Genomic DNA, 245,442 nt, shown 5'->3' on the forward strand with positions numbered 1-245,442 from the left:
GAAACTGAAATCTAAATTGCAGTGTAAAAATAATGCAGCAGGTATTTACCCTGCACAGAAACAAAATAACTCAACACAAATCTAAAGGTGGCCATACATCTACAGATCGATTGTCAGATCTGGCTGGTTGGAACAAATACCTGGTAATATCTGAATGACAGTTTTTGGCAGTTTTCCAGCATTTCAAAGCAAAGTGCTCTCATCCATTACCAGTATTTTGTTCCAAACAGACAGATCGGACAATAAATCTGTAGATGTATGGCCACATTAACTCCCTCTGCACATGTTACATCTGCCCCACCTGCAGCTGCATTACAGCATATAATTATGCCAAAGATAAGCCAATATATTAACAGTTAAATACATTAAAGTGCATTATGCTGTAATAAGTATTGCTGATCAATCCTGCCTAGCAGGGCCGTCTTTCTGTATGGGCTTAATGGGCACTTGCCCAGGGGCCCCAGGCGTATAAGGGCTCTATGTTAATAGCTGAGGATCCCCTTTTTCCAGGGATACCAGAATTTTGAAAATCGGCCCTAGGGAACTGCAGATATCCAACTTCAAAACAGCAGTCCACATCCGACCTGTTAATTACAATTTCCAGTCATATTTCTCAGGTTCTCTCTGACACTAGCGGCTTGTCTCTATCATGCCCAGAACCAGAGATATCAGCCTTCAAGCAGCCGGTCCCTGCTCCAGCTCCAAACGTCTGGTGTAGTTTTATATTTTTGTCAATGGATTGCTCTGGCTCCTGATCTCTGATACCCAAGTTCCCAGCACCTCCTGAAAGTTGGGACTCTAGGTTTTTATACTAGGCTAAGAAATCTATTTCCAGATAATGGCGATATCTGCAGTCAAACAAGCTGCCCTTCCACCGGAAAATGACGAATATTAAGCCCACTCCATTATCCAACCGTCCCCTGTGTATAAAACACCCCCTACCTCCCTGGAAACATTTACAAGGGACCCTTCATACAGCTCAGTGCCCCCTTCCACACGTTAGCGTTCACCCTCCCACCACCTGTGCAGTAAAGGAGTAATTAGCAGAAGTTACTGCTCCAGGTCCTACATGTTGAATGGAAGATAGAGCACCCCTGCCAGCCGTGGGACATCAAAGCTGCTGCTGATACCACCCCCCACCCCTAGGAGGGGAGAATGGGTTAGGGCCCCAGTGCATTGCTTTGCCCAGGTGCCCACACTGCTGTTAAGACGGCCCTGCTGACTAGAAATGAACACAGTGATTGGCATATATGTACTGCTGGACACCACTCATAGAATGATTAACCTGTTATTTTTTGAATCAATGTTCTTGTTTTTTTTCCCCTAAACATTAGATGTATTTGTTTATTTATTTATTTACAGTTTCTTATATAGCTCAGCAGATTCTGTTGCGCTTTACAATAGTAGACAGTGATAAAACAAACTGGGTAATGACAGACAGACTTGGGGGTTAGAGGGCCCTGCTGCAAGCTTACAATTTATTACATCATAATACACTTCAACGTATTTAACAGTTAATATATTGGCTTATCTTTGGCATAATTATATGCTGTAATGCAGCCCAATCATGTTCCCAGTATAGGGGATGCAACACTGTTTTTCTGTCAATAAACAGAAGTGATATGTAAAATGATACATTAGACAGTTCACACTGTTACTTGTAATACTTATTGTAACAGTTACTGTTTTTCAATAACAGACTGCAACAGTTATTTCTTATTTATATACACAGGATTGTCTATCTTTGTATATGCACTGTAAAGAGTGCAGCATAAATCCAATTTCATGTATTTCAGTGACACTGTAAAATATAACACTGCATAGTGGCCCTTAATCAGACCTGATCGCCGTACAAATTTGTTCTCAAAATGGGCAAAAAAATGCTGGACTGCAGGTGGGGCAGATGTAACATGTGCAGAGAGATTTAAGGTGGCCATACATCTACAGATTTATTGTCCGATCTGTCTGGTTGGAACAAAATCCTGGTAAAAGATGAGAGCAAATGACAGTTGACCATTTGCTTTGAAATGCTGAAACAACTGTCATTCAGATATTACCACCTGTTTGTTCCAACCGGCCCAATCTGACAATCGATCTGTAGATGTATGGCCACCTTTAGATTTGTGTGAGTTATTTTGTTTCTGTGCAAGGTAAATACCTGCTGCATTATTTTTACACTGTAATTTAGATTTCAGTTTCAACACACCCCACCCAAATTTAACTCTCTCAGCACGTTACATCTGCCCCACCTGCAATGCAGCATTTGTTTTGCCCATTTTGAGAACAAATTTGTACTGCGATCAGGTCTGATTAAGGGCTATTATGCAGTGTTATATTTTACACAGTGTCACCGAAATTCCATTTAGAGTATTTGTGCTTCTTCTATTATAAACACGTTCAGGAGAAAACACACAATATTCACAATTGTGACCATGAAAATGGGTCAATTATTAGGGATTTTTTCACCCACCAAAGTCATTCACTTTGCACTAGGACAATCTCATACTCTCTTTTACTATGCTAAAGTATATTAATGAACCACTCTAAGACATCCGGACATAATTTTAACTAGATCGGAGCATCTTCATAGTTTTCGTCATTTTCACCAAAAAAGTGAAACTTCAGGCCTCTTGCCAGAACAGAAGATGTTGACTCAGATCAAAATGCTTTTGCACGTTTCTTATTCAGGTCAAGTCACAACTTTTCCACACTAGCCGATTTTGAATTTCTCAATTTCAGTTTTTTCACTCCGCCCTAATGTGCACCCACTGCAAATAGTCGGATCGCTGAGTGCACGCACCCAGGGCCGCCACTAGTAATGTTGGGGCCCGGGACACCCCCACGCGCCAGCACCCCACCTCCCCCTACGCCCCCCAATTAGTATTACTTACCAACATCTCCCTCCAGCAGCGGCGTCGCAGCATCTTCGCCATCCTCCAACAGTCTGTATCCTCGGCTCGGCGCTCTGCAGGCTGCACTGTGTATTGTGAGTGCCTGGCCGGGGGCCACGAGATGCATTGTTCGGGTGCAGGGGGGTGGTGCCGTGCCACTATGGGCAGCTGCCTGGGCCCCTCCAGAGGCCGGGGCCCGGGACACTTGTACCCACGGCACCCCCCTGTCGGCGGTCCTGCACGCACCCAGGACAGTGTGTGGAGCGGCCGGCGGCCCCATTAGCATATGTGAATGTGCCCATAAGAACGCTGGGTGTTCTCATGGTAATCACCGGATATCAGCTGCCCACCCACTTCCTTCTGAATGTGCCCGCATATGTGCGGGTGCCTCAGAGCAACCTTACATATGCGGGCACGTTCCACGTCATTCAATGGTCGCCGACCATCCAACGATGTGGGTGTTCCCCTGCAGGCTGCGAATGGAGGTTTATGTAAAACATCCATTCGTAGCCAGTGCGAAGGAACGCGCCTTGCGTATGGTGGCCGGCGTACCACCATTTGCAAGGAGGGGTTAGGTTGACTCACAAGGATGCGAGTTCACATCTGAGCAAATCAACCGGAATACCCCCCTTGGGGTGTGTGTGTGTGTAGGGGGGGGGGGGTAGTGAGAACAGTAAGCTGAAGTTTTGCCTAGGGGGCCAATAAACCTTGCAATGGCCCTGTTGGTGCTATGTAACATGGGAACCTCAGGTCACGTCAATGAGGATTCTTATTAATAACTTTCACAGTTATCGTTCAAATATACCCTTATGGAATTATTGATAAAACTCATTTCTAATCCCAAAACAGTGATTCCAGAGCTCCTAAGACTATATCATTTATGTCATGTGATCACTGTAAAGGGCATCAAAGACGCACCAGGTCCTAGTTGTCAAAAAGGTTTTATAGCACACAGTGGGACATCAGCATTGGCGGATACACCGTGCACTGGTTGAGACGCTGTTGCTGGAAGTACCGCAATACCGCCAGCGGCCAATGACGCTGTACTGCCCTTTAAGCCTCCGAGAGGGAGATCGAAAACACAGGCCCTTCATATCTGCCCCTACAAGCAGAAGATACATACCATCGTCATCAACGTCACCTTTGTCCTTCATGAATAATAAATCCTGATCAGCAGCCATTGGGCCTGACTCATCAAGCAACCCATGCTGCACTGCAGGTGGGGCGGATGTAACACGCACAGAGAGAGTGTCCAAACTGAAATCTTAATTGCATGCAAAAATAAAGCAACCAGTATTTACCCTGCACAGAAAAATATAACTTACCCAAATCTAAATCTCTCTGCACCTGTTACATTAGCCCCACCTGCAGCGCAGCATGGTTTTGCACAGTTGTGTGCTTTTTTGCTCAAGGGCCATTAGGCAAATATGTGCAAACATAAAAAATGTGTGCAAATCGTACCATTGTGCCTAGAACATCGACTGGCTTTGCCTGAAACAGACATTCCAAGCCGATATGCAAATATGACCATCAGAAATACAGTACATGCATTTGTTATGTAGTGTTATAATATAATCAGTGGTGTATATATAATCTGCGGTGCACACAAGGGGGTCCACACCGCACACACTGCACCCATTGTTAATACTTACCTGTACGGAGGCCCACCATGAAGGCAGCACTGCTGGAAACGGCGTAACAATGGCCGCAGTAGAGTCTGAGTGCTCCAGTGCTACTGCAATGCGCGACGGGACAATGCGGCCGGAAGAATATAATAGTATGCATTGGCGTGGGTTTCCTCCGGGTACTCCGGTTTCCTCCCACATTCCAAAACTAGGATAATTGGCTCCAAACAAAATTAACCCTAGAATATCTGTGTGTGCGTGTACATGTGGTAGGGAATATAGATTGTAAGCTCCACTGGGGCAGGGACTGATGTGAGTGTTCAACTATACTCTGTACAGTGCTGCGGAATATGTGTGCACTATATAAATAACTGGTAACACATAAATAATGTAGCAACTGCAATACTCGCAACATTATTACAATTGGGCCATTTATATATTTTTTAAAATAGATGTTAGACAGACTCTGATTGGTTTAGGGCCCATTTAAATCCCTGATTGTTCATTATACCCAGCTTCAAATCTGATCGCAGTACAAATTTGTTCTCAAAATGATTGATACTTTTTATAATTAAAAGTATTTTCCCTGCACAGAAACAAAATAAGTCACACAAATCTAGCTCTCTCTATACATGTTACACGGGGGCGGATCTGTGGGGGCCCTGGATTAAGGTCTGTGGGGGCCCTGGACAACAAACTTGTGGGAGCCCCCACAGACACCCCCCCCCAGACAGCCACTGCCCCCCCCCCCCTCCCTGGGGAGGCTGCTTCCTGGGCAGCGCCGAAGTCCCTGCAGTGGTCTCGGTGGTCAGCGCCGGGTTCCCTGCAGTGTATGAGAAGTGAGCAGCAGATGGGTACCAGCAGTGGTATTGGCTACTAGTTCCCATACGCCGCAGGGACCCCGCCGCTGACTTCCCATCCGCGGCAGGGACCCCGGCGCTGACTGCCCAGCCCGCTGCAGGGACACACTGCCCGCCCACCCGCCTGCGCTGCGCCACCCGACCACGCTGCCCGAGCATGGGGCGGCAGGAGTGGTGCAGCAGTGCCGGTGTGGGAACCCCCTTTGTGTGAGGGCCCCAGGCCGACCGCCCCTGCTTAATCCGCCTCTGATGTTACATCTGCCCCACCTGCAGCACAGCATTGTTTTGGCAATTTTGAGAACAGATCTGAATAAGGGCCATTGTTCTGTTCCATCCTGATTGTTTTATAGTATATTGATTGGTTGATGTATACTCACTCATATACAGAGCTGTTGGGACTGTTTTTTTTATGCAGGCTTTCCTGTATTTTAAATGATCCATCTGCCTGTCCCCCAGTATTCGATTACTACTGTTTACATACATTGGTGACTGTCTCATTCTGTGTCCATATGCTTATAATTACTTAGAACCTGTCACATGTCCGGCAGCCGCTCTATATTAGTTTATGTCTGATGAAGAAAAGTCGTTTTGGTTTATATAAAATTAACAATGTTACAAGATGCTATAGAAAGGTCCACGGATTGCAGGGAAGACATCTGGACTTCCCGTAATCGGATTCACAAAGGGATGATTTTATTTCAGGAAAACTTTGCTGTTTTGTTCCTGCAATCACATCAGTGTCACACTGATAGGAATGCTACAGTAAAGTACAAAATATGAGACAATACTGGGGAGTTATACCCAATTGTTTGTATATATATATATATATATATATATATATATATATATATATAGATAGATATATATATACTGTAGTTTTTGTGTGTGTGTCTGTGTTAGTGTATGTACAGTATATATGTGTGTGTGTGTGTGTGTTGGTGTAGGTACAGTATATGTGTGTGTGCAGTGGCAAACGCAGGATTTTCAGAAGGGGGTTTCCAGAGGGGCGGAGCAAAGCACGGAGATGGACACTTAGGTGACCCAGTATATGCCGGGTCAGTTAAAGTATTATAGATAGAATGTATAGAAATAATAAAATATATATATATAATACACACACACATATATATATAACTATATATATATACATACATATATATATATACATACAGGGGAGTCAACAGCAGTGTAGACCCCTGGGCATAGCAATGTATTAGGGCCCCTACCGATCCTCCAGTGGTAGGGGTGGGGAAAGCTTTGATGTCCCCCGGGTGGTAGTGGGTATTATATCAACTGCTCAGCATGTAGGGCCTGGATCAGTAATTTCCACTAATTACCCCTTTACTGCACAGATGGTGGGAGATGGGGTGGGAGAAGGGGGCATTGGGCTGAATGAAGGGGCCCTCATACATAACTTCCAGGGTGGTAGAGGATGTTTAATATGCAGAGGAGGGGTGTATAGTGGAGTGGGCTTATTATTCATAATTTTCTGGTGGGAGGACAGCTTGCTTGACTGCAGATATCTCCAGTTCCCAAAAATAGATTTATTAGATTTTAATGGAATTTAAAACGAGAGAATCCCACCTACCAAATGGTATTGGGCACTAGGGGATCAGAGTTCAGGAGGCAGAGCAATCTGCCAACGAGTATATAAAACTACATACCAGGTGTGTGGAGCTGGAGCAGTAACCAGCTGCTGGAAGGCTGATATCTCTGTTTGTAGGAACAGTAGAGACAAGCTTCTAATGTCCATCAAAGGGGGAGAGTCCCAGCTTTTGGAATATACCCTCAGAAAAACTCTAAGTCAGACAGCACCTGAAATATCTGACTGGGAAGAGCAATTAACAGGCTTGGATGGGGACCACTGCTTTGAAGTCAGATATCTCTGGTTCCCAAGGACTGATTTTTAAAATTCTTATACCCATGGAAAGAGGGGACCCTCAGCTTTCAGCCTAGGGTCCTTAGACTCCTGGGGGGGGTTTCTGGGTACTCAGAACCCCCTCTGCGTGCGCTACTGGTGTGTGTGTGTTGGTGTATGTACAGTATATATGTGTGTGTGTGTTGGTGTATGTGTGTGTGTTGGTGTATGTACAGTATATATGTGTGCGTGTTGGTGTGTGTGTGTTGGTGTGTGTGTGTGTTGGTGTATGTACAGTATATATGTGTGTATGTTGGTGTGTGTGTGTGTGTCTGCACATTATTCTGTACTGCAGAGCTGCATTGCTGCACATTATGCTGTACTGCATTGCTGCATTGCTGCACATAATGCAGAGCTGCATTGCTACACGTTATGCTGTAATGCAGAGCTGCATTGCTGCACATTATTCTGTACTGCTGCTCATTATGCTGTACTGCAGATCTGCATTACTGCACATTATGCTGTACGGCAGAGCTGCATTTTCTGCACATTAATATGTACTGCAGCGCTGCATTGCTGCACATTATTCTGTACGGCAGAGCTGCATTGCTGCACATTATTCTGTACTGCAGAGCTGCACATTATTCTGTACTGCAGAGCTGCATTACAGCACATTATGCTGTACTGCATAGCTGCATTTGCGTCACATTATTCTGTACTGCAGCACTGCATTGCTGCACATTATTCTGTACTGCAGCGCTGCATTGCTGCACATTATTCTGTACTGCAGAGCTGCATTGCTGCACATTATTCTGTACTGCAGAGCTGCATTGCTGCACATTATTCTGTACTGCAGAGCTGCATTGCTGCACATTATTCTGTACTGCAGAGCTGCATTGTTGCACATTATTCTGTACTGCTGCACATTATGCTGTACTGCAGTTCTGCATTGTTGCCCATTATTCTGTACTGCAGAGCTGCATTGCTGCACGTTATGCTGTAATGCAGAGCTGCATTGCTGCACATTATTCTGTACTGCTGCTTATCATGCTGTACTGCAGATCTGCATTACTGCACATTATGCTGTACGGCAGAGCTGCATTTTCTGCACATTAATATGTACTGCAGCGCTGCATTGCTGCACAGTATTCTGTACTGCAGAGCTGCATTGCTGCACATTATTCTGTATGGCAGAGCTGCATTGCTGCACATTATTCTGTACTGCAGAGCTGCACATTATGCTGTACTGCAGAGCTGCATTACAGCACATTATGCTGTACTGCATGGCTGCATTTGCGTCACAGTATTCTGTACTGCAGCGCTGCATTGCTGCACATTATTCTGAAATGCAGAGCTGCATTGCTGCACATTATTCTGTACTGCAGAGCTGCTTTGCTGCACATTATTCTGTACTGCTGCACATTATGCTGTACTGCAGTTCTGCATTGTTGCACATTATTCTGAAATGCAGAGCTGCATTGCTGCACATTATTCTGTACTGCAGAGCTGCATTGATGCACATTATTCTGTACTGCTGCACATTATGCTGTACTGCAGTTCTGCATTGTTGCACATTATTCTGTACTGCATAGATGCATTGCTGCACATTATTCCGTACTGCAGAGATGCATTAATGCACATTATGCTGTACTGCAGAGCTGCATTGCGTCACATTATGCTGTACTGCAGAGCTGCATTTGCTGCACATTATTCCATACTGCAGAACTGCATTGTGGCACATTATGCTGTACTGCAGAGCTGCATTGCGTCACATTATTCTGTACTGCAGAGCTGCACTGCTGCACATTATTCTGTACTGCATAGCTGCATTGCTGCACATTATTCTGTACTGCAGAGCTGCATTGCTGCACATTATTCTGTACTGCAGAGCTGCATTGCTGCACATTATTCTGTACTGCAGAGCTGCATTGCTGCACATTATTCTGTACTGCTGCACATTATGCTGTACTGCAGTTCTGCATTGTTGCCCATTATTCTGTACTGCAGAGCTGCATTGCTGCACGTTATGCTGTAATGCAGAGCTGCATTGCTGCACATTATTCTGTACTGCTGCTTATCATGCTGTACTGCAGATCTGCATTACTGCACATTATGCTGTACGGCAGAGCTGCATTTTCTGCACATTAATATGTACTGCAGCGCTGCATTGCTGCATAGTATTCTGTACTGCAGAGCTGCATTGCTGCACATTATTCTGTACGGCAGAGCTGCATTGCTGCACATTATTCTGTACTGCAGAGCTGCACATTATGCTGTACTGCAGAGCTGCATTACAGCACATTATGCTGTACTGCATGGCTGCATTTGCGTCACAGTATTCTGTACTGCAGCGCTGCATTGCTGCACATTATTCTGAAATGCAGAGCTGCATTGCTGCACATTATTCTGTACTGCAGAGCTGCTTTGCTGCACATTATTCTGTACTGCTGCACATTATGCTGTACTGCAGTTCTGCATTGTTGCACATTATTCTGAAATGCAGAGCTGCATTGCTGCACATTATTCTGTACTGCAGAGCTGCATTGATGCACATTATTCTGTACTGCTGCACATTATGCTGTACTGCAGTTCTGCATTGTTGCACATTATTCTGTACTGCATAGATGCATTGCTGCACATTATTCCGTACTGCAGAGATGCATTAATGCACATTATGCTGTACTGCAGAGCTGCATTGCGTCACATTATGCTGTACTGCAGAGCTGCATTTGCTGCACATTATTCCATACTGCAGAACTGCATTGTGGCACATTATGCTGTACTGCAGAGCTGCATTGCGTCACATTATTCTGTACTGCAGAGCTGCACTGCTGCACATTATTCTGTACTGCATAGCTGCATTGCTGCACATTATTCTGTACTGCAGAGCTGCATTGCTGCACATTATTCTGTACTGCAGAGCTGCATTGCTGCACATTATTCTGTACTGCAGAGCTGCACTGCTGCACATTATTCTGTACGGCAGAGCTTCTTTACTGCCCGTTATTCTGTGGTCTATGCAGAACTTCTCTTATTAGGTATTTTGGTACAATTTATTGGTAACCAGGAATATGTCCACTGCTGATGAATTAGGTAATACGTATCTGGCTATCTAATAAGCCCTCTGTGCGGTTCTCTTGTGTACAGAACATTTGTATAATAACATTTTTGTACTTTGTTCATAACATGTAAAGCTAATAGGATTACAGGAAGCCCATGTCTAGGCTCTGACAGGCTCTGACTGAAATAAGAGCGTTGTCTTTTCATATAGAACCAATACGACAATCTAATCTTCCTTCTCCAGGCTCAATACAGTATTATCGTGCATGGTAGACGGGTCACATATATATATATCCCACAGGATTCATCTCTTCCACACTGCACATATTCCTGCTGAGAGCCTGTATAGGCACCCTCTGCACACGGAACTGTAACCACTGTCCTGTGAGGTGTGTAGTCCCACGCCTGGTGGAACTCAGCTAGAGATTCACACTTAGGGGTCCTCACCTGGAGGATCACACATGGGGGTCCTCACCTGGAGGATCACACATGGGGGTCCTCACCTGGAGGATCACACATGGGGGTCCTCACCTGGAGATTCACACTTAGGGGTCCTCACCTGGAGGATCACACATGGGGTCCTCACATGGAGGATCACACATGGGAGTCCTCACCTGGTGGATCACACATGGGGGTCCTCACCTGGAGAATCACAAATGGAGATCTTTACCTGGAGGATCACACATGGGGGTCCTCACCTGGAGGATTTAGAGGTTCTCTCTTGGATCTCACCTGGAGGATCACACCCGGGTGTCCTCACTAAAAGGATCACACCTGGCGGTACTCGTCTGGAGAATCACACCTGGGGGGTCCTCACCTGGAGGATCACACCTGGGGAACCTCACGCGGAGGACCAAACCTGGGGGCCCTCATCTGGAGGATCACACATGAGTTCCTCACCTAGAGGATCACACCTGGGGTCCTCACCTGGAGGTCCTCACCTGGAGGTCCTCACCTGGAGGATCACAACTGAGGATCCTCACATGTAGGATCACACATGCAGTCCTCACCTGAATGATCACACCTGGGGATCCTCATCTGGAGGATCACACCGTGGGGTCCTAAACTGGCGGATGACACCTGAGGGTCCTCACCTGAAGGATCACACCTAGTGGACCTGAGCTAGAGATTAACACCTGGGGGTCCTCACCTGTAGGCTCACAACTTGGAGTCCTCACATGGAGGATCACACATGCGGGTCCTCATCTGGAGGATCACACCTGGGGGCCCTCATCTGGAGGATCACATCTGGGGATCCTCACCTGGGGGATTACATATGAGGTCCTCATCTGGAGGATCACACCTGGGTGTCCTTAACCTAGAGAATAACACCTGAAGGTTGACACCTGCAGGTAATCATTCACAGATTCACACCCTGAGATGCACACTTTCAGGATCACTTTAAATGCTGAAGGATTCCAAACGACTCTCATATTTATCAAGGGACCCAGCCCAGGAACACTCTAATAGTTATTCAAGCCTCTGGATATAACTCAAAAGCTCGGTACAGGTTAGAAAATATTGTCCATGAACAATAGTATAACGATATAGTGCATACATACCGAATTATATCGTTAACGATATCGTTCAGTGGCCACATCCAGGAGCGTGCTGTCATTGATGAGACAGTTGGGATGTGACTGCATGTACAAATGATAGAGTTGGCCGATAATGAGCATGCATCGTTAATCTGGGTGGGTCTAATTGGCTTCACAACTCAACTGCGCAGCCAGGGCACTACGCATAACATGCGAGTGTTTCGCTGTATAGAGAAGCGCTCACACAGTAGTGATTCCGATTACTCACAAAACTACAAGTCATTTATAAAAATCGACTAATGTGTACCCAGCTTAAGAGGCTCTTATCCCCTTTCAGGTAAGTCCCCAATTAGTAATGGTACTTGTGTAGTTTTACGGCGGCAGTTACGTAGTCAGCGTAGCGTCCCTGTCAGAATGAGCGTAGCGCTCCTGTGGCCAGTGTAGTTAATAGCAGCGCACTTGCGTCCGCACCCCCTTTTTGTGCTACCGAACCTCTAACCCTGTCGTCAGGGTTGCTGTATCCTGCCGCAATAGTTCCTCAGACGCAGAAGCGTATCAGACGCTCCTGTGTCTCAGACAGATGGAGCGCCTCTCCGTCAGTGAGCGGATCATGCGGGCGCCGGCGCTGTGTAAGAGACGCTCACTAGGCTTGCCAGGGACGCTGGGAACAGAGATGCAGTTCCCAGCAACAGTACGGTGAGTAGCTGCCTCACGGTGACACTACGCTGACTACGCTAGGCAACCGTTGGGCTACGCTGATAACGTAGCGTAAGCTGCCGCCGTGAAACTACACAAGTACCTTAATAATTACTTCCAATTAAAGGTGTGTCTACTCTAAAAGATGGACTGCATCCTTAATTAATTACAACTATTCTCCTACAATTAGTTAAAGCATGGTGTTTGGTAATTGGCTGCCAATGCACTAAAGCCGGTGCGTGATGTCCGCAAATGACCTTCGCCGTGTCTGTAACAGTATTATGATGGCTCACCTATAAACAGCTGGAAATAATAGCGCTGTAATCAGATAATCACTCATTCACTCATCAGTTACTACACAAAGCCTGGACAATTAATTAAGTGACTGAACTACTCTAATGGCAGAAAATAACCGGCACTAATGAGGACATGGGCTGATCGCTTCCTAGCTCTCGTCTGGTCTGTGGACATTCTACAAAGAGGCCATGTCACCTACCTCTAAGGTGCTCTATGTAGAGATGCCCAAATACTCAGAGCTGTTCCTCACTGCACTAAATTACCCCCAGGGGAAGACACATTAATGGGCAGAGTCATTATAGTTGTATTGGTCGTTGGTACAGTGGAGATCGGCGGAGGTAAATGAACCCGGGGGCAGGAGCACATAATCACCATGATCCTCCCCTTTTAAAACCTTGAAGCCACTTTGAAGGCAGGATGTGGGACTTTTTTATGTATTTTACACACCCCAGAACTTCTATAAAACCGTAACTTTACCTGCATGTTGTGTAAAATCTCTGCAGAGCTGCAAATCCCTCCATATATCTTATATTGATAGGACAAACCGTATTACAATGATGACTTTGCCCTGCCTTATGCACCTCATTACAGTTTCACGTGTCACCATAACCACCAAAGATTTATAAAATACCCATTTTGTACTCAGGCGGAGAATGGGCGCATATTGGCCTAATAATGTTACAGCTACAGGGAGAGTGAGGGGACACCGGGACTGTCTGTATTACATGTGTCCTGAGAGTGAGGGGACACCGGGACTGTCTGTATTACATGTGTCCTGAGAGTGAGGGGACACCGGGACTGTCTGTATTACACATGTCCTGAGAGTGAGGGGACACCGGGACTGTCTGTATTACACGTGTCCTGACAGTGAGGGGACACCGGGACTGTCTGTATTACACGTGTCCGGAGAGTGAGGGGACACCGGGACTGTCTGTATTACATGTGTCCTGAGAGTGAGGGGACACCGGGACTGTCTGTATTACATGTGTCCTGAGAGTGAGGGGACACCGGGACTGTCTGTATTACGTGTCCTGAGAGTGAGGGGACACCGGGACTGTCTGTATTACACATGTCCTGAGAGTGAGGGGACACCGGGACTGTCTGTATTACACGTGTCCTGACAGTGAGGGGACACCGGGACTGTCTGTATTACACGTGTCCGGAGAGTGAGGGGACACCGGGACTGTCTGTATTACATGTGTCCTGAGAGTGAGGGGACACCGGGACTGTCTGTATTACACGTGTCCTGAGAGTGAGGGGACACCGGGACTGTCTGTATTACATGTGTCCTGAGAGTGAGGGGACACCGGGACTGTCTGTATTACATGTGTCCTGAGAGTGAGGGGACACCGGGACTGTCTGTATTACCTGTGTCCTGAGAGTGAGGGGACGCCGGGACTGTCTGTATTACATGTGTCCTGAGAGTGAGGGGACACCGGGACTGTCTGTATTACACATGTCCTGAGAGTGAGGGGACACCGGGACTGTCTGTATTACACGTGTCCTGAGAGTGAGGGGACGCCAGGACTGTCTGTATTACACGTGTCCTGACAGTGAGGGGACACCAGGACGGTCTGTATTACATGTGTCCTGAGAGTGAGGGGACACCGGGACTGTCTGTATTACAAGTGTCCTGAGAGTGAGGGGACGCCGGGACTGTCTGTATTACATGTGTCCTGAGAGTGAGGGGACACCGGGACTGTCTGTATTACACGTGTCCTGAGAGTGAGGGGACGCCGGGACTGTCTGTATTACACGTGTCCTGACAGTGAGGGGACACCAGGACGGTCTGTATTACATGTGTCCTGAGAGTGAGGGGACACCGGGACTGTCTGTATTACAAGTGTCCTGAGAGTGAGGGGACGCCGGGACTGTCTGTATTACATGTGTCCTGAGAGTGAGGGGACACCAGGGGTGAGATTTAATAGGATGAGAGATTCAGAAAGTGAGAGATTTGGGAAGAAATCTCCAGTTTTTTTAAAGCGGCAATCATTTACACTGCAAAACCAGTTTGATTTTGCAGTGTAAATGATTGCCGCTTTAAAAAAACTGGAGATTTCTCACCAAATCTCTCACTTTCTGAATCTCTCATCCTATTAAATCTCAGCCCAGGACTGTCTGTATTACACGTGTCCTGAGAGTGAGGGGACGCCGGGACTGTCTGTATTACACGTGTCCTGAGAGTGAGGGGACACCGGGACTGTCTGTATTACACGTGACCTGAGAGTGAGGGGACACCGGGACTGTCTGTATTACACGTGTCCTGAGAGTGAGGGGACACCGGGACTGTCTGTATTGCACGTGTCCTGAGAGTGAGAGGACGCCAGGACTGTCTGTATTACACGTGTCCTGAGAGTGAGGGGACACCGGGACTGTCTGTATTGCACGTGTCCTGAGAGTGAGAGGACGCCAGGACTGTCTGTATTACACGTGTCCTGAGAGTGAGGAGACACCGGGACTGTCTGTATTACATGTGGCCTGAGAGTGAGGGGACACCGGGACTGTCTGTATTACATGTGTCCTGAGAGTGAGGGGACGCCGGGACTGTCTGCATTACATGTGTCCTGAGAGTGAGGGGACACCGGGACTGTCTGTATTACACGTGTCCTGAGAGTGAGGGGACGCCGGGACTGTCTGTATTACATGTGTCCTGAAAGTTAGGGGACACCGGGACTGTCTGTATTACACGTGTCCTGAGAGTGAGGAGACACCAGGACTGTCTGTATTACATGTGTCCTGAGAGTGAGGGGACACCGGGACTGTCTGTATTACACGTGTCCTGAGAGTGAGGAGACACCGGGACTGTCTGTATTACATGTGTCCTGAGAGTGAGGGGACACCGGGACTGTCTGTATTACACGTTTCCTGAGAGTGAGGGGACACCGGGACTGTCTGTATTACACGTGTCCTGAGAGTGAGGGGACGCCGGGACTGTCAGTATTACACATGTCCTGCTAGTGAGGGGACACCGGGACTGTCTGTATTACACGTGTCCTGAGAGTGAGGGGACACCGGGACTGTCTGTATTACACGTGTGCTGAGAGTGAGGGGACACCGGGACTGTCTGTATTACACGTGTCCTGAGAGTGAGGGGACGCCGGGACTGTCAGTATTACACATGTCCTGCTAGTGAGGGGACACCGGGACTGTCTGTATTACATGTGTCCTGAGAGTTAGGGGACACCAGGACTGTCTGTATTACACGTGTCCTGAGAGTGAGGGGACGCCGGGACTGTCTGTATTACACGTGTCCTGAGAGTGAGGGGACACCGGGACTGTCTGTATTACATGTGTCCTGAGAGTGAGGGGACACCGGGACTGTCTGTATTACACGTGTCCTGAGAGTGAGGAGACACCGGGACTGTCTGTATTACATGTGTCCTGAGAGTGAGGGGACACCGGGACTGTCTGTATTACACGTTTCCTGAGAGTGAGGGGACACCGGGACTGTCTGTATTACACGTGTCCTGAGAGTGAGGGGACGCCGGGACTGTCAGTATTACACATGTCCTGCTAGTGAGGGGACACCGGGACTGTCTGTATTACATGTGTCCTGAGAGTTAGGGGACACCAGGACTGTCTGTATTACACGTGTCCTGAGAGTGAGGGGACACCGGGACTGTCTGTATTACATGTGTCCTGAGAGTGAGGGGACACCGGGACTGTCTGTATTACCTGTGTCCTGAGAGTGAGGGGACGCCGGGACTGTCTGTATTACATGTGTCCTGAGAGTGAGGGGACACCGGGACTGTCTGTATTACACATGTCCTGAGAGTGAGGGGACACCAGGACTGTCTGTATTACACGTGTCCTGAGAGTGAGGGGACGCCAGGACTGTCTGTATTACACGTGTCCTGACAGTGAGGGGACACCAGGACGGTCTGTATTACACGTGTCCGGAGAGTGAGGGGACACCGGGACTGTCTGTATTACATGTGTGCTGAGAGTGAGGGGACACCGGGACTGTCTGTATTACACGTGTCCTGAGAGTGAGGGGACGCCGGGACTGTCTGTATTACACGTGTCCCGAGAGTGAGAGGACGCCGGAACTGTCTGTATTACACGTGTCCTGAGAGTGAGGGGACACCAGGACTGTCTGTATTACACGTTTCCTGAAAGTGAGGGGACGCCGGGACTGTCTGTATTACATGTGTGCTGAGAGTGAGGGGAAGCCGGGACTGTCTGTATTACACGTGTCCTGAGAGTGAGGGGACACCAGGACTGTCTGTATTACATGTGTCCTGAGAGTGAGGGGACGCCGGGACTGTCTGTATTACACGTGTCCGGAGAGTGAGGGGACACCGGGACTGTCTGTATTACACGTGTCCTGAGAGTGAGGGGACACCAGGACTGTCTGTATTACACGTGTCCTGAAAGTGAGGGGACGCCGGGACTGTCTGTATTACACGTGTCCTGAAAGTGAGGGGACACCGGGACTGTCTGTATTACACGTGTCCTGAGAGTGAGGAGACACCGGGACTGTCTGTATTACACGTGTCCTGCGAGTGAGGGGACACCGGGACTGTCTGTATTACACGTTTCCTGAGAGTGAGGGGACGCCAGGACTGTCAGTATTACACATGTCCTGCTAGTGAGGGGACACCGGGACTGTCTGTATTACACGTGTCCTGAGAGTGAGTGGACACCGGGACTGTCTGTATTACACGTGTCCTGAGAGTGAGGGGACGCCGGGACTGTCTGTATTACACGTGTCCTGAGAGTGAGGGGACACCGGGACTGTCTGTATTACATGTGTGCTGAGAGTGAGGGGACACCGGGACTGTCTGTATTACATGTGTCCTGAAAGTGAGGGGACACCGGGACTGTCTGTATTACACGTGTCCTGAGAGTGAGGAGACACCGGGACTGTCTGTATTACATGTGTCCTGAGAGTGAGGGGACACCGGGACTGTCTGTATTACACGTGTCCTGAAAGTGAGGGGACGCCGGGACTGTCTGTATTACACGTGTCCTGAGAGTGAGGGGACACCAGGACTGTCTGTATTACATGTGTCCTGAAAGTGAGGGGACGCCGGGACTGTCTGTATTACACGTGTCCTGAGAGTGAGGGGACACCAGAACTGTCTGTATTACATGTGTCCTGAAAGTGAGGGGACGCCGGGACTGTCTGTATTACACGTGTCCTGAAAGTGAGGGGACACCGGGACTGTCTGTATTACACATGTCCTGAGAGTGAGGGGATGCCGGGACTGTCTGTATTACATGTGTCCTGAAAGTGAGGGGACGCCGGGACTGTCTGTATTACATGTGTCCTGACAGTGAGGGGACATCAGGACTGTCTGTATTACAGGTGTCCTGACGGTGAGGGGACACTGGGACTGTCTGTATTACATGTGTCCTGACAGTGAGGGGACATCGGGACTGTCTGTATTACATGTGTCCTGAGAGTGAGGGGACGCAGAGACTGTCTGTATTATACGTGTCCTGAGAGTAAGGGGACACCGGGACTGTCTGTATTACACGTGTCCTGACAGTGAGGGGACGCCGGGACTGTCTGTATTACACGTGTCCTGAGAGTGAGGGGACACCGGGACTGTCTGTATAACATGTGTCCTGAGAGTGAGGGGACGCCGGGACTGTCTGTATTACATGTGTCCTGAGAGTGAGGGGACACCGGGACGGTCTGTATTACACGTGTCCTGACAGTGAGGGGACACCGGGACGGTCTGTATTACATGTGTCCTGAGAGTGAGGGGACATCGGGACGGTCTGTATTACACGTGTCCTGACAGTGAGGGGACACCGGGACTGTCTGTATTACATGTGTCCTGACAGTGAGGGGACATCAGGGCTGTCTGTATTATACGTGTCCTGAGAGTGAGGGGACACCGGGACGGTCTGTATTACATGTGTCCTGACAGTGAGGGGACACCGGGACTGTCTGTATTACATGTGTCCTGACAGTGAGGGGACATCAGGGCTGTCTGTATTATACGTGTCCTGAGAGTGAGGGGACACCGGGACTGTCTGTATTACACGTGTCCTGAGAGTGAGGGGACTCCGGGACTGTCTGTATCACACGTGTGCTGAGAGTGAGGGGATGCCGGGACTGTCTGTATTACACGTGTCCTGAGAGTGAGGGGACGCCGGGACTGTCTGTATTACACGTGTCCCGAGAGTGAGGGGACGCCGGAACTGTCTGTATTACACGTTTCCTGAGAGTGAGGGGACACCAGGACTGTCTGTATTACATGTGTCCTGAAAGTGAGGGGACGCCGGGACTGTCTGTATTACACGTGTCCTGAGAGTGAGGGGACGCCGGGACTGTCTGTATTACATGTGTGCTGAGAGTGAGGGGAGGCCGGGACTGTCTGTATTACACGTGTCCTGAGAGTGAGGGGACACCAGGACTGTCTGTATTACATGTGTCCTGAGAGTGAGGGGACGCCAGGACTGTCTGTATTACATGTGTCCTGAGAGTGGACTGCGGAGACACCGGGACTGTCTGTATTACATGTGTCCTGAGAGTGAGGGGACACGGGGACTGTCTGTATTACACGTGTCCTGAGAGTGAGGGGACGCCGGGACTGTCTGTCTTACACGTGTCCTGAGAGTGAGGGGACACCGGGACTGTCTGTATTGCACGTGTCCTGAGAGTGAGAGGACGCCAGGACTGTCTGTATTACACATGTCCTGAGAGTGAGGGGACACCGGGACTGTCTATATTACCTGTGTCCTAAGAGTGAGGGGACACCAGGACTGTCTGTATTACACGTGTCCTGACAGTTAGGGGACACCAGGACGGTCTGTATTACATGTGTCCTGAGGGTGAGGGGACACCGGGACTGTCTGTATTACAAGTGTCCTGAGAGTGAGGGGACGCCGGGACTGTCTGTATTACATGTGTCCTGAGAGTGAGGGGACATCGGGACTGTCTGTATTACACGTGTCCTGAGAGTGAGGGGACGCCGGGACTGTCTGTATTACACGTGTCCTGAGAGTGAGGGGACACCGGGACTGTCTGTATTACACGTGTCCTGAGAGTGAGGGGACACCGTGACTGTCTGTATTACACGTGTCCTGAGAGTGAGGGGACACCGGGACTGTCTGTATTACACGTGTCCTGAGAGTGAGGGGACACCGGGACTGTCTGTATTGCACGTGTCCTGAGAGTGAGAGGACGCCAGGACTGTCTGTATTACACGTGTCCTGAGAGTGAGGAGACACCGGGACTGTCTGTATTACACGTGTCCTTAGAGTGAGGGAACACTGGGACTGTCTGTATTACATGTGTCCTGAGAGTGAGGGGACACCGGGACTGTCTGTATTACATGTGGCCTGAGAGTGAGGGGACACCGGGACTGTCTGTATTACATGTGTCCTGAGAGTGAGGGGACGCCGGGACTGTCTGCATTACATGTGTCCTGAGAGTGAGGGGACACAGGGACTGTCTGTATTACACGTGTCCTGAGAGTGAGGGGACGCCGGGACTGTCTGTATTACATGTGTCCTGAAAGTGAGGGGACACCGGGACTGTCTGTATTACACGTGTCCTGAGAGTGAGGAGACACCGGGACTGTCTGTATTACATGTGTCCTGAGAGTGAGGGGACACCGGGACTGTCTGTATTACACGTGTCCTGAGAGTGAGGAGACACCGGGACTGTCTGTATTACATGTGTCCTGAGAGTGAGGGGACACCGGGACTGTCTGTATTACACGTTTCCTGAGAGTGAGGGGACACCGGGACTGTCTGTATTACACGTGTCCTGAGAGTGAGGGGACGCCGGGACTGTCAGTATTACACATGTCCTGCTAGTGAGGGGACACCGGGACTGTCTGTATTACATGTGTCCTGAGAGTGAGGGGACACCGGGACTGTCTGTATTACACGTGTCCTGAGAGTGAGGGGACGCCGGGACTGTCTGTATTACACATGTCCTGAGAGTGAGGGGACACCGGGGCTGTCTGTATTACATGTGTGCTGAGAGTGAGGGGACACCGGGACTGTCTGTATTACACGTGTCCCGAGAGTGAGGGGACGCCGGGACTGTCTGTATTACACGTGTCCCGAGAGTGAGGGGACGCCGGAACTGTCTGTATTACACGTGTCCTGAGAGTGAGGGGACACCAGGACTGTCTGTATTACACGTGTCCTGAAAGTGAGGGGACGCCGGGACTGTCTGTATTACACGTGTCCTGAGAGTGAGGGGACGTCGGGACTGTCTGTATTACATGTGTGCTGAGAGTGAGGGGAGGCCGGGACTGTCTGTATTACACGTGTCCTGAGAGTGAGGGGACACCAGGACTGTCTGTTTTACATGTGTCCTGAGAGTGAGGGGACGCCGGGACTGTCTGTATTACACGTGTCCGGAGAGTGAGGGGACACCGGGACTGTCTGTATTACACGTGTCCTGAGAGGGAGGGGACACCAGGACTGTCTGTATTACACGTGTCCTGAAAGTGAGGGGACGCCGGGACTGTCTGTATTACACGTGTCCTGAAAGTGAGGGGACACCGGGACTGTCTGTATTACACGTGTCCTGAGAGTGAGGAGACACCGGGACTGTCTGTATTACACGTGTCCTGAGAGTGAGGGGACACCGGGACTGTCTGTATTACACGTTTCCTGAGAGTGAGGGGACGCCAGGACTGTCAGTATTACACATGTCCTGCTAGTGAGGGGACACCGGGACTGTCTGTATTACACGTGTCCTGAGAGTGAGTGGACACCGGGACTGTCTGTATTACACGTGTCCTGAGAGTGAGGGGACGCCGGGACTGTCTGTATTACACGTGTCCTGAGAGTGAGGGGACACCGGGACTGTCTGTATTACATGTGTGCTGAGAGTGAGGGGAAACCGGGACTGTCTGTATTACACGTGTCCTGAAAGTGAGGGGACACCGGGACTGTCTGTATTACACGTGTCCTGAGAGTGAGGAGACACCGGGACTGTCTGTATTACATGTGTCCTGAAAGTGAGGGGACGCCGGGACTGTCTGTATTACACGTGTCCTGAGAGTGAGGGGACACCAGGACTGTCTGTATTACATGTGTCCTGAAAGTGAGGGGACGCCGGGACTGTCTGTATTACACGTGTCCTGAGAGTGAGGGGACACCAGAACTGTCTGTATTACATGTGTCCTGAAAGTGAGGGGACGCCGGGACTGTCTGTATTACACGTGTCCTGAAAGTGAGGGGACACCGGGACTGTCTGTATTACACATGTCCTGAGAGTGAGGGGATGCCGGGACTGTCTGTATTACATGTGTCCTGAGAGTGAGGGGACGCCGGGACTGTCTGTATTACATGTGTCCTGACAGTGAGGGGACGCCGGGACTGTCTGTATTACACGTGTCCTGAGAGTGAGGGGACACCAGGACTGTCTGTATTACATGTGTCCTGAGAGTGAGGGGACGCCAGGACTGTCTGTATTACATGTGTCCTGAGAGTGGACTGCGGAGACACCGGGACTGTCTGTATTACACGTGTCCTGAGAGTGAGGGGACACCGGGACTGTCTGTATTACATGTGTCCTGAGAGTGAGGGGACACGGGGACTGTCTGTATTACACGTGTCCTGAGAGTGAGGGGACGCCGGGACTGTCTGTATTACACGTGTCCTGAGAGTGAGGGGACACCAGGACTGTCTGTATTGCATGTGTCCTGAGAGTGAGAGGACGCCAGGACTGTCTGTATTACACGTGTCCTGAGAGTGAGGGGACACCGGGACTGTCTGTATTACACGTGTCCTGAGAGTGAGGGGACGCCGGGACTGTCTGTATTACATGTGTCCTGAGAGTGAGGGGAAACCGGGACTGTCTGTATTACACGTGTCCTGAGAGTGAGGGGATGCCGGGACTGTCTGTATTACACGTGTCCTGAGAGTTAGGGGACACCGGGACTGTCTGTATTACACGTGTCCTGAGAGTGAGGGGACACCGGGACTGTCTGTATTACATGTGTCCTTACAGTGAGGGGACACCGGGACTGTCTATATTACATGTGTCCTGAGAGTGAGGTGACACTGGGGGAAGTTAGCATGCGAGGCAGGGTACATATGCAGGAGGGGTCAATTACCCAAACCCCCCCCCATCCCGTTCCCCAACCCTAACCTAACCTCACTGATTTGTATACCTCCCAACTGGCAGTGTCCTGCAGTGGGGGGGGGTGCAGTTTAGAGTCCTCCTGTCACCCGCTGCCAGATGTGCATAGACATCTTTTCCCCCAGGGGCTGAGGCAGAGCCGGCCCTAGCCTAAATTATGCCCTAGGCAAGATTTTGACTGTTGCCCCCTAGCACCGCCACTAGTTCCGCCTCTGACCCTGCTCCCCTTTCCCAGCATCATCAACCCTCATCATTGCAGTCATCATTTTGGCGCTCCTACCCACAATATTTTAAATAAAAACAGCGCACCCATTCGGTGCGGAGCCCATACAGGGGTGTGTTCTTGTTGGGAAGGGGCATGGCCACACAATAGTACCCCCAATTCAAATTATGCCACACAGTAGTGCAACTTTATCACATTATATCATGCGATGGTGTCCCTCATTCATGTTACATCACACAGTAGTACCACTTTACCTTATGTACATTACTCCTCATATTATTCACATTATACCCTTCAAAAAAATCCTGAGAAAATATTGTATTTTAAGCACCTCCATGGCCACACTGAAACCCAGCACAAAGCAGTGTGTGCTGGATAGAGGAGAAGAGCTGCAGCTGCTTCTGTCACTTAAGGGGACGGGGCCCGGGGCCCCCACTGGGCCCTTTCATCAGACTTTGGCCTGGGTAATTTGTACCCCCTACCCCATTCTCTAGGCACCCCTGATAATACCACACAGAAATGCCCCTTACACATGACACACATTATTAATGTCCTTATAACCATAATGCCCCTTACACATTATGCCAACCTTTATTAATGCCCTTCATACACATAATGACACAAATAATGGCCCTTACACATATGTCACACATTATTAATGCATTTATACATGACACACATAATGCCCATTACACATATGCTGAACACTATTGCACAACCCACCCACCTGCAGACAGGACTCGCACAGCCGCTAACAGCCTCACACACACAAAATAGGCATGCTGCATATCATTTTAATCAGCAGAAGCTGCTGATGCCCCTAGGCATTCCAAATGCCCTAGGCAATTGCCTAGTTGGCCTATGCCTAAGGCCGGCTCTGGGCTGAGGGCATTGCCATCAGCTCACAGAGGCTCTGGTCGTGCCCCCACAGTGATAAAATGGGGTGTGACCTTGTGGGGGTGATGCAATATGTAGACCATGCCCTTTGCCACCAGGTTTCAGTGAAGTATCCCTCCTAGCATTACTGGATCGGTTGGAGGTAGGTATATGGATACTGGCTGTCGGTATTCTGGTTAGTGATCCTCTCAAGGTTCCGGCACCGGTCTCCTGGCAGAATTCGGCATGCCGACCTTGGTATATTGAACGCCTGACCGCCAGGATGATGACTGCATCCCTGTGAAATTGCTGGTAAAAAGTGCAAGAACGGCTGCATATTGCTTATATAGGGAATATCCTGTAATGCTGAGCGGTGAGTGATGCAGGAACATCACTTACTGGAGGTTAATACTAGTAAATGCCAATATTCATATTGATACAATTCTGACCAGAGACAGACTAAAAATGACACAGAAGATTGTAGTGAATGGTAGGAAGATAAATCAATCGTACATTACATCATGCAATAAAACCACAGGAATCATCAAATGGCGTTTTAATCAATATTGACTTTTGATCTCTAATGAAGATTTGGCTTCAGCAATCCTGAATGAATCACTGGATGGTCACAATAGAAGATAGCACAGAATCCCATTTGTATAAGGATGGATGAGATGATCCCACATAGCACCGGTGCACCAGACACTGGGAATGTTGTGTATCCTGGTGTCATATCGTTGTAGGTGAATGAATATCTCTCGGGATCTGTGTATTTATCTCTGCACTGGGTACTTGTTTCCTAGCACGGCCACACTGATTTCCATCGGGGTGGTCGTGTCGGAAAAATCGCGTTGGTCGCATCGCATGCGATGTGACCGACGCGACCGACCCGATTTTTTTATTGAATCAAATGTGAATAGGGTCCCTGGGACCCGATTTTACATTGGATTCAATGTAAAATATTCCCTAGACCCCCAATTTTACAGCGTAAACCCCACCCCACGATTGACGTGAACCCGAAGCGTGGCGAGCGCAGCGAGCCCGCGAGGGTCGGCGGTGCGCATCCTCCGACCTTTTCATTCCCCTACTATCCACGTCGGCGATGAGTTGAGAATATAAAGTGTGGCGAGCGCAGCGAGCCACCGAGCCCGAAGCATGGCGAGCGTACGCGTATAACTTCACAGGTATACGCGGGGCTCGCTGCGCTCGCCACGCTTCGGGCTCGGTGGCTCGCTGCGCTCGTCACACTTTATATTCTCAACTCCACACCGACGTGGATAGTAGGGGAATGAAAAGGTTGGAGGACGCCACGCTTCGGGTTCGCGTCAATCGTGGGGTGACGACAGGGCATATATAATGTCAAATGGGTCATATTGGCCCATTTCACATTTTTTCCTATGTGAGATGGACTTAATCAAGTCCATCTCATCTTGTGCCATTATAATGGCACAAGACCGACGCGATGCTCACGATTTCAATGTTAAAAAATATTTTAACATTGAAGCCTATGGCAAAATCCCGGGCATCGCGTCGGGGCCAATGTTAATGGTCGCGACCGAAGTGATGCCCGCGATTTTCCCTTTGCCGGCAAAATGGACCTTTTTTTAACTTAAAGGTACACGATGCCCGCGATTGTGGCCGTTCTAGGAAACAAGTACCCTGCACGGTTCATCGGAAAGACATTGATGGCAGAAAAATAAGATGGACAAGCTAATGCCGGCATCCAATAAGAATTCCTTATTTGCGCATTTCAATTATTATCTGCATAACCTATAACTGGATTAAGGGAGGGGCCACAGGCGCAGTCACCCAGGGGCCCCCATACTTTAGGGGCTGGCACACAGTGTGATTTGTACGGGAGAATGAGGTGTATGTGTCATTGGGTCGACACTATTAAGGTTGACACACTGGTTGACACACTGGTGGTCGACACTGGAAAGGTTGACATGCCTAAGGACGACGTAAGCATTAGGTCGGCATTGGGAGGTTGACTATGGAAAGGTTGACATGGGTTATCATGGGGTTTTTTTGTCTCGAATGTTGACACAGATGACATAATCACAGAAAAAGTGCACCGTTACGCTCGCCATGCTTTGGGCACAGTGTCTCGCTACACTATTTTATCCTCCCTCCACACCCTAGTGGATGGTAGGGCATGAAATACTGCCTGTCGGCACATGTCGGCTCAAAAAAAAAAGGTAAAAAGCCCATGTCAACCTCTTCACTGTCGACCTTCCCAATGTCGACCAAATCTTGTCGACCTATTGACCCTATCCAACTTAGTCATGTTGACCATTTTCAGGTGTCGAACTAATATGTATGTATGCCGACCTAAATAGTATCGACGGTATACCCTAATGAGAATCCAGGTAATGCAGAGAGAGTAAGTGTCTGTCAAATGTGATTGGGGGGGGGGGGGGGGAATTTGGCAGCTGTGACTGTAGTGTTGGCGTACACACCTTCGTCTACCGTCCAACCATAATATGGCCATGATTTAACCACCGTATTAGGGGGTTATTCAAAGTTGATCACTGATATGCAATGTGGTTATCGAATGACTGCACAGATTGTAATACACATGTGCAAGTCAAAATAGAGACAAAAAATATAATCGCAATCCCCTCGCAATTTGACTGACTGGAAGCCAGTGTTTGGGAGTGGACACCTACCGTTTTCTGCGAAAGTTCAAAAAACATGCAGGCGTGCCCAGGATTCTTCAGGGAGGGTCCGTGATGTCAATGCCGGCCTTTGCTCGGCCGGTCTCTGTCGCAAAGCTGTAGAAGGATCGGAATTACTCCCATTTGCACAAACTGAGAAAATCCTTGATGGTTTGGGAATTGTTTATGGATTTGAGAGGGGATAGCGATCTGTGATATTTTCCCAATTTATTTGAAGACTTCCGTGTTTACTTTCTGTCTACTTCCCTCAGATTTCCTTTTATGATTTCCCAAAATGTTGACCAAACTTTACAAAAAGTTTTGAGGACTGTTTACCGGTTCAACAATTTCACAGAAATGACATCATCAAAAAACACAATTAGACAACCGGTGGGAGAGACTACAGCTGACATCTCTATTTATAACTCAGAACGGCAAAACCGACAACCTGTTGTCTCCATCGGAGGAAGACGTACGTGTCAAGTGGAAATGCGATTTAATTGGAATTTCGGCAAATAAAAACTACATTTATTTCAAAACTTTACACTGATACTTCTGCTGTGTAACTCGGTCCCTGACAATGTGTCAGGGGGTACTTCTGTTAGGGTCATACAGCAGAGACATTGTATCACACTGGCTTCATATGATACCTTCCGTCATATTATAATATATCTGTCACCTCATTATCTGTACAGACACATCTGCGTTCTGTGCAAACAGAAATACTGCGACTAAAAATAAGCTGCGGTTTTAAAAAACATCTGTCAGAGTCTGCGGTTCTAATGTCAAAAGCAAAATATATTGTTAGAACAGACGATAAATAGGCTGGTCCGAGAGCCACACATCTAGGGGATTATACAAGTGTCTTCATCATTATTATTATTATATGGATACATTTCCAATAAAATATAGTGATCATCATCATTATTAGCATATGATGATGATGATGATTATTAATACTAACATTTATTATTATTATTATTATTATTAGATGCATATATTTCCAATATAATAATAGTGACCATCATCATCATTATCATCATTATCATCATCATCATCATTATTTGCATATGATGATGATAGCGATGATGATGATGATGATCATCATCATCATATTGATAAATTTCCAATAAAATAAAAGTGATCATCATCATCATCAGAATATAATGATGATGATGATTACTATGATGATGATGATGATGATGTTGGTTATTATTATTATTATTATTGTTATTATTATTATTATATGGATACTTTTACAATAAAATATAGTGATCATCATCATCATCATCATTATTTGCATATGATGATGATAATGATGATGATGATGATGATCATATTGATAAATTTCCAATAAAATAAAAGTGATCATCATCATCATCATCATTATTAGAATATGATGATGATGATGATGATGATGATGATGATGATGATTACTATGATGATGTTGATTATTATTACAATCACTATATTCCTCTGCTGGTACAAGTCCGAGCAATCGTTTCCTGATAACACTATAGACATTATGGCTGTAATATTTCCTGATGGCACGTAAGGCGGGAGATGTAACAAAGCATTGGGAGAGATAAAGTTACATTCTATCTATTGTCTTCTAGAAGGAGCTAAATAAATAAGAAGTAGAACCGGATTGGTTGCTATGGACAACCCCCATCTTAGTAAATGTATCACTTCTACATCTCCCTCTGGTTCTGATATCCATTAGCAATATGTAAACCGGGGGGGGGGGGGGGGGGAATCATCATGCGGCCCTCCATCTGCTGTGAAACTACACATCCCAGCATGCTCTGCCATAGTAGTAAGGCATGCTAAAATTGTGGCAGGGCATGCTGGGATGTGTAGTTCTACAGCAGATGAAGGGCCGCATGAATACCTTTCATATAAACCCCATCTAGGGGGATCCCAAGGGTGTGAAATACAAATCCCTCTTCAAGCCTCACCTGTTTTACGTAATGCCCAGAGGGTATTAAGTCCCGCCCCCATTTCCGTAAATGCTGTGATTTGTGGCTCTACGGGGAGGGGGTGGTACTAAATTTCACAATTTGCAACATTTTAGCCACGCCCCCTCCCCAAAGAGTCGCAAATGTATTTGACCGGCTGAGGGAGGGGGTGCGGGGGGTGTTATGCGGGGGCCACGCTAAATGCCGTCCCAGCCATTTCGGGAAGGTAGGTAAGTAGGAATATATGGCACCTCCTAAATGCTGTGTTACCTCCTTGGACATGTTATATATTTTATAGGGGCATCGTACCTCACATCTCTCTGCTGAACACACACTTTACCATAGAAAGAGACGGATTACGTATTCCCTGGATTCGGCCCTAGAGTAATGTTGTTATTTTGTGAATCCTTGTTAATAACGGTTGTTTGAGATGTAATAATTCTACTGGACCTGGTGGAATTATTAATGTAAGGAAGGGGTTGATGGCGACATTATACTGCATTCTCCGTCTCGGAACTTGGACGTGACCCATACTCCGTCCTGCAGAAATGTATATACATCACTCCGGACCTCGCTTTGTCATTTGCAATTTTAGGCTGCTTAAATGGTTTGATATAAATGCATCTCTTTAGTTAAAACAAATAGCTGAGACCTAAAATTGGCTGATGTAGCCCAACAAGGCCCTAAGTAGATAAGTACATTCTCAGACCCTTTTAAGATTATTAACTAAAAAATGTAGTCTGACCTCAGTGTTTATATGCTGTATGTTTATAAAGTCCATTATCTCTCTTTCTTGATAAACAATTCAAAGTACTATTCCAGTACGCGGCATCCAGCAGTATAAATCAGGCTGCCAACAGAACCTGCAATGTGTAACTTAATTCCAAGTATATATTAAATAATCTTAACACCCTGCACAGACGCAAACACTTCTCCTTATAAACCCAACTTTGGTTTCGTTCTGGCGCTAGTAAGGCGATCCCATGAAGAATAAAAGATGCGCATAAATCATAAATCGGTGTGACGTTTATCACTTTTCCTTTGTTTGTTTCTTCAGGCTGCTATATATGTGACTACCATGGCAACCAGCCACATTGCACATTATGGGATGGATTTTGAGAAACAGAAGCATTTTCAGTGTCTGAGCCATCTGTACATGCGCCTGACCCTGAAAACATCATTTGTGCGATGCAGTACAACAGAATATCGATTTCAACCGCTGCAGGTGTCACTACCCATTCTCCGCAGCTGGGACAGCACTATCCATTTATGGCCAATCTCGCAGATGCCCGGTAAAGTCGGCCGGGGGTAAGACAGCACTAGGGTATAATAAATATAGTATATACCCCTGATGCTTTTTTTGTGAAATAGTTGTTCCTCAAGGAGACATATTTACTTTAATAAGTAGAGGCCGGGGAGGATTGGCCATATGGCTCACAGAAAAAATATCCAGTGGGACAGCATATATCTGAGGCCTTGTGTGGTGACATATGGCCCCACCCCACACGACACATACTCATTACACCCTCAGGATCGGTAAACTTATCTTGTATCCCATTTGTTAGCACCTGAAAACAGGACAATTTTTGGTACTTATATGTTAGTTGGGCGCCCACTAAGCTATTTGCTTAGTTTTCTTCTCCAAACTAATTTTTTCAATAATGACCAAAAAATCTTCCCTTTATTTAGGGAGAAAAATTATCGAAGCTGATTGATGAAAGGGCAGCGGGCAAGCTATTTAAATCGCTGCGCGAAATGTATAACTCTTCTACACCAGACTCTTGCCCACATCGAATCAAAGGGTTCCTTTGCTCGAGTTTTATTGTAGATTATAGCTCGGCTTTTAACACGGTAGTTCACACACTGAGTGGCTTTCCCCCTGCCCGGCGCCGACGGAGGGGGGAGGATGGCGTTGCATAGCAGAGCGCTATGCAAAGCCGTCCTGACAGCCGCTCATCTGCTGGTATAACCAGCAGATGAATGGCTTTCCCGGCAATGTTGCGGGAGCGCGCAGCAGCGCTCACCGCTCATCGCCGGGCCATACACACTGGGCGGCTTTGAGCTGACTTTCAGCTCAAAGTCGCCCAGTGTGTATGGGCCTTTAGACTTTTTATCAAATAGGCCACAGATTGTCAGAATAAAAGACCAAGTATCTGGTGAACTGATAGCCAGCACAGAGGTCCCACAGGGGTGCAGTTTGAGCCCTCTGTTGCATTTTGAGCCCTCTGTTGTTTATTTATGACTGCTCCTCAAGCTCTGAATCTGTCCAAATCATCAAATTTGCAGATGATATCGCTATAGTGGGTCTTATTGTTAATGGTAATGAATGGAGTACAGGCTGGAAGTGTCCAGATTGGAGTTCTGGAGTAGAGATAACTGTTTGTCCTAAAGAAATTATTGTGGACTTTAGGAGGTTCCACCAAGATTCATACTGTCCACTAGTTTCGATTGGCCAACAAGTTTAGGCAGTTGAGTCTTTTAAATTTTTGGCATAAATATGTCAAAAGATCTTTTAGGGAGTACGCACATAAACATTGTCATAAAGAAGGCTCACCAGCGTGTTTTTCTTGAGGAAACTACATTCGGCTGGCATGTGCAAGAGATCTCTGGTGAAGTTCTACTCTAGTGTTATTGAAATGTTCTCACCTACGGTGTTCTAGTATTGGTTCGGCTCCTGCTTTGCCACTGACCGCAGATATCTTCAGAGAGTGGTATCACTGGCAAGCAAAATAATTGTGGTTGCCTTACCAAGTATCCAACATGTATATGGAAACCGGTTCCTTTTTAAGGCAAAGAGTATTTTTAGGGATCCTTTGCACCCTAGTGGAGAACTGTCCTCTTTATTACAATCGAACAAGAGATATCGTTCAATATTGTGCAGAACAAGACGGTTTAGAGAGAGTTTCTTATCGGTGGCATTTCCGTAATTAGTGGGAAATAGTTGGATTTAAGCATGATCTAGTATTCTGATGTCGCTTTATTTTATCTGTTCTTCTACGCTGTACTGTTCACATTTGAATTTCGTTAAGTGTTCATTGTATGTGGGCATTTAATGGGGATGCGGTCACTTGGTCTACAGCATGATGGTCAACAGTCATTAGGTTGACACCATTAAGTTGACATGCGAAAAGGTCGACATGGTTCTAGGTTAAAATGTCATTAGTTCGCCAGGTCATTAGTTCGCCAGGTCATTAGTTCGACATTGTTTAGGTCGACAGTCAAAAGTTCGACATGGGGTTTTTCACTGTTTTTTGACATGTGCCGACAGGCGGTATTTTATGTCCTACCATCCACTAGGGCGTGGTGGAAAAATAAAATAGTGTGCCCGACGCATAGCGATCGCATCGAGCGATGCGAGGGGATGCGGTGCACTTTAAACTGTGTCCATGTCGACTGTGTTGACATTCAGGTAAAAAAAACAGTGAAACCCCCATGTCGACCTTTTGACTGTCGACCTAAACTTTGTCGAACTAATGACCTGTCGAACTAACGACCTGACGAACAAATGACCTTTCGACCTAGAACCATGTCGACCTTTTACCATGTAGATCTAGACCCATGTCAACCTTTTCCAATGTCGACCTCATGGTGTCGACCTAATGACTATCGACCATCATGCTGTAGACCAAATGATCCCAACTCTATGTGATGATAATAAAGATATATTATTATAAGGAGCCTGATATTGAGTTGTACACAGACCTGATGGTTTGTGTACGTCTCCGATGGTAGGTGGACCGTGCATACGTAGAACGTGCCCTGTGAGATTGTTTGCAGTGCCGTAGCATTACTCAAATTCTGTGACCATGTGGGGCAGAAATGGAGTTTTACAAAATGGAGTTGTGATGCCCCCATTTTGAAAGCGTGTTGAGACATGGGGCCAGATTCTCTAAGCTTCAAAAGTGATAAAATGGAGAGTGATAAACAGCCAGCCAATCAGCTCCTGTCTGACATTTTTCAAACCCAGTCTGTGGCATGGCAGGTAGGAGCTGATTGGCTGGATGTTTATCACTCTACATTTTATCACTTTTGAAGCTTAGAGAATCTGGCCCATAGACTTCCTGACCCTGGCAGCAATGTTCCTCTGCCATTCCGCCATTAATCTTAGGCTTACTCAGATGGTCGCTCTGCCATAAAGGCGATCCGGGGCTGTGACTACTAACACTTGCTGCGGATCACAGAAGCCACAGGTGGTAGTGTTTTCACACAAGCCGCCTCCTGTGACTATCACATTTATGGCACAGCAGCTGTGGCGCAAAGAGAATTACCCCTGTAGACTGATAATGCTAGACCCCCATATATAATCTCTTTTAACTGGACCATCTCGGTTGCAGGCGCCTAATAACACCTGGGTCCCATTGTGTTTTATCATCCTCCATATTCCTTTGCAGTGTGGTCAAAGTTTTACCTGGAAATAGTGACATAAAGGGAACTCAGTCAGCTGCATGCTGGGTAACACGCAAGCCAGAACAAAAAATGTGATAACACATGAATAGACCTCACGGGGATCATACAGGGACAATTTTAGAAATTATCACCTTTTAAAAATCAATTTACATGTAGAGGTTTATTTTTGTGGTGTTACACGGTAATAAATGGAACCATAAGACGGGATTCTCCTCAGATTAGGCCCCATCAGACAAATCGCCTTTATTTATTCCTTACAGTCAGACAGAGAACTGTGCGGAACGCAGTTGAGGGGGAAATTTACTAAAGGAAATTTGTAAAAAATAGGTGTATTTGTATCCAGAAATACACTTATTTTTGACATTTACTATCCCAAAAATATGGCAATTTGTATTCGTATTGATAGCACATCAATACGAATACGAATTGCCGTATTTTCGGGATAGTAAATGTCAAAAATAAGTGTATTTCTGGATACAAATACACCTATTTTTTACAAATTTCCTTTAGTAAATTTCCCCCTTAATCTCTTTCGCCCACTCTAAATGTAAGAAAATAGAAATATAATTTACCGCTGATCTCAGGGACGGCATTTACTGAGTAGTTCAGGTAACGGGGAGGTGGATAAGTTATAAAGGTAAAACTTATACAACTAGAGAACGGAGGAAGCTGACTGTGTCGGCAATCAGAGATGACTAAAGGGTACTTTTGTTAAACACATAGGGGAAAATTTACTAAGCCAAATACGGCTAAAAAAATCTTTTTTTTTTTTTTTTTGGGGGGGGTTTATTCTTATTTTCAGGATTTACTATCCTGAAAATACATTAATTTGTATTCATGGCACATTCGTATTTGTATTTACAAATACAAATCCGTACGCCATCGGAAAATACGAATCAGTCAAATAGGACTGATTATTAAATTTTCATCTGGAATACGAATTCGTAAATGCCATACCTCGGCAATGCCAGTCACATGCATTCGTATTAAGAATACGAATTTTCGTGTTCGTATTCTTAGTAAATTTCCCCCAAAATCTATTTAAAAATCATCATTGCTGTTTATCTTGGCAATACAGATTTTCAGGTATGTCGATAAAATGTTAACTTTCAAAATTCTGATACCAGATTGTCGATATGGTCTGAATGTCAACATTCAGGATGTTGACTATGCCCAGCGTGTATGGACAGCGATGATGGCTGAGCGGCTTTCCCCCTGCCCGGTGCTGACGGAGGGGGGAGGACGGCGTTGCATAGCGTTGCGCTATACAAAGCCGTCCTGAAAGCCGCTAGATGAGCGGCTTTCCCGCGATGTTGCAGGAGCGCGCAGCAGCGCTCACCGCCGGGCCATACACACTGGGCAGCTTTGAGCTGAAAGACCTGCTTTTCTGAGCGACTTTCAGCTCAAAGTCACCCAGTGTGTATGGGCTTTTAGTGTTAGGCAACAGTTACAGTAGGTTTCTTCTAGGGTTAGGAGTTAAAATGGGCTGAAAAAATTATGTTCATGTGCCAACTGTCAAGATGTACAATGTTGACATTGTGGCAATGTTGATATTATGCCTTGGTCATTATATGCAAGTTGTTCTAATATATGGCCAGCGGGTGCTCCCTCGTGAGGGTCCATGGCCCCCATAGAGGGAGAATAAAATAGGTGGCGAGCTCAGCTCGCCACCGTGCCCGCAGCGAGGCGAGCGCAACGAAGCGAGCCCGCAAGGGGCTTCATTGCGCTCCCCACGCTGTGCAGTCGGGATTCCGACGTCGGAGAAATGACTGTCGGAATCCCGACTGTCAGGTAATTATACCACACCCATGGCCAGCTTTACATCCTGTGTCTAATGGCTTTTTGAAGACAGATTATTCCACTTTTACGCAGTGATATTTTGTAAACCTGGGCCAATCTGTACATCTTATTACATTACTACCGGTATTTTAATTGAAATGTTTAAGTTGAGCGCTTCTGTAATTATTTTAACGCTTTAACAAAGAGTAGTTACAAAGTTATCCTCTTAGAAACTACTGAACCATTGAACTTTTGAATCCAGCCCCAGAACTAGGAAATCATACTGCAAATGAAAGGAACGTGGGTTCTTCAAGGCCTTCTGTAACATATTTCATTTCATAAACTTGAAACGCGTTAGCCATGGGATTCTTCCCAGATGTTCTGCCTGTATCCAAAACACTGGAAGTAAATCTGTCCGTGGACAGATCAGAAGAACAGACCGAAGTCTGATCCAAGGATTGTATAATGAGGTTTGCATGTGTCTATCTCTGGAAAAAGAACTCGTGGATATGGCTGAATAGAGATTTTGTGAATTAGACCATGTCAATTCTGGTGAGACAAGCTGTACTCAATAACAAATATGGAATGTTTCGTGTCCAAATGACAATTCACTGGGATATTTTGTTGTGAGTGGATTTTGTGGTATTTGGGGAAAGTTGGGGTCTGACCAGCGGAATATTGGAGTACTACTTCCTGGAACTTTGCGGGCGGAGGGAGTTTTCACGAAACCCTTTCTTACCAATGGTCTTGCCATGTGAAAAATTGTACGTCATATCTGAGTTAAGAAATGTGGATCGCTGATCTGCGAAGTTGCAGATTACTGTAAGTTAATAGCCCCCCCCCCCCCCCCCACCAAAGAAAACCCGCCCGGTGTAAACTTGCGTGTGAATTGCGAATAGTTGGCTATTTGCTATCAACTCCCAAAATCACACATCATCGAATAGTTTTTAAAGCCTGTGAAAATGTAAGTCCGACCATTCCACAACTCCCTTAAAACGCTGGAACACGCCTGCATGTTTTCAGACACTCCCTGACAATGTCTGGTTACCCACTACAACCGCCGGCTTCTTTCGCTCAAGCTCCGCCTTCTTTGCGTTTATAATCCATGCGCATTTTCTGCTGCTATATACCCTTGCGTAACGCATACAGGAACACATGCGCACTCATCCATAATCCTAATTCTCTGATCACTGACCAGGCCCAAACTTCGCACGGAATGAGCGTGATATACTTAGCGACATAGCCAGTGGCGTAACTAAGTTTTGGGCACCCCCCCCCCCCGCCCCGCCAAGCACCCCCAATCCCCCGCCGCCCATGCAAACCCCCCCCAATCCCCCGCCGCCCCGCCGCCCATGCAAACCCCCCCCCCCCCCCAATCCCCTGCAGCCTTACCTATCGCGCTGGTCCCGGCGGCTACGTTCTTCTTCTGCTTAGGACCACCACAAAATGGCCGCCCCCATACAGCAGACAGTTTCAGAGAACTGTGTGCTATATGGGGGCGGCCATTTTGTGGTGGTCCTAAGCAGAAGAACGGAGCCGCCGGGACCAGCGAGATAGGTAAGTCTGCGGGGGATTGGGGGGGGGGGGTGTAACTATAGCACCGCAGCCCCCGGCACCCCCACATGCACAGCGCCCCCCCGCGGTGGCGGGGGCTGCGGTGCTATAGTTACGCCGCTGAACATAGCAACCAATAAGATTCGATCTATCCGTTTCTAGGATACAATAGAGAAATGATACACAAGTTTATTTACTAACATGGGAGTTCTATTGAAGATAGGATTTGCTATGGACAACCAATCAGATTACTACAATGTGCTAAATAAATAAAAAGTACATTCTGATTGGTTGCTATGGGCAACATCCCATCTTCAATAGAACTCCCATCTTAGTAAATTTACCCCACTGAGGGCCAGATGTACTAAGCTTCAAAAGTGATAAAATGGAGAGTGATAAACAGCCAGCCAATCAGCTCCTGCCTGACATTTTTCAAACACAGCCTGTGACATGGCAGGCAAGAGCTGATTGGCTGGCTGTTTATCACTCTCCACTTTATCACTTTTGAAGCTTGGTGCATCTGGCCCAGAGTCTGGTTGCCTGGTGAAGATACTGATTGACCAATGTCCCACCAGCGGGTCACAGTGTCCCGCGTGTGTGTAGGTGTGTGTATGTGTGTGTGTGTGTGTGGGGGGGGGAACAGATGGTGGTGCTCACTGCTAGACTAGCCGGTGATCGCTGGATTTCAGAGTATAAAGGAATGTACTGTACATGTAGATGTCTGACCCCGCTGTTAGATATTGCCCCTTATTCTGGTTCACTGGCAAAGGCAAATTCCTTCTCAAATGGACAAAACCATGTGCACTGCAGGTGGGGCAGATGTAACATGTGCTGAGAGAGTTAGATTTGGGTGGGGTTTTACTTCAAAGTGAGATCTATATTCCAGTGTAAAAATAAAGCAGTCAGTATTTTCCCTGCACAGAATTTGAACAGGAATTTGCCTTTGCGAGTGAACCAGAATAAGGACCAATGTGTAATTATTTATTACAGGGTTGCTGAGTTGAGTTAGGTTATTACCCGATTTATTAGTGCTCTGTGATCAGACAGCCGTCGCCCAGGCAGAATGAAATCCTGCCCCTTACACACCTGCGAAGGCTGCTGATCAGCTGCACTCAGCATCGAGTGATTGTCCCAGTGTGCGCAGTCTGTGCGTAACCCAGGACCTTCTCTGCCTGCGCTAGAAACAGGCGGACCGAGGCCTGAGCTGACGTCACACGCCCCTCCTGAAAACCACTGGGACCGCCTACATTTGTCCTGACAGGCTGACACTCTCACAATATGATCCCGTGATCTCCACAAATGCCGGCTTCCTGTCAATCAACTTGCGAGCGGCTTGCGATTAGAAAAAAACACTGGATTCTTTCACTAGATGGCCTCGCGAATGCGTGCTACGATCTGTATGCATGCACAGCCGTTCGATAAGCAATCAGGCCTGAATAACCCCCAGATCTTGGTGGGTGTAACTTCCATGGGGTGGGGGGAAGCAGTTAGGAAACATAGGGGGATTCATTAATATTCTGACGCCAGTAAGTATCAGTTACACACAGTACATGCGCTACTCTACATGAAAAGGTTTCAGCATTGCGGTTCTGTAACAAAACACGAAACCGCAACACAGTGTACCTTAACGTCAGCGCTGGAAGTAAAATAAATCCCAGCGAATGTATGGGAGGGTTCAGATACCACATGTGAAAACACTGCAATATGTCACACACACAGCTGGGAGGAACGTATACATTTACCGACTGGCCACCTGGAGAACGGTTAGAACAGTGATCACTCTGTGCGAAGACCACGTGTGTCTGCTCCGAATGAGCCCCACAACACATAGTTTAAAGGCCGCATGCTGAGTTCTCCGTATAAAGGCCAGGATCTAGCGCTCGCCACATATATTACTGCTGTATAGGATATATTATGTCCTCATTATTCTCTCCTAGGGTCCGTAGCAACTCTTTGTTTCCAAGGAAGTAATAGTCAGCGATGCATTAACAAGAGGGATTTTATATGCACAGCGCCAGGCCCCTATCACACAATAGGCCCGCCGCAATATGTTGTATTTTCTTGAAACGTTTGGAAAAACTTGAAGAATTTGCAGACGGTGGTCGGATTCTAAACAAGAAATACAGGATGTGGGGGGTTGTTATTTATTCCTGTGGAAGAAGGAACCATTTTGATTTCCTTTGTTAACATGCTAGGGGATGTGTAACGAGAACACAACCCCTCGCGTGCCTCCGCTGGCAGGTGGCCAACCATCGGATCATTTCTGCTGCCTTTGCAAATAGTAGTCAGTGAAAACTGAATGTTATTTGCGAGCGCTACGACAAAGACGGGCAGGCGGCTAACGTCCTGTGGTATCAGCTGCCCCCCCGGCAGGCAATGGTCCGCCCGTGTACCCATAAGCACGCCCATCGGTTTCATGGGGACTCCCATAAGACCATGGACGTTCCCATGGTCCACCGCCGTTACTGCCCCTGGCCCTTCCTTCCTGCAACGGACTAGGTATGGCCATTGACCATCGATGATTCAAAATCATCGATGGTTTATGGACAATGTTGAATACTTTTGCCATCGATGGGGAGAACCAGATGGTTTCAGACATCGATGGCACAGCAAATGCTAAGCTGTTTTTTTTTCTAAATGCCAGGACAAGGAGCATAGCTCCGCCCCCCGACACCCATGAAGCCCCGCCTCTGTGTTTTTATTGGCCCACCGGCCAATCAGTCAAACAAAATGGATGCCCATCAATAGGTAAAAATATCGCTCGTCATCCATTAGATAGTTTCTCACTATCGATGGCCAGTTGAACTATTGCCATCGATGGCAACCATATGTGTGTTTAACTCGCCGAAGCCGTATGTTGTCGGGTTTGCACCTGCGCAAATAAACGCTTGTGCATGCGAAGATCCCCAAACATCGTAACGGGTGAGTGAACAAGAATCAGGCCCTATATTCATGGGGAGATTTATTGAAGGCCGGATCTACCATTAGGAAGCTTTTGGTAGCTGCCTAGGGGCTCCAAAGTCTGGGGCGCGTTCCTGAGTCTGACGATCACAAAATGACGGATGACTTTATTATGTATAACATCAGACTGAGTTACATACGTTCTGCCGGTAGGTTTCCAGCTGTCACACAGGAATCATTATAGTCTGCAGATGAAATTAGCAGAATACATGAATATTACCCAGACACGTTATCGCGGGAAGCGGTCATGTATTAGAATGAACTTAGGTCTACAGTCATTAGGTCGACCCCACTAGGTCCACTGGCAGGAAGGTCGACCTGACTTAAGGTCGACCTGACTTAAGGTCGACATGGGCCAAGTTCGACATGACTTAAGGTCGAATTTGCATAAAGGTCGACATGAGGAAGGTCGACTGGTCATAAGGTCGACATGGGGTTTTTCACTGTTTTTTGAGCCGACATGTGCCGACAGGCGGTATTTCATGCCCTACCATCCACTAGGGCGTGGAGGAGGTTATTAAAGCTGTGGCGAGCGAAGCGAGCCACCGTGCCCGAAGAATTGCGAGCGAAGCGAGCGATGCGAGGGTCCGATTCTCATTGCCAACTGTGTCCATGTCGACTGTGTCGACATTCGGATAAAAAACACAGTGAAAAACCCATGTCGACCTTATGACCAGTCGACCTTCCTCATGTCGACCTTTATGCAAATTCGACCTTAAGTCATGTCGACCTTGGCCCATGTCGACCTTAAATCAGGTCGACCTTCCTGCCAGTCGACCTAGTGGGGTCGACCTAATGACTGTAGACCTAAGTTCATTCTGACAGATGAACCGATTCCGTTATCGCTCACTGAAAACGCAGCAGTCAAACCCTATTCGCACAGTGTATAGAATTCTAAATCATTTCCCCAGATGTTTCCTCCCTACTTTGTGGCCTGCAATGTCCCCAGAGGGGTGTGTTCCATTCTCCCCAATGCTTTCCATGTGCGCTATCTGGTATACAACTGTTTCTGATTCTGCGTTACATATACACAACAAACAGTTTCTTTCTCCTTTTTTAAACTACGACTAAAAATAGCTCAACTGACACGAGTCCTTCTACTTCCCCAGGGTCATTGTCCCCATATGGGCATCATAAAAGCAGTTTGTTTTGCCTTGCATTCTGGGATATCTAGTCTTATTAACCAGGCACCGCTCACATTTGTTATATAAATTCAAATAAATAATGTGAATAAAGAAATATTTTTCCTAAATAAGGTAACATTACCGGTCATTATGATGAATAAAAATGTGTGGCAATTTTCACACCTAGTTTGGCAAATTCACTTGACACTCCAAGGGTTAAAATTAGGTCAGTAACTCCTAAATAATATACCTGGCAATTAGGAAAGGTTTTTTGCCCCTTTTTTACAAACAATAGGCCTGATTCAGACCTGATGATTTGCAGCCGGAGCGAATATCGAACAACCGTGCATGCGCAAGGTCCACAGAGCGATTGCGAGAGCCATTCGTGCAGGGGCGCAGTGAGGGTGGAGCTGGCGGAGCAAACTCTGCCTCTGTCTCCTATGTCCTGCACCTTCCAGCCGAGGCTCACAATATCAGCCGTGTGAGCCACAGCCGGGCGGGGCAGGAGTCAGTACACAAAGCAGGTCTGTCCACCACTATTTTCACATCTCCCACTGGACCACGAGCCAATAGGCGCTTGCGGTCCAGCAGCCAATCAGGAGCGGCATTGGTTGCTGCTGGACTGCGAGCTACTATTGGCTCACGGTCCAGCGGGAGACTTGAAAATAGCAGCGGATAGACCTGCTTGACTATACAGTCAGGCAGCACACCGCCCTCTCTGCCCGGCTGTCAGTGCGGGCTGCAGCAGGATTTCACCCTCCCCTTGGCAACAAGCAATATCAGTCCCCCTTGACAATGAGCAATTTCAGTCCCCCTTGGCATTGAGCATGAAGCCCCTGGCATCGAGCATGAAGCCCCTGGCATCGAGCATGAAGCCCCTGGCATCAAGCATGAAGCGCCTAGTAATGAGCATTTAGCTAAGTGGCACTTATATGTCAAATATGTAATGGCCATTACATAGCATATAATGGGCATCATGATGTGTGGCACAATGTGTAATGGGCATTACGGTTTGTTATATTGTATGTAATGGGCATCATGATGTGTGGCACAATGTGTAATGGGCATTACGGTTTGTTATATAGTATGTAATGGGCATCATGATGTGTGGCACAGTGTGTAATGGGCATTACGGTTTGTTATATAGGAGGTTATTCTGATCGTAGCGGCCAAACGTGCGTACGTTCCCAATTAACGTACGCTATCCGTACGCGGCCGTTGGGGTTAAGTCCACCCACAAATCAGCCGCATACGTACGGCCAGAAACAACGTCGAAGGGGAGTGGCGTACAATTGAGCGTACACCACCGTTTACGGACGTCTCTCGTCCGTCTTCCCACCGACTTCTTGCGGCTATCTGAGCGTACGCCAGCTTGCACGGACGGGTCCCTATTGTTTTCAATAGAAAACTCAGCTTATGTCACCGCTCGTGAGAGTGAGCGTACGTCCGTGTACGCTGGCATACCCTTCACATATATGGACCTGCAAATCTTGCCTTTCAACTATAATTATGAAAATTAATTAAGTGATTGAATTAATTAATGTGCAAAATAGTGGGCATGGGCTTAAAACATTGCTGAAACATCCTTTGTAGGTGTTAGATGTGGTTTATGTTACTGTATCATAAATACAAAACCTATGTTTGTATTAGAGTGAACACGTTGACACATGTCGACTTGTGTAGATTGAGTGTGCTACTGTGTAAAGTCTATGAAAGCACGTAGTGAATGTGTCTAACTGTTTAACAAATACCTACCTTAGCATATATAAGCAGGTCTTACAAAGATTCTTACCTTAAATTAAATAAACCTTTAAATGTCGAGAAGTATAGAAAGATAAGCTTCCAATGTGTTTGAGTGCTGTGTGTGGCTTGCAGGTAGTGAAATCATGGTTTGGACTTAATAGACTGCAGCATTGCTTATTACATTCAGGTGTATGTGTTTGAGTAGTAATCAGCGTAAATTAGCAAACCCAGGCGCACGCTGGCATGCGGTATCTGTAGGGGTGGTTTGAGGTGGCGGTTGGCGGCCGCCTGTTTTGTGTCCGAAATGAACGGTGCTTTAGGCGATCGTGCGGTAGTAGCACCGCTCATTTTTGGTGCACACCCCCGTGTACACCCATATTTACGCCCATTTTCCCTCATTATTTCGGCCGCTCCCCTCATCACGCCCCTATGCCGCCCCCAATGCCCGTACACTCGCGTACAGGTTTTTTCGCACGTAGAGACCCGTCCGTAAGCGTTGTGGAGTGTTCGCGCCTGCGCATTAGCGAATGTACGCATGCGCAGATCATAAAAAACCCCGGAACGTACGCGTACGGCCCGGCCGCACCAACCAGAATAAGGCCCATAGTATGTAATGGGCATTATGGTGTGTGGCCTTTTGTGTAATTGGTATTACGGCGTGTGGCTTTATGTGTAATGGGTATTACGAAGTTCGCTAAAATGTGCAATGGGCATTACGATGTGTGGTATAATGTGTAATGCCACGCCCCCTTTTGTGATGCCATGCCTCCTTTCCATTAGGCCGTGCCCCCTTTTCGCCACACAAGAGCCCCAAGTACTACAAATCGTGGGAGTGGGGGGGGGGGCGCAAAACATACCCTTGCTCCAGTCACTGTGGCACCTAGCTCCACCACTGCATTTGTGTGATCCCACATCGTTACTCCCTACTGGAACACAGTATAATAAACACAATTTGTAATAACGGTGATCGAAGTGATCGAAAGGAAATTACACTATTGATTGAAAACTGATTGACGGGTGTGGAAGTAAATCCACAGCCGCAGGTATCACTAAAATCCCTGGTGGAAAACGTTTAAGTAACTCCGACAGACTCCCAGAATAGAGTGATACTTGGCGCACTACACAATTAGAGTAATGAAATCCTCTCTCATTTATCATTAATTACCATTTATTAATATGAAACATTACAAATCAATACGAGCTCTCCCAATTAATACAAAACAGTTACAATGAATGTCAGATCCACATTAATAATACAAATCTCCCTAATCTGATTTAAAATGAACATAAAAGCTTCCAAATTTACTATTGAGAGTAAATTCTACACGAAGGCATCAATCTGCGCTGTCCCCGATATCCTCTGTACTGACATTAATCGGCCTAGTTGGAAACATTCCATTTATTATGGCGATATGGGTTCCTTTATATTCATGCATTTATTAATATTTAATAGTAGCATTAGTAACACAGTGATCACCAACCAGAGCTATAGGGATCACTGGTAACACAAATAGGCAACAGTATGTCAATCAATGTAACAAATTCTATTTCGGTACCCAACCAAAACATCATCAAATCATCAACGCAGCGCGGATGGTGTAGTGGTTAGCATTACTGCCTCACAGCGCTGAGGTCATGGGTTTTATTCCCACCATGGCCCTAACTGTGTGGAGTTTGTATATTCTCCCCGTTCTTGCGTGGGTTTCCTCTGGATAATATATACTGGTAGGATAATAGGTCCCCAACAAAATTAACCCTAGAATGTCTGTGTGTGCAAAATATAGGCCCCTAGGCGTCACTTGGAGTAAGGTGCTCAGAGGCAGAGTGTAACCGGCTCCAGCTTTGTAGGTGTTTTAACACTTTACTCATGAGAATTTGACTGCGGTCCCTGGCAATGAGCATGTAACCCCTGACAACAAGCATGAAACTCTTGGCAATGAGCATGTAACTCCTGTCAATGAGCATGAAACTGCTGGCATTTGGGTAAAAAATGATAATAAATGTGGGCATAAAGGAAGGCTTTTGGCAGGGGGGTGCAACAGATCTAGTGACGCCCCTGGTCCCATGTTCTGAATCTTGCTCCTCCACCTGCCATTGTGGTCCATATGGTGCGTCCCATGGTTCATGGGATTTGAAGGGGCAATAGACACATTCATATACCATCATGTAGGGAAACCCTGTGACCTGAGGTACCTACAGATTGTCACATGCCTGCAGTGTCTCCATTACTGTTATTAACCTTGTGTTGCCTATAGTCGACATCAGGGGTAGGTGGGGGCACGACCCTGGGGTTAACCATGGGATGACATTACGGCGTGGTTGGTCTTACCAGCTGCACCTGCGTGGCTGCCAGTGACACGGACATCGATGGTTTATGGCCGACGTCGAATAGTTTTGCCATCTATGGGGTAAAACCAGATGGTTTCCCACCATCGAGGTCAAGCTTAGATGAACAGTTTAATTTTGCTATTTTTCCCAAGGGGCCAGGACACATAGCTCCGCCCGACACCAAAGATAATGGATGACCATCAATATTTAAAAACATTGATGGTCATCCATTGCATAGTAATATACTATTGATGTCCAATTGCACTTTTGCCATCGATGACAACCATCGATGGCACAGACAATGATGGCCATCCCTAACACGGACCCAGCCTGCCCCAATCCCATAAAGCTACGCAGCAAGCGTCAAAGCACTGATAGGAGGAGCCCATCACATGCTCATCAATACCCTGGTGCTCAGCTGAATCATGGTTGCTGGTCAGTCACCTCCTGCTCTCTGGCCAACTCCTTTGTGCCCAGCAGCAGCTTGTCCTGCTCCCACACTGCCCCAGCAGTGACCCCTGAGTCACCCCTTCCCCAGTACTACACATGAAGCGCACTTCCCGAATTCGGACATTTTTCCACATTACCTATTACAGCTTCAGTGGGAGCCAAATGTATTCTTCTTTTTTTTTTTTTTTTTCATTTTATATTTTCACTTCATCAATATCTGATCTTCACACGAGAACCGGTTTTCCCACTTCCCCTTATCCCTCAGCACAAGGCTGTATGTATTTCAGCTGATAGTATTGTGCATCTTATTAGCTAATTATCATTGCACTAGTGTAAACCCCCAACAAACTGAGAACGTAAAAGGGAATTATAATAAGTGGAATATATATATATGATGACATTACAGTACTTGCTGTCTTTATTTACAAAGCAACGTGAGTGCCACTTATTCAAAGAATATATATACATATCACAGTCACGCTTCCTGCTGCGAATAGCTCTGCGTAGCAGTGGGGTCCGGGGGCATTGTGCAGGCTAGAGGGGTGTTGTAAACTTGCGCATTACTCACATTAGTCTGCAGAGGGGTGCTGTACTGCAGAGGGCTTCTGTCAGTGCAGAGGGGTGCTGTGCAGCGCAGACCGAAGGGTGTTAGGCAGTGCAAACTGCAGAGGGGTTTGTGCTGTGCAGACTCGGGTTTGTGTGCTGGGTTATTTATATCAATATTATATAAGTAATTAAATATACTTAATTATAATGTAATTGTACTGGTCATGTGTTAGGCAGGCAGGCTGTCAGTCAGTGTAATGGGGTACAGTAGTGCAAAGACATGCTGTCAGTCAGCTTTTGTTAAAAAAAAAAATTAATTGTGGTGTGTGGTCACTGTGGTGCGCTGCACTGCAATCCAATACACCATATACTGCTGTCAGAAGCAGAACAAGTTCAGTGTGTGATTGTTCTGCCTCCAAGGTCCACGCAGTGTTATCCAAGGCCTGTCCATAAAAAAAAAAAAAAAAAAATACCATATAATAAAAATTTATTTTGCTGTTCTTTATTTTTTGCTGTATATAATTGCACCCCAATAATACAGCACAAGTTCCGTGTGTGATTGTTCTGCGTCCACGCAGCATTATACAAGCTGCACATTACAAACAAATTAAATTAATTAAAGTAAAAAAATCCAAATCAAATTTTTTCCTCTTTATTCATTGTTTGTGTGTACTGCGCCCATAGTATACTGTCAGAAGGTGCGTTTTTCGGCCTTCAAGCAGCTGTTATGCATTAGTATACACTGTCAGAAGGTGGGTGTGTGATTGTTCAGCCTCCAAGCAGCATTGTACAAGCTGCGCATTAAAAACAAATGAAATTTAAAAAATCCTAATCAATTTTTCTCGTCTTTCTTCATTCTTTGTGTGTACTGCACCCATAGTATATACTGTCAGAAGGTGAGTGTGTGATTGTTCAGCCTCCAAGCAGCATTGTACAAGCTGCACATTACAAACAAATTAAATGTAAAAAATCCTAATACATTTTTCTCGTCTTTCTTCATTCACCCATAGTATACTGTCAGAAGCCACTTGTGTGACTTAGCATAGTTATCCAGCTACATCGGTGAAACCTTTTTCCCTAAAAACAATTGTGAGCTGTAAAGTGGTCAAAATTGTCTGGAAAGGGCTGGGAATTAATGTTATTGAGGTTATTATTACTCTAGGGACCAAAAAATGCACAAATTATGTGATTTGGGCGCTTTTTGACCATTTTTCAAAAAAATCCAAATGCTTTTCACCGCTGCTCGACAAAGCCAAATCTCAGCGAAAAATCCAAATCTTTGGCCCTGGCAATCATCCCTAACTGAGAGTCTTTTCAGTCCAGTTAAAGAGAGGTGTACTTTGCTTGCAGTGTTGTTTAGTCCTTTCCCAAATAGGGGTTGAAAACCGCAAAAAAGGAGAGTTCTAGTCCAATAGCTAAATAACCAATAGGATTGTGGAGGGTCCCGATGCGTTTCATCCAATTGTGGACTTCTTCAAGGGGAGCAGGATAATGAGTACTGCTCGCTGTGTAGGGGTTTACATTCGACTGTATGTTCAATTGATGGGGGCGTGGCCATGGTGTGGTGGCATCCTGTCACAGTACCACACAAAACAAAAAAGGGGTGGAGCGCTAAAAATCAGTATAATGGTTAATTGAATTTATAGTAATATTTATTAAATGCTGTGCCTTTAAGCACTGGGTATATGATTATAAAAACACATATATTATTCAAAGGTCACAATGGTGTACATTACAGTATAAAATGTAAATAAAAATTACAAGTATAAAAAAGAAAGAATGGGTCTGATACTTATTGGTCTGGGGTCCCACTTTGGATTCTTTTTGGTATGGAAATGTTTTTGGTACCACACAAAGGCGGCATCCTGTCACAGTACCACACAAAGGCGGCATTCTGTCACAGTACCACACAAAGGCGGCATCCTGTCCCAGTACCACACAAAGGCGGTATCCTGTCACAGTACCACACAAAGGCGGCATTCTGTCACAGTACCACACAAAGGCGGCATCCTGTCACAGTACCACACAAAGGCGGCATCCTGTCACAGTACCACACAAAGGCGGCATCCTGTCACAGTACCACACAAAGGCGGCATCCTGTCACAGTACCACACAAAGGCGGCATCCTGTCACAGTACCACACAAAGGCGGCATCCTATCACAGTACCACACAAAGGCGGCATCCTGTCACAGTACCACACAAAGGCGGCATCCTGTCACAGTACCACACAAAGGCGGCATCCTGTCACAGTACCACGCTTGTAGTTACAGAGCTCTTCAGAACGACCCAATTTGTATCACAAAGGTTTGCAAATAGAATTTGCTGTGATAAATAATAAACTGAAATAAGAAATAAATGAATAATATCCCATTATATAGAGTAGAATATATAGGAATATACTATACATTAGGCGATTCATCCCGCCCTATGGGCGCTCTTCACACCGTTCTAAGGGGCTCTGCCCCCTTAACCGGGGAAAGTAGTTATTGCATGAAATATGGTTTGTGCAGGAGGGGCGGGTGGGGAAATACTGGTGGTGTAGGTGTTGTGGGTGTTTAGTGGTGGTGGGAGATGGGAGCGGGTGGTGCGTAACTGGGACAGCTGGGTTTGTGCAGGGACTTTCTCCGGACACAGTTGTTTAGTGGTGGCGGGAGAGGGGTGTGGGGTGGGTGGTGACAGGGACGGGGGGTTCTGGGCGGGGACTTGCTCAGTGATATACCTGGGCGGGGTGGGTGTTTAGCGGCGGTGGGAGCTGGGTTTGTGCAGGGACTTTCTCCGGACACAGTTGATTTAGTGGTGGCAGGAGAGGGGTGTGGGGTGGGTGGTGACAGGAACAGGGGGTTCTGGGCGGGGACTTGCTCAGTGATATACCTGGGCGGGGTGGGTGTTTAGCGGCGGTGGGAGACGGAAGCGGGGTGGGGGGGGTGACAGGGACGGGGGTTCTGGGCGGGGACTTGCTCAGTGATATACCTGGGTGGGGTAGGTGTTTAGCGGCGGTGGGAGCTGGGTTTGTGCGGGGACTTTCTCCAGACACAGTTGTTTAGTGGTGGCGGGAGAGGGGTGTGGGGTGGGTGGTGACAGGGACGGGGGGTTCTGGCCGGGGACTTGCTCAGTGATATACCTGGGCGGGGTAGGTGTTTAGCGGCGGTGGGAGCTGGGTTTGTGCGGGGACTTTCTCCGGACACAGTTGTTTAGTGGTGGCAGGAGAGGGGTGTGGGGTGGGTGGTGACAGGGACGGGGGGTTCTGGCCGGGGACTTGCTCAGTGATATACCTGGGCAGGGTGGGTGTTTAGCGGCGGTGGTAGACGGGAGCGGGTGGGAGGTGACTGGGACAGTTGGGTCTGGGTGGGGACTTGTTTCGGAAACACACACATACCTGGCCGGGTCATCTTTTAAGCGGCAGCGGGGTGGACGGTGACAGGGACGGTTGGTTTTGGGCGGGGACTTGCTTAGTGGTATACATGGCCGGGAATAGAGATGGGCAGAATGGGTCACTAAAAGGAGCTGGGATCAAGTGATCAATCTGTGCGAAGATCTGGATCCTTTAGACGGATCACCGGCTGATTTTTAAAAATGGGGTAATTGGATAATAATGAAGCATAATTTGTTATACAATGTTTTATTGGGGTAAACGGCAAAAGCGACAGTCTTTTTTTTTGTTTTAAACAGTGAGCTGAACAAATAAGAACATACATGACCGAGTAAAACACTAATCCATGGCTGTGTGCAGAATTGCCATCGATGGCAACCATCGATGGCGTCTGCACCGATGGCCACCCCTAGCAGCAGCAGCCTTGTGATTGTTTCTTTCACTTGCACTCGCAGCACTGTACTCAGTCTCCGGAGTCAGTACATCTCAGCTGCCACAGGTGGCAGTGCTGAGCTCAGGCATATGCATTGTAATGGAAAATGAAACTGAAAGAATGACGGATCACCTGTTTGGGAGCGGTGGCTCACTCACTCGTTTATCTGATCCGTCCAAAAAGATCAGCTTCCTGCGCGAATGCCCCATCTGTACCCAGGTAAGCTGTTTAGCGGTGGTGGGAGAGAGGGTGAGGGACTTGCTGAGCATAGGGGGATTGTAGGGACGGGGCAGCTCTGGCATCTATGTGCTCAAAAGCCATAGCAAGTTCCCCGGCAGCATGATGAGGACAGGGAAGGAGGGGGCAGGCGGGATCAGTTCTCTGCGGGGAGTGGCAGCAGGACTCTGATTGTAAGTGTCCCCAGCTGCAGATAGGGTAGGAGCAACCTCCACACAGTAGGTTATCTGCCTGCAGGAAGTGGGGTGCAAATGGATCCCTGGGCACTGCAGGCTAGTTTGTAGGAAGCTGCTGCATGGATTCCTGTCTGTCATTCTGGGACTGTGTGTGGGCGGAGTAAGAGGCTCTGAGTGAGACTGGACTCCGCCCAGCGTTATAGACACACTCCCAGAATGATTGACACATGTAGCTAAATATATAAGAGATTGATTCCGCCTGCCCGCTGCTGCTGCTGCTGCTGATTGTGACTTTTTCACTGTTCATTCATTTTCTGCATCATCATCCCGTGTGTGTACATGTACAATATATATGTGTGTATATAATGTGGCAGAGATAGCATCTTCCCACATGAAAGTAATGTGAAGGATCCAGACCAGGTTTGGGAGCAGTAGCAGAATCCCGGGTGTAATCAGCAGCACCTGGGCTTCCCTGATATAAGGGTTTCCAGGGCAGAGTCACCTTGCTCTTGATGGTGTATTATCTGCCCAAGTGATAGGCCGGGCTGTGTGGGAACAACCTAGTGCAGGGTTGTAACTAGAACTAGGTTAGACTGCTGGAGGGCAGGTTAGGGGAGGTTAGGGTTAGGCTGCGGGAGGAGTTGGTTAGGCTGCAGGAGGGGTGGGTTAAAATCGCACACCGATAGACATGCTCATTTGTTTAGGCTGCATGAGGGGAGGTTAGGGTTAGTCTGCGTATTACTTTCACACACATGCACACATATTTTCAAACATCTAAACATATACACATTCATACAGGCAAAAATATTTAGCAGTTATGCACACACACACATATACAGTACACACACACACACACTCACACATACAGTGCCTCTGCCATGAGTCACACTCACCATTTAAGGTGGTTCGGGGGGGGGCGCCACAAAGTCTGCCTATCAAAATATCAGGGATGTCTATGAGGATCCTTGTTGTACTTAATGCAGGTGGCTGCTGCGGAACCTCTAAAGGTGCCCATACACGCCCCAATTTTACTGTGCTATGCGTTTTCGACTGTACAATGGTTCTATACAATTTTCCTGCCAGAATGCGATGCGATGTGTATTTTGATGCGTGCAATGCGATTTTAACCCATTTTTGTACTGTTAATTTTCTGATGTAGTCTAAAAAGTACGTGCTGCACATACTTTTTGGAGCATACAATATCGGACTCCCGGGAACACGCATCGCGCCGCGTCGCATCGCTTCCGCCCATAAACACGCTACGATTATTGTATATGCTATGCGCTTTGTACTTTAAAAGTGCAAAACGCATTCGATAATTGGTGCGTGTATGGGCACCTCTAAGACCTCACCTCCATCTTTCCCTTGAGGCATACTTCCCTACTTTGCTGCCCCCTTCTCCTTGTACTCTGTTTTGGGTAGCAAAGGGAGACCTCAAGGGAAAGTGGGGAATTGCTCACCTTCCCAGGGGATTTTTAGGAGCCTCCCTGCCATTCCAGAAAGTTAGGCAAGTATGCTTCAAGGGGTTGGAGAGTGGATATTGGTGGCAGTAGGTCCTTTTAGGCACTTTTAGGACCTCTGGTTGCACTGATAGGCTGGCAAAACACTGGAGAGAGGGAGCTGTGAGGACATAGGTTGGAGGTTGAAGCTCATAGGGACTGCGGTCACAGCTCAAAGTGAAAGGAAAAACCGTCACAGCTCAAAGAGAAAGTAGAAAGTGATGGTAGAACCATATTGTAGGCACATTTTCTTAAGTAATTCTCAAACAAATGAAGTGCTGTTGTATAGCAAGTTGAAATGGATCCTCCACTAGAGCAGGCACCATTTTCTGGATGACATTACGCCGGATAATGGTTCACGTAGAGTGTTCCTAAGGCACACCGCATCCACAGAATACAGGCCCTCCAGGCTAGTCCTGGCAATAGAAATGGGCTAAAGCAAGCAAAATATTTGCTCTGAGACCGATCTGGTGAAATCACGTGAAGGGGGAAATTTACTAAAGAAAATTTGTAAAAAAATAGGTGTATTTGTATCCAGAAATACACTTATTTTTGACATTTACTATCCCGAAAATACGGTAATTTGTATTCGTATTGATGTGCTATTTAAACGAATACGAATTGCCGTATTTTTGGGATAGTAAGGGGGAAATTTACTAAAGGAAATTTGTAAAAAAATAGGTGTATTTGTATCCAGAAATACACTTATTTTTGACATTTACTATCCCGAAAATACGGCAATTCGTATTCGTATTGATAGCACATCAATACGACTACGAATTGCCGTATTTTCGGGATAGTAAATGTCAAAAATAAGTGTATTTCTAAATACAAATACACCTATTTTTTACAAATTTCCTTTAGTAAATTTCCCCCTAAATGTCAAAAATAAGTGTATTTCTGGATACAAATACACCTATTTTTTTTTACAAATTTCCTTTCGTAAATTTCCCCCGAAAAGTCATTGGCGTTAAATACTTCCGGCGGACAATTTGCTAAGGAGCCGGTTGTAATAGTTGCTAATCAACGACAATAGTTTTAGAACAGCGGTAGGAATTCCGACGTGGTTGGATTTAGCATCGCTGCTGCTTACTTGGAAGCAGCAGCGATGTCTCAAACATTTATTGGAAATTTATTAAGCATCCCTGGAAGTGGTTAAAGACGGAATCCCAACGGGTAGAATCCCAACCATCAGAATACTGACAGCAGGATCCTGACGGTGAAAATGCCGCAAACTTTGGTAAGTATTCTACGGCTAACCCCAAACCCAACCCTAACCCACCCCTCCGCTAACCTAATATGTATATTTTTTATATTAATTCGTTGTGGCACATAAATAGGTTAATTAAATACCTTCTCAGCATCAATGAATGATTATAATCAATGTTTAGACGCATAAACATGAACTGCTTTATGTGACGCAAGGAAGCGTTTCAACCAAACTGTATAAAACAGAATATTTGAAATGTGGGGAGAATCTGAAGAATAAAATGATGAAATTCAGAACATTTCCCTGCAGCCGCCACAGACAAATCGGAGCCGTTGTAAGGACTAACCAGACACATTTGTGACGTAAACCTGTATTTTACTTGATGAGGGGTTTGGGTTCCATTCCCAACTGTGGCCCTTATTCTGGTTGGTGCGGTCGAGCCGCATATGCGGCTCCGACCGCACCAGACGAATCCCCGCCCACCCTACGGATCGCCACGGCCGTCCGTACACGGACGGCTGGCGATCCGCATAAAAATGGTGGAGGCTACGCCTCCACCATGGTGGGAGCTGCCCCCTGCATTCGATGGTCGTCGACCATCGAAGGCAGGTCCGCACGCCGCGGCAGCTCCCGCAAGCTGAGACCACACGGACAATCGTCCGTGTGGTAGCTTGTATGGGGGCTGAAAGCTGACATCCGGCGACGTCAGCTTTCCGCCCCCATGAGTTGCGTCATGCCCTCATTAGCATGCGTACGCCCCACGTTTGCATGGGAACGCCCATGAAACGCGGGGCGTATACATAGGGAAATGAGGGCATGAAGCCCCTCACTCCCCTATACGCCCCCTTTGCGGCGTAGTAACGTTATGTGCGGCGAATTCGCCTGCACATGCGCAGATTGACCTCTGCGCATGTGCAGACGGAAAACATCGGCGGTACGGCCGCACGCGGGCCGTACCGCGCGAATCAGAATAAGGGCCACAGTTTGTATGATTGTTAAGTAGAGTTTCTGCTTATAGCGCCTCCTTCTAGGACTGGGCTTCACCTAAAACCCAGATCTTTTCCCAACGTCATATAAAGAAACTTATGTAAATGTTTATTCCGCATGGCCTTATGGAACTGCTGTGTGGGGGGCAGGGGAGGGTTGTGCTCAGGTAAGAGACACTATGGGGAAAGTTTCCTAAGAGGGGAGTTCTATTAACCCCTTCCCGACGAGGCCTTTTTTGTTAATTTTTTTTTTTTTTCCTCCTCGCGTTCAAATAAGCGTAACTTTTTTAATTTTCCGGCTATATAGACACATGAGGGCTTTTTTTTTGCGGGACAAGTTGTACTTTTTAATGGTACCATTTACTATACCGTATAATATTCTGGGGAATCAGGAAATAATTCAATGTGGGGTAAAAAAGAAAAAAAACGCAATTCCACAATTTTGCGCTGGTTACGTTTTTTTTGGAGTTCATAGTTCGTTTAAAATGATTGGTTATCTTTATTCTATGGGTCGTTACGATTCCGGTGATACCAAACTTATATAGTTTTCATTATGTTTTACCACTAAAAAAAAAATAGAAACTTTTACGGTTTTTCTAATTTGCGTCGCGTCGCCATGTTCTGCGGCTTATAACTTTTTTATTTTTCCACCTACGGACCTGGGTGAGGGCTCATTTTTTGCGGGCTGAAGTGTACTTTTTAATTAATACCATTATGGGATATGGGCGACTTTCTGATCTCTTTTAGTTTTTTTTTTTTGGGTAGGCGATGCGACCAAAAAACATAGTTTTGGCGTTGGGAATTATTTTCCGTTTACGCCTTTAACCGTGCGGGATAACTAATGTTATATTTTAATAGATCGGACTTTTAGGAACGCGGCGATACCAAATATGTTTATTTTTTTTATTTTTTATTTATTTTTATTTGTGAAATGGGGAAAGGGGGGTGATTTGAACTTTTAATATTTTTTTTTTTTTTTTTTTTTAAACTTATTTTTTTTTTTTTTTAACTTTTACTACAAGGCCCCCTAGTGTACTTGACCACTAGGGGGCGCGATCGCCTGTACTAGGTTCAGCCATAGAGCTCTATGGCTGAACATAGTGATTTTCAGCACTTCCTATTACATCCTGCCTCAGGCAGGATGTAATAGGAATGCTGACACGGCCAGCACAGGGGTCTGCATTAGACCCCTGGCTGCCATGGCAACCGATCGGCACCCTCCGATCTCGCCGCGGGGGGCCCCGATCGGCGCCGGAGGGGGGCGCCCCCCCTCCGATCAGCTATTAAAGCACTGCGGGCGCTTTGCCCGCGGTGCTTAAAGGGTTAAACGGCCACGATCGGCGAACTCGCCGCTCGTGGCCGTGAGAGCAGGTACCTGGCTGTAATATACAGCCATTACCTGCTCTCTTTCAAGCCAGCTCACTCCGTGAGCTGGCTTGATTCCCCCGCAACCGACATATGACGTAAATGTACGTCATATGTCGGGAAGGGGTTAAAGATGGGATGATGGCAGCACAATATCCAGTGGAGGTGCCCCAGGCGAGTCGGGGTGGGGGCGCCCCGTTGCCTGGGGGGGGAACCTGCTGCACCTTCTGGGGAGCGGGGAGGGGGGTCCGTGCCAGCATCTGACAGGAGCGCGCAGGGGGTACCTGCGGCACTGTGTATAAAGCTGGTGGCGTCGGCGTCCCTGCAGTGATTAAGGTGCTGGAGCAGGCAGGGGTGTCTGTGTCGCGGGGGTACCTGTGGCGCTGTGTATTAAGCTGGCGGCGGCGGCGGGGTCCCTGCAGTGAATAGAAGATACCTAGCGCTATGCGGCGGCGTGGGAAGCGCTTCTGATTTTGAAAACACTGGCCACACGCTGATTGGCTCAATCTCAGCCAATCAGTGTGCGGCCAGTGTTTTCAAACCCAGAAGCGCTTCCCATGCCGCTGCATAGCGCTAGGTATTTATTCATTGCAGGGACCCCACCGCCACCGCCAGCTTTATACACAGCGCCGCAGGTACCCCCGTGACACGGACACCCCTGCCTGCTCCAGCACCTTAATCACTGCAGGGACGCCAACGCCACCAGCTTTATACACAGTGCGCTAACCCTCCATGCTGGGGGTGAGGGGCAAGGGGAGAATTGCCGCCCTCATTAGAGTAATCTTGCTCTGCAAAATGCAATTGTTTCCCCAGAATACAGAGGGCCAGCGCACCTCTTGTGTGAGGAACGCCTGCGATTCCCCCGACTCCTGCCCTCTGCCTTAGCAAACCTGCGCTCTTCCACCTACGGTATGCCTCAGAGGGGAAATCTAGGTGCCTCTGCAGCGTCCATTTCCAAAGCTGACTTTTTACCTCCATTGCTGCAGACCAATTGTTCTGGAGATTCAGAAATGGAAAAAACACTAGAAATTTTTTATTTTTTGGGGGGGTTGTTTGATCTCTTGGGCCTATGTCGTGAGAAGGCCTGGAGCTCACACATCCGGTTCAGGACAGATTGTGAGTACAGGCGGAGGAAACCTCTGCGTTTTTGCATTTCCCTAAAAAAATTTAAATTTATGGTAATATTTTATTGCAGGAAACCTCCGCGTTTCACCTTACTGGCATGAAAATAAGCTGTGAGAGGGGCCCCGTCAATGTGGACAACTCTTGTGCACGGCGTTCAGTCCAGGGAAAGTTTCTTAAGAGGACTAACAGCGGACCCTTGACGGAAACACCTGTCACGCATAAAAACATTAAGACTCCGGATGCTGCAGATTAGTAAATCATGTGTTTAGTCTCATGAGTGTTATTTTTCCCCCTTTCTTTTACAGAAACTTCCCAAAGTTAATATTTTTTCTGTCATCTGAAACTTAAGCGTTTAAAGCGGTATTTAAAGACTGTGTGGAACTACAAGTCTCAGTATGCACCCTGCTACTTCCCCAGCACCTAGAGCATGGGTTGGGATCGTTTGGTCTACAGAAAGTTGGTCGACAGTCGTTAGTTCAACATGGGGAAAGGCTGCCATGGTTCTAGGTCGACATGGGACAAGGTCGACATGGGTGTAGGTCGACATGGGTCTAGGTCGACAGTCAAAAGGTCCACATGGGGTTTTTCACAGTTTTTTTACCCGAATGTCGACACAGTCGACATGGACACAGTTTCCAGTGAACCGCGTCCCCTCGCATCTCTCGCTTCGCTCGCGATGCTTCGGGCACGGTGCCTAGCTGCGCCATGCCCTGTTCTCCCACCACGCCCTAGTGGATGGTAGGGCATGAAATACCGCCTGTCGGCACATGTCGGCTCAAAAAACAGTTCATGGTTCTTGAATATTTAATTGCTCCAGAAATGTCTTAAACAAAGACAATTGTTTGAAATGTGCGTAGTAGCCAAAGTTGGGATTTGTAGTTCCACAGACACCCCCGAAAGCTTGCCAGGTGGTAGGGTATTATTTCTGAAGGACGAAACAGCGTTCCGAAGACCCTGTAAACATGGCTTATAAACATAAGGCTGCTGTGTTATTCTCTCCAGGAGAAAGTTGGAGTTCCCCCACCTCTCTCTCTCTCCCGCATCCTCTTCCACTCTCATTACCCCGTAACTCTCCAAAAGTCTCTAATTACCAGCCTCAAAGATTGACCAATGTGCTCGAATTCGGGGCCTCACCACAAATCTGTGAAAATATTTCCTCTGTGATGGCAGACGAAAATAGAATTCTTCCAAGTCGCTTTGGACTGCAGCCTAAGTGAAACTATGCAGAATCTCACTGGCAGCAGGACACCGTCTTGTGAGCAGACGTACAAGCCTTTCCATTCTCCTGAAGGATACATACAAGTGGGAGCGAGGTCCGCAGCTGTCAGCCCCAACACATTTCCTCTATTAACACGCTGCTTAACGAGGCAACGTTACGGCGAATTGAGTCGTTCTCACTGCAACCTCCGACGGATCACGATGTAAGTTTTGGCAACTTTTAAAGTACATTGGGGCAGATGTATTAAGCCTGGAGAAGAGATAAACTGGAGATAAAGTGGAGATAACTTGGAAGAGTTAACGCACCAGCCAATCAGCTGTGTTTGAAATATGACAGTTGGGATCTGATTGGCTGGTGCGTTATCTCCTTCCACTTTATCTCCAGTTTATCTCTTCACCAGGCTTAATACATCTGCCCCATTAAACTTTGTACTTGTGGCACAGTTCTCTCCCTCACTGCTGCACAGTTCTAGTGCTGAAACTTTAAACACCTGAGAATTTACCCCCCCCCCCGGGTGTCATTGTGTGATGTCGTTTTGGAAAGTGACTGTATATACTTCCAGGGGTTTCCAGTAGCGTAATATAGTAGTTCATTTGGTACACAGTCTTGGTGACGTTACGACAGCTGGAGTTGTCACACTTGAGAGTGTGCTGTCAGGCGTCAGGGTCAGGATACGTCGAAATGCCATGCAGTGACATGTTTTCAGATTCAGCTGTTTCCCATGTGAAAGACTGAACTTATTCTGTCATTAATAGGATATAGGGGGATATTTTTGTTCACTCTTTCTGACAAAATCCTTCTTAGATGGACAAAACCATGTGCACTGCAGGTGGGGCAGATGTAACTTGTGCAGAGAGAATAAGATTTGGGTGAGTTATTTTGTTTCTGTGCAGGGTAAATACTGACTGCTTTATTTTTACACTGCAATATAGATCTCACTTTGAAGTAAATCCCCACCCAAATCTAATTCTCTCTGCACAAGTAACATCTGCCCCACCTGCAGTGCACATGGTTTTATCCATCTCAGAAGGATTTTGTCAGAAAGAGTGAACCAAAATAACCCCCAGAATCACAAGTGAAATAATGAACTCCACCTGTGGCTCTTTTAAAATGTGTCAGTCAGTAATGAGAGCAGCTGTTGGCCTGAAAAACATGAACTGTGTGGGGTCCTGAGAACCACTGCACTACACAATGCGCTCCACTAGGGGTTTTGTTAACGGTTTCCCAGGCATATGATATAGTGCATATATATATATATATATATATATATATATATATATATAGTACATACATCGTTAATGATATCATTCAGTGACGCCAGCCGGCATCTGCAGCATGGACGCGGTTAAGGAGGACCACCCTCGTCTGCAGATAAAGGAGGGGGTTCTTTTAAACAATATATTTTACTATATTGATTACTGTGAATGAAGCTTTACTCTTTTATTTTATAGAATATATATATTTGAATGACACTTAACAATGTGAGTCGTTAGCGACATCCTCTATCATCTGTACAATCTGAGTAGATCGTCACTGACAGCTATACTCCTGGATCTGGCCACTCCTTCTTTAATGCACAAAACCATGCTGCACTGCAGGTGGGGCAGATGTAACATGTGCAGAGAGAGTTAGATTTGGGTGAGTTATTTTGTTTCTATGCAGGGTAAATACTGACTGCTTTATTTTTACACTTTAGATTTCAGTTTAAAGTAAACCATACTTGCCTACCTGACCCTCTCCCTGCGGGAGAACATGCTCCGCTCCTGGACTTCCCTGGTAATGTATGATTGCCATCACCTGTGGTGACACCTTTCTTATCAGTTACCCAGCTCCCCACAGGTGCTGGCAATCATACATTATCCATACCTCCCAGCATGCCCCTCTCCAGGACACAGTGCTCTGCTCCTGGGCTTCCCTGGTAATGTATGATTGCCAGCACCTGTGGTGACACCTCTCTTATCAGTTACCCAGCTCCCCACAGGTGCTGGCAATCCTACATTATCCATACCTCCCAGCATGCCCCTCTCCAAGAGGACACAATGCTCTGTTCCTGGGCTTCCCTGGTAATGTATGATTGCCAGCACCTGTGGTGACACCTTTCTTATCAGTTACCCAGCTCCCCACAGGTGCTGGTAATCATACATTATCCATACCTCCTAGCATGCCCCTCTCCAGGAGGACACAATGCTCTGTTCCTGGGCTTCCCTGGTAATGTAGGATTGCCATCACCTGTGGTGATACCTTTCTTATCAGCTACCCAGCTCCCCACAGGTGCTGGCAATCCTACATTATCCATACCTCCCAGCATGCCCCTCTCCAGGAGGACACAGTGCTCTGTTCCTGGGCTTCCCTGGTAATGTATGATTGCCAGCACCTGTGGTGACACCTTTCTTATCAGTTACCTAGCTCCCCACAGGTGCTGGCAATCCTACATTATCCATACCTCCCAGCATGCCCCTCTCCAGGAGGACACAATGCTCAGTTCCTGGGCTTCCCTGGTAATGTATGATTGCCAGCACCTGTGGTGACACCTTTCTTATCAGTTACCTAGCTCCCCACAGGTGCTGGCAATCATACATTATCCATACCTCCCAGCATGCCCCTCTCCAGGAGGACACAATGCTCTGCTCCTGTACTTCCCTGGTAATGTATGATTGCCAGCACCTGTGGTGACACCTTTCTTATCAGTTATCTAGCTCCCCACAGGTGCTGGCAATGATACGTTATCCATACCTCCCAGCATGCCCCTCTCCAGGAGGACACAGTGCTCTGTTTCTGGGCTTCCCTGGTAATGTATGATTGCCAGCACCTGTGGTGACACCTTCCTTATCAGTTACCTAGCTCCCCACAGGTGCTGGCAATCATACATTATCCATACCTCCCAGCATGCCCCTCTCCAGGAGGACACAATGCTCTGCTCCTGGGCTTCCCTGGTAATGTATGATTGCCAGCACCTGTGGTGACACCTTACTTATCAGTTACCCAGCTCCCCACAGGTGCTGGCAATCCTACATTATCCATACCTCCCAGCATGCCCCTATCCAGGAGGACACAATGCTCTGTTCCTAAGCTTCCCTGGTAATGTATGATTGCCAGCACCTGTGGTGACACCTTGCTTATCAGTTATCTAGCTCCCACAGGTGCTGGCAATCATACATTATCCATACCTCCCAGCATGCCCCTCTCCAGGAGGACACAATGCTCTGCTCCTGGGCTTCCCTGGTAATATATGATTGCCAGCACCTGTGGTGACACCTTCCTTATCAGTTACCTAGCTCCCCACAGGTGCTGGTAATCATACATTATACATACCTCCCAGCATGCCCCTCTCCAGGAGGACACAATGCTCTGTTCCTGGGCTTCCCTGGTAATGTAGGATTGCCAGCACCTGTGGTGACACCTTTCTTATCAATTACCTAGCTCCCCACAGGTGCTGGCAATCATACATTATCCATACCTCCCAGCATGCCCCTCTCCAGGAGGACACAATGCTCTGTTCCTGGGCTTCCCTGGTAATGTATGATTGCCAGCACCTGTGGTGACACCTTTCTTATCAGTTACCTAGCTCTCCACAGGTGCTGGAAATCCTACATTATCCATACCTCCCAGCATGCCCCTCTCCAGGAGGACACAATGCTCTGCTCCTGGGCTTCCCTGGTAATGTATGACTGCCAGCACCTGTGGTGACACCTTTCTTATCAGTTACCTAGCTCCCCACAGGTGCTGGAAATCCTACATTATCCATACCTCCCAGCATGCCCCTCTCCAGGAGGACACAATGCTCTGCTCCTGGGCTTCCCTGGTAATGTATGACTGCCAGCACCTGTGGTGAAACCTTACTTATCAGTTACCCAGCTCCCCACAGGTGATGGCAATCATACATTACCAGGGAAGGCCAGGAACAGAGCATTTTCTCCCTCATGGAGAGTGTCAGGTAGGCAAGTATGGTTTAATCACACCCTACCCAATTCTAAATCTCTCTGCACATGTTACATCTGCCCCACCTGCAGTGCAGCATGGTTTTGAACACTAAAGAAGGAGTTTGCTTTTGCAAACCAACCAGAATCAGGCCCATAGTTTCTAAAATAGCTCAGTGTGTGCGCACTGTATGGTTTGTCCAGGAGTTCTAGGGAATTGTTGATGACGTTGCATCATTTGCAGTGTTGTCTAGTACCCAGCTTTAGGTGCCTGGAGCAGAGAGTTTGGGAACCACTTGTGTATTGAATGAATAATTCTGTGTGAATAGTAGACATAGGGATTATATGGAGAGAAGTTTATAGAAAGTTTCTCAACCCAAACCACTGAACCCTGATGTTTGCTTGGCTGCTTCCTTTACAGCGCCTATTAATTGATGGTTTGATTGCCAAACTCGATAGCCAAATTTCTCCACCTGACCACTAATGACCGCTTCGTACTGAGATTAATAGGCTTCATCAGTGACTGGCCTGGTAACAGTGATATACAGAATAGCTGTAAACGCTGGGGGGTGTATTTAACTTATTTGGGTACCAAGTTTTCCACTTTATTAGATACTGTTCTACACTTTATTAGATACTGTTCTACACTTTATTAGATACTGTTTCGGTACTTGTTTCCTAGCACGGCCACAATCGCAGGCATCGTGTGTCATTTTTAGTGGTATACGACGCGACCGACGCGATGCCCCCGATTTTCTTATTGAAATGCATTGAAAATAGTCAAAATCGCGTCGGTCGCGTCGTATGCGGCTAAAAAAGCCTTAAATGGTCCAGACGCGATGCCCACGATTTCCCCATAGGAAACAATGTTAAATGGCTCAATGTACCCGTGATGCCCCCGATTTCTCATAGGGAACAATGGTAACTACCTCAATTTCACCAAATCATCATAGGGAACAATGGTAAATGGGCCAGAAAGCCCCCAAAACACCCCAGAACAGTGAAATGTCCCCCCAAAAGTACTTTACGCCACCCCACGATCAACGCGAACCCGAAGCGTGGCGGTACGCGTCCTCCGACCTTTTCATACCCCCATTATCCACGTCGGCGTGGAGTTGAGAATAGAATAGTGTGGCGAGCGTAGCGAGGGGACGCGGATACCTTCACAGGTAAACGCGTCCCTTCGCGGGCTTCACAGGTATCCGCGTCCGCTCGCCACGCTTTGGGCTCGGTGGCTCGCTGCGCTCGCCACACTATTCTGTTCTCAACTCCACGCCGACGTGGATAGTGGGGGTATGAAAAGGTCGGAGGACGCGTACCGCCGCCCCTCGCGGGCTCGCTGCGCTCGCCACGCTTCGGGTTCGCGTTGATCGTGGGGTGGTGTAAAATACTTTTGGGGGGACATTTCACTGTTCAGGGGGGTTTATGGCCCATTTAACATTGTTCCCTATGATGATTTGGGTAAATTGACCCATTTAACATTGTTTCCTATGGGAAATCGGGGGCATCGCGGCTAAATTGAGGCATTTAACATTGTTCCCTATGGGGAAATCGCGGGCATCGCACCCGATTTTTTAGTGCTTGCGATGGCCGCGATGCCCCCAATTTTTCCTCACGATGCCCACGATCATGATCGTTGTGGCCGTGCTAGGAAACAAGTACCACTGTTTCTTTAAGCTGACTGCAGAATTCCGGGGGAACATTCCAGACAGTTGTCGGTGAGAGTGAAATCCCAATAACGAGGGCGGAATGCGGAGACACAATGGTCCACTGTGTGAGTGATCATATGGAGAACACTGCGGTGTTGTTGCAGTCTGTAACCGTGGTATATAGAATACTGCGACCTAATGTATTGTCTCTGGAGACGTAATAATCCCAAAAATAATGATCTTCTTATTCGCCTGTGACATCACCCGTCAGTGACTTTACGCAAATGGTCTCCAAACTCCTCCCTATGCGTCCGGATGTGTGCTGTGATGGAAACGACCGCTTTACCACCCGGGCACGCTGTAATACCAATTAGTGCCTCTTATAATGCACCATCGGAAGTACTGTACCTTTGGAAATTGTAAGAGTCAAGGGCAGGTAGGGATGGCCATCGACCATCGAGGATTAGAAATCATCGATGGTTTATGGGCCGATGTCGAATGTTTCCCACCATCGATGTCAAATTAATAGGGGTTTTTTTGCCTTTTCCCCAAGGGGACGAGACACGGAGCATAGCCCCGCCACCGACACCCATAAAGCCCCGCCCCCATATTTTGATTGGCTCACAGGCCAATCAATAAAAAAAAAAAAGATGACCATCGATATGTAAAAGCATCGATGGTCATCCATTGGATAGTAATGCACTATCGATGGCCAGTTGCACTTTTGTCATCAACGGCAACCATCAATGGCAAAGGCAATGATGGCCATCCCTAAGGGCAGGTATAATGTCTCCATCTGATCATGGGTTCCTATGAGCGGGGCCGTGAATGTAAGACCTTCCACTGACACGCCCCTGACACTCCCATAACACGCCCACTTAGTGGATCCATAATGCTAAAATGTGAAAAGGTGGTAAAATACACCATAGGGGTCTGTGGCTGTAGGAGGAGTCAGAAGGCCACATAGCTGTATGTACATCATTACGGAGTTGGTTATTTCCAGGCATCGCGTCACGCAACATCCGCCAGTCCGGGCTGTGATAAGCAGAGAGCTAGCTCTTCATAGGAAGTCCCTCCCTGCCTTATCACACAGCCCAATCTGACTTCTATGGGCTGCAGTCAGTGCTTGTCCTTTCCTCCAATGTCAACCTTTCCCCATGTTGACCTTGGGCATGTCGACCTTTGGTGGTCTCCGTAGTGACTGTCCCCTATAATCCACACCCTATGCATTATGTCCTATGTGTATGAGGATAATCTGTTACCCCAATTCTTTTATAATATAATCTCAAATTAGAAATGAAGGAAAGTTTTGCTCTGATGTCACGGGAAGAACACAAATAAACATTTGATACATTTATCACCCGGTCGCCTCACATTTGTGGCCCATCCATCAGCAGAATGTGGAAATATTAGTTTTCTCATCTGCAGCAGAATAACAGCTTAATTACAGCAGCGTCGCCCCTTAATCTGTGTCCTTTACAATCATTTCCTTCCCCAGCCGTGTAAACACAGATTAAGTGCAGACAAATACATTTTGTCATTTAGTTAAAAGAGCTTCTTTGATTTACGTGGCTTTATGGCACCCATTAAAGCCATTTCTCAGCTTCTTTATGTCTGCTCGCTGAGGAAGTGAATGGAATAATTGTGTCCCATCATAACCGCAGTTCTCGAGATCTTATGAAGACAGCTCTGTAGAATAATTGCCTACTTTTGAAAACTAGTTTCAGGGAGATTATAGTTGGTAGTAGAATTTTGCACAGCGCCCCATTGAGGGGGCGTGTCATGCTCCTCCCAAAGGGCGTGCATAGTTCCATATATGGAGAGATTGTGAAAAGAGATTGTGAGGGAGAGAGGGAGATTGCTGCTATGTCAGGGAGTCTCCTGCAGAATGCAGGAGGGGAGGCAGCTATGCTCTGTAGTATATTCCAGCACTGGGCCCCCAATGTGTGGCTCTATCAGGTGTACGTGGATTATGTGGCACCTTCAGACCATGTTCCCAATGTGGCTGTTCTGCGCAAGCCTTCCTGTGTGAATACTTAAATTAATTTCTCATCATGTTATATTTACATAGTTGCTTACTCCATACCTCCCAACATGCCCCTCTCCAGGAGGGACACAATGCTCTGTTCCTGGACTTCCCTGGTAATGTATGATTGACATCACCTGTGGGGAGCTAGGTAACTGATAAGAAAGGTGTCACCACAGGTGATGGCAATCATACATTACCAGGGAAGTCCAGGAACAGAGCATTTTCTCCCTCCTGGATAGGGACATGTTGGGAGGTATGCTACACTCCTGCATTGTGAAGGAGACTCCCTGAATTAGTAGCGATCTCCCTGACTCCCTGCAGAGTCAGCAATGTCCCTAATTGCCCATTACCCACATTATGCAGCTGATACGTTTTGTGGGTGGAAATGAAATCAGAGATATTTACAGTACTGTACATCCAGATGGGATCATCAGTGGCATTTCCCTGAATTGGTTATAATACGGCACAATCACAGATGTATTGAGCCTGATAAAGTGGAAGGTGATAATGCACCAGCTAATCAGCTGTGTTTGAAAAATTACAGTTAGGGGCTGATTGGATTGGCCTGTGGGTTATCACCTTCCACTTTATCACTACAGTCATCTGGCTTAATCCATTTCCCCCAATTATTCTACAGCTACTGTACATGCATTTCTTGTGAATGCATGTAGCCATATGGAACCACTTATAAAACACAATACACGAGCAGGTTCTGACACATATCACTGTCATTTCTTCAATCCTCCACGAATCTTCTCCCGAGTATGTCCTGAATGTATCTCTGTCTGTCTAAAGCCCTGTACACACGCACATCGATTGGCTTTTCATTCGATGTTAGTTAGATTCGATTTTCTATTAGATCTGGCATTAGATCTTTCCATTCGATTTTGCATTAGATATCGAATTTGATACACATTCATGGTACATTGTACACATTCGATTTACTAGATCGAATTCGATATTTCCTTGGCTGCACAGTAGATTTTTCGGTACTTGTGAGTTATCCGGACGCCCGATTTCTAAATCGGGTCGGATCGGGCACATCGCATCGCATCGCATGCGACCATCGGATGCGATGCGATGCGATGCGATGCGATGCGATGACCCGATTTTTCCATAGGAATCAATGTTAAAATGGACTGAGTCCATTTTAACATGGAATTCAATGGGAAAAAGGGGTCCTTTTCATACCCCTACTATCCAAGTGGGCATGGAGTTGGATATAAACCTGTGGCGAGCGTAGCGAGCCACCGAGCCCGAAGCGTGGCGAGCGTAGCGAGCCCCGCGAGGGGACACGGAATACCGTCCCCTCGCGGGGCTCGCTTCGCTCGCCACGCTTCGGGCTCGGTGGCTCGCTACGCTCGCCACAGGTTTATATCCAACTCCATGCCCATTTGGATAGTAGGGGTATGAAAAGGACCCCTTTTTCCATAGGAATCATTTTAACATTGATTCCTATGGAAAAATCGGGTCATCGCATCCGATGGTCGCATGCGATGCGATGCGATGCGATGCGATATTGCATCGCATCGCATCTGATTGTATGCCTTAACTTAAGGCATACAATCAAAAAATCGGGCGTCCAGATAACTCACAAGTACCGATTTTTCTGTTTGATTTTGTGAAGAGGGGAGTGCGCATCGAATCGAATGTAGATTGAAAGTGACACAAAAACCATTCGATTTCATTTAGGATTCGATTGGATTTTGCTTCTATAAGCAAAATTGAATCGAAAATTGGTAAAAAAAATCGATGCATGTATACAGGGCTTACCTCTGTTTGCTACACGGTAATTGTGCAGGATAATTATGAATAAATTGATATTTGCTGAATTAGTGCAATAATGACCTGCTCCTTTAATCAACCTGAGCACTATCACTAATCCATTGTAACATGACACAATTGCATCCCCCCCCCCCCCCCCAGAACCTGTGTATTCATGAGTGTGTCGTGTTTAGGGGGGAGTGTGGTAACCCTGCTTCTATAGCAAATCATCATCAGAGCTGTGGTCGGGGGCGTGTCCTGAACACAGAACTAAGCCGGAACTGCAGCCGGCGTTTGCATTACTACAGAAAACAGCTTTTGTTGTAAGTTCAGTAATAACAATAAACCTTTTACATACCTCCCAACATGAGCCTCTCCAGGAGGGACAGAATGCTCTGCTTCTGGACTTTCTTCTTAATTTAGGATTGCCATCACCTGTGGTGAACAGGGCCGTTTCTAGAGGCGGACAAGCCGTGCAGCAGCCCGGGGCGCCGCACGGCTTGTCCGTCTCTAATAAACAGCCGGGGCGCCTGGCAGCTCCCTCCAGCGCCGCCTCCCTTACTCCCCCTCTCGGCTCGCCTCAGGCTCTCACCGTCCGCCGCCGGCGCCGCTGATTAGTTTCCCAGGGGAGGGGAGGGGAGCGCATCGTGCGTCCCTCCTTCCCCTCTCTCACTATGTCACTGGGCTGTCAGCCAATCAGGAGACAGCCCGCGATGTATGAATGGCTGACAGCTCAGTGGAGGGGAAGGAGAGACATGCGATGCGCTCCCCTCCCCTCCCCAAGGAAGATGAAGAAGAGGCAGCCGCAGCAGCAGAGGCGATGGCAGCAGGGGGAGACGCAGAGAGTGACACAGTGAGTCACTGTATGCTGCTTCCGGCACTGTGGGGCATATTTGGCACTGTGGGGCATATTTGGCACTGTGGGGGCATATATCTGTGGCACTGTGGGGGCATATATTTGTGGCACTGTGGGGGCATATATCTGTGGCACTGTGGGGGGGGCATATTTGGCACTGTGGGGGGGCATATTTGGCACTGTGGGGGCATATATCTGTGGCACTGTGGGGGCATATTTGGCACTGTGGGGGCATATATCTGTGGCAAAGTGGGGGCATATATCTGTGGCACTGTGGGGGCATATATCTGTGGCACTGTGGGGGCATATATTACTGTGGCACTGTGGGGGCATTATTGGCACTGTGGGGGCATATATCTGTGGCACTGTGGGGCATATTTGGCACTGTTGGGGCATAGCTGTAACTGGGGGCATATATGTGTGGCACTGTTTGGGAATAGCTGTCACTGTGGGGGCATATATGTGTGGCGCTGTGGGGGGCATATCCAGCACTGTGGGGGCATATATGTGTGGCACTGTGGGGCATATTTGGCACTGTTGGGGCATAGCTGTCACTGTGGGGGATATATGTGTGGCACTGTGGGGGCATATGTGTGGCCTTTGGTGGAATAGCTGTCACTGTGGGGGCATATATGTGTGGCACTGTGGGGGGCATATCCAGCACTGTGGGGGCATATATGTGTGGCACTGTGGGGGCATATATGTGTGGCACTGTGGGGGCATATTTGGCACTGTGAGGGCATACCTGTGGGGGCATATTTGGCCCTGTGGGGGCATATTTGGCACTGTGGGGCATATGTGTGGCACTGTGGGGGCATAGCTGTCACTGTGGGGGCATATATGTGTGGCACTGTGGGGCATATCTGGCACTGTGGGGGCATATTAGTAAACGGCATCAGTTGTGCAGCAGCGGGTCGTGGGGCATAATGTGTAATGGGCGTTACGGTGTGGGGAGTATTGCGTAATTGCCATCCCAGTGTGGGGTGTAATGGGCATCACAGTGTGGGGTCTAATGGGCATCATGGTATGCGACATAATGTGTAATTGTCATCATGGTGTGCAACAAAAATGTGTAATTTTTATCACGGTGTGCGGCGTAATATGTAATTGGCATTACAGTGTGCGGCATAATGTGTACTTGTCATCACGGTGTGCGATGTAATGTGTCTTTGTCATCACAGTGTGCGGTGTCACGTGTAATTGGCATCATGGATAAATAGTGTATAATGATTTAAGTAGCCTGTCATTGTTTGGCCTTGATCTGTGAGGCGTGCTAGGTCACTGTGTGGGCCTTTATATTTTTTATGTCACTATGTGGCCTTCAGCCCGCCAACTTAAGTGCGGGAGGACAATGACAACTCCTGCAGTAACCAATGTCTGGTCATGCAGGTCGCAAAAGTGTGATGTAAGGTAATTGTTTTCCTGCTAGGCCACGCCTTTATATTAAACCACACCCCCATTTTAAATTAAGCCACACCCCCTATTTCGGCGCGCGCCGGAGGCGCGCGCAATTTCTTCTATTCCCTGTTATGTATTGGGGGGGGGGGGGGGCGCATTTTTTTTTCTTCGCCCTGGGAGCTAAATTGTCTAGAAACGGCCCTGGTGGTGAAGCACCTTTCTTATTAGTTAACCTGTTCAAAAACAGGTTATGGCAATCATACATTAAGAGGAAAGTCCAGAAGCAGAGCATTTTGTCCCTCCTGGCATGGGTCATGTTGGGAGGTATGCTTTTATTTAGCTAAATATTTGTTTGATTTTAATATTGCAATTTTGTATTTATGAGAGTTCCAAAAATTAACAATGTGGTGTAGAAATCCTGTATATCGCATTGGTATATAATACTATATATCATACCTCCCAACATGACCCTCTCCAGGAGGGACACAATGCTCTGTTCCTGGACTTCCCTCTTACTGCATGATTGCCAGCACCTGTTTTGAACAGGTTAATGGATAAGAAAGGTGATTGGGAGGAATGATATATTATTATGTCATAGCTCGGTAAACAGCATAAGGGGGTAAAGTTACTAAAGCTCCGAACACACGGGGGAGATATATTGCTCAGTGTCTCCTTTTCATCAGCAACCGGAGATGGTCGCTGATGAAAAGAAACCTCTGCCAGGCGGTGCCGCAGAGGTAATCAGCAAGCACCTGCCACCAGCGATTAGAATGGGGCTGAAAACGGGAGCGCGCACCTGGTGATTTATCGCCGGGGCACACTCCCATCACTGGCAATATGGTCGCCTGCGACCATATTTCCAGCGATTTCAGCCCCTATCTCCCCCGTGTGTACACAGCTTAAGACGGGAGTTTTATTGAAGATGGGATGTTGCCCATAGCAACCAATTAAATTCTATCTAGTATCATATAGATTGTGCTAAATAAGAAGTAGAATCTGGTTGGTTGCATGTTAGTAAATTTACCCCTAGCCAGGCATGTCCAAATTATGGCCCTCCAGCTGTTGTGAAACTACAGGTCCCATCATGCCTTGCCACAGTTTTGTAATTAGGGAATGCTGATACTATTGCAAGGCATGCTGGGATGTGTAGTCTCACAACAGCTGGAGGGCCACAGTTTACACATGCCTGCGGGCCTAGCCCAAAAATGTGGAAGAGTAGGGTATCCGGATGTCTGATGGACAATGTCTAAGTTGTCAATCAAAAGTTCAAGACCATATGGTGGACATATATGTGGTCGACGTGGTCAAATGGTTGACATGAGTTTTTGTGGATTTTTTTTCCCCACTTTCATACTATACCATCCAATTGGGAACGGTAAAGTAGCGAGCAACACGGTATATAAATTTGGGTCCAAGTACTGAGGTGTCAACATTGACACTCAAAAAACCTGAAAAACTCTTGTCTACCTTTTTTCCAGTGTTGACCTTCTTCATGTCGACCTATTAGTGAATTTTATCAACCTAATAATATATGGGCAGAGTGCAATACCCCTTTCACATTGCAGCTGTAACACGGTATATTGCCGTTTTTTTAGTGCTTTAAAACGGTTCCAGCTGCAATGTGAAAGCTACATTGTCAATTTACCGGTTACAGAAAACCGGCATTTTGACACGTGTTAAAAGCAGGATCCTACACGTTTCTGAGCCGTTTTCCCTGCAGTCTGAACAGCTCAGAAACGGTATTTGCTACAAATGATAACCACACTTGATCCCCGCCCACAAGCAGAAAAAAAAACATTTAAAATGACATTGTATGGCTTTCTATGGGTGAAACGGGTTGAATCTGAAAGGTACAAAACGGTATTTAAACTGCAATATACCTTTACATCATGCAATATGAAAGGGGTTTAACTGGCTTTTGACCAGTTTTAAGACACGTTTAGAAAAACGGGTTGAAAGCAGGTTTTTGCAATGTGAAAGCAGTATTAATTAGAAGCATTGTGTGTGTGTGTGTGTGTGTGTGTGTGTGTGTGTGTGTGTGTGTGTGTATTTATTTGTGGGGAGGGTCCCCCCAGTGGGAGGGAGAAGCCCCAGTGACTCTGAACAGCCGGCTCTCCTGTTACACTCCTAGTAAATGTTTAATGTGCACGGATCAGGCGTCCGGTGACGTCACCGGCAGGTTCATTCCCGGCTTGTTACATTGTTACACATTGATACACCGATACATTCATCAATTCTTCTGTCATGACAGCTCCCACCACCTGTTGTATTTGTCTGTCAGCTGCGGAACCCCCTGGTGAGTGACAAGTGATATTTATAGTTATTGGTTTTATGGCTAAACTGGGCCCTTTGTGACGTTGTCCTGCGGCAGGATTTCGGCGTCCTCACTAGATGACAATCTGCTGAACGCTGTATTTCCCTGGTTAGTAAATAGAGGGTCCCAGATCTCAATGAGAGAACATTTCTTGAACAATTCTATTACAGTATCATTTTTAATAGTCCTGTTAATAACTTTCATCTGTGATAAATGACTGCGATCTGTGTCCTCCCAATCTGTCAGATTTCTGCATCCTTCCATTAAACTCTCACTTATACCCCTTTCAGACAAAAAACAAAATTACCGGGTGAAGCAGTTCCACCCGGTAATTTCGGGAATAACACGGGTCCTTTTTCTGTGTGAAAGGGCACACCCGTGTCGTAAATCCCATGCTTCCGACCCTGGAATTGACCAGGGTCGAGGACACGGGATTTATGACCCATGTTGACCCTTTCACACAGAATACCCGTTTTATTCAGCAAATTACTGGGTAGAAATTTTTAACTCGGTAATTTGTTCTTCTGTGTGAAGGGGGGTCAGGCTACTCCCGGCAAAATGACTCGACATCTCAAATGCTGTGTATTTGCCGGGATTTTCAGACTTTTCTGTCTGAAATTGGTATTATACAGTATGTAGGTGTCTGGTTGCTCTATAGGGGTGATTCAGGTTGGTTTGCAAAAGCAAACTCATTCTTTAATGGACAAAACCATGTGCACTGCAGGTGGGGCTGATGTAACATGTGCAGAGAGAGTTACATTTGGGTGGGGGGTGTACTTCCAACTGAAATCTAAATGGCAGTGTAAAAATAAAGCAGCCAGTATTTACCCTGCACAGAAACAATATAGCTCACACAAATGTACTCTCTATGCACATGTTACATCTGCCCCACCTGCAGTGCAACATGGTTTTGTCCATTAAAGAAGGATTAAAGACATTGTTACTTCAGACAGATATTGAACCTGGATTTTATCAATAATCCCAACAGGTGTCTGAAGTTTGTATTACTAAACTCATGTCCTACAGCGTTCAATGTGGGATATTTAACAAAACTTATTGAGAGAAAAAGTACCAGCCAATCATCTCCTGTCCGTTTACAGGCTGTGCTAGAAAATGACACTTGTTACTTTCTACCTCTCTCTCAATAAAGGCCCGTACACGCTAGACGCGATCTGTAGCTAATATCTATAAACAGTAATCCCGATCGGGCAAGCGATACAGCGCATACACACTGAATGATATTGTAAACGATTGGAGGTCGTTACAAAAAAGTTGAAAAGTGATAAAATGGGGAGTGATAAACCACCAGCCAATCAGCTCCTACCTGTCCTTTTTCAAACACAGCCTTTGACATGACAGATAGCAACTGATTGGCTGGTGGTTTATCACTCTCTATTTTATCACTTTTCAAGCTTAGTACATCTGCCCCAATGTGTGGTAGTCAGGGACCCCCGTTATTAACAATATTGAGTGCAAACACTCAGCAATATTTTAAACGTTATCGATCAGAATGGCCAAAATGAACAATATTGTTAATTAATATTGCTTAGGGGTAAATTTATCCTCTATTGTATCCTAGAAAATGATAGAATCTGACGTAAATTACGTCTCTATAGGGATTTTATAGGAATCGCTGCTTCTGGCATAATTACTGTTACAGTAGCTTTAAGAAGAATGTCATTTTCCTTGGCATATAAACATTCGCTTATTTATAATAGAATTGTCTGAGTGTAGGAAGTCTGGGAAAAATCTGATTGTGTTTAAATTTGCTTCTGAGGATTAAATATTATGTGTGGCTATACTATAGGGTAAAAGTAGCCTGTGCTGCTTATTCATCAGTGAGCCTGTGTAATGTTTTAAAGGGTCAAAATCAGGTTGGCAGACTCACCAGGAACTAGCCAATGCTGGCTATTCTGTTTTAATTTGTTGGCATATTAAATGGTTCGATGCTGCTCACTGAGTGGTGTTGTGCATGACTCATCAGACTCAATAACATCAATTGTCTGAGTCACCAGACTTAAAGGCCAGATTGATTAGACTGCAGGTGCATATTGTTTACTTGGATCTATACGAGGGTCTGCATATGCCCAAGCCTGTCACTGCGTTTTTGGAGTGTCACAGTGCTGTACAACTTTACAGTACTTCGCTCAAGAGAGATTGATGCCTTAAATTGTCTGCTGCCTATATTCTATCACCTGCTCAACTCCACTATGCTCCTACCAACTTGCAGGCCTCTGACAGTACATTCACCACTAGGTGTTAAGTTGTAACTATTCCAAAAAGGAATGCAATGGACATTGTACTGGTAGGGGCATGGTGGTGGCAGTGAGTTGCTGCCCAAAACTGCATTCTGAACTTGCTAGCAGGCAATGCATTCAGATATTGGTCTTGGTCATCATGGTTAGTACTAGTTAGAAATATTGCCTCACAGCCCTGATATTATTTGTTCAAATCCTGACTAAATCTCTCTGTGTGGAGTTTGTATGTACCGTGTGTGTGTGTGTGTGTGTGTGTGTGTGTGTGTGTGTGTGTGTGTGTGTGTGTGTGTGTGGTCAGGTTCCCTCTTGGTCCTAATGTGCCAATGCAATAGGGAATATAGATTAGGGCTGAAATATTCTCGGAAGTGCTGCGGAACAAGGGCGCGCTAAATAAATAACTGTTATTAAATGCTCAGTGCCAGAGACATGTACTTGTAATTATCAAGTCAATTTAAAGACGCAAGAAAAGGACAGAAGATACATTTCCCATGTGATATACTGGGGAGTGCTCTGACTGCCTTAAAAATAGCTGTTTGATTAAGATGCAGTCAAAGGAAGTTATTTCATGTGACACTAAATAGCACGGTCCTAACACTTGTGCTGTTTATCATCTGAGTAACGATGCAGGAAAAATAAATGAAATAATTAGACAAAAAGAACAATTTCATTTCTAGGGAACCTGTTCGTCTTTCTTTCGAGATTTCTTTCTTTCGCGATTTTTCTCTTTCTTTCGAGATTTCTTTCTTTCTTTCGAGATCTTTCTTTCTGTAATTCTGTTGGAGATTTCTTCATTGTAAAGCTAGCAAATACTACTATGGGTGAGATTCTATTGTTTAATGGGGGCATATATGTGCATATACCCATCACTTTAGACAGGAACGGTATGCAATTGTTTGCCCACCCACTGTATTATTGCGCTGATCACACCTGGAAGTTCCAGATAAATCCAATCAAAGTGCGCCCAAAAAGGACTTTTTTTTTTTTTTTCCAAATTTCTGCTTGCCAGCTGTGCAGGGGCTGCAAACAGAAATCTCAGTGCCCGCACCATATGTGCTCATAAGGCAGCACAATTGAAATCCTCTAGTGATGTGCACCCATGAAACAATTGAATTGAATTAAATTAAAAAAAAAATTTCACTTCAACAGACAATGGACCTTATTCTCCTTTGCAAAGGCAAATTCCATCTCAAGTGGACAAAACCATGTGCACTGCGGGGGGGGGCAGATGTACTGTAACTTGCGCAGAGAGAGTTAGATGGTTTTGTCCATTTGAGAAGGAATTTGCCTTTGCGAGTGAACTAGAATATGGGCCAATATGTAAAATAGTTTTTATTTACTGCCAGTGGAAGGACCCATCAGCACATACTAATTCATATATACCACATAAGTCCTGGGTCTGACCTAAGACTTGGAACACCGTTTCAAACCAGGTCAGACCAGGGACTGGCCGCTTTCCACTGCTGCTCCAACGATTATTTTACAGTTGGAGCCGTTTATATCTTCACATGGGTGTAATAGCAGCTTGGAGTCTCGGTTGCACTGAAACTCTATCTCCTCCCCCTGACATCACTGGCCCCTCCCCCGGATGTGTGTTGTTGCTGCAGATCCGCCAAGGATCTCCTTATGCTCTCCCACAGCTCCTTAATCTGGGTCATTCTTTGGACCAACCCTGCACGATAGCCAGGTTGGATTCCTGTGTCATGAACTCGGATGAATCCTTTTCACAGAGCTATGACCAGAGTTATCACAGCAGTAGCCTGGGTTTTGGCATACTGTACCACTCAACTTTGCTCAACGTAGGAGTGGGACTTGCCAGAGGCACATCCGTTCTGAAAAAGGTCCAAGCCTTGGGAGTATATCGGTGGTGCAGTACACACTGACCGATGTCAGTATCGGTATAGTGCATATTGGTAATGATATATCGCCCAGTGTGCACCCAGCTTAACATTTATTATAAAGCACAATAATAATACAATTTTTTTGCCACTGCGATGTCACTAGCAGTGCCCCAAGTCATACATCATGACTGACATTCTGTAACCCTATGGGGGGGTGCCAACGACATTGGCTGTGCTCTTGAGTGCAGTTTCATTGTGTGATATGAGCGGGCATCCTGAGGATCCACCTTTCTGTAACCCTATGGGAGGGTGCAGGACAGGCTTACCTTCCCTCTCGAAGTGGCCAGGAGGCTCCCGAAAATTGGGTCTACCTCCCGGCCCCCTGGGATCTTACGTTTGGCAAGTTTTCTGCTTGCTGCCACATCCCTTCCTGATTCAATTACCGGAATTTGGGGGTCAGCAGAGAGGGGGTAGGGCAAAAATGACGCGAATAGCAGCATTTCGCGTAATTTAAGCCCCGTCCCCACTCCGCGGGCCACAGTATCCCTGTGGTTTTTTGGGGGTATGAGGGCGGGGCCTAGTGATGTCAGCATTGTCCCCTCCTGCCTGATGTGTTGCTTCTCAGGGGCCCGGACTTCTCCCAGAGAGGCGACAATAAAAGTAGGCAAGTATGATGCAGGCATTGCCTGTGACAGCCAACTCAATTATAGGCTGCCTGCAACTGGAGAACAAATGCTTACCACAAGCCTGGCAATTTGCATACGACCAGGCTACTGTGGCAGTTAAACGCTTGATGCAGCTGATGAATTTCCCAGTTTCCTGGCATAGTGACTGTTGGTTCCTGACATGTAGACCTGCTGTGCGATAAAGCCTCGCTCATTTCCTCTACCCTAATATTCCAACATGCCAGTGCACTGAATGTTTTCCTTCCCACACTGACATGCCAAGCCGGCACTGGCAGTGCTGCCACTTTCCTGAAGTCTGGCCTGTCTGAGGCTATTGTTAGGCTCAGGCTGGCTTCGGCTGACGAATGTTTATTAAAATGATCTGTTCAGCCTCTGCCAGCCTTACATTTAATAAACGATTAAATAATGGAACCTGCTGTGAGATCGTTAGGAGGCTGGCGCACTAGTGTTAGCTGATGGGCTCTGTATGCCAGCGCGGCTTTGTAGTCCTGGGTTGGAACTTGGCACCGTGCAATAGTATTGTGCCACCTTTTCTGTAGAGTACAGAGTCCCTGTTTCCACCCATCCCAATCTTTACCCTGGTTCTGCAAATATTCTATCCTCCGTTCCCAGCCCAAGTGGATTGCAGGACTGTCCTGTCTGACCTCTTTACCTCACCTGTGCTCCTGTCCTGTTCTTCTCTTCCTCTACTTCATCTTCAGTCTCCTCGACAATTTTGACACCTACTTCTGAACTGATGCTGATTTTAGTTCTACCAGCTATACCCCTATTTATACTGTATTTTTCAACACACCCTGTACGTTACCTTGTAATTTGTTTTTTGTTTGCTATGTACGGCGCTGCGGACACTTTGCGGCGCCTTATAAATAAACGTACTACTACTACTACTGTGTTGCCAAACAATCACTGCCAATATCGTCAGATTTGACTGCATGTTCTGACAACAGGGGTTATCATTAACGATCCGGCAGAGCGCTCATCGGTAATGATATAGGGGGTATGCCAGTTGGCAACTATCAAAACTGCGCCTCCCCCGCCTAAAATTTCGGCACCGCACCCCCCCCCCCCCCCCCAGGAAAGTTAACAAACCCCCCACCACCCTTACCCTCCGCTGTGCTTCCGTGCCAGGGACCCGCAGATTTTGTCTGCGGGTCCTGGCTCCCCTCCTGGCTTCTGCTGGTATGAAAACAGACCATCACAAGATGTTTCAGAGAACTGTCTGCTGTATGGGGGCGGACATTTTCGATGGTCCATTTTGATTTCAGCAGACGCCAGTGCCAGGTGGGGAGACGTAAATTTGCGGGTCCCGGCCGCAGCACAGACACAGCAGCGGCATTACAATAGCCTCGCAGACCCCCCGGCGTCCGCACTTATACAGCACCTCCCCGCTACCACAGGGTCTGCGGGGCTATTGTTACACCACTGGGGTACAAACAGAATGTTAAGCACAGAGTCATAACTCTGGGAGACAATGGAGTCCTCTTCCACTGGGCTCCTGCTGCCTGGGGGGCACCTCTCCTCCCCTGCAATTTTAAATCCGTTAATTGAAAGTCCTCAATATCGCTTCTGTGACTGTCTCCTCCTCCTAGCAGGACCATAGATGACACACTTTCTTTATTCACTCACTGTCTAATATACATAACATACTGGTCTCTTCTTCTCATGTAAAGGGCCAATACATTTTATTTTTGTTTCCTGTGGGGACCAATGTGATTTTTTTTTTTATTTATTTTTTTTTTATATGGGGGCCAATAGGTTTTTTTTTTTTCCTGTGTGGGTCAATGTGTTTTTGCCCTGTGAGGATCCCATGGTGTGCCTTGGCAATTTTAAAATCTTAAACAAATGTTAAAAGGTTGAAAATCACTGATGTAGAGGTGCAACCAGTGTTAGAGACACCGGAGGTCTCACCAGACATTCCAGGTGTTTGAGAAAAGGAAGGGGGGCCCTGCCTATTATGTCAGTCCTGGTCCCCTCAATTTCTAATGGCAGCCCTGCCACCGAGTAAGCCTTGGGCTACGAACAGACCACACAGTGGAAAAAGCATACACACACCCCTGGGTCCCCTGCTCTATGCCAAATTCAAGGTGCTATTAATGTAGCAGGTGAACAATAACCAACAATGTCATCTTGTTTACTTGTTTCTTAAATGATGACACAGGATGAATAATTCATTGTAATATATTAACACAATATATTATAATAAATTATTCATCCAAAGTCTTTATTTAAATAGGATGATGGTAAACAAGATGATATTATTGTTTATTGGTCACCTGCTGTTATTAGTACCTTGTCCTTGGTACTGTAGGAATAATTGTAGTATTATTATTATGATGCCTTTCACCCACCCCTCCAAGCGCTCATCCGTCGGGCAGAGCTGAGCCTAGAAGACCCTGTTCCGGGGGCTACTTCTCTCAAGGACCCTTCAGACCGCAAGCTTGAGGCGGCGATCTAAACTATCTGTACCCTGGCAAGTGCGCAGCTTAGATCTACAGTACCCTGATTACAGTCTGGGTTAACAAAGCAATGTGTAAATGGTTGGAGACATAGGTTGAGGGCCTGGATTCTGGGAGGAACATATTTGGGAGTCTGAAGTTTTTAGGAGATGCAGCAAGACTCTTTCGGGTAACCCCCCCATACCTGGTTTACCATGCTGATAGAGCTGAGCTGTGGACCCAGGCCCCGATTCTCCCAAATGTGATATCAGCGTTCCTGAAGCGTGGCGAGCAGACGTGGAATACACGTCAAGTAATCCGCGTCACCTCGCTGCACTCACCACACTTGTGGCTCGCTACGCTCGCAACACTTTATAGACTCAACACGCCAACGTGTTGCACTAATTCGATGCATCAGGGACTACTGATGCGCTGCGTCGGGGCCTGCTGGTGCGCTGCGTCGGGGCCTGCTGGTGCGCTGCGTCGGTGCCTGCTGGTGTGCTGCGTCGGGGCCTGCTGGTGAGATGCATTGGGCATTCTGGTGCACTGCGTTGGGGCCTGCTGGTGCGCTGCATCGGGGCCTACTAGTGAGATGCATCGGGCATTCTGGTGCACTGCGTCGGGACTGCTGGTGCGCTACGTCGGGGCCTGCTGGTGCACTGCATCGGGGCCTACTAGTGAGATGCATCGGGCATTCTGGTGTGCTGTGTCGGGGCCTGCTGGTGCACTGCATCGGGGCCTACTAGTGAGATGCATCGGGCATTCTGGTGCGCTGCGTCGGGACTGCTGGTGCGCTGTGTCAGGCACTGTATAACCCATTGGGTACTATTGGCATCATGTGTCAGACACCACTGCATTGATTTGCTAAGCTGTATGGGTAGATACAGTTGTGGCACTGGGCACTACTGTTATGATATGCTATGCCTTACTGATATAATGCATTGGGTTCTGCTGGTATAATAAGGTATAGAGGGGGAAATTTACTAAAGGAAATTTGTAATAAATAGGTGTATTTGTATCCAGAAATACACTTATTTTTGACATTTACTATACCGAAAATACAGCAATTCATATTCGTATTGATAGCACATCAATATGACTACGAATTGCCGTAATTTCGGCATAGTTAATGTAAAAAATAAGTGTATTTCTGGATACAAATACACCTATTTTTTTACAAATTTCCTTTAGTAAATTTCCCCCATACTGTCCATTGTTCGTACAATATGCTGGTCATTCGGACTGAATAGTATATACTGTCATTATTCTGCTCAATAGCCTTCATGTCCGTAACCGTCGCAGCGCCGCCTTCCCTTCTTACTACGTTGGCAGAGTCCCAGTGAAATGTCATTTTATAGATCCGTACACATGTCTGTGCCGTGAGCCTGTCTCTGCGACTCCTCCTCAGCCTCCCAATTAGTTCCGTTGAGTTCTGTTAAAATAGTTTTCCTGTCCCTGAAGTCACAGCAGTCATTATAATAACTCTGCCTGAGTGAGCTGATTATTCCTCTTACATTGTGGATTACCATTCACCATCAGCCACGTCGGGAAGATAGGAAATATAGGTTTGAAAACCGTTTCGCCGTCCAACCTCACATCCCATGTTCAGCAAATAAAGATGAGATTTTATAAAGACCCCCCCCCCCCCCAAAAGATAACGTCACGTCTGTATTAGAGGCTGTATGCATTCTAGCTGGATATTATTTGACATTTGGAACTTAGATTTTCCCTTTCATGTTAGAGGATGGGGGAGTTACGAAACAATTTCCGGAATAAATAGAACTGTTGTTCTTACAATAGAGAGACGACATTGTCACACAGAATATAGTCAGAATGAGGGCATTCGTAATGTTGATGGTTATGATGTAGTCCGTCAACCGGGGTTAGGCACTAGGGGTAGGGTTAGGGATAGGCTGCAGGTCAGGCTCATGGGGTAAGGCCACTGGAAGAAAGGTTTGTGTCATTTGGGCCGATTTGACCCAGTCCTGATGGATTGGGATGAAAAATCGGCACAAATTGGATCCAATGCGCGGCCCCGTGCACATTGGACCAAAGTTGGACCCAGCGGCGGGAAACTGGGTCACATGCAGTGGCGTAACTATGGTGTGGCAGCCCCAGCTGTGGCTTGGGGGAGCCAGCAGTCTCAGGGAGCACTGAAAAATACCTGCTGTCCTGTACGAATACACAGTTTGCTGTCACTCAGTAGTAGTGGGCGGCGGTGGCTGTGTACTGTAGCTGCGTACCCCAGATTCTTCGCCTCCTCTGCACCTGGGGGTGTCATTACCCGCACACACTTCCGCTAGTATCCCCGGTTAGTCCTTGGAAGCTGAGGCTGGTGAAGGAAAGCTACAGTATGTCAGCGGACGGGATGTCCTCCCTGTTATGCTGCATGGGCGCACGTCACTCCTGGGGAGCTGCAGCACTACATATGGTGGCGCACAGTGGCCCAGGTAACCAGTCTGCACCATTGTCATGTTTTATGGGGGGGGGGGGCACAATTTCTTTGACAGGGGGAGCAAAATTTACAGTTACGTCACTGGTCACATGCGATAAATCACCGCATATGATGTATACAGGGTGGCTCAAGGGTGTCAGATGGCCATACACTGCTACGATACATCTCAGTAGTGTATGGCCAGCTTTAGACATTAGAGAGAGGGTTAGGCTGCTGGAGGGGGGGTTAGGGCTATGTAGTATAGAGAGGGGTTAGACTGGCCGTACTCTTATACGATTTGCGCTGTCTACACCCGATTTTGATGGATTGGGCTGAGAAAAGTGGCAAATCGAATGTGTTTTGTCTCACTTCCGATGCGCGGTCTCATGCACATCGGATCGGACTGGAGATTGCAAGTCCTGCGCGTAGGGTTTTTCGGATCCTGCAGCATTTGCTGGGATGACATGTGATACATCGCAAGCAAAAGGACCACATACGGTGTATCGTATGCGATCTTGCCACCGGGAAGCTACCGGATGACTTCAAGGGGGTCATGTGCGACTACTGAGTAAGGAAAAAGACATGGTTTCCCCCCGTATATCATTCAGTGTGCTGAGGGAAACCATGTATTTTTCTGTTACTCAGTACCACCCCGCCCTCTCATGCACCTGAGTGATATCACCAAACTAACTGAGCATCTGATTGGACTGTTGTGTGAGGCAGAAGGGAGCTTGCATTAGGGGTAGGTGCTTGTCGTGACACATAGAGCCTTTATGGGGTTGCTTCATGGTAGACCGCTCTAGAGTAGAGTCATTATCCTGTGGCTCTGTGCTAGTTACTTATAGAACCATATTGGTGTAACATGGGTAGGGGGGGGGCGGTGCCCCTGGATTGGTGTGGCTGGATGACTCTAATGTAGCACATTATTACATGTATTGCAGCAGTGGATGGGCCATCCGATTCCCCCTTCCCCCCCCTGAGCCGCCTGGGACCTTGTCGGGCAGCTGGATCACATGTGACCCGGTTCCCCATCGCCGCCAGATGGGCCGAATCAGAGGTCAAACGGGCAGCAGGTCCGACCTCCGCCTCAGGTTCGATGCACACTGGACCACACATCGGATCCATTGGGATCTGGTGAAATCTCTGTAAATGGGTCTGTATGAGCCCCAATGCATTCCTTTGACCCAGGCCTTCAAAAATGGTTAAATTGACCTGGATTGTAATTTTGTTGCTTCTTTTAACAATGACAAAGGTTATCTTATTTGATCAAATCTCACTAGTGTATGGGCAGCACCTTTACATTCATTATTGCATCACTTTTTGTAAATAGCTTCAGCATCTTTTTTTTTTTTTTTTTTTAGAAGACATTTTATTTGGAATAAAAGAAGAGAAATATACAGCATTGAACGACATCTGGTAAAGAAACCTGTCACATACCAAGGTGTAAATGAACTCAAAGCATGACATGTAAAAAATCGAAAAAGAAAGAATACATCAAGATAATAATAAAAGGAGAGACGTGAGTCTCATTATGACCTCAGTAGTGAATCTCTCGAGTGGTCTCCTAGAAAACGTAGGCAATAAAGTGTATCAAATGGATGGGAGGTATATGTAACATCCAATGAATAATAAGATAAAACAACGATAGACCTTGAGAAAATGTCACATAATCTAGAAATCATTAAATCAAGTACAAAGAACAAAACAAATAGAAATAAGATAAAGGGAGGAAGGTGAGGGGGGGAAAGGAGACAAAAAACACATAGTACGTCTAATCTATCAACAATATAAATGTGAACCGCAGCGCAAGACCCCTTCAGTATAGCTTTGACTTCTTAACACTTGTATTTATTAACACTTTTGTTTGTTAACTGGTGTGGTGCTCTGGGCTTTCTGGCTTATGCTGATTTTTGGGGTGCTGCTCCCCACATCCGGACATAGCAATATGATTTTCCAAAAGACAAAGAAGCCTTGAAAACAGCTTTGGGGCTTATTCATATATTTGCGCAAATATAAGTAACCAAGATCTCCGAATTCTAGTATCGGTAGTATTTTAATCTGGTTACTGGTAACATTCAGTGTGCTGGGGGAAACCATGTGTTCTTCCTTACTCTGTATTACCCCACCCTGTCATGCACCTGAGGGATATTTACTTATTGAGCGTCTGCCTTCCAGGCTGCAGAAAGTCACTGAAAGGCTTCCCTCATGCTGATTAGTGGATGGCTAAGGCTATCGACCAATCAGAGTGCTCACAGCCAGACACTGTATGGAAGCATGTGGAGAGACAGTGCAGGACCACAAAAGGAGTAAGTTATGTGCTACTTATTTATCCCTGTGAATGGGTCCGTATGAACTCCAATGCATTCCTTTGCCCCGGGCCTTCAATGCTGTTAAGCAATTAAGGGGTTGTTGCCCGTAAACCCCCCTCCTCTTGGCAAGTGCCTTAAATTCTGACAACAATAGCACTGGTATATAATATTATCAATAGAGCTGCCACCACACCATGCAGTGTAAGGGACAGAGTAGAGCTGCAGCACATGCCCAGTGTACCAGCTTCTTCTACCACATTTACTGTATGTGTGGACCTGAGCCCTCAACCATCTCAGGAGGAAGAGACTGGAGCCTTACCATGAAGTGGGAGATTGTGAGTTTAGAAAGTGCAGTACTGGTTCTATTTATGTTTGTGTATTTATTATGATATATTTAACCTTTTTCTGACCACTTATCTTATTTAAATGTTCAAAACAGCCCATCTGTAATGTTAATATATATATATATATATATATATATATATATATATATATTAATTCTGTATACCACACAGTATCCAGTGTATAAAAAGACCAATTTTCAGAGCTGCTACTGCTCCCCCAGACTCCCGTACTTACTCCAATGCGCTGCAGAGTGGGAGATTTTGGATTACATTTGGAAACCCCCCTCTAAAAATCCTGCATTTGACACTGGTATGGGACATCATTGTTGGGCTGTGCATAGGGCATCATTTGGTTTTAATCCGATTTGTCATGGGGTATTGTGTCATGGCTTTCTGATCAGATGTGAAACTTGTGCATGTTCTCTTTAGAGTATTTTTATATCTTTATTCTGCACGTTTCTGGGAAGCGAAAAATAAGTCTCTGGAATGCGCATTTTGTTACCTGTTTATGAACCTCTCGGTGGTTTGTAGATGATTAAATGATGATATTGCAGTCACTTTATCACCCCCCCCCCCCCCCACACACTTTATGCCTGACAAGCGATGCTGTCTGTATCACCAAATGCTGACATATCAATACACAGCTCTTGGCTTCACTCTTCCTCTCACCGCCTCCTAGTACCAAGTCAGGTGAAATTAAGCAGAGTGCAGTAAGTGGCATCATTGAGTGCACATCCGGGGCCTGACATGTCAGACTGGACAGCACAAACGTCACACTTTCACCTCCCTAATTAAATCATTTACTGTAAATAGGAAGCGTTTTACCCTTCTGAGCAGCGCAGAATTATTTGCCAAATGGATGTGAGAAAGTTCTGGCTTAATGTGTGGCACGGTCTAGACTGACTCATCGGACATTTACCATTAGGAACAGAGGCTGAATTAAGTTAGGGACAATTACAGATTGGACTCGGTGTCTCGTTTGATCACATTGTCTTGTACTAGCCCAAGTGAAGGACAGTATGGCGACTGGAATAAAACCGCCAGGTGACATCTCTGCAGGGAATAGAATGACAGAAAGGGCTGTGCAGGTGTTCAAAGCATTTTATTAAACACCATTGTGTGCCTGGAGCATATAAAGTCAGAGCTGCCATCTTTTCTATGCGGATTTGCTAGCAAACTTGGTGCAACATCTTTGTGATGTTCTGTGCGGGGATGAAATGCACATTGGCCATGGCCTCTATGACTTGGGGTAATTCTGATATCTCTTTGCTTATTGGTACAGTTTGTGGCAGTAAAGGGTCTTGGGTATCGATTGTTTTCCAAGTTCTTGTATTATGGGCCTAGTTCAGCATGGATGGCTTATCTGAGAAGTTGCAGTTGACTGCAAGTAGAAAGCCGTCGCCAAGACCAACTGAAAAATCAAAGATACAAACGCAAAAAAGAAACGTTGAAGAGACTTTGCTTGAGTTTTCCCTCCCCATTTTCATTGTCCAGGGGTACTAGACAGAGGTGTCCTTTATCCTCGGCCCTTTTTGATTTGGCTATTGAGCTGTTGGCATGTCTACAGCGTAGGCATCCTGATATTGCCGGCCTTTCGTTGGGCTATCGGGTTGATACAATAGTTTTGCGACATGTTCCTCTGTCTTCATGATTATACGGTTGCCATTCCCATGGTTTTACAAGTACATTTGGTAAATATTCTGGTCTAAACTATTAACTGGAATAAGTCCTCTGTTCTATCCCTTAGGGGACGCCCTCCTGACAGTCCATTCATTTCAATACTATTACTTTGCGGCTCAGTTGGCAGCAATGAGCGCAGGCCGGTTCTCGAGATTCCCTTCCTTCGCAATTCGTTTTCCAGGTATCAGTGGGCCATACGCCACTGCAGGAACTGTTAGGTGACATTTTTGCTTTACTGATTCCAGGCTTCGAAAATTTTGACCTGGACACTTCCTTGTGGGAATCCCGGCTGTTGAAGGAACTTTCCTTACTCTATCCTAGGAAGGTGTGGGGTAGTAAAGGAATTACCATGATTAGCCAGTTATACCTCTGTGATACTCTTCCCTGTTTATACTCCTTTTTAATGCCCAATCACCATGCTTCTTCTCTACCTTGTCTACAACAGAGCTGGGAAGTGGAGGTGGGTACCCTCTCTGACGATGAATGGAGTAGAGCCCTTGGTTGCCCCATGTATCTACTGCCTCATTCACTTCCAGCAGATTCAACTATTTATTTTACATATAACCTACTTGATGGAAGAGCTTCTGATGTCTGCCTCAAAATGTCCCTCACTTTCTGGGACCATTTGGCATTTACTTTGGGAATGTCTGGAGGTACAATCCTTCTGGATTCTGGTTCTTCGTGTATTATCTGTCACTGGTATTTCACCATGCATTCTTACTCTGGGGGATTTGCTGTCTTGGGGTCCTACCTGAGCATTCACTAGATAATAGTTTGCAAGATGCTCAGAATGTCGTTGCTGGCCAAGGTCCCATTTTTTTCAGACTTGGCTATGTTATTTGTATACTGCTCATAAAATGGAATCGATACTTGTGTGTTATCAGGGCGCCCGGCTATGCTATGTTTTCAATGTAGGCTAAGCTACGTTGCCAGCGTAGCCGACGCCGTGATAATACAGGTGGCAGCAGGGTGCTGTGGTTTATACTTGCCCTCCTCCAGGTTGCGATCCTCGATGACTCCCCGGCGGCAGCAACGGTTACTCCCCGGCGGCAGCGTTCAGTCCCCCTCCTCTGGCACTCGCAGCGGATGCTGTACGTAATTCAGCATAGTGCCACTGGCGGCGCATCACATAGTTTCCCTGCTCCCCCAGTGGCACTACACTAATTGCGTACAGGGTCCGTGGCGAGTGCCGGAGTAGGGGGACTGACTGCGACTGCCGGGGAGTCACCATGGATCCCAGCATGAGTCAGCGGGGATTAATGCGGTGCCCAGGCCGGAGGAGGGTGAGTATAGACCAGCCATTTTACCCCACTATCCACGTCATACCCCCAGTAGCCACGTCGGCATGGAGTTGACTTTATAAAGTGTGCAGAGCGCAATGAGCCACCGAGCCCGAAGCGTGGCAAGGGGACGCGTATCTGCGTCCCCTTGCAGGGCCACGCTTCGCGCTCGCCACACTTTATAAAGTCCACTCCACGCCGATGTGGATAGTGGGGGTATGACGTGGATAGTGGGGGTATGATGTGGATAGTGGGGATATTAAGCATTGTGTATTTTTAGGGCTCCAGAGCCACTTACGTAATTTACGTAGCCAGCATAGAGCTGTATTGGTATTCTCAATACACCACTACGTAATGGGCGCCCTGATAATACACAAGTACCCCGGAATTTAAATATGGCCCTATATGGTCCAGATTTAATCTGCCTATCTCCTGTTCCCTGTACGCCCATGTGCTAGTATATGCTTCCGTACAGCTTTAGGGCATGTAGCTCCATTATTTAGGGTTGTATTTTATATAAATGTATTTAATTGAAATTTATTCATAAAAAAATATTCATTTGGAAAATATAATTTCCTACGCTCTACCGTATGACGTCCTATGTTCGATCGTTTAAAAATAATGAAAACATGGACAATATTCTAACAATACTTCACTTTACTTCCGATTTCTATAAAACGACTTATTTTGTGTTCTCCTGGCTACTGTATCCGAGTAATTAGTGCTTTGTCTTGCTAATGATTAATTAATGTTCCCCCGGTGTGGGATTAAGCGAGGGTTATAGATATTGCCCATTATTCTACCAAAAACCACTTTATACTAAACATTTTGTGGTTCTACAAATCTCCTAAGAGGACAGAGTATATACGGTTTACTGGCAGATCGTATCCCGCAAAGCCTCCTGTTGCTCTGGGCATTGGACAGATGGATACTGACTGTTTGAGGGATGAGAAATGTAGAGTAAAAAAAAAAAATCTGAAAAATAAAAGTTAAAATGTGATTTATATGATACAATTGGGTGATCTGACATTGTAGTAATTGCCATTATGATTGCAATTATGGTATATTGTTCCCTGATGTCTTGCAGCATTACTTACTTACATTATTATTATTATTACTATTATTATTAAAGCGGTTTTATGGGTTTTTGGTCGCCTTCCCCTCTGCCCGCCCTTCTAGCTTGCACAGAACGGTACCCGGCAGCCAGTAGCGTGACAGTACTGCACTTTACAGTGGCTTGGACACCAGAGACTGCTGTAGTTAGTTTTCCAGGTGCCTGTAACCCCACCCCTTCAGCGTGACATCACACGGAAAGGAGGAGGGGTTAGCACAAGGCACCGAAAGCACTTGTTACAGCACTGGCTCTGGGTAGTTATCTTGGAAACTATGGGTTACTGCATGTTGGTGGCAAATTTACTGTGCAAGAAAAAGGGCCTATACTTGAATAGCCTCAGATGTGAAAGCCCAGGGCTACCTCCCTTTTCGGGGTGGTAAATGACAATTGAATCCAGCTCTGAGGGGTCAATTTACAAAGATGGGAGTTCTATTAAAGATGGGCTGTTGCCCATAGCAACCAATAAGAAGCTTTCTTCTAATTTATTTAGTACCTTCTAGAAGATAATAAATATTATCTGATCCGTTGCCCATAGCAACATCCTGCTTTCAATAGAACTCCCATCTTCGTAAATAAACCCACATGAGAGCTTCTTAGCAGTAAAAACTGGCCTTTATTGGTAGTCACCAGCAGGGTCGCCGAGAGGTATGCTGGGCCCCGGGAAATGTATGGGGGTGGCCTAACCTCGGGAGGCATGGTCGCCTCCCGCAAATAGGCCACGCCCCCACAATGTTTAGGCGGGATGAAAAAAACCTTTAGTCAAGGGGGAGTGTTATGGTCGTCTTCGTTCCCCTCAGCAGCAGCACACACCTAGAGCACGTGCTGTGCTAACAGCAGGCTCAGCATGACCTCTCACGCTGTCAGTGAGATGCTGAGCCTGCTGTCAGCACAGCCCGTGCTGCTGCTGCTGCTAGGTGTGTGCTGCTGCTGCCTGGGAGGGGGGGGGGTTTGAGCCAAGGCCCCCGCCGGGCCCCTACAGCAAGCCCAGGCCTGGGTCATAAGTACACGATCCCCCCCCCCCCCCCCCCCCCCCCTCCTCTCAGCGGCCCTGCTCACCAGTCTTAGCCAAATGCAAGCTTAGAGCAAACATAGGGCAAACTGAGAACTGAGATTTTGGAAAAAAGATGAACATATAACTTTATGGTCCATAGCAGGTAAGAAAGAGCCACCAACGCGTTTCACCTGCTCTGACAGGACGTCGTCAACCTCTGAACTGTTGGCTCTTATCTTCTTTTTATAGATATTTTCATGCCTTTTGGTACTGTGGCTGAATAAATTGGCACGTAATGCTTATTATTATTATTATTATTATTATTATTATTATTATTATTATTATTGGTTTTAACCCCGTTTATGCAATTTTTTATATTAAGCACGTATCCATATATAATATGTTGTATTAAAATAGAATTTGAAGGCGTCTGCACTTTAGCGATTGGTTGCTGTAAACATTTCTGTGTATTCAGCAAAAATCCACTTTTAAAGTAAAGCAAATAATATTTATCCATATGCGGTAACGGCGGAGCCCACCCACACGTAACACCAAGCAGCCAGCATGCAGTGTCATCACTTTATCCCTGGTGTTCTGTACTCATCACGCCGACGCGTTCCGTCTACACATGGAATGTGTACACTTCCTACTGACTTGTACAGCTGAGAGCAGCGTCTGAATCTCGGGTTCCTAGCCTCTGTTTTACATTCTGTTTTCATTATCAGTTTATTGCAGTGATCGCTGCGATGGAAATCTCAGCCAGTTGCACAGAACAGTCTCCAAGTTCCTGCCAGTTTTTCTTTTATCCAGAGTGTTCCCTGCGTCCCGACCACAAAAGCTCTCTGCGCCTCATTACAATAACACATAATATTTGTTTGAGATGGGTTGTGTTTGCAAATGTAAGAGGCCTTTCCATTAATCTAAAAGGGTTCTTGACAGTCAGGACTTTTGGATAGCTGAAGTTTTGTTATGATCTATTTTCCTTATGTAAACGTAATGAATTATTTATGAAAAGGTTTGGATTGTCAGCTCTTGTGTCGATTGTTTGGTTTAGCAGTAAGAGGGTGAGCTGTAACTCTGCCGCGCTTCAGGTGATGTCACATGGGGCCTGCAAATGTCGCTGACATCACAAGGGCAGTGTTGAGGCTTCCTGGAACCCTAGGCAAACTTCAACTTACTCCCTCAAGCCTACGTTCCAGCCCCTCAAGTGAAAGTATGGACGTGACGTCTTAGAAGTTCCACAGCCGCCACCTTCACTACGTACAACAGTGAAGTATTCCTCATATACAGCCTTTATTTCATGATAGGGACACTCGGTGGTGCAAATCCCGGTGAAAAGAGAGGTCAAAGGTGACACCTGAACAGTGCTCTAAGGGTTAGAAGAGCCCAGAGGACACTGGCAGTAGCGTATCAAATAGGTGTGAAAATTATACACGCAAACCTTTTTTTTTACTCATCATAATGACCTGTAATGTTACATTATATAGGAAATCTAATATTTTTTTGCACAAATTGTTTGAATTTATATAACAAATGTGAGCGACGTCTGCATTTTTAGAGGACATTTTACACATCTCTGATAGAGATGTTGGCACTCAAGGGTTAATGTACCGGGACCCAAGATTTTGGTTTCCGGCCCTGACGGTAGCACAACAATTGGTAATGTTGGCAGCGTGTTAGTGCCCAATCTGTTTGGAGATTGCATGTTCTCCCATGTATGTGTGGGTTTCCTCTGGATGCTCCAGTTTCTTCCACATTCCAAAAACCTACAAAAAAGTCATTTTTCCACCGTCGATCTTGATTCCATTTAATGACCCCAACACACATAATAGGTGTTTTTCTAAAACCGTCAGACAGCCCTGTGCGTTCCCCATTGTACTAACCTATTCCCTAGATTGGCATTAGCAGATAACATTTTAGATGTTATTACTGTTCTCCGTTCTGATATTAATATGTGTGTTCTCCCTTGGAGGTAAATGTGGGACTATCTGTGAAGTCGGTGAGCCACAATGTGAAAGGAAATAAGAATTATTTGAATGGTAAAAAATTGCAAAGCGGAGATTTATGCCTGAAGATTCATAACCGGCTCCCATTAATGACCTTCACAACTAATAACATTTCCTGCTTGTTTCGTTCTCACAGTCTCAGTATCTCCAGGGCTTGTTGCTCGTTTAAGATTGCAGCGTTCTTCAGACTAGATAATGTGCTTTTCAGGGAGATGAAGGGTGATTTCTCCTGTCTGGTATATTCGCTGTGAAGAAGCATCTAAGGGCAGGACTCAGATCTGAGAGCGCTTACTATTTAATTATAGAAAATTCAGCTGTATACGTAAATCTGGGACCGTTCTAAACAAGTCATTCTGACTATATACAAAATATAATATAGAATTTTATAAATATTATCTATCTGGGGATGTAACATAGTAACACATTAATTAAGGTTGAAGGGGGCTGGGGCAGATTTAGGCACAAGCAGGGAAGTTATGGTTAGGCTGGGGAGGGAGAAAGTTTATGGTGCCTATACACTAGGAGATATTTCATACAATCATTCCATTTTGACTGCATTGGTGCGATAAATCACACGATTGTATGCACAAGGAATGTGTCCCCCGATCTCGCTTCTCAAGATATTATGTGCTGCATACATTTATCGCATTGCATGTGCGATCGCATTTGGTTTTAAACACATGCAATTTATCGCAATGCGATGTGCGATCTGTCAGTTTAAAGACCCCCAGATAGCCCAGACCTCATGACATCACCTGATTTCAGGTCACATGACGCATGTGATTATCGAATGAGGGAAAATGCACTTTACATGCGATTTATCGCACAGTGAGCTTCAAGGGTAACCTAAGCGCAATATCGAATCACACTCAATCGCCCTAGTGTATAGGCACCATAAGTGTACACACCTTTCAATTTTGTATATCTAGTCAATTTTGCTTATATTAGCGCAAAATCAAGTTGAAACCGAACACTTTCGGTTTGATCCCAATCCGTGACATCAAACTTGTATAGAAAATTGAATGTGCAGGCAAGACTACAGTATATAGCAGAGATCTGTACTATATAGTCTAAATAGAATGTGAACATGGCACGGTATCTGGATTGAATCGGGATTCAATAGAATGTACATTGCACCGTGTATACACCCTATTAGTTTGTGGGGAGGGCGAGAGGGTTAGGGTTGGTTCGGTTCGGCGTTGGGGTATGAGGGTTGGGCACTAATAGGGATGGTTAGGGTTAGGCTGCGAGGTATTATACAGTATTACAGTAGCTATAAAGTGTCATTACAATGCTGTACAATGGGGGATGCGACATGGGGTGTGGTATAGGGGTCCGACAGTCGGGATCCCGACTGCCAGGACTCAGACAGCATGGTGAGCGCAACTAAGCCCCTTGCGGGCACGGTGGCTCCTCGCGAACCACCTATTCTATTCTCCCTTTATGGGGGTTGTGGACCCTCACGAGGGAAAATAGCAGGTGGCCGTCGGGAACCCGGCTGTCAGTGTTTTGACAGTCGGGATCCCGACGTCGGGCGAATGCCTGTCGGGACCCCGTCCGGCACCCGCGACATGACACGCTTCCTTATAAGACTTTGCCAGGTTCTGTGGATAAATAGACAATCGTTTAAATATTTAAACAAGATATACTGTTTTAAAATTAATATTGCATAATCTGGTAAAACATCTCTTTTATTTAGCGTAAAGAACACCGTGCGGTTATATGCTCTGTATCGGTTTTCTAATCCTCAAAATGACATTGCAGTAAAATTGCTGCTGCTGTCACTGGGATAACGTTATTAGCAATTTACTAGAAGTCGGGAGAGATTGGTGACCGAATTACAATATATTGTTCTTCTTTCTCACTTGGCTAATGTGTTGTTTTTTTCATGCTTCTTTCTGTGTAGAGGCTGTCGGATGTGTAATCTAGCTCTTGGGCACCGCTGAGAATGGCGTTTCCAGATGGCGGTCTGTTTAACGCGCTGCCCATCCACCGGTAAGAACTTCCGTTATAATTGATTGCGTTGTTATTCAGCATGATCTCATCTCCAGCACGTTCTCCCTTTCCTCTATGGCCCATGTCTACGTGTTGCTCCCTTGTGGCTGGTCCTTATATAAAATATTCCTGAAGACCAAAGTTAGAAAGTTGGGGAGGGTGTGTCAGCAGACAGACCACCGGCCGACGCCCAGAACTCATGTTCTCCGCAACGTGGACGCCAAATGAAGCCTCTGGGTTTTCTCTAGTCTGTAATAAAGCTTTGAGTATGCCAACAGTATTGTAATGCATGTGAGAGCTGTGCTGCAAGTCCTCTTCAGGGCAAGCTGGGGCTTGTAGTTCCATCACGCCCGGTATAAATTGTGTGGGGCCCTAATTATCACTCTTTTCTTGTGATGTCAGAATGTGCTAATTGGCGGTCGAGAGGAATGGCGGGCTCCGGTAAAATGTTTGGGGTGGTCGGTGTCAACAACAACAAAACGTCATCTTATCCTGTGTATATGATTCCTTGTCACAGTAGTTCTAGTCCCTAGAAGTACAGATGAAGCGCCGGTCAGTTAGGATTGGCAGATGTCCTGAGCTGGTGCAGGCTGGACGGACAAGAGCTCCATCTGACTCCATCCTCACCTGCTCGCGTGTCCCGTCAGCAAGGCACATCTCCGCTTCAGGGATCTGGGGTCTGCGGGGAGGTACAGAGCACCGGCGTCTGGCTCCAACGGAATGGGGCGCACGCACGTTTCCCCTTCTGTCAGCTGGCGCGTGAGAGGCGACTGGCAATTCTATTGCCAGGAGCAGCTCCATTGAGACCTGCTCCATCTGTATATTTCTCCCCACAAAGTCTATTTATATACATATAGTTATTTTGGACTGGAGGAGCCTGCACCCTGCGTCTGTTTTTTCCTTTATTGCTCCTCCCTCTCAAACATACCGTCCCCCACACACTAGAACGATTTTTTTGTCCGATTGTCCAATTTCCGACCGATCGGCCGATATATTGGATAATTTTTTACCGATAATCGGCCGATTGTTGCCAATTATCGGGAAAAATTGGCCGATATATCAGGCGATCGGTCAGAAATCGGGCAATCGGCCAAAAATCGTTCTTGTGTGTGGGGGGCTAGTCTCTTTCTAGGTCTTGAAGTTATCCAACAGTGAAAACATCATCCAAAGTCATCCCGTAGTTTTTGCCTGATGTCGGAAGGAACAGACCAACCAACAAAAAGGCACAGCTTTATTCTAGACCAGGGGTCCTCAAACTATTTTGCTTTGGGACCCCATCATACAATAAAAATAATGACAGGACCCAGTCAAGTTACTGCAGAAGGCCATCACATCACATGTGTGGTCAGCAGACAGCACATACACAGCAGCATTGTGGTGGCACAGAGTGATGGGAGGAGTCTGATATACCATAACCCATCACATCACACGTGTAGTCAGCAGGCAGCACATACATGGCAGCATTGTGGAGGCACAGAGTGATGGGAGGAGTCTGATATACCATAACCCATCACATCACACATGTAGTCAGCAGACAGCACATACATGGCAGCATTGTGGTGGCACAGAGTGATGGGAGGATTCTGATATACCATAACCCATCACATCACACGTGTAGTCAGCAGGCAGCACATACATGGCAGCATTGTGGAGGCACAGAGTGATGGGAGGAGTCTGATATACCATAACCCATCACGTCACACGTGTAGTCAGCAGACAGCACATACATGGCAGCATTGTGGAGGCACAGAGTGATGGGAGGAGTCTGATATACCATAACCCATCACATCACACGTGTAGTCAGCAGACAGCACATACATGGCAGCATTGTGGAGGCACAGAGTGATGGGAGGAGTCGAATATACCATAACCCATCACATCATATGTGTAGTCAGCAGGCAGCACATACATGGCAGCATTGTGGAGGCACAGAGTGATGGGAGGAGTCTGATATACCATAACCCATCACATCACACGTGTAGTCAGCAGACAGCACATACATGGCAGCATTGTGGAGGCACAGAGTGATGGGAGGAGTCTGATATACCATAACCCATCACATCACAGGTGTAGTCAGCAGACAGCACATACATGGCAGCATTGTGGAGGCACAGAGTGATGGGAGGAGTCTGATATAACATAACCCATCACATCACATGTGTAGTCAGCAGACAGCACATACTGTACATGGCAGTATTGTGGAGGCACAGAGTGATAGGAGGAGTCTGATATACCATAACCCATCACATCACACGTGTAGTCAGCAGACAGCACATACATGGCAGCATTGTGGAGGCACAGAGTGATGGGAGGAGTCTGATATACCATAACCCATCACATCACACGTGTAGTCAGCAGACAGCACATGCATGGCAGCATTGTGGAGGCACAGAGTGATGGGAGGAGTCTGATATACCATAACCCATCACGTCACACGTGTAGTCAGCAGACAGCACATACATGGCAACATTGTGGGGGCACAGAGTGATGGGAGGAGTCTGATATACCATAACCCATCACATCACATGTGTAGTCAGCAGACAGCACGTACATGGCAGCATTGTGGGGGCTCAGAGTGATGGGAGGAGTCTGATATACCATAACCCATCACGTCACACGTGTAGTCAGCAGACAGCACATACATGGCAGCATTGTGGAGGCACAGAGTTATAGGTTATGGTATATCAGACTCCGCCCATCACTCTGTGCCTCCACAATGCTGCCATGTATGTGCTGTCTGCTGACTACACGTGTGACGTGATGGGTTATGGTATATCAGACTCCTCCCATCACTCTGTGCCTCCACAATGCTGCCATGTATGTGCTGTCTGCTGACTACACGTGTGATGTGATGGGTTATGGTATATCAGACTCCTCCCATCACTCTGTGCCCCCACAATGCTGCCATGTATGTGGTATCTGCTGACTACACATGTGATGGGTTATGGCATATCAGGCTCCTCCCATCGCTCTGTGCCTCCACAATGCTGCCATGTATGTGCTGTCTGCTGACTAGACATGTGACGTGATAGGTTATGGTATATCAGACTCCTCCCATCACGTCACATGTCTAGTCAGCAGACAGCACATACATGGCAGCATTGTGGAGGCACAGAGCGATGGGAGGAGCCTGATATGCCATAACCCATCACATGTGTAGTCAGCAGACAGCACATACATGGCAGCATTGTGGGGGCACAGAGTGATGGGAGGAGTCTGATATACCATAACCCATCACATCACATGTGTAGTCAGCAGATACCACATACATGGCAGCATTGTGGAGGCACAGAGCGATGGGAGGAGTCTGATATACCATAACCCATCACATGTGTAGTCAGCAGACAGCACATACATGGCAGCATTGTGGGGGCACAGAGTGATGGGAGGAGTCTGATATACCATAACCCATCACATCACATGTGTAGTCAGCAGATACCACATACATGGCAGCATTGTGGAGGCACAGAGCGATGGGAGGAGTCTGATATACCATAACCCATCACATGTGTAGTCAGCAGACAGCACATACATGGCAGCATTGCGGAGGCACAGACTGATGGGAGGAGTCTAACATCAACAGATCTTTCAGACTCCTTGAATCACTGACTGAGATTAGAAAAGTCATCAGCCTGATGGTCAGCAACATGGAGTTACGACTCCATGCTTAAAAGGTCAGGACCCACAGTTTAAGAACCTCTGTTCTAGACTAATAATGTCATCATCGGTGGCTGTGTCTGCCTGAACAGAGTATCACTTGATTTGCTGCGTCTGGCGCCATCTAAAATTTGACCATGTACAAAACCCTTGAATTCCCCCCGTAGAGCTGAGGATCAGCGTGAACTTTTCATTATGTAGGATAATAGCACTCCATGATGTTTTCTGTATCTTCCTGTTACTAATGGTTGTTCCCAGGGAAGAGTTATGTTTGTGTGTTGTTCTCCCCATCCCTGTGTAGGTGACACGTACACTTTACAGGTGATTCATGGTTCTACAGGTAACTGTTCCCCACCGGCTGCAGCCTAAGCCGCCTCTTCAATACACATCAATCTGTTTTAATTGTGGCTTTATTTAATTAGTAAAACAAAGCAGAAATGGATGGGCAGGCGGCCATATGATGGTACTTTAACTCCCTTTATGTACTCAGTGAATGGCTCCAGCATATGGCCCAGCGTTTGCCAAACAGACTTTATGCAGCTACGACAGCGCTTGTGCGACTATCCAATAGAACCTGAAAGTAAATAAAAGCGACAGAGGTTATACCAGGGGGCAGGCAAAGCCGCTTACAGGTACATTTACTAAAGCTTCTAAAAGTTAAGAGGTGACGTTGCTTATAGCAACCAAGCAGATTCTGTCTATCGTTTTCTAGGATGCAATAGAGAAATGAGAGAACTTTATTAGTTGGCCGAGGAAACAATTGTTTTATTTATACCCACATGCATATAAACATCAGGGTTGCCCACCCTCCCGGAATGGCCAGGAGGCTCCCGAACATCGGGGCCCCCTCCCGGCCCCCAGCAAGGTGGGCAAACCTCCCTAATACCGGTGCCTCCCCCGCATCTCCCTGGAGGCAGTGTTAATTTCCCGCGATTCTCTGCATTTTGTGGGGAGGGGGCAGGTCTAAAGATGAAAATCACATCATTTAGCCCTGCCCCTCCTGGAAGACCGGCGAATAGCTGGATTTGCTGTACTGAGGGGCAGGGCTTGATGGTGTCTACATCAGGCCCCGCCCCCGAGCGTTGCAGGGCTCCTCTTTAAACCCCTCCTCTTCAGGCTTTAAAAGAAGGCAACCCTGGTATACATGTGGTTAGCATATCCCCCCCCCCCCCCCTACAGCACATGGTAGGTCTGTGTGTCACCCAAATCTGTCTGCCCCAGCTCAATAGAATGTAAGCTCTCACCAGCAGAGAAATAAATAATGTACTAGTTAGAAGCCGTCAAAATGACTTTTTTTCAATGTACATTCACTTTTACGTACATTTCACGTTTTTAGTTTCACTTTTAGCTGTGACAGTTTTTAGCCCACAAACTCTCCACCCCAAGGGTGGGATGTACTAAGGGGGAAATGCTGTAAAACCCCTGTTTTACTGCATTTTCCTATGTATTAAAACCCCGCAGGGAAGGGTATCGCCACCTTTGGGTGGCGATACCCTATAGAAGCCTATGGGCTTCTTTTCGCCGCCCGATGCCTCCGCCGCAAACCCACCGACCCCCTCTCCCCCTCCCTCTGGGTTACCTGGTCCAGGTACTCCTGGACCCGGTAGGTAAGCCCTACCTCCCCCTAGTAACACAGCCGGACGTCCTTCTGGATGCAGGGTGGAGGAGGAGGCGCCGGGGACAGCCTGCTTACCTGTCCCCGGTGTGAGGGGAGAGCCTAGCGGCAGGGAGGTGACTGAGACCCCCCGCACACCAGAGTACAGGTATCGCGGGGGGGGGGGGTGCATCACGGTGCCAGCCGCATATGTTAGTACATATGCGCTGGTATCGCGGCAGACAGCCGGCGAAGGGCGGTGATGTATATTAATACATCCCGCCCCAAGTCCCTATCTGCTCCTACCTCCAATCTCTGCCTTCACAGCTCCCTTCCTCTTAATAGCCAGCTAATTTTAAACTGATCAGTGTCCCTGCAAAAATTGCTTTTATTTCTGTTATCACCTATTTTTAGCACACAAAGGAGGAGTAATTTGGTCCGTTGCCCGTCCTCTAGTGGTCAGTGGTGGTACTTCACCTCATACAGGTGAGGAGTAGTTAGATACATTTGGCTGATTTGTTTGTGCTTTGTGCTTATTGCACCATATAAATAAAGGATAATAGTCTTCTTTATAGAGGATTGGGCCCCACTTGTTACGCAGAAAGCTGCGCCGTACAGAGCGCGTCGGGATAATGTAATGTCACAGGTTACCTGGCTGAGCAATATCCTACATTACAGTATGATAGCCATTTACTACTGTCCAGGGTTTTCATGTAAATGACTAAATGTAAATTTTATGCTGGAGAATAATGGGCAGATAATTTGTCCTCTCTTCTGCCTGATTCCCATTTACAGAGGCCGGGCTCGTAAAGGACGGGATGGCTCGGAGAACCGATGATGGAAGTGCTTTCAATTTATTTCCTCCATTTATAGTAATAGGAATTATAGCATTCGATAAATCATAGAGAATGCCATAAAATACTATTCTTAAAGCGAAATGAGGGCTATCGGCGGAATGTACCACAGGGCCTGATTCTGATCTGCATGTATGCATGTCCGCATGGGGGACCGATGTTGAAGCTCTGCGCATATTCACGCATGTGCAGGGTTTCTGGGCGGGCGCCTTTGGAGACTTACATAATCTCTGTGGCGCTCGCATGGGGGGGGGCGTGATGGAGGTGTGCAACGCTGGGCAAATGGGTGAGTGGCTGACGTCACAGGATGACAGTTGCCCGCCCAGTTCTCGGACCAGGATGCCGCAAGTCAACCCTGTCTGGCTTCGATTTGTAAGTGTTGTAGAAATCATTTGATGGTTGGGGACCACGCAATAGGCCGACGGATAATAGTCTACTTGCGATGCATCATGTCGTCACGAACACCAAAACAACAACATTTTTAAATGAGTTTTTCATGATTTTGAAAACAGGTGTCAACCTTTTCATGTGTCGACCATTTCCGTGACCACTTTTTTGCTTGCGGCAACATTTTCCCTGTGCTGACTTAGCGCATGTCGACCTTTTTTGGAGTCTAACTAATTCTTGTCGACCTTCTGATATGTATCCGTGTTGTATAGTTAGGATGTTTTTGGATAAAATCGAGCGCTCCAAGGGTGCTGCTTTCTCACCCTTGAGATTTGGAAGATTCTGAATACCGATGGGGGGTGTAGCAAGATAGGCGCTTCCTTTGAAATTGACTTTTTTCTTTAAAAATATGGAAGAAAAAAAGAAAAAGAAGAAAATGAATGAAAAAAAATGCGATCTGGAATTCCCTGTATCGTTTCCTCTCCTTGAATGTTTAGATTTTCATTTTCGTTTTCTTTTCTGTTATTGTAATGATTCCTTTTCTCCAATACAGGGTTTATAAAAAAACGAATTGAAAAGACCGTGTGTAAGTCTGTTTTTTCTTTTTCTATTATATAGCTTCTGATTCTCACTTAAGGCGTACCTAACTTACAGGTATGAAAATAGGAAAACACATATAGAGGTTTCTTTCAGTAATCACATATGGGTAGCGTACCCATACTCAAAGTGGTGTGAATTGTGGATCCTCGCGTAAAGGTATCTTTTCCAATGGTATAGATATTAAAAAAAACAATTATTCATTCACCTAATTTTGGAAAACCTATAGAAAAATGATTAAAATAAATTAAATGATAAAGTAGGAGATGGGTGGTCCAGAGTGCATTCATACACAGGTTGGATCTGGACCGCACTGGTTTCAAGCACAAAGGTCACACCACCATGAGTACGGGTACGCTACCCATATGTGATTACTGAAAGAAACCTCTATATGTGTTTTCCTATTTTCATACCTGTAAGTTAGGTACGCCTTAAATGAGACTTTTTTTCTTTTTCCTTTCATATTTGAAAAAAAAAAAGTCCATTACAAAGCAAGCGCCCATCTTGCTACATCCCCCATCGGTATTCAGCAACCGTATTGTAGGATGCCATTATCTACTACCTTGTCATCGGGCGCCTGCTTCTGATTGGCTGAATGCGTCTTTGTCCCTCCCACTTATGCTAATGCTATGGTAATATGTGGCTGCTGCAGTTTGATCACAATAAAAGTACAGTGGTATTAACAATCCTCCGGCAGCAATAACACTTCTGCTGACGAATGGCATATTACTTGGCATTTACCGTTGGTCTCATATATCTTTATAGAGTATTCTATGATATTCATATATGAAAAGTGTGACCGGTACGAACAAGGGGCGAGTATAGCATGTACTGTATTCCCCTTGGGAGTCGCTCCTGCTCTCCCACCCCTGAAGTTGTGCACTTGCCCTTGTTCCTGTCGTTATGGTTAATTAACCTTTACAAATACATTCAATGGATTTAAGACTCCCCATTTGAGCTATTATAGGAGACTTTTAATTGTGTTATCACCGTTTCTGTAAAGGGCGAGCAATGTTTATGATTATAAATGCGCTTGGAGCCTCCGAGCCCGGAACGCTCTCCAGCACTTTTACTAAACGTCTGGTCTTTAAGGAAATCAATGTAAGGCTATCCCCCGGAGTGTAGGCCGCTCAGCAATATACAACATAATATACAGCTACTGCTGTATGTCAGCTCCCAGCGCCTTCTCCCTCATGACGTATATGTAATATTCCCTGTGCTGTGCAGCGCTGTGTGCTGAGCGATCCGTCGCTGTGTGCTGAGTGATCCGTCGCTGAGAACGCTCATCTCGCTACGTGTGTGGGCCCCTTACGGAACACTGCAGCCTCAAACGTATCAGCTAACATGATCGTTGGTACAGCGCGCTATTCCGATGGTCGCATCTTTGGGAAATCTCTGGTCCCACCGATTTCTAAGCATATTCACCGTTTCCCAGTGTTCTTCCTCGAGCAGACATTTTACTGGAACTATAAATCAGAAGTGAATCTGTGCGGGTTCTGCAGGTCATTAACTGCGCGGAGCTGCGTGTGACATTATTCATTGTTAAATCAATCACGTCTCCCTGCCAATAAGAGAATCCCAAGTCTTTTCAAAAGTGTTTATCAAGCAAGTTAAACTCTAAATCATTAGGTATCATTTGTGTAATTGGACTTGCGATATATTGATTCTATAACGGACGGTCGCTGAAACGGAAATTCAGGCTACAGAACTTTAGTTGGATTCCTATAGTACAAGAAGTATTTTATATACGTAATTAAAATAACGCTCATCAAACAGAAGTGTTTCCGATTTATGGGCTGATTCAGGCCTGGTCGCTACGCTGCGTACACTCGCAGCCTAGCGAACAGGTCAGCAAGCGGTTAGCGCATGTGCATATTCGCGCATGACATTGCCCAAACACCCCGCCATCAGACACTAGGCCGAACTGGGCCCCGAATGAATGAGACTGATTCGGCCCCTATGTCTTGTTACGGTATACGGTATACTCTCCCCCGTGATAGATTAAATAACATCAGTGTCATCTTCACAGTTCACGTTAAAGGATTGTTTACAGCACGACGCCCTCTGCAACCCCCCCCCCCCCCCCATGTCATTGCGTGTTGTTTACAGTTGATACCTGCGATTACATCCGGCTGGAAGCACAGCTTGTTTTTCTATCATGAGAGAACTCTGCAATTATCAGCAATGAATGAAATACAGTGATGGGCACTAAACTAAACGTAGACCGCAAGAGCGGGGTGGGGAGAGGGAGGAGGGGGGGATGAGCTCGCAGTAGTATCCTCCAATCAGATACTGCTCCATTTATTCCACCCAGTTCTAAAGGAGCAGAATTTTGAAAAGCCGCAAGCAAAAAATACACCGTTTTCCACCCATACATAGACCCAGGGCCGTAACTAGACTTTTTGGGGCCCCTCCCATCCACCCACCTCTTTTTTCCCACTAGGGACATAAGGGGCATTCCCTCATGGAGGAAAGGCTTTCTTTGCAGAGTCGGATATCTCATGAATAGAGTGTATGTCTGCAATACCACAAGCGATGCGTTCGAATCCCAGGTATTTCAGCATCTTGAAATGTAATAATGGACTATGTGACTTAATAGCTCTCAAGTTCATGTATAGGGATTGGCAAAGGAAGGGTTGGGGGAAGGAGACAGGGACAGGTAGGAGATGGTGGTCTTCAAAAAGAAGGGAAGCTACAAGTAAAGGTAATTTAAACAGATTATTAACATCTACATATCTCTCTAGGAATCTGATCCGGTGAGACCCTTTCAGTTATTACGTGTAACCTGTGAAACGCGTTTCTGTTGCAGCATGAACCTTATGCAGGTGGACTCTGTGCAACGGTGGATGGATGACCTCTTGTTGATGACCGAGTGTGAGTGTATGTGTATCCTGCAGTCCAAACCCATCAGTGTTGATGATGATTCGCAGTCGGATCTCATGCTCTGCTCCCAAGAAAGCCCCCACAACACTCTGGAAATGCTGCTACGCCGAGCGTGGATCATAAGCACTGAGCTCACCAAGATTGTCCAGAAGCTGGAGAAGAACAAGTGGAAACGAGTCCATGCTATGAGCATTAGAACAGATTGCCACGTGCGCTCCATGATCAAAGAGTACAACGCATTTAGCAGGATGTCCACGGATCAGATGCACCAGGTACGGGAGGCGTATTTACTCACACTCGTACACACTCCCATCTACCCTCCTCCCACCTGTACTACTCACACTGGCACACACTCCCATCTCCCCTACTCTCACCCATACTACTCCCACTGGTATACACTCACACCTCCCCTACTCCCACCTGTGCTACTCACACTGGTACACCCTCACACCTCCCCTACTCCCACCTGTGCTACTCATACTGGTATACACTCACACCTCCCCTACTCACACCTCCCCTACTCCCACCTGTGCTACTCATACTGGTACACCCTCACACCTCCCCTACTCCCACCTGTACTACTCACACTGGTACACCCTCACACCTCCCCTACTCCCACCTGTGCTACTCATACTGGTACACCCTCACACCTCTCCTACTCCCACCTGTACTACTCACACTGGTACACCCTCACACCTCCCCTACTCCCACCTGTACTACTCACACTGGTACACCCTCACACCTCCCCTACTCCCACCTGTGCTACTCATACTGGTACACCCTCACACCTCTCCTACTCCCACCTGTACTACTCACACTGGTACACCCTCACACCTCCCCTACTCCCACCTGTACTACTCATACTGGTACACCCTCACACCTCTCCTACTCCCACCTATACTACTCACACTGGTACACCCTCACACCTCCCCTACTCCCACCTGTACTACTCACACTGGTACACCCTCACACCTCCCCTACTCCCACCTGTACTACTCACACTGGTACACCCTCACACCTATACTACTCCCACCTGTACTACTCCCACTGGTACACCCTCACACCTCCCCTACTCCCACCTGTACTGCTCACACTGGTACACCCTCACACCTCCCCTACTCCCACCTGTACTACTCACACTGGTACACCCTCACACCTCCCCTACTCCCACCTGTACTACTCACACTGGTACACCCTCACACCTCCCCTACTCCCACCTGTACTACTCACACTGGTACACCCTCACACCTCTCCTACTCCCACCTGTACTACTCACACTGGTACACCCTCACACCTCCCCTACTCCCACCTGTACTACTCACACTGGTACACCCTCACACCTCCCCTACTCCCACCTGTACTACTCACACTGGTACACCCTCACACCTCCCCTACTCCCACCTGTACTACTCACACTGGTACACCCTCACACCTCCCCTACTCCCACCTGTACTACTCACACTGGTACACCCTCACACCTTCCCTACTCCCACCTGTACTACTCACACTGGTACACCCTCACACCTCCCCTACTCCCACCTGTACTACTCACACACCTCCCCTACTCCCACCTGTACTACTCACACTGGTACACCCTCACACCTCCCCTACTACCACCTGTACTACTCACACTGGTACACCCTCACACCTCCCCTACTCCTAACTGTACTACTCACACTGGTACACCCTCACACCGCCCCTACTCCCACCTGTACTACTCACACTGGTACACCCTCACACCTCCCCTACTCCCACCTGTACTACTCACACTGGTACACCCTCACACCTCCCCTACTCCTAACTGTACTACTCACACTGGTACACCCTCACACCGCCCCTACTCCCACCTGTAATACTCACACTGGTACACCCTCACACCTCCCCTACTCCTACCTGTACTACTCACACTGGTACACCCTCACACCTCCCCTACTCCCACCTGTACTACTCACACTGGTACACCCTCACACCTCCCCTACTCCCACCTGTACACCCTCACACTGGTACACTCTCACACCTCCCCTACTCCCACCTGTACTACTCACACTGGTACACCCTCACACCTCCCCTACTCCCACCTGTACACCCTCACACTGGTACACCCTCACACCTCCCCTACTCCCACCTGTACTACTCACACTGGTACACCCTCACACCTCCCCTACTCCTACCTGTACTACTCACACTGGTACACCCTCACACCTCCCCTACTCCCACCTGTACACCCTCACACTGGTACACTCTCACACCTCCCCTACTCCCACCTGTACTACTCACACTGGTACACCCTCACACCTCCCCTACTCCTACCTGTACTGCTCACACTTTTACACCCTCACACCTCCCCTACTCCCACCTGTACTGCTCACACTGGTACACCCTCACACCTCCCCTACTCCCACCTGTACTACTCACACTGGTACACCCTCACACCTCCCCTACTCCCACCTGTACTACTCACACTAGTACACCCTCACACCTCCCCTAATCCCACCTGTACTACTCAAACTAATACACCCTCACACCTCCCCTACTCCCACCTGTACTACTCACACTGGTACACCCTCACACCTCCCCTACTCCTACCTGTACTACTCACACTGGTACACCCTCACACCTCCCCTACTACCACCTGATTACTACTCACACTGGTACACCCTCACACCTCCCCTACTCCTACCTGTACTACTCACACTGGTACACCCTCACACCGCCCCTACTCCCACCTGTACTACTCACACTGGTACACCCTCACCTGTACTACTCACACTGGTACACCCTCACACTTCCCCTACTCCCACCTGTACTACTCACACTGGTACACCCTCACACCTCCCCTACTCCTAACTGTACTACTCACACTGGTACACCCTCACACCGCCCCTACTCCCACCTGTACTACTCACACTGGTACACCCTCACACCTCCCCTACTCCCACCTGTACTACTCACACTGGTACACCCTCATACCTCCCCTACTCCCACCTGTACTACTCACACTGGTACACCCTCACACCTCCCCTACTCCCACCTGTACTACTCACACTGGTACACCCTCACACCTCCCCTACTACCACCTGTACTACTCACACTGGTACACCCTCACACCTCCCCTACTCCTACCTGTACTACTCACACTGGTACACCCTCACACCGCCCCTACTCCCACCTGTACTACTCACACTGGTACACCCTCACACCTCCCCTACTCCCACCTGTACTACTCACGCTGGTACACCCTCACACCTCCCCTACTCCTACCTGTACTGCTCACGCTGGTACACCCTCACACCTCCCCTACTCCCACCTGTACTACTCACGCTGGTACACCCTCACACCTCCCCTACTCCCACCTGTACTACTCACACTGGTACACCCTCACACCTCCCCTACTCCCACCTGTACACCCTCACACTGGTACACCCTCACACCTCCCCTACTCCCACCTGTACTACTCACAATGGTACACCCTCACACCTCCCCTACTCCCACCTGTACACCCTCACACTGGTACACTCTCACACCTCCCCTACTCCCACCTGTACTACTCACACTGGTACACCCTCACACCTCCCCTACTCCTACCTGTACTGCTCACACTTTTACACCCTCACACCTCCCCTACTCCCACCTGTACTACTCACACTGGTACACCCTCACACCTCCCCTACTCCCACCTGTACTACTCACACTGGTACACCCTCACACCTCCCCTAATCCCACCTGTACTACTCAAACTAATACACCCTCACACCTCCCCTACTCCCACCTGTACTACTCACACTGGTACACCCTCACACCTCCCCTACTCCTACCTGTACTACTCACACTGGTACACCCTCACACCTCCCCTACTACCACCTGTACTACTCACACTGGTACACCCTCACACCTCCCCTACTCCTACCTGTACTACTCACACTGGTACACCCTCACACCGCCCCTACTCCCACCTGTACTACTCACACTGGTACACCCTCACCTGTACTACTCACACTGGTACACCCTCACACTTCCCCTACTCCCACCTGTACTACTCACACTGGTACACCCTCACACCGCCCCTACTCCCACCTGTACTACTCACACTGGTACACCCTCACACCTCCCCTACTCCCACCTGTACTACTCACACTGGTACACCCTCACACCTCCCCTACTCCTACCTGTACTACTCACACTGGTACACCCTCACACCTCCCCTACTCCCACCTGTACTACTCACACTGGTACACCCTCACACCTCCCCTACTCCTAACTATACTACTCACACTGGTACACCCTCACATCTCCCCTACTCCCACCTGTGCTACTCACACTGGTACACCCTCACACCTCCCCTACTCCCACCTGTGCTACTCACACTGGTACACCCTCACACCTCTCCTACTCCCACCTGTACTACTCACACTGGTACACCCTCACACCTCCCCTACTCCCACCTGTACTTCTCACACTGGTACACCCTCACACCTCCCCTACTCCTAACTGTACTACTCACACTGGTACACCCTCACACCTCCCCTACTCCCACCTGTACTACTCACACTGGTACACCCTCACACCTCCCCTACTCCCACCTGTACTACTCACACTGGTACACCCTCACACCTCCCCTACTCCCACCTGTACTACTCACACTGGTACACCCTCACACCTCCCCTACTCCTACTGGTACACCCTCACACCTCCCCTACTACCACCTGTACTGCTCACACTGGTACACCCTCACACCTCCTAGCTACTATTTCCCCCTTTCTGTCACACATCTCCAACATAGATCTTTCTGTGACCGTCAGATCTTATGGGTCTTATCGGGAGTTATGTTGTGTACACACCGTTCGATTTGGTCTCTTTTTCTATTCAATTTTGCTTACTTCGACATTGAATGGTTTTGGGCCGCACTCTGCCGATTCGATTCCGGTACACGACCTCGCGAATTTGACATCGAATTGAAAAATTGACTGAGCAGGAAATGGTACAGATCTGTCTAAATAGAATGTGTATACGGCGCTGTGCGATTCGCACGAACCAGTAGTGTACACCGTGTGTACACTACTTTAGACAGAGTTGGTAGAACATTTTCCAGCACAGATTTTCGCATTTTATATACAGAACAATACAGATTTGACCATTCAATTTTATCTGAAGTTATAGTTAATTCTTGTTCCCATCTAGTTTGAGGTTTGATTTTAGGATGTCATTGCTGTATACTTTTGTTTTCATGTATATGGGCGGCATTCAATGCCACCGGTGACGGGGTTTGTGCCGCGAGGGTGGCATGTTTTTGGCGATGATATTTTCAGCATTGCTCACCGTCAGACCATCAAATACTCCCCATTATGTCTGCCTTGTATGACACTGTTTCCACACCATATTGCAGAGAACTGTTGTGCAAATGACAACAATAATAAGATGAATAATAATATATTGGGGGCACTCTCCTAATGTTACAGTACCTCTGCTGGCCTTTTGCTCAGGTCATGCACCCTGAAGAGACTAGGATTCAGCAAGTGTGTGGCAGTCCCAGAGTTGCAGTTATCTTATTCATATACACCAGGCATGTCCAAACTGTGGCCCACCAGCTGTTGTCCAACCACACATCCCAGCATGCCTTGCAATAGTTTTAGCATTCCCTACTAGCAAAACTGTGGCAAGGCATGATGGGACTTGTAGTTTCCCAACAGCTGGAGGGCCATAGTTTGGACACGCCTGATATAGAAGGAACTTTCTAAAAGAGACAGGTTAGAAGTTTTACCTAAAGCATCGAGTGTACTCTTATTCAGCAAACTGTATTACCAGATGTATTAATGACCATCGGTATATTTCTGTGCACCAGTCTTGAAACTTTTAAGTTTACTTTTACACTTGTGTATAAATATGTGTGTGTGTGTGTGTGTGTGTGTGTGTGTGTGTGTGTGTGAGGGTTACAAATTGTCTTTGATAATCCCACGATTTACGTCTTAACTTAATGGCTGTTTAGAAAAAAGTCACGCTAAAAAAGAAAATTGCTAACATTATCCTGTCTAACCTATGCCGGATTCAAATTGCATTCACGGTTTAAGACATACGGGTGTTCGTTAATAATCAGGACCTGGTTAATAATATCAATACGGTGGCCAATGGCAGTTTATTGCAATAATTGAATTGCTTCAGATAATGCCGCTCTCTCCCCTGCCCAACGCACAACAGAAGCTGAATTATGTGCCAGTAATTTCCGAGGTCAGATCCATCACATTCAGACGCGTAACGCCACCACCTCGGTCTCTGCACTCACACACACTTATCCCAGTAATGGTTGTTTGGGATAGACGTAAATTATGGGAAAAAATAATGTGTTATCAGGTTTCAAAACAGCATAATAACTTTTAATGAAGTCGATTTAGAGAAAAGTGAAAGCAATCGCATCGCAGCAGATGAGGGAGATGTTTTCCGGACGTGCGAGATTGGCTTCTTGGGGGTCTAATGTGGCTGTTTTGTTGTTCGTTCTGCTGAGACTGTAGATTAGTCTATTTATAGGCCTTTCGCCAGAAATATAATATTTATAGGCTTAGATGGACAAGACTAATGGTTCTTCGTTTCCAAAACATTATTATTCACACCGTCTTTTTAATTAACATTGATAAAAAAATTGTTGTATTTATCCGCAGAATGAAACCTTATTAATGGAGAAATGTTCACAACTTTCAGAAATCACTGAAAGGTAGGTTGGATTCATTTAACATCTACATAGATGGCGTGCAATGAATTAATGTGTGCTAAAAGGATCATTTACATAGTGACTCTGTTTGTTTTTGGGTTTTACCTTTTTGTCTAACGCATACTTGCCTACTTTTGAAAACTAGTTTCAGGGAGATTATAGTTGGTAATAGAATTTGGCAAAGCACCCCATTAAGGGGGTATGCCATGCTCCTCCCAAAGAGGCGTGTCTAGTTCCATATATGGAGAGACTGTGAACATGGCAGCTAGAAGTGTGGGTATGTACTGCTACATCTGAGAGGAATTTTTTTAAATGACTTCTATCCAAATGTAGATGAGCCCCAAAGCAGTTAGTAAGAGATACTATTTATAATGAGGAAGAGAGGGAGATTGCTAGACTAATGAGGGAGAGAGGGAGATTGCTGTTATTTCAGGGAGTCTCCTGCAGAATGCAGGAGAGGAGGTAACTATGATGTAACAGTGTAATGTGGGCTAGGTGACATGAGGGAGATTGCTAGACTAATGAGGGAGAGAGGGAGATTGCTGTTATTTCAGGGAGTCTCCTGCAGAATGCAGAAGGGTAGGCAGCTATGGTCTAACTACAGTATTTCCCCTCTTGTTGGTACAAAGGGCCTGATAGCAAGGCTGCAATGTTTGCAGATGGACAAAACCATGCTGCACTGCAGGTGGGGCAGATGTAACATGTGCAGAGAGAGAGAGAGAGAGTTACATTTGGGCTATTTTGTTATTGTGCAGGGTAAATGCTGACTGCTTTATTCTTACGCTGCACTTTAGATTTCAGTTTGAACACACCCCACCCAAATCTATCTCTCTCTGCACATGTTACATCTGCCCCACCTGCAGTGCAGCATGGTTTTGTCCATCTGCAAAAAATACAGCCTTGCTAACAGGATCTGAATCAGGACAAAGTTAGAAAAACTGGTAAATCAATACTGGGAACATGTAATGGTCTGTTTTTAAAATTTGTTATACCCCTTTTCCACTTACTGGAAAATCCTGTGTTTTTTAACATGAATGTGCACCTACCCGGGATTTTTGGCAGTGCAAACAAGCAAAAAATCAAGTGATTCAGTATTTTTACCCTTGTTACAAGCAAGGTTTTTAGGGGGTGTTTCCTGGGTGAGCCACAGTGGAAACCACTATCACCCGGGATTTTCGACCTGGGAATTTCTAAACAAAAAAAAACCCAGCTGATTGGTCCCTCCTGGGCTCTGGCAGATGTCACCAGATGAGATGCTGGGAAACCCATTGATACCCAAATTAGGGGAACATTTCAGCCGGAAAGCTATGTACAATTGCTGGGGTAAGGATGAGCAGAGAGGAAAGAAGAACAGAAACAAACCTAGGGAGGGGAAGAGAAGAGCGGTGCAGCACGGACGGTGTAATGGTTAGCTTTACTTACTCACAGCACTGAGGTCATGGGATTGATTCCCACCATGGCCCTAACTGCGTGGAGTTTGTATATTCTCCCCGTGCTTGCATGGGTTTCTTCCGGGTACTCCCACAATCCAAAAATACACCGGTAGGTTAATTGGCTCCCAACAAAATTAACCCTAGAATGTCTGTGTGTGCGTGTACATGAGGTAGGGAATGATGTGAATGTTCAACTATTCTCTGTACAGCGCTGCGGAATATGTGTGCGCTATAGAAATAACTGGTAATAAATAAATAAGAGAGGGCAGGGAGTGAGCACAAATGGCCTCGCTAACTAACCGGTGGCTCTTCAACTGTTGCGATACTTCACATCCCATCATCCCCTGCTACATTCCATGGCAGGGCATGCTGGGACATGTAGTTTCACAACATCTGCAGAGCGACCAGTCCTGCCTTATACAGGGGCCTTACACTGCAGAGAGTGGTTCTCCCTATGGGTAATCCCTGTTCTGCTGCAGCTTACCCCGGCATATAATTAGCTTGGTATACGGTCGAATTATCGACCACACTTAGGTTGACAGTCATTAGGTCGACACCGTTGGGTCGACAGGGGGCAAGGTCGACAGGTGTCTGGGTCAACATAGGTCAAGGTCGACAGGTGTCTAGGTCACCTGGTCACCACGAGCCGTGCGGTCGCTCCCTTAGCTTTATTATTTTCTTGCCTGACTGTTATATTTCTAGTCCTTTTAAGGACTCTAATGCTTATTTAAAAATTGTCATTGTTGTTGCACATCGCTCCTTACAGCAGCACTGGGCGTACGGGAGCAAGCTGTTGGCTATTTCCGCCTGCCAGTCCTGGGTGATACTTACCGGTGACCCCACGACTCTGACAGGAACGGGACGCAGCTGCCTGACCCTAAAGTGATACTGCCCACAATATTACCAACACCTGCTGTACGCTGGAGACTCTGTCCTAGCATTGCCTGACAGATAGACACTGGTCATTCTTATGCGCTCATATGAGAAGTGAATATAGGTTTAAGAGAGCAGTACATCCTAGGCAATCGTGCCAGCTGCCTCTAACCTTTACCTCGCCACTGTGTGGATCCAATTACAGGATCCATACGCTACACAGTGTTCTTACATAGAGGCAATCACTAAAACATAATAATACAGTGGTGCATTCCAGTTAAATCTAACAACTGTCCAGCGATCAGCACTTCAGTACACATGAAATAGAAATTTTCTTCTATATGTATATAACGGTGGTGTGCATATAAACATGACACAGTCAGTCCATTAATTGTTTACAACATTATATTACGTCCCCCTGGGTGCATCATAGGCAATATAGCCAGCACCAAGGGTGAGACGTACTAAATATAAGTTACACTTATTTATCCTCATAATGCTAAAGGGACGCCGCATGAGCCCAAGCTTTTAAATCACATCAGCACTGTCCATGTTACATGTTATATGTTGTCTGTCATATTTCGCAGCCTAATTCTTTTTTTAAAATGACCCTAATAAAAATTATGTTTTAAGTCCTACGACGCATCTGAGGTGCACCACTATTGTGACAAACCTTTTTCTCCTTGTTGCTTGCATCCATACATATTGTCCTGTGGTAGCACACCCCCGGGTAGTGTATTAAGAATATTAACGACATACCCAGACGGGGGGCCGTTTGTTCATAATATAGCACCAACCTATGTCCTGTGCGTTTGACCGCCCCAAACCACATCCTCTGGCAGATGTCACCAGATGAGATGCTGGGAAACCCATTGATACCCAAATTAGGGGAACATTTCAGCCGGAAAGCTATGTACAATTGCTGGGGTAAGGATGAGCAGAGAGGAAAGAAGAACAGAAACAAACCTGGGGAGGGGAAGAGAAGAGCGGTGCAGCACGGACGGTGTAATGGTTAGCTTTACTTACTCACAGCACTGAGGTCATGGGATTGATTCCCACCATGGCCCTAACTGCGTGGAGTTTGTATATTCTCCCCGTGCTTGCATGGATTTCTTCCGGGTACTCCCACAATCCAAAAATACACCGGTAGGTTAATTGGCTCCCAACAAAATTAACCCTAGAATGTCTGTGTGTGCGTGTACATGAGGTAGGGAATGATGTGAATGTTCAACTATTCTCTGTACAGCGCTGCGGAATATGTGTGCGCTATAGAAATAACTGGTAATAAATAAATAAGAGAGGGCAGGGAGTGAGCACAAATGGCCTCGCTAACTAACCGGTGGCTCTTCAACATCCCATCATCCCCTGCTACATTCCATGGCAGGGCATGCTGGGACATGTAGTTTCACAACATCTGCAGAGCGACCAGTCCTGCCTTATACAGGGGCCTTACACTGCAGAGAGTGGTTCTCCCTATGGGTAATCCCTGTTCTGCTGCAGCTTACCCCGGCATATAATTAGCTTGGTATACGGTCGAATTATCGACCACACTTAGGTTGACAGTCATTAGGTCGACACCGTTGGGTCGACAGGGGGCAAGGTCGACAGGTGTCTGGGTCAACATAGATCAAGGTCGACAGGTGTCTAGGTCGACATAGGACAAGGTTGACATGGGTTGTGTCGACGGGTCGGAAGGTCGACATGGTTTTTTTACTGTTTTTTTCATGTGCCGACAGGCGGTATTTCATGCCCTACCATCCACTAGGGCGTGGTGGGAGAATAAAATAGCCGAGCGTAGCCGATTGTGTCGACATTCGGGTAAAAAAAACAGTAAAAAAAACACGTCGACCTTCCGACCCAGTGACACAACCCATGTCGACCTAACGCTATGTCGACCTAAACCCATGTCAACCTTGTCCTATGTCGACCTAGACACCTGACGACATTGACCTATGTCGACACAGACACCTGTCGACCTTGCCCCATGTCGACCCAACGGTGTTGACCTAATGACTGCCGACCTAAGTGTGGTCGATAAAACGATCCACACCCCTTAGTTTATGCAAGCCCTGTAATACTATCCATGTCGCCTCTCCTGTGTTGTTTGTTCAGTGCCTAATTGTATCCCGATTTCCTATTAGGTGCACCCAGACGGACGATGAGGACACCCTGTCATCAATGAAATTCTGCATTAATGAGACCCTGACATCAGTCGGACAGTATTTCAGTCAGCTGATCAATCTCGCGTTAATTCAGGAAGTCCGGGTAAATTAACCATGTGATTCCGGCATTGCGGCCATCAGCATGTGTCGTGTACACTGCCGCATGTCTTGGCTTTCATATAATCCTATTTTACATTGCTTCAGAAACTGCTTCATAGGGTACACAGGGGACACCGCGGATAACATCCTGTAGGTGTAGACAAAGCTATATATACACAATCACATGCTTACTGTACATACACATGTAGTTGTTACATACTTACATACACATGTAGTTGTTACATGCTTACATACACATGTAGTTGTTACATACTTACATACGGGGAGGGGGGTGGGGGTTGGGAGTCGCGCCCCCCCCCCCCCTGCCGCGGGACACTGCCAGTCGCAGGAGGGATGCGGGATTGCCCCAATAAAACGGGACATTCCCCTTCTTGGCAGGCCAAGTCTTCCTTCAAATGTTGGGCGGTATGTTACATATTCAGATGCATATATTCTACAAATGGTAAAAATTCAAGAAACAAAAAAAAATCCCTCAAAACTGGTTGACCTTTTCTTTGACAATAGCTATGCCGACCTATTGCTTGTGTCCACCTTTTGACCATGTCGATCATATGTTTTTTGACCTATTGACTGTTGAGCTAGACCCCCGGTTGACCCTGTTGACCACACTGCCCCACAGGCAGCGCAGACTGTAGCCCATAGGCTACAACGGGCTAGCGCCATCTCAGAATGACCCACTGCGATGCTGCTTGATGTTGATACATTGAGCAGCGAGCGGGCCAGGAGGTATCCCTGCAGGGATCAGAGATTCCTCCTGCAGTCCCTCCTACATACATTCAGGTGATACTTAATATTTCAGGTGTTTTCGGGGAATTAGCCCAAATATTATATGATATATGGGCCCCATAGTATGGGAAGCCAAAGTGAGAAGATCCATTTGCATGCAGCAGATGCGTGTAGTGAGAGCTGACTGCGAGTGGCATTATAGCTGCAGGTGCATGCAGCAGATGCGTGTAGTGAGAGCTGACTGCGAGTGGCATTATAGCTGCAGGTGCATGCAGCAGATGCGTGTAGTGAGAGCTGACTGCGAGTGGCATTATAGCTGCAGGTGCATGCAGCAGATGCGTGTAGTGAGAGCTGACTGTGAGTGGCATTATAGCTGCAGGTGCATGCAGCAGATGCGTGTAGTGAGAGCTGACTGCATGTGGTGTTATAGCTGCAGGTGCATGCAGCAGACGCGTGCAGTGAGAGCTGACTGCATGTGGCGTTATAGCTGCAGGTGCATGCAGCAGATGCATGTAGTGAGAGCTGACTGCATGTGGCGTTATAACTGTAGGTGCATGCAACAGATGCGTGTAGTGAGAGCTGACTGCGAGTGGCGTTATAGCTGCAGGTGCATGCAACATATGCGTGTAGTGAGAGCTGACTGCATGTGGCGTTATAGCTGCAGGTACAGTACATGCAACAGATGTGTGTAGTGAGAGCTGATTGCGACTGGCGTTATAGCTGCAGGTGCATGCATCATATGCGTGTAGTGAGAGCTGACTGCATGTGGCATTATAGCTGCAGGTACAGTACATGCAACAGATGCGTGTAGTGAGAGCTGACTGCGAGTGTCGTTATAGCTGCATGCAACAGATGCGTGTAGTGAGAGCTGACTGCATGTGGCGTTATAGCTGCAGGTACAGTACATGCATGTGTGTAGTGAGAGCTGACTGCGACTGGCGTTATAGCTGCAGGTGCATGCAACATATGCGTGTAGTGAGAGCTGAATGCATGTGGCGTTATAGCTGCAGGTGCATGCAGCAGGTGCGTGTAGTGAGAGCTGACTGCATGTGGCTTTATAGCTGCAGGTGCATGCAGCAAATGCTTGTAGTGAGAGCTGACTGCGAGTGGTGTTATAGCTGCAGGTGCATGCAGCAAATGCGTGTACTGAGCGCTGACTGCGAGTGTCGTTATAGCTGCAGGTGCATGCAGCAGATGCGTGTAGTGAGAGCTGACCATGTGGTGTTATAGCTGCAGGTGCATGCAGCAGATGCGTGTAGTGAGAGCTGACTGCGAGTGGTGTTATAGCTGCAGGTGCATGCAGCAGATGCATGTCATGAGAGCTGACTGCGAGTGGCGTTATAGCTGCAGGTGCATGCAGCAGACGCGTGTAGTGAGAGCTGATTGCGAGTGTCGTTATAGCTGCAGGTGCATGCAGCAGATGCGTGTAGTGACAGCTGACTGCGAGTGGCATTAAAGCTGCAGGTGCATGCAGCAGATGCATGTCGTGAGAGCTGACTGCGAGTGGCATTAAAGCTGCAGATGCATGCAGCAGATGCGTGTAGTGAGAGCTGACTGCGAGTGGTGTTATAGCTGCAGGTGCATGCAGCAGATGCGTGTAGTGAGAGCTGACTGTGAGGGTGTTATAGCTGCAGGTGCATGCAGCAGATGCGTGTAGTGAGAGCTGACTGCGAGTGGCATTATAGCGGCAGGTGCATGCAGCAGATGCATGTCGTGAGAGCTGACTGCGAGTGGCATTAAAGCTGCAGGTGCATGCAGCAGATGCGTGTAGTGAGAGCTGACAGCGAGTGGTGTTATAGCTGCAGGTGCATGCAGCAGATGCGTGTAGTGACAGCTGACTGCGAGTGGCATTAAAGCTGCAGGTGCATGCAGCAGATGCATGTCGTGAGAGCTGACTGCGAGTGGCATTAAAGCTGCAGATGCATGCAGCAGATGCGTGTAGTGAGAGCTGACTGCGAGTGGTGTTATAGCTGCAGGTGCATGCAGCAGATGCGTGTAGTGACAGCTGACTGCGAGTGGCATTAAAGCTGCAGGTGCATGCAGCAGATGCATGTTGTGAGAGCTGACTGCATGTGTGTATATAGAGCGTCAGATGAATTCAGTACAGAGGTGTCTGGTTGACACACAAAGCTGCCCACCACCAGCATGAAGGTCCCCCCTGCACCCCGAATATCCCTGCACGCATGAGAATAGATGTTCAGCCTTGTGTGCGGGGACAAAATCAATTTGCCTTATATGGGAATAGCCTCCAAATAGTCAGTGATTCTATGTGATCCCCCCCCCCCCTTGTGTTCCTCATTTGCAGACACAATTCTCCTCCATAGCGTTCTTGGTTCCTTTTATCTGGATTTTTTTTTTTGCCGATATTTTCCTAATTGTATCAAATTCGACACCAATGCATTTAATAAAATGAAATTGTGATCAGAGAATTGAGAATGAGCGGTGATGGGCAGCGCCGCGTGTACATTGTGATCTAGTCGCTGCCAGCGCCTCTCCTGCAACCAGCGTCTGGCGTGCTGCTCAGTAATTCATAGGGAATGATGTCATAGGATGATGTAATGCTTTGCTGTGGTGCCACGCGTCTGGCTAAGGTTATGCTGCTGCAGGGAAAGGCCACCTCTTATTGTCATTATCCCCCTCCATTATTTCTCTCCTACTCCGCAGCTATGCGCTGCCCTAAAATCTTACAAAAAGCTTTAATACATTATTTACCAGAGTGACAAGTCCTAAATAAATAAACACTGACATGTCACCCGGATTACGGGAAAACCTGGGGAATTTCATTTGAGCCTTGTGCCGGGTCCAGCTTCATCATTGTGTTACCTTGCATTGTTCTCTGAGGGATGCAAGGCATGGTCTGTGTGTATATTCTAGTCTCAGTAGCCACGTTACCATCTATATGTTATTATAGCTGAAGGGGGACTTTGTCTGAGCAGGGCACATCATATGCTAAAAGGACTTTAAGCTATTTACAATGCATCACCATTGTGCTCTGTAAAAATGTGGCAGTTGGTGAACTTTCCCTGTGCACCAGTCAGGTGACCTGGAACATGTGACCTGTTGGGTGGTTTGGAAACTGTGACTGTTATTTGCAGCTACTCAATGATCTAGGAGTTTTCAAAATTCAAATGCTAACAGGGTGAAAAGTGGTACAATGTTCCACATCCGCTTGCTAAAATTGGGCCTGATTTAGCACTCCTAGGAAAAGTGGTAAATTGCTATTCGCCAATTTAACACTTGTGCGCATTGCGAAAACTGCGACTGCAGTCGGCAGGGGATGGCGATGGGGTTCTGACAGTGTTGCGGGGTGTCGATTTTGGTATAGCAGGGCGTGGAAGGACGATGCAGATGTGTCCGGACCAGTTGGATGAGGTGCACGGTGGCTCAGTGCGCAGCAAAGTGCGTGCAAAGTAGGACTCGGGATGTGGGGCAGCCTTGCCCTGTGACTATATAATGGATAGAGTAGTACAAAGATGATATTATAAGTTATAAACATCTTTTTGTATTATATTAATCACCCCCCCCCCCCCCCATGACCGTTCATCACTGTAAGAAACACAAATAAGCAAGAAAATAAAACCATAATAATAATAATGGGAATTAAAGCTTCGTGTCTCCTCTTAGCTAAATATACTAGTTAGCAAATGCTTCGAAAGCTAGTCTGCTACCTTGTGATTGCCTGTGTTTGTACATTTGTAGAGATGTAGTTTCACTCGCTGCCAACAGGTGGCAGTGTTTTGGAGACACACAATCAGACACTAGACATATATATAGATGATAAGGTAATCTCAGGGCCACAGGTGCCAATATAATACCCTGTCTGTACAGTAGTTCAATTTGGGGCAAAATCTACTCTTTTGTCACAGAGAAAACCCTTTGGGGTAAATGTAATGAGATGGGGGTTCTATTGAAGATGGCATGTTGTGTTGCTATGGGCAACCAATCAAATTCTACTTCTTCTTTATTCCGCACCTTCCGCCAGGTGAGGGAACAATCAGCCCCTGAGTGTCCTCCATAAATATTTTCTGGGATCTGAAGGACAGTGCTGGGACATCCTTGTAGGGGACATTCCTTACAGAGATTTGTGCAGTGTCTGGTCATGTACATATGGGCCAATATACACAGGGAATGATTTAGCTTTGTTAGCAAAGCAAAAATGCACACAAATGATGTAACACGTGCAGGGAGAGGTAGATTTGGGGGAGTTCTATATTTTTTCTGTGCAGGGTAAATTCAGACTGCTTTATTATTTTTACAATGCAATTTATTTATATTTCAGTTTGAACACACCCCACCCAAATCTGACTCCCGTTACATCTGTCAGCCTGCAGTGCAGCATGATTTTACCCATTTGGTGCTTTTTTTGCTTTGCTAACAAAGCAGAATCCGGCCCATAGTACAGTATTTATATTGGTGAGGAAGTAGGAGATAAAAGGTCCTTATCTGACTTCATATTCCAGAAAAGATATCTATATATTTGGAGGTAAATGGTACTATGTTGTGGGCTATGGTGTTCGTTTGCCTCTATTTGAGTGACAGCTACTGAAGCCACCACTTTGTGTAAGATTGTGGTGAATATATTGTGGTGAATATATTGCTGCCCATACACTAGGGCGATATTGCATACAATCCTTCGATTTCGACCACATCTGTGCGATAAATCAAAGGATTATATGCACGTCCTATGGGCTGGAGAGCAGCGATGTGCAGGAGGGCTGGCGGTGGTAAAGCGCAGTGCTGTGAAGGAGCGCTGGTGGTGGCGGGGCTCAGTGACGTCAGAATTTGAAAAAACTATTTAAAACACTGGGCATCCCTCTGAGAGCTCTCTCTCAGCCAATGAGCGGCCGCCTGTCTCAGCCAATCAGAGTGCCGCCCAGTGTTTTTTTTTTTTTTTCAAATTCTTCCACCAGCGCTGAGTGCCAGCGCTCCTTCACAGCGCTGTACTCCACTGCTGCCAGCCCTCCTGCACAGCACTGCGCTCCACCTCCGCCAGTCCTCATCCACCACACAATGTGGCATCACAGATGACATGGGACATCGGGAGCTGGGAAAAAAACCACCAGGATGCAATCGATATGATTGGACATCGCAATGCGATGTCACATCGCATTCGATCGCATGTGTGTATGGCCACCATATAAATCATCCAATGATGTCAAGTCACCTCTGAAATATAAACTTCTGGTCCCAACACCATTGCAATACCTGACATTACACGCTTCCATTAACTGATGCTGATTGCTAAATCATTTTTACTTGTACTCTTCTTACTGTTGTTTTACATATAATTGTATAAAAATGTCTCATTATGCGATAACTCAAACTTACATTTATGTCTTATTAATTGGGGGCACAGAAGGACAGATCTGTATTATATTATTGAGAGATTTAAACGTATGGTTCACACTCCAGAGACAAAGCGATGTCGTTTTTCATTTACATTTATAATAACGATGTCTAATGTTTACAGCAACAATAAATGCCACAAACCCGCAGCAATGAGATATAAAACAACAAATATTGCTTACAATAGAGTATGACATCAAATAAATGCAATTACGGCCCTCGTCACAAAGGCTTACAATCAAATAGAACCTGTCTAACCACATTGGAATTGCTTAAATAGGCAGCGATTGAGTTGTTCACCACTTTATTACTTTCTTTGGACTTTTCAATAGTTTTCAATCCATGTGAATGACAATTGGGAACATTAAAGTTTGCTGGGCGCACCGGGCCTGGAGCGTGACGAACGAAGCGAGCCCTGCGAGGATACGTGCTACAATAATTGGGGACCAGTGTTGACAGATGTCGACATTGACACCTAAAACTAATGACACTGCACCCTTTTCATGTGTCAACATTTTCCTTCTTGATCTATTGCTTGTGGCAGCCTTTTGTCTATTTCGACCTATTACACTGTTGACCTTTTCCCATGCCAACATTGTGAATGTCGATTATTCATGGTTGATATTATGCTACACCCCTACTTATTAGTAAGCCTCTAGGGATATGCAGGGGAAGATTGGGATGGAAAACCAGCCCTGGAAGCAGGCGTCATGGAGGCGCGGTCTGTTGAGGGGGTGGGGCCTGTTGAAAGGGCGGGATCCCTCCTCAGAGAGCCTGAATCTGCAGTTGCAGCAGTCCTTGTGTCTTTTATGCAGTAGTGTCTGTGACTTTATACTGACTCCAATACAATGCCTTCACTGGTGTCATGGGTGGATTGGGAATTTAGTGTGGCCCTGGAAACATTTCCCACATCGCCACCCTCTATCCCCAACACCCCCCCACCACCAGTCTGTCATCCTCTTCCCATGGGGGCCCCACAGGTGCACCAGCCCTCCTATATCTCCTATAGCCAATCCGCCCCTAGTGAAATGTGACAGGCCAAAGTGAATATGAAAGAATATTATTTATCGGTTACAGCCCAATCTGCTCATTTTAATCTGAAATGTTTTTACATAAAATGATCCAGATTTGCACATTGCGCCATTTTCATGTGACACGCCTGTAATAAACGTACGTCTTTCCGTAATAACGTTGACTTGTGCATGATCTTGCTGCTGATACAGGGTACAGCGCACTGAGACGGAGATACAGCTATTGTACGGAGATGAGAGGAAGCCTGATTGTCTGTGAAACTCCATTGAGATTGATATGACTGCGGCTTATTAATTACACTGATTGGACTGTCTGCCTCAGTGACAGAAGACAGCATTATCCCATTGTGACAGATCTGTATAACTCTGCAGCCTGGCATTGTGTACAAATCGCTGTGTTCTTCCCCCCGCAGGGCCTGATGGAAGAGTTGGACACTTGTGATAATATATACAGAATGGAGACGGCAATCCATAGCCTGTACAGCCTCACCCAAGAGGGGACCCGACTCTGCAATCTGGTGGCTCAGGTGAGATGATCACTGGTCACATTTACTGTATCAAGTCAGTCGGTCAATCAATCGATCGATCGGTTTTCCCAAATGATGCAATAGCCCATCCGCGATGCTGTGTGTTCTCTGATTGGATGATGTGGCATGCGGTGCCTTCGTAATAGAGCTGTCGGAAGATCCTTCTGGAATCTGGGGAGGGATGGAAAGCAGTAAAGTGAAGGCCTGATTCAGAGGTGCAGGCAGTTGCATGCGTAGCTGTGATTTTGTGTGCGGCGGACTTACATGAATATGCTAATGACTCCGGTGCCACCGATTGCGTAGAAACTGGAGCATCATGTGTATGTGGGCCGAACGGTTCTTTTATACACTATGGCCTCACTAGCTGCGCGCGTATTCACAGTGGCCGACCGGGACATGCCCAATAAACCGGTCCGAACGCGCCTGCATTGTCCTAGCCACTCCCTATTACCTCCCTCAAACCTGTCACTCACTCTCTGAGTAAATCCTCTGTGTGTGCGCTAATCCATTGCCGGGATTTTGGCATTGGTGCGTACACCGTAGCAAAACATTGCTGCACTGCACCCGCTGCTGACATTGGGGTAGATGTATTAAGCCTTAACAAGAGATAAATGCAAGGGTGATAAAGAGAGATAAACATCCAGCCAATCAGCTGCTAACTGCCATGTTACAGGCTGTGTTTGAAAAAAATCAGTAAGGAGCTGATTGGCTGCACGTTTATCTCTCTTTATCACCCTGGCATTTATCTCTTGTTAAGGCTTAATACATCTGCCCCATTGTGCGCCCCTCTGAGGGCGGAATGCATCATCATTGCGACATACATCCTGCCCAGCATCGCAGTGAAAGTGATCGCATATATGTTATCATATGCGATGAGTATGGCAAAGGACAGCTCTTGCGGGAAGACCTGCCCATTGCGAAGCCACCAGCATCGGGTGAGAGGGTGCCCGCGTGTCTCACTCCCCTCCTACGCCCGGGGGTCCTCCTCCTCTCTGCACCCAGAAGAAGTCTCTGTTGCTAGAGAGGGGAAATCCCACCAGCAGGCTGCCCGTACAGGAGGTGAAGGGGACCAGTGCGGGGCGGCGGAATGCGTTGGGTACAGAAAGAATCTGGTGTCAAAACAGACTTTTCGGCTTGTATAAAATGGCAAAAACTCTTCTTCCAGTTCGATTCATTGTGTAAATATATAAACCCATAAATTCCACCGTCTTGACAAACCGGTCTAACGGTATTGCGCTCAATGTTCATTTCATCCTGCAATGAAGGAGTTAAACCGTTTTCCCGTCTTTGCAGAAATTAGATATTTTCCATAGGTCCTTAGTACTGATATTTATAGAGACTCCGTCTCATTTAAAGATATCTGAGGATCTGTCACAGAAATAGATATTTTAATGTTTCCCGGGTGTGCGGATGAACCTGTGAGTGTGCCGCGGGTTATGTAATGAGCTGAACAAGGCCCGCACTCGGGGAACCGGCATATGAGCACACAGGGTGCAGTGACCCAACATTTAGAATGAGATTACATCTCCAGGGGTGACTGATGAACTGATCTTTTACACAACAATGATTCACTGAATGATGCACCAAAGTTTTCTAGCGGAGACGGTCTCTCAGTTTGTATTGTGTCAGCCGGCTGAGTTTCTGGGCAGTGAATGATATCGCTGATCAGATACTGCCTGCCACCTTCCTCTTCTAGCATATGGTGACACTTATGGACGAGGAGTACATTTACTAAAGTTCTAAAACTGAAGAGAGGTGATATATATATATATATATGGGCAGGAAGGGTTGTTGGGGGTTTTAGCTGTTTGGATCACCAGCTCCCCCTGGAATATGATAAGTACCTCTGTTACCTGTTTGATGTCGATGGCTTCACTTTTAATGCAAAACTAAAAACGTCTTTAAAAACTTTATATATATATATATATATATATATATATATATATATACACTTAACATCGGCACTCACCTTTCCTAGTTTTGGGGTGCCCTATGGCTTGTGACCACATTGTTTAAATAGACATTGTAGGGGCTCTGCACTCACTACATTAACTGATAATAAATACTGGAGATTTGGTTCATGAATTGATCAATGCATTTAAGCCAGGGTTGCCGACCCTCCCGGAATTTGCGGGAGTCTCCCGAAAATCGGGTACTTCCTCCCGGCCCCCGGAAGGGTGGGCAACCCTCCCGGAATCAGGGGGACCCCCAATGAGACCCCCGATCGCGGCATTTATATGCCGCAATCCGCGGGTCTCAGGGGAGGGGGCGGAGCTAACACGGCACAATCGTGACGTTTTAGCCCCACCCCCTCCATGGAGAACAGTTATTTCTGCTATTTCATGTAATGGGGCGGGGCTTAATGACGTCACTGATAAACCCCGCCCCCAAAACTCGTAATGGAAGATTCCTCTCCGGGCTTCTCCCGGAGAGGAATTTTTTAAAGTCGGCAACCCTGATTTAAGCCATATTAGGACCTGTAGTAGATAAGTGGAATAGCCTCCCATCAGAAAGGTGGGGTTCCATGAAGGGGGCTGCAGGCTTAAATGCATTGATCAATTCATGAACCAAATCTCCAGTATTTATTATCAGTTAATTTAGTGTGTGCAGAGCCCTTACAATGTCTGTTTAAACAATGTGGTCACAAGCCATAGGGCACCCCAAAACTAGGAAAGGTGAGTGCCGATGTTAAGTGTATATATTGTTTATTAGATTATTTTTTTTTAATTAGTCTTATTGTGGTCACATTCTCTCATGCACCCTGTTTTAACCCATAATGCATAGCTTATGTTAACCATTTCCCTAGATTATTAGTGACAGGTGTGTTGGTAGCTGCTCACCTATAAAAGCAAAGTCTGCTGTGAGCTTCAGACCAGATAGCATGCCTGGAATCAAACATGTGATAGCTATGTGTATTGTAGCCATATTGAGTGATAGTGTTAGGACCTGCAGAACAGTGGGGTCCCGTGAAGGGGGCTGCAGGCTTAAATGCATTGATCAATTCATGAACCAAATCTCCAGTATTTATTATCAGTTAATTTAGTGTGTGCAGAGCCCCCATATATATATAATAGCACACTTACCCCCACGGCGAAGCAGGAGAAGGAACCGGCACTTGGTGAAGACTAATGGTGTTTATTCCATAAGTACAAATAGGCAGCAAGTCAGGTCACCTGCAACTGCTGCCTATTTGTACATATGGAATAAACACCATTTTTTTTCACCGAGTGCCGGTTCTGTCTCCTGCTTCGCCATGGTGGTAAGTGTACTCAGAGCCGGCCCTAGCCTAAATGACGCCCTAGGCAAGATTTTGGCTGGTGCCCCCTAGCACCACCACTAGTTCCGCCTCTGACTCTGCTCCCCTTTCCCAGCACCATCAACCCTCATCATAGCAGTCATCATTTTGGTGCTCCTACCCGCAATATTTTAAATAGAAACAGTACACATTTGGTGCGCAGCCCAAACAGGGGTGTGTTCTTGCTGGGAAGGGGCATGGCCACACAATTTTACCCCCAGTTCAAATTATGCCACACAGTAGTGCAACTTTATTCACATTATATCATGCGATGGTGTCCTTTATTTACGTTACATCGCAACTGTAGTACCACTTTACCTTATATACATTACTCCTCACATTATTCACATTATACCCTTAGAAAAAAATCCTGAGAAAATAGTGTATTTTAACCACCTCCATGGCCACACTGCAACTCAGCACAAAGCAGTGTGTGCTGGGCAGAGGAGAAGAGCTGCAGCTGCTGCTGTCACTTAAGGGGAGGGGGCCCGGGTCCCCCACTGGGCCCTCCCATCAGACTTTGGCCTGGGTAATTTGTACCCCCTACCCCTTTCTCTCTGCACCCCTGATAATACCACACAGTAATGCCCCTTATTAATGTCCTTATAACCATAATGCCCCTTACACATTATGCCAACCTTTATTAATGCCCTTCATACACATAATGACACACATAATGCCCTTATAAACATGACACACATAATGCCTGTTACACATGTCACACATTATTAATGTATTTATACATGACACACATAATGCCCCTTACACTTATGCGAACACTATTGCACAACCAACCCACCCGCAGACAGCACTCACATAGCCACTAACACTGTGACCTCTGCCTCTGCCTGGATACAGATGTTTCCTCATACGTCTTGCCTCAATAGGCCATGCTGCTCCTGGCCAGTTCTGCTAACGTTGGGTGCATTTTTTGCTGAAAATTCGTCTTATTTGCATTGTTGTGACCAGCACACACAAGGCGCTTCCAATGATTAAAATGATATGCGGCATGCCTATATTTTATGTGCGACTGTGGCTGTACCTGCATACGGAATGCTATGTTACAGTGATTTCCATGAATACACTATTTCATATGCAAATACAGCCTCACTCACACACAGAATATAGGCATGCTGCATATCATTTTAATCAGCAGAAGCTGCTGATGCCCCTAGGCATTCCAAATGCCCTAGGCAATTGCCTAGTTTGCCTATGCCTAAGGCCGGCCCTGAGTGTACTGTACACCACTATGTGGACCAGATACCGGGACACATTGACTATATATAAATAATATATATGTGTGTGTGTGTGTGTGTGTGTGTGTGTGTATATATATATATATATATATATATATATATATATATATATATATATAGTAGATTTGCGGTGGGGCACTCGTGGCTATTCTCCATAAACTAGACAAGCCAGCTAGTATGCAGCAACGTTTCAATTTATTTATCAAATTTTCGTCAGGTTACAAAGAATAGAGAAAAAAGACATACCTTTATAGCAGCATAGACCAAGGAAGTGAGGCTGAGACACAGAGAGACAAGGGAGCAGCCCACAGGGCGCAGCATGATGATGTCACATGCTGAACAAGTGTGCAGCATGTGGGGAGCTTGGTTGCCATGGATACCGCAATCCAGCTTTCTCAGACACTGTGAGGAAAATTGCACCAAAAATAATTAAAAAGTGACAAGAAAGAACTGCGACTAGAACCAAGAGGCAACAGTATTAAAAAATAGAAATAGAAAAAATGTATGCACCTGCGTCTCAATCTCACTTCATAGGTGATAAAAACAGCAATTAGCCTGAGACAAATAAATGACTAATCAATTAGAAATAGCATATTAAACAGGACAATACATGATACAATAAAAATACACACCAATAAAGCATAATTGCACATAATACAGCGCAATGTGGCAAAAGATATAGTAAAGACACAATCGCAATATTATGAGCTCAGCGGAATACAGCAAAGGAAATTTGCTCATTTAGACCTTTAGGGGCAATAGTGCCCAAGCGGTGTATCCACCGGGCTTCACATTGTAATAGACGGGTACCACGGTCACCGCCGCGAATATTGGGGGGCACCCAATCAATCATCCGATATCTTAGGCTGTTAAGAGGATGATGATTGTCAACAAAATGCCTGGCAACAGGATGCTCACTACTGCCGGATGCCAATGCCTGACGGATGGTACTCCTGTGCATTGTCATCCTTTCCTTAAATTTCCTAATAGTTTTACCTATGTAGGATAAACTGCATGGACATATAAGTTGGTAAACAACGTATAAAGAGTTACAAGTAAGGTTGTGACGGATTTTAAATGTGTGGCCGGTATGGGGGTGACTAAAAGAATCACCTGGTAAAAGGAATTGACAGGTGGTGCATGCGCACCTAAAACAACCTTTTTTCTTTTGGACACCCAACCATGTCACAGTGGGTGGTTCTGGATTGATGGAAGTATTGGTTTTAACCAAAATATCCTTGAGACTACGTCCCTTGGAGTAGCACGGCATAACCCGGTGCTCACCGAGGGGTAAAGTCGTGTCGCTTTTAATTAGAGACCAGTTATTTTTAACCAAAGCAGTGGTTTCATTAGAGACAACATTATATCTGTTAACCCACGGCATAATCTTGGCCATGCTGGTATCTTTACTTTTGTGTCTGAGGAGTGACTCGCGGTCTAATTGTAACACCTTACGTTTGCAGGCGACAAGCTCATGATGTTTAAAGCCACGTTTCAAAAAATTTTTAATGAGTGCATCAAGTTGCTGCTCACAATCAGCTCTATCGCTATTGATGCGGTAGTAGCGTAGCATTTGGGAGTAAGGCAAAGATGAAACAAGACTGCGGGGATGACAACTGGATGGGGACAGCAGAGTGTTACGGTCCGTGCTTTTGGTATAAACACTGGTGGTGATGATACCCGCTTTGAGGGAAACTTTGACGTCCAGAAAGTGGACCTCACTACTGGATGTTTCAAATGTAAATTTGATGGCATTATTAGTGTCATTGTGTTTAACAATGACATCATGAAGCAGGTTAACATCACCGTGCCAGATGGCAAACAGGTCATCTATATATCTCTTAAAAATAATAAAATGATCAACAATGCATGGGTCAGAAAGAAAAATGTCAAACTCAACAGAAAACATGAAAATATTAGCATATGAAGGAGCCACAGAACTGCCCATAGCGCAGCCCCGTAGCTGTAAATAAAAAGTATTATTGTAAATAAAAAAATTATTATACAAAATCAAATCCATGAGCTCAATAAGAAAATCAATTTTAATGGAATCAAAATCACTGTGGGTATTGAGGAATCGTCTCAAAGCAGCCAGACCCAGGGCGTGGGGAATCGTGGTGTAGAGATTTACCACATCGATGGTGGCCAAATGACAATTGTCTACTAGTCTGGGAAGCTGATGAAGATTTTGTAAAAAAGTGGTGGTGTCCAACAAGAAGGTAGGTTGAGATTTAATAAGCGGTTGTAGTAGATCATCCAAATAAGTTGCAGTAGGTTGCAGCAGCGACCCGCATGCCGACACAATAGGGCGACCCGGAGGAGGGGACAAGCCCTTGTGAATTTTCGGAAGTGTGTATAAACAAGGAGTGATTGGAAAATCTGGAACCAGGACAGCTTGAATATCTTGAGTAATAATTTTAGCATCTACTCCCATTTGTAAGATGTTGGTCAATTTCTGTCGACATTGAGCAGTGGGGTTGACTGTCAACTGGCGATAGGTGTCAACATCAGAAAGTTGTTTCATTATTTCGGCATGATAGTCAGAGAGATCTTGCAGGACTATCGCCCCGCCTTTATCGGCTTGTCGAATAACAAGATTTTTATTTTCACTCAGATTTTTTAAGGCCAAACGCTCCGCTGGCATAAGATTAGGGTGGACAGACGAGGAGTGCTCGACAATGGCAGGAAGTCCTGTATCGAGCATCCTAGCAAAGGATTTAATGCTGGCATTATTTGAATATGGCTCGAAAGAGGAGGCAGGAGCAAACTGTTTCAAAACTGTAGGTAGGGGTGGTTTGACAGTTTTATTGGACGGGGGTTGATTGGCAAAGAACTCTTGTAATTTGATTTTTCTAATGAGTTCATGTTTCTCAATTTGCCACTGTAAATCACTGAAAGGCACAGAGGGCACGAAGGAGAGTCCATGATTCAAGAGTTTCAACTCACTTTTAGATAAGTCATGGGACGACAGATTGAAGATTATATTCTCGTGTTCGTTGGTGGGCGACCCGGACGGCCACCCCCTCTTCCACTGTTGCCCTCTTCGAGTGTAGCGCCTCTTACGTGGGACTTGGGGCCGCCACGACCCCTCTGGGGGAGTCCACCTAAAGGGCCTGCTTTGGCACCTCTGGGTTTGCGTTAGTCAGCCTCGCTGTTAGAGCTGGTATTATCGGCCGATGTTTCTGTATCGAATTGATCGATAGTTCTTTGTGGGCGCCGTTTATTGCGGCGAAAGAAAGGTTTTTTAGAATCTTCTCCCGAATTGCCTGCCAACCATCTGTAGACAGTGTGTCTGTCGTAGTCAGTTTGCACCTTTAATAATTTTTCTTTTTTAAAGAGGATAAGCTCTCTTTTGTATGATGACAATTGGCTCTTGAGCCGTTCCATCCAATCCGTCTCTTTTTCTGCCACTAAAGTGGCCAAGTGCACGGTTTCAAATTTGGAGATTTTATCTTTGATCACAGCAAGTTCCTTGGATGATTGCTCCACCACAAGGACCATAAGATCAAAGGAGCACTTGTTAAGGGTCCCAATCCAGCGCTTACAGAACTGGGGATCGTAGCGCCCGATGGTCGGGCAGTTCCTGACGCGGAAACCACGGGGGATCATTTTTGACTTATAATAGTCACTTAAAGAGAGGGCATGAAGATGGAAATCGATCTCCTTCTTTTTTTAAACGTAAGAGGTCTCTGTAGATAATGTCAGTTGCCAGGGATTCCTCTTCATCATTAATGCCACCTTTGAGAATAATAGCTTGAATCTCAACCTCAGAGAGGGAGTGAATGTCACCAATGGGAAAATTAAATTGTCCAATACTATCTTCATCTGCCATATTGGATGGTCTGTATGGTACAATGAGCCAGATTGGTGCAATGTGTGACACAGCACACAGTTGTAAGTTGCAATATAGGTTCTGAGATAGACAGTCCTGGTGAACAAAAGCACCACAAAGGGAAAAGGGCAAAGCACAGGGGGATCCCAAACAAACGGTGTACAGGTACCTCGCTGATCCACAGCAGCAACAGATAAATGAAGGGTGCCTCAACTTGCAGACTCCTTGTGGCTGGGGAGAGATGCAAAGTATATCCAACTCGGGTTTGGCACTCACTATAACCAAATGCAGCAGCGCCGGTGCCAGCACATAGAAAAATATAGTAGATTTGCGGTGGGGCACTCGTGGCTATTCTCCATAAACTAGACAAGCCAGCTAGTATGCAGCACTCGTGGCTATTCTCCATAAACTAGACAAGCCAGCTAGATGCTAAAATTATTACTCAAGATATTCAAGCTGTCCTGGTTCCAGATTTTCCAATCACTCCTTGTTTATACACACTTCCGAAAATTCACAAGGGCTTGTCCCCTCCTCCGGGTCGCCCTATTGTGTCGGCATGCGGGTCGCTGCTGCAACCTACTGCAACTTATTTGGATGATCTACTACAACCGCTTATTAAATCTCAACCTACCTTCTTGTTGGACACCACCACTTTTTTACAAAATCTTCATCAGCTTCCCAGACTAGTAGACAATTGTCATTTGGCCACCATCGATGTGGTAAATCTCTACACCACGATTCCCCACGCCCTGGGTCTGGCTGCTTTGAGACGATTCCTCAATACCCACAGTGATTTTGATTCCATTAAAATTGATTTTCTTATTGAGCTCATGGATTTGATTTTGTATAATAATTTTTTTATTTACAATAATACTTTTTATTTACAGCTACGGGGCTGCGCTATGGGCAGTTCTGTGGCTCCTTCATATGCTAATATTTTCATGTTTTCTGTTGAGTTTGACATTTTTCTTTCTGACCCATGCATTGTTGATCATTTTATTATTTTTAAGAGATATATAGATGACCTGTTTGCCATCTGGCACGGTGATGTTAACCTGCTTCATGATGTCATTGTTAAACACAATGACACTAATAATGCCATCAAATTTACATTTGAAACATCCAGTAGTGAGGTCCACTTTCTGGACGTCAAAGTTTCCCTCAAAGCGGGTATCATCACCACCAGTGTTTATACCAAAAGCACGGACCGTAACACTCTGCTGTCCCCATCCAGTTGTCATCCCCGCAGTCTTGTTTCATCTTTGCCTTACTCCCAAATGCTACGCTACTACCGCATCAATAGCGATAGAGCTGATTGTGAGCAGCAACTTGATGCACTCATTAAAAATTTTTTGAAACGTGGCTTTAAACATCATGAGCTTGTCGCCTGCAAACGTAAGGTGTTACAATTAGACCGCGAGTCACTCCTCTGACACAAAAGTAAAGATACCAGCATGGCCAAGATTATGCCGTGGGTTAACAGATATAATGTTGTCTCTAATGAAACCACTGCTTTGGTTAAAAATAACTGGTCTCTAATTAAAAGCGACACGACTTTACCCCTCGGTGAGCACCGGGTTATGCCGTGCTACTCCAAGGGACGTAGTCTCAAGGATATTTTGGTTAAAACCAATACTTCCATCAATCCAGAACCACCCACTGTGACATGGTTGGGTGTCCAAAAGAAAAAAGGTTGTTTTAGGTGCGCATGCACCACCTGTCAATTCCTTTTACCAGGTGATTCTTTTAGTCACCCCCATACCGGCCACACATTTAAAATCCGTCACAACCTTACTTGTAACTCTTCATACGTTGTTTACCAACTTATATGTCCATGCAGTTTATCCTACATAGGTAAAACTATTAGGAAATTTAAGGAAAGGATGACAATGCACAGGAGTACCATCCGTCAGGCATTGGCATCCGGCAGTAGTGAGCATCCTGTCGCCAGGCATTTTGTTGACAATCATCATCCTCTTAACAGCCTAAGATATCGGATGATTGATTGGGTGCCCCCCAATATTCGCGGCGGTGACCGTGGTACCCGTCTATTACAATGTGAAGCCCGGTGGATACACCGCTTGGGCACTATTGCCCCTAAAGGTCTAAACGAGCAAATTTCCTTTGCTGTATTCCGCTGAGCTCATAATATTGCGATTGTGTCTTTACTATATCTTTTGCCACATTGCGCTGTATTATGTGCAATTATGCTTTATTGGTGTGTATTTTTATTGTATCATGTATTGTCCTGTTTAATATGCTATTTCTAATTGATTAGTCATTTATTTGTCTCAGGCTAATTGCTGTTTTTATCACCTATGAAGTGAGATTGAGACGCAGGTGCATACATTTTTTCTATTTCTATTTTTTAATACTGTTGCCTCTTGGTTCTAGTCGCAGTTCTTTCTTGTCACTTTTTAATTATTTTTGGTGCAATTTTCCTCACAGTGGCCCTTATTCTGGTTGGTGCGGTCAGAGCCGCACACGGGGCTCCGACCGCACAAACCAAGGGCCGCCCACCAGACGGATCGCCACGGCCGTCCGTACACGGACGGCTGGCGATCCGCATTAAAATGGTGGAGGCTACGCCTCCACCATGGTGGGAGCTGCCCCCTGCATTCGATGGTCGTCGACCATCGAAGGCAGGCCCGCACGCCGCGGCAGCTCCCGCAAGCTAAGACCACACGGACAATCGTCCGTGTGGTAGCTTGTATGGGGGCTGAAAGCTGACATCCGGCGACGTCAGCTTTCCGCCCCCATGTCATGGTAATGAGGGCGTCATGCCCTCATTACCATGCATACGCCCCGCGTTTGCATGGGAACGCCCATGAAACGCGGGGCGTACACATAGGGAAATGAGGGCATGAAGCCTCTCACGCCCCTATACGCCCCCTTTGCGGCGGACGAAATACGTCTGCGGCGAAGGGGGCTGCACATGCGCAGATTGACCTCTGCGCATGTGCAGAGTCCAAACATCGGCGGTACGGCCGCACGCGGGCCGTACCGACCGAATCAGAATAAGGGCCAGTGTCTGAGAAAGCTGGATTGCGGTATCCATGGCAACCAAGCTCCCCACATGCTGCACACTTGTTCAGCATGTGACATCATCATGCTGCGCCCTGTGGGCTGCTCCCTTGTCTCTCTGTGTCTCAGCCTCACTTCCTTGGTCTATGCTGCTATAAAGGTATGTCTTTTTTCTCTATTCTTTGTAACCTGACGAAAATTTGATAAATAAATTGAAACGTTGCTGCATACTAGCTGGCTTGTCTAGTTTATGGAGAATAGCCACGAGTGCCCCACCGCAAATCTACTATATTTTTCTATGTGCTGGCACCGGCGCTGCTGCATTTGGTTATAGTGAGTGCCAAACCCGAGTTGGATATATATATATATATATATATATATCGCAAAGGACAGCTCTTAACGGAAGAGCTGTCCTGTGCCATAATTATCGCATATGTTACAGCATATGCGATAATTAGGTGTGCGGTAGCCGGCGATGTGCGGCGGAGTCGGGGGACATCCCGCACCTAAGGAGGCATGTGTATATGTGTGTATAAACACTACCACATGTATTATCCAACTGCACACAGAATTTATTTATAGAATAGAATTCTCATTTCACACTGGATATTGGCCAGTATCACCAGTATATGTGTGTGTGTGTGTGTGTGTGTATGTGTGTGTGTATGTATGTATATATATATATATATATATATATACCACTGCGCAAAGCCCTCTCTCCAATGGAGGAATGTATCAGATCCCCTGTTGCGTGCAGCTTTACTCTAGGACTTGACCAAAGCCCAACGTGTACTTGTAAGCAAAAGAGAAAGGAGAAGCGCACAATGAGCAAACGTATAACACGGTACTTATGTAGTAACTGGGCTGCCGATTTTGAAATCGGGTCCATCGCATCGCATCGCACCCGACCATATCGCATGCGATGCGATGCGATGCGATGCGATGGACCCGATTTTTCCATAGGATTCAATGTTAAAATGGACTGAGTCCATTTTAACATGGAATTCAATGGGAAAAAGGGGTCCTTTTCATACCCCTACTATCCAAGTGGGCATGGAGTTGGATATAAACCTGTGGCGAGCGTAGCGAGCCACCGAGCCCGAAGCGTGGCGAGCGTAGCGAGCCCCGCGAGGGGACGCAGAATACCGTCCCCTCGCGGGGCTCGCTTCGCTCGCCACGCTTCGGGCTCGGTGGCTCGCTACGCTCGCCACAGGTTTATATCCAACTCCATGCCCACTTGGATAGTAGGGGTATGAAAAGGACCCCTTTTTCCCATTGAATTCCATGTTAAAATGGACTCAGTCCATTTTAACATTGAATCCTATGGAAAAATCGGGTCATCGCATCGCATCGCATCGCATCGCATCGTATGCGATGCGATGCGATATCGCATCGCATCGCATCTGATTGTATGCCTTAACTTAAGGCATACAATCAAAAAATCGGCAGCCCAGATACTACATAAGTACCTATAACACAGTTCCTTTACTTGCAATAATGCTCACATACATGGGGGTAACAGACGGCACTCTGGAGATTTGGTAGAAGCTGCACGGCGGCAGATCAAACAGTAAATCAAGAAGACAAAAGTCGGTCTGTGTGTCAACGTTTCGGGTATTAACCCTTTATCAAGACATGTCTTGATAAAGGGTTAATACCCGAAACATTGACACACAGACCGACTTTTGTCTTCTTGATTTACTGTTTGATCTGCCGCTGTGCAGCTTCTACCAAATCACCAGAGTGCCGTCTACCTTTCCTGTATATATATATATATATATATATATATATATTTATTTTCTCATTTCACACTGGATATTGGCCAGTATCATCAGTGTGTGTGTGTGTGTGTGTGTGTGTGTGTGTGTATAAATGTATGTATATATATATTCTCATTTCACACTGGATATTGGCCAGTATCACCAGTATATGTGTGTGTGTATATATATATATATATATATATATATATATTTATTCTCATTTCACACTGGTTATTGGCCTGTATCACCAGTGTGTGTGTGTGTGTGTGTGTGTGTGTGTGTGTGTGTATATATATGTATATATGTATGTATGTATATATGTATGAAGACTGGTAGGACCCAGTTGAAACAGCTGTCGGGGCCGCTGTTATAACTCTTGTACTTATGGAATAAACCACATCTTTTTTCTTCACTACTCGTGTGCCGGTTTGGACTCCTTCCGCAGTGGGGGGGGGGTAAGTGTACTGTATTACTATTATGGACCAGGCACCGAATTATACTGTTTAAATGATTGGAGTGCCGCCCTGTTACCCAATCCCTATGTATATATATATATATATATATATATATATATATATTCACATTTCACACTGGATATTGGCTGGTATCACCAGTATATGTGTGTGTGTGTGTGTGTGTGTGTGTGTATATATATATATATATATATATATATATATATATATATATATACAGTATATCATACACACCAGTATCACCAGTACCAGCACCGGGCGGCTGTCTAGTAACTTTGGGGTTTGCACTGAATGATTTGTGATCTCTTCTTGGCCAATGTTCTGCAGTTTAGTAATTGCCTTTGAAGTCTCATAACGTCTATTCCCCGGCATTATCGCCTTCTATTATTAACCACTGTGAGCGCCAATCCATCAATGTGAGTCGCCCGCCAGCATTAGTGAGTGGAGCTCAGGGGTTTTATTTATTCATTTTTATCTTATCGCTTCTATTCCGAATACTAAATGATGATGTAATTGTGCCTCTATATCACCAGGCTGTATTACCGTCTCGGGCGCAGAAGTGGGGGGCGTAGTGAAAAGTCCTCTCACACGATCCCCGTCAAATGTTAAGACCTAACACTATGGAGGTGATTCTGATTGATGGTTGTGATGGTGCGCGAGGAAATGGCGGCGGGGGTCCATTCCCCAGGGTGGCGTTACAAGGACCTTCGCATCTCACAGAGTCAACTAGAATCACTCCCTACGTCTCAGTGCCCGGCTGGTTCCACCGGACATGTGCGAGTACGGGCAGCGCGGAGACAGCAAACATCACAGCTAGGGACATAACTGATAATGACCCTGGGCCAGATTCTCTGAGCTTTAAAAGTGATAAACTGGAGAGTGATAAACAGCCAGCCAATCAGCTCCTGCCTGACATTTTTCAAACACAGCCTGTGACATGGCAGGTAGGAGCCGATTGGCTGGCTGTTTATCACTCTCCAATTGATCACTTTGGAAGTTTAGTGCATCTGGGCCCCTGTCTTGGAGAACGCTTTTCCTCCTTTATACATGGGTGAGAAATGGCACCAACGCTTCTTATATTTACCCCTGAGTTTGGGAACCACTGTATTAGGGTAACAATAACAACAAGGAAAACTTTATCAAACTTTTGCTGCTGATGCGTCATGATCTGGAGCCTTTTTTGCGCGTTTCTGTGAAAGTTTTGCAGTTGTTTAGTGAATGGCGTGGACTCATCACGTCTGCAGACAGAGAATGGCAAAGAGTCAGAGTACAGCCTGGTTGTTTGCATTTGAAATTTGTGCAGAAAACAATTTATTTCAATCGATTTGTAAATAAAGATATCACCTTTTGAATATCATGTGGGCCCGACTAATGCCAAATACCCTTTGTATACTGCTGGCTGAAAGGATGTGCTCAATGGAATATGTAAACAAGACATTTGTCGCTGTCCCCGGTCCTGTGCATTGCTTTGTTCTGTTCCGGCTTCTGTGAGATGCCTGGTGTGCAGGAGAGACTGCTGGCGCTGTACCTGGGGATTCCCGCTGCACAGTATCAGGTTATGTTGCTGCTATTCAGGACAAGTCAATGAGCTTGGAGCATTCATCAATAAATAAACACAGTATAATGCAGGCGCTTAGCACAATACAATCCTTTGTGACGCTCATCGGATAAGTTAAAGGGGTTTGCAATTAAGGTTCGCCATAGATGACGTCCCCGTTTTCCCACACCAAATGTTTGATTTTTTTGGTACTTATGTAATATCTGGGTGCCCAATTTTTTCATCGCATCGCATGCAATATAGTGACACAATTCATGCGATGCGATTTTTCATTGTAAATACCTGATTTTTAATTGTATAGTCACCCATGGGTGATTTCATACCCCCACTATCCAACTACGCATGGAGTTGATTTTATATAGTGTGGAGAGCGCAGCGAGCCACCGAGCCCAAAGCGTGGCGAGCGAGCCCCGTGAGGGGACGCAGAATACATGTAAAGTAATCCGCGTCCGCTCGCCACACTTTGGGCTCCGTGGCTCGCTGCGCTCGCCACACTTCAGGCTCCGTGGCTCGCTGCGCTCGCCACACTATATAAAATCAACTCCATGCGTAGTTGGATAGTGGGGGTATGAAATCACCCATGGGTGACTATACAATTAAAAATCGGGTCTTTACAATGAAAAATCGCATCGCATCACATGCCTTAAGTAGTGGCATGCAATGATAAAATCGGGCGCCCAGATAATACATAAGTACCGATTTTTCCATTATTCTTGTTACTGATGCATCGGAATTAACAGGTAAAGGAGCAATAGGAATTTGATTATTTGGCACCTAAAAGGAATATGGCTCAATTGAAGCTTTTAAGAGGTTTTACAATTGCAAGAACCCTATGATTGAGGCACGAGGCACAGTCATTACACAGAATTAGCAACAACTCTGAGGCATATCGGTTGAGGTAAAGTGTTGCTGATTCCCAATGACCGGTGCATTAATGTCAGTGTTATAGACGTGTGCCAGGTGCTGATACATAAAAAGCGCCATTCATGTTTGTGCGGAATTCTGTCTAATATAAATGGTAATGCAGCGGGAGGCGTCTGTACAAGATTGACGCCTCCTGTTATAATTAGCAAGGGTCTGTGGGTCACCATCGGGACCAGTGAGGGCTGCAGCACAATTCAAAATTGAAATAAGGGTGTCAGGAATTGCAGTGTGTGCCCGTATCTGCCGCCACGTCTCTTACCTGCACGCAGGGGCGCCATCCGGCGCAGATTTGCGGGTGGGGTTGTCCTTGGGTGTAGTCCATGGCGGGATGTCTCCTGCGATCCCCATGGGCATAGTCGGCATCCCACACCGATTCCCCATTGCATGGGCGCCGCCATGACACCTTGGTCAGCTGACCGTTTGCTCCAATGTGCTAGCCGGTGACTCTGACCTCTGACCTGTGCACTCGATCACATGCTCAAGGTGCGCACAAGTACTTCCCGGGTTAATTGATGCTGCATCTTGCAGCCAATCACAGACAGACAGGGGAGATAAAAGTCGGGCCCCCAGCACTATCAAATCGCCTTCAACAACTTGTCTGTTCCCTGTGATACTCTCGAGAGTCATCGTCCAAGGCTTCCAGGCTATTTCTCCCAGTGATACCTGTGCACCTGTGCTGCCGCTAGCAAACCTCCTAGTTATCTCCACCTGTCAGACTCTGCTGCCCACCATCATCAGCTCCTGTGTAGTAGTATGTGCGTTCCAGGTCCCCGCTAGCAGGCATCAACATCGGCTCCTAAGCCGCATCACCATAGGATCCTAAGCCACATCACTGTTTGCTCCTGAGCCGCATCACCATCGGCTCCTAAGCCGCATCACCATCGGCTCCTAAGCCGCATCACCATCGGTTCCTGAGCTGCATCACCATCTGTTCCTGAGCTGCATCACCATCGGTTCCTGAGCTGCATCACCATCGGGTCCTAAGCCACATCACCATCTGCTCCTGAGCCGAAACACCAACGAACCTAAGCCGCATCGCCATCAGTTCCTGAGCCGCATCGCCATCAGTTCCTGAACCACATCACCATCAGTTCCTGAGCCGCATCACCATCGGATCCTAAGCCGCATCACTATTGGCTCCCAGGCTGCATCTCAAGTGCTCACAGGCTTCCAGGACTAATACCTACCGACACAGTTCCCAGACCGACACAGTACACGGATATCCATCACCATCAGTTCTCTAACCAGTATTATATATCATCATATATCTTCCTTCTGAAGTTATGCAGTATACCTCCTCCCGAGTATCCCGTATCCCCAGCATCCCAGCTCATTGGCAGCAGTACACAAAGGACCAGGGCAGGGGGCTGCGACCTGCTCGTCGGGTGAGCAGGTCCCTGGTGAAGACCACCGGCCGGTTAGACTCCGCACCCCTGTTTCTGGTTACAGTCAACCCTCTGTCCCAGCTGCTCCCTTGTGCTACAGTCATCTCAAGTTGCTGCATGTCATTCTGCTTCCTAAAGCCGCCTAGTTTAAAGTATTCCGCACCCTCCACTGGCCCACCAAGGTCACGGCTGGGAACACGGAACTCAGTAGCGTTTACAAGGGCCTCTCCTCTGGAGCCACCACTGATTGGGACCTTTGGTCACGATTTGCAATGGTCACCTGCACTGACAGGCCTGCGTAAGCCGAAATGTACTCAAGCTGGCCGTATTATCGGGACACATGGGTCTGCGTCTGATGAGGCTCTTCTGTTAGAACAGTGCCAGGTACCTGAAGGTTACTCGAAATAGCCAGGAGGCATCGAGATTTCCAGCAGATGCCCTGCCCCTTGTCGGAGGACGTGGTGTGCTGTTCAGACAGTTAACTTAATAGAGAGCACATTGCGGTGGTGGCACCTACTTATCCCTGGTGGTCCCACCCTCCTTCTTCCATGGTGGCAGCACCCTCCACCCTGTGGTATCACCTCCATGACAGAAGACCCAGGACCATTAGTGTCACCATATCAACAGACCAGTTTCCCCAGAAAAGCTCCCAAATATCTTATATCTTGCCCCACTAACATAAAAATATTTTATGCATATATGGTCAATAGAAAAGTGTCCCCCGATATCATAGCAGCTCCCGCCACCCCTTACAGATGCTCCTGATCACTGTAACTATTTATGTTATACCTTTATTTATTACCAGTTATTATATAGTGCACACATATTCAGCAGCGCTGTACAGAGACTATTATTACCAGTTATTATATAGTGCACACATATTCAGCAGCGCTGTACAGAGACTATTATTACCAGTTATTATATAGCGCACACATATTCCGCAGCGGTGTACAGGGACTATTATTACCAGTTATTATATAGCGCACACATATTCCGCAGCGCTGTACAGAGAATATTATTACCAGTTATTATATAGCGCACACATATTCCGCATCGCTGTACAGAGACTATTATTACCAATTATTATATAGTGCACACATATTCCGCAGCGCTGTACAGAGAATATTATTACCAGTTATTATATAGTGCACACATATTCAGCAGCGCTGTACAGAGACTATTATTACCAGTTATTATATAGCGCACACATATTCCGCAGCGGTGTACAGGGACTATTATTACCAGTTATTATATAGCGCACACATATTCCGCAGCGCTGTACAGAGACTATTATTACCAGTTATTATATAGCGCACACATATTCCGCAGCGCTGTACACAGACTATTATTACCAGTTATTATATAGCGCACACATATTCCGCAGCGGTGTACAGGGACTATTATTACCAGTTATTATATAGCGCACACATATTCCGCAGCGCTGTACAGAGACTATTATTACCAGTTATATATATAGCGCACACATATTCCGCAGCGCTGTACAGAGAATATTATTACCAGTTATTATATAGCGCACACATATTCCACAGCGCCGTACAGAGACTATTATTACCAGTTATTATATAGCGCACACATATTCCGCAGCGCTGTACAGAGAATATTATTACCAGTTATTTATATAGCGCACACATATTCCACAGCGCCGTACAGAGACTATTATTACCAGTTATTATATAGCGCACACATATTCCACAGCGCTGTACAGAGACTATTATTACCAGATATTATTATTATATAGTGCACACATATTCCACAGCGCTGTACAGAGACTATTATTACCAGTTATTTATATAGCGCACACATATTCCGCAGCGGTGTACAGGGACTATTATTACCAGTTATTATATAGCGCACACATATTCCGCAGCACTGTACAGGGAATATTATTACCAGTTATTATATAGCGCACACATATTCCACAGCGCTGTACAGAGAATATTATTACCAGTTATTATATAACGCACACATATTCCACAGCGCTGTACAGAGACTATTATTACCAGTTATTATATAACGCACACATATTCCACAGCGCTGTACAGAGACTATTATTACCAGTTATTTATATAGCGCACACATATTCCGCAGCGGTGTACAGGGACTATTATTACCAGTTATTATATAGCGCACACATATTCCGCAGCGCTGTACACAGACTATTATTACCAGTTATTATATAGCGCACACATATTCTGCAGCGCTGTACAGAGAATATTATTACCAGTTATTATATAGAGCGCACATATTCCACAGCGCAGTACAGAGACTATTATTACCAGTTATTTATATAGCGCACACATATTCCGCAGCTCTGTACAGAGACTATTATTACCAGTTATTATATAGCGCACACATATTCCACAGCGCTGTACAGAGACTATTATTACCAGTTATTTATATAGTGCACACATATTCCGCAGCGCTGTACAGAGAATATTATTACCAGTTATTTATATAGCGCACACATATTCCACAGCCCTGTACAGAGAATATTATTACCAGTTATTATATAGCGCACACATATTCCACAGCGCTGTACAGAGACTATTATTACCAGTTATTTATATAGTGCACACATATACTGTAGCGCTGTACAGAGACTATTATTACCAGTTATTTATATAGTGCACACATATTCCGCAGCACTGTACAGAGATTATTATTACCAGTTATTATATAGCGCACACATATTCCGCAGTGCTGTACAGAGACTATTATTACCAGTTATTATATAGCGCACACATATTCCGCAGCGCTGTACAGAGACTATTATTACCAGTTATTATATAGCGCACACATATTCCGCAGCGCTGTACAGAGAATATTATTACCAGTTATTATATAGCGCACACATATTCCGCAGCGCTGTACAGAGAATATTATTACCAGTTATTATATAGCGCACACATATTCCGCAGCACTGTACAGAGACTATTATTACCAGTTATTATATAGCGCACACATATTCCACAGCGCTGTACAGAGAATATTATTACCAGTTATTATATAGCGCACACATATTCCGCAGCGCTGTACAGAGAATATTATTACCAGTTATTATATAGCACACACATATTCCGCAGCGCTGTACAGAGACTATTATTACCAGTTATTATATAGCGCACACATATTCCGCAGCTCTGTACAGAGACTATTATTACCAGTTATTATATAGCGCACACATATTCCGCAGCGCTGTACAGAGAATATTATTACCAGTTATTATATAGCGCACACATATTCCGCAGCGCTGTACAGAGAATATTATTACCAGTTATTATATAGCGCACACATATTCCGCAGCGCTGTACAGAGAATATTATTACCAGTTATTTATATAGTGCACACATATTCCGCAGCGCTGTACAGAGAATATTATTACCAGTTATTATATAGCGCACACATATTCCACAGCGCTGTACAGAGACTATTATTACCAGTTATTATATAGCGCACACATATTCCGCAGCGCTGTACAGAGAATATTATTACCAGTTATTATATAGCACACACATATTCCGCAGCGCTGTACAGAGACTATTATTACCAGTTATTATATAGCACACATATTCCACAGCGCTGTACAGAGTATATTATTACCAGTTATTATATAGCACACATATTCCACAGCGCTGTACAGAGAATATTATTACCAGTTATTATATAGCGCACACATATTCCGCAGCGCTGTACAGAGACTATTATTACCAGTTATTATATAGCGCACACATATTCCACAGCTCTGTACAGAGACTATTATTACCAGTTATTATATAGCGCACACATATTCCACAGCGCTGTACAGAGAATATTATTACCAGTCATTTATATAGCGCACACATATTCCGCAGCGATGTACAGAGACTATTATTACCAGTTATTATATAGCGCACACATATTCTGCAGCGCTGTACAGAGAATATTATTATCAGTTATTATATAGCGCACACATATTCCGCAGTGCTGTACAGAGACTATTATTACCAGTTATTATATAGCGCACATATTCCGCAGCGCTGTACAGAGATTATTATTACCAGTTATTATATAGTGCACACATATTCCGCAGCGCTGTACAGAGACTATTATTACCAGTTATTATATAGCGCACACATATTCAGCAGCGCTGTACAGAGACTATTATTACCAGTTATTATATAGCGCACACATATTCCACAGCGCTGTACAGAGACTATTATTACCAGTTATTATATAGCGCACACATATTCCACAGCGGTGTACAGGGACTATTATTACCAGTTATTATATAGCGCACACATATTCCACAGCGCTGTACAGAGACTATTATTACCAGTTATTATATAGCGCACACATATTCCGCAGCGGTGTACAGAGACTATTATTACCAGTTATTATATAGCGCACACATATTCCACAGCGCTGTACAGAGAATATTATTACCAGTTATTATATAGCGCACACATATACCACAGCGCTGTACAGAGACTATTATTACCAGTTATTATATAGCTCACACATATTCCGCAGCGCTGTACAGAGAATATTATTACCAGTTATTATATAGCGCACACATATTCCCCTGCGCTGTACAGAGACTATTATTACCAGTTATTATATAGCGCACACATATTCCCCTGCGCTGTACAGAGACTATTATTACCAGTTATTATATAGCGCACACATATTCCGCAGCGGTGTACAGAGACTATTATTACCAGTTATTATATAGCGCACACATATTCCACAGCGCTGTACAGAGAATATTATTACCAGTTATTATATAGCGCACACATATACCACAGCGCTGTACAGAGACTATTATTACCAGTTATTATATAGCGCACACATATTCAGCAGCGCTGTACAGAGACTATTATTACCAGTTATTATATAGCCCACACATATTCCGCAGCGCTGTACAGAGATTATTATTACCAGTTATTATATAGCGCACACATATTCAGCAGCGCTGTACAGAGACTATTATTACCAGTTATTATATAGCGCACACATATTCCGCAGCGCTGTACAGAGACTATTATTACCAGTTATTATATAGCGCACACATATTCAGCAGCACTGTACAGAGAATATTATTACCAGTTATTATATAGCGCACACATATTCCGCAGCGCTGTACAGAGACTATTATTACCAGTTATTATATAGCCCACACATATTTCGCAGCGCTGTACAGAGATTATTATTACCAGTTATTATATAGCACACATATTCCGCAGCGCTGTACAGAGAATATTATTACCAGTTATTATATAGCGCACACATATTCCGCAGCGCTGTACAGAGACTATTATTACCAGTTATTATATAGCGCACACATATTCCACAGCGCTGTACAGAGAATATTATTACCAGTTATTATATAGCGCACACATATTCAGCAGCGCTGTACAGAGACTATTATTACCAGTTATTATATAGCCCACACATATTCCACAGCACTGTACAGAGATTATTATTACCAGTTATTATATAGCGCACACATATTCCACAGCGCTGTACAGAGACTATTATTACCAGTTATTATATAGCGCACACATATTCCACAGCGCTGTACAGAGACTATTATTACCAGTTAATATATAGCGCACACATATTCCACAGCACTGTACAGAGAATATTATTACCAGTTATTATATAGCGCACACATATTCCGCAGCGCTGTATAGAGATTATTATTACCAGTTATTATATAGCGCACACATATTCCGCAGCTCTGTACAGAGGCTATTATTACCAGTTATTATATAGCGCACACATATTCCGCAGCGCTGTACAGAGATTATTATTACCAGTTATTATATAGCGCACACATATTCAGCAGCGCTGTACAGAGACTATTATTACCAGTTATTATATAGCGCACACATATTCCGCAGCGCTGTACAGAGACTATTATTACCAGTTATTATATAGCGCACACATATTCAGCAGCGCTGTACAGAGACTATTATTACCAGTTATTATATAGCCCACACATATTCCGCAGCGCTGTACAGAGATTATTATTACCAGTTATTATATAGCGCACACATATTCAGCAGCGCTGTACAGAGACTATTATTACCAGTTATTATATAGCGCACACATATTCCGCAGCGCTGTACAGAGACTATTATTACCAGTTATTATATAGCACACATATTCCGCAGCGCTGTACAGAGAATATTATTACCAGTTATTATATAGCGCACACATATTCCGCAGCGCTGTACAGAGAATATTATTACCAGTTATTATATAGCGCACACATATTCAGCAGCGCTGTACAGAGACTATTATTACCAGTTATTATATAGCGCACACATATTCAGCAGCGCTGTACAGAGACTATTATTACCAGTTATTATATAGCCCACACATATTCCGCAGCGCTGTACAGAGATTATTATTACCAGTTATTATATAGCGCACACATATTCAGCAGCGCTGTACAGAGACTATTATTACCAGTTATTATATAGCGCACACATATTCCGCAGCGCTGTACAGAGACTATTATTACCAGTTATTATATAGCGCACACATATTCAGCAGCGCTGTACAGAGACTATTATTACCAGTTATTATATAGCACACACATATTCCGCAGCGCTGTACAGAGACTATTATTACCAGTTATTATATAGCGCACACATATTCAGCAGCGCTGTACAGAGACTATTATTACCAGTTATTATATAGCGCACACATATTCCGCAGCGCTGTACAGAGACTATTATTACCAGTTATTATATAGCGCACACATATTCCGCAGCACTGTGCAGAGAATATTATTACCAGTTATTATATAGCGCACACATATTCCGCAGCACTGTACAGAGACTATTATTACCAGTTATATATATAGCGCACACATATTCCACAGCGCTGTACAGAGACTATTATTAACAGTTATTATATAGCGCACACATATTCCGCAGCGCTGTACAGAGATTATTATTACCAGTTATTATATAGCGCACACATATTCAGCAGCGCTGTACAGAGACTATTATTACCAGTTATTATATAGCGCACACATATTCCACAGCGATGTACAGAGACTATTATTACCAGTTATTATATAGCGCACACATATTCCACAGCGCTGTACAGAGACTATTATTACCAGTTATTTATATAGCGCACACATATTCCGCAGCGCTGTACAGAGAATATTATTACCAGTTATTATATATTGCACACATATTCCACAGCGCTGTACAGAGATTATAATTACCAGTTATTATATAGCGCACACATATTCCGCAGCGCTGTACAGAGACTATTATTACCAGTTATTATATAGCGCACACATATTCAGCAGCGCTGTACAGAGATTATTATTACCAGTTATTCTATAGCGCACACATATTCAGCAGCGCTGTACAGAGACTATTATTACCAGTTATTATATAGCGCACACATATTCAGCAGCGCTGTACAGAGTATATTATTACCAGTTATTATATAGCGCACACATATTCAGCAGCGCTGTACAGAGTATATTATTACCAGTTATTATATAGCGCACACATATTCCGCAGCACTGTACAGAGACTATTATTACCAGTTATTTATATAGCGCACACATATTCCGCAGCGCTGTACAGAGATTATTATTACCAGTTATTATATAGCGCACACATATTCAGCAGCGCTGTACAGAGTATATTATTACCAGTTATTATATAGCGCACACATATTCCGCAGCGCTGTACAGAGATTATTATTACCAGTTATTATATAGCGCACACATATTCCGCAGCGCTGTACAGAGACTATTATTACCAGTTATTTATATAGCGCACACATATTCCGCAGCGCTGTACAGAGATTATTATTACCAGTTATTATATAGCGCACACATATTCCGCAGTGCTGTACAGAGATTATTACCAGTTATTATATAGCGCACACCTATTCCACAGCTCTGTACAGAGAATATTATCACCAGTTATTTATATAGCGCACACATATTCCGCAGCGCTGTACAGAGATTATTATTACCAGTTATTTATATAGCGCACACATATTCCGCAGCGCTGTACAGAGATTATTATTACCAGTTATTGTATATCGCACACATATTCCGCAGCGCTGTACAGAGAATATTATTACCAGTTATTTATATAGCGCACACATATTCCGCAGCGCTGTACAGAGACTATTATTACCAGTTATTATATAGCGCACACATATTCCGCAGCGCTGTACAGAGATTATTATTACCAGTTATTATATAGCGCACACATATTCCACAGCGCTGTACAGAGAATATTATTACCAGTTATTTATATAGCGCACACATATTCTGCAGCGCTGTACAGAGAATATTATTACCAGTTATTTATATAGTGCACACATATTCCGCAGCGCTGTACAGAGATTATTACCAGTTATTTATATAGCGCACACATATTCCGCAGCGCTGTACAGAGTATAGTTGAACACTCACATCAGTCCCTGCCCCAGTGGAGCCTACAGTCTATATTCCCTACCACATGTACATACACACACGCACATTCTAGGGTTAATTTTTGTTCGGAAGCCAATTAACCTACCTGTATATTTTTGGATTGTGTGAGGAAACCGGAGTACCCGGAGGAAACCCCACGCAACTAATGTGACTTCAATGCGCTCAAGTACATTGATACACAAAGCATCAATACATAATCTGACGGTGTATTTACAGTATACCGTATTATGTCTGTGAAAATATTCGGACATACCTCATTTCTACCATTTCTCGTCCTCGTCGCCCACTTTATGCTAATTAACCTCTGGAACTTTTTTAATATCCAGAATTGTTGAAATTCATCATAATGATCAGAAATATTTATTTACAGTATTCAGAATAAAAACTACCCCCAAGTGACCACGTCATAGACTAGATGTATGCTGCTCCTTATTAGTCCAATATCGAACAACGGGTCTTTTTCGGCCTCACAGCGCTCCCTATAATCGCTGCCTGGTTATTCGTTCAAGGAGCACCACTCCCTAACACACGTAGTCACAAATACAAGAGAACAATAACCGGCGCTGATTATAAACAATGACTTGTGTGTAGATTTCCTCTTTATTCTCCACAAGTCCTACTGGAATCCCAATGGATTTCACTAGTTGGACCACACTGACCTGAGTGTGGGTCCCTATGTACACATAGCGTTTTCTTTGTCCAAAATTCCTTTAATCACCAATCCACACGTCACAAATAATTCCAACGACTGACCTGGGAAATGGTCCCTATATTCACATAAAGGTATCTTTGGACAAAGTATGTTCTTCAAATAGACTCCAGAATCAACCATCAAAGCACATCAATGGCATAAGGAACCAAACTGACCTGTATATAGGTCCCTATGTTCACGTAGCGTGTTCTTTTAGTCGCTCACTCCTTTCTTTGGACCAAATATACACGATAAATATCGTAACATACTTTGTCCAAAGATACCTTTATGTGAATATAGGGACCATTTCCCAGGTCAGTCGTTGGAATTATTTGTGACGTGTGGATTGGTGATTAAAGGAATTTTGGACAAAGAAAACGCTATGTGTACATAGGGACCCACACTCAGGTCAGTGTGGTCCAACTAGTGAAATCCATTGGGATTCCAGTAGGACTTGTGGAGAATAAAGAGGAAATCTACACACAAGTCATTGTTTATAATCAGCGCCGGTTATTGTTCTCTTGTATTTGTGCTCCTTATTAGTCGTACAGTACATACTGTACACATTTCATTTATTTTATTTTTTTAAAGAGCATTTTTTTACAGTAACAAAATCAGTGTTGCTTTTTCAAAATCACTCTGGAGGGGCAATATATATGGCAGCCAATATGAAAAAAACAACATCTCTCCGGTAAACATAAAGCTTCTGCTTGTTTTCTGCAAAGTGTAAGCCAGTCTGTCACCAACCTCCCTAGTGGTCATGTGACTATAATTTATCAGTAATCTCTCGCCAAAGCTGCTGATACAACACCACCTCAGGATTACTGTCCTAAAGCACTAATAGCCACGCATGATAAGTGCGTAACAAGTATATGGGCAGGTATATACAGCTACATGAGAGGCATCTAAGGCTATATCATGATTTATGAACTTACAGTGTGGTGTATGAAGACTTGTATTATCCAGATGTAAGGCTAGTCGTATGGTGGAGGCTAGGCCAATAGTTCTGACACAGCAGCCAATCATTTCACTACACACTAGTGACATCACTGAAGCATGACGCACTATCAATGTTTTCTAGTGATTTGATTGGCTGAGCTGTATGAATATTGAACCATAGGGGCTGTCAGCGCTATATGTAGACGATGGGTCCACTTTGTTAAATCGAAAACTTGCTTCTGCTCACGCACTGCATCATACAATATAAACCCGGTGACCATCGGCCTCCATATCCGAATGAACTCTATCGCAGGCAGCTAATGTCTATTAATACCAGCAGCTAGCGCCGTGCGTAGTAACTACTTGATAATTAGGAAGCAGCGTCTCTGTTCTGTCAAGCCGATTCAATTAATACAAATCCCATTTTGACTTTTTACATCAATTTTAATTAAAATGGTATTTACAAATGTTAAAAGTCAATTGTGTAAATAGAGGTATCGCGCCCACATCCGACCACGTTATTAAAGTCGTCTGGGGGTCATTTTCCTTATTGGATGGATGTTTTTTTTGTTGATCACTCGTTTATGAAGATTTTATGTAAGTTATTTACTGTACGTGGATAGACGTCGTCATTACACAAATGGGAAAAAGAATTTCAGACTTTCGGAAGGATCGGTGTGAATGTGTACGGGTCATGGGTGGGTCGACCAATGGAGGTGGCTAAGATCGACGGGGTTGGAAGGTTGACACAAGCATTAGGTCGACAATGGGAAGGTCGACAGTCAAAAGGTTGACGTAATTTTTATCACGTTTTTTTTGTACCGAATGTCGACATGGACACCTTTTAAAGTGTACTGCGTCCCCTTGCATGGCTCGCACTCACCATGCTTCGGGCACGGTGCCTCAGTGCCACTATTCCATTCTCCCTCCACACCTAGTGGCTAGCAGGGCATGAAATTCCGCATGTCCGCTCAAATTTTTTTGAAAAACTAATTTAAATCTTTTCACTGTCAACTTTCCTACTGTCGACATATTGTGTTGACCTCCCAACCATGTCAACCTTAGCCATAATGACCTATTCCACGTGTCGACATGTCATCCTTTACTAGGTTGTTATCAATCTTTGCGCCATCTGATACTTATATATACAGAGCTATACTGTATATACTGTGTGTGTATGTGTGTATATAATAAATATATATATATTTTGGGGAAAAAGTAACTACAGTATGTGCGCTCAGACCAATTAAATGCAAGTCCAGATTTAGATGAACCTTTGTATTAAAACAGAGATAGGAGGCACCAGAGTCCCAATAAAGATGACCCGCAGCAAATCTTCGAAGGACAAATGACCTCTGGGATCCACAGAGGGAGACAATCTAGGTAAAGATAGAAGAAATGCTCTTCATGGTGCAATACATAATAAAACACTTTAATTAAAAAAGCGAGAGTCCACAGTACATATAATGAGGACTCGTACCAAGTAAAACACTGCTGTGGGCTGGATACCACATGTTATATATATGTGTATATATATATATAAGGCAGAAGCTGCTCACGATGCGCTGGGAGGTAGCCGGTCCGTCTCACTGATCACTGCAGGGCTGGATTGCGATGCCGTGGCAGGGAGGGATAGGGCTGGATGGAATTACCGGTGTATGTGACAACCAGGACAGCGTAGTAGGCCACGCACTGACGCGTTTCGTCAGAAGACTTCCTCAGAAGGCGACGAAGTCTTATGACGAAACGCATCAGGGCGTGGCCTACTATGCTCTCCTGGTTGTCACATTTTGGAGTACGCGGGGCCCATATTTGACCCCATGGCCGTACCCTGTAGCTGTAAACAAAAGTAGGAGAAAAAACTCAGTAGGGGGGGGGGGGTTCCGTACACCAAGCTCGTACAAATTGCTTTTTTGATAGAATCAAGGCCTTGTTGATGTTGAATATAATATTGGGGTACAGGCTTGTGATATAACACGTAACCAATAGGCACCCTTTTGGGGGGGCACCAAAATCTTTAATCCGCTTAAGGAATTCAGTGGTGTCCCTTAGTACTGTGGATACGTCATTTACTTTGGCCTGTAAAAAGTAATCCATGTACTGGGAAAGACTTTGACATAATGAACCCCTAGAGGAAATGATGGGCCTTCCCGGCGGGTTCAGCAGGGTTTTGTGGATCTTAGGAAGGAAATAGAGCAATGGGGTGATCGGATGAGTTTGCGTCAGGAATTCCAGAACCGTATCATCGATCCACCCATTGCTCCAGCCCATCTGCAAAAGAGTCCATCTGCGGCGGATAATCTGTCCCATCCGACGGTTGCCAAGGCACCCAAGAGACGCCACTTCATTAATTATATAGATTTAGCATTGGCCGGAGGGGAGCAGTAATGTGCATGTAGCAAGCTGTGATGGACGTAACTCGTTCATTTCTATGCTGGGCGACAGCACTGTCTGTGGCCGGGTGGCGTGGGAGGGGCGGTCATTCCATCCCGTCTGAAGGTTACCATGGCACCCCAAAGACGCCACAAGTCTGACACATGTAAGAGTGCCTAGAGGCAGTGATGCATGCGGGTCACCGGCGCACTTCCTAGTACAAGCCGGCTGATGGGCGGCCGGGAGCGGGAGCTTGTTGTGATAGGAGTAATACAGGTGAGATACAGGTGTGGCTTGATTTTGGCAGGCACCCTGTTCCCTATTTAGCTATCAGCAGGCCTTATTATACCTTATTGCCTTGATGAAGGAGGTGGTTCTCCGAAACAGCTGTTGGGCAGGAAGGGTCATGGAGGGAAAGGCTGTTCTGCTTGAATTATCTGCTCCCTCTGAAAACCGATAAGCACCCAAGTTACTCTCCTTGTGAAATGGATTGATGTCTATGGCTTTTATATTTGCAACACTAAAGCACTTTATGCATTCAAACAGTGGTGTGCTGGTTCTTGTGTCCCAACGCATTACTGGATTGGATTCGTATATATATTTACTACTACTTGCTGTCTTGCAGGAAGGTGCGGTTGTAGCACTGTTCAAAATCTGCCGACAAGATCGTTTTAAATGCCTGTACCTGCCAACTCTCCGGACCCTGGCATCTGTCTGCTCGGTGGAAGAGGGGATTCAGCAGCTGGATAAGGTAGGATCTTCCATGAGTCTGGCTCAGGGCCGGATTAAGCCTTAAGGGCGGCCGGGGCACTTTAGACAGGGGAACCCCCTCCCACTTGTCATTGAGAATATTACACTGTCAAAATACAGAGTAAAGGCAGTATAAACTTGGGCAATGGGTAACTGCAGGGGGGGGTTAATATAAACATAACTAAATTTTATATATATATATATATATATATATATATATATATATATATATATATATATATATAACCAAACTTGTTCCCGGCACTCTGTTGCCCCTATGGAAGGGGTGTCTTGCCCAGTTGCCTTCCTGTGGTGGGACGATGCCCACTGTATATACTCCTTGTGAACGGCGGCACTCAGGGACTGGAGAAACGCTGGTAACTAGGTGAACATTTTATTTCAACGTTTTGGGGATCTTGCCCCCTTCGTCAGGATAAGAACAGTGGGCACTACGACCTTAATGAAGGAGGACCGGACTTCTTTATGCTGCTAAGTATTTTTGTTTGCACAATACCGGACTCCTTTTTGTGTACTGAAATGTACCATTGTCACTATTGCACTTTATAATATGCCATAAAAACCTTTTTGCATTTATCTGATGTTGCTGGCTACCAGTTTGTATGTATACAAATTTCCCATATCTGAGCCGGGCACTCAGGAGTTGATCCCAGTATGTGTGTGCAGTTTATCTTCTTTTGCTATATATATATATATATATATATAGAGGGTCTGCGGCCCGGCACTCCTTAGTCTGGTCAGCTGCCCCGGTGCCCTTCCACAGGGAGATGGGTACGATAGGAATAAAGGATGGCGCTCAGGAGACTTTAAAATCCGTGCTGTATTAAACGTGCAAACAAAGAGACCAACGTTTCGGGGTATGTACCCCTTTGTCAAGGTGCTAGTGAGAACAAAACCAACTGTAAAGTGCTTACCTTATAAAGGAGTGAGTAGATTAGGGTTTGCGCCGTCCAGCGCCGATCACCTGTAGCCGCGCCGTCTCCCCGCCGGAAGGACAGGGGCTCTAACAGGAAGTACGTCGCGTCTGCGTCCCGGAAGTAACTGTGTGGCACGCAAGCTATGTGGTTGCCATGGGGACTGTTATGCATTATAGCTGCGGCTGGCGGTTTGTTGGGAGCTGAACTTGGCGAATCCTTTACAAAAATAGAAAAACAAATAAATAACCAATCAAGGACTGTGTGTCTATAATGTGTACATGCTGCACTGTGCATTATTAAATCTGTGAACCGACGTGTTTAAATGACCTGATGTCGAGTACAGTGATAGTGAAACAGGAATATGATATATCGTGGCTCCTGCTGATGTTATCCACTGGTAGATAGTGAAGCCTGTATAAGTTTATAACAGTGCAATGTGTGCTGTATAGTGATGGTGGGTGTAAGTGTTCGGGGAGTTTTTAAATGTTTGTATGTGTGTGATTTTTTTTTTTCTTGTGTGTGAGTGTAGTGATTGTGTGTTTGCATTTTTTGAGGGTTTTTTATATTTGTTTGAGTTTCACCAGTCAATTGGATCGCTGAGGTATAGAAGATTTGACAGTAAATAGATAGGCAGTCGTTACATCGACAAGGTCAAAAGGTCGACATGACTATAGTAGCCATTAAAATGGTCGATACAAGTTTTACCATGTGGTTTAATAAATGGACAAGTTCCCAGACCGGAAAAATGATGGAACAACAAAACAGTAATGTCCACACCAAGGACTGTGCGAGACCGAATATAGCAAACAATTGCATTTTTCCATCATCCGCCATCTAGTGGCCGCCAGCGAGCAAAATACTTTAATCCCCCCCACAGTGTTGAGGAGCAGCGCTAGCCTTTTATTATATAGGATTTTGAAGCTAAATTACTGTTCAAGTATACAGGGGCGGATCCAGGATAAAATGACAGGGGGGGCACCATGATAAAAAAGGGTTTGGGTGGGGGAGGGGCGGTGTTAGTGGTGCCAGTGTACATGCTAAGAGAGCGGCAGGAGAGGGTGGGAATGGAATTAAAAATAGGCCCTGGCATTTAAAGCACGCAGGCCCACCATGGCGACAAAAGTGAAGGATGTAGTTGTGCGCGCGCCAAAGGCGCGCTCCGGAAAAGGGTGTGTGGCCACTCAACAGGGGGCGTGTCAACACCATATACAACTTCTACACATTATGCAACAAAATACTAGACCCCATTATACTTGCCCCTTACACATGATGCCAAATTGAATGAGCCAAAATTGACATAATGCCACATGGATTGAGCCAAAATTTACATAATAACACACGGATTGAGCCAAAATTCACATAATGCCACACGGATTGGGATAAAATTCACATAATGCCACACGGATTAAGACAAAATTCACATAATGCCACATGGATTGAGCCAGAATTCACATAATGCCACACAGATTAAGCCAAAATTCATAAACAGGAACATTGCGCATTAAACATTTACACCATAATGTCCATTACACGTTAAGTTACATGCCATTTTGTCCATTATGTGTTATGCCAAACACCATAATGCCTATTAAAAATTATGCTACATAAATGCTGCTTCTCTACATGCTCATTGCCAAGGGTTCCATGCTCATTGCCAGAGGTTCCATGCTCATTGCCATGTGGGATTACATGCTCATTGTCAAGGGGGAATAAATGCTCATTGTAAATGGGGGGACAGCCACCGCCAGGCAGAAGTGATAGCCACTGACAGTGGCAGAGCCTGGCTGTATTCAAAGCACTGCAGGTCCGGCTATTTGAAATAATACCCCTTTCACACCAGAAAATGCATTCCCAGGTTGGCCCCCTTTACACCAGCCTAGTCCCTGCATTTTCTGGTGTGAGGGGGAGAGAAAACCACCACTCCCCCCTTTAACCAGTTATCTCATTTAACCGGCTATATCTTCGGAACCAACTGATCCATTTACATGAGACAAGTATTATATTGAAAAACTTTTGAGTGGGCTTAGATTGATTTTGGTTCCGTGAAACTGGAACTTTTAGTTCCAGAGTAATCTGCCCTCAAAGAACATGAACAGCCATGAAATTACATTTCAAAAATAAAAAAAATCGGTTTACACGCAATATCTCTGGAACCGATTGACCGATTTGGACCAGCCTGGTATCATATTGAAGGCCCAGCGATTTGGAAATGAATGAAATCAACCACAAGCTTCTGTGATGCCAGGGCGGGAACTGGCAGCCGTCGGAACCGGGTGGGGGTCGGAATTGACGGGTCCCAAATTATCCTATGGGGAAAAAACGTTACAGGTTTGCCAGGCGATATCTCCGGTTCCCGAGGGGCTAGAGACACGGGGCTGGGCTCGTTGAAAAGCCCTGGTCCTCCGCTACAAAACAAATGACAGGGGGGGCACGTGCCCAGGTGCCCCCCCCCTGAATCCGCCACTGCAAGTATATCAAGTGAGCAATATTAATTATGCATTATAGTAAGACGGCAATAGAAATGTATATTTTAATAGGGGCAATAAAAATGTATCCATGGCGAGAGTGACAATTATTATTCTATTATGCCGTTTATAGTGCCATAAAATAACAACTGTTGTCCCTGTCCGTTTAGTAAATCTCCCCCTAACACTTTACAGCACAGATATATTTATATGTTTACCATTTTGAGTAACCAATTACAAATGAATCGGCGAGGTGCGGGAGACCTTCCCAGCTTTTCAGGGGGCCGGGAGAGCTACTTGACTTTCAGGAGACTCCTGTCCATTCCGGGAGAGTAGACCGGTATGTCACAACTTCAGCCAATGAGCAGGTACTGTAGATTTGGTATTATATACCTCCCAGTAGCAACCAGTGATCGGCATTAAAAAAACTGTCCTAAGTGACGACAACTCACAACAAACAAATTAAACAACAGAAGTAAAATACAAAAGCAAAAGAAATATGAATATAATTCTGTCTACAGTGTAACAAGACAAGTTAATGTTACTGGATTCGCTCCTTAGTTGCCGTTTGGCCTAATGCAAATAGAACAACTGTCCTGCTGCATTTTATAGGATTGTTAACTATAGATTTCCAGTATTACTACGAACAATGATGCGTCTCAGGCAAGATGAGGGCCTATAAAACGTGTCCGTGTGAGAACTACGTCCTTCTACGCCAGGGTTTATATGATCGTTGCTGTAAGTAAGACATTCCTAGAAAGCATTGTACAGTTTTCTCCTAACGAGACCTCCGCCTAATTTGTCATTTGTAAAAACATAGGCTGGCGTCCAATGTCCAGGCGGTGGGGGGCAACTGAGCGGGGGGGGGGGGGCATCGTTATGTTAATTGGGATACGGTTGCTAGGTCGGAATTTCAACACAAGCATTAGGTATACAATTGGAAGGTTGACAGTCAAAAGAGTTTTTCATGTTTTTTTAGCTGAATTGTCCACGGTCCACTTGCCAATGGCCGCCTGCCTGGAAGGGATGACCTTGCTGCCCTGCATGGAGGCATCACTTAGCGGGATCTGGTGGTAATTTTACCGTAATTGGTTCAAATTTCACAGTTATTCTAACTCAGGGGAGGCCAAACCTGACCTCAAGATCTACCAACGGTGCATGTTTTCCAGGCAACCTGTGGATCTATAGTAGGAATGAATGCAGCTGGTTTGAAAATGTGACAGTTAGTAATGACTACAGCTGTGCACCAGCTAGGTGACCTGGGGAATGTGACAGTTAGTAATGACTACAGCTGTGCACCAGCTAGGTAACCTGGGGAATGTGACAGTTAGTAATGGCTACAGCTGTGCACCAGCTAGGTAACCTGGGGAATGTGACAGTTAGTAATGGCTACAGCTGTGCACCAGCTAGGTGACCTGGGGAATGTGACAGTTAGTAATGACTACAGCTGTGCACCAGCTAGGTAACCTGGGGAATGTGACAGTTAGTAATGGCTACAGCTGTGCACCAGCTAGGTAACCTGGGGAATGTGACAGTTAGTAATGGCTACAGCTGTGCACCAGCTAGGTGACCTGGGGAATGTGACAGTTAGTAATGACTACAGCTGTGCACCAGCTAGGTGACCTGGGGAATGTGACAGTTAGTAATGACTACAGCTGTGCACCAGCTAGGTGACCTGGAAAACATGGACCGTTGGTAGATCTCGGGGACTGGTTTAGCTACCCCTGTTCTAACTGGGTCGCTTAATTCACACAATGTCCACTTCCCATCTGCCGCGTGCATCCGACATCGACACTATGTCCACCACTGAGTGGTCCCAGGTTGAGAACAGAGAGTTTAGTAACTTACTTGTGGCTTTAATCACTGCACTAGAAACCGCTCAGTGTAAAATACAAATTCATCTTCACTTCTAATTGCCAGACAAACAAGCCCACAGGTAGAGGGTGGTTATACAGCAATGTACGTAGAGCTAACCGCAGCCTGCAGGACATCCTGACGACCATTGTGGTCAAAGGATATTAAAAAATCTGAGCAGCAGATGTTTCTGTCTAGATGTCTCATATTCCTAAGCATCCTTCTATCAATACATAGCTGCCAGGTACAATATTAAAGGTTCTCGTCCTCTGTACATATTTCCTTGCGCAGTGACTGTTTCTTTCCATTTTGCTGCTGATCTTAACCCCTTAGGTGCATATATACGCTGTTCTATATGGGATGGTTTTGTGTCATTCTTGTTTAACACACCTTATTCTGGAGATATCCGTTACATGTTAATCATTATTGCTTGTATCAAGGGTTTTGTTTCATCTGAAGCAACGTAATCACACGAGGGAAGAGACTGTATTACTGCGGGGAATCAGCTGTATTTTCCTTGTCTACTGAACAGCCATAGTCACTGGACAGATAATGCAGGGTTCCGTGCAGTGGTGTAATCAGAGGAGTAGTGGGGTGACATGATGCCAGGAGCAAGGGTATGTTTTGCCCCCCACCCCTGTAATTTTTTTTCTTATATTAATGCCCCTTACACTTTATGCCACACAATCTGTAATGCATATTACACATGCCACACAATGTGTAATGCCCCTTGCCCATTATGCCATGCACCATAATGCCCATTACACATTATGCCACACAATCAATAATGCCGTTTCACATTATGCCACACACCATAATTCCCATTACATAATATGTCACACAATCTGTAATGCCCATTAGCAGTGGGTGGGGTAAAAATTACCAGAATCAGCCCTATTATGCCACACATTGTTATGCTTATTTCACTTTATACCACACACCGTAATGCTTATTTTAGTTTATGCCACACACCGTAATGCCCATTACACATTATGACACACACAGTAATGCCAGTGACGCTATTTTATGTCCCACACACAAAAATGCCCCTTACAAATGATGCCCCACAGTAAAGCTTCTAATTACTTGTTGCCAGGGGTTTCATGGCAACTGATGCGGCTTTCTGCTTCTTCTCTTGTTGACGCCAGCGTTCCCAGCACTTCCAGGTAACGCTATACAAGCAATGGTGTAATTATACATTTTGCACATTCCCCATTGCATTTGAGTGCCACTTACAAGTAATGCCCCATGTAACACTGCTTCCATACATAATTCCCCCTGCAGTGCTGCTTACACATACAATCCCCCCCTTTAGTGCCACTTACACACATAATGCCCCCGCTTGTGCTACTTATAATGCCCTTCTGTAGTACAGCTAACACATTACCAGGGGTTTTATGCTTCTATGAAGGTGCAATTCAGTCAGATGAAGCAACACATTTTCCAGTAGGAAAAGGTTTATTAAAAAAACAGGAAAGTATACAATATTTTGGAGGTCTCGAGCCCGGCCTCGAACACCCCGATACATTGTACCATTTGATTATTTTGGAACAGTTGGTGTCTCATCCACCAGCGATGCCGCCATTTTCTACTATTGTGGGTCTACCTTATCGGCGCTGTTCATCGTGACCATTGTTCGGACCACAGAATGAGACCCTAACGCGTGCACTCTAACCGAAGAACCGCAAGCTCATCAGCATTTCCTCTCCGATCCCAAAGGATAAAAACAAACATGAATTTTGTTGAGACAACGCATCATGACATCAGAGCTTTTGCAGTCTGGAGCAGGCCTACGACGCACCCCCTCGCTTTATCAAATACAAACCAGGTTCGGGGAGGGCAGCGTCTGATGTCTGAGGAGGCCGGAGGGGCGTTCGTGTTGGGGTCTGTTACAATCATTCTACAAAATACAGATCATGTCTTTTATAGCCAGGGAAATGTATTTTAGGAGTGAGTTCATGGCACAATTAGATAATATAACATCCAATGCTCCCAAATCTGATTTACTAGTCTCAGCCTCTCAACAAGCCTTTCTAATTAATTGGCTGTGGAAATGTACTGGATTTGGTAAATTACACTTCTGTCCAAGCTCTCTGAAGATTCATTAAATCAGGGCTGTAAGAGTGGGGCTTGCCCTTCCTCATCCTGACAGTGCCTTTTATTTGGAACAATTCGATTATGTGCGTACCGCTGGAAATGACATGCAATATAGATGTGCATCTATGCAGCTACATAATCAGGGCTCTGACGCTGGCAATACTGCAATTAGCCAGGGGAACAATTGATTATTCTTCTACAATATGTTTGTGATTTGAAGGCCTTAAAACAATTGAGACACCAAGTATGTCCTGAAGAGTAGATGGAACATCTTGAAAACATGAACTGCTGGGTCACCGCTGGAATGGAACACTTAGAACACATGTTACGTAGGGATATGCTGTAGACAGAACAGTAGGGGTTAGCTATCCAGAGTATCTGGAGGAAACCCATGCAAGCATGTGGAGTACATACAAACCCCACACCAATGTTATATTGGTCTGGAACTCATGACCAGGGGTGCCAAGAGGTACAGTTTTATTTGGTGGCGAGTGCGCTCGGTCTGTAGTCAACTTTTCAGCGGCGGCATTGGGAGTGCGGATGTGGGCGGACGTGGGTCGGCATGGGGGCAGCAGCATCACAGAGGTCCTTCCGCTCTCCGACTCCAAGGCCTTCTGAGAGCCCGCTATCGAATGATGTAGAAGGTGCGCGCATATCTAAGTGACTCTCGGGTCAATTACATATGCGTGCACCCTCCACAGGAACAGGGCGGGCAGCTGACATCTGGTGATGTCAGCCGCCCGCCCTCTGCACCCGCATCACCGGGCGGTTTGCATGGGAACGCCCATGAAACGCTGGGTGTTCCAATGGGCGAGTCGTCCCATGTCCCACCGCCCCACACCCCCCGCCCCCCGCCCGCAGTCTTGGGTATGTGCGCCCGGTGAATACTCACCGCACACACCTGGCGCATGCACATGCACACAACCGAAACATTGGTCATCCGTGCATGCGCATGGAGGACCGTATGGACCAGAATTATCCCCATTGGCCAGTACCAGATTTTCCCTTCTACATTGGCCAAACAAGTGTCAATCACCATGTACGATTATTTTCATATTTTAGGTAATCATTTTAAAAATAAATATTGAGGGAGTACGGGCAGGGCGGAGGGAGAGTACCAGCAGGGCGGAGGCAGAGTACGGGCAGGGCGGAGGGAGAGTACCGGCAGGGTGGAGGGGAGAGTACGGGCAGGGCGGAGGGAGAGTACAGGCAGGGCGGAGGGAGAGTACGGGCAGGGCGGAGAGTACTGGCAGGGTGGAGGGGAGAGTACGGGCAGGGCGGAGGGAGAGTACGGGCAGGGCGGAGGCAGAGTACGGGCAGGGCGGAGGGAGAGTACGGGCAGGGCGAAGGGAGAGTACGGGCAGGGCGGAGGCAGAGTACGGGGGCAGGGTGTATGTAAACCACATACAGTGTATAAGGCACCTACTGTATATAAGGCACATACTGTACTGTATATAAACCACATACAGTATATAAGGCACCTACTGTATATAAGGCACATACTGTACTGTATATAAACCACATACAGTATATAAGGCACCTACTGTATATAAGGCACATACTGTACTGTATATAAACCACATACAGTATATAAGGCACATACTGTACTGTATATAAACCACATACAGTATATAGGCACCTACTGTATATAAGGCACATACTGTACTGTATATAAACCACATACAGTATATAAGGCACCTACTATATATAAGGCACATACTGTACTGTATATAAACCACATACAGTATATAAGGCACCTACTGTATATAAGGCACATACTGTACTGTATATAAACCACATACAGTATATAAGGCACCTACTATATATAAGGCACATACTGTACTGTATATAAACCACATACAGTATATAAGGCACCTACCATAAATAAGGCACATACTGCACTGTATATAAACCACATACAGTATATAAGGCACATTACTGTATATAAGGCACATACTTTACTGTATATAAACCACATACAGTATATAAAGCACCTACTATATATAAGGCACATACTGTACTGTATATAAACCACATACAGTGTATAAGGCACCTACTGTATATAAGGCACATACTGTACTGTATATAAACCACATACAGTATATAAGGCACCTACTATATATAAGGCACATACTGTACTGTATATAAACCACATACAGTATATAAGGCACATACTGTACTGTATATAAACCACATACAGTATATAAGGCACCTACTATATATAAGGCACATACTGTACTGTATATAAACCATAAACAGTATATAAGGCACCTACTGTATATAAGGCACATACTGTACTGTATATAAACCACATACAGTATATAAGGCACCTACTGTATATAAGGCACATACTGTACTGTATATAAACCACATACAGTATATAAGGCACATACTGTACTGTATATAAACCACATACAGTATATAAGGCACCTACTATATATAAGGCACATACTGTACTGTATATAAACCACATACAGTGTATAAGGCACCTACTGTATATAAGGCACATACTGTACTGTATATAAACCACATACAGTATATAAGGCACCTACTATATATAAGGCACATACTGTACTGTATATAAACCACATACAGTATATAAGGCACCTACTATATATAAGGCACATACTGTACTGTATATAAACCACATACATATACCACATACAGTATATAAGGCACCTACTATATATAAGGCACATACTGTACTGTATATAAACCACATACAGTATATAAGGCACCTACTATATATAAGGCACATACTGTACTGTATATAAACCACATACAGTATATAAGGCGCATTACTGTATATAAGGCACATACTTTACTGTATATAAACCACATACAGTATATAAGGCACCTACTATATATAAGGCACATACTGTACTGTATATAAACCACATACAGTGTATAAGGCACCTACTGTATATAAGGCACATACTGTACTGTATATAAACCACATACAGTATATAAGGCACCTACTATATATAAGGCACATACTGTACTGTATATAAACCACATACAGTATATAAGGCACCTACTATATATAAGGCACATACTGTACTGTATATAAACCACATACAGTATATAAGGCACCTACTGTATATAAGGCACATACTGTACTGTATATAAACCACATACAGTATATAAGGCACCGACTGTATATAAGGCACATACTGTACTGTACAGTATATAAACCACATACAGTATATAAGGCACCTACTGTATATAAGGCACATACTGTATTGTATATAAACCACATACAGTATATAAGGCACCGACTGTATATAAGGCACATACTGTACTGTATTTAAACCACATACAGTGTATAAGGCACCTACTGTATATAAGGCACATACTGTACTGTATATAAACCACATACAGTATATAAGGCACCTACTATATATAAGGCACATACTGTACTATATATAAACCACATACAGTATATAAGGCACCTACTGTATATAAGGCACATACTGTATATAAACCACATACAGTATATAAGGCACCTACTGTATATAAGGCACATACTGTACTGTATATAAACCACATACAGTATATAAGGCACCTACTGTATATAAGGCACATACTGTACTGTATATAAACCACATACAGTATATAAGGCACCTACTGTATATAAGGCACATACTGTACTGTATATAAACCACATACAGTGTATAAGGCACCTACTATATATAAGGCACATACTGTACTGTATCTAAACCACATACAGTATATAAGGCACCTACTGTATATAAGGCACATATATACTGTATGTGGTTTATATACAGTACAGTATGTGCCTTATATACAGTAGGTGCCTTATACACTGTATGTGGTTTATATACAGTACAGTATGTGCCTTATATATAGTAGGTGCCTTATACACTGTATGTGGTTTATATACAGTACAGTATGTGCCTTATATATAGTAGGTGCCTTATATACTGTATGTGGTTTATATACAGTACAGTAAGGCACCTACTATATATAAGGCACATACTGTACTGTATATAAACCACATACAGTATATAAGGTACCTACTGTATATAAGGCACATACTGTACTGTATCTAAACCACATACAGTATATAAGGCACCTACTGTATATAAGGCACATATATACTGTGTGTGGTTTATATACAGTACAGTATGTGCCTTATATACAGTAGGTGACTTATACACTGTATTTGGTTTATATACAGTACAGTATGTGCCTTATAGTAGGTGCCTTATATACTGTTTGTGGTTTATATACAGTACAGTAAGGCACCTACTGTATATAAGGCACATACTGTACTGTATATAAACCACATACAGTATATAAGGCACCTACTTTATATAAGGCACATACTGTACTGTATATAAACCACATACAGTATATAAGGCACATTACTGTATATAAGGCACATACTGTACTTTATATAAACCACATACAGTATATAAGGCACCTACTATATATAAGGCACATACTGTACTGTATATAAACCACATACAGTATATAAGGCACCTACTATATATAAGGCACATACTGTACTGTATATAAACCACATACAGTGTATAAGGCACCTACTGTATATAAGGCACATACTGTACTGTATATAAACCACATACAGTATATAAGGCACCTACTATATATAAGGCACATACTGTACTGTATCTAAACCACATACAGTATATAAGGCACCTACTATATATAAGGCACATACTGTACTGTATATAAACCACATACAGTATATAAGGCACCTACTGTATATAAGGCACATACTGTACTGTATATAAACCACATACAGTATATAAGGCACCTACTGTATATAAGGCACATACTGTACTGTATATAAACCACATACAGTATATAAGGCACCTACTATATATAAGGCACATACTGTACTGTATATAAACCACATACAGTATATAAGGCACCTACTATATATAAGGCACATACTGTAACGGACCCAGGCTGCTGCCCAGCACCACACTATACCCTGCATGACACTGTGATTTTATTTTACAGAAAGTTTTACACTCCTGGATTCCTTTATACCGGTTTAGTGTATTGTGAATATTACTGTAATTAGCAAATTAGTATTTGGACTATTGGTCAAATCTGAAATATATAATTTTAGTTTAAGGCTAATTGGCAGTCCAGGAATCCATCCCAGAGATGATACAACATCTGATATACCAGAAACTACTGGGAATATGTGTTACTTTAAAAAACATATTTGAGAATTCTGGTTTGTGTAATGGTCGGGGTTGGCGTTACAGCTTCACAGCCCTGAAGTCTTGAGTTCAAATCCCAACAAGGTGGATATGCCATAATCCAAAAACATAGCGCTACGTTAACAGGCTTCCAACAAAAAGTAACGCAATTGTGATCATGTAGATTGTAAGCTCTACTGGGGCATCTAGTCTCGGGATGCTGGACAATATGCCTGAATAATGATTTCAGTGGGTACCTTCCTTAAAGCCACACCTCTTTTTGGGCACACACAAGGGGGCCTCTTGGCCGCACAGGGTACTCAGAGAAGCTTGTCGCCCCCCCCCCCCCCCCCACCAGACCAAGATTAAAAGAAAAGAAGCAGCATTATGGCATTGTAGTTAGCATTGTTGCTTCCCAGCGCTGGTGTGTTCAATTCCTGACCAGCTAGCTATCTGTGTGGAGTCTATATGTGCTCTCTGTGTTTATGTGACTTCCCTTTAGTGGTGAAGTGGACCAGTGGAGACATTGCCTGTAGCAGCCCATCAGAATCTACCCATCATTTTATATAGTGTACTTGATAAATGCTTCCTCTAAGCTGATTGGCTAATAGGACAATCCCACTAATCCACTCTTTTCATTGGTTCATACATTAACCACCTGTACTGTAAGCTCCACTGGGACATGGACTAATATGAATGATATGCTCTGCATAGTGGGGGCTCTGTATGGTGGGGGCTCTGCATGGTGGGGGCTCTGCCTGGTGGGGGCTCTGTATGGTGGCGGCTCTGTATGGTGGGGGCTCTGTATGGTGGGGGCTCTGTATGGTGGGGGCTCTGTATGGTGGGGGCTCTGCCTAGTGGGGGCTCTGTATGGTGAGGTGCTATGTACAGTAATAAATACAATTAGTCACAGCTTAGTACACTGCGTTCTATGGATCGGTCTACTCCCATGGGGAGGCGCCTACTACCTGCTTATCTCTTTCCTTCCCCCTATACTGTTCCTGTTACCTCCCTGCCCCCATCCTGATAACAGCTACCACTTCATGGCCTTGGTAGCACAGACTTATAGTTTATTGTCTCTCCCAGCTATTCGCCGTTCGCTCCTTTTAAACCTCTGAGCGTCTGATGATTCTTTTAACCCTAACAGACTAAGAAACCCACCCTTGAAACCGCCCCTCCCTTTTCCCTTCACCTGGAATAATCAAACTGAGTCATTTATTTTGGCGAAATAAAGGTCACATTTATTAATCAGATTACAAATATAATCTTACTCGCTTAGGTGGCAAAGATAGCACTGCGGTCCACCAGCCCTCCAACGTAACTGAATCAAGCCGCCCGGGGAGGGGGGCCCCTATGCTGGTGGTGGACTTCAGAAGGAAACCAAATGCCATGAACCCACTCATAATATCTGACAGAGTAGTGTCGAGGGTCGACTCCTTCAAATTCCTAGGAACAAAGATTTCCTGCGACCTCAAATGGGGTCCCAACATCATTACAACTGTCAAGAAGGCTCAGCAGCGGTTGTTCTTCCTGAGGCAACTCAAGAAATTCACCATCCCGCAGGAGCTGCTGCTCATCTTCTACACTGCCATAGTAGAGTCTGTCCTTTGCTCCTCGATCACAATCTGGTTCGGAGGAGCAAACGAGAATGACAGACGAAAGTTGCAAAGAGTGGTGAGGATGGCAGAAAAGATCATTGGGGCGGAGCTCCCCACTGTCCAAGAACTATACCTAGCCAGGGTCAATAAGCGTGCAGGAAAGATCTTGGCGGACAAGCTACACCCTGGCCACAACCTGTTTGAACCCCTTCCACCAGGCAGACGTTTTAGGTCCATCCCAGCAAAGACGACAAGAACTACAAAAGGCTTCTTCCCAATAGCTGTCCACCAACTAAACCGTATTGAACATACCAAATACTAAATACTAACTCGAACTTTTCTAGATACATGTGAAATGTATGTGATGTATGTTTATGCCTCTCTTCCCACCCCCTTTGTGTTCCCTGATTGATGCTGCACTGTTACCACAAAAAATTCCAAGCATACGCAAGTATACCTGGCCAATAAAGATTATTCTGATTCTATTCTGATTCTGATTCTATTCTGATACAAAAAAACAATGAAAGCAAATTGATCGCTACAATATGTAATACAATACATGTGCTCTGTGTCTTTAAAACAGCATTCACATTATTCCATCTTCTTGCAAATTTAATTATTGCTTACAATTTAGTTCCACAAATTCTTTTAAAAAATACGGGAACTGCTCTTCAAAGAAAATGCTTTACCATACAGGGATATTGTTCTCATGACATCAATAAGTGCTGAACAATATTCCATTCTGTGAATGATTGGTCATAATTCACTTTGATAATTACTTGCAATAAAAGACCAGCAGAAATAGACCAGATGACTTGTGTTCAACATAGGCAAAAATGTCCCAGAACTTGTTCTATACAATACTGCCACCTTGTGGTCATTTGTGTGTGTTACCTGGTAAAGAAAATTAGTAGCCACCAGTCAGTAATTTCACCAATAAAGCAACAGGAAGTTACTCTTCTGCATAAGTCTGCATCTTAGAGAATGTTTATAACTGGGATGCAGTGAAATTTGATTTTCACAGAACTTTTGCTTTTTGGGGGGCGGATTGTTGCCCTGCTGTCCCACCTATGGACAGCTGAATTCCGCAGTGGGGGGCTGTAGGGAGACCCCTGTCACTCAGTTGCTCTGCTCGGCTCAACAGTGCAGTGGTGAAAAGATGGATCTATTCACAAGGTACAGAGGGATTGGGGCATGCCAGCAGCTCATAGTGCCCTGGGCATGCTCCCACAATGGCGAAACGGGAAACGTGGCGTCCATGACTAAGACACCCCCCCTTTTGCCAATGCCACCCCCATTTTGTAGTGAAGCCACTCCCTGCCTTATTGCACAGCACAGTCCAGTTTCTATGGGCTTCTGTTGTTGCAGTCCATAGCAGCCAAGGGTTTGTGTATGCGTCTGTTTTTGCCATACCTCCCAACTATCTTTCCTCTAGAGTAGGGACACACACATGCGTCAAAATTTTTTGGGGCATGGCCTATACTTGCAGCCCCCCCCCCATGAGACCCCTGTTTTCACCGCTGTGGGGGCATGCCCAGCAGCTCTGTGAGCTCCTGGCTATGCCCCCAGCCCCTCTGGCTGCAGGAATAGACGATGCTGCCGGCCGCGGGAACATCCCCAAAAAACGGGATAAGCAGGACAGTTGGGAGGTATGGTTTTGGCACCTGCTGTATCCATTGCATAGGTGTCCCGGGACTGGGCGCTGTCACTTCTCTGGATATGGGGGTAGCAGCAGTCTGCCTGCCAAACGTAAGTAGTTACACCCACTACATCACTGACAGCTTGGTGAGGTTTTATCACTGTGTTCTTGAAAGCATATTAACAGATTGTATTTCAGCTTGGTATAATAACAGCACAAGGAGTGACTGTAAGCTATTTGAGCATGTTACATACAGCTGCGAGAATTATAGCCAGGGATTTGGCATCAATAGAAGATATTTACATTAAATATTGGGAATAGTTCTGCCACTGCACACACTGATTTAATTTCCTCAAGGAGATGCGCCACTGCACACAATGCTTCCATTTCCTACAGGAATTCCGTCACTGCACACAATACTTCCATTTCCTCTGGAGTTCCGCCACTGCATGCAATCCTTCCATTTCCTACAGGAGTTCTGCCACTGCACACACTGCTTCCATTGCCTCCAGGAGTTCTGCCACTTCAATAAGGCTTCCATTTCCTCCTGGAGCTCCGCCACTTCAATAAGGCTTCCATTTCCTCCTGGAGTTCTGCCACTGCAATAAGGCTTCCATTTCCTCCTGGAGTTCTGCCATTGCAATAAGGCTTCCATTTCCTCCTGGAGTTCTGCCATTGCAATAAGGCTTCCATTTCCTCCTGGAGTTGTGCCACTGCAATAAGGCTTCCATTTCCTCTTGGAGTTCCGCCACTGCAATAAGGCTTCCATTTCCTCCTGGAGTTCTGCCACTGCAATAAGGCTTCCATTTCCTCCTGGAGTTCTGCCATTGCAATAAGGCTTCCATTTCCTCCTGGAGTTGTGCCACTGCAATAAGGCTTCCATTTCCTCTTGGAGTTCCGCCACTGCACGCAATTCTTCCATTTCCTCCAGGAGATCCGTCACTGCATGCAATGCTTCCGAGTTCTGCCACTGCATGCAATGCTTCCATTTCCTACAGGAGTTCCGTCACTGCATGCAATACTTCCATTTCCTTCTGGAATTCTGCAACTGCACACAATGCTTTCATTTCCTCATGGAGTTCTAACACTGCAAGCAGTGCTTCCATTTCCTGCTGGAGTTCCACCACTGCATACAATGATTCCATTTCCTCCAGGTGTTCCTTCACTGCACGCACTTCTTCCATTGCCTCCAGGAGTTCTGCCACTGCACATAAGGCTCCCATTTCCTCTTGGAGTTCCGCCACTGCACGCAATACTTCCATTTCCTCCAGGAGATCCGTCACTGCATGCAGTGCTTCCATTTCCTACAGGTGTTCTGTCACTGCATGCAATACTTCCATTTCCTCCTGGAGTTCTGCCACTGCATACAATGCTTCCATTTCCTCCTGGAGTTCTGTCACTGCAATAAGGCTTCCATTTCCTCCTGGAGCTCCGCCACTGCAATAAGGCTTCCATTTACTCCTGGAGTTCTGCCACTGCAATAATGCTTCCATTTCCTCCTGGAGTTCCATCTATGCACACAATGCTTTAATTTCCTCGTGGCATTCCCACTGTGTGCAATGCTTCCATTTCCTCCTGGAGTTCCACCACTGCAGGCAATGCTTCCATTTCCTACAGGAGTTCTGCCACTGCAGGCAATGCTTCCATTTCCTACAGGAGTTCCGCCACTGCACACAATGCTTCCATTTCCTACAGGAATTCCGTCACTGCACACAATACTTCCATTTCCTCTGGAGTTCCGCCACTGCACACAATGCCTCCATTTCCTACAGGAGTTCTGCCACTGCACGCAATGCTTCCATTTCCTACAGGAGTTCCGTCACTGCATGCAATCCTTCCATTGCCTCCTGGAGTTCTGTCATTGCAATAAGGCTTCCATTTCCCCCTGGAGTTCTGCCACTGCAATAAGGCTTCCATTTCCCCCTGGAGTTCTACCACTGGAATAAGGCTTTCATTTCCTCCTGGATTATCATCTATGCACACAATGCATTCATTTCCTCGTGGCATTCCGACACTGTGTGCAATGCTTCCATTTCCTCCTGGAGTTTCACCACTGCATGCAATGCTTCCATTTCCTCATGGAGTTCCGCCACTGCATGCAATGCTTCCATTTCCTACAGGATTTCCGCCACTGCAGGCAATGCTTCCATATCCTACAGGAGTTCCTCCACTGCACGCAACGCTTCCATTTCCTACAGGAGTTCCGCCACTGCACGCAATGCTTCCATTTCCTACAGGAATTCCGTCACTGCACGCAATGCTTCCATTTCCTCCTGGAATTGTGCCACTGCACACAATGCTTCCATTGCCTCCAGGAGTTCTGCCACTTCAATAAGGCTTCCATTTCCTCCTGGAGTTCCATCTATGCACACAATGCTTTCATTTCCTTGTGGCATTCCGCCACTGCGTGCAATGCTTCCATTTCCTCCTGGAGTTCCGCCACTGCATGCAATGCTTCCATTTCCTCCTGGAGTTCTGCCACTGCATGCAATGCTTCCATTTCCTCCTGGAGTTCCTCCACTGCACACAATGCTTCCATTTCCTACAGGAGTTCCACTGCCACTGCACGCAATGCTTAAATTTCCTACAGGAGTTCAGTCAGTGCACGCAATACTTCCATTTCCTCCTGGAATTCTCCCACTGCATTCAATGCTCCCATTGCCTCCAGGAGTTCTGTCACTGCGATAAGGCTTCCATTTCCTCCTGGAGTTCGGACACTGCAATAAGGCTTTTATTTCCTCCTGGATTTCTGCCACTGCAATAAGGTTTCCATTTCCTCGTGGAGTTCTGCCACTGCACGCAATGCTTCCATTCCTCCTGGAGTTCCATCTATGCACACAATGCTTTCATTTCCTCATGGAGTTCCGCCACTGCATGCAATGCTTCCATTTCCTTCAGGAGTTCTGCCACTGCACGCAATGATTTAATTTCCTTCAGGAGTTCTGCCACTGCAAGCAATGCTTCCATTTCCTGCTGGAGTTCCCCCACTGCACGCAATGCTTCCATTTCCTTCTGGAGTTCCGCCACTGCAATAAGGCTCCCATTTCCTCTTGGAGTTCCGACACTACACGCAATGCTTCCATTTCCTCCAGGAGATCCGTCACTGCACGCAGTGCTTCCATTACCTCCTGGACTTCCTCCACTGCACGCAATGCTTCAATTTCCTACAGGAGTTCTGCCACTGCATGCAATGCTTTCATTTCCTCCTGGAGTTCTGACACTGTGCGGAATGCTTCCATTTCATCCAGGAGTTCCGCCAGTGCAGGTAGTGCTTCCATTTCCTCCAGGAGTTCCGCCACTGCACAAATGCTTCCATTTCCTCCAGGAGTTCTGCCAGTGCATGTAATGCTTCCATTTCCAGGAGTTCTGACACTGCATGCAATGCTTCCATTGCCTCCTGGAGTTCTGCTACTGCATGCTATGCTTCCATTTCCTCCTAAAGTTCTTCTACAAGGCTTCCATTGAGTACTGTATTTCCACCACTGCACACAATGCTTCCATTTACTCCTGGAGTTCCGCCACTACACGCAATGTTTCCACTTCCTCCAGGAGTTTTGCCACTGCAATAAGGTTTCCATTTCCTCGTGGAGTTCTGCCACTGCACGCAATGCTTCCATTCCTCCTGGAGTTCCATCTATGCACACAATGCTTTCATTTCCTCATGGAGTTCCGCCACTGCATGCAATGCTTCCATTTCCTTCAGGAGTTCTGCCACTGCACGCAATGATTCAATTTCCTTTAGGAATTCTGCCACTGCAAGCAATGCTTCCATTTCCTGCTGGAGTTCCCCCACTGCACGCAATGCTTCCATTTCCTTCTGGAGTTCCGCCACTGCAATAAGGCTCCCATTTCCTCTTGGAGTTCCGACACTACACGCAATGCTTCCATTTCCTCCAGGAGATCCGTCACTGCACGCAGTGCTTCCATTACCTCCTGGACTTCCTCCACTGCACGCAATGCTTCAATTTCCTACAGGAGTTCTGCCACTGCATGCAATGCTTTCATTTCCTCCTGGAGTTCTGACACTGTGCGGAATGCTTCCATTTTCTCCTGGAGTTCTGCCACTGGACACAATGCTTCCATTTCATCCAGGAGTTCCGCCAGTGCAGGTAGTGCTTCCATTTCCTCCAGGAGTTCCGCCACTGCACAAATGCTTCCATTTCCTCCAGAAGTTCTGCCAGTGCATGTAGTGCTTCCATTTCCTCCAGGAGTTCTGACACTGCATGCAATGCTTCCATTGCCTCCTGGAGTTCCGCTACTGCATGCTATGCTTCCATTTCCTCCTAAAGTTCTTCCACAAGGCTTCCATTGAGTACTGTATTTCCACCACTGCACACAATGCTTCCATTTACTCCTGGAGTTCCGCCACTACACGCAATGTTTCCACTTCCTCCAGGAGTTTTGCCACTGCAATATGGCTTCCATTTCCTCCTGGAGTTCCGCCACTGCATGCAATGCTTCCATTTCCTCCAGGAGTTCTTCCACTGCACGCAATGCTTCCATTTCTCCAGGAGTTCCGCCACTGCACACAATGCTTTCATTTCATCCTGGAGCTCCGCCACTGTAGGAGTTTTTTGTTGAGTGCTACAGAAATCGCTGGGTCGCGATGATTTGCCTCTAAAAGATTATTCAATGAGACCCGAGATATGTCGGACAACCTTGGCCCATATCCTGCTCCTGTCATACCACCCCCTTCATGGAATGTCCTGCTCCGCTGTTAGACGATTGCATGGCTGCAGTGCATGTCATAACTCCCACTGTGCATGCTGGACACGGGACAAACCGTAGCCATATTATTATATAAATATTCATGGAAAAATCAGCAAGTGCTTGGCAAAAAATAGTCATATCCAATCCGGGCTGAACCATTAATTTAAAGTGAGGGAGGGGTTGTACAGTACAGCCCATTTGACCTGTCATAAAGCAACTTGAGGACTTATTAAGAACAAACTAATTATATGGCTTTGTTTCTGCAAATCCTGACAGAATCTCAGTACTTTCTATGACATCATTTAGTGCAGATTTTCCATGCATGTTATATTTTTATTGTGCCAGCGTTATCTGACAGAGGGGACCGCGGATCTGCAGAGAGCGGGCATGCAGGGAGCGCATCATTAGTAGATGTACTATAATAATCAGTTTATTTTGATACTGTTGACAAGAAACCTCTGAGACAATCAAAACGTTCCGCCTGCGTGCACGAGTGGCTGAATCCGTTGCATAGATGGATGAGTCACAGCAATGAGCTTTCACTATATATTACTTTAGGCAAATTCTGGACAAGTGCGCGAGATATATGGGACTATGGTTATTCAACTGCTCACAGAGCCGAGCCGAGCAAAACAATGTCCTCGCTGGGAGCTCTGGTTACCTGCCCAATGGCAGTTCTACCTCCGCCAGGTGGTGGCGCATTCTGCCAGGTAGTGATGTACTCCCACAGACAGGTGAATATTCTCCCAGGCAGATGGACTTTATTTTAGGAAGAAGAACTTGGAACCCATTTTTTTCGAGCTGATGATACAACTCCTCAGTTGAAGGTTTTTTTATTTTTTCATCTTTGGCAATACAATTCCACTGGTTGTGGTGGTATAATATAGTACATATGTCCAGACAGTAGGTATTTTCTGCCAGCATTTCTGCGTATTTGCAGATACTGGGTGCATGCGCCCATGATGAACAAAGGGGTACTTGCGCATGGGAATTCCCAGTGTTTCATGGGCGTTACCATGAAAGTGCTGGTCTTTCCATGGTAATCGCCCGGTGACGTAGGCGCCGAGGGCGGGCAGCTGACATCACCGGATAAGTACTGTATATGTAAATCATCCATTTGCATGCCATGCGAACTTACGCACCTTGTGAATGGTGGGCCAGCATGGTGGGTTGACCCGCAAGGATGTAAACTCGCATCCAAACAAATCAACCAGAATAAACCCCTTAGAACACTAACCCCAGGTGGTTGTATATTCTCTCTGGACATAGAACACGGACCCCAGGTGCATAGTACATTACCTCAGAAGACAGGACACTAACCCCAGGTGGGGGTACATTCTCAAGAGAAAAAATATTAACCCCAAGAGGTGCCACATTCTCAGAAGAAAGAACACTAACCACAGGTAGTGGTACATTCTCTCAGAAGAAAAAACGATACTTGTTTCCTAGCACTGCCACAATCTTGTCCATTGTGTACCTTAAAGTTAAGGTACACGATGGACGCGATGGACCCGATTTCCTTTGAAATTAGGTCCATTTTGCCGGCAAAGGCAAAATCGGGAGCATCGCGTCGGACGCGTGCATTAACATGGCCCGCGACGCGACCGACGCGATGGACGCGATTTTGCCATAGGCTTAAATGTTAAAATATTTTTAACATTGAAATCGGGAGCATCGCGTCGGTCTTGTGCCATTATAATGGCACAAGATGAGATGGACTTGATTAAGTCCATTTTACATAGCAAACAATGTGAAATGGGCCAATATGACCCATTTCACATTGTATATGGCCCCGTCATCGTTAAAAAGTTAAGCAACCCCATTGTGAGCGTCACCCTACGATTGACGCCAACCCGAAGCGTGGCGAGCGGCGGCGGTGCGCGTCCTCCCACCTTTTCATACCCCTACTATCCACGTCGGCGTGGAGGTGAGAATATAAAGTGTGGCGAGCGCAGCGAGCCACCGAGCCCGAAGCGTGGCGAGCGCAGCGAGCCCCGCTAGGGGACGCGTATACCTGTGAAGTTATACGCGTCCCCTCGCGGGGCTCGCTAGTGGAACTGTTGTTTAGTTAGTGGAACTGTTGTTGGGAGGGGTGAGGTAGAGTCATCACAGGAGACAGAGAATGAATGATCAGAGAGGTACAGAAGGAGCTCAGCTAGTTGAGGGAAGAATCATGCAGGCTAAGGGAGTGAAGGATTTGCAGGAGGAGAGGGTTTTCCACATTACCAAAAGCAGCAGAAAGGTCAATGAGTTGTCCTTGGATTTGGCATCATTGAGGTCATTGCAGACTTTTGTTAGGGCAGTTTCAGTGGAGAGGAGAGAACTGACACCAGACTGAAATGGGTCATGTAAGGAATGGGTGGGGGGGGGGGGAGACCATTGTAGACAATACTTTCAAGTAGTTTGGAAGCAAATATGTGATGTCCTGATGGTATGGAGTCAATGTTAGATGTGAGGTAGGTGGCAAAGTCAAGGGCACACTCATAAGAAACAAGTGGCTCCACTGCGTCCAACATGAAGGCATGTATTCAATGCTCCTATGTCGCCGTAAATAACGGTGAGTGTGCATGTTTTTTGGAGAGTGGTGAACTTTTCTCTCCTATTTTGTGCTTCCCTCTATTCAGCTCTGTTGCTTCTCCAAAAATATTTTGCGAAGCTAACTCAGTTCACCCTGCACTTCTCCCCATTTCTGTTCAATGGGGATTTTAGTGTCTCTCTCCAAAAGTGTATTCAATGCACAAATTGCGAGTCCTGCTGGTTTCTTTTTTTAGAGCAGTTCTCCATTTTTCCCTCGGCATCTTTTTTAGGTGAACTGTAGGGCTATCTTTGTTAAAGTTGTTATTTTTTTTGTTTTTTATGGCTTATAAATTAAAAAAAATGTACTCTAATGTATTTCTTGCAAGTGCCATAATGCTGTACTTCTATATTAATTTATTAGGAATTTAATAAGTTATTTTAATGGTAACCAATAAGAAATCAATTTGGAATGCTCCTAGTAATTTCCCATGCTTCCTCTCTTCTTCCTCACCTAACCCCCAAACAGGCTTTTAAACACGCTAACAATTATAAAAATTTAAATAAGTTTAATAAAAACACAGGGCAAAGAAACAATGCTAAAAGCACAACACAAGGATAAAGGCCAAACAGAACAAAATACACCCGTCTGCACAAACCCAATTAAAATAGTCACACAGCCATTTGTTGTAAAATAAATACTGAACAAAACATTTACCTTTCTAAACCTTTGTAAAAAAATACAAGTCCACAAATGCGAGGAACACGCTGCTGAGATGAACACCCTGCTCAGGAATATCCCACTCTGACCAGCTCACGTGGAGAGCAGGAGATAACAGATCTCTCCAGTTACAGCACTCCCATTTGAACTCGCATAATTATGCTAAGTTCGCAAAAGGGGTCAGTGAGCTGGCCACACGTTGAATACTGAGGAAGTCAGAAATGAGGAGATAAGAAAAAGTGGTGAGCACTTCAGCGAGATCACAAGGACACAGAACAGTGAGCGGTGAGCCAGACTCTCAAAAAACATTAAATACTCCTAGAAGAGTGCGTGCGTCTCAGAATCTTTGTAACCCTTCATTTACATTTTATGGAAATATTTGTGCGTCCTCCATGCGGCTGTTTGTCTGACAACACAGAATACGGGGATATATCGGTGACCGTATCGTCATGACCTGTCTATTAATTCTATCCTACAGATGCATCACTGTCTGGCTAATTGGAGTGTGCTCTTACTACGATTGCGCTCCAGAAGAGGAAAAGTCCAGTGATCGGGGAGAAGCACGCTAGGTTACAGACAGGTTCTCTCCCTTCTAGTGAATGATTATCATGGAAATCCAAAGAGAATACAGGCCCTTATTCTGATCTGTGCGGAAATTCCCGCATTCTTACGGAGCGGTCCGCACGCCACGGCGTTTTGCCGCATGCGGCCATCGTCCGTCGAAACGCCCACGTGTCCTCCGCATTCGGACGGACTCACTCTTTAAGAACAGGGCGTGTTTACGGACGACATACAAAGCATGCGTGTGCGGGAGAAACACTCCGATTCGGCACGGTATTACAGAGTATTACAGGTATGCTCGGGAATACCGCATCCGAACGGGAGCCAAGCGGTGCTACCGCACGTAAGCGGAGTATTTACGCCAAACAACCCACTATGAAGTATCTTCTGCAATACATCACATGACCCACTTATTCAATTACCTACCCTTATAAAAAACTGCTTATTTGGAACATGTCGAATACACATGTGTATTGCTAGTATTAATATTCTGTCATGTCCATTGTTAGCAGTTTGAAAGTGTCTGACAAGTACAGCATATGTGGGTGTTTAGTACGGGTTCCTTGAAGCAGCAATGGTTTCAATTAAAGCACTGACAAGCGTCCTATTAGTGAGTAATGAGTAAAGGAGTAGATTCTATTGGGTTCAGGTGTTAATGGTTGTAGTCATTAGGCGTACGTTCGCCTAGCGCATGAACGAGTGGTGTCCGCAAAGCAATAGTACACTTGTGGACACCGCACATTTCTGCCCTTTTTGATCGCGTGCATTCGGAGTGGTTTCCGAATGTACGCCCCCCAACATAAGTGTACTCCCCCGTGTCCGCCCATGTTTCCGCCCCGTTTTGCCCACTTTGAAACTACGCCCATGTGTCATTCCGCATGACGCCCATAATACGCCCCTATTTCCCGACAGATAGCGGTGAACAGTTTTGGACGGGATTTGGCCGAACTGGTACCGAGTCAAGGCGTGGCACATGCGCGTAGCGTTCTCCACGCATGCGCAGACGCCATAAAGACGCGATCCGTAAGTACGCGGTAAAGTCCGCGTCAATCAGAATAAGGGCCACAGAGAGGAGATAAAGAAAGTTTTGTCTAGTCCCACACGTCCTCCATCTGTATCAGTCCCAAGACACCATGCCAGCCTGGTGGATCTCAAGGTGGTTGGCATGGTTGTCTCAGAGGTCTGCATTGCTACCTCGTCTTTGTATTTAACATGTACATGTATGGTAGACGGTGAGCTGTAGCTAGCCACTGACACCGGTAGTCTAACTGGTGCCTATCTAAAAAACACTGGTCACAGGTCCGATAGAGTGTGAGATCCATTGTGGGAGAGACTGATATCCCTGAATAAAATCCCCTGATAGCATGGTGCTGTGGAATCTGATGTCGCTCCATAAATTATAGGCAATAATAACATTATAGTCTACATATTCTAATATATTGACCGTGACTTCACTGAAACTGTCCACTTCATCTCCATCCAAGGATTCGTAAATAGACCCCAATGTCTTTAAAGTATATTATTATTACTGCTCCCTTCAACACATAATCAGCGTTTAATGATGTCTGACTGCGCCTCCTACAGGGCACTCGCTGCCTGAGACAGTGGCGTTTGTTGGTTTCGGTTGGGAGTCAGTCTGTAGATGATTTCCGTCTCTGGGGATAGCTGTTATTATAGTGCAGCCGCAAGACTTTTTATTTAAACCGCACTGTTGAGGACTGAAGGAGAACATTGCATTACCGAGGGCTGAAATCCATTATAATCCTAAGTGAAGGATTATACGACAAAGATAGAATTATTCCATCCACAATGATACCACACTTTAGATATCACAAACATCATTAAAGCAATAAAGCTCACTCTCCTTATTACTTCACCCTTATAACATTAGATTGCGTTTTAAAATATTTATGCCGTCACCTTAAGTAAAGATCTCTAAGTGCCTCTCTCAGAGCACGAACCAATAATGACAGTGAAAAATAAACTTGTGCATTTAATTGACAGAGTCTAATTTAAAGGCTACACAGCTACAAGCTCGGCCATTTTGTGAGCTGACGCCATATTGATGATAATACAGCCAATCCGAGGCAGTGATGTGGCAGTAGCCATTTTGTAGTCCGATCCATTATTCATGAGTTTGCAAAGACTAAGATGTTGCTGGTATCTGGCAATTTATTATTGGAACTGGAAAGTGAGTCTGTCATTTTTCTGTTCCAGCCATGCTAGGGGTATCTTACCCCCACAGTATTTTTTTTTCTAGATTGTTTGTAAGTCATATGTGTACCAAGTTTGGTGTAAATTGCTCCAGGCATTTCAGAGTCATGCTGGATATCTTGCTTTCCTGACCCACTTTGTGTAGTAGGCAACCCCTTTTTGGGCCCCTGGGGTGTTAAGGGTGTCTTACCCCCACAATATGTTTTTTTCAAGTCATATGTGTAATTTGCTCCAGGCATTCCAGAGTTATACTGGAACACACACACACACACATATACATACATATGGAGCCGGCTCCATCTGTTCCCGGCACCTGCCAGATCCCTTTCACTGGCGAGCACCGGTGATAGGGACTGGGACGCGTGTGCTTCTCACAAGCGTCCCAGTATCATGGCAGCTGGGCAGCATCTCCCTGCCTGTCTCCACTTCAGGGAGGCGTTGCCCAGTTGGGGGGGAGGGAGGGTTGGGGCGGCGAGGGAGACTGGTGGCAATTGGCGGGGGAGGTGGCGGGGACCGGCGGCAGGTTCCGTTGCCATGGGGCGCACTAGCCCCTGCAAAGATGTGGCCGGCTACATCTGTACATGTTGATTTGTCAACTTTTAAAAGTTGTGATATTTGTATATCTGTAAACGTTAAATAGCCATTTAATTGGGCACAAATTAATTTACATGATACCTGTAGTTACATGTTCAAACTTTGAGTCAGATTAATGACTATTGATGGATAAAAATGTTATATATATATATTTTCCCTGTAATCATGTGAACCTGTTGATTATACCATATGCAGTCTTTCTCTCGCTCATTATCCTATCCACTCAACTAATTTCACTCAATAAGAGGCATGTTTGAAATGACATCACCCGCAGGGGTAAAACAATCTAAGTAGCATGTCACCCAGGATCCCAGTGCCAGCATATCTAGGTCACCGTGATGACTGGTGACACTGATAATGTTGACCTCCTGACTTGTGGGGTGAATCTGGGAGCACCTACGGGTGGTCTCTAGCATTATCTATCTGTGTTTCTCCAGCCTTATCCCCACTTCGTCTCTCCAGCTTCATCCCCCTTGCATTTCTCCCTGTGTTCCTACACTTGTACACACCATCTACCCCGAGAGGCTTACAGACATTTAAGTGAGCCTTGGAAAGGCATCCAGATAACATCGGAGCACCACAGCAAAAATAAAAAGGAAAAGATCAGCGTCTCTGTGACCCCGCCAGGCTGCGAGCGCAGGCAGGCGCTGGCTGGTGAGAGTAATGCAGGCTGTGTTCTTTGCCCTAAGGATTACCTTTCCTGTCTCCTATACACCAGGGAACACTTCATCCAGACACAGGGAAAACCCGAAGGGTCACCACAGTGGCAGTGTGGTGCCTGAAGGGAAGAGTACCAGTGAAGGAGCAGCATTCGTCCTGCTAAAAAGAAATCCCACTGAGAAACATCCAAAGTGATAGGAGATTCTGCCCCCGAGAGGTCCGGTGAGCCTATTTAAAACTTTTTTCGTCTGCAAGAAACTGTATCTTTTTGCATTGCATTTTTTATATTTTTCATACCTTTTTTCATATTTTTTGGCAATCTTTTTTGCATATATTTGGCTTCATAAATAAAGTTGTATTTTTAAGAAAAATAAGAAATTTCTGGAATAACTCTTTATCTTCTGAAACCCTGCGAATCCCACTTACATCGTATATTTACCCAGCGCTGCAGATTATCCCTACTTTGCATAAGAAAAGCTCCAGTCACTGGTCCAGTGATCCCTGGTCTGGTCACTTACTACTCACTGGCCTTATTCTGGTTCACTCACAAAGACAAATTCCTTCTCAAATGGACAAAACCATGTGCACTGCAGGTGGGGCAGATGTAACATGTACAGAGAGAATTAGATTTGGGTGGGGTTTTACTTCAAAGTGAGATCTATATTGCAGTGTAAAAATAATGCAGCCAGTATTTACCCTGCACAGAAACTAAATAACTCACCCAAATCTAATTCCCTTCAGTGCACATGGTTTTGTCCATCTAAGAAGGATTTTGTCAGAAAGAGTGAACTAAAATAAGGCCCATAGTGCCAGACTTTATCCCGTGCTGATTACATGTAGTAACAGTTTAGTGATGACCCTTTATTTTATACAGTGGGAGTATAGTAGAGTTTGGGATTATGCTGGTGGTGGTTTGTCAGTGGTGTACGCAGACCCGATGGGTCCAGGGATTCCGACACCGCACACCCTGCACAACTTTAGTATACTTACCTTGCTGGCGTTCAGGGGCGGATTGGGGACTATAACCAGCCCGGGAGAAATCCCACAGCAGCAGCCCCGGGGGAGGGGGGGGGGTGGCGGTGGCAGGGAGGACAGCATGGCTCCAGGGCCGCCATCTTTATTTACGCCTGGCAGCTGGCCAGGAGGGAAATAGCAGCGGCCCGGCTGAAGCGGGCTTCACTCACCGGGCTCCAGCTCCATGGCCGCCACCTTTATGCCTGGCAGTCGACCAAGGGAGAGACAGCGGCGACCCAGTCTCGGCGGGGAAAACAGCCAAATCCGGGCCGGCCTACCGGGAAATGGCCCGGTTTCCCAGTGGCCCAATCCGCCCCTGCTGATGTTCCTTGTAGGTGCTGTGCAAATCACCAGGAATATGCAACCACATTTTCCCCACAGATTTACAGATACTCGGTAGACTCTGCCACAGTACAAGTGTTGCACAGTGAAGAGAGGAGACCACACACTGACTGGACCCATCCTCTCTTCAACTTCCCCTTGGTGGCATAGATAATATGCCACAGGTGGAAAATCACAACATGGTGACCTGTTCGCTCTGGCTCTTTGCACTAACTTTTCTTAATGTCAGATGGTTTGGGGGTTTTTTTTTGTCTGGCTTTCGCAAAACTTTAAGATTTCACTATTTCTCATTAGTGTCTATCACGGGGGCTCCAAAAATATTCTGAAAAAATGCAATCTCACCAAATGTGTTAGAAGTATATTCCCAGTAATGGAGGCGCCTGGACTAGAGGCCTGGATTTATTTACCAGTGACCATAGTCAAATTTATTATTTATTTAACTGTCAACGTGGCGTGACTTTTATTTTCTGGGTTCAGTCTCTTCAGGATGGAATGAATTGCCTTCCACACACAAATCTGTCCCTGTCCGTTTTATGTGGCCTAGGACCCCAGGGTAAATACAAATCCAGCTCTTCGGTATGTTTGGCCTTGTTTTTAAAGTACCAGGTTTCCGTCAGGCAATTTGTCATTATTATTATATAAATTGACAGCTCCTCAGCCAGTTTTGCTCGGTCTGGCTTTGCTGTTTTTTTAATTAAATCAAGGGACGTTCCATACGCCGGGCCCCATGAATTATTTAGACACCTCAGTAATTTGCCAGCTTTGTAAATGAAACTACTTTGATTATAATAAAGACACTGAGATGCACAATTAAACTCAGCAGAGTCCTGTGTATTTAAATAGAATCTAGCAAAATATAATATTTCTGAAAACCAATAACTATGATTATACAAAGTTGTTTTATAAAATATTTTTTTTTGTTTTTAATTTATTGAAGTTATCAGTTTTTAACTATACAGTTTCACTTTTTTTTAACGGTGTGTGTATATATATATATATATATATATTTTTTTTATTTATGCCACATACAGCAGTTATTTTTTTTCTTTCTAACCAGTGTAGATTCTGAACACCGTTCCTCTTCCAAACTGCAAGGTGTTAAACAAACATCCTCAAATTTTAGCGCATTCAACCCCCTGAGGCGTTGGGTATAATGTGTGTTATTTATTTCCTCTCTGCTTTTCTTGATTGACATATTTGTATCTGTCAGATAACAAGAAGAGCTGCATGGATATTAACAAATTAGTACCACAATCTTTATTTATTATATATTTTTTTTTAATGTGATGAACTGTAAAAATACCGTAAAACAGCTTCATAAAAATATAATAAAATGTGTCTCATTTCTTTTTTATTCTGGTGAACATTGACAAATTGCTGGTGGTAATTATATATATATATATATATATATATATATATATATATATATATATATATATATATATTAGTAAATTTAAGTATTGATTTAAAAATATTACAGATTTTTAAAACCCTGGGGGAATTGCTTTTCTTATTTTTATTTACAAGTATTTAAATTTTTTAAAATTAATCCTACATATACGAGAGCTATAGTATATGATTGTATAGTTGCAGTTCTTAAAACAAAAACACAAAACTGTACAACAAAAGAAACATGCATTTTTTGCACATCTGTACTCAAAAGGATTCAAGACAATCCCAAAAAATTAATCTATGAGATTCCCATATATTGTATTTGCAATTGTGAATGTACAACCTGCCATGGGAGATGCAGAAATCGATTGTTAGCAAAATGTAGATAATATTTTTTTTTATTACATTTCCACTGAACAGATAATGAGGAAATAAAATATATCCATGCTGTAGGATATACAGGTTGAGTATCCCTTATCCGAATTATTCCGAAAACCATACATTCCAGAAAGTGAAAAAAATAAATATATATATATATATATATATATATATATATATGTTTTTGCTAAAAACTTACTGGGGACATTTGTAACAGCACTACTGGGGACATGATATCTAAATGGCACTAAATATGTGCAAGGACATGATTGCTTGGCATTCAAATTCAGTGCCTGAGATTGTACACAAACTTTGTTTTACATTTTGAAACCTTGTTTTTTAAACAAATAAAATATATTTGTTTGTATTTCATGTGGTTGATGTGTTTATACTAGAGATGTGCACCGGCCACTTTTCGGGTTTTGGGTTCTGATTACCTTGAGGTTTTGGGTTCTAATGGGTTTTGCCAAAACACCTCCTAAGTGTTTTGTGTTTGGATTTCTTGGGTTTTGGGTTCTGATTATTTTGTTAAAAAAGCATAAAAACTGCTAAAATCGCAGAATTTTGTTGTTTTTTTGCTCCTACGCTATATTAACCTCAATAACATTCATTTCCACTCATTTACAGTCTATTCTGAACAGCTCACACCTTACAATATTGTTTTTAGGGCAAAAGGTTGCACCGAGGTAGCTGGATAACTATGCTAAGCCACACAAGTGTGCGGCACAAACACTAGACTGATATTGCACACTTAGCATCCCCTCTAGGCTGATACTGCACACCTAGAATTACCCCTGGACTGATATGGCACAGGTAGCATCACCCCTGGACTGATACGGCACACCTAGCATCACCCCTGGACTGATATGGCACACTTAGCATCCCCCCTAGTCTGATACGGCACACCTAGCATCACCCCTGGACTGATATGGCACAGGTAGCATCACCCCTGGACTGATACGGCACATTTAGCATCACCCCTGGACTGATATGGCACACTTAGCATCCCCCCTAGTCTGATACGGCACACCTAGCATCACCCCTGGACTGATATGGCACGCTTAGCATCACCCCTGGACTAATACAGCACACTTGGCAGCACCCCATGAATTATACGGCAGACTTGGCTTACCCCAGGAATTATACGGCACAGATGGTGGCACCCCTGACCTGATACAGCACACATGGAATTATACGGCACAGATGGCGGCACCCCTGGACTGTTACGGCACACATGGCGGCAGGCATGGAATTATGCGGCAGACAAATTCCTGCAGTAAAAATAAAAATGTGTATTCTTTTAATTATAAAAAAGAGCAGCACACCTTACTTAGCAACACCCCATGAATTATACAGCACTCTTGGCTCACCCCTGGACTACAGCGCATTTAACAGCCCTTGCAGTAAAAAAAAAAAAAACACCTTAATTTTATTTTCATTAAAAAAAAGGGCAGCTCCCCTGGTCTGATATGGGACACATGGGGCACCCCTGGAATTATACGGCACACATGCGGGCACCCCAGGACTGATACAGGACACATGGGGGCACCCCTGGACAAATACAGCACACATGTGCTGATAGTACTGGTAGCCAGTGGAAACAGCAGATTGGAATTATATACTGCAATAAATACTGGTAGCCAGTGGCAACAGACTGGAATTATATACTGCAATAAATACTGGTAGCCAGTTGAAACAGCAGACTGGATTTTTATATACTGTGATAAATAATACTGGTAGCCAGCGGCAACAGCAGACTGGAATTATATACTGCGATAAATACTGGTAGCCAGTGGCAACAGCAGACTAGAATTATATACTGCAATAAATAAAATACTGGTAGCCACTGCCAGTGGCAACAGCAAACTGGAATTATATACTGTGATAGGTACTGGTAGCCAGGGGCAACAGCACACTGGAATTATATACTGTGATAGGTACTGGTAGCCAGGGGCAACAGCACACTGGAATTATATACTGCAACAGGTACTGGTAGGCACTAGCCAGTGGCAACAGCAGAGAGCAGACTGCAGCAGACACTAGGCAGTGCAGGGCAGGCAGTGGCACTAGCAGCACCAGTGGACTATCACACTGTGACTGACTATACAGGAGCAGACTCAGCAGAGGCAGGCCCCAGCACAAAGGAGAGACAGAACACAGCACCAGTCATCCTTGCAATGGTGATGTCTTGACTGAGCAGAGACACAGTACACAGCAGCACAGGCCCCAGCAGAGACCACACACAGCAGCAGCACACCCTTCCCTACCCTTCTCCGAGATTGGAGTGAAGATGGCGGCGCGAGGTTGCGGAATTTAAGGGTTCCGTGATCTCGCGAGAATCCGACGCCGGGTGATGACGTTTTGCCCGTGCCCCCGGATTCGAGTCAGGCGGGAAGCACCGAGCGCTGCTCGTATCCGGGCCCGGATTGATGATGTCCGTGCTGGCTCGGATCTGAGGAATCCGAGCCCGCACATCTCTAGTTTATACAACATAAATGCAAGATACCTCAAGATACCTCATTAAATATATTATCCAAAACTTATCTTGGTCCCGAGCATTTTGAATAAGGGATACTCAACCTGTACAAAAAAAATCTGAAATACTTTATTTATTAGCAATTTATTTATTAGCAATTTTATCTTTAATTTCATCATATTTAAGGAGTAAATGTCAAAACCACAACAGACTTAGGCCGGTATTCAATTCCCACGGTGGTTATCTTTCCCAACAGCATTGAAGCGGCATCTCAACAGAACGGACCCGAGTGTAAAAGCAGTCAGGCCCGTTTTGCCGAGATCTCGCCGATCCACGGCCATTTCCGGCCGTTTCCACAGACATACCCAACCTAATACTTATAACATATTTTGATAAATGCGAAGTTCTGTGTTTTGGTGGAATATTTTATTACTATTGCATTATTATTATTGTTATTATTATTATTCTAATTATTATTATTTTACATGCTGTCACATTTGTCCAAGACAGTTACCTGTCACATGCAGACCAATCTATATAATAAAATCTACTTCCTACTCAGTCCCCTCTTCCACTTCCTTCAAACATGTCTTTACCTTGAAAAGGGTAATGCGTGGTACGCAATTAACAGCAGCTGGCAGGGGTATTCAGTCCCCTACAAGTGCATACATAAAGGTGGGTATGGCAGCGCTGGCAGAATAATATACACAAGACAGTTCACAATGATGAAAAAATATATTTAATAACAAACGTGTCTTTACCTTGCCCATACCTAAGAAACCACAACTTAGCACTGACTCTATTTATAAATATCATCTTCTCTCTCTTCTCCCTATGCCTCAACCTCTTTGAGAGTAATGTCTACAATCCCGCTCCATTCTTGTCTTGATTCAATCTCATTTCCATCTCTACCACTCCATTGAAATTCCTTCACCAAAGTCAGTGACCTGTCCTCAGAAACGCATTTTGAAGCAAATAGTCAACTCTCATTTTCTCCCATACGTTACCAGATTTTTGTTCCAACCAGCCAGATCAGACAATACATTTTTAGGTGTATGGCCAACTTAAGTGTAATGTTCTTTAAGTGTACCTATCCCCCTCTCCCTCCATCCTCTTATATCTCTGACTGCATGTCTTTCATCTCCTTGATGCCCCCAAACTCTTTACAAGTCAATCTCATTGTCTACCTACATTTCAGGGTTCCTCAACCTGACCTCCTCTCTTTCTCTGTTAATAACATCACCCTCTCAGCCCTTTCAGTTCTTTACCTCGGTGTCCTCCTCTTCTTGGTTCCATTGTCGCCAGTATATGACTCTTCCCCCTCCCGCGCCACTAATTATTTTTCATGGAGACCATTGTGACCTCCTCTTCTCTGGCCTGTATCCACTTCAACGCATCCTCTGCTGATATTCATCTCATTTTCCTCCCGATGTCTAAACATGCTTCATTGGCTCCCAAACGCCCCAAGAATCCATTTGAAACTCCTCACATATAAAGTATTAAACAGATCCTTGTCAACTCTATTTCTAACCTCCTCTCTATCCACATTCCTTCCCACTATCTCTGCTTCTTCTCAGGCAGCACCTCACATCTGCCCTGTTTACTTTATCTTAAGCCTGCTGTACCTCTAAGATTTACCCCGCTCTTCTGTAAAGGTGCATACACACTGTATGATGTATGCACTGAAGACATTGATGACCAATTTCCCTTGAACTTTCCCAGTGTCCTGGACAAAAATATGTGATGCATACACACTGAACAATTTGATGAAAGACAAAAGATCTATCTATAGTCTATAGGCTTTGTTCAAAAGATATCCAAATTGAGCTGCCTGCACAGTCGATGAACAACCTTCATATACGTCTGGCGGGTATGCACATCATTGGTCGTCATTCGTAGTATACACACTGAAAGATATTTTGACCAATATCGTTCAGAAGGGCCAAATTGAACGATATTGATAAAAAAAATAGTACAGTATGTATGCACCTTAACTTCCTTGCCTTCTTGATGATTGCTCTGTGTATATGTGCCTTTAACCTTCTGTGATCAGTGCAAATGTTCTTTATCCAGTTCTGTTTTCACCTGGGCACAAATGCCAAGATTGACAAAAAAGATTTTCTATTTTGATAATTGTCACATCTGGTTAGAAGAAGACATAAATGTACTATTTCCTCCCATCCCGGACCCACTAGCTAAGCATCTTATTACAGGCGATGGTTTGAGCTGCAATCCCTCTCCTCAGCTCTAGAGGGCGTCAGATGGCACTGATTCCGCAGCACATGGAAAGGAGCCTTTACAGCTTGCAATGGTAGTAAGGAAAGTGAACTTGAGAATAACATTTTAGAATCCCACATGGAATAGCAGTCAGATTGATTCAGAATCTCTTAGCAAGCTAACGATAATTAATCTTGACATAATTAAAAACAAAACAACCATGACTAATGAATCAATTAAATGGTTATTAATTAGATTTTATTTATTTTTTTAATTCAGGGGGATGTGGACAATAATCCAAATGAAACCTGGAATAAAAAAAAATGAAGCCATATCCAGGCGATTTTCAACAGTAAAATATAAGAATAAGTAGAAATAGAATGTTTGACCTTAGAGAGACCTAGCGGTTAAATGTTCATTTAACTGATTCAATAATTGTTGACGTTCCAACCACAGGATTTGTGTTGTGAAAAGTGATTGGTTACAGCTTTCATCCAATTACATCAGATGAGTCACAGAGGAGATTATCTGACACAGGGAAGTTTCTTATATCAGTAACTTCATGTGTCTTTTGTAGAAGACCCAGGCACAGGCAGAATATACAAACTCCACACAGTTAGGTGGGAAACTAACCCATGACCTCATTGCTGTGAGGCAGTAACGCCAACCATTACACCGTCCATGCTGCCCCATATAAGACTCTTGACTTAAAATCCACTTGTAGTGACATGTAGTGCGGATAGATTTATTGGTACTTGTGTAGTTTCACGGCGGCAGGTTACACTACGTTGTCAGCGTAGCCCAACGGCTGCCTAGTGTAGTCAGCATAGTGTCCCCGTCAGGCAGCGTAGTCACTGTACTGTCCCCGGCGTCCCTGGCTAGCCTAGTGAGCGCCTCTCACACAGCGCCGGTAACCGCCAGATCCCCGATGCTGGCGGAGAGGCGATCATGCGAGCGTCGGCGGAGAGGCGCTCCGGCTGTCTGAGACACGATCATCTCAGATGCTTGTGCGTCTCAGTAATTCTTGCGGCAGGGTACGGCAACCCTGCCCATGTCTACTTCAGGGAGACGGACAGGGTTAGGGGTTCGGTAGCGCGTGTGTCTCCTGCACAAAGGGGAGAGGGGGGTGCGGTGGGCAAGTGCGTCTCATGCACAATAAAGGAAACATTTGCCAGTGCCCCATGTTACATACTGGCAAATGCCTCCATTTCAAATCCCCACTATCCACGCCAGCCCAAAGGGTGGCGCGCGGAAGTGGTATGTGTCCACCCAACCTGTTCATACCCCCACTATCCACGTCGGCGTGGAGTTGATTTTATAAAGTGTGGCAAGCAGGGCCAGTGTAAAGCTTCTCAGCACCCTAGGCAAAACATCAACCTACTGTACCCCCCCCCCCTTCCTTCTATACTGCCAATACCCACTTTTCAACCCTTTAAGGCATACTTGCTTAACGATCCGGAATAGATGCTCCCAAAAATCGGGCGGTCCTCCGAGCCCCCTGGGAAGGTGCGCACGTTCCTTGGAGGCCCCCCAGGAGAGGGCAGCAAAATAGGAAAGTATGCCCCAAGGGAAAGTATGGAGACCAGGCCTTAGAAGTTCCACAGCCATCATCTGAATTAAGTACAACAAGGATCCTCATAGACATCCTTGATTTTATGATAGGCAGAATTGGTGGCGCCCCCCCAAATCCCAGCGCCCTAGGCAGCTGCCTAATGGTAGAGCCGGCCCTGGTGGCAAGTGCAGCTAACCACCGAGCCCGAAGTGTGTGTGTGTGTGTTTATCTGTGTCTGTAGTTTGATGTGAGAACGACATATAATATAAATAACATACAGGATGCCCCGTGTGTCCAGTAACCTCGCGTTGTGTCATTAACCCCTAATGCAGTGTTCTGTTTGGTTGTTTAAGGTTGACGGGATATTGTGCTTAACAGAAATTCTCACCGATGAGGCTCAGTCTGAGGCCACGAAAGCTGAAGTAGCGGCTGTTATAGCGCAGATCACATCTCCTCACCTGACCTTCACCCAACATCTCAGCAGCTTCCTGGAGAACATGGAAGAGATTGTTACTGCTCTGCTGAGTAGGTGTCATTGCCTCATTTACTAACATTACATGACTTCAAGTCCACCTCACAGGCTCACAGGCCCTACCTCGCTGCATGTCCCCCAGAGCCAATGGCATATTCCTGCACACTAGAGTGCTAGCTGTGTGCCATAAGCTCAGCCTGACTAGCCTGGGGTCCATCCTTCTCTCCTGGGGTATCTGGCTAGCCAAGCACTAGTAGTATTAGGGGAACCAAATGGGACATTCTGTGACACCAAGTATAACCAGGGCTGGCGCCACCACTAGGTGAGTATAGGCATTTGCCTAGGGCGCTGGCCACTGGAGGGCGGTAGTGAGCTGCAGCCGGCCAGCAGCAGCAGGAAGCTGCGCTACCGCAGAGGAGAGCCAGGAGGAACTTTGAACTAGAAGCTGCGCTACCGCGATCGACTGCAGCAACAACAAGCAGCTATTAGGTGAGTTATTCGGATTCTACTTCAAAGTGAGATCTATATTGCAGTGGAAAAATAAAGCAGTCAGTATTTTCCCTGCACAGAAACAAAATAACTCACCCAAATCTAATTCTCTCTGCACATTTTACATCTGCCCCCCTGCAGTGCACATGGTTTTGTCCATCTAAGAAGGATTTTGTCAGAAAGAGTGAACCAGAATAAGGCCCCTAGTCTTACGTGTTTTGTAGCTAGATATTATGCTATATTAATGCGATTGTGAATAACTGACTGATTTGAGTCAAAATTAATTGAGTTATTGGTAACTGCTGGACTAGGCCTACTGTATATATCTATGCAGAGCAATCTAGAGTTGTGTAAAACTCCACCTGGAGAATGTGCTGTTCAGGGGAACCCTGCCCAATGCTGTGGGTCTTTGCGAGCTGTAATATGAGGTATTAATGTGACGTCTCTCTCTATGTAGAGTTGTGTAGTGAGGCGTCCACCGGTGAGGTCTGCTTGCTGGCATCCGCTGCATTAGCCAATATAACCTTCCTGGACACTCTCGCCTGTGAGATGCTCCTTCAGATGGAAGCCGTGAAAATCCTACTGAACGCTTGCTCGGACAAACAAAGGGTTAATTCCTGTTATGCGCGAGATCAGGTAAGCTATGGTCAAATTGCTTATGTATCTGTTCAGTGCAACCCGCGGGAGAATCGATGTACGGCGTTCAGGGCAGCCGAGAAGGGGAGGGGGAGTGGGTACTAATTACCCGGGCTTGCTGGAGGGGCCCAGCAGGGACACTGGTCCGACCCCTCCCTTCCCCCTTCATCCATCCCGGGCAGCAGCAGCACACACCTCTACAGCATGTGCTGTGCTGATAGCAGTCTCAGCATGAGTGTCTCCCTGACAGCGTGTGAGCCAGGGGCGTAACTATAGCACCGCAGCCCCCGCGGTCGCGGGGGGCCGCAGTGCATGTGGGGGCGCCGGGGGGGCTGTGGTGCTATAGTAATGCCCCCGCCCCCCATCCCCCGCAGGCTTACCTGTCTGCGCGTCCCGGCTCTGCGCGACGGACCACGATAAAATGGCCGCCCCATAAAGCAGACAGTTCTCTGAAACTGTCTGCGGATGGCGGCGGCCATTTTATCGTGGTCCGTCTGCATAGAATTAATTGAAGCCAGGAGGGGAGCCGGGACGCGCTGCAGCGCAGACAGGTAAGCCTGCGGTGATGGGGGGGCACGGGCGGCCAAGGGAGGGGGGGAGGGAGGCCGGCGGGGGGGCGCCGCAAAGCAAGCTTCGCCACTGGTGTGAGCTCATGCTGAGCCTACTGTCAGCACAACACATGGGGCAGTATTCAATGAGCATTTTGGCGATGTGCAGCGAATCCTGTTTAGGATTCGCTGCACATTCACCACTGCTCGCTGCGTTCCGGAGCCTCGCCGGCTCCAGTATTCAACGAGTCAGGGGCTCGCTGCCCCTGACTGGCGAATCTTAACTCCTGCGGCGATGCCGCAGGGAGCCCGAGGACGGCGGCAGGCAGGGAGATGGAAGTCTCCCTGCCTGCCCCAGAACGTTTGCGGGGGGGAGGTGGGCTCCCCGGATGCCAGGCAGCCCCCCGGGGGTGCCAGCAGGGGACCGGGTATATTCACTACACCCGATCATGCTTATGTAATGATCGGGTGCAGTGAATATATGAATATCTAATGAGCGGCTCGGCTCCGGCCCCCTGCTGGCTGGTCTGTGTAAAAAAAAAAATATATATATATATATATTTTTTTTAAATTAAATATATATTCATGTGCTTACAGCACATGAATAAAAATAGCATGCCCCTCCTCAGAATAAAATTCCTGATTTTTTGACACCAAATGTAAAAAACAAAACACTTTATTTTAAAAGTTCACCTTCCACTTCACCATAAAAAGATAGCAATTGCTACTTGGTGAATCATGGCGAAAAAAAACTTGAAATGTATTCGCCATCTGGTCATTGAATAGGGTGATTCACCGTTTTAGTAAATAATTTGCCTTACAGCACAAAATCGCCATAAAAACCTGGCGAATCAGCCTCATTGAATACCACCCATGGTGTAGGTGTGTGCTGCTGAGTTTAGAGTTTTCTTTCACCCCCCCTATAAACATGTTGGGGTCATGGCATAAGCGCGGGAGGTGGCCACACCTCCCACACTTAGGTCACGCCCCCCAAAATTTTACCGGGGCCCGGCATTCCTCTCGGCTGCCCTGACGGCGTACACACTACTCTATTATCATTCCTATATGGACGATAAATGTCCCTAAAAATCGTTGACGTAAGGGCTGACCTCTGTATACACTACTACACGTGCACAATATAGACTTGTTGTTGCCGACACACGTTGTGCATGCATGTCGGCGACATGCAGCCGACATTAGGGAGCCATCAGAATCCTCTGCTGTTACTCCTCTGTTACTTTCATGTTCAGCAAAAAAAAAAAATTCCTGCAGGTTTTTCAGCCAAGGTTTTTCAGAATTTGGCAGATATTTTATTCCGCCATCGTCCTGCCCAGTTCTGCGTTACGCTGGGTTTTTGGGCCTTATTCAACTTTGATAGCCAAGCAAAAAAGCACGCAAATGTCAAAACCATGCTGCACTGTAGGTGGGGCAGATGTAACATGTGCAGAGAGAGTTAGATTTGGGTGGGTTATATTTTTTCTGTGCAGTGTAAATACTGGCTGATTTATTAATGAGGATGTCCATCGTCTGAACTGTCTGGGCACATTGTTAATGATATTGAGAGTACACACTAGACGAGATGGTAAAAGATATCGCTCAGAAGGACCCTCTGAATGATTTATTTTACTATCTCGTCTAGTGTGTATGGGGAATAACTCTCTCTTACATCTGCCCCATCTGCAGTACAGCATTGTTTTGCCCCGTTGTGTGTTTTTTTGTTTTGCTAACAAAGTATAATTGAGAACATTGATCAGTTTTCTACAAACCCTTAGTGCACTTAAGGTGCATACACGCTGGGTGACATGGCCCAACATGTATGGACAGCGATGATCGCATTCATCGCTGGGGGAAAGCCGCTCAGTGCATACACACTGAGCGGCTTTCCCCCTGCCTGGCGCAGACGGTGGGGGGGAGGATGGTATAACCAGCAGATGAGTGGCGGCGATGTTGCGGGAGCACGCAGCAGCGCTCATCGCCGGGCCATACACACTGGGCGACTTTGAGCTGAAAGCCGCTCAAACCTGCTGTTTTGAGCAACTTTCAGCTCAAAGTCGCCCAGTGTGTATGGGCCTTTACACATCACTTCTTTCATATCCAGATCATGGGTAATGAGTCTGAGTAACTGATGTATAGACAGTGTGAACATTCACGGGTCAGACCAATGTGTAACATATCCGCCATCTAAGGGACACTAAAGTTTTCCTCTATAAGGTGCGAAGAAAAACCTGGACTGTTTCTGGCCTTGATCCAGAATTCCAGTACGGAACATCGTGGCTGAATTCAATACTGAGCATCCTGCAGAATAAAGCAGTTTCATTTCAATACCTGGTACTTTCAACCAAGATTAATTGGAGCCCAAATAGAGCTTTCAAAAAAACACATTTCATTGAAACTTCCCATAGAGTTCTCCGTTAGCACACACTTCGCCGTGGATCCCTGACGTCACCGCGCTAAAGGTTTAGTTCCTGCACTTTTTCAGCTGTGCGAAAGTTGGTGAAGATGCTGAAGACGAAATTATAATAAAGTTATAAATGAAGTCACGGGGGAGACATTTTTCCTACTGATAAACCGCATGTTTTACTCCTAAAAGATAATGAAATCACTACTCAATCTCAATTCCTCCAAGGTAACATCACCGTATACACTATAATTAGTTCTGTGTAATTGAAACATTTATGATAACCTCGCAATCACATTTATATTTTTTTGCATTTGAAATTTGATGATTATATTGATGAAAACCTTCAGTCATCAGAGAGCCATATACTGGCTTTCAGCTGTAATGAATGAGGCTGATGCATCTACTTAGGACGGGACCTTGCGGGATTTCGGTTCCACTAAATGCTGTTTATGAGTGACACAGGCACTGACTGTATGTAATGACACTTCTTACTACTTTCCAAATCAGCGACAAGTACCAACAGTTCACAAGACTGACTTTATTTCATCCTTACCTTTTGTAACATCGCTCAACGGTAATTGTGCATTAAAAAATGACTTCCACCTTCTTCAACCTGTTCAGGCATCTCTATAGCCCTATGGACACTGTTCACAGTGAAGCTGGCCGTGTCCTTATCTATTAGCACACCTGTCTATACATTGAGCTGTATCAGATAGAGAAGCTCCTCCCCCATACAATGCTCCTGCCATTTCATTTATTTTATGTATCTTATCTTACACAGATACACACTGCTATGATACACAGCTGTAATTGTATTCTTAAGGAGCGATTCAACTGGGGTTTTTAAGTAATGGGTACCCATCATAGCAATTCAGTTGTTGATCCAATCAGGCGCCCATTAACTTTGGACGCCCACAAAAGTCCTGCCAGCGATGCAAAAAGAGCCCTTTCGGGTGTCCAAACGGGACCTTTTTCGCACATTTCTGCCCGCCACCTTGGGGTAGCTGTGAGCAAAAATGTCAGTTTCCGCTGCACTCACACTTGAATGGTGGAACAATTGAATTGCTGATCTCGGGCTCCCTCTAGTGGTGGGAGCCCAAGAAGCAAACTGAATTGCACCCTTAAAATAGAAGTTCTCTGTAGATGACTATTTTTTAAGAATACATGCACATAAGCTCCAATAACATACAGAAAAAAAGTTTGATAAATAATATAATAATAATAATAATAATAATAATAATAATAATTTTGACTACTATCTATACCCACTGTACTATAAAGACCTTTCTGCTGATCATATTTTAGTTTTATCAAGTTGTTTTCCTGTTAATAGAAAACAGTTTGTGTGACAACAGCCTATGGCACTGGTTTCCAAACTTTTTTTAATCACGGCACCCCAGAGGATCAAAAATTATTCACGGCGCTCCTAGGTCAAAAGCTTCTCGTTGAGAAAATCAGGAAAAAAATATTACGTTGGTCTTAAATAATTGTAGGCGCCCCTGCAACTACTCCAAGGCACCCCAGGGTGCCAGGGCACACAGCTTGGGAACCACTGGCCTATGAGTTACTGTATTGTTTATTTTTCCACCTAAATTAGTAATAACTTCCTGAGCGAGAGAAAATGATGACAAACGGGAACTGTGCGGAAATTCTGTATATTCTATAATTTTTCATTAAAAATCTGTGCGGCGTTCAGATCACTGAATGTTCAGCTGTTAATCCGTTTATACATAATTAGCTGTTATAATCTAATTGAAAGAAACCAATGTTATATTTTTAGCATCCATGTGACACATCGGATAACATGTAGATTTCTGGGTTTTCTAAACTTTTACAGATTGTTACAATTTTAGCCAATTTGTCGATTCTGGATCAGAGCGCCTGGGAAATTCTTCAAGAAAATGGTAAATATTCCAGTAATAGTTCTCTAATATTTGCATATTATGTAAGTTTATCAGTGTATGCTAGGGTCACTGAGGGCAGGGGTTCTGGAGGCCCATGGCCAGTAAGGGATGTAGACGCACAAAGTCCCTGTGGCGGTAAGCCATTGCGTGGTCCCGCGTCAGTAAAGAGGGCACGTTATTTACAACAGGACATATCTTCGCCACCATCCACCTGTCCGGACAATCTACCTGTACAAGTAACCATACAGGTAAAGTCATTATCACTCAGAAATAGGTAATATAGTAAGTAATATGTATACTGGAAAACCCTAACACATCCGCAGGGCATATATACACCCTCATCAGATGCACACAGCTGATCACACTGGCCGGGTCCATCAGACGCACAAAGCTGATCACACTGGCCGGGTCCATCACACACACACAGCTGATCACACTGGCCGGGTCCATCACACACACAGCTGATCACACTGGCCGGGTCCATCACACACACAGCTGATCACACTGACTGGGTCTATCGGACACACACAGCTGGTCACACTGGCCGGGTCCATCACACACACACAGCTGATCACACTGGCCGGGTCCATCACACACACAGCTGATCACACTGGCCGGGTCCATCAGACACACACAGCTGGTCACACTGGCCGGGTCCATCACACACACACAGCTGATCACACTGGCCGGGTCCATCACACACACAGCTGATCACACTGGCCGGGTCCATCAGACACACACAGCTGATCACACTGGCCGGGTCCATCACACACACACAGCTGATCACACTGGCCGGGTCCATCAGACACACACAGCTGATCACACTGGCTGGGTCCATCAGACACACACAGCTGATCACACTGGCCGGGTCCATCAGACACACACAGCTGATCACACTGGCCGGGTCCATCAGACACACAGCTGATCACACTGGCCGGGTCCATCAGACACACACAGCTGATCACACTGGCTGGGTCCATCAGACACACACAGCTGATCACACTGGCCAGGTCCATCACACACACAGCTGATCACACTGGCTGGGTCCATCACACACACACAGCTGATCACACTGGCCGGGTCCATCAGACACACACAGCTGATCACACTGGCCGGGTCCATTGGACACACAGCTCATCACACTGGCCGGGTCCATCAGACACACACACAGCTGATCACACTGGCCGGGTCCATCACACACACAGCTGATCACACTGGTCGGGTCCATCAGACACACACAGCTGATCACACTGGCCGGGTCCATCAGACACACACAGCTGATCACACTGGCCGGATCCATCAGACACACACAGCTGATCACACTGGCCGGGTCCATCACACACACAGCTGATCACACTGGTCGGGTCCATCGGACACACACAGCTGATCACACTGGCCGGGTCCATCACACACAGCTGATCACACTGGCCAGGTCCATCCGACAGACACACAGCTGATCACACTGGCCGGGTCCATCAGACTCACACAGCTGATCACACTGGCCGGGTCCATCACACACACAGAGCTGATCACACTGGCCGGGTCCATCACACACACAGAGCTGATCACACTGGCCGGGTCCATCAGACACACACAGCTGATCACACTGGCCGGGTCCATTGGACACACAGCTCATCACACTGGCCGGGTCCATCAGACACACACACAGCTGATCACACTGGCCGGGTCCATCACACACACAGCTGATCACACTGGTCGGGTCCATCGGACACACACAGCTGATCACACTGGCCGGGTCCATCAGACACACACAGCTGATCACACTGGCCGGGTCCATCAGACACACACAGCTGATCACACTGGCCGGATCCATCAGACACACACACACAGCTGATCACACTGGCTGGGTCCATCAGACACACAGCTGATCACACTGGCCGGGTCCATCATACACACACACAGCTGATCACACTGGCCGGGTCCATCGGACACACACACAGCTGATCACACTGGCGGGTCCATCAGTCACACACAGCTGATCACACTGGCCGGGTCCATCAGACACACAGCTGATCACACTGGCCGGGTCCATCAGACACACACAGCTGATCACACTGGCCGGGTCCATCAGACACACACACACAGCTGATCACACTGGCCGGGTCCTTTGGATACACACAGCTGATCACACTGATCGGGTCCATCAGACACACACACAGCTGATCACACTGGCCGGGTCCATCAGACACACACAGCTGATCACACTGCCCGGGTCCATCAGACTCACACACAGCTGATCACACTGGCCGGGTCCATCACACACACACAGCTGATCACACTGGCCAGGTCCATCCGACAGACACAGCTGATCACACTGGCCGGGTCCATCAGACTCACACAGCTGATCACACCGGCCAGGTCCATCGGATACACAGAGCTGATCACACTGGCCGGGTCCATCAGAAAAACACACAGCTGATCACACTGGTCGGGTCCATCAGACGCACAAAGCTGATCACACTGGCCGGGTCCATCAGACACACACACAGCTGATCACACTGGCCGGGTCCATCACACACACACAGCTGATCACACTGGCCGGGTCCATCACACACACAGCTGATCACACTGGCCGGGTCCATCACACACACAGCTGATCACACTGACTGGGTCTATCGGACACACACAGCTGGTCACACTGGCCGGGTCCATCACACACACACAGCTGATCACACTGGCCGGGTCCATCACACACACAGCTGATCACACTGGCCGGGTCCATCAGACACACACAGCTGATCACACTGGCCGGGTCCATCACACACACACAGCTGATCACACTGGCCGGGTCCATCAGACACACACAGCTGATCACACTGGCTGGGTCCATCAGACACACACAGCTGATCACACTGGCCGGGTCCATCAGACACACAGCTGATCACACTGGCCGGGTCCATCAGACACACACAGCTGATCACACTGGTCGGGTCCATCACACACAGCTGATCACACTGGCCAGGTCCATCAGACACACAGCTGATCACACTGGCCGGGTCCATCAGACACACACAGCTGATCACACTGGCTGGGTCCATCAGACACACACAGCTGATCACACTGGCCAGGTCCATCACACACACAGCTGATCACACTGGCTGGGTCCATCACACACACACAGCTGATCACACTGGCCGGGTCCATCAGACACACACAGCTGATCACACTGGCCGGGTCCATTGGACACACAGCTCATCACACTGGCCGGGTCCATCAGACACACACACAGCTGATCACACTGGCCGGGTCCATCACACACACAGCTGATCACACTGGTCGGGTCCATCAGACACACACAGCTGATCACACTGGCCGGGTCCATCAGACACACACAGCTGATCACACTGGCCGGATCCATCAGACACACACAGCTGATCACACTGGCCGGGTCCATCACACACACAGCTGATCACACTGGTCGGGTCCATCGGACACACACAGCTGATCACACTGGCCGGGTCCATCACACACAGCTGATCACACTGGCCAGGTCCATCCGACAGACACACAGCTGATCACACTGGCCGGGTCCATCAGACTCACACAGCTGATCACACTGGCCGGGTCCATCACACACACAGAGCTGATCACACTGGCCGGGTCCATCACACACACACAGCTGATCACACTGGCCGGGTCCATCAGACACACACAGCTGATCACACTGGCCGGGTCCATTGGACACACAGCTCATCACACTGGCCGGGTCCATCAGACACACACACAGCTGATCACACTGGCCGGGTCCATCACACACACAGCTGATCACACTGGTCGGGTCCATCGGACACACACAGCTGATCACACTGGCCGGGTCCATCAGACACACACAGCTGATCACACTGGCCGGGTCCATCAGACACACACAGCTGATCACACTGGCCGGATCCATCAGACACACACACACAGCTGATCACACTGGCTGGGTCCATCAGACACACAGCTGATCACACTGGCCGGGTCCATCATACACACACACAGCTGATCACACTGGCCGGGTCCATCGGACACACACACAGCTGATCACACTGGCGGGTCCATCAGTCACACACAGCTGATCACACTGGCCGGGTCCATCAGACACACAGCTGATCACACTGGCCGGGTCCATCAGACACACACAGCTGATCACACTGGCCGGGTCCATCAGACACACACACACAGCTGATCACACTGGCCGGGTCCTTTGGATACACACAGCTGATCACACTGATCGGGTCCATCAGACACACACACAGCTGATCACACTGGCCGGGTCCATCAGACACACACAGCTGATCACACTGCCCGGGTCCATCAGACTCACACACAGCTGATCACACTGGCCGGGTCCATCACACACACACAGCTGATCACACTGGCCAGGTCCATCCGACAGACACAGCTGATCACACTGGCCGGGTCCATCAGACTCACACAGCTGATCACACCGGCCAGGTCCATCGGATACACAGAGCTGATCACACTGGCCGGGTCCATCAGAAAAACACACAGCTGATCACACTGGTCGGGTCCATCAGACTCATACACAGCTGATCACACTGGCCGGGTCCATCACACACACACAGCTGATCACACTGGCCAGGTCCATCACACACAGCTAATCACACTGGCCGGGTCCATCAGACTCACACAGCTGATCACACTGGCCGGGTCCATCAGACACACACAGCTGATCACACTGGCTGGGTCCATCAGACACACAGAGCTGATCACACTGGCCTGGGCAGGAAGGATGGGTAGAGGATCCACATTTGGCTCTGGGAATTTGCCAACTTAAGGTGGCATTATTATCACAGGACTCTTTTTAATTTTGTTTTGTTTTGTAATTTCGGGCAGATAAAATTTCCCAGTATAAGTATGGAAAATGCCATCTGGTTACTTAAAAAAAAATGCAAATGAAAAGGTTTGGAGCAGTTTTTAATGAATGCTAACACGCGCCAGGGTTGTTCCATATTTTACCTTATCCAATTAATTTAGCGATTGATGGCAACTTTCAATTAATATCTTTATTGTCCAGTATTTATGTGAACATCGGGGGGCATATTGTGGGACTGGCACAGGAAATAATACACTTCTAATTGCTCCAGAACTTAATGGCTGCGGGTATCCAATACAATAACACAGCTTCCTCCGCTGTCACGCAGGGGTGGGGATGCTCATCGCTATGCTGTCTGAAAAGCCCCAGACCGGGAGTTTAGCGGAAGTCTCGGCCTGTGAGCGAGTCCTCCAGAAGTCTGCAGTCACACTCGCACGGCTGTGCCGGGATCCAGACATCGCTCAAGCTGTCATAAAACATAAATGTACGTACATGTTACCGTGGCCCAGTGTTACAGTGCTAGTACCATAACCCATTGCCAGTAGGAGCAGCGGACTGCAGAGCTGGCATCACTAACGGAGAATACGCGGGATCTTTATTTTCCTTCTTAGAAGGTGGTGGAATATTTGCGCATTCTAGAACACCTTGGCTTCCTGTGAAAGTAAAGGCCCCCATATACTGGCCGTGTTTCATGCAATTTGGGCTCTTTTTCCTGCAACTGCAGCTATCAATCGCATGAAAAGAGCCCAAATCGCAGGGGAATGACAGCAGGTCCGATGCGACGCTCGGTCCCGTGAGCATCGCACCGGAGTCTGCAAGCAGCACCGGCTGCAGAAGCAATCTCTTGGATGGGATCGCATTCAATATATTGCAAGCAAAAGGGCTACATGCGATATATCGCTTGCGACTCTGATGCCCAGGACTTTCCAGGGCGGCTCCAGTGTGGATTGTGGGAGACTTCTCCGACGGGACAAGTCACCCTAATGTATGCCCACCTTAAACCTCTGTTATACACTAAAATTTAACTTTTTTGATCAACTTATTTTTATAAATACTGTACGTCCCCCCTCCCCCCCCCAAAATCTATAGCGTCCGAAGCCATCATTCCCATTCCACAACTAGAATGCTGCTTGTTAATTCCTGCCATAGGCACAGAACAGTGGTTTCCAACCCCAGTCAACATCAGCAGGCCATGTTTTCTGGATTTCTTTAATCTTGCACAGTTGAGGTAATCTATTTTGCTGGCTCAGGAAATATGCCACCTGCTTCCACATACAGAAATCCTTAAAACATGACCTGTTGAGGATACTTGTGGACTGGTATTGAAGAGCAGATGACAACAAAATGGGATATGACTATAATAATAAGGCATTTGCAGGACATCGAGAAACCTTACAAATAGTTTTGAAGGTATTAATGAACCGGAAATAGTTTAAAGCATCATCACAGTTTGTACGTGTTCAGCGCATGTGGAGTTTAATATGTTCTGCTTGACAGGTATCCCGCGTCTGGTTACTCTCTGCCGACGCCCAGAGGAGCGATACAGCAGTGACGCCGTCCTTGTTGCCTGCCTGGTATGTTGTAAACTCTCCTATCACCCCAAAAATATCTTACATTAAATGTTTTTTAAAGAACAGTATTGAGGGAGAAGATAGACGAGGACCCAAATGGGCAATCACCAGTGTCTGTGATAGTAAATACTTCACAATCAATATAGTATACAATATCTGATATTCCACCACAGGTAATGTTTGGGGCCCTGCTTAGAGGTGGAGCTAGAGCCAAGGTCAAAAAAATTGTCATGAAAAAAAAAAGCAAACGACCCATATAATATAAGATGTGTCAGTGCCCATCTTGCCTCTCTTCGTGTTAAACATCCCTTCTAGTCGTGCCATGCCGTGTCACAACTCGGCAGTGTCAAGCCTTTTTTTTTAAAACATTTCCCATTAACATACAAAGGGACACACAAGCAGCCTTTACTGATTAAAATGATATGCAGCATGCCTCTATTCAGTGTGTGACTGTGGCTGTATCTGCATTCAAATTGTCACAGTACAGTGGTGTCCTGGAAATGCTATGGTACATTGGTGTCCTGGAAATGCTATGGTACATTGGTGTCCTGGAAATGCTACGGTACATTGGTGTCCTGGAAATGCTATGGTACATTGGTGTCCTGGAAATGCTACGGTACATTGGTGTCCTGGAAATGCTACGGTACATTGGTGTCCTGGAAATGCTACGGTACATTGGTGTCCTGGAAATGCTACGGTACATTGGTGTCCTGGAAAACACTCATACAGATAGTGGTAGATGCTCAATTAGTTTAGTAACATTACCCAGGTGCATGAGGGAGGGGTTAATACTGGGTAAGTAAAACAAGACATTTTTCCCCTCAGCACACTGAGTAATGTTAGTAACCAATCTGGAACACTACATGATAATCGAATTCAGAGATATTGGTTACATATACCTGCGCAGGTGTATGCTATGCCCCCAAGCCACGTCAAGGCTTCTCTGTATATTGGGGGTCCCTAGCGCTATATCTAGGTGCAGGGTGCGGCACCCCAAAAACTATCATAAGCTGGGAGGCCCAGTGCGGCATGCCAGTGAGATACTAAGTGTTAATAATTAGTAATAAGATTCCTGGAAAACACTGTAATATTCAATTCTAATGCAGATACAGCCGCAGTCACACACTGAAAATAGGCATGCTGCATATCATTTTAATCAGCAGAAGTTGCTTGTGTGAAAAAAAGCATAAAAGAAACATTTGCATGCAAAGACGCCCGGGGCAATAGAGTCATACACTAGGGTGAATTTAGGAGTCAGGCTGCCCCTAGACCCAACATTATTGGTCACCCCCCATCATGTCATTGCCCCCTCCCAACTGCCAAAGCAGCACTCACGTACACCCCCGACAATTTTGTGAGCATTGCCTCCTCCTTCCTCACCAGTTAAAAAACAAAAACTCCTGGCCTCATCTGGCCAACTTCTTAGCTGTGCCGCCCTGTAGCCGGGGTCACCCCTAGGCACCTCTAGTCATACAGCGTTTAGAACTTGTGTCGCACGGAGGATACTTGTACTGGAGATGTTTGTATATTAAGGTTTACCCTGATTTCATACCATTTCTGTATTCAGTATTATCACATATAATGAATTTTTGGGTACTTATATGTTAGTTGGGCACCCACTAAGCTATTTGCTTAGTTTTCCACATCCCCTCGCGGGGCCTCATTGCGCTCGCCACGCTTCGGGCTCGACCGTTCGCCACACTTTATAAAATTAACTCCACGCCCACGTGGACACTGGGGTTATGAAGTGGATAGTGGCCATATGATTGTGTAAGTGCATGTTGTGTGTGTGTGTGTAATGTGTGTGTAGTGTGCATGATACTAACCATCCATGATGTCCCTGGCGGCTCCAGCACTCGGTCCCGGCCTCCATGACAGTCGGGCAGGTATGCTATTACAGTCGGGCAGGTACGCTATTAGCGTAGTGCCGCTGGGGGAGCTGGGAAACCATGTGATGCTCCCCCAGCGGTGACTATGCTAAAGCGCCGCCATTGTTTTCCGCCTCATAGAGATGCCAGCCGCCGCTGATTCCCCGCCGCCGCCACAAATATGTAAGTTAACCCCCCCATCCCTGGCTGCCCAGCCGCACAATCCCTGCCCAAGCCCACAGATAAGCCGCCCGCCCGGCAATTGCTATGCTGATAACGTAGCCAAAGCTACATTGTCAGCGTAGCGTAGCCGGGCGCCCCGGCTAACATATAAATACCGATTTTTGTTATGTTCATCCATAACGCACTGTATAATGAGAATACGTACTGTATGAGGTAAATTGGTCTAATGTATATTTTCCAGGCAGCGCTACGCAGGCTGGCGGTAACGTATCCAGAAGGCATCGAAGACTTAGACTTACAACAGCTGGTCAAGCCGCGACTTGTTGATTCATTTCTCCTCTGCTCGAACATGGAAGAAAGTTTTGTATAGCGGGCGCCCAGTTCCGCACCTTTGCGTCCTGTGTTGGGGAAAGTTTATTCTATAATATATTGTAATTTAAGTATAAGAATTATAGCAGAAAATCTGGAGTTTGTGTTGAACGTGCCAGTCACATACCTGCGACATCCCGCAGATAACGTTTTGTATGACGCAACTTTCCAAAATTCTTTTGTGTTGTGATAAAACGGACGGGTTGTTGCACAATCTGTTCTCAATTACATGTCAAAAAAACAAAACCACATTTTATTTAAGTTTTGTATGGTACAATCCTGGTTTGTAATCAGGAGACTTTTTTTTTTTTATAAACATTGGCCGTTATTAGAGGTGCTACATTTATAGCAAATAAAGGGGATCTCGGACCTGTACGATGTCTTTGTCATATGGTTTTTATGTATATCTTAATTTAGCAAAAAAAAACTTATTTCATTCATTGTTGATTTCCTTAAGTGTAAGATCGGTTGGGGTTCCTCTCTCTGTACCCCAAGTGTTTGCTCTGACTAGCACTTCTTTGAAATTCTCATATTGTCGTCAGATTTATCCTCAGCAGAATTCAGGGTCAGAAATGTTTGATTTTTTGTTACCCTTTTTAAATGTTGGTGCCACATCCTCCTCCAACAGTCACGTGGCACCAGCTGTCAGGGAGTCCATATACAGGGGCAGATTTCCTGTGTCACATGCTCAGCGGGCAGATATATTAAGCTTCGGGAAGTGACAAAGTGGAAGGTGATAACGCACCAGCCAACCAGCTCTTAACTGTCAGGTAACAGACTGAATTTGACAAATGACAGTTAGTAGCTGATTGGCTGCTGCATTATCACCTTCTATTTTATCACTTCTCCAGGATTAATAAATAATCTGCCCATGGTCTATTCTGGTATAGTGCTGTGAGCTATTCAATTGCAGACCTGTGATTAACCCACGAGTAGCCTCGAGGCAGCAATGAGCCCTTAATTCTGATCATACCCTTCCAGAAACTTTCAAAAGACTGGGCGGCCCTCTGATTGGCTGCGAGAGAGCGCTCACAGCCAATCGCCGGACGTCTGAATGTGAGGCCGCTGATTGGTTGAGAGCTCTCTCAGCCAATCAGAGGGCCTCTCAGCGGTTTGAGTTTTTTTTTATCATATTCTGCCGCACACGCCAGCCTCCTAGTTTTAGCAGATTTCGTGGGGGCAGGCAAACCCCACGGAATCTGCAGAGGCCTTCACCCCTTCACCGGCATCCCCCCTTCCCCCGCCCTCTAGTTACAACACTACTGGGCCTGAGGGTGGCAAAATCATCAGTAAAAAATGATATGATAGAATATATTGTCCGTGTCACATATCAGTCTCCTTGTAGCGGGGCCGCTATCAGACAGAGGAACCTGAGCTGCGCTCCTCAGGACATAGAGCAGTATCTGTAACGTCAGGTATTCTCAGTAAAATTAATTACAGGCTGCCTGCCATAGAAATGCACGTAGTGCAGTGGTTCCCAAACTGTGTGCCGTGGCTCCCTGGGGTGCCTCGGGACACTTGCAGGGGTGCCGCGGCTTGGTGGTCCAGGACCAACTCAAATTATTAATGGTTAATTATTTAGGAGCAAAACCAGTGCTGGTGGCTGCAAATCATAGAATGTGTACGAACAGAAGCAAATCCTGCCCTTTACCACATAACTGCTGCTAAGAATCGTATAGAAACCCAATCTAATTTTTTTTCTTTTGGACCTAGGGGTGCCGTGAAAAAAAATCTGATTCTCTAGGGTGCCGTGAATCAAAAAAGATTGGGAACCTCTGACGTAGTGGATGGAAGATCTATAGTGTACGTACATTCCCCCAGTGACTCATCCTTTAGTCATTGGGAAGCTGATTAAATGATATTTAGTGGTAGTGAGTCACTGGGATAAGATAAGTCCGTCTCATCACTTTCCCAGTCATTAGGCAACCAAATGAAAAGAAAGTCCACTAAATTATGTCAGGACCATTATTTATACCAGAAAATGGAATTGCGGCCTCTTTGTGGAGGACTAAGCATTCTGAGAGATAGAAATGCATTCGGCGGTGTAAGCAAACTCAGCGCCTGTTACTACAGCGGCATTAAGAGGAAAATACATTTTGTTTAACTGTGTTATTCCATAGAGGAAATGTATTTAGAATAGAGGATATTTACTACACAGTTCTAATGAGAAGTCATAATACAGGATGTGCTGTCTGAGGCCATTGTGGTATGGCCGCTCCCCACTGCAAGGTCACACCCCACCTACTCCCGCACAGCATGGCCATACCCCACCTACGGTCCCACTGCAAGGTTACACCCCACCTACTCCCGCACAGCATGGCCATACCCCACCTACTGTCCCACTGCAAGGTCACACCCCACCTACTCCCCCACAGCAACATGACACCTGTTACCACCTACTCCTCCACAGCATGGCCATGCCCCACCTACTCCCCTACAGCAACATCACACCCCACCTATTCCTCCACAGCATGGTCATGCCCCACGACGTATCTGACACTGCACAGTACCACTGCTCCCATTCTGTATACCTGGGATATGTGACACTGCATAGTACCACTGCTCCCGTTCTGTATACTGGGATGTGTGATACTGCATAGTACCACTGCTCCTGTGATGTATACTGGGATATGTGACACTGCATAGTACCACTGCTCCCGTTCTGTATACTGGGATATGTGATACTGCACAGTACCACTGCTCCCGTTCTGTATACTGGGATGTGTGATACTGCACAGTACCACTGCTCCCGTTCTGTATACTGGGATGTGTGATACTGCACAGTACCACTGCTCCTGTTCTGTATATTGGGATATGTGACACTGCATAGTACCACTGCTCCTGTTCTGTATACTGGGATATGTGATACTGCATAGTACCACTGCTCCTGTTCTGTATACTGGGATTAGTGATACTGCACAGTAACACTGCTCCTGTTCTGTATACTGGGATGTGTGATACTGCACAGTACCACTGCTCCTGTTCTGTATACTGGGATATGTGACACTGCATAGTACCACTGCTCCTGTTCTGTATACTGGGATTAGTGATACTGCACAGTACCACTGCTCCTGTTCTGTATACTGGGATATGTGATACTGCACAGTACCACTGCTCCTGTTCTGTATACTGGGATATGTGATACTGCATAGTACCACTGCTCCTGTTCTGTATACCGGGATATGTGATACTGCACAGTACCACTGCTCCTGTTCTGTATACTGGGATATGTGATACTGCACAGTACCACTGCTCCTGTTCTGTATACCGGGATATGTGATACTGCACAGTACCACTGCTCCTGTTCTGTATACTGGGATATGTGATGCTGCATAGTACCACTGCTCCTGTTCTGTATACCGGGATATGTGATACTGCACAGTACCACTGCTCCTGTTCTGTATACTGGGATATGTGATACTGCATAGTACCACTGCTCCTGTTCTGTATACCGGGATATGTGATACTGCACAGTACCACTGCTCCTGTTCTGTATACTGGGATATGTGATACTGCACAGTACCACTGCTCCTGTTCTGTATACCGGGATATGTGATACTGCATAGTACCACTGTTCCTGTTCTGTATACCGGGATATGTGATACTGCACAGTACCACTGCTCCTGTTCTGTATACCGGGATATGTGATACTGCATAGTACCACTGTTCCTGTTCTGTATACCGGGATATGTGATACTGCATAGTACCACTGCTCCTGTTCTGTATACCGGGATATGTGATACTGCACAGTACCACTGCTCCTGTTCTGTATACTGGGATATGTGATACCGCACAGTACCACTGTTCCTGTTCTGTATACCGGGATATGTGATACCGCATAGTACCACTGTTCCTGTTCTGTATACCGGGATATGTGATACTGCATAGTACCACTGTTCCTGTTCTGTATACCGGGATATGTGATACTGCATAGTACCACTGCTCCTGTTCTGTATACCGGGATATGTGATACTGCACAGTACCACTGCTCCTGTTCTGTATACTGGGATATGTGATACCGCACAGTACCACTGTTCCTGTTCTGAATACTGGGATATGTGATACTGCATAGTACCACTGCTCCTGTGATGTATACCGGGATATGTGATACTGCACAGTACCACTGCTCCCGTTCTGTATACTTGGATTTTTGACATATCTCTTATATATTTAGCTACATGTGTCAATCATTCTGGGAGTGTGTCTATAACGCTGGGCGGAGTCCAGTCTCACTCAGAGCCTCTTACTCCGCCCACACACAGTCCCAGAATGACAGACAGGAATCCATGCAGCAGCTTCTTACAAACTAGCCTGCAGTGCCCAGGGATCCATTTGCACCCCACTTCCTGCAGGCAGATAACCTACTGTGTGGAGGTTGCTCCTACCCTATCTGCAGCTGGGGACACTTACAATCAGAGTCCTGCTGCCACTCCCCGCAGAGAACTGACCCCGCCTGCCCCCTCCTTCCCTGTCCTCATCATGCTGCCGGGGAACTTGCTATGGTTTTTGAGCACATAGTTGCCAGAGCTGCCCCGTCTCTACAATCCCCCTATGCTCAGCAAGTCCCTCACCCTCTCTCCCACCACCGCTAAACAGCTTACCTGGGTACAGATGGGGCATTCGCGCAGGAAGCTGATCTTTTTGGACGGATCAGATAAACGAGTGAGTGAGCCGCCGCTCCCAAACAGGTGATCCGTCATTCTTTCAGTTTCATTTTCCATTACATTGCATATGCCTGAGCTCAGCACTGCCACCTGTGGCCGCTGAGATGTACTAACTCCGGAGACTGAGTACAGTGCTGCGAGTGCAAGTGAAAGAAACAATCACAAGGCTGCTGCTGCTAGGGATGGCCATCGATGGTTGCCATCGATGGAGATTCTGCACACAGCCATGGATTAGTGTTTTACTCGGTCATGTATGTTCTTATTTGTTCAGCTCACTGTTTAAAAAAAAAAAAAAGACTGTCGCTTTTACCGTTTACCCCAATAAAAGATTGTATAACAAATAATGCTTCGTTATTATCCAATTACCCCATTTTTAAAAATCAGCCGGTGATCCGTCTAAAAGATCCAGATCTTCGCACAGATTGATCACTTGATCCCAGCTTTTTTTAGTGACCCATTCTGCCCATCTCTATTCCCGGCCATGTATATCACTAAGCAAGTCCCCGCCCAAAACCAACCGTCACTGTCACCATCCACCCCGCTGCCACTTAAAAGATGACCCGGCCAGGTATGTGTGTGTTTCCGAAACAAGTCCCCACCCAGACCCGACTGTCCCAGTCACCCCCACCCCGCTTTCGTCTCCCACCGCCGCTAAACACCCACCCTGCCCAGGTATATCACTGAGCAAGTCCCCGGCCAGAACCCCCGTCCCTGTCACCACCCACCCCACACCCCTCTCCCGCCACCACTAAACAACTGTGTCCGGAGAAAGTCCCCGCACAAACCCAGCTGTCCCAGTTACGCACCACCCGCTCCCATCTCCCACCACCACTAAACACCCACAACACCTACACCACCAGTATTTCCCCACCCGCCCCTCCTGCACAAACCATATTTCATGCAATAACTACTTTCCCCGGTTAAGGGGGCAAAGCCCCTTAGAACGGGGTGAAGAGCGCCCATAGGGCGGGATGAATCGCCTAGTGTATAGTATATTCCTATATATTCTACTGTATATAATGGGATAATATTTATTTATTTCTTATTTCAGTTTATTATTTATCACAGCAAATTCTATTTGCAAACCTTTGTGATACAAATTGGGTCGTTCTGAAGAGCTCTGTAACTACAAGCGTGGTACTGTGACAGGATGCCGCCTCTGTGTGGTACTGTGATAGGATGCCGCCTTTGTGTGGTACTGTGATAGGATGCCACCTCTGTGTGGTACTGTGATAGGATGCCGTCTTTGTGTGGTACTGTGATAGGATGCCGTCTTTGTGTGGTACTGTGACAGAATGCCGCCTTTGTGTGGTACTGTGACAGGATGCTGCCTTTGTGTGGTACCAAAAACATTTCCATACCAAAAAGAATCCAAAGTGGGACCCCAGACCAATAAGTATCAGACCCATTCTTTCTTTTTTATACTTGTAATTTTTATTTACATTTTATACTGTAATGTACACAATTGTGACCTTTGAATAATATATGTGTTTTTATAATCATATACCCAGTGCTTAAAGGCACAGCATTTAATAAATATTACTATTAATTCAATTAACCATTATACTGATTTTTAGCGCTCCACCCCTTTTTCGTTTTGTGTGGTACTGAGACAGGATGCCACCACACCATGGCCACGCCCCCATCAATTGAACATACAGTCGAATGTAAACCCCTACACAGCGAGCAGTACTCATTATCCTGCTCCCCTTGAAGAAGTCCACAATTGGATGAAACGCATCGGGACCCTCCACAATCCTATTGGTTATTTAGCTATTGGACTAGAACTCTCCTTTTTTGCGGTTTTCAACCCCTATTTCAGAAAGGACTAAACAACACTGCAAGCAAAGTACACCTCTCTTTAACTGGACTGAAAAGACTCTCAGTTAGGGATGATCGCCAGGGCCAAAGATTTGGATTTTTCGCTGAGATTTGGCTTTGTCGAGCAGCGGTGAAAAGCATTTGGATTTTTTTGAAAAATGGTCAAAAAGCGCCCAAATCACATAATTTGTGCGTTTTTTGGTCCCTAGAGTAATAATAACCTCAATAACATTAATTCCCAGCCCTTTCCAGACAATTTTGACCACTTTACAGCTCACAATTGTTTTTAGGGAAAAAGGTTTCACCGATGTAGCTGGATAACTATGCTAAGTCACACAAGTGGCTTCTGACAGTATACTATGGGTGAATGAAGAAAGACGAGAAAAATGTATTAGGATTTTTTAAATTTCATTTGTTTTTAATGCGCAGCTTGTACAATGCTGCTTGGAGGCTGAACAATCACACACCCACCTTCTGACAGTGTATACTAATGCATAACAGCTGCTTGAAGGCCGAAAAACGCACCTTCTGACAGTATACTATGGGCGCAGTACACACAAACAATGAATAAAGAGGAAAAAATTTGATTTGGATTTTTTTACTTTAATTAATTTAATTTGTTTGTAATGTGCAGCTTGTATAATGCTGCGTGGACGCAGAACAATCACACACGGAACTTGTGCTGTGTTATTGGGGTGCAATTATATACAGCAAAAAATAAAGAACAGCAAAATAAATTTTTATTATATGGTATTTTTTTTTTTTTTTTTATGGACAGGCCTTGGATAACACTGCGTGGACCTTGGAGGCAGAACAATCACACACTGAACTTGTTCTGCTTCTGACAGCAGTATATGGTGTATTGGATTGCAGTGCAGTGCACCACAGTGACCACACACCACAATTAATTTTTTTTTTAACAAAAGCTGACTGACAGCATGTCTTTGCACTACTGTACCCCATTACACTGACTGACGGCCTGCCTGCCTAACACATGACCAGTACAATTACATTATAATTAAGTATATTTAATTACTTATATAATATTGATATAAATAACCCAGCACACAAACCCGAGTCTGCACAGCACAAACCCCTCTGCAGTTTGCACTGCCTAACACCCTTCGGTCTGCGCTGCACAGCACCCCTCTGCACTGACATAAGCCCTCTGCAGCACAGCACCCCTCTGCAGACTAATGTGAGTAATGCGCAAGTTTACAACACCCCTCTAGCCTGCACAATGCCCCCGGACCCCACTGCTACGCAGAGCTGTTCGCAGCAGGAAGCGTGACTGTGATATGTATATATATTCTTTGAATAAGTGGCACTCACGTTGCTTTGTAAATAAAGACAGCAAGTACTGTAATGTCATCATATATATATATATTCCACTTATTATAATTCCCTTTTACGTTCTCAGTTTGTTGGGGGTTTACACTAGTTTTTTGCTGGTCCCAATAGCCGTTTCTGGGTAAGGGGTCCACGGAATTCTCACCTTCTGTACTATAATGTTCCATAAGACAATGCTGCACTTTCTGTTGGCAATATTCATGTGTCACTATGAATCCAATGACTGGATTGTATCTGTTTTGTTACGGTTCCAAACACATCACTCACAATAAACACTCACAGCTCTGTACTATCCAACTTAAAGTTTAATCATGTTAGTAGGAAACACAGTGTCATGCGATGTCAGCTGCCAGCCCCAAACAGGAAGGGGAACACCTGCGTTCCCTGTGGCCCTACCAGCAAACGCAGAAGGTTCTGTAGCAGCTCACGATGGTTCCACAGCAGCTCTTGAATGTTCCCTAGCTGCCGCAGAATATTCCATAGCAGCTCCAGAAAGTTCCATAGCAACTGCGGAATGTTCCTCAGCAGCTCTTGAATGTTGACTAGAAGCCACAGAATGTTCCGTAGCAGCTCTGCAATATTCCATAGCAGCCACAGAATGTTCCACAGCAGTTCTTGAATGTTCCCTGCAGAATGTTTCATAGCAGTTTTTGAATGTTCCCTGCAGAATGTTCCATAGCAGCTCCAGAAAGTTCCATGTTTTGAAGGGCAGACGGTAGATGGCTGTGTAACCTAGCCAGCAGAGCGCCATACTGTAGGTCACTGCGTGTCATCTTCGTGTAAGTAGCCAGTGGTTATATTGACCTTCACTAAGAATTTCCTGAGGTCCTTAACTTCTCTCTGCAAATCAGAGCATTGGATTGCCGCAGTTTTCTCCAGCACTTTGACAACGCAGTAATTTCTCGTCTCTTCCCCTCGATTTACGACCCTCGCCCACTGGAGGCGCGCTGTATCTTCGACTTTCTTGACGGACATTTTCTTCACTTTTCCAGGAGCCATTTCTCTTACTGGGATTTTTCTTTTTGAAAAAAAAAAAAGAGCAGTTTTTGGGAGAGTTCTACCTTATTTATATCACCCTGTGAAGCACCGAGTTAATAATTTACGGGTTCTTTCTGAGTCGTTGATCACATCGCACCCCTGCTGTGCTCCCCCCACTTCACAGAGAGCCGACGCATTCATTTCATTCTTCGCTGCTCATCATTATGTTAAGCGAGCGGCGGATCCGCGCAGTGGAGATGAAACAAAAATACTTTTTTTCTGGTATGAATCTCAGTGGGTAATTGTTACCAAAACAACTTATTAATAATAGTCACAGAAACACGTTACCTCTAATATCTAAACTGCACTAAATGAGGCCCTGAGCTGTGCAAATATGTCATTATGTCTGGGGAACAGAGAGGGTTCACCAGCTCAGCGCAATCTCACTGCGAGAGTGGCGCCACAAATTGCGCGGTCACCAGAAATAAACACAGTGCATGCATTTAGGAACATCTAAAGCTGGTGCTGTTATCACTGAGCGATGTATCCACTGTTCAAACGACTGATACAGCATGTGCGGGTCAACAGGTGTGCACAATCGATACACAGACGTATTGGGGGGTGGGGGGGGGGGTATTCGGAAACGACAGTCTCAACAAATGGAATCCCGGGCTGTTTTCGCCCAGCTCGACAGGAATTCAATGTTCCGCCTGTCCACAGTTGAAAAGGGGGCATGTAGGCTAAAACGGACTTGGATTGTTGAGATCCGGCTGTGAATCCAACAATCCATAGCCGTTTTCAATAAAACAGATACAACTGGTTTTAAAGTTGGATCCATTCTGTCGAATTCCGCCTTCAATGCTGTCATAAACGGCAGCATTGAATAGGCAGCAGGCGCTATGATTGGCTACCGCCCGTGGCGATATATCTGAAGGTAGCAGGCTGTTTGTCCCACAAACTAAGTTGTTGTTCTATTTCCCTTAGGATTGGCTTCTGCAATATAATCTAATGGCGGATACTGTATGTGACCGCTGCCCTTTTAAAAAATAATAGAATTGAGCAAATGACAATCAGCAATTTGCTCCCAAACATCAGACAAAAAAGGTCGTTCACACAAAACGGTTACATCGGTTTCATTTAAACAACTTAATTGGCAGCTTACATTTGACTTATTTTGTTTGCACTGTTTCGGCTACTATACACTGCTGCAGACGCCCTGTGGTGGCTTACAATAAAGCTTCAAAATGATACGCTGGGGGTCAGTTACTCAATGCACATTGCCATATTTCTGCGAGGACGTGTCTCCTATTCCAAATCAGATCAACAAAATAGAAACGGCCTCAATAACAGGAACATTTCCAACAGCAGACATTTAATGGTAGACGGACATAATAAAAAAGATAATTTTGTAATTAAAAATGTGTTTCTCATCACTAACCCCCCCCCCCCCCCCCTGCGCTGGGCTTTAATAGAAATATTTACGTTATTTACTATGTGTCCTCTTTGCATATGTTAATTGGCAAAAACACGGTGCGATATGGGCTACCGATATGGACTACAGATGGAGCCCCCCTTATCTTTGCAGAGGGTGGCGGGCCCACGAGACGCTCCCCGCCACCTTCGCTGGTTCCCGCCGCCGCCCCAACCCCCCCATAACCCTGCCTGTCTCCCTGAAGTGGAGACGGGCAGGGTCCCGCCACCCAGCCGCTGAGAGACTGATGGAGTCCCAGCGTGGACGTTCTGGCGAGCGCCGGGCAAAGAAGAGAGGGGCTCCATCTGTATATAGTCCATATCAGCAGAAAACATCGCACCATGGGGCTTATTCAGACCTGTGCGCTGGGCTGCAAACTATCGGACGTCTGCGCATGGATCATAGTGGCAAGGCCGTCCTGTGATGAAAGTCAGTGATGGCTTTCCATCACTGGCCGTACGCTGGATGATTGACAGACAGCCGACGTTTGGGGGAGGCACCCCAGCCGTTTTAAAAAACACAGACAGACCAAGGTGTTAGATTCTAGCAGTGGGAGTAGCGGTGTCTAACTGATCACGGTGACCTTCTGACAAGTAGCAGCCCCGCGATCAGGATTGAATTACCCCCACCCCCCCCATGTGTGTACCTTTGCAGGTCTGTATCAGAAGAAGAATACTCTGCAGGCAGCACAATTGTGACTAGTGTACAACCTGCAGCACAGTGTAGTCGAAATTATCCATAGCCAAAAATCGCACTGTGGGGGTTATTCTGGTTCACTCGCAGAGGCAAATTCCTTCTCAAATGAACAAAACCATGTGCACTGCAGGGGGGGGGGGGGGGCAGATGTAACTTGTGCAGAAATATTTAGATTTGGGTGAGTTATTTTGTTTCTGTGCAGGGTAAATACTGGCTGCTTTATTTTTACACTGCAATACAGATCTCACTTTGAAGTAAAACCCCACCCAAATCTAAATCTCTCTGCACATGTTACATCTGCCCCACCTGCAGTGCACATGGTTTTGTCCATTTGAGAAGGAATTTGCCTTTGCGAGTAAACCAGAATAAGGGCCCATGTGTATGCACCTTATGGATTAGCAAACGTATATATGTAGTGACACAGTGACCACCATTTATACCAAGTTGCGTTTAGAGGAAATGTGCAGATTGATCAGGGAACGAACATAAATAAAAACTCTCCCCCTCTAAAAATAATTACAAGACATAGATAGGCACACAATAAACAGAGCAGCGCATATGTGTATACAGGAAGAGATACTAGTATCAGATATACAGAGGTGGTACTGTGCAGCTTGGAGATACTGAGAATATCAGATATATAGAGGTGGTACTGTGCAGCTTGGAGATACTGAGAATAACGGATATACAGAAGTGCTACTGTGCAGCTTGGAGATACTGAGAATAACGGATATACAGAAGTGGTACTGTGCTGTTTGGAGATACTGAGAATATCAGATGTACAGAAGTGGCACTGTGCAGGTTGGGACTTGGAGATAATGAAAATATCTGATATACAGAAGTGGCACTGTGCAGTTTGGAGATACTGAGAATATCAGATATACAGAAGTGGTACTGTGCAGCTTGGAGATACTGAGAATATCAGATATACAGAAGTGGTACTGTGCAGCTTGTAGATACTGAGAATATCGGATATACAGAAGTGGTACTGTGCAGTTTGGATATACTGAGAATATCAGATATACAGAAGTGGTACTGCGCAGTTTGGATATACTGAGAATATCAGATATACAGAAGTGGTACAGCACAGTTTGGAGATACTAAGAATATCAGATAAACAGAAGTGGTACTGCGCAGTTTGGAGATACTGAGAATATCAGATATACAGAAGTGGTACTGCGTAGCTTGGAGATACTGAGAATATCAGATATACAGAAGTGGTACTGTGCAGCTTGGAGATACTGAGAATATCAGATAAACAGAAGTGGTACTGCGCAGTTTGGAGATACTGAGAATATCAGATATACAGAAGTGGTACTGCACAGCTTGGAAAACTGAGAATATCAGATATACAGAAGTGGTACTGTGCAGCTTGGAGATACTGAGAATATCAGATATACAGAAGTGGTACTGCGCAGCTTGGAAAACTGAGAATATCAGATATACAGAGGTGGTACTGTGCAGCTTGGAGATACTGAGAATATCAGATATATAGAGGTGGTACTGTGCAGCTTGGAGATACTGAGAATATCAGATATACAGAAGTGGTACTGTACAGCTTGGAGATACTGAGAATATCAGATATACAGAAGTGGTACTGTGCAGCCTGGATATACTGAGAATATCAGATATACAGAAGTGGTACTGCACAGCTTGGAAAACTGAGAATATCAGATATACAGAAGTGGTACTGTGCAGCTTGGAGATACTGAGAATATCAGATATACAGAGGTGGTACTGTGCAGCTTGGAGATACTGAGAATATCAGAAATGTCAGCAGTGCGCACAATGGGCATGCGGGGGACTGGAGCGCGGTGACACCCATCGTTTCCTGAGCGTTCCCACAAAATGGTCGGTGCGCCCAGAAAAACGCAAGACATTCTCCTGTGAGCGCAGGTGTGCTGAAGCCGGCATGGGGAGGGCAGCTTACGTCACAGGACGCCAGCTGCCCTGCCCAGTCTGTGTCCAGGCTGACTTATATTTGCGAGCGGGTGGCACAATCATTGAACGGTAGCTGACCATCAAATGATTTTTCACCCAGACCCTTGCATGCGAATGGATGTGTGAGCATACCGAGCCAACATGAATCACCCCCAGTGCAACGGGACATGCCGAATGCAGAGTCTAGTAAATTTACTAAAGCTTCTCCATATCAAGAGGTGATGTTGCTATGGTTGGTTGCTCTGATTAACATCACATAGAAGGTCCAGAAAACGTATCACAAAAACAGACGTGTAATTAACCATCTCTGCCCGATTATCACAATGCAGCTCCCCGAGTTATGAATTTCGTATCCGGACTTTGAATACAGAAACCTTAACAGCAGTCACTTAATATGTTGGGAATGCGCATTACCGGAGACCTCGCCTGCATTGTGATTCTATACAAGCCATATGTGCAGCTCGTTTGCCTGGAAAGACATAATTACGCATCTAAATCCTTACATCAGGCGTAAAGAGAGGTGCGTATGCCATGTTCCCAGGATATCATCTCCCCTGGGATTTGGCACCTGCTGCGTATAAAGTTCTCAGCAAGTTCATCACTGACATCTTACCGCCGGGACCGGCGATGATTTCCCCGAGCAGAGAGTACCTGTTGCCACATATTATCCTCCACGAATGTGCAGAAAACCCTCCCGCAGCACAAAACAAACTAGTAATCAGCTGCCGAATGCAGGGAAAGCTCAAATTCTATTTCAGATAGAAGCCTCGGAAGAAAGCAGGTTCGCGGATCTGTAAGAATGACAATTACTAATAGGTGTACATTGCATTTCTGCCTCTGTCTCATATACCTTGCCAGGGCTGCCACCAGGAATTTTGAGGCCCGGGACTGATTTCTAGTCCGGGCCCAGGGCTAGTCTAGGGAATGATGTGTGTGCAGGTGCTATGTGCAGAGTTATAGAGGCACATACCAGTGGGTGACTCACACTATGAACAGGTACATCCATACATAACAGGCACAGCCGTACTCACTGTTGCATTCACACTAGTTCTCATGGATCTATGCTTTAAACAGGGTTGCCTACCCTCACATAATGGCCCTGGAAAGGTGGGAAACCCTCCTGGATTGTTAGGGACCCCTGCCCCTCCCCCAACCGCATAGTTTAAATACTGCAATCCGCATGTCTCTGAGGAGGAGGCGGGGCTAATATCTCACCATTATAGGGCTTGATGATGTCGCGATCAAGCCCCGCCCCTGAAGTGCTGCTGAAAGTCTACTGTCCTGGCTTTAAACAAAGTAGTGTTTTATACAGCCACCAGCAGGTGAGTGTATGCTGCTTGTAGGTAGTGGTGCAGGGCTGCTGGAACAGCTTCTTGCTGATAATCACTGGGGTAGATATCTCAAGTGCTAAGACTCTACAAGATGGCTACACACTATGCAGTAAAGCAGTACATCAGATTGGAGGACAGGTCTCCCTGGGTCCTAGTGTCCACCATGTACAGTTATGAGACAGTGCAGGAAAGAATTGCATTCCAACACCCCTACACTCACTAAAAACTTCCCCATGTTACAAAATTTTATTTCCGTTTTCTCATAATGACCTGTTGGAAAGGTATGGTTAAACACATAATAAAACAATATATCAAGTGTCTGGTCTACCCCCTCACAGGCAGCAGGGACCATGAAAACATCACAAACTTGGGACAATTGTCGCAGTCACGATTCTTGGCACCTTTTTCATTCGTGACTTTTATATCTTTTCCAATAATTTTTCTTATCTTGGACTTTCATTCATCAGATTCAGGTCTCAGGGGATCTGGTCAATAAGGGATTGCCCATCAGTAAAGTTCTGGGTATTTGTGTAATAGCAAGGCGCCCATTACGAGGTTAGCGTAGCGTCCCTGTCAGAATCAGCGCAGTGTTCGCACGGCCAGCGTAGTTAGCGTAGTCAGTCAGAAGTTGCGTAGTGTTCCTGTCAGAATCAGCGTAGTGTTCTCGCGGCCAGCGTAGTTAGTGTAGTCAGTCAGAAGTAGAGTAGTGTTCCTGCTAGCGTAGTAAGCGTCCCTGTCAGAATCAGCGTAGTGTTCTAGCGGCCAGCGTAGTTAGTGTAGTCAGTCAGAAGTTGCGTAGTGTTCCCGCTAGAGTAGTAAGCGTCCCTGTCAGAATCAGCGTAGTGTTCTCGCGGCCAGCGTAGTTAGCATAGTCAGTCAGAAGTTGCGTAGTGTTCCCGCTAGAGTAGTAAGCGTCCCTGTCAGAATCAGCGTAGTGTTCTAGCGGCCAGCGTAGTTAGTGTAGTCAGTCAGAAGTTGCGTAGTGTTCCTGCTAGCGTAGTAAGTGTCCCTGTCAGAATCAGCGTAGTGTTCTCGCGGCCAGCGTAGTTAGCATAGTCAGTCAGAAGTTGCGTAGTGTTCCCGCTAGAGTAGTAAGCTTCCCTGTCAGAATCAGCGTAGGGTTCTCGCGGCCAGCGTAGTTAGCATAGTCAGTCAGAAGTAGAGTAGTGTTCCCGCTAGCGTAGTAAGCTTCCCTGTCAGAATCAGCGTAGTGTTCGCGCGGCCAGAGTAGTTAGCGTAGTCAGAAGTTGAGTAGTGTTCCCGCTAGCGTAGTAAGCGTCCCTGTCAGAATCAGCGTTGTGTTCGCGCGGCCAGAGTAGTTAGCGTAGTCAGAAGTTGAGTAGTGTTCCCGCTAGCATAGTAAGCGTCCCTGTCAGAATCAGCGTAGTGTTCTCGCGGCCAGCGTAGTTAGCGTAGTCAGTCAGAAGTTGAGTAGTGTTCCCGCTAGCGTAGTAAGCGTCCCTGTCAGAATCAGCGTAGTGTTCTCGCGGCCAGTGTAGTTAGCATAGTCAGTCAGAAGTAGAGTAGTGTTCCCGCTAGCGTAGTAAGCTTCCCTGTCAGAATCAGCGTAGTGTTCGCGCGGCCAGAGTAGTTAGCGTAGTCAGAAGTTGAGTAGTGTTCCCGCTAGCGTAGTAAGCGTCCCTGTCAGAATCAGCGTAGTGTTCGCGCGGCCAGAGTAGTTAGCGTAGTCAGAAGTTGAGTAGTGTTCCCGCTAGCGTAGTAAGCGTCCCTGTCAGAATCAGCGTAGTGTTCTCGCGGCCAGCATAGTTAGTATAGTCAGTCAGAAGTTGAGTAGTGTTCCCGCTAGCGTAGTAAGCGTCCCTGTCAGAATCAGCGTAGTGTTCGCGCGGCCAGAGTAGTTAGCGTAGTCAGAAGTTGAGTAGTGTTCCCGCTAGCGTACTAAGCGTCCCTGTCAGAATCAGCGTAGTGTTCTCGCGGCCAGCGTAGTTAGTCAGAAGTTAAGTAGTGTTCCCGCTAGCGTAGTAGGCGTCCCAGTCAGAATCAGCGTAGTGTTCGCGCGGCCAGAGTAGTCAGCCTAGTCAGTCAGAAGTAGCGCTAGCGTAGTAAGCGTCCCTGTCAGAATCAGCGTAGTGTTCTCGCGGCCAGCGTAGTTAGTGTAGTCAGTCAGAAGTAGAGTAGTGTTCCTGCTAGCGTAGTAAGCGTCCCTGTCAGAATCAGCGTAGTGTTCTAGCGGCCAGCGTAGTTAGCATAGTCAGTCAGAAGTTGCGTAGTGTTCCTGCTAGCGTAGTAAGCGTCCCTGTCAGAATCAGCGTAGTGTTCTCGCGGCCAGCGTAGTTAGCATAGTCAGTCAGAAGTAGAGTAGTGTTCCCGCTAGCGTAGTAAGCGTCCCTGTCAGAATCAGCGTAGTGTTCGCGCGGCCAGAGTAGTTAGCATAGTCAGAAGTTGAGTAGTGTTCCCGCTAGCGTAGTAAGCGTCCCTGTCAGAATCAGCGTAGTGTTCTCGCGGCCAGCGTAGTCAGTCAGAAGTTGAGTAGTGTTCCCGCTAGCGTAGTAAGCGTCCCTGTCAGAATCGGCGTAGTGTTCTCGCAGCCAGCGTAGTCAGTCAGAAGTTGAGTAGTGTTCCCGCTAGCGTAGTAAGCGTCCCTGTCAGAATCAGCGTAGTGTTCGCGCGGCCAGAGTAGTTAGCGTAGTCAGTCAGAAGTAGAGTAGTGTTCCCGCTAGCGTAGTAAGCGTCCCTGTCAAAATCAGCATAGTGTTCGCGCGGCCAGAGTAGTTAGCGTAGTCAGAAGTTGAGTAGTGTTCCCGCTAGCGTAGTAAGCGTCCCTGTCAGAATCAGCGTAGTGTTCTCGCGGCCAGCGTAGTTAGCGTAGTCAGTCAGAAGTTGAGTAGTGTTCCCGCTAGCGTAGTAAGCGTCCCTGTCAGAATCAGCGTAGTGTTCTCGCGGCCAGTGTAGTTAGCATAGTCAGTCAGAAGTAGAGTAGTGTTCCCGCTAGCGTAGTAAGCTTCCCTGTCAGAATCAGCGTAGTGTTCGAGCGGCCAGAGTAGTTAGCGTAGTCAGAAGTTGAGTAGTGTTCCCGCTAGCGTAGTAAGCGTCCCTGTCAGAATCAGCGTAGTGTTCGCGCGGCCAAAGTAGTTAGCGTAGTCAGAAGTTGAGTAGTGTTCCCGCTAGCGTAGTAAGCGTCCCTGTCAAAATCAGCGTAGTGTTCTCACGGCCAGCATAGTTAGTATAGTCAGTCAGAAGTTGAGTAGTGTTCCCGCTAGCGTAGTAAGCGTCCCTGTCAGAATCAGCGTAGTGTTCGCGCGGCCAGAGTAGTTAGCGTAGTCAGAAGTTGAGTAGTGTTCCCGCTAGCGTAGTAAGCGTCCCTGTCAGAATCAGCGTAGTGTTCTCGCGGCCAGCGTAGTTAGCGTAGTCAGTCAGAAGTTGAGTAGTGTTCCCGCTAGCGTAGTAAGCGTCCCAGTCAGAATCAGCGTAGTGTTCGCGCGGCCAGAGTAGTCAGCCTAGTCAGTCAGAAGTAGCGCTAGCGTAGTAAGCGTCCCTGTCAGAATCAGCGTAGTGTTCTCGCGGCCAGCTTAGTTAGTATAGTCAGTCAGAAGTTGAGTAGTGTTCCCGCTAGCGTAGTAAGCGTCCCTCTCAGAATCAGCGTAGTGTTCGCGCGGCCAGAGTAGTTAGCGTAGTCAGAAGTTGAGTAGTGTTCCCGCTAGCGTAGTAAGCGTCCCTGTCAGAATCAGCGTAGTGTTCTCGCGGCCAGCGTAGTTAGCGTAGTCAGTCAGAAGTTGAGTAGTGTTCCCGCTAGCGTAGTAAGCGTCCCTGTCAGAATCAGCGTAGTGTTCTCGCGGCCAGTGTAGTTAGCATAGTCAGTCAGAAGTAGAGTAGTGTTCCCGCTAGCGTAGTAAGCTTCCCTGTCAGAATCAGCGTAGTGTTCGCGCGGCCAGAGTAGTTAGCGTAGTCAGAAGTTGAGTAGTGTTCCCGCTAGCGTAGTAAGCGTCCCTGTCAGAATCAGCGTAGTGTTCGCGCGGCCAAAGTAGTTAGCGTAGTCAGAAGTTGAGTAGTGTTCCCGCTAGCGTAGTAAGCGTCCCTGTCAGAATCAGCGTAGTGTTCTCACGGCCAGCATAGTTAGTATAGTCAGTCAGAAGTTGAGTAGTGTTCCCGCTAGCGTAGTAAGCGTCCCTGTCAGAATCAGCGTAGTGTTCGCGCGGCCAGAGTAGTTAGCGTAGTCAGAAGTTGAGTAGTGTTCCCGCTAGCGTAGTAAGCGTCCCTGTCAGAATCAGCGTAGTGTTCTCGCGGCCAGCGTAGTTAGCGTAGTCAGTCAGAAGTTGAGTAGTGTTCCCGCTAGCGTAGTAAGCGTCCCAGTCAGAATCAGCGTAGTGTTCGCGCGGCCAGAGTAGTCAGCCTAGTCAGTCAGAAGTAGCGCTAGCGTAGTAAGCGTCCCTGTCAGAATCAGCGTAGTGTTCTCGCGGCCAGCTTAGTTAGTATAGTCAGTCAGAAGTTGAGTAGTGTTCCCGCTAGCGTAGTAAGCGTCCCTCTCAGAATCAGCGTAGTGTTCGCGTGGCCAGAGTAGTTAGCGTAGTCAGAAGTTGAGTAGTGTTCCCGCTAGCGTAGTAAGCGTCCCTGTCAGAATCAGCATAGTGTTCTCGCGGCCAGCGTAGTTAGCGTAGTCAGTCAGAAGTTGAGTAGTGTTCCCGCTAGCGTAGTAAGCGTCCCAGTCAGAATCAGCGTAGTGTTCGCGCGGCCAGAGTAGTCAGCCTAGTCAGTCAGAAGTAGCGCTAGCGTAGTAAGCGTCCCTGTCAGAATCAGCGTAGTGTTCTCGCGGCCAGCGTAGTTAGTGTAGTCAGTCAGAAGTAGAGTAGTGTTCCTGCTAGCGTAGTAAGCGTCCCTGTCAGAATCAGCGTAGTGTTCTAGCGGCCAGCGTAGTTAGCATAGTCAGTCAGAAGTTGCGTAGTGTTCCCGCTAGCGTAGTAAGCGTCCCTGTCAGAATCAGCGTAGTGTTCTCGCGGCCAGCGTAGTTAGCATAGTCAGTCAGAAGTAGAGTAGTGTTCCCGCTAGCGTAGTAAGCGTCCCTGTCAGAATCAGCGTAGTGTTCGCGCGGCCAGAGTAGTTAGCATAGTCAGAAGTTGAGTAGTGTTCCCGCTAGCGTAGTAAGCGTCCTTGTCAGAATCAGCGTAGTGTTCTCGCGGCCAGCGTAGTCAGTCAGAAGTTGAGTAGTGTTCCCGCTAGTGTAGTAAGCGTCCCTGTCAGAATCAGCGTAGTGTTCTCGTGGCCAGAGTAGTTAGCGTAGTCAGTCAGAAGTAGAGTAGTGTTCCCGCTAGCGTTGTAAGCGTCCCTGTCAGAATCAGCGTAGTGTTCTCGCGGCCAGCGTAGTCAGTCAGAAGTTGAGTAGTGTTCCCGCTAGCGTAGTAAGCGTCCCTGTCAGAATCAGCGTAGTGTTCGCACGGCCAGAGTAGTTAGCGTAGTCAGTCAGAAGTAGAGTAGTGTTCCCGCTAGCGTAGTAAGCGTCCCTGTCAGAATCAGCGTAGTGTTCTCACGGCCAGAGTAGTTAGCGTAGTCAGTCAGAAGTAAAGTAGTGTTCCCGCTAGCGTAGTAAGCTTCCATGTCAGAATCAGCGTAGTGTTCGCGCGGCCAGAGTAGTTAGCATAGTCAGAAGTTGAGTAGTGTTCCCGCTAGCGTAGTAAGCGTCCCTGTCAGAATCAGCGTAGTGTTCTCGTGGCCGGCATAGTTAGCGTAGTCAGTCAGAAGTTGAGTAGTGTTCCCGCTAGCGTAGTAAGCGTCCCAGTCAGAATTAGCGTAGTGTTCGCGCGGCCAGAGTAGTCAGCCTAGTCAGTCAGAAGTAGCGCTAGCGTAGTTAGCGTCCCTGTCAGAATCAGCGTAGTGTTCTCGCGGCCAGCGTAGTTAGTGTAGTCAGTCAGAAGTAGAGTAGTGTTCCTGCTAGCGTAGTAAGCATCCCTGTCAGAATCAGCGTAGTGTTCTAGCGGCCAGCGTAGTTAGCATAGTCAGTCAGAAGTTGCGTAGTGTTCCCGCTAGCGTAGTAAGCGTCCCTGTCAGAATCAGCGTAGTGTTCTCGCGGTCAGCGTAGTTAGCATAGTCAGTCAGAAGTAGAGTAGTGTTCCCGCTAGCGTAGTAAGCGTCCCTGTCAGAATCAGCGTACTGTTCTCGCGGCCAGCGTAGTTAGCATAGTCAGTCAGAAGTAGAGCAGTGTTCCCGCTAGCGTAGTAAGCGTCCCTGTCAGAATCAGCGTAGTGTTCTCGCGGCCAGCGTAGTTAGCGTAGTCAGTCGGAAGTTGAGTAGTGTTCCCGCTAGCGTAGTAAGCGTCCCTGTCAGAATCAGCGTAGTGTTCTCGCGGCCAGTGTAGTTAGCATAGTCAGTCAGAAGTAGAGTAGTGTTCCCGCTAGCGTAGTAAGCTTCCCTGTCAGAATCAGCGTAGTGTTCGCGCGGCCAGAGTAGTTAGCGTAGTCAGAAGTTGAGTAGAGTTCCCGCTAGCGTAGTAAGCGTCCCTGTCAGAATCAGCGTAGTGTTCTCGCGGCCAGCGTAGTTAGCGTAGTCAGTCAGAAGTTGAGTAGTGTTCCCGCTAGCGTAGTAAGCGTCCCTGTCAGAATCAGCGTAGTGTTCTCGCGGCCAGTGTAGTTAGCATAGTCAGTCAGAAGTAGAGTAGTGTTTCCGCTAGCGTAGTAAGCTTCCCTGTCAGAATCAGCGTAGTGTTCGCGCGGCCAGAGTAGTTAGCGTAGTCAGAAGTTGAGTAGTGTTCCCGCTAGCGTAGTAAGCGTCCCTGTCAGAATCAGCGTAGTGTTCGCGCGGCCAGAGTAGTTAGCGTAGTCAGAAGTTGAGTAGTGTTCCCGCTAGCGTAGTAAGCGTCCCTGTCAGAATCAGCGTAGTGTTCTCGCGGCCAGCATAGTTAGTATAGTCAGTCAGAAGTTGAGTAGTGTTCCCGCTAGCGTAGTAAGCGTCCCTGTCAGAATCAGCGTAGTGTTCGCGCGGCCAGAGTAGTTAGCGTAGTCAGAAGTTGAGTAGTGTTCCCGCTAGCGTACTAAGCGTCCCTGTCAGAATCAGCGTAGTGTTCTCGCGGCCAGCGTAGTTAGCGTAGTCAGTCAGAAGTTAAGTAGTGTTCCCGCTAGCGTAGTAGGCGTCCCAGTCAGAATCAGCGTAGTGTTCGCGCGGCCAGAGTAGTCAGCCTAGTCAGTCAGAAGTAGCTCTAGCGTAGTAAGCGTCCCTGTCAGAATCAGCGTAGTGTTCTCGCGGCCAGCGTAGTTAGTGTAGTCAGTCAGAAGTAGAGTAGTGTTCCTGCTAGCGTAGTAAGCGTCCCTGTCAGAATCAGCGTAGTGTTCTAGCGGCCAGCGTAGTTAGCATAGTCAGTCAGAAGTTGCGTAGTGTTCCCGCTAGCGTAGTAAGCGTCCCTGTCAGAATCAGCGTAGTGTTCTCGCGGCCAGCGTAGTTAGCATAGTCAGTCAGAAGTAGAGTAGTGTTCCCGCTAGCGTAGTAAGCGTCCCTGTCAGAATCAGCGTAGTGTTCGCGCGGCCAGAGTAGTTAGCATAGTCAGAAGTTGAGTAGTGTTCCCGCTAGCGTAGTAAGCGTCCCTGTCAGAATCAGCGTAGTGTTCTCGCGGCCAGCGTAGTCAGTCAGAAGTTGAGTAGTGTTCCCGCTAGCGTAGTAAGCGTCCCTGTCAGAATCAGCGTAGTGTTCTCGCAGCCAGCGTAGTCAGTCAGAAGTTGAGTAGTGTTCCCGCTAGCGTAGTAAGCGTCCCTGTCAGAATCAGCGTAGTGTTCGCGCGGCCAGAGTAGTTAGCGTAGTCAGTCAGAAGTAGAGTAGTGTTCCCGCTAGCGTAGTAAGCGTCCCTGTCAAAATCAGCGTAGTGTTCGCGCGGCCAGAGTAGTTAGCGTAGTCAGAAGTTGAGTAGTGTTCCCGCTAGCGTAGTAAGCGTCCCTGTCAGAATCAGCGTAGTGTTCTCGCGGCCAGCGTAGTTAGCGTAGTCAGTCAGAAGTTGAGTAGTGTTCCCGCTAGCGTAGTAAGCGTCCCTGTCAGAATCAGCGTAGTGTTCTCGCGGCCAGTGTAGTTAGCATAGTCAGTCAGAAGTAGAGTAGTGTTCCCGCTAGCGTAGTAAGCTTCCCTGTCAGAATCAGCGTAGTGTTCGAGCGGCCAGAGTAGTTAGCGTAGTCAGAAGTTGAGTAGTGTTCCCGCTAGCGTAGTAAGCGTCCCTGTCAGAATCAGCGTAGTGTTCGCGCGGCCAAAGTAGTTAGCGTAGTCAGAAGTTGAGTAGTGTTCCCGCTAGCGTAGTAAGCGTCCCTGTCAAAATCAGCGTAGTGTTCTCACGGCCAGCATAGTTAGTATAGTCAGTCAGAAGTTGAGTAGTGTTCCCGCTAGCGTAGTAAGCGTCCCTGTCAGAATCAGCGTAGTGTTCGCGCGGCCAGAGTAGTTAGCGTAGTCAGAAGTTGAGTAGTGTTCCCGCTAGCGTAGTAAGCGTCCCTGTCAGAATCAGCGTAGTGTTCTCGCGGCCAGCGTAGTTAGCGTAGTCAGTCAGAAGTTGAGTAGTGTTCCCGCTAGCGTAGTAAGCGTCCCAGTCAGAATCAGCGTAGTGTTCGCGCGGCCAGAGTAGTCAGCCTAGTCAGTCAGAAGTAGCGCTAGCGTAGTAAGCGTCCCTGTCAGAATCAGCGTAGTGTTCTCGCGGCCAGCTTAGTTAGTATAGTCAGTCAGAAGTTGAGTAGTGTTCCCGCTAGCGTAGTAAGCGTCCCTCTCAGAATCAGCGTAGTGTTCGCGCGGCCAGAGTAGTTAGCGTAGTCAGAAGTTGAGTAGTGTTCCCGCTAGCGTAGTAAGCGTCCCTGTCAGAATCAGCGTAGTGTTCTCGCGGCCAGCGTAGTTAGCGTAGTCAGTCAGAAGTTGAGTAGTGTTCCCGCTAGCGTAGTAAGCGTCCCTGTCAGAATCAGCGTAGTGTTCTCGCGGCCAGTGTAGTTAGCATAGTCAGTCAGAAGTAGAGTAGTGTTCCTGCTAGCGTAGTAAGCTTCCCTGTCAGAATCAGCGTAGTGTTCGCGCGGCCAGAGTAGTTAGCGTAGTCAGAAGTTGAGTAGTGTTCCCGCTAGCGTAGTAAGCGTCCCTGTCAGAATCAGCGTAGTGTTCGCGCGGCCAAAGTAGTTAGCGTAGTCAGAAGTTGAGTAGTGTTCCCGCTAGCGTAGTAAGCGTCCCTGTCAGAATCAGCGTAGTGTTCTCACGGCCAGCATAGTTAGTATAGTCAGTCAGAAGTTGAGTAGTGTTCCCGCTAGCGTAGTAAGCGTCCCTGTCAGAATCAGCGTAGTGTTCGCGCGGCCAGAGTAGTTAGCGTAGTCAGAAGTTGAGTAGTGTTCCCGCTAGCGTAGTAAGCGTCCCTGTCAGAATCAGCGTAGTGTTCTCGCGGCCAGCGTAGTTAGCGTAGTCAGTCAGAAGTTGAGTAGTGTTCCCGCTAGCGTAGTAAGCGTCCCAGTCAGAATCAGCGTAGTGTTCGCGCGGCCAGAGTAGTCAGCCTAGTCAGTCAGAAGTAGCGCTAGCGTAGTAAGCGTCCCTGTCAGAATCAGCGTAGTGTTCTCGCGGCCAGCTTAGTTAGTATAGTCAGTCAGAAGTTGAGTAGTGTTCCCGCTAGCGTAGTAAGCGTCCCTCTCAGAATCAGCGTAGTGTTCGCGTGGCCAGAGTAGTTAGCGTAGTCAGAAGTTGAGTAGTGTTCCCGCTAGCGTAGTAAGCGTCCCTGTCAGAATCAGCATAGTGTTCTCGCGGCCAGCGTAGTTAGCGTAGTCAGTCAGAAGTTGAGTAGTGTTCCCGCTAGCGTAGTAAGCGTCCCAGTCAGAATCAGCGTAGTGTTCGCGCGGCCAGAGTAGTCAGCCTAGTCAGTCAGAAGTAGCGCTAGCGTAGTAAGCGTCCCTGTCAGAATCAGCGTAGTGTTCTCGCGGCCAGCGTAGTTAGTGTAGTCAGTCAGAAGTAGAGTAGTGTTCCTGCTAGCGTAGTAAGCGTCCCTGTCAGAATCAGCGTAGTGTTCTAGCGGCCAGCGTAGTTAGCATAGTCAGTCAGAAGTTGCGTAGTGTTCCCGCTAGCGTAGTAAGCGTCCCTGTCAGAATCAGCGTAGTGTTCTCGCGGCCAGCGTAGTTAGCATAGTCAGTCAGAAGTAGAGTAGTGTTCCCGCTAGCGTAGTAAGCGTCCCTGTCAGAATCAGCGTAGTGTTCGCGCGGCCAGAGTAGTTAGCATAGTCAGAAGTTGAGTAGTGTTCCCGCTAGCGTAGTAAGCGTCCTTGTCAGAATCAGCGTAGTGTTCTCGCGGCCAGAGTAGTCAGTCAGAAGTTGAGTAGTGTTCCCGCTAGTGTAGTAAGCGTCCCTGTCAGAATCAGCGTAGTGTTCTCGTGGCCAGAGTAGTTAGCGTAGTCAGTCAGAAGTAGAGTAGTGTTCCCGCTAGCGTTGTAAGCGTCCCTGTCAGAATCAGCGTAGTGTTCTCGCGGCCAGCGTAGTCAGTCAGAAGTTGAGTAGTGTTCTCGCTAGCGTAGTAAGCGTCCCTGTCAGAATCAGCGTAGTGTTCGCACGGCCAGAGTAGTTAGCGTAGTCAGTCAGAAGTAGAGTAGTGTTCCCGCTAGCGTAGTAAGCGTCCCTGTCAGAATCAGCGTAGTGTTCTCACGGCCAGAGTAGTTAGCGTAGTCAGTCAGAAGTAAAGTAGTGTTCCCGCTAGCGTAGTAAGCTTCCATGTCAGAATCAGCGTAGTGTTCGCGCGGCCAGAGTAGTTAGCATAGTCAGAAGTTGAGTAGTGTTCCCGCTAGCGTAGTAAGCGTCCCTGTCAGAATCAGCGTAGTGTTCTCGTGGCCAGCATAGTTAGCGTAGTCAGTCAGAAGTTGAGTAGTGTTCCCGCTAGCGTAGTAAGCGTCCCAGTCAGAATTAGCGTAGTGTTCGCGCGGCCAGAGTAGTCAGCCTAGTCAGTCAGAAGTAGCGCTAGCGTAGTTAGCGTCCCTGTCAGAATCAGCGTAGTGTTCTCGCGGCCAGCGTAGTTAGTGTAGTCAGTCAGAAGTAGAGTAGTGTTTCTGCTAGCGTAGTAAGCATCCCTGTCAGAATCAGCGTAGTGTTCTAGCGGCCAGCGTAGTTAGCATAGTCAGTCAGAAGTTGCGTAGTGTTCCCGCTAGCGTAGTAAGCGTCCCTGTCAGAATCAGCGTAGTGTTCTCGCGGTCAGCGTAGTTAGCATAGTCAGTCAGAAGTAGAGTAGTGTTCCCGCTAGCGTAGTAAGCGTCCCTGTCAGAATCAGCGTACTGTTCTCGCGGCCAGCGTAGTTAGCATAGTCAGTCAGAAGTAGAGCAGTGTTCCCGCTAGCGTAGTAAGCGTCACTGTCAGAATCAGCGTAGTGTTCTCGCGGCCAGCGTAGTTAGCGTAGTCAGTCGGAAGTTGAGTAGTGTTCCCGCTAGCGTAGTAAGCGTCCCTGTCAGAATCAGCGTAGTGTTCTCGCGGCCAGTGTAGTTAGCATAGTCAGTCAGAAGTAGAGTAGTGTTCCCGCTAGCGTAGTAAGCTTCCCTGTCAGAATCAGCGTAGTGTTCGCGCGGCCAGAGTAGTTAGCGTAGTCAGAAGTTGAGTAGTGTTCCCGCTAGCGTAGTAAGCGTCCCTGTCAGAATCAGCGTAGTGTTCTCGCGGCCAGCGTAGTTAGCGTAGTCAGTCAGAAGTTGAGTAGTGTTCCCGCTAGCGTAGTAAGCGTCCCTGTCAGAATCAGCGTAGTGTTCTCGCGGCCAGTGTAGTTAGCATAGTCAGTCAGAAGTAGAGTAGTGTTCCCGCTAGCGTAGTAAGCTTCCCTGTCAGAATCAGCGTAGTGTTCGCGCGGCCAGAGTAGTTAGCGTAGTCAGAAGTTGAGTAGTGTTTCCGCTAGCGTAGTAAGCGTCCCTGTCAGAATCAGCGTAGTGTTCGCGCGGCCAGAGTAGTTAGCGTAGTCAGAAGTTGAGTAGTGTTCCCGCTAGCGTAGTAAGCGTCCCTGTCAGAATCAGCGTAGTGTTCTCGCGGCCAGCATAGTTAGTATAGTCAGTCAGAAGTTGAGTAGTGTTCCCGCTAGCGTAGTAAACGTCCCTGTCAGAATCAGCGTAGTGTTCGCGTGGCCAGAGTAGTTAGCGTAGTCAGAAGTTGAGTAGTGTTCCCGCTAGCGTAGTAAGCGTCCCTGTCAGAATCAGCGTAGTGTTCTTGCGGCCAGCGTAGTTAGCGTAGTCAGTCAGAAGTTGAGTAGTGTTCCCGCTAGCGTAGTAGGCGTCCCAGTCAGAATCAGCGTAGTGTTCGCGCGGCCAGAGTAGTCAGCCTAGTCAGTCAGAAGTAGCGCTAGCGTAGTAAGCGTCCCTGTCAGAATCAGCGTAGTGTTCTCGCGGCCAGCGTAGTTAGTGTAGTCAGTCAGAAGTAGAGTAGTGTTCCTGCTAGCGTAGTAAGCGTCCCTGTCAGAATCAGCGTAGTGTTCTAGCGGCCAGCGTAGTTAGCATAGTCAGTCAGAAGTTGCGTAGTGTTCCCGCTAGCGTAGTAAGCGTCCCTGTCAGAATCAGCGTAGTGTTCTCGCGGCCAGCGTAGTTAGCATAGTCAGTCAGAAGTAGAGTAGTGTTCCCGCTAGCGTAGTAAGCGTCCCTGTCAGAATCAGCGTAGTGTTCGCGCGGCCAGAGTAGTTAGCATAGTCAGAAGTTGAGTAGTGTTCCCGCTAGCGTAGTAAGCGTCCCTGTCAGAATCAGCGTAGTGTTCTCGCGGTCAGCGTAGTTAGCATAGTCAGTCAGAAGTAGAGTAGTGTTCCCGCTAGCGTAGTAAGCGTCCCTGTCAGAATCAGCGTAGTGTTCTAGCGGCCAGCGTAGTTAGCATAGTCAGTCAGAAGTAGAGCAGTGTTCCCGCTAGCGTAGTAAGCGTCCCTGTCAGAATCAGCGTAGTGTTCTCGCGGCCAGCGTAGTTAGCGTAGTCAGTCAGAAGTTGAGTAGTGTTCCCGCTAGCGTAGTAAGCGTCCCTGTCAGAATCAGCGTAGTGTTCTCGCGGCCAGCGTAGTTAGAGTAGTCAGGCAGAAGTAGAGTAGTGTTCCCGCTAGCGTAGTAAGCTACCCTGTCAGAATCAGCGTAGTGTTCGCGCGGCCAGAGTAGTTAGCGTAGTCAGAAGTTGAGTAGTGTTCCTGGTAGCGTAGTAAGCGTCCCTGTCAGAATCAGCGTAGTGTTCGCGCGGCCAAAGTAGTTAGCGTAGTCAGAAGTTGAGTAGTGTTCCCGCTAGCGTAGTAAGCGTCCCTGTCAGAATCAGCGTAGTGTTCTCACGGCCAGCATAGTTAGTATAGTCAGTAAGAAGTTGAGTAGTGTTCCCGCTAGCGTAGTAAGCGTCCCTGTCAGAATCAGCGTAGTGTTCGCGCGGCCAGAGTAGTTAGCGTAGTCAGAAGTTGAGTAGTGTTCCCCCTAGCGTAGTAAGCGTCCCTGTCAGAATCAGCGTAGTGTTCTCGCGGCCAGCGTAGTTAGCGTAGTCAGTCAGAAGTTGAGTAGTGTTCCCGCTAGCATAGTAAGCGTCCCAGTCAGAATCAGCGTAGTGTTCGCGCGGCCAGAGTAGTCAGCCTAGTCAGTCAGAAGTAGCGCTAGCGTAGTAAGCGTCCCTGTCAGAATCAGCGTAGTGTTCTCGCGGCCAGCGTAGTTAGTATAGTCAGTCAGAAGTTGAGTAGTGTTCCCGCTAGCGTAGTAAGCGTCCCTGTCAGAATCAGCGTAGTGTTCGCGCGGCCAGAGTAGTTAGCGTAGTCAGAAGTTGAGTAGTGTTCCCGCTAGCGTAGTAAGCGTCCCTGTCAGAATCAGCGTAGTGTTCTCGCGGCCAGCGTAGTTAGCGTAGTCAGTCAGAAGTTGAGTAGTGTTCCCGCTAGCGTAGTAAGCGTCCCAGTCAGAATCAGCGTAGTGTTCGTGCGGCCAGAGTAGTCAGCCTAGTCAGTCAGAAGTAGCGCTAGCGTAGTAAGCGTCCCTGTCAGAATCAGCGTAGTGTTCTCGCGGCCAGCGTAGTTAGTGTAGTCAGTCAGAAGTAGAGTAGTGTTCCTGCTAGCGTAGTAAGCGTCCCTGTCAGAATCAGCGTAGTGTTCTAGCGGCCAGCGTAGTTAGCATAGTCAGTCAGAAGTTGCGTAGTGTTCCCGCTAGCGTAGTAAGCGTCCCTGTCAGAATCAGCGTAGTGTTCTCGCGGCCAGCGTAGTTAGCATAGTCAGTCAGAAGTAGAGTAGTGTTCCCGCTAGCGTAGTAAGCGTCCCTGTCAGAATCAGCGTAGTGTTCGCGCGGCCAGAGTAGTTAGCATAGTCAGAAGTTGAGTAGTGTTCCCGCTAGCATAGTAAGCGTCCTTGTCAGAATCAGCGTAGTGTTCTCGCGGCCAGCGTAGTCAGTCAGAAGTTGAGTAGTGTTCCCGCTAGTGTAGTAAGCGTCCCTGTCAGAATCAGCGTAGTGTTCTCGCGGCCAGAGTAGTTAGCGTAGTCAGTCAGAAGTAGAGTAGTGTTCCCGCTAGCGTTGTAAGCGTCCCTGTCAGGATCAGCGTAGTGTTCTCGCGACCAGCGTAGTCAGTCAGAAGTTGAGTAGTGTTCCCGCTAGCGTAGTAAGCGTCCCTGTCAGAATCAGCGTAGTGTTCGCACGGCCAGAGTAGTTAGCGTAGTCAGTCAGAAGTAGAGTAGTGTTCCCGCTAGCGTAGCAAGCGTCCCTGTCAGAATCAGCGTAGTGTTCTCACGGCCAGAGTAGTTAGCGTAGTCAGTCAGAAGTAAAGTAGTGTTCCCGCTAGCGTAGTAAGCTTCCATGTCAGAATCAGCGTAGTGTTCGCGTGGCCAGAGTAGTTAGCGTAGTCAGAAGTTGAGTAGTGTTCCCGCTAGCGTAGTAAGCGTCCCAGTCAGAATCAGCGTAGTGTTCGCGCGGCCAGAGTAGTCAGCCTAGTCAGTCAGAAGTAGCGCTAGCGTAGTAAGCGTCCCTGTCAGAATCAGCGTAGTGTTCTCGCGGCCAGCGTAGTTAGTGTAGTCAGTCAGAAGTAGAGTAGTGTTCCTGCTAGCGTAGTAAGCGTCCCTGTCAGAATCAGCGTAGTGTTCGCGCGGCCAGAGTAGTTAGCGTAGTCAGAAGTTGAGTAGTGTTCCCGCTAGCGTAGTAAGCGTCCCTGTCAGAATCAGCGTAGTGTTCTTGCGGCCAGCGTAGTTAGCGTAGTCAGTCAGAAGTTGAGTAGTGTTCCCGCTAGCGTAGTAGGCGTCCCAGTCAGAATCAGCGTAGTGTTCGCGCGGCCAGAGTAGTCAGCCTAGTCAGTCAGAAGTAGCGCTAACGTAGGAAGCGTCCCTGTCAGAATCAGCGTAGTGTTCTCGCGGCCAGCGTAGTTAGTGTAGTCAGTCAGAAGTAGAGTAGTGTTCCTGCTAGCGTAGTAAGCGTCCCTGTCAGAATCAGCGTAGTGTTCTAGCGGCCAGCGTAGTTAGCATAGTCAGTCAGAAGTTGCGTAGTGTTCCCGCTAGCGTAGTAAGCGTCCCTGTCAGAATCAGCGTAGTGTTCTCGAGGCCAGCGTAGTTAGCATAGTCAGTCAGAAGTAGAGTAGTGTTCCCGCTAGCGTAGTAAGCGTCCCTGTCAGAATCAGCGTAGTGTTCGCGCGGCCAGAGTAGTTAGCATAGTCAGAAGTTGAGTAGTGTTCCCGCTAGCGTAGTAAGCGTCCCTGTCAGAATCAGCGTAGTGTTCTCGTGGTCAGCGTAGTTAGCATAGTCAGTCAGAAGTAGAGTAGTGTTCCCGCTAGCGTAGTAAGCGTCCCTGTCAGAATCAGCGTAGTGTTCTCGCGGCCAGCGTAGTTAGCATAGTCAGTCAGAAGTAGAGCAGTGTTCCCGCTAGCGTAGTAAGCGTCCCTGTCAGAATCAGCGTAGTGTTCTCGCGGCCAGCGTAGTTAGCGTAGTAAGTCAGAAGTTGAGTAGTGTTCCCGCTAGCGTAGTAAGCGTCCCTGTCAGAATCAGCGTAGTGTTCTCGTGGTCAGCGTAGTTAGCATAGTCAGTCAGAAGTAGAGTAGTGTTCCCGCTAGCGTAGTAAGCGTCCCTGTCAGAATCAGCGTAGTGTTCTCGCGGCCAGCGTAGTTAGCACAGTCAGTCAGAAGTAGAGCAGTGTTCCCGCTAGCGTAGTAAGCGTCCCTGTCAGAATCAGCGTAGTGTTCTCGCGGCCAGCGTAGTTAGCGTAGTAAGTCAGAAGTTGAGTAGTGTTCCCGCTAGCGTAGTAAGCGTCCCTGTCAGAATCAGCGTAGTGTTCTCGCGGCCAGTGTAGTTAGCATAGTCAATCAGAAGTAGAGTAGTGTTCCCGCTAGCGTAGTAAGCTTCCCTGTCAGAATCAGCGTAGTGTTCGCGCGGCCAGAGTAGTTAGCGTAGTCAGAAGTTGAGTAGTGTTCCCGCTAGCGTAGTAAGCGTCCCTGTCAGAATCAGCGTAGTGTTCGCGCGGCCAAAGTAGTTAGCGTAGTCAGAAGTTGAGTAGTGTTCCCGCTAGCGTAGTAAGCGTCCCTGTCAGAATCAGCGTAGTGTTCTCACGGCCAGCATAGTTAGTATAGTCAGTAAGAAGTTGAGTAGTGTTCCCGCTAGCGTAGTAAGCGTCCCTGTCAGAATCAGCGTAGTGTTCGCGCGGCCAGAGTAGTTAGCGTAGTCAGAAGTTGAGTAGTGTTCCCCCTAGCGTAGTAAGCGTCCCTGTCAGAATCAGCGTAGTGTTCTCGCGGCCAGCGTAGTCAGTCAGAAGTTGAGTAGTGTTCCCGCTAGCGTAGTAAGCGTCCCAGTCAGAATCAGCGTAGTGTTCGCGCGGCCAGAGTAGTCAGCCTAGTCAGTCAGAAGTAGCGCTAGCGTAGTAAGCGTCCCTGTCAGAATCAGAGTAGTGTTCTCGCGGCCAGCGTAGTTAGTATAGTCAGTCAGAAGTTGAGTAGTGTTCCCGCTAGCGTAGTAAGCGTCCCTGTCAGAATCAGCGTAGTGTTCGCGCGGCCAGAGTAGTTAGCGTAGTCAGAAGTTGAGTAGTGTTCCCGCTAGCGTAGTAAGCGTCCCTGTCAGAATCAGCGTAGTGTTCTCGCGGCCAGCGTAGTCAGTCAGAAGTTGAGTAGTGTTCCCGCTAGCGTAGTAAGCGTCCCAGTCAGAATCAGCGTAGTGTTCGTGCGGCCAGAGTAGTCAGCCTAGTCAGTCAGAAGTAGCGCTAGCGTAGTAAGCGTCCCTGTCAGAATCAGCGTAGTGTTCTCGCGGCCAGCGTAGTTAGTGTAGTCAGTTAGAAGTAGAGTAGTGTTCCTGCTAGCGTAGTAAGCGTCCCTGTCAGAATCAGCGTAGTGTTCTAGCGGCCAGCGTAGTTAGCATAGTCAGTCAGAAGTTGCGTAGTGTTCCCGCTAGCGTAGTAAGCGTCCCTGTCAGAATCAGCGTAGTGTTCTCGCGGCCAGCGTAGTTAGCATAGTCAGTCAGAAGTAGAGTAGTGGTACCGCTAGCGTAGTAAGCGTCCCTGTCAGAATCAGCGTAGTGTTCGCGCGGCCAGAGTAGTTAGCATAGTCAGAAGTTGAGTAGTGTTCCCGCTAGCGTAGTAAGCGTCCTTGTCAGAATCAGCGTAGTGTTCTCGCGGCCAGCGTAGTCAGTCAGAAGTTGAGTAGTGTTCCCGCTAGTGTAGTAAGCGTCCCTGTCAGAATCAGCGTAGTGTTCTCGCGGCCAGAGTAGTTAGCGTAGTCAGTCAGAAGTAGAGTAGTGTTCCCGCTAGCGTTGTAAGCGTCCCTGTCAGAATCAGCGTAGTGTTCTCGCGGCCAGCGTAGTCAGTCAGAAGTTGAGTAGTGTTCCCGCTAGCGTAGTAAGCGTCCCTGTCAGAATCAGCGTAGTGTTCGCACGGCCAGAGTAGTTAGCGTAGTCAGTCAGAAGTAGAGTAGTGTTCCCGCTAGCGTAGTAAGCGTCCCTGTCAGAATCAGCGTAGTGTTCTCACGGCCAGAGTAGTTAGCGTAGTCAGTCAGAAGTAAAGTAGTGTTCCCGCTAGGGTAGTAAGCTTCCATGTCAGAATCAGCGTAGTGTTCGCGCGGCCAGAGTAGTTAGCGTAGTCAGAAGTTGAGTAGTGTTCCCGCTAGCGTAGTAAGCGTCCCTGTCAGAATCAGCGTAGTGTTCTCGTGGCCAGCATAGTTAGCGTAGTCAGTCAGAAGTTGAGTAGTGTTCCCGCTAGCGTAGTAAGCGTCCCAGTCAGAATCAGCGTAGTGTTCGCGCGGCCAGAGTAGTCAGCCTAGTCAGTCAGAAGTAGCGCTAGCGTAGTAAGCGTCCCTGTCAGAATCAGCGTAGTGTTCTCGCGGCCAGCGTAGTTAGTGTAGTCAGTCAGAAGTAGAGTAGTGTTCCTGCTAGCGTAGTAAGCGTCCCTGTCAGAATCAGCGTAGTGTTCTAGCGGCCAGCATAGTTAGCATAGTCAGTCAGAAGTTGCGTAGTGTTCCCGCTAGCGTAGTAAGCGTCCCTGTCAGAATCAGCGTAGTGTTCTCGCGGCCAGCGTAGTTAGCATAGTCAGTCAGAAGTAGAGTAGTGTTCCCGCTAGCGTAGTAAGCGTCCCTGTCAGAATCAGCGTAGTGTTCTCGCGGCCAGCGTAGTTAGCATAGTCAGTCAGAAGTAGAGCAGTGTTCCCGCTAGCGTAGTAAGCGTCCCTGTCAGAATCAGCGTAGTGTTCTCGCGGCCAGCGTAGTTAGCGTAGTCAGTCAGAAGTTGAGTAGTGTTCCTGCTAGCGTAGTAAGCGTCCCTGTCAGAATCAGCGTAGTGTTCTCGCGGCCAGCGTAGTTAGCATAGTCAGTCAGAAGTAGCGTAGTGTTCCCGCTAGCGTAGTAAGCGTCCCTGTCAGAATCAGCGTAGTGTTCTCGCGGCCAGCGTAGTTAGCGTAGTCAGTCAGAAGTTGAGTAGTGTTCCCGCTAGCGTAGTAAGCGTCCCTGTCAGAATCAGCGTACTGTTCTAGCGGCCAGCGTAATTAGCCTAGTCAGTCAGAAGTAGCGTAGTGTTCCCGCTAGCTTAGTAAGCGTCCCTGTCAGAATCAGCGTAGTGTTCTCGCGGCCAGCGTAGTTAGCCTAGTCAGCCAGAAGTAGCGTAGTGTTCCCGCTAGCGTAGTAAACGTCCCTGTCAGAATCAGCGTAGTGTTCGCGCGTCCAGCGTAGTTAGCCTAGTCTGTCAGAAGTTGCGTAGTGTTCCCGCTAGCGCAGTAAGCGTCCCTGTCAGAATCAGCGTAGTGTTCGCGCGTCCAGCGTCCTTGTCATATATGTTCCTGAAACACCCCCACTATCCACGCCAGGCCGAAGCGTAGTGAGCACAGCGAGCCCCGCGCCTACCTGTTCATACCCCCACTATCCACGTCGGCGTGGAGTTGATTTCATAAAGTGTGGAGAGCGGACACGGAATACATGTAAAGTAATCCGTGTCCCCTCGCCACGCTTCGGGCTCGGTGGCTCGCTGCGCTCACCACACTTTATAAAACCAACTCCACACCTGACGTGGATAGTGGGGGTATGAACAGGTTGGGGGGACGCGTAACTCGTTCCCTCGTGGAGCTTGCTGAGCTCGCCACGCTTCGTGCTGGCGTGGATAGTGGGGGTTTGAAAAGGAGGCTCTCCCTGAAGCGGACACAGGCAGGGTTGCCATACCCTGCCGCAATAATACTGAGATGCAGGAGCGTCTGAGACTCACCTGCGTCTCAGACAGATGGAGCACCTCTCCGCCGGTGCCTGCATGATCCCTTCTCCCCCCAGCGCAGGGGACCTGGCGGTTACCGCCGCTGTGTGAGAGGCGCTCACTAGGCTTGCCATGGACGCCGGGGACAGAGCCGTGCTGCCGCGGAGTCACTATGCTAAGTACGCTAGGCAGCCGCTGGGCCACACTGACAGCGTAGCTTAGCCTATGCTGAAAACGTAGCGTAGCCGGGTGCCGTGCTATTTTAGTTCTGTTACTGACTCCACCCACTGTGTAGTGGCCGGGTATGTTGATGCCACCCCCACCAGACTGCAACCACGTGGCACCTGGAACCACGTTACTGCTCAGGCTCCTACAACCAGCACATCAATACCGCTTACTGCTGTGTATGTGTTGACTCGCTGCTGACACAGCTTCTAACTGGTGTCAGTTGGTTCCCGACTAGTCACCGATCATTCACCAGGCCTCTGCATCGGTAGCTGGCAGAGGGCAGAGCTTGGAGATGCTGGACTTAAACCTCTTGGTCGCAAGTTGAAGTCAGTGACCTTGAAGGCAAAGATGTTTATTGTTCAAGATGTCACACAAGACGTACCCACTGAAGCTTGCAGAACTACCTTTTATCTTAATATACTGTAACATGCAAAGGTGGAACAGTTCCACCCTGGGACTTTTTAACCAGTACTTGTTTCCTAGCACGGCACCCATCGCATACCGTATATAGTTTTGTGCGATGCGAACTTCCCGTTAAATTATCAGGAGTGCTTGTACAATGAAATATGGCATAGCATCAAATGCCAGCAAATGGCATGTGATGCGATTTTTAATTGTACAAGCACTCCTGACGGGTGCTTACAATGTTAAATGCACCCCCATTGTCAATGCCACCCCCACTATCAATGCCAACCCGTAGCGTGGCAAGCGCAGCGAGCCCGCGAAGGGTGGCGGTACGCGCCCTCTGACCTTTTCATACCCCCAATACCCACATCGGCGTGGAGTTGATTTTAGATAGCCACCAAGCCCGAAGCGTGGCGAGTGGATGCGGAATACGAGCCCGAAGCGTGGTGAGCGGAAGCGGAATACATGTAAAGTAATCCGTGTCCCCTCGCGGGGCTCGCCATGCTTTGGGCTCAGTGGCTCACTGCACTCGCCACACTATCTAAAATCAACTCCACGCCGACGTGGATAGTGGGGGAATGAAAATGTCGGAGGACCCGTACCGCCGCCCCTCGCGGGCTCGCTGCGCTTGCCACGCTTCGGGTTGGCGCTGATAGTGGGGGTGCATTTAACATTGAAAGCACCCATTAGGGTGCTTGTACAATTAAAAATCGAATCGCATGCCGCTATATTGCATGCGATGCGATTGCATAAGATGCACTTTGATCAAAATCGGGGGTGCCATGCTAGGAAACAAGTACCAAAAAAAGACATACAGATGGGGCCGGGCTCATCTTTGCAGGGGATGGCGATGGCGACGCCATCGCCATTCCCTGCTCCCGCGCCATCTGTGTGTCGGAAGGGGACGCGCGCGCACGAGGTGCGCGCGCGTCCCCTTCCGACGGTGCTGCCGTCCCCTTCCGACGGTCGCCCGGTGCCCACACCGGGCGCCCGCACCCCCCCACAGCCTCCTCGGGTCCCCCCAGCCCCCCTCGAGCGGGAGGCGGACAGTATTGCGTCCGCCTCGCCCGCCGGCCGCCCGGATACTGAGACGCACGTGCGTGGGGGACGCACGCGCGTCTCAGTCAGATGGCGCGCCGTGTTGCTGGCGGATCGCCAGCAGCATGCTGCTGGCGATTCGCCAGCAAGCATAAGGCCTGCCCTATCTGTATTGCGTTTCAAAAGAATTTAAAAAAACAACGGAATAAATGTCCTGCGTTCCTTCCATATACGTAATGTTATTCCGGCAACTTGCATCTTTCAAAACCTGTGCAGTTCCTCTTTCCTGGTCTGTATATCAGTGCTGAAATACAGACCACATTGTGCTAAAAGCATCAAAGTAGAGAGTGACACCCCCAGGCAGGGGAGTGGAACTGCACAGGTTTTGAAAGATGCAGGGTGCTAAAATGAACGGTCCCGCAAAAATCAGGACAATTGGGAGGTATGGGTTTAGGCACTAGTCGGGGGATTTAGGATTAGGCTGTTTGGGGGGGGGGGGCTAGGCATGTACTTACGGTTTCGGCTAGAACCACTTCTGTATTTTGACTTTTCCTATTATTTACTGGGTCCACGCATACCCTCCAACATTTGAAGGGCAGAAACCGGTACGCATTAAGAAAGGGGGTGTGGCCATGAAAAAAGTGGGTGTGGTCACGCCCCCTTTCTGAATGTGTACTGTTCACACTGCATCACCTATTACACCCCCACATGGCTCTATGGACCACGGTTACCTGTGCTCCCCGGTTCTCCCATTACCTTAGCCCGTACTGCTGCTCGCAGTCGCACACTTACACTGACGCATGGACATGAATCATGATTCAAATTCCCTTCCGCCCCCTGAGCAATGATTGGCCGTGATGCCTGCATTGTGATTCCCCGCGGTGCATTGAAGGCGGCTACCATTGGCTGCAGAGTTAAGCCTAGCTCCGAACTGCGTCCAGCAGCAGCTCCTCAAGCCAAGCCAAGCCCTCTTCTCCTGGCGCCGTCTTCAATGACACCATCACTCGGCTGTTTGCCTCCGTGCTGCCTCAACTGTGACAGCTGAGGGGGGAACAGCCAATAAAATGGTACATTCGGTACACTTTGATTTAGCCGGTACAGACCGTTAAAAAACCGGTACAGTTGGATGGTATGGTCCACGTATACCTGGAGGGGGAATATAAAAGGGCGGTGAGTAAGGAAGGGCCACCGTGCCCAAAGCATGGTGAACAAAGCAAGTCTGCAAGGGTACAGTCCAGCTGCAATAACAATAATGAACCTACACCTCCATAAATTACAAATAAAATAAAAAAATGCTGTGAGGGCATCTAACAACTTCTGCCCTCACATAACGTCACATCCTGGTCAAAGAATAGAAGTGGATCTAGACACAACCTGGCACTCACAGGCAGGGGCTGTAGTGGAGCACAGGAGCTGCAGATGCCGGTAAGGTGCGCTCCTGCAGCCGCCCGCCGCCTGTCACAGTCACAGTGCACCGACAGCACTGGCAGTCTGCCATAGGGAGGAGCCTCTCCTCCGCGCGCTGCACTGTCACGCCCCTTCCATCAGTGTGTGAGGCAGCACCAATGCCCGTCCTCTCCGGCTTCCTGCTCTAAACAGGAAGTCACATGGTCACACGGGGCGCACCAGAGGAGCCCTCAGCCCAGCAGGGAGCAGCAACTACTGCACCACGTGACCACAGGAGCAGAGACTCGGTCAGCAGAGCAGGGGCTCAGGCAAGTCCCACTGAAGTTGGAGGGTGTGTCATTAATGTCTGCTGGGGGTGGGGGTGTCACAGTAATGTCTGAGGGGGTGTCAGTAATGTCTGCTGGGGGTGGGGGTGTCACAGTAATGTCTGAGGGGGTGTCATTAATGTCTGCTGGGGGTGGGGGTGTCACAGTAATGTCTGAGGGGGGTGTCAGTAATGTCTGCTGGGGGTGGGGGTGTCACTGTCACAGTAATGTCTGCGGGGGTGTCAGTAATGTTTTCTGGGGGAGGTCATTAATGTCTGCTGGGGGTGGGGGTGTCACAGTAATGTCTGAGGGGGTGTCAGTAATGTCTGCTGGGGGTGGGGGTGTCACTGTCACAGTAATGTCTGCGGGGGTGTCAGTAATGTTTTCTGGGGGAGGTCAGTAATGTCTGCTGGGGGTGGGGGTGTCACAGTAATGTCTGAGGGGGTGTCAGTAATGTCTGCGGGGGTGTCAGTAATGTTTTCTGGGGGAGGTCATTAACGTCTGCTGGGGGTGGGGGTGTCACAGTAATGTCTGAGGGGGTGTCAGTAATGTCTGCTGGGGGTGGGGGTGTCACTGTCACAGTAATGTCTGAGGGGGTGTCAGTAATGTCTGCTGGGGGGGGGGTGTCACAGTAATGTCTGAGGGGGTGTCAGTAATGTCTGAGGGGGTGTCAGTAATGTCTGCTGGGGGGGGGGTGTCACAGTAATGTCTGAGGGGGTGTCAGTAATGTCTGCTGGGGGTGGGGGTGTCACAGTAATGTCTGAGGGGGTGTCAGTAATGTCTGCTGGGGGTGGGGGTGTCACAGTAATGTCTGAGGGGGTGTCAGTAATGTCTGCAGGGGTGTCAGTAATGTTTTCTGGGGAGGTCATTAATGTCTGCTGGGGGTGGGGGTGTCACAGTAATGTCTGAGGGGGTGTCAGTAATGTCTGCGGGGGTGTCAGTAATGTTTTCTGGGGGAGGTCATTAACGTCTGCTGGGGGTGGGGGTGTCACAGTAATGTCTGAGGGGGTGTCAGTAATGTCTGCTGGGGGTGGGGGTGTCACTGTCACAGTAATGTCTGAGGGGGTGTCAGTAATGTCTGCTGGGGGGGGGGGGTGTCACAGTAATGTCTGAGGGGGTGTCAGTAATGTCTGCGGGGGTGTCAGTAATGTTTTCTGGGGGAGGTCATTAAATGTCTGCTGGGGGTGGGGGTGTCACAGTAATGTCTGAGGGGGTGTCAGTAATGTCTGCAGGGGTGTCAGTAATGTTTTCTGGGGGAGGTCATTAATGTCTGCTGGGGGTGGGGGTGTCACAGTAATGTCTGAGGGGGTGTCAGTAATGTCTGCTGGGGGTGGGGGTGTCACAGTAATGTCTGAGGGGGTGTCAGTAATGTCTGCTGGGGGTGGGGGTGTCACTGTCACAGTAATGTCTGCGGGGGTGTCAGTAATGTTTTCTGGGGGAGGTCATTATCGTCTGCTGGGGGTGGGGGTGTCACAGTAATGTTTGAGGGGGTGTCAGTAATGTCTGCTGGGGGTGGGGGTGTCACAGTAATGTCTGAGGGGGTGTCAGTAATGTTTTCTGGGGGGAGGTCATTAATGTCTGCTGGGGGGGGGTGTCACAGTAATGTCTGAGGGGGTGTCAGTAATGTCTGCGGGGGTGTCAGTAATGTTTTCTGGGGGAGGTCATTAATGTCTGCTGGGGGTGGGGGTGTCACAGTAATGTCTGAGGGGGTGTCAGTAATGTCTGCTGGGGGTGGGGGTGTCACAGTAATGTCTGAGGGGGTGTCACAGTAATGTCTGAGGGGGTGTCAGTAATGTTTCTGGGGGAGATCATTAACGTCTGCTGGGGGGGTGCAGTAATGTCTGAGGGGGTGTCAGTAATGTTTTCGGGGGGGGGGGGGGGGGGGCAGTAATGTTTTCTGGGGGGGGGGGGGGCAGTAATGTTTTCTGGGGGAGGTCATTAATGTGTCCGGGGGGGGGGCGGTAATGTTTTCTGGGGGAGGTCATTAATGTGTCCTGGGGGGGGGCAGTAATGTTTTCTGGGGGAGGTCATTAATGTGTCCTGGGGGGGGGGGGGGGCAGTAATGTTTTCTGGGGGAGGTCATTAATGTGTCCTGGGGGGGGGGGGGGGGGCAGTAATGTTTTCTGGGGGAGGTCATTAATGTGTCCTGGGGGGGGGGGGGGGCAGTAATGTTTTCTGGGGGAGGTCATTAATGTGTCCGGGGGGGGGGGGGGGGGCAGTAATGTTTTCTTGGGGAGGTCATTAATGTGTCCTGGGGGGGCAGTAATGTTTTCTGGGGGAGATCATTAATGTGTCCGGGGGCGGGGGGGCAGTAATGTTTGCTGGGAGAGTTGTGTCGTTAATGTTTTCTGGCAGTAACATTTGGTTTGCTGAAGGGGCAGTAATGTTTGCTGGTGGGAGTGTCAGTAATGTTTGCTGGGGGGGGGGCGATCACAGTAATATTTGTTGGGGGGGCACAGTAATGTTTGCTGGGGGGCGGTCACAGTAATATTTGTTGGGGGGGGGGCACAGTAATGTTTGCTGGGGGGGCGGTCACAGTAATATTTGTTGGGGGGGCACAGTAATGTTTGCTGAGGGAGGGGTCACAGTAATGTGTGCGGGGGGAGGGGGGGTCACTGCCGCCTGCTTATTACTAGAACTAATGGCGGCGATGCAGGGGCGTACATTAGGAGGGGGGGGTAGCGCAGCTGAGTCTGGAAAATTTCCCGGGCATACCACTCAAGTGGTTAAGCCTGGTAAAGTGATAAAGTGGAAGGTGATAAAACACCAGCCAATCAACTCCTGTCATGTTTCAAACACAGCTGATTGGCTGGTGCGTTATCACCTTCCACTTTATCACCGCTGTATCACTTTACCAGGCTTAATACATCTTCCCCAAAATATCTTATAAACGTACCGGTCCTCATACATCATTGCAGCAGTCACGCCAAGAAGCCCCTGTCGGAGAACCAGGTCGCAGGAGACTTCGCTAGCACCAGGGAACTATCTTGCTGAAAATGTGTCTTAAGTCACAACACTATACGACTATGAGGCATGAGGAGACTGCCTATTCATTTAATATGCGACACTTGTATATATATATATATATATATATATATATATATATATATACGTGCGACTGAGTCGCTGAGTCTTCACACAAAGTGCTCTGAAGCAGCAGTGTACTGCAGAGCAATGTTCTGCAGATATATAGAGAGTTCAAAAATATTGCAATTTTTTGTTAATAAATCAGGAAAGATGGAAAAGATGTGACCAAAGGGAATATACGTTTAGTAGAAATAAAAATACCATTGTATACAGCTGGAAGCGTATAGAAGATTTGGTGACATTATCTATTGCTCCATTTCAATTTATTGGTTTCAGCAAATATCACATAGTCTATAAGTGTTTATTATTCTATGTATTCTACAGATAAATGACGAGTGTCCCCTATGAAGATTCTGAATTACCTTACATATAGGGGGAAATTTACTAATAAAAATGAGTGGAAAAAAATCGTATTTTCATACGAAAATACAATTGTTTTTGGTGTATACGTATTTTTGGCATTTACTATGCCAAAAAAAGCGTATTTTCGTATTCTTAACCCCTTCCCGACATTTGACGTACATTTACGTCATGGTCGGGAAGTACTTCCCGACACATGGCATAAATGTACGTCATGGTTTCTAACTGTCACTGCGTCTATAGACGCGGTGACAGTTAAGAGATGTCTGCTGTCCCTGACAGCAGACATCCCCCCTCGCCGCCCAGGGGGGGCAGGGGTGCCCCCCCCGGTCGGCGATCGCTGTGATTGGCTGTTCAAATCTGAACAGTCAATCACAGCGTTTCCTGTA

At 46.6% G+C, this 245,442-nt stretch overlaps 1 protein-coding gene and 1 long non-coding RNA gene across 5 annotated transcripts; one reads left to right on the forward strand and one right to left on the reverse strand.

Annotated features, from left to right (window-relative positions):
- Positions 1-49,415: 49,415 nt before the first annotated feature.
- Positions 49,416-204,837, forward strand: INSC (INSC spindle orientation adaptor protein). 3 transcript variants are annotated; one of them, XM_083164669.1, is made up of 13 exons: positions 49,416-49,520; positions 92,327-92,415; positions 102,314-102,659; positions 109,038-109,090; positions 113,535-113,658; positions 121,192-121,305; positions 151,926-152,051; positions 189,535-189,706; positions 190,600-190,778; positions 195,565-195,631; positions 200,800-200,955; positions 201,969-202,045; positions 204,335-204,837. In XM_083164669.1, the coding sequence occupies exons 2-13, from the start codon at positions 92,369-92,371 to the stop codon at positions 204,461-204,463; spliced, it is 1,590 nt and encodes a 529-aa protein (XP_083020795.1). In that variant the 5' UTR covers positions 49,416-49,520; positions 92,327-92,368; the 3' UTR covers positions 204,464-204,837. The 3 variants fall into 3 exon arrangements, with proteins under 3 accessions (XP_083020795.1, XP_083020796.1, XP_083020794.1); XM_083164670.1 differs by lacking the exon at positions 49,416-49,520 and adding an exon at positions 57,197-57,320; XM_083164668.1 differs by lacking the exon at positions 49,416-49,520 and adding an exon at positions 66,658-66,800.
- Positions 204,838-212,360: 7,523 nt separating this feature from the next.
- On the reverse strand, positions 212,361-241,469 carry LOC146045674 (uncharacterized). 2 transcript variants are annotated; one of them, XR_014465554.1, is made up of 4 exons: positions 241,280-241,469; positions 238,622-238,786; positions 214,438-214,580; positions 212,361-213,315 (listed from the first exon to the last, which is right to left on the reverse strand). It is a non-coding gene; the product is annotated as an uncharacterized LOC146045674 (long non-coding RNA). The 2 variants fall into 2 exon arrangements; XR_014465553.1 differs by lacking the exon at positions 214,438-214,580.
- Positions 241,470-245,442: the final 3,973 nt, after the last annotated feature.

Source organism: Crinia signifera, chromosome 11 (assembly GCF_055691185.1).
Source record: "Crinia signifera chromosome 11, ASM5569118v1, whole genome shotgun sequence".
NCBI lineage: Eukaryota > Metazoa > Chordata > Amphibia > Anura > Myobatrachidae > Crinia > Crinia signifera.

Bases quoted from the DNA above. Each gene is read 5' to 3' on its own strand.
- INSC (XM_083164669.1), top strand. From the start codon at position 92,369: ATGGCGTTTCCAGATGGCGGTCTGTTTAACGCGCTGCCCATCCACCG. The intron at 102,660-109,037 runs GTACGGGAGGCG...ATTTATCCGCAG, and splicing joins CCACGGATCAGATGCACCAG to AATGAAACCTTATTAATGGA. The intron at 195,632-200,799 runs GTAAATATTCCA...GCTGTCACGCAG, and splicing joins GGAAATTCTTCAAGAAAATG to GGGTGGGGATGCTCATCGCT.